Source organism: Ambystoma mexicanum, chromosome 2p (assembly GCF_040938575.1).
Source record: "Ambystoma mexicanum isolate Mex_15411 chromosome 2p, UKY_AmexF1_1, whole genome shotgun sequence".
Classification (NCBI taxonomy): domain Eukaryota; kingdom Metazoa; phylum Chordata; class Amphibia; order Caudata; family Ambystomatidae; genus Ambystoma; species Ambystoma mexicanum.
Window position 1 is genome coordinate 714,144,256 of NC_090923.1, and position 288,358 is coordinate 714,432,613.

The 288,358-nt window shown below is 45.2% G+C and overlaps 1 protein-coding gene and 2 long non-coding RNA genes across 4 annotated transcripts; 2 read left to right on the forward strand and 1 right to left on the reverse strand.

Annotated features, from left to right (window-relative positions):
* Positions 1–2,341: 2,341 nt before the first annotated feature.
* Positions 2,342–28,526, reverse strand: LOC138565923 (uncharacterized). Its single transcript, XR_011301708.1, has 3 exons — positions 28,392–28,526; positions 2,542–2,621; positions 2,342–2,429 (listed from the first exon to the last, which is right to left on the reverse strand). It is a non-coding gene; the product is annotated as an uncharacterized lncRNA (long non-coding RNA).
* Positions 28,527–53,021: 24,495 nt separating this feature from the next.
* Positions 53,022–180,510, forward strand: LOC138566705 (cytochrome c oxidase subunit 7A1, mitochondrial-like). Of its 2 annotated transcripts, XM_069644297.1 has the most exons (5): positions 53,022–53,176; positions 82,583–82,672; positions 178,709–178,793; positions 180,167–180,264; positions 180,339–180,510. In XM_069644297.1, the coding sequence occupies exons 1-4, from the start codon at positions 53,162–53,164 to the stop codon at positions 180,223–180,225; spliced, it is 249 nt and encodes an 82-aa protein (XP_069500398.1). In that variant the 5' UTR covers positions 53,022–53,161; the 3' UTR covers positions 180,226–180,264; positions 180,339–180,510. The 2 variants fall into 2 exon arrangements, with proteins under 2 accessions (XP_069500398.1, XP_069500397.1); XM_069644296.1 differs by having other exon boundaries at positions 180,167–180,510.
* Positions 55,889–65,724, forward strand: LOC138566706 (uncharacterized). Its single transcript, XR_011301999.1, has 3 exons — positions 55,889–56,016; positions 56,135–56,292; positions 65,605–65,724. It is a non-coding gene; the product is annotated as an uncharacterized lncRNA (long non-coding RNA).
* Positions 180,511–288,358: the final 107,848 nt, after the last annotated feature.

Genomic DNA, 288,358 nt, shown 5'->3' on the forward strand with positions numbered 1-288,358 from the left:
ACTTGATTCACCCTCTCGACGTGTTTATTAACTCAATTCAGCTAAATGTAGCAGGCTGAAACGGTAGAAGGACACATCTTTCTCCAGTGGCTGTACAATTATTCCCAAATCCTCCTTTTTTTCCTCTTCCATTCTTTGAACTTCTTCTTTTACTGCTTTACTGCTACTGCTTTAACTTTCGTATCCATTTGCATGCCAGTGTCAGTCCAGAAATACTAAACACCCCTTGGGTGGAAGGAAATGCATGATTAATTGGTTGGCCGAAGACCAATTGCCTCATTTACAGTGTTAGTAATATATACTCATTAGTTATTACGTAGCTATTAGTTCAACTAGAGTGAGGCCATTTTAAAATGACCAGAATCGCCATTTTGTTTTCTCTCTGCTCTCTCTAACGTTGCCACTTTGCCTCATGTAAAACTGCTTTTCTGTAGATATTATTTCGCTTCAATGACCCAAGGCTAAAAAACATGTTGAAACATTAAACTGGAAAGCCAGACAGAAATGCCCGATTCCCTCCCTCACATATCCTTGAAGGCAGGGAGCAAGGCATTTTAATCAGTACACGAATGCCAGCGAGTCTCCTGAAACAATAGCAATGTATGATACTAGCATTTAAAGAGTTGAATTATGTTCTTCTTTACGGCCCCCCTTTCTGAGCACAGTGAGGCCCCGGAGAGCGGGCTGACTTCTAGAGCGAGAATCGAAACTAGGAGATAGTGAGGCCTGGTATGTGCCAGTCTCCTACGCGCAGCTTGCCCATGAAAACAGAAACGCTGTGTTCTCGCAAATAAAGAATGGTGTCTGTAAAATTGGAGATTGCAACCCGTTACTAGATATGGTGGTCTAAGGTGTCATATTTGTCACAATGGTCAATCATCGCCTCTAATTCAAAGGGAAATGAATTGGGGGCGGCATCGAATGTGTCATACTGTGTCATTGCTGATTGGAAGGTGCTCTTTTTGTATATTTGTAACTGATGTACGTCTCTCACTCTCTTGCGTCCCCCGAGGTCTGTTAGACACACGTCGCGGGGCGTGGGACCATTTGGCCAACTGGGACTATTTTGTATTGCAATAAACCCTAGATTTTGGGAACAGAACCTCGTGTCTGGCGTATCCATTTGTGTGTGGTGATTGTGCCTTGTTTCTACATCCGAGGGCCCCTTAGAGGCCCCTTCACCATTAACACTAACTTTCCTCTTTTTATTTTCCAAAGTTAACTCCATAGATTGTTCCACCCTACCCCCACTCTTCCTATTTTCCCTCTCATGAGGCAATCTGCTCCTACTCTTTTCCATTTGACTGCTACTTCTTTAGGAAATATGTTCTCAAACCAACGTCCAACTCCAAAAATTGGACATCATCCAAAACCCTCCACTTTTTTGCAACGTTTTCTTCAAGTCTTCTGCGCTGTCCATAGAGCAGCAGGCATTGCAAACTATTGGAAAATCCGACTAAATCTACAGGGTGAGTTCCTTGGTTTACATGATTGACCTAAGGGAAATACACTTGCCCCATGATGGCGAGTCACAACATATTTACCAATCCTTTCTGTAAAAAGGTGCATGTCACCATAAGCACACTTGATACATGGTGCAATGCTGCCACCCAAAGTTTAGCCATGCACAGGGACATTTTCATTTGCCAGTTACTACAAACAAAGTTTGTCTGCAGAACATGTAAAATAAACATATCTATATATGAGTCCATTTTTCCAAAGCTATGTTCATTCACTATATCACACATTCAACTGTGTTTCACTATTTTAAACAAAAGGATGTTTTCTATGTACAATCACTGTTTCTATCTTCAAGATATGTTGTTGATACATATCATTGAAGCAAATCACTCAACATGTTTCAGTTTGTGAACCGTGTTACGGAACCTTTATCAGAAGTGTAAATAATTTCAAACCACATATAACACACAACATAATTCAAAGGAGTAGTTTAATGGGTAGGCACAGTTTCAATTTTTATATTTTTTAAAAGCTTTCTCATCTTCTGTCCTCACACTCTAGATTCACAAATAAATCCTTTTTGTAGAAATCTGCAGGGGACAATATGTATAGAAAAGAGAGTATTACTGTCTCAAAATTCAATCATTACTTTCAATTTAATATGTACCTCTAAGAGGCTTATAATGAACTTTCCTGGTTAAATTACCACAAAAGCATCTTCCTTTTTATTTTTCAAATGATCATTATGTAAGGTCACCTGCATACAAATGACAGGGGCTGTCATTAATTGCAGAAAGAATAATAAATATATGATGAGGTCATGTGATGAAAATACCACAAGAATGGCTATTATAAACTTAGAATGTAAGTTTAAAATTACCTTAGTGCTACATGGTTTCAATCCTTGCACGCAGATTACTTTATCATTCTTGGAAACCTGAACATCACCATGTCCGCAGTCCTTCAATCTAGAAAACCAAAAACATAAAAATCTCTTATTGCATCTAAGCTATTATTTTAAACAATCCAATGTATTTCTATCTAAATTAATTATGAAATGGGGATATCTTAACGACTCACCACCAAAGCATGTAATTTGATATTGTAGTGTCTTCATGACTTGTCTGCTGTGGTTATTCTGTTGTAACCTCAGTTTTTGCCTGTTGAAAAAAGGAATATACCTATTACTACCTCCGTTATTCGCATAACCTGCATAAAATTCAATTCATTGAGACAAAACAATTTTGCTCCATTCATTTTCATAGCGTGGTTCATCAAGAATCAGCCATTTCTGCATGTCACAGAGTTTTCCCGTTATTAAATCGCAGGTATTTATATCCTAAAAATACCATTATGGTCAGGAGTAATTACAACATCTAGACCACAAATATCAGTCAACGAATGTATCTACAATGTGGCCATTTTTGAAGGATGTTGCATACTTTTGTGCAGAACCTTTTGGACACAAGCAAGTTTACTATGATGTAACGACAACATATTATTAACCATGATATCCTACAAAATGTTAGTTTTAATAAAAAAAAAAAACTTGTTTGTTTCTCTATGGGACCTGTTCCGGTCAGGGAAAGTGCAGCTACTAGACTGTTACTATCTGTGCAGCCATTTTTAAAGGATATCACATACTTATGGACAGAACATTCTGGACACAAGCTAGTTTATTGTGCTACAGAGAAAGGATGTTATAGCCATGATATGCTGGGTGAAATCGGAAAGCAGTTTTAGTTTTAAATTTAAAAAACAGTTGTGTGTATCCCTATAGAACTTGTTCCAGTCAGGGCTAGTGAAACCACTAGACCATTACTATCGGTCGACTATTGTGTCAACTTCTCTGCCATTTCTGAAAGGATAATCAAACAACTGGACTGTTGGTATCCGTCTGCTTTAATGTAAACCTGGCTACCATTCCGACAAGAAACCATATATTGTTAGGCTTAGACTCTTAGATAAAATCAGTATCATTCAGGGAGAGCCAATCGATGCATACATTGTTCTACAAGATCTTGTGCCAGTTGATGTTCTCATTTAGACCAACCAGACAATGTTTGGTCATTTAAATTAATTCTTGTTCCCTTCTGTCCAACTTAGTTTTCAAATCATTACTATTTTTAATTTTCACTTGCTATATTACTGTCCACATGAATTCATAGAATTTATGATTCATTGTTATAAAGTGCTTAACCAATGGAGCATCTTCAACTTTGTTTTTTAAACAACTCCTTTTTTCTATGATTCTCGTTTTCAATTTTCTTTGCAAGTGTGTCAAAGAAGGAAGCTGACACAAGGGTGGTATGATGGTTGCTATAAGCCTTTATTTATATTAAAAGGAAACCCTTGCTATCCCTGTCTTCAAAGGGGGGTTTCCCTGCCTCACATTAATACTAAAGGATCTGTCAGAATGTCCATCAAAATCAAACTCCACCGTCCAGTGTCACAACCTACTTCTATCCCTTAAACTACAACTAGAGAATAATCCAAAAGAGAGCTCCTTCTCCAGGAGAATGACTCCCTTCTCTTGGTATTCGAGTGGTGTCCCAAAAGAAATCCTTTTGCAAAAGGATGCCAGAGGGAATGTCTCCCATGCCCTGTCTTGTGGTTTCAACAAAGCCTTTGTACAACCCAACTTTCGGGACCAGGAGAATGACTCCCTTCTCTTGGTATTGGTCTGCACACTCCAATATAGTTCACAACAAAGCCAGGGGGAATGGCTCCCTACCCGGGGCGTCTCTTGAGTTGTGGTTCCAACAAAACCTTTGTATAACTCAACTTCCGGGACCAGGAGAATGACTCCCTTCTTCTAGTATTGGTCTGCACACTGATTGATTGATTGAGGAATTTATATCACGCACGCAATGAGCCTAATCGTATCCCAGCGCAGATATTGGGGTAGATTTTGATACCCCAAAAACGAGTCTGACTGCTGCATTCTGTGACTTTTGTAGCCAGTAGATTTGTTTGGCAGGGTCCCCAGCAAATAAACTGTAACAATAATCCAGCTTTGTGTTCACTAGGGCTCCTACCACTATGGCACGATCCTTTTCAGGCACATAAGGAAGAGCCATCATCGAGACTAATATACAGCTGAGTATCATCAGCATAAGACTGAAAACTGATATTGTGTTTTCTCAGCATGTCCATCAGTGGGCGAAGGTACAGGTTTAAACAGGAGTGGTGATAGCGTGTAGCACTAAGGGACCCCAGACTTTGTGGGAGAGTTTCCAACATGAAGCCCCCCAGCTGCACTCGTCGCCCATTCAGAAAGGAGGCAAACCATTCAAGAGCACTCCCTGAAGCATTTCCTGTAGTTTTTAGGCATTCCAGTAGGATATTATGATCCATGGTGTCAAAGGCTGCGGATAGGTCAGGCATTACGAGTAGGGATAGTTTACCTTAATCTCCCGCTCACAACTCATCCCATACCGTGAGCAGCGCCGTTTCAGTGCCAAATTTAGGCTGAAACTCAAATTGTAGGGAGTCTAAAAGGCCCTAACTTTTGATATATTATTGAAACTGTATTGTGGCCACTTTTTCTAGAATCGTTCCTCGCCAGGGAAGACCTGCAATAGGATGCTAGTTCTTAAGGTTATCTGCGTCCAGGTTTGGCTTCTTCAGCAAAGGAGAGATTACCGGAGGTTTCAGCTCTGCTGGAACTGTCCCCTGGTTAAATGACACATTTATAAAATTGGTTGCAAAGGGGGTTCGTTCTGAAGCCAAACGCTTTGCCGCACATGCAGAAAGAGGAAAGAGTGTATCATTTGTAGGTTTGTGAGCTGTTAATAAAATAAAAATATTCTCTTCTAACACTGGCTTGAAAAAGAATGGTGGGATATTAGAGTTCCCTCCTCCTTTCTGCAAAGTCCTTGAGTCCAGAAAATTGGGGGTAGCCATTCGCTCTGATTCTCTTTGTAGTTTAACGCTTTCCTGGATCATTTTGATCTTATCCATGAAGAAATTATTAAACGCATTAGCCTGATCAACCAAAGGTTGCTTCGCAAGAAATGTCTTATTTGGACATACAAAGTTACATTTCACTCTGAAAAGTTCTCGATTGTGATTAACAGCTACTGCAATCTTTCCTGCTAAGAAGTCCGACTTTGCCCTGAAGATAGCTGTTTTGTACCTTGTTACGGCTGCCTTTGCCTTATTGGCATGTTCAGGCAATCTTGAAGAATGCCATCTTCTCCCAAGTCCTTTATATATTTCATTTAGATCTAATAGCTGACCGGTATACCAAGCTTTAGAAACTTTCTTTGGAGCTTTTGCTCTTAACGGGGCATACATGGTACAGATATTATTAATTATTGAGGCCCCGTGCTTAAAACATGCTTCACATTTGCAGGGCAGATCAAGAGAAGCCAGTTCATCTCTTAACTCATTACCAGGGATTTTCTCTAAGTCTTTCATTTTGCATGTTAAATCCACACAGTTGGTCACAAATGACTGATCTTTGTGCCTAGTTAGATTAAATGAGAACAGCCTGAGGTAATGGTCTGTGCAAGAAATTGGTACTGTATCTCTGATTGACGTTCCTTTTCCTCTAGCTAGAGCAACATCTAGACAGTGGCCAAGTTTATGTGAAGCTGACGTTGTTAGAGGTATCAAGTGATGATGATTCATTATTTCCCAAAGATGTTCAGAATCAGGCTTTGTTTGGTTCTCCAGCCAAATATTTAGATCACCCAGGTATATAAACTCCTAATATTTCTTATATTTTCTTCCTGTATTTGCCACAAATTGGTCCAGTCCTTTCAATAAAGCTGTAGCAGGACCTGGCGGCATATATGCAAGCTATATTTTTAAGGAACAGTTTGGTAAAGTTAAGAAGACCATATGACCAAATGCAGCAGCGTCATTCCACTGTATAGGTTCAAAATGTGAAACTTTCAAATGAGATCTATAAATTACTAAAGCTCCTTTTCTTTAAATGGTGATTGATATTCTGAACTGAGTAGACCGCAGTAGGTGGCAGTAGGTTATGTAACATAACATATGAAATGTCCCTGACCCATGTTACTGTTAGGAAGAGATTGTCCAGTTGGCTTCAATGAGAATATTTAGTTCTGTTGCGTGGGCTACTGCTGACCTAGTGTTCATCAGTGCAGCCTTAAGGGTAGTACCTCCAGAAAAGGTCTCCATCGATCAATGTATGTTATTTTTCTTTTCCTTCAATCCCCAATCTACAAATTCTGTCCAACACATAAAGGGTAAGGTTCCCCATATGGTTCCTCAGGCTATGCAGATGGTTCCCTTCATAGTAAATCAAGGGTGTCTTGCCCGCTATCAAGCACATCGTGTTAGGAAGGGAAAAGGCTTACCTTAGGATGCTGGCACCATGGCAGCGTGCCACGCCGACCACCGAACCAGGCCAGAAGCAGGTCTAAACAGGATAGTTATGGCCTGTTTCGCATCTGGGCGTGTCACCAACAATGAATGGGCGCTAGACTCTCTGGGAATTGATGTTTCCTGGACTTCTCTTTACCGCTTGTTCGAGCGAAATGCAAAGGGAGAGACCAGTTACAACCCCAGTCTAAGCAGTTAACATCAAGCAAAACAAACTTCCCCAAACAATTATATAGTCACAATTATACTACAATTCAATTTTAAAAGTGTAATTCACAACATAGCAAGGGGGAATGACTCCCTTCCCTGGCTTCTTTTGAGTATATTCCAAGGTGCTTTAGTGTCTTCACCAGGAGAATAACTCCCTTCTCCTGGTGTTTGAGAGTTTGTTTCTGTATCTTTCAACTTTATATGTGCTTGGCCACTCTCTTATGATATTCGTCCCAAATCCTCCTCTGGGTTTCAGTGGACCGATCTCTGCCACTGTGATGAGGAAGATTTACTCAGATATCTACTTTACTTGCGTTGGGGTCCCAGGTCCTTCCCTGGTTGTGAGTAGATTTATCCCTGCCACTGCGATGAGGATGCTTTTTTCGGAAGCTCAGACTTGTGCTGTGGTCCCAGACCCTTCTCTGTTTGCCAGTGGACTTTTCTCTGCCACTGTGATGAGGATGCTTTCCCCAGAAGCTCAGTTCATTTGTGCCGGGGCCCCAGACCCTTCTCTGGTGGTCAGTGGACTTTTTCCTGCCTCTGCGATGAGGATGATTTCCTCAGATAGGCCCTTAACTTGCCTTGGCATGAAGGAGAGACCCATCTACTCTCCCAATATCCCAGCCTGTGTGCCTGTGTCTCCTGTTACCTTCTGGGACTTGCTTCCACACGGCTGGTTCCTCCAGGGAGTGGGGTTGGTCTCCTTCCTTCTTCCTGCAGCCGTCAACTTCTTCGCTCTGGTTTCTGTAACAGACTTGGATGCTGTGGCTCCTTGCAGCCTCAGCACACTTAGTGGAGCACACGGTCCACTTCCACCTGGAGGATGTGCCACTGTCTTGCCTGATTCCAGCTGGGCACTGTCTGGGACCAAAATACCTTCAACTCTCTCTTCCTAAATATCTTCCTTCTCGAGCTCTTCGCTCATCCGCCTCCAACTCTCTCAGGGTCAGCCGCTTCTCCAAGCAACGAGTTGGGGGTAGATCTCTCTCCGCGGCAGGGGCTCCCTCTGGAACAGCCTTCCTGCCTCCCTGAAACTTGAGGAGAACTATTTCTGGTTCTGGAAGCACCTAAAAACCTTCCTCTTTGCTTCGGCTTTCTCTCCCCCTCTCCCCTGCTAAATTCCTGACTGAAACTGCACTGAATCTGAAACTGGGCCACTCTCACCGATCTCGGTCCCTGGCCCAGCCACTCTCCCCTTGCACTGCCTCCCTTGGCATCCCCTGCACTGCGGGACTGTCTCTGTATCCCTACAGTCCCCCTTCCCAGCACTTGTCTGCACTTACCCTGCACTTGCCACCAGCTGGCCCTTATTATTTATCCTGTTATTCTACTACCCCTGTACTGCACTTTCCCCTCTCCCTTTCCCCTTGCACTTTCCCTTCCCCTCTGCCCATGCACTTGCGCGATCTGAATGACACCTGGCCTAGTAAGATCATTGACTGTCTTCCGTTTGTCCCCCTCCCTGCCTCGTCGCGCCTTGAAACACTTGTGTATAGGCGCGTTACAAATGCCATATCATATCATATCATATCCAGCGTCCTCTGCATACCATCTTCTTCTGTCCATGTACAGGCTTTGAATCTTCCGGGTTTCCTGAGAAGGAACAAAACCTTTTAGTGCTTCATTCGTTTGCACCTTATAGGGCATACTCTGCCCCAGCATAACGTAAACAGCTGTTGTCAATGGTTCCCTGATACTCCTCATGTCTCCATTGAGCCACCTTGGCCCAGTCCTTTAACAGTGGGTATTCATTATGTTTCCTATGCTCTTCCTCAGCTCAGTCGGATTTGAACAAGCACAGGTAAACGAATGGCAGTAGTACTTGATCTTTCTATTCAGAGTGGAAGAGATGAAGTAAGAGATGGTGATGGTGCAAGGGACTTTTGGGTGGTGGTAGGGTTGGGTAGGCTGTAACCCAAGTGGGCGTCCTTATTCCCAAGGGGAGAGTCCCTCCCTTCTGGGTCCTCCCGCATTTTACTACCCCTAGGGGGACTATCAGGTAGTGGTCTCATCTCCCTAGCCTTCCAGGGAAGGGCTCCCCTCTGGGCAGAAGTGGCGTGATCCCATGATTTGTTGCATCTTATTGTTTTTCCAATGTATTTCTTACCACAAGGGCACGTGGTCATATATACCACGTGCAGAGACTCACAAGTCAAAGGCGCGCTTAAGGCAAGCTCGTCTGTGCCCATCCGTGCAACACCTGGGCCGGCAGGCAGGACTGCTTATGCTAGGAGTGAACTTCTGTCCCTGGCATCTGCATCTATAACATTTCCTTATGGGCGGCAGTTTACTCTGCCTACAGTTACCACTCAGAATCAACCTGCTGTGTCTTTACTATTACTCAACACCTGCTCGCTTATGGCTCATGCTGCCAAGGTATCGCACATGCTCACCCACCGTTGTCCCTCCTTGTTGGTCCTTTACGGAGACCTGGCTCCAGGAGTGTTTGGCTCCTGTCCTGGCCCAAACGATTCCGGATGAATTATAAGATCCTCCATATTGATAGGCTACCTCCCCAACATGGGGGAGGAGTTGCTGTCATTTTTAAGTCTGATTTTCTGTGTTCTCAGCTTTCCTGTTCTCATGTTTTAAATATGGTGTCCCTGCTGTTCAGAGGTGCTTTCTCTCCGACTTTTATGTGCCACTTTCTGGTCATATATCGGCTCCCTGGTCCGTCTGCTTACCTATTAGAACTTCTTGTTGACCTTATCACTGAATTGCAAGCTAAGTATTCCAACTTAATAGTACTGGGTGACCTGAATCTAAAATGGAATGTCCGTAGGACATCTGCTCTTGATCTATATTTTGATAATATAAGGGATTTAGACCTTCCCCAGCAAGCTGGACCCACTCATAAGCATGGCAACACTTTAGATGTTGTTTTTGCCAACACTGCATCCCTCTCTGTACAATCAACCGATCCCATGACCTGGACTGGTCACTACCTAGTCACTTGTACAGTTCATGTCACCTCTGCCTCCCCTAAAACTCGCCCTGAACTGGTCTGGCGCTGCTGTTGGCAGTCGGCTAATTTACAGTTATTGACCTGCACTGTCAAAGACAATTGTATGACAGCCACAGGACCCTCTATGTCCCTGCTTACCACTTCTCTTCTGATGGCTGCTAATGAAGTCACTCCTTTATGCCTCTTCCAACCACAGAGATTACCCCCGGAACCATGGTTGTCAGATCAGCTGCGATCTGTTCACCTGGAGGTTAGGAAACTTGAGCGCAAGTGGCGCTCTAAGTATGAACCCTGCGACCGTCTCATTTTTAGGGCAGCGCTTTCAGCTTACTCTGGAGCCATCTTTATGGCTATAAAAGCCTACTTTGCGAATTTAATTGAGAATGCCTTAAACCAGCCTAAGGCTCTTTTTACGGCCATCAAATCTCTATCTTCTGCTTCCAAATGTGCCCCCACCGTTATACCAATGCAGGAGCTTTGTGACTCCCTATCGGAATTCTTTATTAATAAGGTAGCCACCATTCGTGCTAACATCGCAGTAAACCTCTCTACTGCAGTCCCTTTTCTCACCATACAGGGTTCGCATAGCCCCGGTCCCACTCTGGCATTCTTTCCGATCTTTAACACGGACCTGGTACATAACGCCATGCTGCGGATTAAGTCCTGCGCCCCCTCTGATCCACTACCACTGACATTGATGAAGGAGGTGTCGGCTGACCTCCTCCGTGAAATCACCATGGCCGTGAACAGTTCTTTTCAGTTGGAGTATATCCTCCCTGAGCTGAAAGCTGCCTTGGTCATACCTCTGTTGAAGAAGCGTACTTTGGACCCCACTCTCCCGTCCAACTTTCGCCCTATTTCCCATCTTCCTTTTCTGATGAAGCTTCTTGAATCACTGGTTTCCCCTATTCTGTCCTCTTTTTTTGAGTCTTCTAATTTCCTTGACCCAGCCCTGTCTGGTTTCCGTCCGGGTAGAGGCACAGAGATGACATGGCCAGGCTGGTTGACAGCAGCGGTGTCGGAGCCCTGATTCTTCTTGACATGTCAGCGGCTTTCGACACCGTCGATCATGCCGTCGTGCTCTCCCGTCTGACCCAGATTGGAGTTTCGGGTGCTTGGTTTCTATCTTTTCTGTCGGATAGGTCTCAAACTCTCTCTCTTCCCCCGTTCACCTCTAAGGCCTACCACATCAGCTGTGGTGTCCCTCAGGGGTCTGCTCTGTCGCCCATTCTGTTTAATATCTATATCTTCGTGTTAGTGCGCCTCATCCACTCCCTCTGCGTCAGGTGCATATGCCGACGATACTCAGATGCTGATCTGTCTTGATCTTGATCAAGTGGAGGCAGCGGCGTGCTTGAATAAGTGCCTGACGGCCAGAGGTGAGTGGATGGGCCACAACTGGTTGAAACTGAATGGTGACAAGAGAGAGGTGATGGTGGTAGGCTCCCCTCCTGTCCCTTCACTCTGGATCTCCTCCTTTTGGCCCTCTTCTCTGGGCCCATTCCTGGTGCCGTCCACCAAGGTTAGATCCCGTACACACTTTGTCCCCCTGTGGTAGTGGCCATGATCATGAGTAAGTTGGATTATTGCAACTCTCTATATCTGGCTCAGCCTAAGGGGCTGGTAGGTCGGCTACATGGCAGCTCGGGTGGCAAGTGGGTCCCCCTATGGGGCCCATATTACCCCGTGCTGCGTTCCTTGCACTTGCTCTCGGTGGTCCAGCGCATTCAGTTCTCTTTCAGTTCTGTGCATCATGCACCCTGCTCTCTATGACCAGGGAGCGGAAAACTTGTGCACTAAGTTTGTAAGCTATGGTCCCAATCGCCCCTTGCGGCCTGCTGCCACTGGGCCTTTCTCTGTGCTATCTTTTCGGCTCACTCGGGTGGGGGTTCGGGGGTTCTCTGTGGCTGCCGCTCAGCTCTGGAATACACTCACTCTCTCACTGAAGCTATTGCCCAACCATCTGTCTTTTCGAAAGGCTCTAAAAATGCTTCTGTTTTGATTTTGTGATGTTGTTTCACCCCTCTGTTTGGGTCTCTGGGCTCCTCCCTCTCTAGCGCCATGACGCCTCTGGGCGACCGTGCGTTTTACAAAATCACATAACATAACATAACAATTGGTAAAACCTTTCTGTGTCCTCTTTGGGGGCAAACCAATGTCTATTTTTGTAGATTTGGTAGTCAAGTGGCAAACCCCACATTTGCAACAGGGGTAGTGACCAGTTATGAGGGTGGTAAACCCCAACTTTCCATAATGCTTTACTTCTTTTAAACACAAATATAGGGTGCTCAAATTTCTTATTTGGTTTTTTAAGAATCCTCCAGTTTTTGTTGATAGTATTTTTTTATCTTGTAAGATAAGGTGGTGAACGTGTTAACAATCACCATATGAGTATTTTCTTCCTTTCTAGGTTCTAATAGGGCTTCCCTGTTATTATTGAACACGCGCTTTGCCTCTCTTTTGTACATTTTATGTGGATATCCTCTTGCTTCTAATTTGCGGCTTAGATCCTCAGCTTCCTGTTCATAGGTCTCATTAGTGCTACTGTTAAGCTTCAATCTGAGAAACTGCCCAAATGGCAAATTTTACTGAAGGTGCTTAGCATGGTGGCATTGTAAATACAGCAGTGCATTCATATCCATATGCTTATGATATGGTTTGATCTGTAATTGTCCTCCTTCATGGTATAAACTTATATCCAGAAAATTAATCTCATTGTCACTGATATTTTGAGTGAATTTCACATATCGATTTTGTTTATTGCTCCTAACCAGAAAGGATTCAGCTTGAACTTTCAAACCTTTACACATGCACAATACATTGTCGATAAACCTTTTCCAAACAACAGTATTGTTCAGAAAAGGTTTTTTTAGCTTTGAAGTATACATTCACCAAATTAGGTTCCACTGTTTACCCAATGACAGCGCCTTCAATTTGTTGGTAAATATTCCCCATAAACTGGAAATAGTTTGGGGTTAAAGCTATTTCAGTACACCATATAATTTATGAATTTGGTACTGGGCCATCATACATTCTTGCCCACAAACCCTCCTCGACTACCTCCAAGGTTGCTCTTTATGGTATCCTTGTGTAAAGTGAGACGATGTCTAGCCCAAGTAGTACATTCGCCTGGGGGTCAAATTACTTGTCCTCTAATTGTCTGATAATATCCATTGTGTCTTTAACATAGGACATCATTTCCAACACAAGTGGTCTGAAGTAGTGGTCAGCGAATTTGGAAATAGGTTCCAATACTGAATGAATGCCTGCCACAATAGGACGACCAGGTGGGTCCGCCAAAGACTTATGGATTTTGGGTAGGATATAAAATGTCTTTGATTTGTTAATCATCAAGAATGCTGCCTCTTGTGTGCTTATCCACTCCATTTCTCATGCCTCAGTAACCTGGTTTCTAAGTGATTTAGTAACTGTTTAGTAGGATCTTCTGCTACTCTCATCTAGCTAGTATCATCCTCCAGTAACTAAGGCATTCATTGATGTATTTGGTTTTATCCACAGCGACTATTGTTCCACCCTTATCTGCTTTTCTTATCACAACATTTACATTTTGTTTTAAACCTTGGAGTAGTTTATTTTAATTAAAAGATAAATTGTGAAATATGTTTAATGTATTTGATCTAATTTCTCAATGTCTTCCAATGTATTTTTCTCAAAATGATCGATTCAGGGGAGAAAGTATGTGTTAGTGGCATATAAGTAGAAGGTTCCTGACCAGTACAATTCAACTGTTTTTCAAAATATTCCTTTATTCTTAATTTTGTGAAGAATTTTTTTAATTGAATGCAGAACTCAAATGGGCCATGGTCTTTAGTTACCCCATAACCTAAACCTTTACTCAGGATTTTCTCTTCATCTTTAGATAGATCATCCTCTGATACATTCACTGCAAGTGCCTGCCACTCCGAGTGGTTCTTGGATCTTCTTCCCAATAATTCCTGTTGGGACCTCTCACCAAAAAAGACTTTCTGTTCCTTTGACTATTTCTTGTGTGCCTACCTCTACGTGTATTGTTTTCTCCCCTTCTATTTGAGCGACTCGTTGAATACCCTACAGGAGGTTCTTCTCCACTGGTTTCAAATTCATTATTGCTACTATCACCACTAGAGCTATATGAGGTGTTTCTGAAGCATACCGTCCTGCTTTTCATGGGGGGCTATTCCCTATCACTTTATCCTCATTCATCTTGTGATCCTCTCTCGAGTACGGGAAGACTAATATTAAGGGGCAAACTAATAGCTACTGCCCCTCCTCATGTTAATGGACAGATGAACATGTCAAAGGTACCCCACTCTCATGCCACATTTGCACTACGGCGTATGAGGAAACCGAAATGAAAAGCTGTATTGTATGCCGCACAGAACAAAACAAAAACAATGCATAGCATAGAGTCCCCTACATAAAGGCTACAGACACAGTGACTATTGCGCTTGGGAGATAAAAGATATCAAACTATCCTTGTCTACAGTGCAGTAATAACGCACATCCAACAAGGAAAAAGCAACACAGACTATTTCTCGGTATCATTGGATGACGTGCATTTTAAACCTCAGCCTCATACACAATAAAGAAATAAAAGTGCTCTGTGTGCCGAACAGCACGTGATGGGAGAAGAACCCTTCAATAACCCATATTTACCACTATTTCTGTGTCCTGAAGATGGCTTAAAGGACTTACACCTGAAAGGAATCGATATGTTAATACTCTTCCCCCTTTAATTCCAGAAACACATTATGTGTTGACACCAACAGGAGATCGCTGTTCAAATCTATATTGTAAATGGCTTTCTCCCATATGTTACTAACAGCACTAGATATTGTATACCACAAAAGGATGCATCAGATATTGGAACATCTAATTTTGTTATTGGCCTGATTTATTTGTTAGAAATTATGAGCCTTTGTGTATCACACAGTATATTCTGCTTTGTGTGATTGTAAATATGTTTTCCCCTGAATAAAACGTGTTTAAGTGATACTGACCCTATGTCCCTGCTAATTAATACACATCAGGTACACATCGAACACACTAAATCTGGCCCCCTTTTTGTGTATAAAGGTGGGGTAGCTTGTGGGGCTTTGCATATATACTGTACCATACCCGTCACTCAATAGCCCCCATCAACAAAAAAGAGGTCTTTTTGCTCTAAAAGTGTTTACACATGTCAAAGGTACTCAAAACTTTTTTCAACCTTTTAATCCGGTCAATTGTTGCTATTTTATTTTAATTCCTCCATTCAATTTTGAAATTCCCCAAGTCTTTTTTATGTATATTTCTGATAGAACAGTTCTTTAAATGTCATCTCCCATACTGGTAAGGTCTATTTCGATTTTTTGCACCACTTCTTTAGACGTATCAATTATTAGGATCACCCAGTCCCTGCCACACTTGTTCGCTATATAGCTCCATTTTATCCTGAAAGAGTTATTATCTAGAAAAGGCCTGTCGCAAAGCTTTATCCTTCAAATACTCAAGCATAATTGCTCCATGTAGCTCAGTACGGATCATCCTTTTGCGTAGTTACACTACCTCATCCCAGTCATTGCTAAACAATATCAGGTTCTTAAGTGTTTCATTCATAAGTATGTATGAGGCCACCATTAATTCATTAGCATAGTCATCACTAAACGCAAGGCATTTATCTTCTGAAATTCTCGAGAAACTAATGCACCACTAGTCCACACCTTAATTTAGTTATTAGTACAAATATAGCACTACTAATGTCCTTGTGACTGATAAACCACGTTATACATAATTACTAGCGGAGGAAACCAGGATAATCAACAAGATCATAGTAAGTATACTCAGAGCTTAGACCATCACTCATGTTTATATGACCTACCATTGATATGTCACTGCAGGTTACTATTTCTCATAAACACTTGAATATCATATTTAACACAATAGTCTTTATTTAAAAAAGTATGTAAAAAAAGTATATATATATATATATATATATGTATATATATATGAGCCAGTTTTACAAAACATATGTCCATTTCATTCACTGTATCACACAATCTAAAGATATATGACAGATTTCATTCCTACACAAAAATCATTATGTATCCTCTGTAAATGACAGTACTATTTCAACAACACGTCAGTAGCATTCCATTTTTAAAGCACTGATTTACTGTCATCAACTCTTGTGTCGCTATTTTAAACAGAAATACGTTTTTTATGTACAATCAATGTTTCTATTTTCAGTATATGCTGTTGATACATATGATTGAAGAAAAGCACTCAACGTGTTTCAGTTTGTTACCCTTGTTACGGAACTTTCATCAGGAGTGTAAATCATTTCAAACCATATAGGAACATACAGGAGTAGTCTAATGGGTAGGCGACTTTTCAATTTTTATATTTTCTTTTTAAGCTTTCTTATCTTCTGTCCTCACTCTCTGGATTCACACATAAATCCTTTTTATAGAAATCTGCAGGTGACAATATGTATAAAAAGGACAGTATATGTATCTCAAGTTTCAATAATTACTTTCAATGTAATAGGTATCTCTAAGAGGGTTATAATTATCTTTCCTGGTTAAATTACCAAAGAAGCATCTTCTTTTTTTATTTTTCATATTGGTAGGTATCCTGTATACATATGACAGGCGCTACCATTAATTGCACAAAGTATAATAAATGTATGATGAGGTCACGTGATGATAATACCTCAAGAATGGATATTGTAATCTTAGATTTTAAGTCTAAAATTATCTTAGCGCTACACCTTGCCTTGGTTTCAATCCTTGCACACAGATTATTTGATCATGCTTGGAAACACGAGCATTCACATTACAGAGCATCCAAATGTCCTTTTGTGTGGTGGCAATTACCTCCCTACAGAATCATTATCGCATGTGGTAATGACCTCATGCAGTAATATACATTTCCAAGGAGTGCTACAGGACTCACAAATGGGGAATAACTGTTGGGTTGGCATTACTTGGAATCATGCATACCTGAGAAATTACAGCATGCAACAGTATTAATATTTGGTGGTCCTTCCAACAGGAGATACCACAACATTCGTAATCACTCCCATAGTCGCAATGGTACTTGGAGAAAATCAGGTGAATGCTGCTGACCTGTACAGACGAGGTATGCATAGTATCCACTATGGGGAGTGCATAGATACCTTATGTGAATGTGGTAGTACATCTGCCTGGAGTGAATGGGCAGATCCAGGATACCCTTAACATATGAGAAAAGTTATAATAGCAGTAAAGCCCAAACATTGATAAAAAGGCAACCTCTTTTAGTGATCATTATCTTTATATATAAAGCTCAATGTATGTATGTGTGTGTGTGTGTGTTTGTTTGTCTGACTATACAAATCCACACGGTTGAACCCACTGCTACCACATTTTGCATGGATTCCTAATTTGTCTGGGGCAAGATTGTAGTCTATGTTTGGATACAAAAAATTTACTCCGTAGACACCCTCATTTACTGATGCTCACCCTGATTCACTAGAGCAGGTACTAGAAGGACGCAAAATTTGGAAAAGTCTCTGAAGTAAAATGCTCGATATGTTGGTTATTCCTTTAAAATGTATTACTACTGTGTACAGTTTGAAACTGTGTATTAAAGCATTTCTAAAGGGAATAATACAAAAAAGTTCAACTTTTTTTTTTATCACGCCACTCGAAATATGGGAAATGGTAAGGTTACAGTTTACTTAAGTTCAATCACGTGAAGAGAGCACAATCAATCCATCTTTCTTGGACATTTTCTCAAATGCGCTGAAGCCATTAAGTGACTGAAACATGCCACACAAATAACAAACATCACTTGGAAAAGCTCCATCTGATGCAAAGCAAAAATCAATATCAAGAGCTTCTGAAACACAACAAACAGCAGCACGACTTGCCAACCAGAGGACAAGAGCAACATCCTCCAGGGCACATGAGACACCAGAGCAAACTGAAGTAAGACTTGCTGACAAGGGGACAAGAGCAACATCCTCCAGGGCAGATTAGACACCACTAGATCAGGGCACGGGCAATGCTGGGTAACCCAGCTATATTTATTAAAAGTGAACTTTCATGTATTTAAGAACATGTAAATATGTATCCCCACTCTTAACCACTGCAGCAGGTTCAGGGTAGTGTGCACAGTGGCTTGGGAAACAAAATGGCCATTTGGCAGGAACACTATTGAAACTGGCAATTAATGGGCTGGGTAGCTGAAGACTCGCCTGGGCTAAAAATGAATGTAAGTCGCACACAGCTGTAAACACATTGGCCAGCTTGCAGATATCATGTGTTGCTTTGCCACACATGTAGAGTGCCCTTCGCTTCTGCCAAGTGCCTCTGTGTATTATTTCTATGGCCAACGTAGTGGGCACCTGGGAAATGTATTCCTCTGTTATCTAGCTTCCTGATGATATGTTCTCTAAAAGTGGGCCCTAGGGCTGATGGTAGCTTGGGGGCCTAGTGTCTTTTTCATGTCATAGCTCTTGATTGTCTTGGAGACCCACCATAAAAAGTACAGGGTGGGCTCAGCGTCTGTTTCTTGTCTTTAACGCATAGGCGGTATGGACCAACACGCTGTGGCCACTTCATGCTTTGGGTGTTAGCTGTCTGCTGGTGAATTGGCTCTACCCGCACACATGCTCGCCTTTACGCCAGGAAGTCATTGGTCCAGTTGAATTGCACAGGCTACAAGTCCCTGCGTGGGGCTGCACAACCTCCCTAAGATGTCGGTTACTCTGACAGTTTGGCTCTTCTTGGTTGTCGGGAGGAAGACACTGAGGAAATGCACCTGCTGATTCAAACACATACAGGGCTTCTGACCGGGCTCTGGTCACGCAGGCTTGCAGTTTCGTTGCAGCATTGGTTGGCCAGGTGGCCAATATTTAACCCTTTGGAAGCATACCAAATCTAGAGGATGTGACTGGAAATAAGCAGAGGAAGGAGACACCCACTCCGTTCTGAACTCTGGATGTTCGGGTAGCTTCCTGGGCAAAGGGCATCTTATATATTTTGTCCCTCCGGCTAGGATGGGCAATTTATTGTGACATTGCACGTGCTGGTCTGGCATGCATACAATTTCGTGGCGGCATTGCTCAACCATCCTGGTGGCAATTAGTTCACCCTGTGGTAATCGCTAGGATTAAATGACCTACAATAAACAGATGATCCTTAGAATTAATGTTCCAACAAAGTTTTGGGGAGAGTTGGCTCCTCACATGGTAGCAGTGTAGATGAGGACCGTAACAGTTTAGATTACATCATGGTGCAACAATGTGTTAGATTTTGTAATGAAGATGTTTTTCCCCAGTTGTGGGTTAGGGGTGGTCACCTGTTCTGGATGCCAACCGGCCGGTACCCTGGGTTGCCCAGGTGGATGGGGGCATGCTCTGTGACTCTGGAACCGCCTTCATATGTCCCATAAGTTTGGGATTGCATATTTGTACAATGTAATAGCTGTCCTGGTTAGACATGCTGCTTTTCCGGGACCTGGGAAGTATGTCCGGGTCAGGGCAAATACTTCTGTGTCAATTACAATGTTTGATGATGACCTCTGAGGTAGTCCCCGTCAATATAACCATTGTTGATTGTGATAAAAGAGAAAATATATAATTAAAAGAGGGGGTGGCAGCATCATGAGCACACCCTTCATAAGGACGACAAGGGCCAGAGAGCAGACTCTCTTCCTGATGCTTTGCTGTGACATGCAGCACACAATTTGACATTTTCCTCACCAGGATGTTTTAGTACTTCACTTGGGAGCAAGGCCATAGCACGTTGGGGTAGGGGCGGTGTTAAGGAGTTTCTGTTGATGACGTCATCTTTTTGGTGCATTACTTGAAGGATACTACTGTAGTGTGGTCTGAGATCATCCCAGGACATTATTGGGGGAAGGGGATACACCCCTTGGTGATGAACACTGCAGTGAAGAAAATTAACATTAAATATTTCAAGCTCACTCGCTCTCAGAGGCAGCAACATTTTAGTCATGGGCTGTAAATCGTTCGTCCCCAGGTTTCTACAGACATGTGGTACATCTGTTCAATGAAGGGCTGGACGTGTTCATTCATGTTTGCTAGGAGGTATACACAGGGGCATGTATTGTAGCATTGGGGATGACTGTCAGACAGTAGCCCACCAGCCCTATGGCGCAGTTAACGGGGACCTACAAAATGGATTATGAAAATGTTCGGACCATGACCAAAATGTTGAACTAAGATGAACTATGATTTTGCTACCCGGGGTCCACTCATATCCAATAGGCCAAACCGCCGTGGACTGTCGAGGTGGCCCCTTGGGTAGCCCATTTGGTGGCAATATAGTGTAACGCTCACCTGAAAACTCTGCGGGAACCTTCTGGAACTCCAACTGACTTCTACCTTCCTGGGAACTAGACACTGAATTTCTGTGGAGAAAATAACAATTTTCCCTTCCTTAGTCTTCTCTCGTAAAACAGAAAATCAAAACTGGTAATATGGGGGCCAGCAAATATCTCACCTTGGTATTTAATTTGTTGAGCTCTCCATCCTGTTCTATACAGGGGCGCAAGTCCTGAAGAATGGGATACTGGATAATAGTTTCTGTTGAAATGGACTAAAATGGCACTAAACAAATGACAGAAACCCTATGCTACTTGGACCTAAAGGGGCCATAAGCTGAGGTGTGATGCAAGTGTAGAATTACAGAAAAAACTACCTCACTACACTACGGGACGGTAATGGAAAACACCTTATTACTGAGCGTAATATGAACCTTAGTGTGACCAAAATTATCTGACTAGAAAATCAGCTTCCAAAACAAAACTCCACAGGAAAGGGCGCGAACCCGCTACAAACAACGTAATATTCTGAAAATGCGTGAGGAATCCAACTAACATTTATACACAATTTCAATGTATCAGATAAGGCAACACAAACGGAGCAATTGCATTTGCACTTAGTTGGTGTACTTGCGTGAGAGAAAACTGCTACGAACTGAGAGATGAGGAGACCGCTATGACAGGACTGAGCCGGGAACGGCAGCAGCTGGAAAAACACAGGAAGGGAGCTGATAACTAATTAAAGTTACTCAAGGAATGAATGGAATAAACTGTGGACAAGGTCTATTGAGCGGTGACAGGGAACGGAGGTACGCGGCGAGCGTTCAGTCTGAACTCAGACAAACGACGCGAAGCGCGAGCCTCCTGAGGGGCGGGGCTTAAATAGCTGGCACATGAAAACAACTAGACCCGCTAACTAACTGACCCAGAGGCGCTACCTAGCGGCCATTAAAGAAACTCAACTAACCATTAATATGGGGAGTTAGAATCAATAACTAGCTAGGGCAAATAAATTCCCTATAAACCTGCAACTCTTAGGACAAGTATGGGAAAATAAACTAACCTGTGGTCATGACATATAGTTCAGGCTTGGGCGTTGGACTGTCCGGCTGCACATTGGATTCTGCAAGTAACCCTGGGACAGCTCAGGCAGCTAGTAGACCAAAACGACTGCTGGTGGGTCAGCAGGTGTGCTAGGGTCAATGTCAAGGTAACCGATTATGGTTGATTTAAAAGACACTTGGGTTCGCCGTCAAGATTTTTGAGAATTTTCCTGTAATAATATGTGGCCTGTTTACTTCCAACCTGATATAGTACCTTTTGTATAATACAATATGTGTTTCATAAAGACATGGTAATATATGAGTACACCCCTATGGATCAGAGTTCTGGATTTCCTGGTGTGGGGGCTTTGTCTCTGGTACTAGTATGAAGGGGTGCTTCTCTGACAGGGCTTCTCAGTTCGAGGACGGCGTCAAGAGAGAGATTCCCTCCATTTATATTTATGCCCTATTTAGTTACAATATCACTGGAGTCTGTAAACAATGTAATCTCCCCCTGAAAAGCACTAGTCAATTTCCTTTAGTGACCAATGTGCAAGTTACGAATATTATATATTTTACACATTGCATTTAAGCACATTCATATTCAATGTCAGTGATGCTCCCTTCTGGCCATATCCTAGGAGGAGAGCACTCTTCCTTCATTGCTCTGTGGACAGAAGGGGACCCATTACCACCTATGTTCATGCATTAAACATTATTAGCACTTGGAGATTATTATTGACCTCCTCTCAGCCAATCACATTGTTCATAGAGCAGCCAATATATACTGGTATTGACTGAATTCTGAACCTTCTGACTTCAAAAGCAGATTGGGAAATAACAATGCGATTTCCAGTCAAGATTTTTTTGCATCAAGACACTTCTGCTCTGGCAAGCCTTTCTTTTTGCTGTAACATTCCGTTTAACTCACTGAAGAGACAGCTGAAGTTAAGAAAACGCTTTCACTTTCTTATAGAGAAACTGTTTAGTTTTACATGATACCTAATGCATACTCATGTTAAACCGGCTCCAGTTTATTTATTTATTATTTTCCTTTATTTGTTTTGGTTTATATAAACCTATACAAACAGAATAGAGAATAAAACAACAATGTAACAATTCATTAAAAAGTACAAAGTTATCAAAAGAAATAAATATGAATTCAAACTAAAATTCCAATTACACAGAGTATTAACAACCTATATACACACTCAATTTTAACCTGCAATGTTCCTAAGACATAAATGACCACAAGAATGTTTCTGCTCTCAACAAACTCTATTCAAGAGCACAGACATGTTTGAGAAAGGCAATAGTTCTTATTTTCAGCACCATAGATCTTCCGTGAAGTATCTCATACCATAACATTTCACAATTCACTTGAGATGTGTCAATTACAAATTGTTCAAAATATTCTATTCTTTTTATCATTAATTTAGTACTACATGGTAAAGGATTTCCTTTACCCCATCAATACGACAGTGCCTACAAAATGTATATTTATCCAATACAGGATATCAAATATTTCTGATTTCCTGAGTATTTAGAACAATCTCATTGGAGAATTCCTCGTTGATCGTGCAGGATATTTCAGGATATAGAATTCAGGTTCCGGTTACCACTTCCAAAATGACACCGACTGTGAATATAAGCTTGAATTCAATATTATATCATTATATCATTATTTCCTACCAAATCCATTGCCTTTATCAAGGATTTCACTTTCAAGGGTTTATCCAACAAATATTTTACAGTTAAGCCCATTAAGGATAGAGATCGTTCAACACCTTCTTTCAAGTTTTTCATAAAATGCCCAGTTAAATCTTCTTCTAGATAACTATAAAGCTGTTTCCTAATACCCAACAGACACTTCCTTAATAAAGCAGCCTTTTTCCATAACATATGGCTTTCAAAAGAGGAAAGACCAAGCTCGTAACATATTATTTCAAAACGAATACATTTAGGCAAAAAAAACAAGAGATTTCTCCATATCGAACCTTCAATAGTCTTTAAATAAGGAATTAATTCTTCTGGTAGAATTTCCATACCATAGCTAATCCGTGGAATGATTTTCTTCTTATAAAATTCAATGCAGGTATAAAGTGAATAGCTACCATATTTTCTTTCAATGCTTTTTAGCTGTTTAGCAGCATCTAGGGCTTTCAATTTCAGACAATTTTTAAAAAGGTTATGAGACGGTACACTTGCATAACTATAGCCTAAAAATGTCAACGATTTCTGCATTTTAATTTTAATACCATTACAATGCCATGTAAAGCCTGAAGGTTTTCTATTACTTTTACCCAAGTTTATTATTACTGTTATTGTTGCATTTATTTTCAATTTCAAGCCCTCGATAAACAAGACAAATGCATTTATCAACCTCTGCAAAACTATTTTAGTCGTATCAAATAACAGGAAGTCATCCGCATATGCACAGCATTGCATGGCCAGTTTCCCCAGTTTCGGTGCAACAAAGCCTTTCCCATCCAGGGATTGACCAGCAGAGGAAACATAAAGATTGAATAAAATTGCAGCAAGTGGACATCCCTTCTTTAGGCCGTTGCTGGCCTTGATTGGATTTGTCATACAACCTTCCTTGTTTAACCTGACCCTTATAAAGGTATTTGAATACAGGTTAACTATGATCGCAAGTCGATACCAAAATTCAACAATCTTCTCCATAAAATGGGCCTATCGACCATATCAAAAGCTGCAGACAGATCCATTAATGCAACATACAATGCTCCTTTCTATTTATATGCACGTTATTCTATAACTGTGTGACTAGCATCCCTCCAGCGTCTGTACCTATGCCTTTTCTGAAGCCAATTTGTTTTACATCTAATAGATCATTATTCTCAATCCAGGTGATTAGTCTATCCAGCACAATAGAATAAAACATCTTAGCCTCTATGTTCATAAAGGAGATTGGGCGATAATTAATGAAGCACATTCTATTACCCTTCTTAAATATTGGTAATATAAATGACAACAGCCAAGACTTAGTAATCATTTCCTTTTCTAAAACATCGCTGAAGAGAATATGCAGGATTCGAGCACACAGATCTGGATTATTTTTTAAAGTCATGAACGAGATGTTATTCGGGCCAGGAGTTTTAGACGCTGTGGACTTCAGTATATAGTTCCTAATGTTTTTTTTAGATATGTCCAGCTTCCATTTCTGTTGAATATTCTTAACCCGTTCAAAAGGTATTGAAGTGGATTCACTATACATATTCATAAAGTGTTTAGACCAGTCATCAGCACTAATTAGATCAAGAGCCAGTTGGGGTTGGGTTTTTTCTGTGTCATTTATTAATGACCAGAAAGATCTTGAATTTGCAGTCTTCATAGCTTGAAACAAGTGTTCAGCATCTTTCTGCTGAACACTTGCACAGTGATTTATTGACCAATTTCTGTAACGCTGCCTGCATTTTCCTATTTTATTCTTGCTTGTCTCTATATCAAAGTTTAATTTCTTTATCAAACGAATTTCTCTATTTAGAAGAGTTTTTCTCTGTTTGGTTTCTAGATCAAATCTATGAGTATGAATAGATGACATTTTTCCTACAACACGCTTTATCGGACATTGCTTGCTTATTACATCTTCCAGATGTTCCGCAAATTTCTCAACGGAATAAGTCCCACTTTTACCCTCAAGTGTCTGGTACTCATACTCAAATAACATTCTCTCATTACATTTTTCGATTTTTCCAGGGTTCCATTTAATTCTAGAGCCCCTAACATTAATCACTACATTCTCACGTTTGCTAATGTATTCGTCTTCATTTTTATTTAACCATGGCAAGTTACATGTTAGCATAGCATGATCACTAAAGTTTGTAGGAATAACCCCTGTTTATCCATGCATATATAGATTTCAGTGCTTACAAACATATAATCTATCATGGAAGATTCACCTCTTGCAAACCAGGTTGGTTTCTCATTATGCATAAGATTTAAGCCCCAACATTTAGCAAATATCATCCACATACTTCCTCTATATCTTTTGCATATATCATTAGACTTACGGTCATCTATCTTCGGAGGTCATTGCCCAAACCATGCCACTGTTATAAATATTGCAGTCTGCGTTTAAATCCCCAGCCATAACTATGAAACCACCCGGTCTTTGCCACAAACAATCTTCTCTAAATTTATCCAATTTCCTGATATTTGTTTCCAATTCGCTATCAGTATATTCAAGGGCATTCCAATAAATATTTTTAATCATCAAATATAGTGGGCCCTTATCATTAATAATTCTGAGAGTGACCACCATGATCGAGTCTTGAATGTGAAATTCGGATTCAACTCGTGTGGATTCATCATTTCTCATGGCCAGGGAGAGACCTCCTTTTGGACAACCCTTACACCCGGCTTTAGCTTGAATGCATCGAATCTCAAACCCGTCCCACAACATCATCCCTGTAACCCAGGTTTCCTGCAGTAAAATAAAATCATAATAGGTCAACAAGTGACAAACCTTATTCACTGGAAGGTGAGCACTACCTCTTGTATTCCATGATATCAATCTGAAGTTTGCCTTTACACTAAAGGGTTTGCCCTAAAGCTTGAAGATGCGTAATTGAATATTTCAGTGAAAGTGCCAAATCTCGCCATTCATTCATGTCTTTAAGCAGGCCCTTATCGTCGTCTTTATTTTTTATAAATTCAACACTGGATGATTCAGGCAGATCATTTCTTTCAATACCATGCATACCAGCATCTACATTCTGTATAGAACTTTGGAAAATAAAAACATAAAATCCTCTTCTCTGTAGAGCTCCATTTTCTTTTAGTATTAGGAACCTTACAAGAGGTGATGGAATATTCAATCTCACATAGTCAAATCTGTGTCCGTGGATAAAATCAACTAATTTTATGTCAGTTGATGAAATCAAGTTCAATTCCGGTATATTGGAAAACAGACTTAATATGTATGGTCTATTCAGAGACCATGTACCATCACCTTCAAGAATATATTGCATGATCAAGCTATGCTCATTTGGAAAGACAGGTTTTCTTAAATGATTTGCTCGATCACTGGGAGCAAAATGTGCAACCATCCTATCCACTGTTGATCTATTTCTTTGCTCTTCCCCTATAGCGTCCCCACATAAAGAGGGTCCTTGTCCTTGTGGTTTTATAGCTATGCTACCCCTAGCTGATCTTTGCATAATCTTATTTTCAACTGCAAGTTGCTTCTCAATATTCTTTTTAAGCAGTATTTCTTCAATAATCTTCCTAACTGCTGTCTCAGATAACTGAGTTTGTTCCTCAATCTCAGTATTTCCAGCTGGTATGTTATTTATTGCATTTTGTTTTCTTTTTAATTCAGCTTGTGCATATTTAGGATACTGACTCACACCTATAAGGTGTCCTGATGAGTTTAGAGGCATACCTATTTCTTGATTTCTAACAAAGCTGCTTCCAGCTCTACTCTACCCAGTCCTTTAGAAGTTCCAATCTTACCATTGCTATCTGGTGCAGGTATACTCGATTGTTCCAATGTAGCCTGCTTCTTAATGTCTTCTGATGACACAGGGCACAAGCCCAATGCACTACTCAGAGCAGATTGCATAGTAGAGCTCCAAGATGTGACTGGGGCAGAATAATCTGGACCCAATGAGATGGGCGTGTTGGGGCGTGAGACAGCTGCAGAATTCTTAAAAATATCAAAGATGACATGTACCCCCCTCTCTATTGATCTTACATTCTTATCAATTCTACCTGACATCTCTTTGTTCTTAAGAGTGTCAGATATAGTGGAAGTACTCTCTACATAACCAGACAAAGGTGCTTTTGATACTGTTTCACCTCCTATAGGTTGCACCGATGCTTTTTGTATTTCATTTAATGATTCATTTACAATTATCACATCCTTGCTACATAGCTGAACATTTACCTCATCCCTCAATTTTGGATCTCTTAGGAACTTCCGAGAGGAGGTATTCAGCACTTTTTGAGCCATGGCATTTTTACGCCTCAATTTGTTTTCTTTTTTCTCTCGATATTTTCACAGTGAAATCACCTACCATTTTGCCACCTTCCAAGTCACCCATCGAAGGCCTATTAATTAAGGCAATATCCCTAGCCGCAACTTCAAATACCGGGGCATTTTGAATCTCAGGCACCGGTATACTTGGGGGACACGGCTTATCCAACCCGTCTATGGCTATATCTCTATTAGTTACCTTAATGTACTCTTTGTCTTTATCCTTATCAGGAGTATCTGCATTTATTATTTTTGTAGTAGACATACTTAACCATGCCTTACAACATACTTCTGGCATAGCGGTCAACACTAGGAAGATCTCAATGAGTACCCAAAATTGCTTCTTTAACTCATCTACAATCTGGTTATTTTAATTTATGTCAGATCCAGTTATAACATCATCCTCCTTTATTGGGCTTAACTTCGTAGTCGTTATTCCATTCTCCCGTTGTTCCAAATGCTGGGTTAAACATAAGAGTGAGATCTCTCCAGTCGAAAATATTGGCAGAGTATCAAGAAAAGATTGGTTAGAATCACATGAATGGTCAATTGTGATTATAGAATTTACTTGATCGCAATTCATATTACCCTCAATGTCAACCACTTTTTCTTCAACATACAGGGATTGAGAAGATTCATCGATAACATCCATGTTATTATCAACCACTTCAGAAATCTTTTCACCACTATCTAGGGAACATTGTTGTGCACAATCAATCAGATCCTCATCTGTATCAGAGGATCCTGGCAATGGTAAGGCAGATGCACATGTCATACTCAAGCGTCTTGTCTTAGGCTCTGAGAAATTCTCCTTTCTCTTGTTTCTTGAATGCTGAATTTATCGTTTCATATCAAATTATTCTTCCTACCATAATTTTGCTAGAATCAGGCAAAACGTAGCTGCGCTATACCAGAAAAAAGCTACGCAGCTCATGAGACCATACTCAAAACAATGTGAGTGTTTATCCAAACAAAACCAATGCAGAGCATCAAAATCTTCTTTTATCAAAATTATTATTATTAAACATAGACTACTTACATAGAAAAGATATGTTTTCTGTGCCCCACGCCCCCCACCGAAAGCCAAACAGCCCACTTGCGGACCACTTCTGGGTGGGCGCGCGTGGTGCGCAGGTGCGACCCAGAAATAGGAAGCTGTAGTGAAGTGGAGCCGGGGGGGGTGGTAGAGCTGCAATCAGGAAAGAAAAATTTGGTTAAGCAGTGAAACACCAATGAAGCAGAGAGTAGTCCAAAGTAAGTCCAGTGTAAATAAGTCCAGCAAGGCACCCAACAGAAAAGTAAACCAAAATAATTACTTTGAGCAGAATATTTCCTTTGCGAGTTGCACGTCCCACGCTGCTTCTGCACGTTGACGGGCACTGCAGCCAAAAGGATTCTAAAGAGCAGCAAGGCAGCATAGAGCAGAGAACACAGCCAAACAGCCCCCTTGCGGGCCACTTCCAGGTGCGGAATGAATGAATTGGTTGAAACAATGCAACCTTACATATACAAGAACAGATAAAACAAGCAAATAAAATAAACAATTCACTTAGACATTTCACAATGGATAAATTACCTCAAAAATAAAACATAACTAAGCATTCAATGAACACATCATCATTTTTTCTTAACCTAATCATAAGTGTTGAAAACAATGCTAATATTTGATATTGACCAAATTAATTTCCATTAGAAATAGCAACACCCCTATTGAAAGGTCTGATTCATGTCCGCTTGAAGGTCTATACCAAAATTCTTTAGAAATCAGCCATCCATCATTGTGCACAAAACGAGAAAACATCTTGCGTCTCAATTGATCTAGGGCTGTTGTGAAAAACCACAGGGTGTTTCACAGCCTAGTCCCCAGGGATCCTGTACTCAGGTGACCAGGGAAGGGCCATGGCTTTTGCATCCCAACCCTGAGTGTGGACAGGTGAGGGAGGATCCCCTGGATAGGGAGTCCCTGGGGAGTGGGGGAGAAGCACCCAATGGTGAGACATGGTTTACTCCTTTTACCATAACCAATTTAACCCCTATCCCTGCTTATTTTATGGGAAACTACAACTCCCAGAATTCCTCCCCACCTTACCTTGACAAAAGTACTGCACCAAAGATGAGGAATGAGGTTAGAAGGTTTACCTCACCTGACTTGTATTGGCCCTGTCCCTGTAATGAGGCCAGGCTGCGTAAGGCACGTGGCTCTAACAGTTTACACCTGCCACTTATCAACACGCCCTGTGAAGATAAAAGGTGGTGCGCACAGGCACACTTTGAGCGAAGCTTGGTACAAGAAGGAACAGCTCTTACGAGGTTGATGCGAACCAGGCTGTCGAAGGTGGAAGTTCAACACGCTGATCGACAGCTGAGTGGATCAAGTGAAAGCCAGGCAGGATTTCCATGCTTTCGAGAGACAGTGAGCGTTCGAAGAGCAAAGTCGAGCGAGCGGAGGAAAGAAACCTTCAAGTTGCCAGAAAGTGGCCCGCGACCCTCCGGGTGAACTGCAGAATTGGGGAGGAGCGGAATAGGCGTTGGTAATGGCCTTGAGCTGCAGAAAGAGATGAAAGAAATCCAATAAACACAGCCGGTGAGTTATCGAGGGAAACAAAAGTCTGGTGGATGTTAAAAGGAAAGTGATTGTGATTTGAAAGTTGAAGGTTACACATGTGCAGATAAAACGTGGATGAAGAGAACAGTTGTTGAAAGACAAGGATAAAAAGTAGCAGAGTGGTCCTGCGAGATGAAGTCACATATTCGAAAGTCTCTGTGAAATGTTATGAATTTTGAAGGATATTACAAGCGTAGATCAAAGGAAACTGCGATAAGGAAAGAAAGTTGAATAAGAGGAAAGTGACATTTGTGAACTGTGAAATATGCCGAGAGGGCAAAAGCAAAATATAAGAACTTTGGAAAAAGGCCACGAGGGCAAGTGAAAGAGATAAGAACTACAAGTACCAAGATGCATTGGAGCTGCAAGAGATAAGAACTACATCTACCAATAGGCATTGGTGCTGCAAGAGATAAGAATTACAAGTATCAAGAGGCATTGGTGCTGAAAGAGAAGTTTGTGAATTTAAGGATTGTTGAAAGGGATGTCGAAGTGGTCATGCAGAGGTCTAAGTAAATTCCTTGCAGTCTTCAAAGTCTTCGACAGTGAAAAGATATATGAGATAAAGCATGGGGAAAGGAACCCCCACAAATGATAGACCGGCACGAACCCGACAGAGTAAAGCCTGTGCCGAACTGTAAGATATTGTGTGATAAAGTGAAACAAGACAGGCTCGAGCCCGGCAGAGGGAAGCCTGTGCAGAACTGTAAGAAATTGTTTAATAAAGTGAAACAAGACAGGCTCGAGCATGGCAGAGGGAAGCCTGTGCAGAACTGTGAGAAATTGTGTGATAAAGTGACACAAGACAGGATCTAGCCCACAAGAGGGAAGCCTGTGCAGTGCCAGTGAGCAATAGAGAATCTATGAACGGAGCATTGATGGAAAGGCGGGCAAAGCCTAAGGAAGTGATTGTACTACCAGAAGTTGAAAGCCTAAGATTGAACTGTTGAATTGTACCAATTATCCGTGTGGGGAAGGGTGATGCAAGTCAGTTGTGTGTAATTATCAGTAATTGCCTGACTCTGTCTGACCCTTGTTTTGGGACATGTTAGGTACATGCCTCTGATGTTAGTCTGTTGTCGCTCACAAGAAAGTGTTTGTGTCGGAAAAGGAAAAGGTGGGGGGGGTGGAGTTTCTAGGTATCCTACCGGGTAGGAAAGGGAAAAGGTATTGTAAGAAAGGTGATACCGCGTCTCACCCTTCGGTGTCCCACTTATACGCCCTGAAGACCCCCCATCCAGGTGATCCTCCCACACTGGTCCATCCCCAGGAACTGGATCCAATAGTGATGGCCGTGTCCTGGCCACCTGGATGACAGATCCCTGGGGACTAGCGGGTGAGAAACCTTCAGGAGAACTTTGTGTTAAAGCTGGATTTCCTTGGTTTTCCATTGAACTGTGAAGAACCTTCTTGTTTGTATCTGGGGAAGGGGGGTTTGCCCAATCCATGACAAGATGCATTACTTACTCTGTGAACCAATTTATATGTTGTCTACATTTGTGGAACTGAGTTGCCATATTATACCTTTTTGTGTTAATTGTTGTATTAGTGCGAGGGGTAGAGATCTCTTGGTTAGAGTGTTTCCTTTTAGTTCACTCTAGGCAGTGAAATTCACGTAAGGTTAGGGATAGTGATGCGTTTATTTAAATTTGGTTTGTTTAATAAGATGGAAACTGTTAAAAATCCTTCGCAAAGTTGTCAGCTTCACATTGCTGACCCCTCATACTTTACTCAGAGCTGCATCTAAAGCAAACCCCCAAATATTTAACTGTATTTACTGGGGACAATTTAGAACAGTTTATGAGCCAAGAGTAGCTGAATGGTGCGGATACTCGGTTGTTAATTCTTATAATTTCTCTGTTTTCTCTGTGTTGATGCATAATTCATTCCTATCGGCATGCGCTGTAAGTGCTCCCAGTAATCTTTGGAGAAACACAGGGGTATGAACCATGATTATCAGATCATCCGCATAGGCCATCCACGATATTGCCAAGTCTCTGAGCCCTGGTTTCACAAGGGAGCTCCCCTCCAGTACCTCACTCAGGTCTGAAAGATATACATTTAAGAGACAGGGATGCCTGAGGCGTGGGGATCTCTTTCAACATTGCCCCCGCCATTCAGTTTGATTTGTAGAGGGGAGCGGTCAGGTAGGTTCCAAATAATATCTAACAGTGGGAGAGGGATAACCCAGGTCTTTATCTTTGACCACAATATATTCGGGTTTACTGTATCGAAGGCTTGACTAAAATCGATCATGGCAATATAGAAAGGTACTTCCTATTTCTGGCATGCTTTTTCTCTTAGAGATGTGAGAATAAAACCATTAAGGGCAGTGTCATGCTTAGTCGAAATCCGACTTGAAATGTATGTAATCTGTTTGTTTTGATAATCCATCGTTCCAACTCCTTCAAAATCAGCCCTGCAAATATCAGAGTCAGCATCAAGAAGGGCGATAGGCCTGTAGTTGACCAGATTGGACCTATCGCCCTTCTTGAAAATGGGTCCTATGGTTGCCAATCTCAAGGATAGGGTAATATTTTTGGAATGGGTGATATTATCAAAGAGGATTTTTAGTATTGCTGCCAAAGTTGGGAATTTGATTGTGAAATGTGATTACCGAGAGCATTCGGTCCAGGTGCTCTAGAGGTAGAGGCTTTAGCTATAGCACTTTCGACATCTGAACAGAACAGCTGAAATCGCACTCTATTGCATCCTTTCCCACCTTATCCATTTTCCCTTTGTCATCATATAATTCTTTATAGTGTTTTTCCCAATTTGCAATTGAAATGCTTAATTTATGAAGACAACCTTGTTATTTAAATACTACAACATAAAACCACATTTACGTGTTCTACTTCACCACCAAAAATCCAATACACATTGATACTGCCACTATGTGCTAATAGCCTTATAGACCTTCAAAGAGATTATCATCACTCTGGCCATAACTTGGTGGTGGGTCATTATCCCATGACAATGACCGATCTCTCGGTCTATAAGTCTACAATGTACTACTTCTTGTGACCATTTGTGCAACAAGCAGGTTACACTAAATACGTTATGGCAATCTCTCGCAATCATGATGTCTGTGCTTGGGTATTTGATGGGAATTCATAATAATTGTTGGGCAATTATTACCAACACGGTGTGCCCCGGAATGTGTTTGAAATCGCAGGTAACGGTGTGTGTATCGAGTCATGTTTTTGCTGTTCCCTGGCAAAGATGAACCTAGGAATTTGCTTTCAATCTCTGGCTAGGGTGTGTGTGTCTAGATAATGTCAATACCTGTCCTGTAAAGCGAGCACCGGAGCATATGGTGGTAGAAAATAGGAAGTTAATTGCAATAATAGGCACATGTTTAATGCTTGGAAAATTCCCAACCTTTGGATCTGTCAATGCCCATTTCCACACGTGGGGAGGGATGCTTGGTGCCACTCTGCTCCTTGAAGGTTTCATATGGCTTTGTGCTGGTTGCTGCCTCAAAGTCACCTATGGCATGGGGCCACCTGGCAGCTAAGGGTGAGGAGGTTAAGTACTGCCTGTAAAACACAGTGGGCTTCATTCCGACCCTGCAGGTCTGGAAAAAGTGCCAGTATTTCCTTATATAAAGGCACTTTTCCAGACCAGCAGAGTATATGTTTGCCAGGGGTGGTTTACTGATTACCTCAGCGAGGAGCTGGAGGTAACTCAGGCCCCCACCAGCAACAAAACAGACAGTATTATCGGTGCTGGTAATACTGGCAAACCCCTCATGGAGTCCTATGATTGCCAGCACCTGTAATATCCCGGGAACACCAGGATATCAGACTCTGGTAGTGGTAGGATTTACCGCCAGAATACCGGCAAACTCGGGATGACCGACAATGTCCCATGCTTTTGGTCCTCCTTACAAGGTTGGCAGTATTCCATATCGGAATAGCAGACCCAGTGATGCCCTTTACTGCCTTCAGAGGCATCCGCCTGGATTATTAGTCTACAGCCTTTAGGGTGGCAAAGTCATGACATACATAACATATTTCAGAACCACTTCATGTTGGGTTTCTTAAAGCCAACACTATTGCTTTGGCGTACAGATATGGACCAGGGGTGGAGTGGGAACCAAAAGAGGCCCTGCACAGATGGACATATGAGGAGGGGCACCCAGTCTATTGATGTTGTTTGGTTATGAGCTCCTCCATTGCCTGCCCATGGCCATGCTAATCCATATCGCCGTTCCCACCCATTCCTGCCTCTGCCTGCCCAAAACACCTCCTCATGGGAAGTCTTTGAGCTCCCTTTAATGGGGACTTAATGACAATGTTTGTTCAAAGCAGTCTTCGGAGAGTGAATGACTTAATTGGAGTTGTAAACACACTACAGGCTCAACAGAAATGTAAAAAACCAGGCCTGCCTTCAGCCACTCGATTTATAAGCACTCTGTGTGTCCTTCACTGAAGTCCTGTTAAAAACAAGCACTGGCAAAGCCACTGAAGTCCTACTTAAAATAAGCATTGGCCAGGCCAACATTTATGCCTGTGCATAAGTGTTACGCTTTTGCCAGGCACTGCTATTACATACCCAGGTACCCGAACGAGTTTCTACCGGCTACAAACAATGGGTAGTTAATACCACTACTGCTGTGCCTGGCAAGAGCCTTTCCTATGCCTTCACAAAAGCCCCAAGTCTTAGCATTGCCAATCCTGGTTTCAGAAACCAGCTGCAAAAGGTGTTGGCTCGACCTGGAAATGGGTATATCAGTGCGGGAATCTCTGACCCTGTAGCGAAAATCAAAAGCTGCCACCCTTTAATATATGAGAAAACTGAAAAGGGCAGGATAACTCTAGCCTTTGGACCAGAGTATTATATTACATAGAAAACCGGAAAAAGATTGTCCAGAGCAAAATATATTTGAAAAAAATGTGTATCAAAATTTAGTGAAAGTGATACCAACAATTTAAACAATGGTGAGTCAATCACTAATAATTAAACACTACTCATTTTAATACAACACAACAGCAACAAACATATGCCTAAAATTGGCTAAAACAATATCACACATGCTTGCCATTCATAGTGCGCTCATTCAAACCAAACTCATCATACCATGACAAACATACAAAAGCTAAAAAACAAAGGAATCATGTTAAAAACCTATGGCGAAGAAGAATACATGACTAATCCCCATAAAACAGACATTATTTTTATGTTCACAATCAATAGAATTAATGAACAAATGATCTATTGACAGGGTGGATCGGAAGGAAAAGTGAAAAAGATCGCATCCTTGTAGGGTTTATCTCTCGACCGCTTTCGACGTGTAGTGGTAGTAAACATGACGTCTTCCTCAGGAGGTAGATGTTACCATTCTGTAAGAAACACAAAGACATGGCTATAGACTACTGCATAGGAAAAATATGAGTCATGGCTGACTGTCCGCAGATTACAATTAAAAAGGGAAGCAACTGCTAAGGGGCAGCCCAAATTTACTTTGTGGTACAACTATGGGATCATATATGCCGTGTAACAATTAGCAAAATAATAATCCCAATCTAACAGCTATATATGACAGAGCGGAAGGGTTAGTGACTCCCAAAAGCAGCCCGTGCAGAGTGGTAGAAAACATTCAGGGCCATGGTTAATCAGCGGCAAATGTGTGAGCGTGCAATGCAGATTATATATGAACATAAAATGTTAGTCAGGTCCAAAGAAGCACCATGCCCCAGAAAGACTAGGACTGGACTAACCTGGTGAATGCCAAATTGCTGTAGTGGCCGTGACAGAGTAGAGCGAGCAGTCACGCTAGAAGAAGCCAAGGACGAGTCCTGACCTAAAACAAAACAAAAACCGAAAAGCACATAATGTAGCAAAGCAACTCTAAGGTATTAGATCAAGTGCCTGTGACTAGAGCAAGGATGGAAGCTCACCTAAAAGGCACCCTATGGAATTAGGGAAAGCCACGGCTGCATGTATAGAAAAGTGGGTAAGCAGCACAGCTTAGCCTGAAGTGCCAATCTCGTCTGTGGATCACTGCAACGAAACAGCAAGAGAACCCATTACTGTGATGGAAAAAGTGGCCAGAATTGCCTGAGCCAATTAAAGACACTGCTATGGTAAAGTTACAAATCAAACTGAACTGTGAAAGTCCACAGCGGTCATGCCTGGTCCTCAAGGGGGTCAAGAGAATTATGTCAGTACAAAATTTACATTACCTCCACGTCCACTCTTTCTCGTCACAGTACTTACCTCATGAGGCACCCGCCTCCAACACAGGACCTTCTTCTATTTCTTCTTATTTCTATAACTCCTCCCCCACACCCACGTCACTAAGTTTAATTTTTCCTGCCTTCGGCAGGTTGGGCTTGTTTTTTCTTCCCGGCGCGGGGCGCTGGGGAGCTCCGAATGCTGGCCCCCTGGTGGGGCTGTGTGGAGGGGCCTTCGGCTCCTTCAGGTGTGGCAAGACTCCTGGGTTCCCTGCGGGGCTTGGGACCCGGTTGAGTCAGGCTGCCTTGCCTGGTTTCTGCTGGGCTTTGGCCAGCGCAGGGCATCGTGGCCCGGGTTCTGGGAGAACGGACCCGGGTTAAGGTAAGGAGAGGGGGGGGCATGTTTTTCCTGTTGCATGGCCATGCTGCATGGGCGGCTGTGCACGGATTGGCGGCTCCTTTTTCTTGTTTGAGCCACGTGCTACGGAGGAGGGTGGGCTCCTCCTCTGGTGCTGCAGGCATGTTGCCATAGGAATTAATTGATGTTGTTCCTATTGGTTGTTGTTCTTTCTGGCCTCTATTTGAATGTGGGAGAGGCACGTTAGCAATTGTTTGTATGTGGAGCCTTGATTCGGTGTACAGGGGTCTTTGGTGAAGCAGGCTTCCTTGGTCACTGTTTTTGGGCTTACTCAACATGGGAAAACATTCTGCAAAGAGCAGGCATCTGGTCCTGTCTTCTTCTTCTTCGTCTTCCTCTTCTCCTGATTTACACCGAAAGAGAAAGAAGAAGGCTAAGCGTATTTCCCTGACCAGAAAGGAGTTGAAGAAGCTGCTTAAGCATCGTAGAGGGAGTCGCACACGTGCTCATGGACACAAGCGCAGGCGTCTGTCTTCCTCATCCTCCTCTTCTTCTGGCGCTGAGTCATCGGCCTCTTCTTGTTCCTCTTTGGCTGATGCTGAAGGGAAGTATCTGGACAGAGAGGGAGTGGAGGAGGTGCTGGCTCAAGTTGGAGATTGCATGGGATTTTCAGAGCCCCTGGTGCCGGTGGAGGGGGCCGACCCTTCTATTCGCCAGTATAGGCATACACCTAGGAAGGGGTTGCCATTGGTTTCCGATATCCGGGAAAGAATCCTCCGGGAATGGCATGACCCGGAGAAGATTGCAATGCCCCGCTTCATGTCCAAACTTTACCCTTTGAAGGGCGAGACTTTGCTGTCTGATCCAGTTGAGGTCGACGTTATCCTCGCCAGCCTGGTGGGTCGCTCATCTATGTCGGCCGAGGAGGCGGCCGTCCGGGATCCAGTGGACCGCCGAGTTAATTCCGGCCTTAAGAAGGTTCATGCAGGGGCGCATCTGGCCCTTCGAGCAAATATCTATGGTTCCTACACAGCTGAAACAGTGTTGAATGGTTTCAGGGAGTTGAAAAAGGCTGTCAATGAAGGCTCCGATTGTGCCCCTTTGCTTACAGACATGCAGAGACAGGTTGAGTTTTTGGCCGATCTGGCTTTTGATGGGGTGCGTGGTTCAGCCATGGCCATGGGGGCTTGTATATCTGCCCGGAGGCATTTGCACCTAAGGGACTGGAAGACTGATGGGTCTCAGAAGGCGGCTGCCCTGAAACTTCCTTTCACTGGGTCCAGGCTTTTTGGTGATTGCCTTGAGGATAAGGTGCACATGGTTTTTAGGGCGGACAAACATGCTGACAAACTTCGACGCAAGCCTCCTTCAACGGCCAAGAAATCTTCCTCTGGGCCTGGTCCAGTGACCAGCAGGTCTTTTCCTGGCTCCTCATCACATTCTTTTCGGAGGGCTAGGGGGGGTCGGAGTCCTCCACGCTCTTCACGTCCTGGCCCGGCACCTAAGTCCTGACGGTTTGGAATTGCCGGTGGGCAGGCGGCTCCGGCAGTTTTTTCCAGTATGGGAAAGGTGGTGTTCCGACTCATGGGTTCTGGACACAGTACAATGGGGGTATCGAGTGCATTTCCTGTCTCCTCCTATCCAGCATTGCATGGTTCGGACTGTGGTTCCCAGGTCTCGGCTCAAGAGGTTGGCCATGGACGCCGCGCTCTCCGAATTAGTGTTGAAGGCGGCCATCATGCCCGTTCCTCTCCCTGTGCAGGGTCAGGGGTTCTACTCACGGGTGTTCCTGGTCCCCAAACCTTCGGGGAAGTACGTCTAATTCTGGACCTCAAAGCCCTGAACTGCTTCGTCCAAAAGCAAGACTTCAAGATGGAGACTTTACAGAACATTCTTCCGATGTTAATAAAGGGGGATTGGATGACATCTCTGGATCTCCAGGACGCTTATTACCATGTGGCTCTCCGTGCCTGGCACATGCAGTTCTTCCGCTTTGCAGTGGGATCCCGACATTTTCAGTTCAGGGTGCTCCCGTTCGGACTGCGATCTTCCCCCAGAGTTTTCACCAAGCTGGTGGCTCCCCTGGTGGCGCACTTACATCTGCGGGGCATTCAGATATTTCCCTACCTGGACGATTGGTTGGTCAAAGCGTCCTGCCGGCAGACTGTCATTTCTCATCTCCGATTGGTCTGCCAGGCATTACAGGACTGGGGTTTCCTAGTGAACTGGCAGAAGTCCCAACTGGAGGCTTCTCAGGATCTAGTTTTCATTGGTGCACAGGTTTGCACCAGGATGGGGAAGGTGTTCCTGTCCCTGGAGAGGGTCCGTCGCTTGCTGACTGTTCTGGGCAGGGTTCTCGGGAGGCAGTATGTCCCGGCCCGCCTATTGCTGAAATTGCAGGGGCACATGGCTTCTTGCGTGTTCTAGTTCCCTGGGCCCGTCTTCATCTACGCCCCCTGGTGTCCTACCTTCTCTCCCACTGGCTCCCATCATCTCAAGCTTTCGAGGCTTTGATTCCGGTGTCTCTGGCGCTGCGGGTCTCCCTGCAGTGGTGGTTGAGGGTTCCGAAACTACGGGCTGGGGTGTCCCTGATCATTCCTCCTGTGACCACACTTACTACCGACGCCAGTGGAAGGGGCTGGGGAGCTACGTTGGGAGTCCTCTCTGCTCAGGGGTTGTGGGATCCGGAAGAGAGCCATCGGACATCCAATTGGCGAGAGTTGTGTGCCATTCTCCGGGCTCTGGTGTACTTCAGGAGGTTGCTGATGGGCCGGGCAGTTTTGGTCCGGACGGACAATACGACAGCTTTGGCTTACGTCAACCGCCAAGGGGGTTCCGGCCGCTCCTTGAATGCCCTGGCAGCTCAGATAGGTGCTTGGGGGGAATCACATCTGGTGTCCCTGGTGGCTTCACATATCAGGGGGGTGGACAATATTCGGGCGGATCTACTCAGCCGCCGGTTTCCCTCCTCGGTGGAACTGGTCCTCTCGACCCAGGTTTTTGCAGAGATCTGTGTCAGGTTCGGGACCCCTATTCTGGACCTGTTTGCGTCTCCAGCCTCAGCAAAAGTTCCCCTCTTCTGCTCTCGTTTTCAGACAGAGGGTGCGTGGGGGGTGGACGCCCTCTCTGTGCAGTGGCCTCAGGGTCTCCTTTATGCTTTTCCACCTATTCCTCTTCTGCCTCAGGTGGTTCAGCGCATCAGAATATCCAGGGTGACTGTATTGTTGTTTGCTCCGTACTGGCCCCGCCGGAGTTGGTTCCCCTCTCTGTTGGAGCTTCGGTGCCAGGAGCCTTGGCTGGTTCCGAAGTGGCCTTGTCCCCTTCTGGGTGAGCTACGGTTGGGGGTCCGCCAGATACAATGGGCAGTGTGGATATTGCACGGGCTAGGCTGATATCTCATGGGTTTTCTGGTCCTGTGGTGGATTCCATAATGAATGCTCTTAGACCCTCCACTCTGAAGGCTTACGGCAGACATTGGAGCCATTTCCGGGACTGGTGTGGGCGGTCTGGGATTCCACCCCTGCGTTCTGGCCTCCCCGCTATCCTTCAATTCCTCCGGGATGGGTTTGACAAGGGCCTGGCGGTTTCCACGCTTCGCTCTCAGTGGGCCTCCATAAAATTCCTTTTGGGGGACTCTGATGGGCACTTGGATGGGGAGGTGTTGGTGGGGAAGTTGCTCAGGGGTTTTTCTTCTTCCCGTCCTTGTACTTATAAGGGGCTTCCTCCTTGGGATCTCCCTCTGGTCTTAAAGTTTCTTCAAGGGCCTCTCTTTGAGCCCATTTCCGAAATTGATATGAAACATCTGACGCTGAAGACTGCTTTTCTGATTGCCATAATTTCTGCCCGTAGGCTTGGGGAGATTGGGGCTCTGTTATGTCACCCCCCTTTCCTGAGGGTTCTGCCAGACTCGGTGGTGCTGAGGTGTGATCCGAAGTTTCTCCCTAAAGTTGTTTCTCGTTTTCACACCTCTCAGGATCTGGTTCTCCCTGCCTTTTTTCAAAATCCGCAAACGCCAGAGGAAGTGGCTTGGCATAGCATTGATGTGCGGCGGGTGGTGTTGGAGTACTTGGCTAGAACTGCCCCTTTCCGCCGCTCTGACAGTCTTCTGATTACTTTTGGCCCGGCTGGGGCTGGGCGTAAGGCATCTGTAGTATCCATTAGCCAATGGATCCATCTTGTGGTCTCCATGGCCTATGTGGCTTCGGGCCTGCCTGTGCCTGCGCACGTTCAGGGGCGGTCCACCAGAGGTTTGGCGGCCTCATGGGCCGATGCTAGGGGGGTTTCTCTACAGGAGATATGTAGAGCTGCCACTTGGGCTGATCAGAGCACCTTCATCAACCACTATAGGTTGAATGTCTCCCACTCGGGGGTTGGTTCCTTCGGGGTTGGAGTTTTGTCTGTGGGGATGTAATATTGGAGTAATTAAAGGTGTGTGTTTCTGCACTGTTTTGACTCTGTGTCTCATTGGGACCTTTTTCCCCGTTTGTTGCTTTGGTATACCTCATGAGGTAAGTACTGGGACGAGGAAGAGTGGACGTGGAGGTAATGTTCTGATTACTTACCGGTAATCTTCATTACTCCTAGTCCTACTCTTCCTCGTCACAGTACTGACGACCCTCCTCACCCTCCCTGCGGGGAAGGTCCCATGCTACGGCTTGGTAATATGAAACTAAGTGACGTGGGTGTGGGGGAGGAGTTATAGAAATAAGAAGAAATAGAAGAAGGTCCTGTGTCGGAGGCGGGTGCCTCATGAGGTAAGTACTGTGATGAGGAAGAGTAGGACTAGGAGTAATGAAGATTACCGGTAAGTAATCAGAACATTTACGGCATTAACAAAAATACTCTGAAGATTGCCCTGTAGGAAAATATGCATGGCGGTAGCGCACTGCGGTCCAGAATGCATTCCCTTTTAAAAAGTGCTAAGACTTTCCAACACTAAAAGGTATATAACAAAGAGACTAGCCGCAAGCTTACCTCCATCAAACATATGCCGTCTCTGAGAAGTGGCCCGTGTAATTAGGCGTCCAGAGAAAACACAGACTCTTCGTGCCGAAGTCAGTTTTCTCAGAAGAAACGCCACGCATGCGTGTAGGCAATCTGCAAAAGAGAGGCTGGCAACCGGTGACCACGAGTCAAGATCTATGAAAGCTGACCGCGCATGACTGTTTTGACAGAAAACAATCAAACTCAAGGGCCCAGGGCCCAGGGACGGGACCTAACACGTATATTGCCGTCCGTAATGAGATGAACTCAACCAGTAATTGCTCTCTCAGATGGGAGATTTTACACTTACACTGTCTGTAAGTGTAAAATGGATAACACAAAGACAGACACTAGAAATGCCAACAACTGAAAGGCAAGATAGGATAGGGTGCGTGCATGTAGCGCTCCTCGAATCACATTGGAGTCGTGGGACTTTAATATCCGTTAATACGTGCCTTATTGCGAGTCCCCACGTGCCCCTGCCTCCATGAGTGTGCAATGAATCGATCCATTCTTTGTTCCTTTGTTTATTTATTTAATCATTTATTGCTGCCAACTGGCCTCCTGTTTTGGCGGGCTCCCCCTGATTCTAGGAGTGCTAGATGCACGCACCCTATTCTATCTTGCCTTACAGTTGTTGGCATTTCTAGTGCCTGTTTTTGTGTTATCGATCTTACACTTACAGACAGTGTTTATAACATAGCACCCGGTTCTGGACCATCTTGTAATTTGGGTACATTATTTAGAGACTTGGGGACGCTTTCACCTCCAGCCCCGTTCTGGCCCATTCTACTCCTACAATACTTCTGGTGTAGCGCCGTCAATTGTCCTGTCTACTCTTTCCAGGCAGTAGTAGTAGCATCGACTAATTCAACGAGGTTCCACCCACTTAGTGTCACTACCACTCTTAGTATCTAATTGGCGCGTTGTTGGCATCTCTGCTTTTCAAATTTCGAATTCTATGACAAGACAGGAGGCTCATATTATGCATTACAATCTTTACTCTGAAACCACAGCAGCAAAGAAAAAAAAAAACTTTTACAAACAAAAAAAGTTGAAAAGAACAGAACTAAATAGAGTTCAGTGTCAATGTAAGGGGAGCTCCCCAATCCATCATGGCGGACAGGTCATGCCCTGCAGGGGACCAATGAGCAGGGACCCTTCCTTATATAAGTCCATTACTCAGATCCCAACCCCTCTTTCTTTGCTGCTGAAATCCACAGCTAAGTTACTCCTCCTAGTTCTTACCTTTGTGTGGAATTTATGGAGTTTAGAATGTTATTTTCTGTTGCTTTATGTATTGAATTTGATTTATAGCGCTGGTAATTACAGTCGCTTCGCCTGCTCATAAACCTCAGGCAGCGACACGTGGAATTTTTCCCCTCAGGGGAAGTTTGTTTATCTTGAGGCGGCTGCCTCCTGTCCCCGGAACCAGCGCGCATGGTCCACGTGTCCCTATAAAATGCTTAACATTCTTTCCCCTAAAGGAAAGTTTGTTTATTTTGGTGCGGCCTGGAGCCGCCGCGCATTGCCCACGTGTTCATTGACATTCTTCCCCTTTGGGGAAGGCTGGGTTTCCGTGTACGGCTGCCTCCAGTCCCCGGAGGCAGCGCATTGCACACGTGCTTGGTGTCACGTCAAGTCTCTAATGCGACTCCTAATACATTCGTTTTCCCTTCACAGGGATTCACAGGGATGGTAATGTGGCGCAGCGAGTAGAGCGCTCGCTTTGACTTGGGTGCAGAGCCTGCTGACGCAGGTTCGAATCCCGGCGGGGCCACACTCATCCTTTCCTCCTTCCAAGCTCGATAAATGAGCACGCACACCGTGGGTAATATTAAGCAGCGCGGGTTCGTAGCGCTATATATAAATGTCAAATTAAAACGCATCGCGTGTGTTTTTCTTTTAGATGCGGCTCGCGTTTGGATTGAGATGCTTGCATGCTAGGACCAGGCTGGGAGGCAGTTCCCTAGGCCCTCATTTCGTTGGTGGAGCTCTTTCATGAGCATTTCCACTACGTGCTGCTGTTCCCTCTCTTGCATTGAAACGCCATGTTTTCTTGGTCTTGAGCTATTATTCTTTAGTATGTTTATATATTATGTGTTTATGGTTCAGAAAGGCTTCCGTTGCAGCGCACGGTTGTCATAGCTCAAAGGGGAAGGTTAAAGGTTTTCCATGCAGAGGGACCTGGGTTCGCTGCCTCCATTGGCAGTGTACACATATGGATGTGCATTTATACCTTTATTTATCTGTATTGACATTTGTATTTATATATTTAAAAATAGTTATTTTATGTGGTGTTTTAATTGATACTTTAAGCCTATATTTGCACCAGTTCGCCTATTGAAGAGCCTCATACGCTGCCATTCTGCTGCTTTTTATTTATTTATTTCAGTGCTACTCAGGGCTTGGGTGATTTGCCTTCACTGTAGGGGCGATACCTATTCCGGTTTCAGATTCTGCCTTAGTTCTATTGCGAGGTTAACCCTCGTCTAATGCTGGTTTTTCCACACCCTGCTAGGGTGAGCGGTTTCAGGTATATTGGCTCAGTGTATTCCTCCCTTAAACTTGGCAGTTTTTGTTTACGTGCGGCTGGGGGCAGATGTCAATATTCTCCCTGGAGGGGTACCGTCACCTGCTCGGTGGCAGGTTTTACCTGTGTTTTTGCTGCGAGGTGGCCCCTCGTATACTGCTGGTTCCACACCCTGCTGTGGTGGTCAGTTTGAGGTACACGTGCTCAGTGTATTCCTCGCTCAAAGTAGGCACCTTTGTTGCGTGCTGCATATGGCTGTTGCTGTGTCATAACCGGCTCGGGTTCCGGTTCTGCCTGAGTGCTAATGCGAGGTTACCCCCTCGTGTACTGCTGGTTATCACGACCTGCTCGGGCGAGCAGTTGGAGGTGCACTTGCTCAGTATTTTCCTCCCTTAAGGTTGGCAACTTTGTTTAAGTGCTGCATATGGCAGAGGTCATTGTCTTTCTGTAAGCACGCCATAACCTGCTTGGTTTTCAGGCTTTGCCTGGTTTCTACTGCGAGGAACTCCCTCGTGTACTGCTGGTTGCCACACCCTGCTAGGGTGAGCAGTTGAGACGCACTTACTCAGTGTACTTTGGATAACCACTAGATTTAAGTGATGATTGGATCACATTTGCATTTTTAGAATGCTCAGTAGCCCCCATAGCTCGGTAAGTATCAGCTTCTATAAGGGCTGGGGGTCCAGACCCTGTGAGGGCGTACCCCTCTTCTTGGACATGTTATATATTTATTTATATATTTATTTATGTATTAAGTCCTTTAAAGAAAAGAGTGTGTGGAGGTTGTTGTATACAGACCCATGTGGGAGGTTGTAACTTCCTCTCTAGCCGCTGGTGTTCACCTCGCCTTTTTAGTTAAAATTCTGTTGCCCTTTACCTTGGTTAGTTTCAGGACAACTCAGTCCTTTCCTTAGGTTTGTTTTTCCCGATATCAATTGCTCCACCCTATACCTGTGCTTATTAAGCTGCAGTATTTTCTCCTAACATGAGGAAGAAAACAGGTTGCGTTATGCCTCTATTGAGGTCTGCAGGGCTTGAAGCTCTCTTTATGGGGATGTGTTTCCCTTACTATTGGTCCCTTTGGACATTCATTATTCTATTGGTACTATTGGTGGAGACAGGGTCAGCTCGAGAGGAACTGTTCCGTTGTGTGGCATGGCAAGTTCAGCAACCAGGTTCTACTTGGAGGAGGTGTTTGGAAACACTTGATGCTATCTAACAGACGAGTTGCCTAATAATGATTTTAGGGCGCCTGCCCAGGGATTTCCTCCCAAGGCTTGGCCTGTGGTTCAGCTAACCGTCTAACAGGTGTTGCAATTTCTCCTCTGCTCGTGGAGTTCAAGCAGGCTTCGGTACCCTCTAGAGCGTTGATTAACCTCTTTCATTGGGTATATATATATTTATATATATATAGACATATTTTATTTTCTACAGTGCAGAGGATATGGGGTTTTCACATCCGTGCTGACCGTATGGATACAGGTCCCTAATTGGGAAGGGTCTAAATCAGTCTTTTATCCTGCTGAGATCGATAAGTGAACACCTCACACCACACTCTGTTCGTTGTAGTGCTTGTTTTTCCTTCCCCTGATTCCCTTAGTGGCCAGTCAGCCTCTCACGGATTCAGAGACTCGGACCTCAGGGTTTGAGGGGTCTGTGGTCCCAGGTTTATTGCACAACCTGTCATTTACGGGGCATTGATAATTATCCCAGAGTTCTTTCCCCCCTCATTCCTTTTTTTCGCCATCCCTGGGGGAGATTGCATCATGATACTCGCGCTGAGCTTTTCCCTCCTGTCAGTTACTTTCCTTTGCGCTAATTCCTGATATTTCAATAAACTAAGGGGGACCCGTCCACGGTCAAGGGTTGGTTAAAGTACAAGCGTGTATTTAGTTTTCTCTTAGCGGTGTACAGCAGAGCTTTAATATGGTCCTCAGGGTAGCCTTCTTCTGGGGTTGCAAGGTTTTTTCCCTTGGATATGGGGGGAGGGTCCCCCTCCTTTGGGGAAATCTCAATATCCCTCGGTGGGATAGTGGGGTCTGGGAGTGATACTAATCTCCCATCAGATTATTATGACCCTCTATCACGATGCGTTCCAGCGTCTCTACATTAACTATCAGAAGGTGTCTGTCAGTGCGATTCCCAGTGGGCTGGGATATATATTTAGTTAATGGCTTGTTTCTCCTGGTCACCTGCAGGGCAGGTGGACCTTTGGGTTTTCACAAGACTTTGTTTTGCAATGCGATGCCAGCTCAGGGTGCTGTGAGCTTCAGGGATCTTCAAATTGGATGAAATAGAGGTTAGACCTCTTCTGGTATGCAACTTCAGTTTAACTGCTTAGCGATCGTTTCTTTGCAGTTCAGTCTTGCTAAGACTTTGGAATTTAGGAGTTCTCCTTCGGTTAGTTTTTGATCCTCTAGGGTTTTATCACCCGGAGAGGAGAGAACAAGGTTCAAGCACCGGGCATATATACAAAGGAGTTTACATATCAATATAATGGGAACGATTGGTTGTAAAATACATTTTTCTCCTTGCATTGTTTGGCCTCTTAGGGGTCAGGTGGGTAAATATCTGCCTTTTGTCATGGTAGCAGTGTCCTTTTAGCGAACGCGGGAGGTCTGTGGGTCTCCGTGTTGACGGTTGACAGGTTCAGCTTCTCAGGTGTGGCCCCTCTCTCTTCAATTCTGCTTCTGTCTCCAGAAGTCATCCTTCCTTAGTATACACATATGTCTTAAGACATTGGGGGTTAGTATGTTGTTTTCTGCTCCGCTCAGGATGGGTCGTCCTCTTACAAATTATTAAATTACCTTTTACTCCCACTTAGTTTTCCCAGTGTAGTTATGGGACATGCTCTGTTGCTACTACAATATCTTCCTTTAACGCATGGGAGGGAGCCCTACAAAACTTTCACCCCTATGGGGTACTTTCTTTATCTCCAGGAGAGCTGGGTGCTTCTTTTCTTTGGTTTGCTATCCAGGTTCCCAAAGAGGGTGTGAGCTTGACTGTTTTAAGGTTTGATTGGACAACGGATGCGTCTTATTTCAGAAGGGGTTTTTTCTAACCTGTTAAGTATAGGATAGCTTTGTTCAATGTTTTCCCCTTCTTTTTAACCAGTTGGTGTGGTGGCTGGTAGGGTCGCTGGAATTAGCACATCTTCCTGTTTTTCTTACAGTGGATTTGGCTATGCCTTTTAAGTTGGTTATTGGGGCAGCCTAGTCTTGGGCAATTCGCTTGCAGTCAGCTGATTGCTTTAATGAAAGCATTTAAAACATTTCTTTCCTATTATTTTATCACATTGTCTATTGTATTGATTATGTTGTGCTAATGGGATGCAAGGGCTTTGAACTTGCATAATATGAGCCTCCTGTCTTGTCATAGAATAGCTAATCCCCCACACTAACGTGAGATGGGGGTTTAGATTCTATTAAAGACAAGGAGGCGATTATTATCCCACCCACCCACCCTGGATATAATATATGACAGTTTTGACACGTATGTGCACAGATGGTTCAAGAGAGAACATTCTTTGGTTTGTTGTTTTTCCCATCCACCCACCCTTCTTGCTTGTTTTTTACAGCTACGGGTTGAGGTTCTGATCAGGAGGGTGGCTCGCAGTTTCAAGTTATGGAGTGCGTAGTACGAGAGCTTCGCTGGATTTGCCTTCATCGTTTATCATCTGATCGGTGCAGTGGACGTCTGGTTCAAGTCAGCTACAGAAAGAGGGGTTGGGATCTGAGTAATGGACTTATATAAGGAAGGGTCCCTGCTCATTGGTCCCCTGCAGGGCATGACCTGTCCGCCATGATGGATTGGGGAGCTCCCCTTACATTGACACTGAACTCTATTTAGTTCTGTTCTTTTCAACTTTTTTTGTTTGTAAAAGTTTTTTTTTTTCTTTGCTGCTGTGGTTTCAGAGTAAAGATTGTAATGCATAATAATCGCCTCCTTGTCTTTAATAGAATCTAAACCCCCATCTCACGTTAGTGTGGGGGATTAGCTATTGTTACCCTTTTTTCATTTATCATATTTTTCTATTATCTACTCAGCTGCACTACACTCCCAGAACCCCGCTTGGCTCTCACTGACAGCTTTTAATTTGCCTTCAGGCATTAGCGTTTCATTTCCGGCTACATTCCTTTTCCCATCTGAGAGAGCAATTACTGGTTGAGTTCATCTCATTACGGACGGCAATATACGTGTTAGGTCCCGTCCCCAGGCCCTTGAGTTTGATTGATTTCTGTCAAAACAGTCATGCGCGGTCAGCTTACATAGATCTTGACTTGTGGTCACCGGTTGCCAGCCTCTCTTTTGCAGATTGCCTACACGCAAGCGTGGGGTTTCTTCTGAGGAAACTGATTTCGGCACAAAGAGTCTGTGTTTTCTTTGGACTCCTAATTACACGGGCCACTTCACAGAGACGACATATGTTTAATGGAGGTAAGCGTGTGGCTAGTGTCTTTGTTATATACCTTTTAGTGTTGGAAAGTCTTAGCACTTTTTAAAAGGGAATGCATTTTGGACGGCAGTGCGCTACCGCCATGCATATTTTACTACAGGGCAATCTTCCGAGTATTTTTGTTAATGGCGTAAATGTAAATTTTGTACTGACATAATTCTCTTGACCCCCTTGAGGACCAGGCATGACCGCTGTGAACTTTCACAGTTCAGTTTGATTTGTCACTTTACTATAGCAGTGTCTTTAATTGGCTTAGGCAATTCTGGCCACTTTTTCCATCACAGTAATGGGTTTTCTTGCTGTTTCAGTTCAGTTTCATTTGTAACTTTAACGTAGCAGTGTCTCCAATTGGCTCTGGCAAGTTTGGCCATTTTTTCCATCACTGTAATGGGTTCTCTTGCTGTTTCGTTGCAGTGATCCACAGACGAGATTGGCACTTCGGGCTAAGCTGTGCTGCTTACCCACTTTTCTACACATGCAGCCCTGGCTTTCCCTAATTCCATAGGGTGCCTTTTAGGTGAGCTTCCATCCTTGCTCTAGTCACAGGCACTTGATCTAATACCTTAGAGTTGCTTTGCTACATTATGTGTATTTCGGTTTTAGTTTTGTTTTAGGTCAGGACTCGGCCTTGGCTTCTTCTAGCGTGACTGGTCGCTCTACTCTGTCACGGCCACTACAGCAATTTGGCATTCACCAGGTTAGTCCAGTTCTAGTCTTTCTGGGGCACGGTGCTTCTTTGGACCTGACTAACATTTTATGTTCATATAATCTGCGTTGCACGCTCACACATTTGCCGCTGATTAACCATGGCCCTGAATGTTTTCTACCACTCTGCACGGGCTGTTTTTGGGAGTCACTAACCCTTCCACTCTGTCATATGTAGCTGTTAGATTGGGATTTTTATTTTGCTAATTGTTACACGGCACATATGATCCCATAGTTGTACCACAAAGTACATTTGGGCTGCTCCTTAGCAGTTGCTTCCCTTTTTAATTGTAATCTGCAGATAATCAGCCATGACTCATATTTTTCCTATGCACTAGTCTATAGCCATGTCTTTGTGTTTCTTACAGAATGGTAACATCTACCTCCTGAGGAAGACATTGTGTTTACTACCACTACACGTCGAAACCGGTCGAGAAATAAATCCTACAGGGATGCGTTCTTTTGCACTTTTCCTTCCGATCCACCCTGTCAATAGATCATTTGTTCATTAATTCTATTGATTGTGAACATAAAAATAATGTCTGTTTAATGGGGATTAGTCATGTATTCCTCATCCCCATAGGTTTTTAACATAATTCCTTTTTTTTTAGCTTTTGTATGTATGTCACGGTATGATGAGTTGGGTTTGAATGAGCGCACTATGAAGGGCAAGTATGTGTGATAATGTTTTAGCCAATTTTAGGCATATGGTTGCTGCTGTTGTGTTGTATTAAAATGACTAGTGTTTAATTATTAGTGATTGACTCACCATTGTTTAAATTATTGGTATCACTTTCAATACATTTTAATACACATTATTTTCAAATATATTTTGCTCTGGACCACCCTTTAATATATGCACATTAAGTGAACATATCTTTAGGTGAAATTTACAAATGTAGTTGAATTGACCTTTACCCTGAGAAGAAAGTGCACAAGAAAAATGAGAACTGGCCTTTCAAAAAAAAAAAAAGAATCAATCTGGAAAAATAATCTGAGGGGGGAGAATTTCCAATCAATATGCTGGCAAGGTATAAAAAGTGCCCATCTTTTAAACCCAACAATTTATAATGAAAAATTCCAAGGAAAACAAAATCCAAACAGGTGACGTGTACTTTAGTGACCCTTTTATGTGATCTTGTGGGTAAGCGTCTGCACTGGAAACATGACAACCTGGGGTGAAATCCTAGTAGCCGAACACTTGAGCAAGCAAACCTTTTCTTTTAATGCCTCAATAACACCCAAAGGGTTGTGTCGGCCATCTGAAAAAAGTGGGCAGATGCTGTCCACGCATCCTCGTGCCTTTGCCCTGAAATTTTGCACAGGGACAGGACCAAAGAAAATAACCCCTCCAGTCCTGTAACCTCTTCCGCAACATCTTGTGCAACTATTCATGACTCATTTGTCCCCTCATCCTTTCCGCTCACATCCCCACGTTTGGCTTTCAAGAACACTGTTTTATGATCAAGTACACAAACCATAGTAAAGTTCTCATACACATATAGAAATCCTTATAGAAATATCCTGGGCAAAATGTTTAAAATTGTGGCATTATTCACCCCACCTTCAAATGGAAGACTAGAAATACCAGAACACAATTCATCAGAAAATAAAAAATTGCCGATGAATTTTGAAATGTTCTTTGAAGAATCAAAGACTCATAACAATGCTAATGTGTAAAAAGGTTACCTGTTTGTGTTTCAATGTCTGACAAAGTCATGCTTCATATATAATGTGAGGAAAATGTTACATTCTACCTAAAATAAAGTCTTTTTGGTGTGTTAAATATGAACGTGTGAAAAAAGGAAGATAATTTAAAATGGTTCTGGATGATTATTATGGTATTTATTGAGCACTGACCGAGCTTCGAGAAGCAACAGAGCGCTTTACCCCACGCCCATCCACCCTACCCTACTCTCTCGTCCGCCCACCCAACCCCTACTCCCTCTACCAACACCCACCAACCCTAACCCCACTCCCACTCTCTCTAGCCTCACCCACCCTAACCCTACTCTTTCTACCCCCACCCACCCAACCCAGACTCTTCATACCCTCACCCACCCTACCCCCACTCTCTCTACTCACACCCGTCCTACCCCCTCTCTCTTTATTCCTGCCCACTCTGCCCCCTCTCTCTAGCACCACCCACCAACCCCCTTTCTCTATTCAAATCTACCACCTCTCTCTTTATCCCCACCTCCACTCTACACCCTTTATTCCCCACCCACACTACCCCATGCTACCTCCTCTAACCCTCCACCCACCACTCTTACCCTTCTGATCATTCCTCTCACACTCTCGCTTTATTGCTTACCCTCTCACTCTTTCTCACTCATATTTCCTCTTGCTCATCATCGATGGCACGATCTATCAATGGCTTCCTCCTTTGCTCTATTCCCCATCTCATTCTACTACACACCTGCACCCCTTAGCGTATCCTCCTTTGGAACTTTGCACTCTCCTCCTTGAACCTTGATGCTTATATATGCAAAATGCAAAAAACAGCAATAAACGCAAGAATTATTGGCGTTGCCAATGCTTGTTAGTTTGGGTTATTAGGTTTCCCTTGCGTCGCCTATAAGCCGAAACTATTGCACTAGAGTACAGATATGGCTGAATGGCATATGAGGAGGGAGACACGTCCTATAGGTGTTGTTTGGGTGTGTGCCCACGCATTAACCACATATGGCCAGGCTAATCCCTATGGCCATACCCATCCAGTTCTTGTCCCTCCCCGTCCAAAACACCTCTGAGTGGAAACTCTTTAATGTTGTTTTAATCAAGCCTTAGCATCAAACTTTGCACTCAAAGTGCCTGCCAGTGTTTTTTCAAAGAAGTCTTCTGAGAATTAATGACTTAATTGGAGCTGTAAACCAACTGAAGGTGTAATAAAAATGTCTTACCGGGTCTACGATTAGACACTCTATTCATAAGCAATCTGCTGTCCTTCTCTGAAGTCCTGTTAAGAACAAGCATTGGCAAAGCCATCAGTTTGGCTTGTGTATATAAGTATTAGGCATTTTCCAGGCACTGCTATTAGATACCCATGTACTTGCACCGTGTTGCATCCCCTAGCACCAATGGCCAGTTAATATCACTACGGCTGTGCCTGGCAAGTGCCTTTTACATGCCCACACAAAAGCCCAAAATGTTGGCATTGCCAATGCTTGTTTAAAAATGCTGTCACGCCCCCCAGTTCAAGCTATTTGTGGTTCCATGAAAGAAAACGCACGGCATGGTCCACCTGTCAGTGCACAGTGCATCCAGGCTTTAAGAATGTGGGCATCTGAGAAGAGGGCTTGGGGGGAGGGGGTAAATCAGAGGGTGCGCTTTATCTTTTTGTCCAGTAAGTGGAGGGAGTTCTCGCCTATGCTTTCAATTGTTGGGACAAATCTAGTCACGATGCAGGTTAGAGGAACTTTTTCCGCAAGCACATTTTGCAGGAGTGGTATAAATAGGGGGTATTTTGAGGTGGTGTTAATATAGTAACCATGAGGTATTTACTGCTGGCAATATCCCTAGAATACACAGGTGGTCGGTTAAATAAATACTGACAGTTTTGTATTATTTCTGTATAATCTTAACTTGAAATTAACCTAGACTACACCATCCAGAATGCATTCGTGTGTTAAATGAAACCTCAGAACCGGAGGAGTCATGCCGTCCTCAAGTACCCTGCCCTGAGATCTGTAACACGGCTCATTCGCCTAACACTAAGCTAAAATGTCCGAGCGCGCTCAGCGCTGTGCGACTCGGGATAGGGCTCTAGAGTCAGCTGGTGAGATCCTGCGTAGCTGGTCCCCCCCCCCGGTCCGTCCCTACGTGCTGTGTCCAAAGGTTGAGATTTGGACTGTGGTGGCTGCCTTACTTTGGCACCGGTTCAAAACAGCTCCGCGTGCAGCTGGTGCCCTTGTAAGGTGAGTGACAGAGGGCAGCAGGGACACGTACCGAGAAGGAAGCGAGACCGAAAGCAGGAACAGGGCTGACGCTATGGCTTCCCTTCCGGCAAGTACACGACTAACAACTAACACGCAGCTTTGCTTTCTCTGAATACAAGGCGTGCAACAATCTTTCCTCCACTTCCAGCGGCTCGCTGATTTCAGAGGGCGGTCGGGCATGCACAGACTACTGTATAGGGAAATCAGGGGATGTCCCTGCATAGAAAGCATTTACAACACTCAAAATATTCTTTCGCAGATAAGTGTTTTGTACATTTGAAATAGCTTCAAAAAAATCCCCGAACAGGAGGACATCTTAATCTTTACAAACTACACAATTCGAATATTAACCAAAAAAACTAGACGCAGCCTGCGGCAAACTCAACGGTAAATAAAAAGCAAAGGGGTCTGGGGGGAAAAGAGGGCAGAGCAAGTGTATACAAAAACATTTCCCATCGAAGCAGGTCAAGTACTATCCACTGGCATGGTATATCTGCAGTGCTTTAAGTGGAATACCCTGTGTATGTCTTTTTGGGGGGGGTTGGATGGGGCTTAGCCTAAAGGAGCAGCATATGATTTCAGCAAGGCAAGGGTCACCTTACCCAAAAAGCAATACGTCTTGAGGCCATATAAACATGCATTTTGGGCCACCCAGCATAGTCTCAGGTGGTATTGTCAGCATACTTTTAAATACACCTCAATCTGGTTCAGTTTCTAAATTAATTGCTGTATGTAAATAAATCAATTTCTGACTCTGGATATAAGCAATTTATTCAGCGAGTATAACTTTCATTCTGCGAATAAATGACCCAGGTTCAGGTAGTTTAATAGCTCTTAAGTGCTCTTTATTTTATTTATATTTATTTGGCTACATATAGCTCCCAACAGCTATTCACTACTTGGCCTCAGACAATCAGGCTTTAGGCCAAGACACAGCACCAAAACAGCCCTCTTGGACCTAAAAGTCCAAATGGATGAAGGCAAGGACACTGGTAATCTGGCTATTGTCCTGCTGATAGAACTATCGGCAGCATTTGATCTTGTTGATCACCAGATCCTCACTGATCACCTGACCACAGCAGCTGCCTTCTCTAGCAATGCATCTACTTGGATACAGTAATTCCTCTCCAATCGAACTACTAGGGTCTTCGCACCCGCAGCTGACCCAATCCCCATATACTGAGGCTTGCCGCAAAGATCTTGCCCCTTATTCATGGATTATTTGCGACAGAAAAACAGGATTTGTGCACCATTCTGCCTGCAAATCCCTGTTTAACTAATGGGGATTTGCAGGCAGAATGGTGCACAAATCCCTTTTTTTGGCGCAGATAATCCATGAATCAGGCCCCTCGCCGACGCTTTACAACATCTTTACGAAGCTCCTCTTTGACCTTGACAACCTGGTTCTCACATATACGAATTACACTGATGATACCCAGGTTTTCATTACTCTGACGGGGTGCTATGAGGACGATTATAAATTGATTAATGACATATATCTGGAGATTCAGGCATGGATGGCTGACCATAGCCTATGTCCCAAAGACGAGAAGACAGCTCCTGATAGTCGGTTCCCAAATATGTTTAAACAAACTAGATCCACGTTGAACCTCATTCAACATCGATGGGAACTTGATAAAAGTGGCCAAAGCAATCAAAACTCTGGGAGTCTACCTAGACTCCACCCTCTCACTGAAGAAGCAAGTGAATGCCATCGCCTCCACGACTGCTTATACCAACAAGCTGATTAACGCTTGCAAATAATTTCAGTCACCTAACAGTTGCATTACGCTAGCCAGGGCACTAGTACTCTCCAAGATTGATTACTGCAACACCCTCTTCTTAGGCTCCTCGGAACGGAACCTAAACAGACCCCAGGTCAAAATAACACCGTGAGATCTGCATTGAACATCCCCAGATCCAAACACATCACCAGCTTCAGACAGGAAGCCCACTGGCATAATTTGATATAATTTCCCTCCGTACGCTAGTCATTACCCACAAATGCCTGACTAACTCTGCCCCTAAGTACCTATCAGACAAATTCACCAAACATCAGCCAGTCAGACCTACCAGAGCTCTGTACTTGCACTGCCTCACTATCCCGAGGTTCAAACTAAAAAGAGCTGGAGGAGCTAGTTTCCCCGTATTAGCAGCCAAATACTGGAACCCCCTCATCATCAGCACAGAACCTTCGTTCTGGACTTTCAGAGCCAAAGTAAAGAGCTGACTCTTCGATAAGAACCACCAAACGGTTATGGATGCCTAAACTGTAACATCTAGCGATCCGTATATTGGCCCACTTGTACTCTTCTTTTCTCTTGTATTGTATCTCCCGTCGACCTGCCTGTAACTACTGATTGACCTGCACTTACTGTTTGTTGTAATCCTTTGTATGCCTATAACCCTTCTTAAAGTCTGGTGCCCAGTTACCTCAGGGTTCGGTGAGCATTACAAATAAATAAAATAAAATAAAATAAACAGATCATATAATACATCACACACAAGTGAAATTAAAAAAAAAGATAATCGGTAAACAAAAAACAATACATGTCCATTCATGTGATCTAACAATGGTATTATGAAAATAATTAAGAGTCTTGTCGTTCTAACATTTATATTAATGAAGCTTGGATATCAAGATTAATATGTCGGCCAAAAATGTAATTAAAGCAATCACGAGAGCTGGCTTTGTTCTGACTATGAATCTACCCCACAACATCTTGGACACCAGCAAGTCACTGTTTTATATAAAGCGACCCAGGCATTCCCTTCTCCTGTTTTGAGTCCTAGGCATTGAATGAGTAGACATCTTATAGTCTCTGCTGTTCTTTTTTTCTAGGAATAAACATCTGTACTGGGCTTCAGAGACTAACTTTAAGCAAGTACCCAGAACAGCTTCATAAGGTAGTTGGTTAAAACGTGCCTCATGAACTAAGGTTTAGAGAACTTAAGTAGGTATGGTTGTGGTTTGCTTATCTTCTAATTCTCTTCCTAACATTCTTGTTCCGGCATCACGTATCAGACCTGCTAGGGCATCCAGGCCCTCACAACATCGGCATCAGAGGAGCAGCACTGGTAGACGATCTAAATCAACCTGCACTGCTTTGCAGTATTTCCGCATCCTACTCCTGTTTGGAACGCCACTCTGTGCGGATCACAGTAACCACAGAAGCCGCAGAGGTGAGCCCCACTCCACTAATATCGGAGCACTGAGACCAACGAGCATTCCTTTTGGGAAGCCCACACTGAGCCTGGAGGGAGAAGCGAGGCTGCACAAGATGGCCGCCCGCACACAACTGGAGCTTCTCCTCCAGTATCCAAAGCAACCATGTCGCGTTCCCTTTGATTGGTTGGCGCATCCTCTTATAGACCGATAGGGAGCCCCCTGGTCTAAGGCTCACATCTAAGGCCCTGACCGGGCTGATTAGGGCCTGGAGGGCACCCACCTTTTGCTCCCCTGAACCTTGAAGAGCAGAGCCTCTATTTGCAGCCAGTGGCCCATATGAACCTGTTCCTTGGCACCATCACGCTCTTCCCACATCAACAAATGAGTGATGGCTGAACTCTCCCATTGCCTCCTCCACTACAAAACCTGAACCTTAACTGTCTTTATCACTCTCATTTTCTGCCTAACCTATCCTGCTCTTCCTCATTGCATTTTTGTGTCTTGTTTGATTCAAATCGAGGAGTTTGTGTTCTTAACATCCTGCACCCCACATTCTGCTTTGCATTTCTGTGCCCTGTTTTCGATTTTCAAACCTGGCTGTGCTTTTTAATATCCTCCACCCCACAATTTGCATTGCATTTGGTGCCCCTCTTGTAGCCACTAGGCAGCGTTATGAATTGGGCTTGAACTGTGCAGTGCAACTATGGTCTGCCACCCTGATGCTCGCAATATCTCCTATCTTCTCCAACTGCTACACTATCACCTACCCTCCCTCTCTTACAAAGTCTGGAAGGAAAAAGCACACAAAAGACCTACTGAGCGCTAACCCTGGCCTACCCATAGTAGACACCTATGTCAGTGCAATTTACAGACAGATCTTCACCGACATCCTTTTCTCTGTCCCCTCCCCAGATCTATGGACTGCTCATCTCCCCTGTCCACCTTTCACATCCTCTCCCATTAATTGTGCCACCAAGTGGGAAGTCCTCTTGGCCAGCTTCTCATCACGCTTTATCATTAATGTCTACCACACAGGCACTATCTTGGTTCAGGGTCCTCAACCCAACATCCTGCTCTTTGCCAGACACTTGCCATCCCTCATTAACTTCCTTCCTTCACCTGCCTGCCCCCTTCCACTCTCTCTGACCCTCCCCTTCTGACTGGTGTACCATGCCCCTGTAGTCCACCTCAGGAAACCTTCAAAGGTGGACACCTCCTTCAACTGGCTACTGTTAACGCCTGCTCAGACAACAAACACTTCACCGACATCTGCCTCCTTCTTGAAGACACTGACCTCGAAATTCTTGCCCTTAATGAGACAGGATTCAATGCCAGTTCGGTCACTTCTTTTGACTCCCTTCTCCCTGATGGCTTCAAGATAATTTCCAAACCACAACCTCACTCTTCCTTAGTGGTTTCCTTCCTCCATCATACCCACCCATCTCTACTCCTTCTTTGAGAGCCTGGTCTGCAAGTTGGTCATTTCTCCCTCCTCCTCCCTGACCATCGCCACTATCTACAGGCACCTCAGCACCGACCCCTCTGGTCACAACACTCTCTTGGCCTGACCACACTTTCCTCTCTACCTAGCTGGGTCCCCTCGGCCCTCTGACTGCACCTCCTCCAGCCCTGCCAACCTTGTTCACGAACATCCGTCCGATGAAACGAGTGTCAGCTGCTGCCTTCGCATCCACCTTCATCCCCCCTTCTCACCCCACACCTGACTCTACTTCTGACTCTGCTCTCAGCAACCTCCATCTGGCCATTAACAACACTCTGGACACTCTTCCCACAATCATGAGGATCCACCTGAAACCTGCCTCTTAGCTTATTACCTGGTATGACTCTGAACTTGTAGCCCTGAAACACAAGTACAGAGCTGCGGAATGGAAATGGCAAACCTCAGACACGCCCTCTGATGAACTGGCCTGCCGATTGCTCCAAAGGCAATACAGACTCTTATCCGCAACAAGAAGAGGGTCCATATCCAGGTTCGGGTGATTCCAAAAAAGTGGCTGAACTCTTTCAAATCTGCAGGGAACTAGCCAACCCTTCCGCAATCTCCTCCCCTTCCCAGGCCCTCTGCAACACACTGGCCACACACCTCACCACTAAAACTCTGGATATCCTGAGCACCCTTGCTACTTGCTCCCCCATCTCCTCTCGAACCCCCCTGCCTCCTATGGCCTCTCAATCTCCTCCTCCTTCTTCCTCTGTCTGCGCCTTCTCCCCGTCGCACCCAATGAGGTTACTAGAGTTATCCCCTCTATGAAAGTTTTCCCCAAACAGGGTTCCCCTTGCTCCTCCAGAACCATCAAGGATAACATTGTCTCTCTTGCAAACCCCGCTGCCGCTAATGCAGATTTCTTTAAAAAAATCTTTTAAAAAGATTGCCATTTCAGAAATACAATAACGTAAGCAGTACCCACCCCTGCCTTCTGAGCCAGCAAGTTATCTTAGTTTTAGTAATTGTAGCACAGTCTTATGTTTATATGAATAGACATATCATTCAATACCCAAAATGCATAGTTTTTTAGGGCAATAATGAACATTAAAGTCTTCATGTAAACATTTCAATACCTCTTTCCAGTCTTCTGTGGACGAGGAAAGTTCCCCCTGGAGGGAGTATTTCATCCACTCTAGAGACAAGACGTTTCATATGTTAGAGAACCATTCTGAGCTGTGGAGAGGATTTCTTTTCTTCCAGTTCTGGGCTATCACTAAAAGTGCAGCTAGCTGGAGTATTATATAAGCTTTCTGAGTAGATTTTGATCGTCGTCTGAAATCCTCTTCAATTGTAATCATCAAGCAAGATCGTACAGAGCGGGGCAGATATAGCTGGCTTCATCTGTTTTAATCGGGCTCGGGTATAGTGCCATTGCACCATGAGTTTATACCAAAACTCTCAAATTCGAATCGATCTAGAGAGCTTGGGTAGTATTTTCCATAACGCTTCCCATTCCTGATCTGTTACCTCCTCCCCCAGTGTAACCTGCCAATGGTTTTTGAAGCTAAACATCACATTTGGTGTCCCTTTCCCCCATTATTCTGTATAGACTGGAGATGATAGCTTTGTTCCCTGGATTAGTTGACACAAAAGTCTCAAACGGTGTTAACTCCCTCACCGCAGCTGCCCTGATTAGAGGAGCTAAAATCCAGTGTCTCACCTGGAAATATTGGAACCTACATTTTTCGTTAAACCCTAGCTATTGTTTGCATTGTGCAAATGATTTAAGCGTTTCCCTCCTGAACATATCTCTCAGCTTTTCACATCTAGCCACCTTCCATTCTTTAAATGTATTTAATTCCATGCCTGGAGTGAACTGGGGGTTAAGAAACATAGGAGCAAAAGGTGATGGCAACGTTGTGAGACCATATTTTTTGACCGCTACATCCCATGTGTCTTCTACTACATTTATGATTTAGCTTGCATGTATATTGGCTGGGTGATCCTGCTTTGGTAACCAAAGTAGCTTTGTGCTCCCCCCGCAGCGCTTGTTCCATTTGTGCCCATCCTTTCTCGGAAGCACCCATGGACAAATCCCAGATCACCCTAAGTTGAGCTGCTTAAAAATATATCAAGAAGTTGGGAAGGCCCATCCCCCCTTTAACCGTGGGGAGCATTAACATAGTTAAAGCAATCCAGGGGGGTTTGTTATGCCACACGAAAGACGAGACAGCTCGATGTATTTTATGGAAAAACAATAGGGGATCCTTGATGGATAGCTTTTGAAAAAGGTAGAGTGCTTGAGGGAGGGTCACCATTTTTATAGAATGGATTCTGCCCAGCCAAGAAATCATTTGAGGATCCCATTTATTTAGTTGAAATTCAATTTCTTTCAATAAGGTGGGGGGGGTGGAGTAGTTGGCAGCATATAAACCTTGTAATGTTGGGGTCATTTTTACTCCCAATTGATTGATTCCCTCTTTTGCCCATCTTTGTTGGGTTTGTGCATGTAAATCTATAATTTCCATGGGCGTAAGTAATACATTTAAAATTTCAAATTTATTTGCAGTCGCGCCCCCCCTCCCAAATTCCTTTAATACACAGGCTGCTTCTTGTAATGCACTTGATGGTTCTGCTTTGTAAGCAGCATGTCATCTGCATATGCCATAATTCTATGGTTGGCGTCTCCAAACGGAATGCCTTTTACCTCTTCTGTTTGTTTAATTTTAGCTAATAGGGCTTCCAGGTGTAATGCATACAACATAGGTGAGAGGGGTCACACTTGCTTTGTACCACACTGAAGAGAAATAAGAGAAGATCATTGACGTTTATTAAGAGTCTCACAGCGGGATTGCTGTAGTTTGCCTTGATCCACCCAATGTAGTTTGGACCGAATCCCAACTTGTCTAGTGTCAGAAAAAGAGGGACCACTCCACTCAGTCGAATGCCTTTTCCACATCTATAGAGACAAGGACCGCTGGAATCTCTTTCTTCTCGACCTTCTCCAAAATGTGGCACACTCTGCATATGTTATCATGCATTTGCCTAGACTTAATGAAACCGGTTTGAACCGTATGTACCAGCAAGAGTAAAAAAATCAACTATATGGTTGGCTAGTATTTTGGTAAAAACTTTGGCATCTATATTGATTAGTGCAATTAGGCGATAGGATCCGCAAATAGTTGGGTCTGTGCCCGGCTTAGGGAATAAGATTATTTTGGACTCTTCCATGGTAGGGGAAATCTGTTCTCTATGTAAAAGAGTCATATAATTTGGTTAAGATAGGAGTCACTATGGAGCAGTATGTTTTATAAAACCTGGCTGGATATCCATCCGCCCCAGGTGATTTCTTTAATGGGAGTTCTCGGATAATCCTGGACACCTCATCCGACATTATGGGTACTTGTAGGGTCTGACTATCTACTAGGGTGAGCCTAGGGAGATTGACCGAATTTAAGAATGCTTTTTGGAGATAAGGATTCGGGGGGTCAGATTTATATAAATCAGTGTAAAATGATTGAACTTTTTTAAGGATGCGGTCAGTTTCGGTAGTCGCCTCTCCTGAAGACAATTTAATTTGGCCTATCACCCTGGATGCCGCTCTTTGACGAAGCTTAAACGCCAGGAGGCGATACATTTTGTTGGCTTTAATATAGTATTTCAGTTTAAGGAATAAAAGGGATTTTTTTAGCTTTCTTGGTTTGATGAAGATTTAATCTGCCTCTGCTGCTCAAAAAGCTTTCTACATCTGTGGTCCAAGCGAGAGCCAATAATCACACGAGCTAGTATGGCACTATCAGCTATATCAAGAAATGGTCTTGCGTGCACCAGTAACTTGACAAAATAGAAGGCGCGAGACACTGATATGCGCTTCCATTGTGAGCTCTGAGTCCAGTATCATACCCATTGTCTTAAACCTTCGGGAGTGTTGTTAGATGGCAGTCAGAAATTTGAAAGGTGGCATGGGCAGGATCCGTTTTACGCAGTTTGGAGGCTGTTCCTGCCAGCATAATATCTGTTTTTCCATTGTTTAGTACCAGGCCATTAAGAGTCATCCATTGATGAATTAGATTGTAGGTGTTGTTAATGGTCTGTGAATCAAGCTCATAGTTACCGGAGAGAGGAAATAGACACTGAGTGTCATCCGCATAGTTTGCGTACCCAACGCCTTCTGCATCCAAGCAGTTTAAGAGGGGAAGCGTGAAGACGTTAAAAAGCTTTGGGCACATAGAGGGGCCCTGGGGCACCCCCCATTCCAAAACATAGCCTCTGCAATAGAGTCTTCATGAAAGACTCTCGCCCTTTCGATTGGAGAGGAAGGACAGTACGCAGCTAGTCACCTCACTAGAGAAATAGGCAGTGTCTTGTAGCCTGGTAACTAGGATGGCATGATCAACAAGGTCAAATGCCGCAGTAAGATCTAATAGAATCAAAAGTGATGCTTTACCTTTGTCTGCTTGCTGAAGAAAAGGTGTTTTAAGGTCTAAAAGAGTAGCTTATGTGCTGTAACTACTTCTGAAACCAAATTGGTTAGAGCCAAGGATGTTGGGCCTCATTACAAATCAGGCGGTCCGGAAATAACGGTGGCGGTAAACCCGCCGCCACCGTTGTTTCCGGACCGCCTGATCCCGACTCCTGCAGGCAGGAGGTGATGTTCCCGCCAGGTTTGACCTGGCGGATTTAACACCGCCCGCCTGCAGGCGGACGAGGAAACACCGGCAGCATTACGAGATACTGCCGGTGTTTCCATGATCCCCATTCCCATTGAGTCCTGTAGGACTCAATGGGAATGGGGATTAACACCATTCCGCCTCCGTGATTCCCGGGAAACCAGGGTTGTAATGCCCGGGTAATTCCGGGAATCACGGAGGCGGAATGGTAATACGAGACCGGCGGTAACCAGGCGGTTTTACCGCCTCTGTTACCGCCGGACTCGTAATGAGGCCCGTTGTGTGTTTCTAAGAACCTCTGAATTTGTTGATACGCCACCTTGTCCAGAAATTTCAAAAGGAAAGGTGAATTTGTAATCGGGTGATAGTTGCTAGGTACGTTAGGATCCAGTGAGTTTTTTTCTTTAGAAGAGGTGAAATCCAGGCCTGTTTAATAGTACTCGGGACAGCGTTTTCCCTAAAGCAAAGATTAACACATTTGGTGATGTGGTGTCAAGAACGCTGCACATGATTTGACAATGGGAGCAGGACAGCTCTCGCCCCTTACAGTTGATAGGTTTGATTTTCAACAGGAATTTAAGCATATCAGGTTCAGATATTTCACAAAACCTAAACGGAGCTTGTGATGTGAGTGATTGCGCAGGACTGGCTGGGGTAGATAGATCCTTAGTGACACAATGCTTGACACAATGTCCTTGCTTGATATTGGCAATCTTGCCTCAGGGAATTCTGGATATCAGTGCACCAGATAGTGTCTTTTATCACTGAGGAGTGGACTGGGCATGGTTCTTCCAGCTCACGGAGTATTTTGAACAGCTCTTTTGAGCTCGAGGCTGCATCCTTGATTCTTTGTTTAAATAAGGATTTCTTCACCTCCTGAATTGCGGATGTATAGATTTTAGCTGCTATAGAGTAGCTTGTTTTATCCACCAATAATGATGACTTTCTCCAGCTCTTGAATGCAAGTTTTTTCTTGCAGTTAGGTATCTGAATTTCTGGGGTATAGCATGGTTTCGAGGGTTGAGATTTAACCAATCTTTGCTTTAATGTGTTAACTGCCACCACCATTGTATCATCATAGGCTGATACCAACTCAGTGGATGATTTAAAACTGTCACTTTGAATAGGTTCAAAAAAGGGAAGCAAGGAAGCTGGGGTAAACTTGCGCAGGTTACTGCACTTGACTTTCTTAGGGGGATCTCTAACTTTCCGTCTATGCATTAATGGAACTTTTTGAAAATGTATGGATAGATTGTCTCCCATGGACATGGTGTGACCTCCACCTTCTCCACTTGAACGTCATGAATGACTACCCAGTCCAGAATCCTTCCTGCAGTATGTGTGGGCTTAAGAATGTTCTGTGTAAAGCCCAGACTTTGCAACAAGGCCTGTAGCGTTCTAGCATGTGGGTGCGATAAATCATCAAAAAAGTGTCCTAACACAACACTCTTGGTTTCAAATCCATAGACAGCCGCACACACAAACGAGAGCAAAACTCTGGCATTTTATTTGGAGGGCGATATAATAAGAATATAGTGCAGGTATTATTGGGATCAATGGCCCAAGAGTTGTCAGAAATTATCTCCACATTCAGCTGTCGAATATTAAGTGAAGAATGAAAAATGCTGTCCAGTCAAAGTTTCGAAACAATAGTTTTGAATGCCAAAAGTTCTGACACAAAAGTGTCGAAAAAAAAAAGTTTTGAATGTTTTTTTTTTATATTAAAGGGTTTATTTTAATTTTGTATTGTAAAATAATTGTAAAAGAAACTTTTTTTTTCAACACTTTTGTGTCAGAACTTTTGGCATTCGAAACTTTGACTGTCGAAACAGTCACTATGAACCTGAAAAATGAGAGCAACCCTTAACGATCAGCTCTGAGGACTTCATACTTTGGGGGTATTGCCAGCATAAGAGCTGGACCTGCCACTGAATGCAGCCATGTTTCAGTTATAGCACATACGTCTATGCCACTATCCAGGATAAAATCACAGATATCCATTGAATGTTTGATCAAACATCTGGTGTTAAGTAGCGCAAAGCACACAGGTTTAGGACCATCAGCCACATCTATACAATGGCTGTACTCGCCGTATAGTACAGCGTCGGTGGACAAAACCACTTGCGCAGTCATGCTGCTCACATTTTTAACTAATGCAGGCGAGGTGTTTTCAAAAACCAGGTCGGCTGTGCATTTAAGATCTTGAGCAGGGCTTTCGGGGACCATGCCAGCAGCTCCAGACATGCCAGTCGCTAAATTGCACACAAAGAAGTAATAGAGACACAGTAGGAGCTATTACCAGAGTGATCCCTCGCCAGTTGAGCCAGGACGAGAACCGGCGACAACTGGCCTCTTCAAACACGCTGCCGACGTGTTAAGGAAAGCTGGTGTTGCTGGGAAACATAGTTGAACGGAACTACAGCGCTCACAGGCAGCTAGGCGGTGTTAAGCACGCTGCAGCTCGCACAGGAGGAGGCACACAGTGAACCCGTAAAGCGGGCGAGATCAGAGAAGCCCACAGAGTCAGATCTAGAGGGATTGGAGAAATGAGTACACAGCTACTAATAAATAGATCGCTCAACAGGTAAATACAAGTAAATGTCAGTGCAGTCCTTAGCGCCGACACCCTCAGTGGGGTGGCACAGTGGCCGCCCATGCTGCTCCCAATAACCCCCCCCACCCCCCAGCTCTCATTCCACATTCCGACTCTCACTCCTTCCCAACTACCCTCCTCCCAAAGCAACCCAACCCCCATCCACCCAAAGGATAGGCAGAGACCAGTAGGATGAGTGGGAGAAAAATTGCCACAGCAAACTTTATTACACATAAAGTCAGGAGTTAGCTTACAGGTGTTCCGTTCACGCTCAGGATTTTCTACTCTGAGAGCAAGCAACTTTCCCCCCCCGCCCCCTCGGGTCCTTGGGGGACCCGACGCGGGCGCCCAGTCCCTTCCTCAGCAGTCCCTCTCTACCCTTTGGCCATTTCTTTATTTTGCAATTTTTCTTTCCATTTCTTTCCCCAACGCTATTTAAGTGCAATTTTTATTTCGTGCTTTAATTTCTTTCCATTCTTCATTTCCGCTTAGGCTCCTTCTAAAGGATGCGTTCCGGTCTTCTTTTCCCCTTCTTGCTCCCTTTCCCCTGGATTCTCATCTTCCCGTTTTCCCGGGTTGGCTTATTGATCATAGTTAACTTTCTCTCCCCAAACAGGTCTTCCTCCAGCCCATCCTGCCGTGCAGTCCTTACTGCTTTTATGAAAAGAAAAACAGTTCCCAAAGTCAAGCATACACTAAATACTTCAGCAGCAAGGTTATGCTTCACATAAAATGTAAGTCTGATTTAGAAAATGGCTCTGTAAGGCTGAAACACGTGTCAACAACGACTATAATTTTAATGAAAATATGGGCACCTAATACTGGTAATCTAAATAAAAATGTTTTATTAAACCAAAGCTATATTATATCATTATTATAGGGGTCTGGCGCACCATGGGAGTACATGATAAAGACTCATTGTTATGAGAGAGGGGTTCTCGGTAGAACTCCTTAGTGATAATGGTTGGCATTTCGTTCCTAGAGAAATGCAGGAACCTGGCAAGTATCGCTAATAAAGAACAGCTCCACCATGCTATTCCATCCTCAAGTGAGAAGTCTTGTATAGTGCACAAACGGATTGGTTTAATACTGCGCATAGTGAGGGATCAAATGGCAGTGTTATGTGAGTGACGCTGTACAGGAAATATTGTGGTCACACCGACCATAGAACCTAATGTGGCAGAGGTTGACCAACTCTCCAGCAGTTTTCATTGTACTTGATCTCTCCTCTGCATTTTGATACAGTCAACCACTCCATCGTCATGAAACGACTCCATGATACCCTAGGTATTTCGGAGCGGGTACCGGACTGGCTGACCTCCTTCTTCATTGACCGGCCGTCCCACGTTATTCTTGGCTCTTTTTCCTCCTCCACCTCTATCTCCACCGGTGGCATCCCCCAGGACTCTAACCTTTACCCCTGGCTGTTTAACAACTACCTTGCTCTGCTGGTACACCTCATTTCCACCTTCTCTCCAAACTTCCAGTGCTATGCAGATGAAGTACAACACTTCTTCAAACTTGCCTCTCATCCTCTTCTTACTTCCTCCATCATTCCTGATTGCCTATCTGCCATCCAGTCCTGGTGTATCTCTGCCTCAATGCCAGCAAGACAGAGATCCTTCCTTTCCGGACTCCTGCTCCCTCTTTATGTCCCTCACTCTGGCTATCTTCTATGGGCGATCCACCTTCTCCTTCATCTGAAGGCAGAAACCTTGGAGCCTTCTTCGACTTCTCTCTTCCTTCATCCCTCACATTCAGGACCTTGCCAAGAATTCCCACATTCAACTTCACTTCCTCAAAGGAATTCTTCCTTTGCTCACCTTTACCCAGAAGCTCAATGTCTCTAGAGCTCTGGTTCTCTCTAGGCTAAGCTACTGCGATAGTGTTTTCCTTAATCTACCCTCTCCTTCTGCATGACCCCTCCAGCTAATCCATAATAGAGCTGCAAGACTTAACCTTGCCGCCAAGCCCAGGTACCGCATCTCTCCAGCCCTAAAATCTCTCCACTGGCTCCCGGTTGCTACAAGGATCAAATTCAGATCCCTCTGCATTATCCATAAGGCTGTCTGGGGCCAGGGACCACGCTAACTACAACGTGTTCCCACTGAAAACTCTCCCTCCAGATCTTTAAGTTCCTCTGGCACCAAGTCTCTGTGTATTAAGCGCATCGCTAAACATCAAACTGGTGGGTGATTTCTTTCCTCGGCAGGCTCCCTCCTATGGAATAGCCTCCCCCTTCCTCTTCGTCTTGAGCCGCATCCACTCAAATTCCAGAAGCGCCTCAAGACTTTTCTTTTCACCTTCTCCTTCCCTTCCTCCCTCCTCTGTTAAATCCCTCATTTGCTGAGATCGGTGACCAGGGTCCTGACCATCCACACCCAATCGTCTACAGCCTTCACCCCTCCCAGCACTGCTTGGGCACCAACTGGCCTATGCAGGCCAGCACTTATTTGGTCGGCTGACCACTCCACCTTTATTTACTTTATGTACTTTATTTTATTTATATATCGCACAATCGACCCATAGGCATGATGGCGCGTAACATAACAAACAATAATACAAACAACAGGTAACATAAAAAAAGAAACATAATAAAAGTACGACCTAAAAACCAGTATAGGCCCCCTAGGTGAACAGGAAGGCAAGCCCATAAGCAAAATAAAGCTACCATGAAGTAGTTACACAGACTGAGATAGCAGGGGAGCAAGCTAAACCCGCACCTTACTATGACACAATCACAGTTTGGCATGGAACACCAGTCACTCTGCTAAATACGACGAATGACCTTAAGATCCGACAGTCTAACAGAGCCTGGTCCTGTGCGTTGGCGCAGCCATGCTAGAACTTTATTTCTTAAAGTTTCTCTTGTCTCTTTTGCAGTAACTTTCGGGATATTTGAGATAACAAAATTGTGTTGGTCTATGATAAACACATGCGTACTAAGGTCTTTGATATAGTGCATTCGTAGTTTATTTTATCGCACATTCCGCTTGACAGCTTGCTTGGGAGCAGGATTGTTTTCAGGAGCTTGTAATTCATGATTTTTATCTTGGATGTGATCCGGTACTAATGTTACTGTGGATATGTCCTCCGGTAGCTCTTTATCAACAGAACTGGAGTGATTGGTCTGTTCCTTAATGCTCGTCGGTGTCCTGACTGATACTTGCAGGGAGCCAATTATGAGGTTAGTTTGGGAAGCTTGTTCATGACTTGCTACTAGTATATTGGTTTGGCAGCCATGCTCCGATTTCTCTTTTTTTTTTTTTTTTTTTTGCTCTTTCAGCTCAGCTATGGGGAATTTTGTGACAGTTTGTGCTGCCATGCTGACTTTATGTGGACATATGACTGCTACAAACTCATTTAGAGTGGCCATAAGAGCACAGAGATTCTCTAAGCTATGACACTTTTGGAGTTTTGTCAGGATACTTTCTTTTAAATGTGAAAACTGCATAGTGGTAGTGTAATCTGCTTGGATAGATGAACTCTCAGGGCCCTTTGCTAAGGTTAAGGGTAAGGAAGATAGAGGGTCAGAGTCACTCATGGCATATTTCTTTATCCCTCCTAATGGGGTAGTCACAGCTGGTGAGAAAGCTGCCCCAGCAGGGTCTATCAGGCCCTTGCCGACTGAACGCTCTGGGGTGGATGGTACTGTATTTTCAATAGTGGGGAGTGGACCGACCAGGTCCAGATTGAAATTCCTGCTGGTAGAGTTATGTACTTTAAGATTCTTGCCCGTGAAGGAGGTAACTTTATGCCCCCTCTGTCTCCTTTGTGTGTTTAGGGCTAGAACCTCGGAAACACGGTCCCTGATGCACAGAGGTGAGACGGCTGGAGAGCCATGGCCAGACCAAGAGAGCGTCTCCCTCGCCTCCAATGCAGATTTGTTTATAGCCTGGTGCCCAGGCAAACAGCTTGGAGAACCAGGCTTGTTTATGTCCTCCATATAGAAATGCGGAGGGAGTCAATGGACTGACAAAATTATACCTGCACCTCACGGCTATCACCACTTTAATTGGTACGTGCAGCTTAACTGCGTGCAGGCCTTAAGATGAAGAAAGAGATCCTAGCAAAATCTTACCCTGTTGGCTCTAAGCCGCGCACTATAAAAAGTGGACCGGCTCCTCAAAGATATTGCCCAGTAGCCGCCCCTAAGTCTCTAGGCACTGTGTATACACCCTGGGTACCGATGTACCTGGGTAACGATGGGCGAAAGGGGGTAACAATGTCCAACGTTTGGAGCAGCTATCAGTCTCCAATCTCGGCGGCTCCGGCACCCGTCGTGCTGGAGTGAGGAGTTAGAGTAAAGGACCTGCTATGGCCCTGGAAGAGTCCTTGGAACGTCAAGCCGCACAGCAGCCTAAGGCTGCAGCCGCCTCCGATGCCGGGACTGTGCACTTACAGCTGCTCACTACGTAGCATTTGCCTCTTGATACACACCTAACCCCATTCCCTCAATCCTTCTCTCCCTCTGCACTTGTATGTTCTGAATGCTCACAAGGCAAAGTAGGTCTGCCTCTATCTTTCATCGTTGTTTTTGTTCTTCATTCCCATCTGCCCTCCCTGTTGCTCTGTGGGCGCTTTGAAACACAATTACTTGTTGTATAAGAACCTTACAAATGCACAATAAAACAATTATATATTTGGATAACAGAGTATTAAACGAAATCTCGATTGTGCATACATCACTTTTCATTGGCATATGTAAAATCAGCCACCACGTGATGTACCCTTTGCTGCGATACAATACCCTGCATCTCAGCAAGCAAGCTGCCACCCACATATTTAGTTCTTTTTTTTTCTCCATCTTCAAAGCCTAAAACAAAGCTAACTACTTCTCCCTGCTTTTTCAAAGGTGCAGCGCTAGATGCAAACCTCACCATACCAAAATGTCTCATGATTTATTTTCTTGCAGTTTAAGTACTCAGTGCCATCCCCAAGGTGGAGTCCATTAAATAGTGACATAGTGTGATATACTTACTGCTTGTAAGTGTGTCTCAGCCCAGTGGCTTTCCCCAGATGTTATTTTTTTGCCAATTCGTTTGGGGAGGGTTTTTGCGTCCCTCCTTTCCCACTGCAGTCTATACTCACTCCCAGTTTGTTTTCTGCTGGCCCAACGTTCACCTGGGGTCTGTGTGGGTTTTTCAGGTCGGGTGTTTGGTGTCTGAGTTCTGTTTGTCAGGGAAATTCCTAGTCCAGTTCCTGGCTGTTCTTGATTCTGTTCTCCTGGCTCCAGTTTAGGTTTTCTCAGTTGATCCCAGTTATCTTGTGGGAGTTGTTCTGAAATGAAAAGGGAGAACACTGGCCAGAAATAGTGCTGGTCGGCATTTTGCGACAAGGCGGTACCATTATGCACATACATGGCACATGAGGGGCTTGGTATGGGGTGTCCCCACTTTTCACCTAACAGGGTCATGACCCTATCACATTACCCTCTTGCCCTCCTTTCTTTATTTTCTTTCGTTCTTTAATTATTTATTGGGTATTTATAATGCGCCTATACACAAGGTGTTTCAAAGTGCAACAAGAGAAGAGAGCGGGGGGGAACAGGGATGAACAACAAAAGAAAAAAGGTCCTACTAGGCCTTGTGACATTCAGATCGTGCAAGTGCAGAAATGAGAAATGCAGAGGAGAGGGTAGGGTGGGGGGTAAGTACCGGTCAGGGCAAAAGGGCCCATGGGTTAAGTGAGTGCCAGGGGAGACCTGGTGGACAGAGCAAGGGGAGTGCAGAGAGTTCAGGGGAAAGAAGGTCCACATGCTAAGTGCGAGGGACGGGGCTGAAAGGGTTCAAAGGGTGCAGGCCCAGCCAGGCTAGTGCAGGGGGAGGGAGCCCGGAAGGGCAAGTGCAGGTTGGGGGCAGGGGGCCGGGGGTACATCAGGGGAGACCACATGCAGGGGTAGACTGGTCGAGGAGGGCCTGGTGCCCTGTAAGAATCTGAAGACATTATCAGGGGAGAGGGAAGGAGGAAGAGAAAAGAAGGGTCTTGAGAAGCTTCCGGACCCTAAGGAGATCCGGCTCCAGTCTGAGAGAGGCAGGGAGGCCATTTCAGAGGGAGGCACCTGCAGAGGAGAAAAATCTACCCCCCCCACTCTCTGCTTGGAAAAGCGTTTGATCTGCAGAGAATTGGAGCTAGAAGATCGGAGGGCTCTAGCAGGGAGGTATTTAGGGAGAGGGAGTTGGATGTAGCAGTGTCCTAGGCCCCAGAAAGCCTTGTGGATAATGCAGAGGGTCTTGAACTTGATCCTCGCAGCAACGGTGAGCCAGTGGAGAGATTTTAGGGCTGAAGAGATGCGGTCCCTAGGCTTGGGGCCAAGGATAAGTCCTATTCTGAATTAGTTGATGACGGCAAAGGGAGGAGTTTGACAGATTGAGGAAGAGGTTATTGAAGTAGTCCAGCCTGGAGAGGACCAGAGCTCTAGAGACATTGAGTTTCTGGGGGAAGGCGAGGAAAGGGAGAATGCCTATTAGGAGGTGCAGCTGAAAGTGGGCCTTCTTGGCAAGGTCCTTGATGTCAGGAGAGACGGAGAGTGAGGAGTTGAAGATGACACCAAGGTTTTTTGCCTCACAGGAGGGTAAGGGGAAGGTGCCTGTGGAAGGCAGCCAGAGTGAAGGACGGAGCTGACTGAGGTCCCAATGAGGAGGATCTCAGTCTTACTGGCATTAAGGCATAGATCATGAGCAGTGCACCATGCCTGAATAGCAGACAGACAGACAAGTCAGGAATGGGAGTGGAAGAGAAAGAGGAAGAGGAGGGAAGCTTGAAGGAGAGATGTGTCGTTCACACAACAATGGAAGTTAGGAGAGAAGGCGGAGATCAAATGGGCTAGAGGGTCAAGGTAGATGTTGAAAAGCTAATGCGACAGGATAGAGCCATGAAGGACACCACAAGAGAGTGAGATGGAGGGGAAAAAAGGGCAAAGTTGATCCTGGGAAGGTCGGTCAGAGATGAAGGAGGTGAATCAGTCCAGAGCCTGTTCCGTGATGCCAAGGGTATCACAGAGCAGATTCATAAGGGTGCATGATTGGCCATATCAAAAGTATAGAAAAGGTCAAAAAGGATGAGAACGGAGCGAGAGCTGAGTCAAGATTAGAGAACAAGTCTTCACGGATGTTCAGGAGTGCAGTTTCCATGCCTCTGCCAGCTCTGAAGCCGGACTGGTGGTGGAGGAGACAACCAACAGATTGTGTGGTGGATAAGCTGGGAGATGGCCAGCTTCTCCAAGTGTTTGCCCAGGAGGGAGGTAATAGAGAAAGGGCGGTAGTTAACCGGACGAGAGGGGTTGGCAGAAGGCTTTTCGAGGAGAGGGTGCTCGAGGGAGTGCTTGAGGAGTAGCAGGAAGGATCCAGTGGCAAAGGAGTGACTACAAAAATCAGCCAAGGCTGGAGCAAGGGAGTCCATGTTGTCCTTGATAGTTCTGGAGGAGCTGGGGAGCACCTGTTTGGATGAGACTTTCATAGAGCGGATTTGTCTAGAGAGTGAGGACAGAATGTCCTGAGTTTTAGTAATGAAGTGAGAGGCTAGTGCAGTGCAGAGGGACAGGGAAGGCAGAGGAGAAATGAATGGAGACTGCAGTAGGATTGGCGAGCTCCTTGCAGATTTAGAAACGTTCAGCTGTGTTGTTAGTGCCTCCAGAGATGCAGGCTTGGATATAGGCCCTCTTCTTCGAGCAGATGGAAAGTCTGTATTGCCTTTGGAGCAGGCACAGGCCTGTTTGTCAGAGGATGTACTCAAAGCCTGCCACTTCAGCTCAGTAGCTCTGCACTTGCGTTCCAAAGAGCCCAGGTCGGATCCATACTAGGTGTTGTGTACGTGGTACACGAAGCGCGCATGCGCGGCCCAGCGGGCTGGCGCATGCGCGCCAGTTAATAAAGGCGGCGCCCGGGGCAGTTCGCGCCGGAGCGCCGGAACAGGCAGACGTCTCCGGTGTGTGTTCCTGCGCGCCGCATACGCGCGCTGGTGCCCAGACCCAGGGGGGCCCACACTCCACCACAGTGCCCCCCAGGTTACAACACTGGCGACGAGGAGGTACGGTCCGCTTCCGTGCCCGACTACCTCGGAGAGACGGAAGTCTGCCGTATTACGGACCCGCGGAGCGCCGGCGGCCATCTTCTTTTCACTCGCTCAACTTCACACGTGGCGACAGTGGTTGCGGCCCGACTGGGTGCTCGTGCGCCACTCGCCAGCGGTGTTGGAGAACACAGAAGTATAATTTTTGGAAAGCCCACAGTTCTGCAGGCGCAGGGCTGTGGCAATTAAGAAGAAAGAAGTGGGTTTTACACCCCAACCCTACCACGAGACCAGGACAAGCCACCCTTCTCTCAAGACAGCCAACTGTGAGTACGTGGCGCTGAGATGGGTGAAGAAGCTGACGATGAGGGTGCCGCCGCCCCAATCCCTCGCAGAGCTCGTAGCTCCCTAGCCCCCATGCCGGAATTCGATACTACTGGCCCCCCTTCCAAGCTGGGCCCGAAGTGGCTATTGTGGGTCAAAAGACTAGATATGTTCTTCAGGGCATCTGGGGTGGACGATGATGACACCAAAATCGCAACCATGATCTACTCGGCAGGCGCAGAAGTCCACAAGATCTACGACTCCCTTGTCATCCCCGTGGTCACGTATGACGCAGTCAAGCAGGCACTCAAAGACCATTTTCTCCCCATGGCTAACGTGGATTTTGATAGGTTTGTCATGGCGCTGAGAGACAATTGGACGACGAGCCCCTAGACAAATTTTGCGCCCGCCTGAGACACCTGGCGACCTCCTGCAGATGGGCCAACGAGGAAGAAATGGTCCGCAACCAACTACTGCAGGGGTGCAGCTCCGGAAAACTTCGGAGGCAGGTATTGAGAGAGCCTGGCCTGACCCTCCAGCAAATTTTGGACCTGGGTAGAGTACATGAGCTGGCGGAAGCCAGAGGTGCGAAAATGGACGCTGCCACGCGACCAGGGAATAACGAGGACGCATTTGCAGTAGGACGGTCAGCTGCGGGTAGGTCGAGATGGGCGCCGAGAAGGCCCGATGCCACACCCACACCAGGCAACGCCCCATCGTGCTCGTACTGTGGGTATGACCTCCCCCACAGCGGTGACTGCCCGGCAAAGTCGAGGCCATGCGCCCGGTGTGGCACACCGGGGCACTATGCCAGGATGTGCCGAGCTGCTTCCCCCATTGCAGCAGGAAGGGGACCAGAGAGAGTTGGACGAGGAGGCGCTCGCAGAGTGAGAGGCATCTCCTCGATCGATCAGGGCCTGCAGGACCTGGATATCGCAGAAGAAGAAGAGGAGGAGGAGGAAGAAGTTTTCTTCATCTCCAGCATCGTGAAAGGTCCCGGCACGAGGCGCCAACCCACATGCACTGTCAACATCGATGACGTTCCCACCCCCATTCTCATCGACACTGGGGCTTCGGTCTGCGTGCTAGCCACCAAACATTATGTGGCCCTGCCAGGCCCAACGGAACTGTCAGCGTCCACGGCAAGGATATATGCATTCGGCGGGGAAACACCCTTACCCATCCAAGGCGTGTTTGTTGCCCCAGTCTCTCACGGACAAAACACCATCAAAGCAAGATTCTTCGTCACCAACGTCAGCCCACATTCCTTGTTGAGCTGTGCGGCGTCAGAAGCGCTCGACATTGTCCATTTCACGTTTGGGGTATACCACGCCGATCTGAAAAGCATGCTACACAAGTTTGAGACTCTCTTCAAGGGCATTGGCAAACTGAACGCAGAGCCCATTCGCCTGCACATCGACAAGTCCGTGAGGCCGACAGCCCTCAAACACCGCCGGATCCCTTTTCACTTAAGGGCCCAAGTGGAGGAGGAGCTGCAACAGTTGGTCGACCGAGACATCATCGAAAGAGTGGAAGGCCCCACCCCTTGGGTTTCGCCTATCGTAGTAGCCCCAAAGCCGAAACAGCCGGGGGCAGTACGCATCTGCGTGGACATGAGGCTCCCAAATGCCGCCATCAAAAGGGAGCGTCACCTCACACCCACTCTAGATGACATCGTCGGAGAACTTCAAGGCGCCAAAGTCTTCTCCAAACTGGACCTCAGGTCTGGGTACCACCAGTTGGAACTGCACCCCGAGTCGAGGTACATTACGACGTTCACTACGCACGAGGGGTTGTACCAGTACAAGAGACTTAACTTTGGGATCTCGTCCGCGGCTGAGGTCTTCCAGAATGCCATCAGAGGAGCCCTGTCCGGTCTGAAGGGTGTCATTAACATGTCCGACGACATCTTGGTCTTCAGACATGTTAATGAGAATAAGGAAAGTGAACACCTTAAACGGCTAGAGTGCACGTTTGAGAGACTACAGGCGGTAGGCCAAACCCTGCACCAAGAAAAGTGCGAATTCCTCAAAGACCGGCTGGAATTCTTCGGGTTCACCTTCCATGCGGGAGGCATATCCCCGGACCCTGGAAAAGTGAAAGACATAAGAGATGCGCCTCCACCCACATCACCGGCGGAGGTTCGGAGCTTCTTGGGGATGGTCAACTACTGCGGCAGGTTCATCAAAGACCTGGCCTCCCTGTCAGAACCACTGAGGGCACTTACGAGAAATGACGTGGCTTGGCAGTGGACGGTGACTGAACAAAGATCCTTCAATGCCATCAAAGAAGCCCTGTCAGAGCAGGAGACAATGGCCTACTTCAACCCCAGCCGAGAATCAGAGATTGTGGTCGATGCCAGCCCAGTGGGACTAGGGGCAGTCCTCATGCAGGCAGACGAACTAGGGGCCATGAGACCCATAGCATACGCCAGCAAAGTCCTCACCGACACGGAAAGGCGGTATTCCCAGATTGAAAGAGAGGCCCTTGCCATCCTGTGGGGGTGCAAACATTTCAGAATCTACATCCTCGGCAAACCTGTCGTCGTGGTTACGGATCATAAACCCCTGATTCCTATCCTGTCTGGAACATCTTCCAAGCCGCCTCCCCGCATCGAGAGATGGATGCTGTTCCTCATCGAATACGGCGTCAAGCTGGTATACCGCCCGGGCACTCATAACCCCGCTGACTACCTGTCTCGCCACCCAGGCACGAGGAACGCCCAGAGTCCTGTAGAGGTGTCAGACGCTGGGGACGCTGTGCATCTCGTCGTTGAATCAGCCCTGCCAGTGGCCCTGTCAAGAGAGGACATTGCGGACGACTCGAACTCTGACGAGGCATTCCTAAGAGTGAAAAAGGCGGTGGCCACAGGGGAGTGGCGGGACGTCCTCCTAAACAATGCCAGAAGAAACCCAGAGGTACAAAGGGACCTACAACTGCTGTGGAAAGCTCGACACGAGCTCTCGGTGTCCACGGACGGCCTTCTGCTGCGTGGAGACCAGATCGTGATCCCCAGGTCACTGGTCAGGAGAGTCCTCCAGTTGGCCCACACAGGGCACCAAGGCATGGCGAGGATGAAGGCGCGCCTGAGGCTGAAGGTCTGGTTCCCCGATCTGGAACACAGGGTGGCCGAATTCGTGAGGACCTGCATCCCCTGCCAGGCCACAAGTCCTGCGGAAAAGGGTCCGCCCATTCAGGCCATGGAACGGAGCGACGTGCCATGGGGAACAGTGCACGCAGATTTCGGCTCGACCGGAAGAGGTCTATATTTCTTGGTAGTCACAGACCAGTGGTCGAGGTACCCGGAAGTGGAACTCGTGGAATCCACCGCCAGCGATCACACCATCCTGGCCATGGACAAAATCTTCGCCACCCATGGGTTCCCACTTGAGATCTGCTCAGACAATGGAGCGCCGTTCCAAGGGCAGCGGTTTGCCAGATACTGCGCGGAACGAGGCATCATGCACCGAAAGGTGACCCCGCTGTGGCCAAGGGCCAATGGAGAGGTTGAGCGTTTCATGCGGACGCTTAACAAAATTTTTCGTATCTCTGTCAATGGAGGGGAAGACCTGCGCCACAACTTAATCGACTTTCTCCGTGAGTACCGGTCCACCCCACATCGGTCCACCGGAATCGCACCCGCCGAGGCGCTTTTCAGGCGAATACCCAGAGGGCTGATACCGGAAGCGGGAGACCGACGCCCAGGAATGATCGATGGCGCACAGGTGGCAGCAGACAGAGCCGCGAGGAACGAGAGCGAGACAACAAGGCGGAGGCTGCCGGAGAAAGAGATAGCAGTAGGAGACACCGTCCTTGTCCGGAACAGGAAACCGGAAGGAAAACTCTCAATGACTTACGAAACCCAACCAATGGGAGTAACTCACGTCAAAGGCTCCATGGTCACGGCTGCGAACGCGCGAGGGACGGTGACCAGGAATGTGTCCTTCTTCAAGCGCATAGGACCCGTAGCAGCGGAGGAAGAACCCGATCCTGACCAAGGACTAGCGGCAGAGGCGCCGCCGGAAGGCTTTGAACCGCCCGAAGATCCTGGGAGGCCAGAGAACCTCGAGAGGAGCTCGCCCAGGTACCCGCGCAGGGAAGGGCGCCGCCCCCCACAAAGATTCCAAGATTTCATCATGGACTCGGCAGCCTGAGTAAGTAAGTCTGTTAAGTATAAGTTGTTTTGAGCCATGTTGGCTCCCCATGTTTAATGTGTTTGTTGTTTGAGGGGGAAAAGGAGGGATGTTGTGTACGTGGTACACGAAGCGCGCATGCGCGGCCCAGCGGGCCGGCGCATGCGCGCCAGTTAATAAAGGCGGCGCCCGAGGCAGTTCGCGCCGGAGCGCCGGAACAGGCAGACGTCTCCGGTGTGTGTTCCTGCGCGCCGCATACGCGCGCTGGTGCCCAGACCCAGGGGGGCCCACACTCCACCACAGTGCCCCCCAGGTTACAACACTAGGTGTTACACTTGGAGGCAGGCTTCATGTGGAACCTCATGATCAGGGAAAGGATGTCCAGAGGCTTGGAGATGGAGAGTTGAAGGTTAGTGAGGGCTGTGTCGGAGTGAGAGTCAACGGCGGGTATTGGAGGGAGAATGAAGGTTGTGACAAAGCAGCAACTGACACTCACTTCATAGGTCGAATGACGGAGAAGGAGACTGGCAGTGCAGGTGGGGGCTTAGCCCGGGGACATAGGAGGTCCAAGTGAAAGGACAGGAGAGTATGATCAGACCAGAAGAGAGGAGTAGTGAGAGGGTTGGATATGGGGATGTCTGCTGAGATGAGAGCATCCAGGGTGTGTCTGGCTGAGTGCGTCATATCGGAGGGAAGAATGGAGAGCGAAAGAGCCACAGAGGTTGTGGAAGAGTCCAGAGGCTGCATCAAGGGAGTCAAAGTGAATATTGAAGTCCCAGAGCAGGAGAAGCTTGCAAGTGGAGGCCAGGATAGAAGAGGTTATGTCAGACCACTCTAGGAGGAAGAGGGAGACCGGTCAAGCGGGCCTGTAGATGGTGGCCAGAGTCAGTGAGAGGATAGGAGAGACACTAAGCCTGTAGATGAGGCATTCGAAGGAGGAGTAGGACTGAGTGGGTATGATAGTAGCAGGAACCCATTTAGGGAAGATCAGGGCACTCCACCCCCGGGCCGGTTAGACCTGGTCTTCTCTCCACTTTTAAAGGTCTTCTGAGGAGGGGTACAGGAATGTAGTACACCTGTCTGTGGTGGCAGAGGGCTGGCAGAAGGAGGAGTTGAAGAAGGGAGGAAGCTGATTAGAGACGGAATATGCCTAGAAGGAGGGCGAGGGAGAGAGGGAGAAACTGCAGTGCACGACACCCAACTTCAACACACAGCAATGCAACAATCTAGAATTGAGTGATGAGGATAAAGAGAAAAAGCCTAGGTTTCACCATACAGCAGAAGAGCACGACACGTAGAAGCAAGTTTTCTGGATAGAGGGCGCACATTTTAGAGGGATAGAGGGAAAAGCCTAATTTTCAAACACAAGTGCAAATGCAAAACGCACGGATTCAACTTTCCTAAATAGAGGGGGGAAAAGCCACAAATGGCTAACTACGACAGTTCACCCGCTGCCAACTATGGGTAACATATAAATGCGACATGCAGCAGAGTGCAAACTTAGCTAATAGGAGTAATAAGAGGGGAGGGACTGTTTAATAGGGAGCAGTAATGGCTGTTCCCTATGCCCGCACCTTTCTTTCCTTGTCAGTCACTGCTGGTTGACTGCTGTGCTTCATGCTCCAACGGCGAACACAGGCAAACAGTCTGGAACTGCTACTGTAGGAGCTGCCCTTTTCCTGAGGGCCCTTAACCAAAGGGGCTGCACGGGCACTGGGACTGCCCTGCTGAGTTCACTAAAATGGGGCAATTCACCCAATCGGGTGTCTGGGGTGGGATGAGGAAAAGTAGGAACAAGGAAACACTCACACACACCAGGATGTGATGTGGCAAGATGAAATCCCCAACAAGATTTTAAATTAAAGTAAGAGCCGGAGCTCTTATGTTAAGAACTCACCAGCAGCACATCCAGAATAAAATAATATTCTGCGCCGAGCATCGGCAAAGGGAACCCTCACTGGTTGCACACAAGGGGGCCGCTTGCCCAATCAGGTGTCCGGGGCGGGATGAGGAGCAGAGGGAAGGAGGAACCTGCACAATCTCCTTCCTTGTTTGCACAGTGGTAGAAGTATTGGAATTGTTGTATTGCAGTCTGCAAAATGTATCAAGTGGGTTTCAATAGGGTGCTTCCAATGCAGTAAGGCCCATCTTGACATTGTGCATGGGTCCGGTTATTAAAAATATTTAAAGGAAAAAACTTCCTCTCTTTGAATCACTGTCATTTCTTTCTTGTTTATGAGAATCCAGTTAACGTAGCCTTTCATTATGTAATGACTCGAAGCAAGACAGACCACTTTTGCAACTCCAAGACCTTGTTAATCATTATCCAACATGTCATGCAATGAATATATACATATAGCATGAACACAAAAATAATCTGATGGAGCAAATGAGTAGGCCTATTAAAAAAGAAGCTCCATTCACAGTCATAGCAAATGTAAAAAGACCAAAACATGATCGTCTCCATCCAATGTTCCTCCGGTCCCAATCCTGCATGTAATAGAAGTTAAGAGCACTGCAGGCATTTCTGACAAATACAAATGGGATATAATAAGCTATAGAACATTTTTTTAAATGAGGTGATGAGTTAGATCATAGAATTAATGTTTAAAGACTATATCCTTCGAATTAAGGGGAATCCAGTTAAAATAAATTTAAAATGTTTTAAATATAGCAAAAGCTAATGAAGATCTTGAAAATTGTAATAGGCTGCTGTGACAAATCTGCACTATTCTTCTCTTCTCCTCAGAGGGGAGCCAACTCCTTTGAGACTAGGGAGGTGAGCCTGCTAAGCAAGACCCTCACTAGGGTTCTGGCAAGTGGGACCTCACTGAGAGTGACTTCCCTCTTTGGGACAAAGACTCCCATTCCGATAACGAACTCCCAGACTGGAATACATTCCGATAAGGAACTCCTCACGAGAAGTGCAATAGCTGCAGAGCAGCAGAAGGAAAGTGAACGCTCTCGAAAAGGTAACACTGTGGAGAGGGGTGAACAGAGACTTTATTTAGAGAGGCTGGGAAGGCCACAGGGGTTACGGGAGCCAGATACACCTGAACAGAGATAAAACAAGCCTATTGGAGGACCAAAGGGCTTTGGAGAGCCCAGTGAGAACGAGACGCAAGAATATTCAAGTCTGGAAAAGACGCAAGCGATACAGGAACGAAGAAAACCCAAAGGAGCTGACTCCCCGCCCAGGCCTCGCTGAAGAAAGCCTGTTTGAGGGCCAGAGGACTTTGGTGAGACAAGGGAACACAAAAGAGGACAAGCTGCATTTGAGAGAGAACCTGAAAGGTTTCAATCATTAAGCACTAAACCAGAACATGGTACAACACCAAATAGGAAATGGTTGTATGGTATTAAGTAAACCTTTTCTTTGAATAACGGGAACCATGCAGAGTTAAAACTCGACATGCAAAACCTACAGAGAGGTTGAGAGTTGTATTGAACTTTATTGAGAACAATTGATGAACTTTTAAAGAGTGAACTGGAGAAGGAAATCCAAGGGACTGGGCCAGGCAGAAGCCCCAAGAGAGAGGCTATTGCTTTGGCCTCCTTAATTTTGTTTCTATTTTTGTTGCAAGTGGTAGGGCCAGTTGGACAATAGGCTCTGGACTAAGCACCTTTTTTTGACATGGCAAGCACCCTTATATCTTAGTTTGTTGGGCAGGGACTTCCCCTCGTAGCAGTAGGGTTAGCTAAGCAAACATCCTTAACCTGACACTTTTGTTTGTCTGAGTTTATCTTCTGCTTAGCCACACTGCACATTCTTAGACTATATGAGTTGCCTTAGAAGATTAAACGTGAGGTTCTGATAATGATCACAAATCTAAAATGTCACAAGATTGCTGAGTACTTTTTAACTCTTCCCTTCCCACGCATGCCCACTAGTCATTCGGGAGACACTGTGATTAGTTTAGAAAATTAATACTTTAGTAGCAAAATCCTCATTGGTAGTTACTGCGCATCTCCTAAAATGTACGCTGGTAATTCGTAACAGTGGCAAGAATGTAAAACAACATGCTTGTGAAAGCTATTTTATTTTATCATGATGTGGCTAAAAACAACCTAAAAAAGTGATGGGTGGAAGGTCTTCAATTAATAAGAACTACTGCCACTGCTCTGCGCAACCTTCCACACCTTTGTTTTCAACCCATCTGCACCATTGCAAAAGGGGAATAGCCATATGCGAACCAAGTCGGGTACTGCAGACTGGCCCAAAAACGGTGGTATGGAAGATTGCCCACCATCAGCGTTTTTGGTTCCAGGTTGTCTCCCTATGTGAGAGAGGGTATGCCCACACGTGGGTCCCTTGCTCACTGCGCCATAGGAAACCAAGCTGCACTTCACTGAAGAGGCTCAACAAGGCTGAAACATGTCTGGGGTTGCTTGTGTTTCCATGCAGAGGGGACCTGGCCTAGCAGTTCGGGCAGGGCTGCTCCCATTTATGGCAGTACCTGACCGATTTGCAAATTGGTGGATCCCTTTTTGGTACCGGCGGGCTGAAAATGGTGGTTTGGAAGGTTGCCCAGAGCAATGCCAGTGGTTTAGATTAAATCCAAACCTTACACCCATCGCTTTTTTGTTTTCATTGGCTAAAACATACAACTAGATTAAAATAAATACTATGGAAATTAGCAATATGTTCAATACTATTTTCAAGGCTACAAAATTTGGGTGGTGATTGGTTTATTCAAAATCTGCCACGTGGTCATGCCACTGGGAGTCAAACCACTACAATGATCAGAAGTAGAAACACAAAAGGCGTTGTGAAGTTTAACCACTTGTTTGCATTGTAATGGGGCTATTCTTGTTAGTAGGATGGACAAACCTGGTGCTTCGCATCCCCACCCACCCTGCAGGTGTCCTCACAGACTGTTCCCTAGACCAGGCCCTGTTTGTGGTCACAAGGGCTTCCATATGCTATAATTTCAATAGAGGTACTACTAACTCCTGCAAACCAATCATCCTTTCAGGTATGTACTAGCCTCGTAAATCGATGATATGGAAAGATTGGGAGCGTGGGGGGGGGGGGCAATGTAATATTCCTAAAGTGTTGTAGCATACTGTAAATTCTCTGTATGACCCAAGAGAACTTACATCTGCTTTGTTTTTTTTATCCCGTAGGTGCTGCGAACAGGAATATTGCGTACATTTACGACATCCAGTCGAAACCCAATCCAAAACCGTGTCCTTGAGAAGCAGAAAATCTTTCAGGTGGGATATGTTATGTTTGTGTTACTGTGTTTTTTATACCGCACTCCGCTGCTTTTTCTATGGTTTCAAGGGGCTCTGGCAGTGAGTGCACTACTAATTAAGAACCATTTTTGGAGGATCATTTTTGGAATAAAAAAGCCTCATGATACAACAAATATGATTTTTGGAACATCATTTAACCTATAGTTGGCGTTAACTTCAGATGCGCTAGAAGGTGACTTGAAAACTGTTGTGTTGATCTATACTGACTGAAAGTACGCTGTGTTCTGTTGGACTCAGACACTACTCAAACCCTTGTTTGTTGTTTGGAATTTAAATAAAATATAGTGAACCTATCCTCTGTGTTAAGTTGCCTGTAGATCTCTCATTGGTGAACACCCCTGGCATCTCTCCAAATGAAAACAATGCTCATGAAGGCTCCTCCTACTCCCATTACTCGTGTATCCTGCCTTGGTCTTACATGGCTCTGTTCCATACAGCTCTGGAATACACACATGCCTCAAACCTCAAGCAACAGCACCACCCCTAGTGAATACCACTCTGATCAATGTGTACTGATGCATGTATTGTTCTAGCTATTTATGATGTAAATAATACATTAAAAACGTGGAAAGCCACAAGTTGAAAAAAACGGTCAAGAGGTAATAAAACATCTGTAGCTACACATATAGGGAAAAAAACTGTTGTTCTTTGTCGGCAAATAATTACACATGGAAAGATACTGTACAGTGCATCGCAGGAATAGCTCCCTCCAATAACACGACAGCCTACATATATCTTCTGCCTACACTATGACCATAGTGGCAGAATAAGGGTGTTTGTCAGAATGAGACCAGCTCCTGGGCAGGCGCCTATTTCCGCATCCAAAGGGACCTGAATATGGAAGAGCTTCTATAAGTGAACATGGACCTGTTTCAAGAACACACCACAGAATGAATTCTTTGGATAGACTTGCCACTGCCATGTGCCCTTCCATAGCTTCTCACAGTATCTATCTCCTACCTCCGCCCAGCCTTGTCTATATCCACGTGAACACTCTCCCTACAATACTGGAGTCTTCGTTACATGCCATTTTCGGTTACCATATTCACCACTGCTATTTGCGGTACATTCACTAAATTATGAATAGTGGTAAGGCAGTGTTAGTCCCCATTCAAGGAGCCCATGGAACTCCATAGGTGTTTTGGAAAAATAGAGCTGGTGGTGAATCAGACTGCAGTGATTCCTCAATTTAAAAATGGCTGAAAAAATTCCCGCTATTTTTCTGGAGGTTTTTCCTACACTTTACTCAATACTCTGTATAATGCGGTGTAGTAAAAGTGTCGGTTATTCAGTTAACACCACATTTTACTACGCCACCATACTTGGAATGAAGCCCTGTGTTTAGTAGGGTTTTGGGATGTTTTACTAGATTAAGTTGGTATCATGTGTCTCTTGTTCTTGACTGACTGAAGACTCAAAACATTTATTATCTGGTATTTATTTAGAGAAACATGGACACTGGAGAATGACAAGAATGACATTTTGCAGTTCAAAATACATTCATGGTAACCCAGGCTCACCTATTTGACACTGTCTTATTCTGTCCTACGACTACTGGTAGGATAGTTTCAACGTTATAAATATGCAACTAACATGGCCAAAAGTCTAAAGCAAATGTTTTTTTTTTAAAGTACCTCAAACACAAACCCTTCTTGTATCATCCTAGGTGAGCCTCGTTCGTGGGTTTATGAATATGCTTCATTCACCCCTTAAGCCTCGACCATACCATACCTGTCCGATTTTATATTCGGAGACACAAGAAGTGTTCTGACCCATAAAAGGCCCTGGCTCTCTAGCAATGCCAGGAGGGACAAGCAGTAACGCGGCATGGCCAGAGCTCCAGGATGGTTGGGGCGATTGTCTCCGGCCTTGGGCGTTTGTCTCCCATGTGGGTCGTCCATCTCCAAGTCCAGCAGTGGTCAAAGGGAGCCCTGGCAGCATCCCAACCCCTCCCCGTAAGGAAAAGCTGGAATGCAGCCCAGGCAGAGCTCCAGGACGGCTGGGGGTGATGTCCCAGTCCTAGGGTGTGTGTCTCCCATGTGGGTCGACCGTCCCAAAGTCCAGCAGCAGTCCCAATGTGCCCCGGCAGGGTCCTCATCCATCCCCGGAGGGAGAAGCTGTAACGCAGCCTAACCAGAGTTCCAGAACAGTCGGGGCTGCTGCCCCCTGCCTTGGGTACCTGTCTCCCTTTTGGTCGACCGTCTCCAAGTCCAGGTGCAGTCCCAGAGAGCCCTGGCAGGGTGTCCAGGAGCCCCAGCAGGGTGTCCGTCCTTTCCCCAGAGGGAAAAGCTGTAACGCAGCCCAGCCAGAGTTCTAGGACGGTCGGGGCTACTGCCCCTGCCTTGGGCACCTGCCTCCCAAGTGGGTCGACCTTCTCCAAGTCCAGCTGCAGCCCCAGGGAGCCCCGGCAGGGTCCCCATCCTTTCCCAGAGGGAAAAGCTGTAACACAGCCCAGCCAGAGTTCTAGGATGGTCGGGGATGATGGGCCCGGACTTGTGTGCCTGTCTCCCTCCTGGGTCAACCGTCCCCAAGTTCAGCAGTTGTTACAGGGAGCCCTGGCAGTGTGCCAATGCCTCCCTGGAGGGAAATGCTGTAACGCAGGCCAACAAGAGTTCCGGGACGGCCGGCGGTGCTGCTTCCGGGCTTGGGCTCTGTTTCCCTTTTGGTCGACCGTCCCTAAATTCAGCGGCGGTCCCAGGGAGCCCGGTAGGGTCCCCATCCCTCCCTGGAGGGGAAACCTGTACCAGAGGCCAACCAGAAATCCTGGATGGCCTCCTTTTCAGAAATGCATGGGGTTCCCTGTTTTCCTTAGTGACTGCAGCACCCCTGGCCCAAATCTGTTGGTTGTCCACAAGACCAACATCCTAAAAATTTCCTCTTCCCAAACCCTTTGGGATACCAGTGGTTTAGCCTTTTCCCTTTGGACCCACTCTCTTAGGTTTTGATAACGTTTTCATACATTTGCTACTGCACTTTGTTACACAACCCTTTTATTTCCTAAATGTTACCTACATTTAGTTGCTGCTTTAGGCAGTGTACGCTTTTGTAGCCTGCACAAGTCCCCTATCATTCAAAAGGTCTGCCTATGCTCTTTAAAAAAAATGTATGCTTGCCATTCCAGAACCACATTTGTTTTCCTTATTTTCAAATGATAAGTACATCTGTTTAGGCCGTCCGCATAAAAACCTGTGTACCATGGATCCGTTTTTGGCTTCTGGTATTGCTTGTTTTGTGAAACCTTACGAAAAATGTGTGATTTCCTAACTAGAAGAGTCGGGGTGGGAGGAATGTAGCGGTGCATTGCTTTTCTCAATATTCACAGAAGCCATTATCTTACAGGTCCAAACATGTCCAGCACATACCTTTTATTTGTTATTTACTTTTTTGTTGTTGTCATTTTTCCAATTTTTAACCAAACTGTGGGAATTTTACCTACATAGTTGTTGCCTGATCTGCGCAAATCACCCCTTCCTAAACTTGGAATTTTGTCTACTTTTCAGAAATATATGCCTTTCTGTCTTCCCATTCAGCTTTCCTACCCTTCTCTTCCATTCCGCCCACGCATGCCTTATTGGAAAAAAGGGAAAAATCGCCTACCTCTCACAAAACGGATGATAACCTTAGAAACATGTTTTTTTTGTTTCCACTCAACCTGTTCTTGAAATCTTGTAAAATGGCAAATTCAGAACAGCAAACCATTTGGTCCTAGCTCTTACAAGGAAATAAACATAGGCTTCTTTGTACATCATTGTATTGGCATTTTCTGAAAAAACACAAGATTTTCTCTCTTTTTTTATAATTCCCCCCCCCCCCCTACAACAAACTCAGATTCTGTGGTGGCGTTATGACCACCTACATGTGGGAAGAGAAGGGGCCAAATTTGGCCGAGATATCTCTTGTTAAAAAAAGGGTCCAAGTGATTGAATGCGGCATACTGAAATCTCTCAAAAAGGGCTCTGCAGTGGGAGGGACAACCCTCCGCAGTTAAGGGGTTAATAAGCGAGTAAAAATATGTTTACCTGTAAAACAGAAATGTATAGTAAGACTTTTTTTTGCAACAAGTTATTCATGCACATGAAAAGGTAAATTTGTACCTCTTCAGATTAGGAAGTAATAATGGTAGAGCTTCTTCCTGTGACACTACATTTACTAATGGTCCAAACATATCCATGGGGCTGTGTGGATGAAAGGATTCTGTGTTATTTGCGCGCAATGGAAATGTTCGAGGGAGAAATGACCGAAGATTATTTGCTCGAAATAATCTTCAATCATTTCTCCCCTGAACATTCCCAATGGGCGCAAACCCCTACCCAAACCCCACCCACACCCCTAAACCCACCCCAGCACACCCCCAACACCCCTACTTACCGTTCCTTCTGACGCGCTATGTCCCTGCGGTGCCGGTTCCCTTTGACTTCCGTGATCTGGAACCGGTGCTGCAGGGTCCTTTTCTTTTCTTTTTTTACTTTTGATCGGCTCACTATACTGTTTAGTATAGTGGGCGGGGTGTTGCGGGGGACACCTCCGCAGCCCCCAGCTTTTTTTTTGGGTCAGGTGAGCTGCGGGGGGTGTCCCCCGCAACCTCTGTTCACTATACTGTATAGTATAATACTGTATAGTATAGTGAGCGGTATGTTACTTGGGACACCCCCGTAGCCCTGGCTTTTTTTTTTTTACTGTCCCTACCAAAAGACTCAATACCACAAAAAGTTCTAACTTTTGGTGGGGTCGGTAATTTGGATACGGTCATTTTGGCCTATTCCGGATGAAAGCAGGGGACATGCTCTAATGTGTCAGTTTCCCATTTTTGTTGGGAGTGTCTGTAGGGCTAGCCGCAAGCCTTGGGTACTACACCCTTCGCACTTTCCCCACTCTGGCGCTGTCTGATTTCCCTTTTATTCTCTTCAGCACCTGCAACATTTAGGCTCTTTACTTGGCTCTTCTCCCCAACATCTGGTTGTAGTTTCCGAAAAACCATCCTGTTGAGCTGTTCTAGTGGAAGGGATGTGTCACTGGTGCGCATGCCTGCAAAGTCTTTGCCTGTATAAATCTAGTGTTTTGCATGCATCACCCACTTCTACTTATTCACGTCACAGATCATGGGTGACAGCCTGACACATTGCAAAAACTTATCATTATGAAACATTGTTCATAAACACTGTACAAAAATGAAGGTTGAATTCTTATCCCGTCGTGTGACCGCCTCATAAATTCCCAGATACAGAATGCCATAATATACACCGTCACTGTACTGTACATAAAAACATCACATACATACAGCACAGAACCAGAGTAAAGATCCTCCATCGGCGTGCAGTAGGTCTGTGACGTCTTACTCGCGTTGCAGTCTACCAGGTCCAGCCCAGAGCTTGCAGAGCACAGTAAAGTATTCCATTTGTAGCTTCAATCAACTGAATTGAGGATAGCAGAGATATGAGTTGGTACACCATGTTTTTCAGCATTCTCCTGCAATTGCAACCTAAAATTGCAGCAAAGAGAAGGAATGTTATGTAGTCTTCAGAAAAACACACAAATCACACAAGGCATTGGACTTCCCATATATATGCAGAGTACAGCACCCAACCTCCTACATACCACACCACTTAGTCATTCTGATGCATAATTATCATCTTCATTGGGTGTGTTGTACCCCAGCGTGGTGGCAAATGGCAGGCCGCATGATAGAAATCGTGTGAGCTAGGTGCCTTTGCTGGATTATTTAATGGTCTACCTAGCATTGAACTCCTTCAACTTGGATTTAATTTCTGAGAAAAGAATGGCAGGCCTTATGCAGTACTAGGAAAGTAGAGAGTGCAACAGGTGAAGTAGCTCACAAGTTGCAATCCATAAGCAATGAATGTAGCCTACAAGGAGGGTCTTTTAAAGGACTATAAGGAGACAGGCATCACAATGTGTTCAAATGGCTGCTGTTTAATTATTTTGTCGAGTACACGTTTGGGTACCACTATCAAAGCGTGGTGCCTTAGTAAATATGACCTTCTGGCCATTGCTTCCCTAGTAGACAGAAATCACCCATTTGAATAGGTGTGAATCAACACCTTGCCACAAGCCAGATGCCATACAGCCTTCTTGCAGTACCGGGCGTCTTATGAAATCATGTGTAAGCCATCTATATCTTCGGGGAACCTCAGACAATATTACAACAGCATGGGAGAAAGAGTTCACAGCTAAGGATGCCGAGCCCTTAGCAACACAGACACCAAACCATTAACCTCTCACAAGATTGGTTCTGATCTGGCCTTTTGAAAACAACAAGGGGAAAAGAGGGAAAATAGAAACTCAATTGCTCATCTAGAAGGTATGAATGAACTTTATCAATTGGAAAATTACCTGAAGCTATCCAAGCAGATTCCTCCCAGACAGATTTGAATACCTCTCTGAAAGCTGCTTCTTGTCAAACATCTGAACTACTATTTCTGTGCAAGGACATATAATAAACATCGTCTTTAAAATGGATCCTTAAAATTCTGAAGTTTAATTCTTTACTAGAATGCCGGGTTGAGTACAGCAATGAAGGTGTGGCACATATGATCAGTTGTACACATTTTCCATCTTAAATGGACATTTGACTTTTTTGTTTATAATTGCTGTACTGGTGCTCTAAAATGGCCTACAATTAGAACACTGTCAGATTGGAATACATGCTAGTGTTTGTAGAGGGGAAAAAATGATTGGCCATTCGGGTGTCTGAATTTCAGTAAACAAGTAGCAAAAGATCCCTTCTGTTAACAAAGCAGTGAGGAACACATTTGTATTGCCTCCAAGTAGGAGTGTGTCCAGATGCTGCTCTTCTTTCGTGTAACTGCCTATGCTTCTAGTCTCTAGTATTTTATTTGTATTTATATACAGGCAACAATGCTATTTTGATCGCAAGAGAATATACCATAGATATAAGATTTAATGGGATGCAGTGAGCTACTTACAATAGGGTGAATTTGAGTGACATTCTGACCAGGTTGTAGTGGGGAGTGAATGGAACCATCCCCTGGCACAATACATGGATGGACTTACATAGATTTAGGAAAATCAACATTAGGCATTTTATAAGTGCAGGTAGATGGTACAGCTAGCTTTTTAGGAATGTGACTCTGATGCAATGTTGGAGTGGAAGCAGAGAAAGTGAGGTACTGTGGCAGGTTAAAGGTGGGGGAAAATGTTAGCGTGAAGGCAGATGAGGGGTAGGCAAAGAGCATAACTCTGAGGTGAGGAGGTAGGTTTTCAATTTTGCTTTGAACGAATTGGTGTGGACTGTTTCTCAGAAGAGAATTCCATGTAAGTGGAGCAAGAAGAGAGAGAGAGCAGAAGTGAGTGGAAGCATAGAGTGGGCGAGTTTCCACGAGGGTCATTGCAGAGGCAGAGCAAAGATTACAAGATGGCTTGTAGAGTTGGATAGAGGAGGTGGAGGATATGATATGATAGTTTATTTATATAGCGCCTATACACAATGTGTTTCAAAGCGCTTCAAGGCAAGGGAGGGAACAAGGGAAAATACAATTACATTCTTACAGGCCATTAACAGTAAGGATGTGAAATTAACTATCATACTCGGCCTGACAACATTTCAGATAGTGCAAGAGCTAAGACATAGATAAGGAAGGGAAGGAGGGAGAGAATGGGAAGGAAATGGAAACAGACAGGCGACTACCGTACTAGGCCTGACAACATTTCTGGTAGAGCCGGAGAAAAACAAAAGGTGAGAGAGAGCGGTGCAGAAAGGGAGGGGAGGAACAAAACAACGACTATGATACTAGGCCTGACGACATTTCAGATAGTGCTGGAGGGGGTGTGGGGAGGAAAATAACAGTAATGGGAGGGTGGAGGAAACAGACAAGGTTGCTATCATATTAGGTCCAGGGACAATTCTGATAGAGTAAGTGCATAGAAGAAAGTAAGGGGAGGAGATAGGAAAAGGGAGAAGGGAAAGGAAGAGAGAACAGAGAGTAAGCAGTCAAAAAGAGTGGAGAAGCAAGAAGGGAGAGCGAATACAATTGCAGAAGTCAGTAGTAACACAATGTTGCAAGCCAGGATACAAGGTGAAGATGGGAACAGCATGATTCAGGGCCACCATGAGTACAAGATGCAAAGGAAGTCCAGCATGAGAGTTGAGAAAGAGTGATGCACTGTGAATGAATGAAGTCCATAAAAGTCAAATCCAGCATTGGCCACAAGACGGTGATGGTGAAACCAGAATCTATCAGGACAGTCTCCTGCAGAAGTATGCTGGAGGAGGTTGAGGGGGAGCAGGGTAGAAGAAACAAGCAAAACAGGCAACATCTGTGTGCGAGAAGGGGGGGGCACAAGGGAACATGACAGGGGGAGCAGAGGGGGTGGGGATGGCCTGTGGGGACAGAGGGGTAACACATGTTGGTGCATGCTTACCTGCTGTCTGAGCAGGGGGTCGGGCCCTGGGTCCTCCTGTTCTGAACAGGTCCAAACAGGAATTGCCCTTTTCTTCGTCTGCCCTTCGATGCAGACGCCCAGGCGAGAGACGCCCTTGATCTAATAGTTAAGAGCAGGAAGGAAGAAGCAGGGCTAAGAAGGTAGGTGGTGCTTAGACCAGGTGACCTAGATCCACTTGCACCTGCTCCTCATCTGCAAAGGAAAAGAGGCTGGAGGGCTCCTTAAGTAGGGAAACAGAGCGGCAAGCAGGAAGGCACCAGGTGGGCGGGGCTTGCTAAGTGGTGAAAAGAGTGGCAAACAGGAAGGCACCAGGTGGGCGGGGCTTGCTAAGTGGTGAAAAAGAGCGGCAAACAGGAAGGCACCAGGTGGGAGGATAGATCCGGTGGTGCCTTACCATGGATAGATTTGTGAACCAGGAGAAGAAATGTAAATCTGACCCTATTTTGCATCATCAGTCATCCAGCCTGGTGATGGTAAGAGGAAGTAGGTGTGAAGTAAGGGAGTTCAAAGAGATTCCTGATACCAAAGTTAATGATCTTGACGAAAGGACAGAAAGCATAGTTGGGGAGACCAAAGAGGATACTTGCACAGTAGTCCAGTTTAGAGAAGACTTGAGTAGTTAAGAGATACTTGGTGGTGTTGAAAGGAAGGAGCTGCCTGATTGCCTGAGTGGCAGGCAAGCCACCATTGCAGTTTTCGAGACGAAATAAATGGTGTGAGAAGAGTCGTAGATGACGCAGATGTATCTAGCTGAAGAGGAGTAGAGTGTCAGGTGGGAAGTGGATAGGTCTAGGAGGAGATGAGCACCTCTGTTTTGGTAGAGATTAACATCAAAGAGTGTGACAACATCCAATATATAATGGCAATGATGGAGAGATCAGAGGAGAGTTCACGAAAATAAAAGAAGATTTTGGGGTCATCCACGAAGAGCTTGTGCGAGAATCCAAAGGCGTAGATTAGTATCCATGAGCAGAGGTGTATAATGTAAAGAGGAGAGGACCCAAGACAGAGCCTTGTGCAACACCAACAGTTAGAGGAGGGAGTTGAGAGGTGTGGTTGTTACAGGAGATGGACACTAGGTGAGGTACTGAGTAGGATTCAATGCAGACGAGGGCTTGATCATGAATTGCAAGAAAAGTATTAAGGATATCCGAGTGATCCACAGTGTCAAAGGCAGTGGACAGGTCAAGGAGAGTTAGGATAGTGGTAGGTTGGAGTGCTTAGCAGAGGCAATGAATCCAGAGACATTCATGGGAACAGTTTCCATGGAGTGACAAGAGCAGACATCTGCTTGGAGGGGGTCTCGAAGGTTGTGGATTTGTAAGAAAATGGTAAGACGTTTGAACACAACCCTTCCCAGCACTTTAGAGTAGTGCAGAAGGAGAGACCATGTGAAAGTGCGCCAGCAGGTTCGGGTCATCCCCTTGCTTTTTTTAGGAGAGGCTGGACTGTGGCCATTTTGAAAATGGAGTGAAAGCAAGCAGAGTCAAAGGTCAGGTTAAAGCGTTCAGTGAGGTGAGGAGCCACTAAAGGGGGTGGGGAGGCTTGACTGGCTGAGGAGCAAGATGATCTGATGGGACACAAGAGGGGTTCGCCTTCGTCTGAGATGGGACTTCTTCAGTATTAGTGTGACTAAAGTGGGATATGGAGGCAGAGGATGATGGTAGAGTAGGCCGAGTGTAAAATGTAGGAGGTGCAAGTGTGAGGAAGGTCAACAGAACATCTTTTAATTTTGACATTGCTTTAAATTTGCACATTTTTGCAGCAAAGTACTCGGCTAGGTCATTAGCCTCTCCCTAACACCTAGGTCCACACATCCTCTACTCCGCACCCTACGCGAGACTTGGTGTTCTGTGCCGCACTGTTTCCTCCCCTGGTTTATTGTAGGTCGATTGCGAAATTGCCCACCCTTCCCCACCCAGTGTTTAGTTCCCTGTTCCCTTTTCTCCGCTTCCTTCACTATCTTCTCCTCCCGCCCACCCACCCCCCACAATTGCAAAGTGCCCTGTTGCTTCCCTTAGCTAGGTTTGGACTCCATAAATATCCCATAATAATGATAATAATAATCATAAATACCTGTGAAACGGAGTAAATAGTCATAGGTTTAGGAGGAGTGAGTTTAGGGTGCCCTGTAGCCGGCGAGGGTTGTTGGAGTGAGAGTTGATGAAAGTGAGGTAGAATTCACTTTTTGCTGCATCAAGAGAGGACTTGAGAGAGTTCAAGGCAGAAAGGTAGAGTTGCAGGTCCTTGTGTGAGTGGGTATGCCTCCATTTGCACAGCATCAGACGCATGTCTCTGCAGAGACAGCATATGAATGGGGTGCCTCATGGTTGAGGACGCAGAGAGTTGGGTGTGAAAGTTAGCAGTGGGAAGTGAAAGTAGAATGAGTCATATAGTAGGGATTGGAAGCTGGAGAAGGCAGTTATAGTGGAAGAGGCATCAGGTGTGATGGAGGAGAGTGAGAACTGTACGTCAGAGAGAAAGGGAGGGATGGCAGAAAGTTTACATTTCCTTTAAGTAATAGGTGAGACAAGTGGTGATGAAAGGTGAGGAAATGTCAGAGTGTGGAAAGGAGATGGTGGTGAAAAAAAATAGTGATCAGATGGGGATGATGTGGCCGTAGTATTAGTGGCTGAGAGAGAGGAGGAGATAAGAGAGCCAAGGGTTACCCCCGATGTGAGTTGGTAGGTTATGGCTGGAGTGGAGAGCGTGGTCACTGAGAAGTGGTTGGAGAGAGAAGGTTAAAGTCACCTAAGAGAATTAGGTGATGTTTAGTGGAAAGAGAATCGATGAGTTGCCTAAGTTCATCAAAGAATGGTCCAGTGGGACCAGGAGGGCGATAGATGGAGATGCTGTGACCGAGTGAGGGGGATCACTAGTAAAGATGGTGAATTCAATGGAGATAGGAGTGGACATGGCAATGGCTATTTGTGAGGTGAGAAGAACGTGATGTTCAATGACTCCCCTTCTGCCAGTTAGACAAGGAGAGTGAATTAAGGATAATTTGGAGTCTTGTAGAGACGCCAGGGTGAGTGTTAGATGAGGACAACTAGGCTTCAGCAATAGCAAGGAGATCTAGCGGAGGAGAGCTGGCGTGAAAGTAGTCTGTGATAAGGACGTTCTGTTGAATAAAGACTGAGCATTCTACAGTGCAATGTTCGGATGATGCAGTAAGGAAGAATAGAGAAGGTGAGTTTAGGAGGAGGACAGGTGAAGTGGATAGGTGTTAGGGAAGGTGTGGTTTGTTTGTCAGCTTTGTTTGTTAGCAGTAGGAGCTGCTAGAGGGATGGAATAATGGGAGTTTCAAGATGTCAGTTGTTTGATCGGGATAGGAAAGGAGGAAGTTTAGTGTGATTGTAGAAAGCGTAGGAAGAGGCGAGAAGGAGGAGCAGCAGGAGCAAATGTATTATAGGTGAATACAGTAGTGTGGCGAGATAGCATAGTAATTAGCAAGCTATGGATACTCCCAGGTGCAGCAGATAGGAAGGAGAAAGCATAGGCGAAGAGGCTGGTCCATGACCGGTCTTTGCCCTGTACTGTTCAGCCTCTGGACGCCCCTAGGGAGTTCAGATAAGATATCACATACACTTGTCACCTGATCACCTAGTCAAACAGCGGTTGGTCTCTGGTGTTGCTGGGATGAGGCAATTTCTTCTTGTTTGATGTTCCCAAAGGGGCCTATTTTGGCCTTTAGCTGGAGATTGTGACAAATTAAGCATTGTCAACGAACCTCACAATAATGAAACCATTTTATTAGAAAGAAATCGGTATGTGCAAATCCCTTGGGGTTCCCAGATTAGGAGTCGTCCCTGCATTTTACCCCGACCTCCACGTGGGGGCCCACCTCCTTAGCCCAGGCTTTCCTATTCACGCACAATGAATCTCAAAATACGAGTAGGCTATTGCCAAGTTACCCATTTTGCCTGTATCTATCCCTTACCTGTGAGCAGAGGGGGTGGAGGGGAGGATAACGGGTTATCTGGTTGTTCTGTTTATTCTTTTTTAGTGGTTGACTCAACAGATTTCATTACTTGCGTGTCATCTCTTTTCATAATTCCTGCATGCCACTTACCTCACTACCTCTGTTGGTATGACGCTTGCTGAGTGCGGTTGGCGACTGACCCGACATCCACGGTCGCCGCCATCTTTCTTGGTCTACACATGTGCTGAGGCCCGGTTTTCCCTGTTGCCTTGACAACCAGTGCAGAGACACAGAGCCTTTGTTTCGTGCCAGCGGTCCATTTTAAACCTCCAGCAGAGAAAGCTCCAAGCGTCTTAACGCTCCTCCTAGATAAGTACTTTTGCAATTCTCCTTTTATGCTCCATTCCGTCTTTACCCTTGTCCTTGCGTGCCAGTGCCCTGCCTCTTTGGCCCATTTCTTGTTTTCCTACCTTCCTGCCTGCCCTGGCCATCTTCCCAGTAGTCTGCCTTCAGCCGTGGTCATGTTTTCTTGCCGCCAAGCCTGTTCTCTTGACTTCTATTACTCTGCTTGATCATCTTCAGATTTCATTCCTTTGTCATCCAAAACTAAGCTCCACACTGTTTTTTGTAAAATGTACAAAAAAGTAAATAATTGTTCATCAGATGGTGAAGTCGTTATGTACAATCCAAAGTTATTTATTATTTATTTTTTTTATTTTATTTTATAAAGTTATTAGGAGTGAACAAAACACCCGTAGACCTATTTTACACCTAATCCCAAGGATCCTTTACAAAGCACTATGCGTTTTTGGACATGGTCCCATCTTCAGGGGGTGCATCTTTGCTAAGTTACTACAACAAAAATAAAAGATATTAGTATTACCAGAAAGTTGTTTCGAGAGACACTCAAAGATGTACATACTTAAACCCATATATCAAGTACTATCACATACCAAGATACTGACCTCTTTTCAAAAGCCCTTCATGAGGAATTGAAGTGTATAAACTGAACACGTTGCATGTAAACAAAATCGTTTTTGCTACCTCAAATGTCAAACCATTGAGTTTCCACAAAAAAAGCCATCGGTATCTTTCAGATATTTTGAAGTGTTCATTATCAAAGGCTGAACAATGCGGCCTGTATACTGTGCAAGGGGCTCTAATATGGAGTCAGTGGCAGCCACAATGGGAGGATTTTCCATTGATTTGTGCACCTTACGGAGTGTGTTAAAAAATAAAATAAATAGGTGTCAATGGGTGCAGTTTGGTTAAACAACTCTTGGTGTTATAAGAAATTAGTCAATCAAGTTCTGCTTTATCAACAACCTCTTCAATCAATGCCTGAAGCTGTTGGCTAGGATCAGCTTCAAATCTCTCTATCATCACGTTGGCACACACACTGTCTAATATAATCTTGTGCATTCATCACAATTTAAGAGCCCTCTTTGTCAGCAGGTTTAAATGTTAATCAGTCGTCATTCGCCAGTTCCCTTAGGGCATTCCTTTCACTGTGCGGGGTTGTCCTGGTAAGTGCAGTCCTGTGTAGACATTGTATCACACGATGACTCAGGACGCTGCCCTGGCTATTTTGGGGCTGGTGTCCGACATCTAAATGCGTTCATGTTGGTCTCCCAAAAGTAAATGGACGACGGTCTGCTATACATTCATGGGGTGAGTTTTGATGTTTTGACAGATTTTGCTTTACTATTGTGGAATGTAGATAGTAAGTTAGACGCGTTCTGTGGTTTATTCCACAGTGTGAATTGAACAAATAAAACCAGAGAACTGCCGTCCCCCAGTATCCACTAGTGAGAGAAAGCAAACGTGGCAATTGGAGGTTCATTGCAGCCTTTGATTGCATTGACCTTTTACATAGGGGTGTATGGTAAATGAATGACCATTGTTCTTCTGGTTTCTGACAAGTTATTGGCCAAAAGCATCCTAATGTCTTTTTACAGATGGTTGGGGATATAGAGTTTCAACGTGCATTTCTGTCCATGTTGGTAGAGATTGTCTTGACATATGATTTTTGAAAAGAGGTCAGTATCTTGGATTGTGATAGTTCTTAAGTGTGTACATCCATTAGTGTCTCTTGAAACAACCTTTTCTCGTAATACGAATATCTTGTATTTTTGTTCTAGGAAGTTAGCAAGGATGCACCCCTGAAGAAGACACCATATACCGAAACGCAGAGGGCTTTGTAAAGGATCCTTGAGATTAGGTGTCAGGGTGTTTAGTTCACTGCTATTAACTTTGTATTGCACATAACGACTTCACCATCGGATGAAAGATTAAATAATTTGAAGGTTTGTTTCACAAGAAAAAATATCTTCTCAATTGATAATAGTTTCGGAAGTATTTACTACACTTATTGACTTTTGTTGTAAACTTTGCATAAAACAGTGTGCAGTTGAGTTCTGGATATCATTAGTCCATAAATATGTTCAACACTTTGGTCAAAAAACTGCATGACAAATGTTTAACTTTCTAATAATGAAAAGATCTGGGTATATGCAACTCACTTGGGGTTCCCAAATGAGGATGGTGTCAGCAGCTTATTTCGACAGCCATGTGGGCTCCCACTTCCTTGGCTTGGCTTCACTATTCCCCCACTATGATTCTCAAAATACTGCTGGACTATCACCAGGTGACCCCTTCTGCCTATATCTATCCATTACCCTAGGAGGGGCAGGCCTTACCGTCATGGCCTTATTTAACTCTCTCCTTCAGAGACTTCCTAAGGGATCCAACGGTTAGCCTGGTTGTTCTGTCTCTTTTCTTTCAATGGTTGACTCCAACAATTCTCCTCACTGCCCGGTCATTTATGAAAAACAAATGTCTTTTTCTTTTTCCCCCCCAACCTTATGTGGCCCCTCCTGCCTCTTCTATTTTCACCCACCAATTCCCTTCTGGTCTTCCCGACCCTCCTCACTTCCACCACTATGCCTGTCTCTAGTCTCGGATACCCTGATTACGCTCACTTCTCTTCTCGTACACACACACACACACACACACACACAAACACAGTCTGTCTTACACCTACTGTTTACTTCCTCCAGTCAATCTCTCACGTGCTCACAAATAACTCAATTGGTACCGCCCTCTCAGACCAAACACTTTACCTTCACTCTCTCTCAATTCTCCAACAGTCTGTGCAACCTCCATCTAGTACACCTTTCTTGCTGGTCTCTTGGTCAACATCCTCTGCTCCTCACCTCAAGTGAACACTTATCACCCTCCTCTGCACCTGCAGGCCTTTAAAGCCGTGTTCAACAAATTCCTCCTCTGCCTCTGTCTCCAATTGGATATTTATGGCCAATTGCTAATTGAGCTATTCAACTGGTCGTCCCTTTGGAATTCTTTAAGAAAGTATCTGGACCCACCCTTTTTTCAGTCTCCATTCTTCTCCAGACAGCAATGTGCTCAGATTGCTTGTTTTCTCCTTTCTGTCCAAACATTGGGGATCTTTGCATCCAGCAGGGGTTCAGGAGAATTCTTTGGGTCTCCCTGGTTCCCTGCAGTCTCATTCCACACTAACCTATGGCTGACATCCCCCCCATTCCCCTCGGGTTCGTCTGTGGCTAGTGGTTGGGTGTTGGGTGTCTGATTCCTTTTAGGAATGGAAACTTCCAGTGTTGGTCATGACTTTACCCCCCTTTATCTGGGATGTGGTTTCCAGGTGGAGCCCAAGTGCATTCTGGGAGTTGCAGTTCCTGTATCTTGCTACTTGCTCTTGTTTCCTTTGCATAGGAATTTCTGTTGGGCTTTGCAGGGGTTAAGTGTTCATAGGTCCTGGGGTGTTCTGAAAAAGAGACATGGCCAGGACAGCGGCTGACGAGTATTGCGGCAGGGACAGTGGTAGCAATTGGCCTGCACATCTTGAAGCACTCTAGGTAGCCTGGGACTGGGGTCCTTCAACCTGCCCTATGCCACTCCTATGGTAGGACCCGCTCTGGCTGTACCCTCGTAGGCCGCCTACCCGCTCTGGCTGTACCCTCGTAGGCCACCTATCCCGGATCGTCTTTGTTGAAGATGTAAAATTAAACTTTGTACAATTGATCAGATTATTTTTAGTATATTGGTTTAACTGTATAAACCAATAAGAGGTTGAGAGATAATGTATTAATGATCACATTAAAAAGTGGTATAGAAGGAGATGTTTGAATCCAGCTCTGAGGTTGCTCCAAGCTCCTATTCAAGTTTTCAAACTGCTACTCTATCAATACCAGGCCCATGAATCCTGTACATTCGATTAAGCACTGCATGGTGCATCTTGCCACCATTTTGTGGATGGCACTGCATACCTAATTTGCAGGGCAGTGGATAATGTGACAAGTTGGGTTTCGGCAACACCTTTCACATGGGCAGTGCATTTTGAGCCTAGCACCACAGTGTGGAGAAGTGCGGTTAACTTGTATTGCGGTCCTTTGGTAATAGGGGGGGAAATGTGTTGGCGGTATCTCTACGAGGCAAAGGGTCTGGTATCGCAGCAAACAGTGCATTGGATGTTGGCCGCTATTACCAATGCCAATCATTATTACTGGACGCCTACGTCCTGCATTAAGTTAATAAAACAATCAATTTTTAAAAAAGGACAGTAATAATTGATTCAAAAAGAAATACAGAATTCCTCCCGAAAAACGGACAATTTCCAGGTGACCCCTAAGTCACATTTTCCCCTCTGTATGATTAGGAAAAGCATCCCCTATTTGTAGATGCCTTAGAAGACTGAGGTTGTCCAAGCTCTACTTCTCACAAGACTGGACTACTGCAATGCCCTTGAAATGGGTAGAAATAAGACCTAATCCTCCATCTACAACTGCACCAAAACCAGGCGGCAAGGCTAATCTTAACACTCAAACCCTGGCAGTCTCTCACCCCTGCTCTAAACGCCTTGCAGAGGCTTCTCATTGAAGAGAGAATCCGTAAAAAGATTTTGTGTATAAGCCTCAAAAACCTCCTGATCACTGGTCCCTCCTGCAGCACAAAACAAATAATTGGCAGTAATCGGAGACCTGCAGAAATTGGACATCAAGGGTGAACTTTGACAACATTTAGTTTGAAGCATTGGAACACGCTTCATCCAAGGCGTCCTTCAAGCGATTCCACCAGGAGCTCGCAGCATGGCTTTGTCAGGTTTCAGCTTTCCACATCCATTGGGCGCAAGAAACGCTGCATATTTGACAAGCACTCCTCTCCCTGTTCTCATGCTCACAGCAGGCTGCATGTGTATGGCCCTTTAAGATGTTTGATCCCAGGTGCCTGGAAGTTGTCATGGCAACGCTGGCATCCTGCCCATACTTCCTGGTCCTGCTTCTTGTGGTGATTGACGTGATATTTGATCATGTGACCGGCCTTCTTAAGCACCTCCTCCACAGAACGCTGGTGCTTCTGAATCTTGTATTCTAGTGGCGCTTTTTGGAATCCTTGTATCCAGCGTTCCGTCCCTGATACTTGCCCGTGCCCTTGCCCTTTGTCCCTAGCATTTGAATTACGGATTTACGGCCTGGACTGCTATTTGGATTTGTCTTCGTTCTTCATCTTACCTACCTCTGCCCCGCATGTTATTTGACCACAGACCTCCATTCGACCTGTCTTGTATACCCCTTTGCAACACGCTGCCCGTTCCTGATATCTTGACCACGGACTCCACACATATTTGCTTCTGCCTGCTCCCACGGTGTTGGTGACATTGTGAATCAGCCTCGGATTGTTTGTTGTTTGGATTTTTGTTTATCTTTGGAATGTATTGCAGAAAGTACAGGGACTAGAGACTGCCGTAGTGTACTCAATAGGCGTCCTCGTGCCTTCGGGCTAGGTTTTGGTTTCTTTTCTTCCTGTATGGATTGTGCCTTGTGGACTCCAACTGTCTATTGGATCGAACTGCTGCTCAGCTCGGACACGCTTTGGAAACATTCTGCTTGTCCTTTGATAGGACTGCCAGTACGGTAAGCTGTCAGACGCACCTACCCTCTTGTGCTTCATTCTCATTAGCCAGTTCTTTGACCCTGTTTGGGTTGGTGTTTCAGATTCACCCTCAAGCTGTCTGCATCCTGCTTTTTTGCACGAAGTGGCCTGTTGTTTAGTCTCAGGTTATTGGGTATTGTGTGTGACTTTTAGCAGTATGTGCTACGGATTGCATTGTATTAACCCTTGCTTTCCTTGTAGTTTGTACGGGCTCTCTCCTGTGCCTCCTGTGACACTACCTGCTGCATCAGTCTCGCTTCCTCCTGTTCCTGGGTTTCGTTTGGCATCCCATCTTTCCGCTCACTAATCAACCATTGTGGTGGTACACCGTTATTAACCAGTTTGGTATATTGGCAGGAATAATCCATCAGCGACACTACATGTGCAACGCGCCTCTGACATATTCAGAAGCCTCACACTATGGATGCCAACAAGTCTTTAGCGGCTATTATGCAAGTGGTGGCAGAGCTATGTAGCGAGATGGCAGCCACTCATGCCGCTACCGAAAGACGCTTTGATGAGCTACAGGCGGGGTTTCAGTCCTCTGGTGCGGGGGCACCTTGCCCCGCAGTAGCTTCAGGATCAGGATTGCTCCCTTCACGTCAGGATACCGGGCCAGTGTACATGACTGCACAGTTCCCGTTAGCCCCGCCGGAAAGATTCAATGGGGATCCAAAAACATATAGAACCTTTTTGAATCAATGCAGACTGCATTTCCTTTGCAGGCCTGCTTCATTTCCGGATTCTACCACCAAGGTGGCCTTTTTGCTGTCTCACTTGGGTGAAACAGCCGCCGCGTGGGCTGATACATTGGTTGAAGATGGGAGTGATCTACTTTACAGGTATTTTGGTGTTGCCATGCAGTTTGAATATCAGCATGGGCCGGTAGGCGAAAGCGCGGTGTGCGCGATGCTGTCCGGTGAGTAATGCGCGAAGCGCTGCGCTGTTTCGCCTTTTATATTGCTAACCCGTGTCTTTTCTCCCCTTGCAGGTTGTGATGTTCTCGTCGAGCACCGTGATGTTCCAGCAATGATACTGACCAGGAGATGACTACCCAGGTAAGAATTGTGTGGCTTTCTTCGTTCGGGAGGAAACGTGAGTAAACGCTTATTAATTCTGTCTTTCTTCCTCCTCTTTCCAGGTTATGGTATTCCAGGATGCATGCAGTGCCGGATGATGGAGTTCGTACCTTCAGGTGAGTGGAACTGAAGTCGGCGATGGATTGAAGACGGGATACTATTCCAGGTACGTTTCGTAGTGTTCTTTCTCTCTCTGCAGGTCCTTGGTCAAGTAAACTGGCATCAAAGAACTGGGCACGGTGAGCGTTACGCTGCCCACAGCAGAATAACACAAAGCGTGTTCTGCTGTTTGGGTGTGGTTTAAATAGTCTCAGGTAAAGTAATCCAGGTAAAATAGTCCCATTCTAATGTTGGTCTTCATGATGGTTATGAATCTGGCGCCAAAGGTGCCAGGACTGACTCTAAGAGAGTCTTGGGTAAGGTTTTAAGGCATTTGACCTGGTCCTAACTGGAAGGCTGACTTGCCAGTGAGGGCCAGGGTTATGGGTCATGACACTTCTCTGCCATTGGCTGTCCCCTCACTGCTTTAACCAGTCCCAAATGGCCTTTCAAGTGGAATCAGGAGGCCCAACACGCCTTCGAGACCCTTAAGTCTGCTTTCACCTCTGCACAGGTGCTTCAACATCCGGACCCGACCATGCCATACATCGTCAAAGCCGACGCTTCTGATGTTGTGTTAGGGGCGATATTGTCTCAGCATTGTCCGGATGCCAGTGGGCTGCATCCCGTGGCCGATCATTCTAGGAAACTTACGCCCTACGAGAAGAACTACACTATCACAAAGCACAAATTATTGGCAGTCAGGGACGCATTCCTGGTATGGAGGCACCACTTTCTATGTACTCTGGTGCCGCTCCAGGTGTTCACGGATCACAGGAATCGATTGGCTCTCCCGTCGGTGAACTGCACTATTGCATGTCATGTGCACTGGCATGAGTTTTTCTCCATGTTTAACTTTTCTGTTACTTATTGCCCCGGTTCTCTGAATTCCAAGGCGGATGCTCTTTCCCGCATTCATGGAGTCTCTGATTCTGCCAAAATCACTGGTGCTCCAGTGTTGCCTACTCAGGTTGTGTGTGGCTGTACTTTGCGCCCGTCGCTCAAAGCCATGATCCAGAGATGGGTGAAGACCGCTCCTTCTGAACTAGCCGAACACGATTTGGAAATCGTGCAATCACTTCCCTACAAGCAGGGGAAGATCCATTTGCCCGACTCAGCCACTCGACGCACTGCCATGCAATTGTGCCATGATTCCTCTTTAGCTGCTCATCCCGGTATCAGGAAGACAATGGATCTGTTGAGGAGATGGTGTTGGTGGCCATCCATGGGTAAGGATGTCACGGAATACACACCGTCTCCGGTCTACCTCCCTAGTATGAGGGTTTGGTTGTCAACACGGAACTTGCACCTGCCAGGTCGGAAGCCGTTGCATCCTCTTTTCGTGGGTCCTTACAAGATATTGCACGTTATCAATCCTGCAGCTGTTCGCTTGGCACTCCCCCCGGCGTGGAAGGTGCATCCGGTGTTTCATGTGTCTCTATTAAAGCCATGCCAACCCTATGCTTGGCTCCCTTCTCGTCTGCCGCCCGTGGAGTTGCAGGGTTCAGAGGAGTACGAGGTGTGTGTGATATTGGATACCAAAGTGCGGAGGCGCAGGAGGTTCTATTATGTTGACTGGAAGGGTTATGGCCCTGAGGATTGCACCTGGGAGCGTAGTGGTAACATTCATGCCCTGGTGCTTTGCCTCGTTTTTGGTCCTCCCGAAGGGTGAGTGCTTGTTTGAGGGAGGATACTGTCAGTTTTCAGCATTCCACATCCATTGGGCGCAAGAAACGCTGCATATTTAACAAGCACTCCTCTCCCTGTTCTCATGCTCACAGCAGGCTGCATGTGTATGGCCCTTTAAGACGTTTGATGCCGGGTGACTGGAAGTTGTCATGGCAACGCTGGCGTCCTGCCCATACTTCTTGGTCCTGCTTCTTGCGGTGATTGGCGCGATATTTCATCATGTGACTGTCATTCTTAAGCACCTCCTCCATAGAACGCCGGTGCTTCTGAATCTCCTATTCTAGTGGCGCTTTTTGGAATCCTTGTATCCAGTGTTCCCATCCCTGATCCTTGCCCGTGCCCTTGCCCTTTGTTCCTAGCATTTGAATTACGGATTTACGACCCGGACTGCTTTTTGGATTTGTCTTCGTTCTTCATCTTGTCTACCTCTGCCATGCATGTTATTTGACCACGGACCTCCATTCGACCTGTCTTGTATACCCCTTTGCAATGCGCTGCCTGCTCCTGATATCTTGACCACGGACTCCACACAGATTTGCTTCTGCCTGCTCCTACGGTGTTGATGACATTGTGAATCAGCCTCAGATTGTTTGTTGTTTGGATTTTTGTTTACCTTTTGAACTTATTGCAGAAAGTACACAGACTAGAGGCTGCCGTAGTGTACTAAATAGGCGTCCTTGTGCCGTCGGGCTAGGTTTTGGTTTCTTTTCTTCCTGTATGGATTGTGTCTTGTGGACTCCAAAAGTCTCTTGGATCGAACTGCTGCTCTGCTCGGACATGCTTTGGAAACATTTTGCTTGTCCTTTGATAGGACTGCCAGTACGGTAAGCCGTCTGACGCACCTGCCCTCCTGTGCTTTATTCTCATTGGCTAGTTCTTTGACCCTGTTTGGGTACTTGTTTCAGATTCACCCTCAAGCTGTCTGCATCCTGTTTTTTTCGCACCAAGTGGCTTGTTATTTAGTCTTAGGTTAGTGGGTATTGTGTGTGTGACTTTTAGCAGTATCTGCTACGGATTGCATTGTGTTAACCCTTGCTTTTTTGCAATTTGTATGGGCTCTCTCCTGTGCCTCCTCTGCCGCTACCTGCTGCATCAGCCTCGCTTCCTGCTGTTCCTGGGTTTCGTTTGGCATCCTATTTTTCCGCTAATCAACCATTCAGGTTGTACACCATATCAACCAGTTTGGTATATTGGCAGGAGAAATTCATCAGCGACACTACGTGTGTAACGCGCCTCTGACAGGCTTTGCTTCTCACTTCTGCCAATGGGCCAAACTAAAGACTCTCCTGCTCCCCACCTCCCGCCCCCTCCAGCTTATGACGACTGTTCAACACCTCTAGGATAGCAGGCCTTGTTTTCTCACTGCCATCACTTGCTCCCTGTAGTCCTCCCAACTCTGTGTTTTTCATCTTTGCGCATTTATGTGGAAACCACACCATGTTCAACTCCTTGTGGTTCTCTACTTCCCTGGTGTTTTGTAATGCTGTCCTCTACTGTACTGCTCATTTTTCATACCATGCGTTTATCTCCAAGCATTGTGATTAGTGATACATGTCCCCTGTAACAGACCAAAGAATTAGCAGAACCCTCTGCGCATTTGGATGACGGACATAGTAGGTTTTTTTGTACAAAACACTAGAGTGAGAGCAAACATTACAATGCAAGATGGAATCTCGAACAACAGTGCAGAAAGTGAGTGAAAAGGATTGTTCTAACCCTAATCTAAGCGATATGGTGGTTTTCATTACAAGGGCCTAATCTTTACTAGCATCTGTTCATGGGAGCTTTCCCTAAAATTATTACCTGATCCCAGTTGTCTGGGGACCCGGCTGTGAATGTCACTTGAGAATATTGGCACTCCTAGTTCTGGATCATATAGCCCCCATTTAACAGTGGATTGCCTTCCTCCTCCATCCTGATGAATTTTCCAGCTGGCATTCTTGTCATGCCCTCCCCCCAGACTAAGGGGAGATATGGATGAGATCTATGGGTTTCTTGAACCTCCCAGGATGGATGTATACTAATTGACCTTTTCACAATTGATCATGAAATGAAGGTCAATTAGGACATGTATACGGGGGGAACCCCCCGCAACCCCTCCACTCAATCCAAAAACCCCTGAAACCCCCTACCCAATCCCATTATATTAATTACCCCAAGCCCACCCCATATATATATATATATATATATATATATATATATATTAAAGTAAAATAAAGGTAAAGGTCAATTGTGCAGAAGGTCAATTAGGACCACTTTTATTACCACTTTTATTAGGTCAATTAGGACAAAAGGACAATTGTAAAAGGTCAATTTGGGTAATACCCCAAGGATTACATTTCACACCATATTTTCCATGGTAGGTTCTCTAGGTCCACCAAAATCTGCACTGGGGCTCTCATCCAGTGTTCCACTCTTGGAAATCCTTGGCAGTTGGCCGGTACAGCCTCATGCTCAGGCCCCACGTGTCTCACTGTCTGCTTCTCAACACCCCCTTCTCTCATTTGCATCTTTGGCTTGGCGAAAGCTGATCTCCTGTTCTAGACTTCTTCATCCATTTCCTTCAACACTCTGCCCCTCTTCCATTCCCAACTCCTTCCGGCCTCAGATGACCTCCTCATTCGTTTCTCTGTTTCTAGTTCCACCTCCTCTTGATTTGAATTCTCCTCTTCCCCCTTCCGTTCACCCTTAGCTCTCCTCCGTTCTCCTTCATTCTGATCTTACCCTACTCTGACTCCTTTATCGTATCTGTATTAGCGTGATTGCGGTTGCCCCACAGGTTCAGCCTTTATCAGTGGGGTCTGATATCTTGCCGCTCGCATTCAGTGATCCCCGTGGAGTGCAATCGCTTTGCACTTTTCTCCTCCACTAGCTTGTGGTTTTGCTTGTGACTGGCAACCTTCTCAATGTTAAGAGGTCTGAATCTAGGAAGATTGACATATGTGGGATGATGAGGTTCAGCTGAAATACTAGGATGAAGCTGGATGAGAGGCCAGGGTAGATTCTCTGTATAGTACTTCTCTGTTCATCATCAAAGAGTGTCAGCTTTCGTAAACCCCCAGTGCCCTCTCACCCTCCTCCCTTGCCTTGCATATGTGACTTGTCACACACCTTCATCCTTTTCCCTTTAACCCAATACTCTTACCTCTTAATGGTGTTTCTTACAGAAATGTGGTTTCTAGTAATTCTTGATGCTCTGTCTACCTCCATCACCACAATTTCCTCACTGTCCTTCCCTTCCTCTCCCGTTTGCTTTGAATCAGTTGTACTGCAATTTGGTGCAATATAAAACTCCTCTATAAATAAATAAAATTGTAGGCGTTCTCCCTTATTAGAATTAAGGGGGTACTCCATCAAGTGCTCATGACCAAACTCTGCGTTCCACTACAGTTTTGACACTGCAGAACTGCCGATGCAGCTAGATGTGCTATGTCCTAATGGCAATACTAACCTCTGCTTCTGTGAACACCCCATTAACTGAATACCAACAGTACTGAAAAACCTAGCTGATGATATGTTGGCACACCATGATGGGCATAGGGATTCATGAAAATGCTGTCTGCCATGCACAAACATGTTGCTTGGCATTTAGAGTTGTTTTAGACCCAGGCTTACGTACCTTAAGTAAACTCCTTCCCTGAATCAAACTTTTACAGAGCTTGCAGCTGACACGCAAGTGTTATAGGAACCAGGTTTCTCCATGCAATTTGCACATCTGACTGCAACTGTGAACACTTACTCTGCCTCCTCTGAACTCACTGATAGCAACAAAGTGTCCTTCAACTAAGTGTGAAAGCAAGACTTACAGGATAATGCATGTGGCCGTCGAGAACAACTGTCATCTTGAGCAGTTCCTCTACGGTGAGGACCAGGATTCTGGTCTGGGAGGTGATATTATTTGAAGCTTCTCTACAGATCCACCTTCATGTTTATTTATTTGGCATTTGTATAGCGCACAAAACCCGGAGCCACCTAGGCGCTATTTCTTAGGAAAGTTTGTTACAGTTGTTGCTAGCAGCGGCAAGCGGTTACAAACTTTACATTAATTGCATGCAAAGGTATTGGGTTACATTATTTGCTTGCAGGGTTGTTAGGTTACAGACTTTACATGAATTGCATGCAAAGGTATTGAGTTACAGACATTGTTAACATAGGTTATGGTAGCATAGGTTACAGACAATGGTTGCATTGCATTTTCATGTTTAGCAGGATACAAGTAGATACAGCTTGTAGGAGTCTTGGTCAAATAAGCAGGTTTGAAGGCCTTTGCGGAAGGACCACAGGGAGATGTCCGATCTCGGGGCCAACGGCATGGAATTCCATAGTTTGGCTGCTATCACTGGGAAGCTGCAGCCTCACGCTTTTTGCCGTCTGAATCTCAGGATAGTAATGAGGCAGGAGAAGGCTGATCGAGTGGGTCTGTTGGATTGTGATTTGGAAATTTGTCTGGATAGGTAAATGGGGTGCTATTGGATAAGCATTTATGAGTTAATGATAGGGTTTTGAATTTGTTAGCCACAAAAGACCATTATGGCAGAAAAATATGTAAGGAAACAAAGGAAATATCAAAGATTGATTATAGGGAGGAGAAACGGATCCCCAAGCCCGGCAGTTGAGTGGGACAACATGAACTGTCATACTTAACAATATAGTTGCAACATTCAGGTAGTGTACATCGCTCAAGGGCGAGAGGCACATCTAAGTGATCATGCACTACTGTACTGTCTTACTTACAAATATAGTGTACTAGTTGAGCCAGAGCAGTATAAACCTTGGAAGTCCCCTTCTGTGATGAATCCTGCAGGTCCCTCATTGAAACTGTACATAAAGTCCCCTCACAGGTGGCATGGGGAAGGCAGACTCTTCCTGATCCTAACCCTGGGGTGGTGTACTGTGGGGGGGTGGGAATGACCTTGAAGGAGACCCGGCCTAGGGTGGTGAGGAGATTCTGTGGGATGAGACAGTATTGTTCCTCTGGAAGGAAAAATCTTCCCAAGGTACCTAAAGAGGTAATGGCTTATTGTCATGTTAGATATCAAGTTGAGGACCTTAATGCTGTGAGATCAGAGCAAACTTTACCAAAAGAAAGATCCTTTTTGGTATCCCAAGCTAAACACCATCCTTAAACCCAAGGTTACACTATATAGGAAAGTGGAAATGTCTTCAATAAGCTAGCTTCCTCTGTAAAGGCTAATCTTAAAATTACCCTTAAAAATAATTTAAATATGCTAAAACCTAACTTTGTGGAAAGAAACTACAAGTCCCAGAATCCTAGAGGGACTGGGATGAGGAAGGGGCTGAAGAAGCATGCAGATGCAAATGTCAGGCAATTAAGCCTAGTAGCCATTGCAGTAGTCAGACAATTGAGACTAATGGCCCAAACCTGAAAATCATCACTAAACCTGGGAGGCATAAAAGGCCCCCTAAGTAAGAGAAAGGAGGGAGGAGCTGGAACGTTGGTTGGAGTGCAGTCTGTGGCAATGGAAGCAGAAGGAAGACACAAGGCGGGCAAACCAAGCATAAGTTGGAGAACAAGAGGACACCGGAACTAGAACACAGCCGATTGCACCTGCATGTTCCGAGAGATTCCATTCCTCCCAATCTCTGAAGTGCAGAGGGTGCACAGCAGAAGACATGCTGGAGAAACTGTTTTCCCCATGTGAGCCTGATTGCCTTTATTGCCGAGCAGTTGAAGTGTCGAAAACTGAGAGAATAACTAACTGCCAAGGTGAGGGTCTCAGTCCCGTTCATTGGCATCAACCAACAATTATACAACTGTTACTTGAGGCGAAGAGAGCGGCACCAAGGCTTCTGGGTAATTGTTGGGTTGAAGTCTGTAAAATTGGGCAAGCGGAATTGGATGCTTGTGAAGAACATTTTTTTTAATCAGACTCAGCCTGTAATGTTTAAGACTGTGGAGGCCAGAGAGAAGAGAGAATGGAGTCTTGGAGGCAAACGCAGGTTACAGTTGTTGATAGTGAGAGAAGGGAGGCTAAGAGGCTGCCCCTTTGAATAAAACTATTTGAAGGAAAAACTATGTGAAGGAAGAGTGCCTAGTCTACCTGAGGAGGTTGACGTATTGTCAAGCCTATCTTGCCAAAGTCCGTCTAAAAGTAATTGAAGCTGTGGAGCTGTGGCAGTAGTCCAAAGTATTTCCTGAGGTACATTTGGTTGTCAGTAGATTATATATTGCAGTTGTCAAAAACAAGTTGAATTATGATGGGACAAAGAGGACTGTTCTCATAGTAAAAATGAGAAGAAATATAGCTGTTGAAGTAGAAGCAACAGTATTAAGAAGTCATCCTGACAAATATACTATTTTGACTGTTGAAACCATATTTAAAGGAATCCCAACTGGTCATCACAAACTGTGTTTTTGTATTTTGCACTTTATTGAATTTATATAGCATTTTAATCCAAAACGCTTTACAAGAGGAACCAACAATATACAGCAAGCATTACATAACAATTGAATTAAACCAGAAAGCAGTACAAAAAACTATTTACCTTATGGAAGGGGAAGAAGAGAAGGGAGGAACTGTACCATTACCAGTGTGGATACTGCATTTTCTTTTGAACTGTGGCAAATTTTCCTGTGTGATTGACCAAGCATCGTGGCCAGGACTACCATTGGGGCTATTTTGCTTGAAGTGAACAGTGGAAAACTTCACCCAAAATGAGATTTGTTGCTATTGTAACGTTTGGTAAAAGAGGACCATTACCATTGGAACTTTTAGTTGATTAACTTTTGCTTTACCTTTACATCTTTAAGAACAAAGTTAAGACATTTCCTTTCCAAGGTTGAACATTGTGGTGAAGTGACTTTAAATCCATCGCCCAGGAATTCAAAAGGTAATATAGGAAATGTTTGTTGTTTATGTTCTGTTGAATTGCCATACTTTCTAATCATGTGTTTGCTGTTTAGTGTGAGGGCCAGTTATCCTGTGTAAGTATGTGTTCCCTTAGCTTTGAGAATAGGCAGGGAATTCCTCAACAGAGGAGGCAAAGTGAGGTATTTTGATACATTTTCTTTTCAAATAAAATGTTCTTGCTTGGCTGTTTGCAATGTGGGTTATAGATTTCCCGCAATATGTGTAGCATAAAAGGGGAATTGCGCCCTTATTGTCTTCCTTTTGCACCACTACATTCTTTTGGTTGTTGGAAATGCGGGTTACATGTTTCCCCCAATCGGTGTCCATACAAGGGGGGTTGCGCCCTTATATTGCTTTATTCGTTCAGTATTCAAAAGTAGTATTTTCTACTAAATATTCTTTTCAGAGTGGTCAACTCACTGGTCTTCTGTGGTGTGGCCTTTTCCTTTGCAAGTGATGCAATGGACCTTCCGTCTTCTTTCTGCTTTTGGGTTGGTTCCTGCGTAACTCCTGCGGTCTGCACAGCATCTTCTCAGAGGTCTGGCGGTCCTCCTGCACACTGAAGTGCTGCTCCTAGAGTCGGGACCATGTTTCCCTCTAGGCTGGGCTCTTCTTCCCAATACCGCTTCCCACTGCGTTTGCTCTGCCACAACACTGGCCTTCATGTCTCTCGTCGGCATCAGCTGCTGTTCCTCTGCTTCTGGGAGCGACCCGGCATTCAAGTCTGCCTCTGCCTCAGCTACTCCTTCGTTATCCTCTCCTCCTTCATTCAGCCTCAATTCAAATGTCCCGCTCAAGTGTTGTGGTCTAGGACAACTAGACCGCGTATTCTGGTGAAGGGCATTGTTGATCCCTACTAACTCTGGGCTCCTCTTCTTCGTCCCAGTAACAAGGGCATTATGGATCCTGAAGTCCATAATGGTTTTGTGATTTTGATGTTGAATTATTTTGGTTTGATTTGTGACATTAGCATTGTCAGAGTTAATGACATTTGTATGCAAGGTTTGTATTTTAACCTTGGGTTTTGAACCTCTATTTAAGACCTGATCATGACAATTGGAGGATGTTGCATTCAACTCTTGAACCTTCAAAGTATATAGCTTATTCTGATTAGATGACTGGTCACAACATGTTCTTTGGGTATTTTCATAGGAGGGATGTGTACACTGACAGCATGCCATTACATATTTGGGGATCTCATCTGCCCAATAAAATGAATACTGGATCTCTCCTAAAGGAGTCCCCACTTCCCGCCTGACGGCCATATCCATCCCATGAGATCCTCCCTCATGATACCACCCCCAGGGTTAGGATCGGGTAGCGGCTGCCTTCCCCTGGCCACATGGGAGGAGACATTAGGCCGGGTTTTACTGATGACTCCACAGGATTCATCACAGAGAGTTGACAGCTTGAAGAGTGAAAAAACACAGATGTGAGGTCAATACGAAAAGAAAGTTAGAGGAAGGAAATAAGTAGTTGGTGGAAGGGTTATTGGAAGAGGTGGAGTAGTAGTGAGACATTGTGGAGGAAAGGAGAGAGTGAAGTATGAAGAGGAATACAAATATTGTTTTATGAGAAGAGAGTGACATTACACTAATAGACACTAATAGACAGAGAAATGGGCTGTAAGGATAGCTCAGTGGCAATGTGTGTGTCTTTAAAGCAAGACCACGCAGAGCAACACAGTGTCGAATCCCAGTCCTGCGCTTAGAGCCTGGTCTCTGGTCTTAAGTGCATGATAACATCTTAATTAATACAAATAGTATAAAGGGGATGCAGTGGTGGAACTTCAGGTACAACGGGGTACACATTAGGTGGGGAAGAGGAACAAGACTTGAAACAAGACACCAAGGCAGGGGGTAAGACTGTAGCAGGTGGTGGGGGAAATTAACTCTGAGAGAGAGTGGCTAATGAGGAGACTGGTGAGAATCGTTGACGACCCTAGGGAAGCCTCCTGTCATGGATTCAGAGCAACCGGAAGACTCACGACCCCACTTAAAGAGACCATTACTGTGGTTCTGCCTATATGTGAACATCGGGAAGGCCCTCCCCCTCAAATATGTATAAGAAAAGTGTGGCAGCCTCTTTAAGCCTTAGACTGTATGCTCGCTTGTTAAGCTAATCTACAGGCGGAGACCTGACCCGGACTTACTGAGAACTCGGAGAACCTTTGCTCAAATAGTTGTTTCTTCCTTGAGACGCACTTTCTTTTGTTTAGCTGTCCCGAAGCACAATCCACATCCTGAGACTAATCATGCTGACAGCTTTACTAGTTCAGACCCTACAAGTTATTTTGTTCCAATTTTCACACAGTCGCTAGCAAACATTTTTGTTAGGCGCGCGTTTTTGTCAGGCCTTTGTGTCCATCCATGTTCCACTTATGCTTCCTAGGCAGCGCACCCAAATCAATGTTATGTGCAGCTTTAAGAATCTTCTTTATTTTCATTCCATTTAAAGCACTGCTCCCCCTTACTGCACATCAAAAGACCCTATTATTGTCGTGTATCCTGTAACATTGCTCACAGATTTTGTTCCAAATTGTTGCATAAGCCAGATACTATTCTAAATGTAATGTGGTTTTGTAAGTATCTCTGCCATACATTTTTGCTAATGTACTAGGCTGCTTCGTCAGCCCCCTAAAATCCTGATTACAATGCTTGGACACTACTGCCATAGGTTGTGCACCATTCAGAATTTTCTGAAGGGTTATGTCTCAACACCCTCCAAACTTGAATTTAATGTTGCTAACTTACCTGTCTGCATGTTCTGTATGTATCGTTTTTTTTATATCCATTGAATTGGCCGCACTGCCAACAGATCTCAGAGCTGGTTTGGCCTCATCCATCGTCGCTGTTGATCGTGCACAGCTTTTGATGGTGCTGCTTATAACTGCACCACTCAGTGTTTCTTTGCCATTCAGCGGATTGGAAGCGCCCACTTTTTTGTGTACAGGTGCTGGCCACAAACCACACTATATTTGTATTTATTGAATTTGTAACACACTTTCACCAAAGCTCCTTTACAACAAGAAGAGAGGGGTACATTTTAACAAAGCAGGGTTTGGGACAGAAATCATCATATGATTGAGAAAAGAGCTTGGCCTTCAAGCGAGTACGAAAGATGTGATAGGTAGGGGAGGAACAAATAAAAAGAGGAAGGTAATTCCAATGAAATAGAGCAACTTTACAGTATTTCTAGATTGCTTTGTAACTCTGAAAGGGTCAGCTGCACAAGTAATACTGGGCACCTCTTGGCTTAGGCAATGCTTGTTCTCTTCAATCGGTTTATGTACGATATGTCACTTTTATACTAAGTATATGGTTCATTCGATCGGTAAAAACTACAATTAGGCATACAAGACCACTCTTTGATGTCATCCTCAAGCTTTAAAGGTTGATGTGTAATTGTATTCCCCTAGAATAAAAGATAGTTCAGGCATCCTTGGAGAATCACAATAAGGAAAACATGAGCACTCTTTGATGTAGTTTTCCCTCGGTAAAGATTGTAACTCTTGAATCTTCAAAGTTAAATGTTCTGAAATTGTCTGTGTTTCATCTCCTTAATTGGGGACACGCAACCACTCTTTGAACTGAAATAGTCTTTGAATAATGGAACAATGAGTGTCTGTAGCATTACCTTTTTACGCGAGCAAGAAGCTTTTTACTTTATACACAGGTGTTACAATTCCATAGTTCGAATGACTTTTGATACTATGATCAGTTTCTACTCGCTCAGAACCTTACGCGAGTGGCAAAGGAGCTGGTCACTGTTACCGGCAAGGCTCACGCAATGTTTTAGAATGCTGTGCTTCATTCACCGGCTTCTGAAACACTTGCTTTGCGGGTCGTATTGCTTTACCGATTTTCACTGCAAAATGTACTGCTTCTGGCTCGCTTGGGACCCACACCCTTCTCCCGAACAGGTGTCTCCGGTCTGCCCATACATTGTGGGAGTTTCTTCTACTCTTGAGACCCTTGGGTTGACATTTACTTCTTGCCTCAGTCTTTGACACTCCAGCAACTAGGAACCATGACAATCAGGCTCACATGGGGAAAACGGCTTCTCCTACATGTCTTCCGCTGTGCAGCCTCTGCCCTTCATGGTTTATGAGAACAGGACTCTCTCAAAACACTCAGGTGAAATCTGCTGTTTCCTCGTTCTGTTGCCCCTCTTGTTTCCCCATTTCTGCTTGGCCTGCCAGCCTCTTGTCTTTCTTCTGCTTCCACTTCTAGAGCCTGCACTCCAGCTAACATTCTAGCTCCTTCCACTCCTCTCTTCTGCCTGCACCTGAAGGGACGTTTTATGCCTCCCAGGTTTCCTCAGGTGGGGGCTGTTGGGTCCCATTGCCTGACTACTGCAATGACCTTTAGGCTTAATTGCCTGATGTTTTCAACTGCATGTCTTTTCAGCCCTCTTCTTCCTCTCAGTCCCTCTTGAATACTGGGACTTGAAGTTCCTTTTAACAAAGTTAACACTTAAGTTGGTTTCAAGGGTGGATCTTGTTCCCTTAAATGTATTACGAGAGGGACTATGAAATTAGCTATTACAGAGGAAGCTAGTTTATTGAAGACAAGATGTCCATGTTACTATACATTGTGTACTTGGGATTGAGGAAAGTGTTTAGTTTGGGTTATCCAAAATTATCTTCAGTTTGGTAAAGTTTTCTCAGATTTTACAACATTAAGGTCCACAACTCTAGATATAATAGGAGGTTTATGGACATTAAAATGACAATAGGCCATTACCTCTTTAGGTACCTTGAGAAGATTCATCCTTCCAGAGGAGAAATACAGTGTTTCATTCCACAGAATCTCTTCACCACCCTGGCCCTATCTCCTCCTAGGGGATCCTCCCGCAGTGCACCATCCCCAGAGTTGGGATCAGGAAGCATCTGCCGTCCCCTGGCCACCTGCGAGCAGACTTTAGGCAGGGTGTCAGTGAGGGATCTGTAGGATTCTTCGCAACTTCCAGCCCAAAGCCGGCGAGCATGGTAGGGGACGCCTATGTTGACAAGGACCCTGTGATTAAGCAACATGGTTTCCTTTAGGTGCCAAAAAGTCCTCTCATCATCTTGTTGCAGCAGGTTGCCACGGCGTTACAAAGATGCCTAAAGGGAAGAATCGAAAAGTGAATGTTAGTGTGTAGTACTGTAGACTAAGATCAGATGCAATCAATGCAGTACAATTTAAAGTTTTGCAATCAAGAATCCAGTGTTTAGCACTTTCAAGAACATTTGGGCATTAGCAAAAGTGACATTCCTCTGTAGGACTATCTTCCCCGTTGGACACAGTCCAATGTCTTGTTCTTTCTGTAGTGTGGAATTGATTTAACTTAAAACGTGGAAAAACTTATATGGTCTTGTGACCTGAAAATCCCTGAAGATGTATAGGCAAGTCCCCCCACTTTCTAGGAAACTTGGCATATTCCTGCAGTCATCCTGAAATAATTTAGATTTTACTTTGTCAGGATTACCCATGAGTTCCATATCTGATGATCCGATTTAAACCAATAGATCACTCATGCATGTCCTAAAAAGATTGACGGAGGGAACCATGCCAAGTTCTAACATGTGGTGAAAGTCGGCAAAAAGAGAATTAGTAGGAGGTCTAAAGAACTTGGAGTAGACCAGTAGTTGTCTCCTCTTTTGTCTAGCATGAAGAGGGACAAGATTGAATTTGCGGCGAATCACTGAGTTAGGAATAGATGATGCCAAAACCAATACATTCTTTGACAAGATCCCATGCATAGATTCTAGACAGGGCCCCAGGTCAACAGATGCCATTTCTAGCCCATACGACGGGACAGGCTCTAACTTCCCCAGATTGTATTTGATTGCCGATTAAAAACGAAAAACATCACACTTTCCTTACAATATGCTTCATATGGGACCTCGCAGGCATAAGTTAATCTTAATGGATGAGGCGTAGGGCAGGTTATATCCCAGATAGTGCATAGAGGTCATTGTCTCAACAAATCCTGAACCTAGTGACCATCTCGTGACTTAAGGCTTTTTCCCACTAGATAACACAACCACCTTGGACTTATCGCCTTTGGCCACTAAGTTGTTTCTCGTGGCGTACCCATAAAAGATATTTAACTTCTGTTGGAGGCCCCGCACAGCCCTGTTAAATATGACAAAGGCCAACCAATGGATGTTAAGATGACCCAACCTCACAGGGATCCAATCATAGACACACCAGAGCTCCTCGATATCACCCAGTTACGTATTGAAAAGGGTTGGTGCCAGGCTACAACCCTGCTTAAGCCCCACCTTGACCAATATTTGCCTTGATACAGCTCCATCCCTACTGAGTCGAACTTGTAGCTTGGAATCTTGATGGGGCAATGCAGTGAGCTGGACAAGCTTCCGGGGAACCTTGAATCTAAGAGGTTTATCCCACAAACATTCACGCACTACACAATCAAAAGCCGAAAATGGATCAAGAGAGGCCATACCATATTTCCATCCCCTGAGAGGCTTTCACTTTCTGCAGTAAATGTGTCAGCACCGTCGCATTGAGGGATGTGCCGATTTCACGTAGAAACCCCACCTGAAAGCGTGAAAGAATATTATTTTTGTTCAGGGAGATGTTATAGATCCCTTAAGAGCAAAATTGACAACACTTTACTCCAGATTCAGTCGGTGCAATGGGTCTATAGTTCCCAGGCTCCTGGACATTGCCTCTTTTATAAATAGAAATAATGATGGACTCATTTTAAGATAAACGAACTCAGTTTGTAGCATAGATTTCATCAAAATGGGGTTTAAGAAAAAGGGCCCAGGAAGCCGGATCCTTTTTCATCACAAACAGCGGGAGACATTCTGGTCCCGGAGCCCTAGAAGGTTTGAGTCTATCTATGGCCCAGACAATGTCTCATCGGCAGGGCTCATCCAACACAGGTTTTTCGAAAATGTTAGGATATCGGGCAGCCATAGGGGGGAAATTATCACATGTTTTAGAGTAGAAGGAATCCCATATACTTTCTTGGATAGCCCCCACCTTGATTCATGAGCAGGATCAAATTTACGGCCTTTAACAAAATTCCTATGTCTTTGGGCCGCCGATTTGAAATTCATCATCGGAGAGTGCGAAGCCCCTCTGTTGATTAATAGCCCATCTTTTGAGTCTTTTAGAATTCCCAATTCTATAGTCAAATTTATGGAGGCCCAGAATAGGAGATCTCCTGCCTCTCAAAACCATTCTAATGCCCTTAACAACACATCAGTTCAGGGGTGTAGCACCCATGGTCATCACAGGATCATTACCAGTAGATTCCTCACCTCCTCTTTCGTGGGCCCCCATCAAATATCTCAGAAGGCGGCCAAAGGTCTTACTATCCCATCTGCACAATAGTCAGTTCTTAGAGGGTTTCTTAGAAATCGGCATGGGCAGACCAGCCTGTCTGTATGATGATGTCATCATCATAAAGTGTATAATCAGATGGTCACTGCTCCCAGGATCAAACAAACACAGATCAGTACATCAATATTTAATAAAAGATGATACAAAAACATAGTCAGTCCAGGAAGTGCATGAGCCTCTCTGCCAAGTATGAAGAGATGTACCAGATGCCCAAGTGGCCTCTATTTGGAAGAGATCCCAAGAGGACATAAATGAGTCTCAGATGTCCAAGTGGCCTCTATTTGCAAGAGATCCCAAGAGGACATAAATGAGTTCCAAACTAGTGCCTGCATAAGAATGTTGGAGCAATCACGAGGTATACTGGATTTTCCATTAAGAACCTGACCTTCTGCACATTGAGCATTAAAGCCCCCACTGACAATCATGGCATGCTGAAATCCCTCCAGGTCATCCAGGTCTGACCCAGGCAGCCGGGATGGCACCCGCCAGCAGAGTTGTTGTGTGCCGGTCTGGAAACAATTGTGCCGGTAGGCTACCGGCACTGTTTCCGGACCGGCACACTCCTAGTGAGGCCCTACATCTCAGAAATATTGGGCGACCATTCGGTTATTACCATTAACCGAGAGAGAAATGAATTCACTGTTCCCAGAGTGATTAGATCTTAGAGGGGGAATTTGTGTAAATAACTCTAGCACACTAGATCTATTGAACTGCTTGGAGCCTTGTTTTTGTTTGTCAACCTCACACCCGATAAGCCTGTGTGATGTAGACACCACACAATCCGTCCTTGGCTTATATTGCTTTCACGGATGCACACCCTGTCCCCTGCTCAGAGAGTATCCTATGGGATACGTCATTGGGGCCAGTTGTAGAACACACCCGCAATGGCTGCACATTCATCCCATCCCTAACACCACTGTAGAATGAGGTGCTCCACCAGTATTGAGCGTACCTGTCAACACCGCAGGAGTCGATATCCCTGCATGGACTATGGGCAGAGATGAAATGTTGCCACTGATATTGGTGGGGTTCAGGTTCCATAACGATATTAGCTTGGATTAGACACCTTTACCCAAAGCTTCAATCCACCTGGGAGCTGCAATTGTCATCTGTTTCTTCGATCCCGAACCAATGGCATTATTTCTTGTTTTCTTGCGCCAATGTAATCCAATAATGGCTTGTGCATCTTATTTTCTCCCAATCAGGATTACTACAGCATGTCACATGTGTGTCAATTTCAAAGCTGGGGCTGCTAGTGATCTTTCTTTTCTGAGGACCCAGAGGGATTTGGGCTATATTTAGGCTACTTTCCTGGCCCCTTTGGCCTACACGTAAGTTTCCCCTTTCTGGGTACTGTTGCAGTACAAGCGTAGCGGTGCAGTACTAATTACTACATGCAGAGGTCCTCATAAGAAATCTGAAAATAATGCTCGTAAAGAAATGTAATGCAAGGATTATTTTTGGAAAAAGTGCAGTACCACTGACAAGCAGTAACACCCTCTTACAGCGTGGACGTTTTGGCACAGCATCTTGGGTGCAGGTCGCTACTAGGCTCGACCTATTGGCCGCAGGGAGCAGGGACCTATCTGCGCTTGAATATATGTGGTCCTTAAATAGACTGTCGCCGGAAGCACTAATACATGCAGTGCTTCGGGTAACAGTTTATTTAAGGTCCTCATCTGAGATTTCTTATGAGGACTTCTGTATGTTGTTAGCGGTACTGCACCTCTCCAAAGAATAATGCTTGCAATGTAATGTAATGCTCAGTTCCCCGGGTTTTCACATCTGCCTTACGTTTTCCTTGTAGGAAACACGTTTGTGCTCTGAGTGGTTTGTGTACATCGTTCAAGCATTTGCATCTCTGTTGAAGAAATAGAAATGAAAAATAGCATTAAAGGGTCAGGAATGACCCGGATACATTGTACATTCCTCTGCTCCCGGTCAAAACATGTTTTATGCGCACTTCAAAGCACATCACGTTTCTGAATTTGGGATGCACTTTGAAATGCATTGACATGCCCTTTGTCCTACTGATTTGTGCAAATGCATAAAACGTGACGAAAAATGTGTTCACCTATGACTATGCAGAAATGTCAGATTTCGTTTGAGGACATCTGCACCAGGCCGAAAATGATCCCCATTGAAAGCAAAACTACAATCTAGGACCTTTACGACCAGGCTGCAATTAGACATACCACCAACAGATATACTCAGATATACTCCCTGCATGTGCCATTGCTCCTCCCACCCGTTTGCGCTGTCCCTCGTCCCTCCTTTGCACTGCTCCTCGTCCCTCCTTTGCGCTGCCCCTCGCCCTTCCTTTGCGCTGCCCCTCGCCCTTCCTTTGCGCTGCCCCTCGCCCTTCCTTTGCGCTGCCCCTCGCCCTTCCTTTGCGCTGCCCCTCGTCCCTCCTTTGCGCTGCCCCTCGTCCCTCCTTTGCGCTGCCCCTCATCCCTCCTTTGCGCTGCCCCTCGTGCCTCTTTGCTCTGTCCCTCCTCCCCCCTTTGCTCTGTCCCTTCTCCCCCCTCTGCTCTGTCCCTCCTCCCCCCTCTGCTCTGTCCCTCCTCCCCCCTTTGCTCTGTCCCCCCCTTTGCTCTGTCCCTCCTCCCCCCTTTGCTCTGTCCCTCCTCCCCCCTTTGCTCTGTCCCTCCTACCGCCTTTGCTCTGCCCTTCCTCCCCCTTTTGTTCTGTCCTTTCTCCCCCTTGCTCTGTCCCTCCTTCCACCTTGCTCTGTCCCTCCTTCCCCCCTGCTTTGTCCCTCCTCCCCCTTTGCTTTGTCCCCCTCCCCCTTTGCTCTGTCCCCCCTTTGCTCTCTCCCTCCATCCCCCTTGCGCTGTCCCTCCATCCCCCCTTGTGCTGTCCCTCCATCCCCCCTTGTGCTGTCCCTCCTTCCCCCTTCGTCTGTTGCTCCTCCCCTTAACTCTGTCCCTCCTCCCCCTTAACTCTGTCCCTCCTCCCCCTTTGCTTTGTCCCCCCCCTTTGCTTTGTCCCTCCTCCCCCTTTGCTTTCTCCCTCCTCCCCCTTTGCTTTCTCCCTCCTCCCCCTTTGCTTTCTCCCTCCTCCCCCTTTGCTTTCTCCCTCCTCCCCCTTTGCTTTCTCCCTCCTCCCCCTTTGCTTTGTCCCTCCTCCCCCTTTGCTTTCTCCCTCCTCCCCCTTTGCTCTGTCCCCCCCTTTGCTCTCTCCCTCCATCCCCCCCTTGTGCTGTCCGTCCATCCCCCCCTTGTGCTGTCCCTCCATCCCCCCTTGCGCTGTCCCTCCATCCTCCCTTGTGCTGTCCCTCCTTCCCCCTTTGCACTGTCGCTCCTTCCCCCTTCGTCTGTTGCTCCTCCCCCTTAACTCTGTCGCTCCTCCACCCCTTGCTGTCTCTCCTTCCCCCTTGTGTGCTGCATCTCCCCCCAACCCCCATTTGCACTGCAACTCCTTCCTTCAAATGTTGTAGAACGCTCCTGGGTACTGTTGATGGTCTTGCTTTCATCAATTAGATTTTTTTATTCTCCCTCGTGTTGCCATTTTTTTTTTTTTTTTTTATTTTTTTTTTTTTATTGCTTTTATCATTTTTATGATTTTGCAATATTGTTACTACGTTTAATTTCATTTTCACTTATTAAACAGTCCGTTTGTGAGAGTTTCCAGTAAGCAGTTAGTTTCAGTTCAATTAATGCTGATGTCCGTTTGTGAGAGTTTCCAGTAAGCAGTTAGTTTCAGTTCAATAAATGCTGTTCACTAGCGTTGGCCACATCTTTCTTTCCGCATTCTTCCAACGCTGCGTTGAGAATTTTGGCTGTTGCAATAGACCACGTGGTCCGTGAACCACTCATTAAACGGGACCACCACACGTCTTTGTCGTACTGTGCAAAGGGTTTCAATAGAGGACCTACAAACGCTCTTCTCCATTTGAAAGTCTTGGGGCAACTCATAAGAAGATGTTTCACAGTCTCCTTTTCTGATTGTGAATTGCACAGTCGACAGAGGTTTGAGTCCGAAAGGCCTCTTATGGACCGAATTTCGTTTGTCGGCAAGAGGTTTAATCTTGCCCTTAAAAAGGTTGAGCGGAGAGCTCTGTCTGGAAATCTTTTGATTATTTCAGGGATCGCATCCAGTTTTTTAGGTAGAGACGGGAGATGTTTTAGAAGTTTGATCTTTTCGGCCATAGTGTGGGTTTCAATCCAGTCCTCTTGGTCCATTTTTCTTTTTACTTTGACTGGGTTACCAATCATGTTTCTTCTGTGCATGCAATCTTCTCAAGAATAGCTCTTTGTTTGGACGTCCATGTCGTCAACATCTTACAGGTGTTATTGCTCATTTCTGTATTTAGCAGATTATATAGCGGAGGTGATTCGGGCATAAGTATTTTCCTGAATAGTGACATTTCACCCGCCTCTTTAGCTGCTTTCAGCGATCGAAGACCTAACTCCCTTCTGATACCTGCAATCGGTGTTGAGTTTGGAAGATTAAGGACCTTCCGCCAAAAATACCCCTCCATTTTTCCCCATAAATCCATCGGGAGGTTGGGAAGGGCGTCGGCTCCATAGACCAGGCAAGGGATTACCTTACCTTTGTAGAATTTGAGCACCGGCATCAACGAGAAGCGTCCAAACTTCCTATCAATGATCCTTGCCTGAGTTGTTAGTTTTCGGGTTTTATCCCACAGATGATGCTGCATGGCGAGTTCAGATTTGGAGCTATCAATTGTTACGCCAAGGTACTTACAGGTTTTGATGGTCTCCAAAGGTACTTTGTCAATGAACCAGCTTGGTTTTTTTCTTCGTTTCTTCCCCTGGCATTTTTCTATTATCAAAATTTTTGTCTTCTCCTTATTGATTTCCAAGTTGTTGGTGAAAATATACGAAGACAAGTTATTGAGTTGCCTTTGTAGGCCAATTTCTGTTTGATCGAGAAGAATGATGTCATCGGCGTAGAGAAGTCTGGCTAAAGGTGTTTGCCCAATTTTAGGTGGAAAAGATCTTGTTTGGCTTGCGCTTTCTTTGAAGTCGCCCAGAAAGGAGATAAATAGGGCCGGGGCAAGGGGACAGCCTTGCTTCACCCCTCTGGAGGTCGCTATAGCTTCAGACAGTAAGCCTTGACGGTTCAATTTTACTCTCATAGAAGTTGCTGTATGGAGTGCTTTGATCGGTGCCAATAATGATTGCGGACAATTCCAGGCAGAAAGTTTGGTCCATAACAGCTCGCGATCAACTTGGTCGAAAGCTTGGGTAAGGTCTATGAAGGCTAAAAAGATCTTTCCGGACCCTTCGATGACTTTGCTCTTCAAAATACTGAGAGTCAATATGTTGACTTGGGTTCCGCAGTTTTTGGTAAAACCCGCTTGGAAGGGGTCATGACATTCTGCCGATTTGGACCATGATTGAAAGCTTTTTTGTAAAAGCGACCCGTAGATCTTTCCAATAGTATCCAACAGTGCAATTGGGCGATAGTTGACCGGGGCCGACCTATCCCCTTTCTTGTATATCGGGGCCACCACTGAAGTAGACCAGGACTCCGGAATTGTTCTAGACAGAGTGCAGTTCCTAAACACTTTGCTGATAAACGAGGCCCATTCATCGGGATGGTTTTTTAGGTCGATGTTAGTAATTCCGTCGGGGCCCGGGGCTCTAGATGGTTTTAACCTTTTTATGGCTAGCCTGATATCGTTAATGTCAGAAAAATCCTCCCAGACGCTGTTTGTAGCTGGTGATAATCTGTTCATCACGTTCATCTCAGGGGGTTGAAAAATGGACGAGAAGTGGGATATCCATGCCGCCTCTCCAACACAGTTAGAGGTTGTGGATGACATTTTGGAACCGTCGTTTTTGTTTATCAGTTGCCAAAACGCTCCCGAATTTTTATCTGCTAATTTCTTGAGCATTTCTTCGGCGTCTTTTTGGTAGAAGGCGAATCGATGGAATCGTAGCCAGGCTTTGTAGGTTTTTTGTTCTTGGCTATAAAGTTTCACAGCGTCGGGCGTTCTTAAGGTTGTCGCCTGTCTTTTCAGTTTTCGGAGCTCTCGTCTTTTAAGAACCAGTTCTCGGTTGTACTCATGCAAGGGGTTGATTGCAGTTCTTTTTGGTTGAGTTTTAGAGTAATAAGGAATTAGCAGGGGTTGGTAGTCCGCTAGGTGGTTTAGAGGATTCGCTTCTCTGTGTCGCTGCCTTTCATACGCCCCCGTCAATTCTATGATCCTTTCGCTCGTGAGTTTGAGTCGGTTTCCTTGCAGTGTCGGTTCCGAGGCTTCTGATAGAAAGAGGCTAGCGTCTCGCTTGGATGGCCAGCTGGTTTTTAAGATGTTATGGTCGCTTGCCCCAGAGCGCAAAGTTTCAAACGAGGTCAACCGGGCTAACAGGCCCTCTGAAGAGAAAATGTAGTCTATTGTCCCCTTTTGTGTGCCTCTTTCCCATGATGGAATCGGGTTCATTGGGAGGAGTGCTTCCTCGATGTTATGCAGGTTTCTGGTGTTCATCAATTGCTGCCATTTATCGCCTCGAGAGTCTGTCCTGATTTTTTATTTTGTGGAGGTGATGCCTTGGCCCTTTCTTGGGCATCTTGCGTTCAGGTCTCCCGTTATTATGATCAGCGGGTCTTCTTGAGTTGTTAAGATTCCATCTATCTCAGCTTCAATGATATTCAGAAATTTCTCGTCTGTAATGGCCTGTGGATTCCAGTACGTCGTGATAATAGCGAGCCAGTGTGTCTCTTTTTTTTTCCTGTTTTTATTTACATCAGTTGGTATTTCCGAGGATTTTGACCATTCAACAAGCACGGCTAGATGATTTTGAGTGGCACCCAGACGCTTCTTAATTGTGAGACCTACTCCGTTCCGTACTGCTATCAGCAGACCGGAAGAAGGGCGTCCCACACGACCCTTTCTCGCTGGTGCTACCATGACTGAGAATCCGTCGATTCCCGGTTTTTCTGTAAGCCATGTTTCTTGCAGGGTGATAATGTCATAGTCCGCCAGGTTTACCTCCCCAGGTTTTGTAAGGTGGCTAAATCCTCTTGTGTTCCAGGACATCAGCGTAATATCAGAGCGTTCATCGGGCGTTGAGGCTTGTGAGTCTCTCGAGAGTCGGTGAGAGATGGAGTCGTTCTTTCTCGGACCCACTGGTGATAATTGCTATTTTTTCATTGATGGGTTTGATGCCTGAGGTAGCCACGCAAGCAGTTGTTTTATAGGGGCAAATGATAATTTGGAGTTTTCTGCTTGGAGGGGCCTTGACCTTGGTTTTTCAGTTGTCATGTGTTTCTCAGATCTTGATATCGCCGATTAATCTTTTGGCATTGTGCTTGTGTAGTCTTCTACTCTTTTTTCACGTGCTACTGTCGCAGATGTTTGGTTTGTTTTCTCATTTGTGCCTCCCCCCTTTTTATTACTATTTAATCTGAAGAATGTCTCTTGACCTGAAGGTTTGCTGTAGTCGTCGGTACTTCTATTTCGTTCTCTTTCTGATTCGCCTTGGATGTGACGTCGATGCTGTCCAAGCTTGGTTTCTTTGTCTGCTGTGCTTAACCATTCCGTTAAGATGTACCCGCATTTGCGGAGATCGCTTGAATCGTCACTGTTGCATCTCCTTGCCGCTTGGTGTTTAACATGGAAAAAAAGCCTTAGCTTTGTTTCCGTTATGGTACGGTTCCACTAGGGTTAAATCTGCCGTTGTTAGATGTTTTAAGAATTTTGAATGCTTCAGAATTTTTAAGATTGTGCCTCTGTTCAGTATCATTTTTTCTGAGTTTTGCGGGATTTGTTCAATTTTGAAGATTGTCGATGGAGGAAGTATTTTTTCAGGTCTATGGACTCTTGAAAAGACTTTTTGTCTAGTTGGGCTGTTTTGTTTTTTTGAAGTGCGGTGTCTTCTAGGACTAGTTGAAGATCTTCTCCTGTATGAGTTGCGATAGTTGTCGTCCTTGAAATCTAGTTCTTTCCGACGCTGTTTTATTGGAGATGAAACTTGACCGCCTGCCTTTGGCCCTCTTGGGTGTCTTCTCGAATTCTCATCAGAATCTTCAAAACAAGTATCACTCCGTCTTCTTCGTTTTGGCGGTAGGGGAGAGGGCGGGTTGTTCTTTTCAGGTGACAGAACCTGTGTTTCCTGTGACCAGTTTTGTGGTCCCTCATCCCTTATCAGTAATGAATGGGTGGAGAGGTTCATGATAAGGTCTTCTCTCATAAAATCTTCCGTTGTAATTGGGGACTTTCTTTGATTGGGTAGAGTTTCTGGGTTTTCAGAAACTGTATTTCGAAATGGATGTTCTTTGGCCTTAAGGTGGTTATTTTTAGGCCGCGTCACAGGTTCCGTTAAAAGTGGTTTCGGGGTAGTGGACTCTAGTTCTCGGGAGTCTATATTTTTATCTCTGTATACCAGGACCTTTGCTGAATCCCTCCTTTTTGTCAGGCAAGTCGGGCTATTCGAGCTATTCATAGGTTTTTTAGGGATGTGCGTTTTAGCAGGACCTTCTTTGGGCAGTGGTTGAATAGAGGAAAGACCCCTCCCCTCTTTTGTCGACAAAGTTGGCTTAGTTGTATCCGCCATCGGAAAGAAAGACGTGTTCTTTTTGTGTTTGGGCTGGGACGCAGGCGGTTCGGCCTCAGAAAGGTGCGTCATCTGAAGTACAGGTCCGGTTTGAGATCCTTGGTCTGTAGAGTCTTTAATTTCAATCGGTCTCTGTCTTGGTTGTTGTGGCGTCGTGATCGTTTTAGAGGATGTCAGCAGGATTTTGTTAAAGAGTTCTGAGTCCAATTTTTCCTTTGCTGCGATATACCCTTCCAGGTAAATCAATTTTGTATGGATCATTGCTAAAAGAGTAGTGTGGTCTTTTAATGAGTCACTTACTGCCTCGTAAAGTTTGCCAAACGGGGCAAGGGCAATAGTGATTGCTGACATCAGCGTTGCTAAGTCCAGCCGCTTAGAAGGCAAGTCTTTCTGATTTTCTTGTTGAGGCTGGTCTCCTGATTTACTTTTCCTCCTTGATGTTGCTAGAGGAGGAGATAGTGGAAGCAGAGGGATATTCTTCTGCCTCTTTTTCCCCTCTCTCCAACTCGAAGCCTTAGCTGTTAGGGCTTCATGTCCTTGATTTGGGGAACAGGTTCTTGGGGAACTGGCCTGGTTTCTCAATATAATTCCTTGAAGTGGGGATCCATTTTGAAGATCTATTGGGTTTTCTGGATCCATCTCGCTTTCCGATTGAGCCGTGTTTGGCAAAAGGGATCGCGGATTCAGCAATATTGTTGAAGTGGACGATGGTAACGGACTCTGTGGTAGAACAGTTGGGCATACCGGACCACCGGTTTTGTCGTTGGTGTCAGCCTTGCGGTTTTCTTTAGGTACTGGACTTGCCGGGGCCGGTAAGGTAATCGAGCACACGGCCATCAAGGGGACCTCAACCTCACTTGAAAAATTAAACGGTCCAAGGACTTTATTGTAATTGTTGAATCCAGTCGAATCCTCCTCATTCTGAGATTCTGTTAGATGCTCACAAGACACTTCTAATATCTCTGCATCTGTAAGTTCTTTTAGGACATCGTATTTCCTTTTTCCTTGGCTGGTAAAGTATTCTTTCAAGGAGTTGCATAGCACTGCTTTCGACATAGTCTTTAGAGCAGGCAATTTCTTTTTTGTATTGCAGAATTTTTGTTTTTGTGCATTTTGCTGCAAGCTTTTTGATTTTCTTTGCGCTGCAGAAATAGGCACTTTTGGCCCTTGCTTTCCTTTGTTGATTTTTTTCTTTGGCGGAGGGGTCGCAATGGAGGAGGTAGAGTCCTCTGTGGTGTTCATTTCGACAATGGAGTCATCTATTTGGATGTTTGGCTCCAAGTTCAAAGAGCAAGGCTTTCGCCCTTCCGGCGCTGACCCATTAATTTCCTTTTGTTTTTTTTTTCTCTCTCTTTCTCTTTCTTTTTCCACTTCATTTGAGTGGGACTTGACTCCTCCTTCCCCTAGGAACGGGGCGTCGTTTTCCGCGGCGTGGAAAAGCACAGCGATCCGCCGCCGCTCCGATGAAGAGTCTGGCTCCTCCTCCGTGTCCCGCACCCGCAGCTCCACCAACGAGCTCATCGGCGGTGCGCCGGCCACGGGGGAAACCAGCTCCACTGTCGAAGCTCTCGTCTCCTCGGGACCCGGCCGGGGCTCAACGAGTGGGACCCCCGCGCCACTCCGAAGGCAATCGTCCATTTCCTCTGCTGCGCGACCCAACCCGGCCTGCGAGTCCCTCGCAATCCGCCCTTCGGCCGACTGCACTGGGGGCGAGCCGGGCATGAGTGTCTCCGCAGGCATAGGTGGCTGCAGACACTCCGCTCTGCCGCCTGAAGAAGCCGGAGACCCTGCAAGGGCACGGGCAAGAACTTCCACCAATGTCATTTCTGCGCCGGTGCTGCCGGCATCAGGTCCAGGTGAGGTTGTTAGCACAAAAGTGAGCTTTTTAGATGGGGTAGGGGACCTGAGTTGTATGAATGAATTGTCTGCCGCCAAGGTTTCACCAGACGGGTTAGAATGACGATTGAGTCTAGAGTCTTTGGTGAGAAATAGAGTGTGTGGCGGACAGCCACGGGATAAGGCACTTCTAGCTGGCTCTAATTTGCTTAGTGAAACACTTGCACTCCTCGTCTGTCTTCATTCTTCTTCCCGGCCCACCGGTGGTTTGGGGACCATTCTGCTGGGCTGCTCGTCCTGCCCACGGACTGCCACTGACTGCAGCTTCAACTCTGCTGCCGAACTCCGCGGCCGCTCCGCGGTTGTGGCGGGGTTTTATGCACCTCCCACTCACACACTGAAAATGCTGGTGACTGCTACTGTAGAGAGACTCAGGGTAGACTGCCACTGACTGCAGCTTCAAATCTGCTGCCGAACTCCGCCATTTATTTCCTTTTCCTCCCCCCCACAGTGACCCCCCGCCCAGCACTGTCCTTCATTCCATCCCATGCTGTAATTTCTCCTTTCCTGTGCAGTCATTCCTGAGTTTGGTGCTCCTCTCTGGGCTGATTTTACACATCACTGGGATCACACTTTCAGGCGTTGCGGAGAAAGCAAATGTAAAGGTAGCAGGTACAACTGGTGCACAAGTTGCAATGTTCAACTAGTAACTTTAAGGTTCTCTCCAGAATGAGGCCCTTTAAATAGGACAGAATGGTAGGAGGTGATATAGTACACTATGTTAAGTACACTAAATCTCAAAAGGGTCACCCCAAATATTTATACATAGAACAGACACCTACTTCAAAACGGGGTAACCCTCTTCTCAAAAACCCAACCTTGTCAATGGATAGTTTTCTTTACTATAAATCTCTCAGGACACATTCATAAACATCTCTTTAAACAATATATTGTCATTAATACATATTAACATCCATAAAACGAACATTACAATTTTAGACAGAACGTCTCTTGTGCAAAGTTGCAATAAGGTGCTACATAAATACCCAAAAGTGCATAGTGCAAAAAAGTGCTTGCTTAAAAAGCCACAGAATTTACAAATAGACTATATGCAGGTATTGTATATGGGTGTCTTATTCGTCAAAAACCAACACTTATGTCCAATAAATCTTATTTCTCACACAAGCCTTTACTGATCACATGGTTGTTTTACATAATTTTCATCTGTATTTGTCATGTTTCATCACAAAAGAACACTCTGCCCTGACATACACAATTTATCAATGTTAGGTTACTACATACACCTCAGGGGGTCTTACTCCCCTTAGGAGGACAAAAAATAGAAGTCACACATTTGATGACAATACATAGGTGTCGACACTGCGTGTTTTGGCCCAATTATAACCGAATACATTCATCCGAGAAGCTTCCTCAAGTATTACAAAGGGCCTTCATCAGGACGTAGACCAATTTTAAATAATAAAATCAATTCCTGCACTTGATGGAAAAGAGACCTGCTGTTCCAAACAAATCTCTTATTTCGTGTTCCGTTTAGGAATGGGGCTTTTTGCTTTTAAAATCCAAGCCGGAGTAAGCGAACTTGATGCCCGCCATACCCAATTGCTTGTGACTTCTAAGAGTTTCTTTCTTTAGACAACTTCCAGACGTGGGTAGACCTCCCACTTTCTGTTCTAGTTATGCACCATCTGTGGAATCCCCACGACGGCCACATATGTGTGGATCAGTTTATTCCTAGTGCCTCATGCAGATTACATGAATGTCAAAACTCTGGTCATACCGTGATGGACCAAACGGTCCTTGTAGATTACCAGTGTTTTGACTTGACTATGTTAAGTACCGCTTTCGAGCCATGGCACATTAATTCCAGCCTATTCAATGTTTTCAGCCTCATCATTCAGAAATTGCCCATGTCAAAAGGTGCAAACACCTTACAAGTGAGCAAAACCAGCCGAAGGCTTTCGGCAAGAGGTTAAAATCTCCACCTAACCGAGTATCGCCTCTCTGATGCTCGAAATTGAGGCGTTCTCTACTATTTCCGGATATCAATTCGAGAAAATTAGAGATTCCGCCGATTTCTGCATCAGGTATGAAACATATGTTTGATCACTTGAACTTTACGTGGTGCCTTATAAAGATGAGATACCTGGGAATATGCATTGGCTCAGATGCAGAGCAATTGATGTAACTTAATTTTTTCGGTCCTGTTGGCTAAGCTTAGAACAGATCTGGATTGTTGGTCCCTCTTGAAACTTTCCTTGTGGGGCAAAGTCAATTGTGTCAGAATGAATGTGACACCAAGAATTAATTATCGCCTCTCCACGCTAGCACTTATAACACAGAGGAGAATATTTAATGAGATTAATGTGCATTTGCGATAGTTCTTGTGTAATGGAAAACAATCGAGGCTTGCACTTTGGAAGTTACAACTACCTTTAAAGGTGGGTGGCATGAACCTTCTGAATTTCTTTGAATACCATCTGGCTTTTACTGCACGACATCTGTCATGCGATGGGTACTAACATGGATCTATGGGTGCAAATGGAATCTAGCGACATGGTGCAACTGAAACCCAAGGCGTTATTGTCCACGACCTCCAAACGCTCAAGGCCAAGGAATCTCCTCACAGAATTTCTGCGCGATTGGTGGTGCAACATATCTTGGCGGCTGAACTGAAACTCGTTTGCGTTCCCTGATGCATCCATCTGGCTGAATTCTCTTTTGGCCGTCTTGCTATCTGGGAGGGATTCGATATATCAATGATTTGTTCGCAGAGGATAAATGGGTGTCCTTCGCCCAATTACAGGGGAGTTTTGACTTACAAGATTGCATTTAGGCTTAATGCAGGTGTCTGAGGAGGGCTATCGCTGCTTGATTGTTTGACACAGGAGTCTCACCGGAACGCGGCCTAGTCACAACTAGCATTATGCGGCTGTCCTGGCCATGCGGCTGCAACACTATTCTGCGTGCTAGCCCAGGCCCACAAAGGTGATGCAGAACTTGCTCCAACCTGGGCTTGGTAATTGGGCGAGGTTCTAGACCCCGGTTGTTGGAAGAGATGCTGCAGCAAAGTTTGTCTGTCAAGCATGGATTGGGGTCTGAAGGCATCGCATACTAAACTACTTTTCAAGATATACTGGTTCCCAGAACAGATGTTCAGACGGCACCAATCAGATGATGATCGATGCTGGAAATGCTGGAAATGCAATCTGGCGAAAGGGACGCTGAGCCGTCTACTGTGGCTTGGTAACAAGACGAGAGATTTCTGGAAGGGGGTGTCGGAGAGACTGGGCATTGTACTTGTGGAAGCCACACCATTGAAAGCCTCACTGTTGATTCTCGCTGATGTTCACCTGGCGGAGGTTCTATCGCATGCCTACAAAACCTGGCTGCTCCAGGGCTGTATGCAGGCTAAGAAAATGGTTCTAGCATGGACATCTGCTCATTTATTTTGCATTGGACACTGGGTGGATGAGCTTCTAACTCTCTCCGCCTTTGAAAGGGCCATCTATAAGCTTGGAGGTGATACAGTTTCAATGAAATTTGGCGACTGTTCCTGGACTTGTACAGTTAGTGTGCAATATACATTCAGCAACACCTTTGCTCTGCATGACACCCCTGCAATGCCTTTACTGATGCGTGCCTACTTACTGTCCATCTGTACTTGGTGTGTGATTTTATTTGTTCTCTTTTGTGTCGCTTCTGTATAGCCGTCGCTGGTTGATGGTGATCTTGCTTTTGTCTAGCTGTATTCGGGCTTCTGACCTAATGTCTCGCTTATGTAGTGTCACTCGTTGTTACTGTTTTCCTGGCATGTTATTCATATAAAATAAAAACTTTGATTATACAAAAATCTCTATCAGAGGAGCGAAGTTGCCCCAGTGCAATGGGATCTGAAACGCTGTAGCACTTTAGGAAGTGGGTTGTGCATTGGCATAGGTTTCAGCGGGTGTTCTGTGATCAGCATCAGTGTTTCCAGTGATACAGGCCTTGCAACTGCGGAACTGCATTGGGAATCTTGATCGATTCCGGGTGAAACTGCGTGAAAGTTACTTATTTGGCAAGGGCCCCTTTCATTTAGAAATATCCCCCAACATTTCCAGCAAAGTTACTCCACTGCCTCCTGGGCTGCGTGCTGCTGGGGGTACAGGAAGTGTACGAGGGCCACAGTGCATGTAACCACGGTAGCTCCCTCTGCAGACAGAGGAGCAGCCCACAGTGATCAGCCAAAGTGAGCGCAACTGGGCTTGCGGCTGGGGGAGTGGCTCCTCGGTACACATTTCCCTCAAGTTTCTGCCCGAATGGCAGGATTCTGAATGCCAAAGGCAGTGCTGACTGTCCTCAGACCTCGTGTGACCAGGGCAGCACCCGTGCAGCTCGGACTGGCACCCCGTTGACCTGCCCGCATTGGGGAGAGCTCTGGAGATGGGGTCTCTAATTAGCCCAGTTCTATAGGGACCCTCTAGGAGTTCCTGACCTGCCTGTAGGGATCCCGGGGGCGTCTCACCTGCTGTGTCCTAACAGCCCTCTTGCTCTAACGTGCCTGGATATAGGACACAATACTTGCTTGGATCATACAGCACTGTATTCCCGTGGCTTGTTGCAGTCCCTCCCACTCACCTGGTGAAATCTGATTTAAACCCCCAGCTGTGCACGGCACAGTGCGCTGAAAAGCGCAGTCAGCGGGTCGAAGGCTGAAGCAAGTCCTCATCGGGTAGGGAGGGGTTCTGCCTTCTTAGCCTTCTGTGGCCTGTTGTTTTGTGCTTGTTTTGTGTAGGGCAGGTTTAACCTTTGACATGGCCTGTAACTTATGAAGCAAGCCACAACAGTGGACGGAGCCTGTGCCTGCTGATAATATTATTAACCACTCTGCAGTCATAATGTTAATGTTAATGTTAAAGGACATTTGTACCACGCACTATCACCACCGGAGTGGTCCCCTGGCGCTCTGGAGGCTCTGAAAGAGGGAGGGGGAGGTGGGTTAGTGGGTGGAGGCTGGAAAAGTGCAAGATTGCAGTGATGTGCTGGTGGCAGCCTCAGCCCGGTGGTTCCGTCGGCTGGGCCTGGGGTGTATGCGGCCGGTAGTCGTTGTGTGCTGATGTGCAAATCTATGTGTGTTTTTTGTTTTGTTGTTGTAGTGAAGTTAGTGCGGTTTGTTGTGCTGGAGGTTTGTGGTTGTGTTTGGTTTGGAGTTTGAGAGGTGTATGCTGAGAAAGAAATTGTTAGTGGTATTGGTTAGTTGGTATCTCTATCCTGGATTGACCGGTTGGGCTCGTGTAATCTTACACGACAGGGTGCTTGCGCACCCTGTGCCTCAGAAGGTACGTGCCCGTTTTGTATTCAAGGCCGCTTGAGCATTTAGCTGTCCCCTCCGTCCGCTCCCTCAATAACTTTGCATACTCCTCACCCCCACCCGCATGACCAGCGCACCTGCTAGTGTCCATACTTCCGATTGTGTGGTGATTGGTGGTATCTCGTCCGTTCCACAACCCCGTGGTACCTATTTGTAGCTGTACGGGCGGTGGGGGATGGTAAGGATTGGCTGGGGTTGTTGCCTCCGTCTCCCTGGGTCTCGCAGGTGGACCCCTGTGTCCAGCGTCAGCCCTGCTGGTGCTCAGAGTACTTCTGTCGGTTCTAGGGGCTTGTCAATGTCCTTTCCTGTTGAGTCATTTGTCTTATTGTTTCGGTTTTAGTCTCTGGTGTTGAAGAGCCAGGTTTTTAGTAATTTTCTGAATTTAAGGTGATCTTTGGTGTTCCTTATTACTTTTGGGATGTTGTTCCAGGTTTTCGCGGCTAAGTGGTAGAAGGCGGTGCCTCCGAGTTTTTTTTTTGATGTAAGGTTTTTGTTCGTCGGATTTCGTTGGTTGACCTGAGCGGTCTCGTTGGTTTGTAGATTGTTATTTTCTTTTGTAGGAATTCTGCTCCTTGTCCGCAGATTGCCCTGTGCGTAATGCACATTGTTTTGAAGGTGATACAGTGTTTTACTGGGAGCCAGTGTAGTGTTTTTAGGGCCGGGGTGATGTGGTCTCTTCTGGATAGTTCGAGGAGTAGTCTGGCTGCTGTGTTTTGGATCCGTTGTAGCTTGGTCAGTAGGTATTCCGGTATACCGAGGTAGAGGCTGTTTGCATAGTCGATACTTGACATGATGAGGCCGACGATAGTGAGTGTTTTGTGTGTGAAGGAGAGGAAAGGTAGTATTTTTCTTGCTGTGTGGAGGAGGAAGAAGCATTTCTTGACTGTTATGTTTATTTGCGGTTCTAAGGTTAGGGTGTTGTCCATCAGGACTCCCAGATTTTTTACTACCTTAGTTGGTGATGGTGCAGATCCCATTTCCGTTAGCCACGGGATGGCGGTTTCCTTCTCTTGGTCTTTGGATATGATCATGATTTCTGTTTTTCCTGGGTTGATTTTCAGGTTGTTGGCATTCATCCAGTTGAAGACTTCTTTTAGACAGTCGGTTAAGTTTGAATGATCGGCTTGGGTGTCTTCGATCTTGTAGATGATTTGAGTGTCGTCTGCGTAGTTGTAGCATTTGATGTTGTGTTTCTTGAAGATTCTGATAACTGGGGTTTGGTAGATGTTGAAGTACAGTGGTGATAGTGAGGATCCTTGTGGTACTCCACAGTCGTTGACTCGTGGGGTGGATTTGAAGAGTTTGATCCAAACTGTTTCAGTTCTGTCTGCTAGGAATGATTTAGTCCAGTGTAGCGCTGTGTCTGTTATGCCTATGTCTTCTAGTCTTTTGGTTAGGGTGTCATGGCTAACTGTGTCGAAGGCTACGGAGAGGTCGAGCAGAATAAGGGCTGATGTTGTGTTGGAGTCTGCGTTTGTTTTTAGGTCATCCCAGATGGATAGTAGTGCTGTTTCTGTACCTCTTGTGGGTCTGAAGCCGACTTGAGCTTGGTCTAGCAGGTGGTGTTCTTCAACGTATTCTTGGGTTAGTTTGTATACGTAGGTTTCGAGGAGTTTGGCCGGGTAGGGGATGTTGGAGATTGGTCTGTAGTTGGAGAGATCATCTATGTCCCCGCTTGTGTTTTTCAGAAGTGGTTTGATGTAAGCCGATTTGAAGATCCTTGGTACGGTTCCTGTTGCCAGTGATAGATTTAGAAGGTTTCTGAAGTATTCTGCTGGCGTTCCTTGTGTGAGGATTGATTTGTAGATGTCCGGGGGACAGGGATCCATCGGTAAGCCCGCTTTCTTGCTGTGTTTTACCAGCATTGCGAATGCCTCTGCTGATATTTCAGGGAAGTTATTGAGTTTGTGCTGCGGTTCTAAGTTAGGTTCGTTTGGTTGTATGTCGCTGCTGGTTGGCCTCTGTTGGATGGTTTGTCGGATGTCATTGATTTTTTTTAAAGTGGTCTGCAAGGTTGTTGCATAGTTTCTCCGAGGGGGTTGGGGCGTCGTCACAGCCTGGTGGGTTTCTCATTTCTTTAATGATGCGGAACATTTCTTTTTGTGTGTTGATGGCATTTGTGATTCTGTCATCATAATGCCTTCTCTTTGCTTTTTGAATTTCCTTCTTGTATGCGCAAATTTGCTTCCGGAACAGTGTTTTTGTGTCAGGGTTGTAATCTTTCCTCCATTCCATTTCCATCTTTTTGTTTTCTTTTTTCATGGTGCTTAGTAGTGGGGTAAACCATTTTGCCATTGCTCTCTTTTTTGATGGTGTGAATGGTTTTTCTGGGGCCATCTTGTCAATTGTGTCTGCAATCCATTTGTGTCTAGTTCTGTTGTTGAGGGCTTGGTTAACTCCAGTTGTTCGAATAGGTTGCCTTTTTTGACGTCTTTCCAGTTTCTTTTTGTGGTGGTTGTGAGTTTAGGAGGTTGGATGCAGACTTGAGTAGGCAGAGTGATTACGAATGGGATGATGAGATGGTCGCTCCACAGTATTTGTATTGGCGGTGCCGTGGTGATGAGTTTTTCCTCGGCGAAAATTGCGTCCAGGGTGTGTCCTGCCGAGTGAGTTGCCTCTTTTACTAGTTGTCGTAGTTTCATGGTGGCGAGTTGTTCAATCAGTGAGTTTGGGAGTTGGCATGACTGTCTTCGAACCAGATGTTGAAGTCCCCCAGTCTGATTAGGTGTTCATGGTTGATGGCTATGTTTGTTATGGCTTCTATGAAGTTGTCAACGAAGGATGCATCATAAGTTCGGGGTCTGTACACCAGGATGAATGTGACATTGGTTTTTGGGCTGGCTGTTAGGTGTATGACCATGGACTCGCAGTTGAGGATGTTGAGTGGTTCGTCTGTTCTTATTTTTAGCTGTTCTTTAAATGCTATTACGATGCCTCCTCCTTTTTTTTTTCCTGTTTATTTGAAGGCATTTAAAGTTTGCTGGAAGGCAGCTTTGGAGTGTGATTTTGTAGTTGTCGTCCAGCCAGGTTTCTGTGATGAAGAGGATGTCAATGCCGTTGTCGTCGAGTAGGTCGAAGATCTCTGTAGAGTGTTTTGACATGGATCTTGCATTTATTAGATTGCAGTGGAGTTTAGAGGTGTAGTTTGGTTTGGCTTTTTTTGTTAGGGTCGTTTTCTGATCTTGTTCAGGAGCAGGTTTCAGGTTGTAGGCATCCTCTAGTAGTTCTTCTAGGTTTAGTCTAGGGTTTTTGTTTTCAACTGGTTCGTCTTCCAGGGGTTGTGGTTGTGGGTTCTTCTTGCTTTGGTGATGTAATGCAGGATAAAGCTTCTCGTGATTTAGCCAAGCACAAAACTACAATATCTGATTATTTTGTTTATTGTAATAAAAAAGGCCAGACTGGCCAGAATGAGAGGGCTGCTGGTACCCCCAACCACAATCTTAAGGGTGAGGTAGACCATACATCGCTACTTGATCTATGTTCTAGCCCCCAACTGAATTCCCATGTTATTGGTACCGTTGGCCCAACCCCAGCTGCTTTGAGTCTTGCACCTACTGATGCCATTGACCAGGTACTTAATATGAGAGACTAGGCACCACACCTACATTTTAAAATGGGAGAAGTACAGCAGGAAGCTTATACAAGTCAACTACTATAAACACCACAGACAGCCTTTTTGAGCTGCTTTCAAGAAGACATTGGCTGACAATGCTTAATAGAAGCAAGTTGGATACGATAGTTATGATATGATAGTTTATTTATATAGTGCCTATACACAATGTGTTTCAAAGCGCTTCAAGGCAAGGGAGGGAAAATACAATGACATTCTTACAGGCCATGAACAGTAAGGAAAGGTGCAATATTCAAAAAGCCCAAAACGAAACTCTGATTCGGATTGAGAACATGCTGCTGCTTCTGCTAATTGATGGAACTAACAAAAGTTGCTTTCATGGAAATGTTTTCACTGTTGCTAGTAAACATTCAGATGCACAACCTCTCTTCTTATCAGGCAGTGACATAGCAACTGGTGGGTCTACTGTAAACAAAGCAGGCATTGATGGGAACATACTCTGGCTCAGAAAACGATGTGAATGCAGCGTGTACAATGAACAACACGCTGCTACCATATAAGGAGTCTATTACTCACATCCGATGTTACTGTGGGGTCAGTGATTGTCAACAATAAGGATCGGAAGTCTAGGAGTATACAAACCACTGCACGTAACAAAGCAAACAAGAAATTACGTGGCAGGAGGCAGAGGTGTGGCTAGGGGGGGCTGCAGGGGCTACAGCCTGGTAGCCCCTGATAGAAGCTCAGGGGCTACAACCAAAAGGCTAGCTAGCCCCGAGTCCTGACAGTGCCTAGCGTAGCCCCGGTTCTTTTCCATACACTCCTGGCAGGAGGAACAGAGTGAAAAATAAGGCTTGTTTGGAAACTACAAATGCTTGCATTTTGGAGGAGCAGAAATCGAATGAGGCAGCCGAAAGGGAAGCGTAAGAAGACAACCCATAAATAATAAAAAAAAACAATATAAGGAACAATGCGCTCAACGGCCTAAATCTACAGTAGATCAGTGGTTTCATAAGCTGGTAATATTGCAGGAATCCATATCCCGTCCTTTAGAACATGATTGAGACCTAATATTGATGGGGAATGGTGAAGACAATGAAGCAAGCCACGTTATTTCCAATACATCTATGGAAAGTACCTCGACTTCATTCCATAATGATAAGTGTCCCCATTGAATGTCATGGTCGACCCGTGTATACCCATAATTGTAACTTTATTAAGATTCAAGAAATGTTCCAGTTCAAGCATGGTCCCATTTCAAACATGTCTACGATACTGAATACATTACACATGATACCTACATGACAGTATCTTGAAATGTTCTATTGCTCATTAAAGAATACCATGTACAGCAAATTTTATTTTGGCAAAACAGTTGACTTTTTGAGACTTCGTTATGATTTGTTTTTTGATAACCAAGTTCTGCGGCAGAGCAATATTGTACCACAGAATTTAGTGATAACCTGTAACCAAGGTGGTAGAAAAGTGTTTTGTTACAGTAAGATTGCTAATGTGCTGTTGCACCGATCTGAGGTGGGAGCTCGGGCTGGCTCACAGGAGCGTCCCAACCGAATAACATGGTTCAATAGGTATTCGGCCTAAATATAATGTTTTCTTAATACAGGAAACATGGCTTATGGGTGATATTAATTTTGATGGCTATACAATCTATAAGAGATCTTCTAAAAAGCGGGTTTTCGGCCGGCCCTATGGTGGATTACTAATTGGGGTTGCGTGTTTGTTTGTGAGCTTTGAAATTGGAGCACACAACCCAATTCATACATCATGGCTGTCTGTATCACCATTGACCCAAACAAACGCATATTACTCTTCTATTTATATGATCTGCCGGGTGGAGACGGCACCTCCTGAAATTATAAATTACATTGATGATGTGATCATTAGTTATTGTGATGATTTGGGGGACGTGGTGATTTTGGTGGCCAGTGATTTAAATGCCCACTGGTTTTATTTGTTACCTCAAGTATTGCCTGCTATATCATGGAACAATCCAAACCGCAATCGGCAGGGCACACAATGGGTGAGATTTATGGAAAATAAAAACCTGTGTATGCTTGATGGGAGTTCCTGTGGGGACGTATTGGGTAACAATATTTGCCAGTTAGAACAAAGTAGTCCAGTACTGACTTATGCTTTCCTATCAGTAAACGATTATGGGAGAGTGTTCGATTTGGGCATCACATGCAACAACTTTAGTGGTCCTGCTGCCATTGCCCTAAAGTTAATCGTTAAGAGGCCAAGGCACCAAAAGCGCAATATAGATACGGTGGAAGTCAACAGTAGTGGTAACAGGATCTCATGGGCTAAAAGTAACATCACACGAATACATCAACGAATACATCAACTCACACAGGAAATATTCTTAATGATTTGATATGTGAAGATGTGAACATACTGGCTAATTGGATACGTGACTTAACGAATAACTTTGGCTTCATGGGGGATACATTTGTGGCCCAGAAAGAGGGTGTTATGTATGACCCTATTAAAGCCAGTTGGAACAGGCAGGTGAAACGAGATATCGGAAGTATCATGAAGGGGATCAATGTGATCACTCTGCATCCCCACAATGTTGAATGTTTTTACCCCATTTCACTGCATATACATGCGGGGTGGAGTCCACCCGCAGCCTCCCACCCCCAGATCGCCCCCATGTTTATTGTTAACTTAACCCACCCCCCCCTCACACATAAATATGATGAAATGGGGCTTCAAAATTGCTAAATTTGGGGAGGCGCATTGATGGGGCGATACCCCATTAAAGATAACGGCATCATGAACGATATACAGAGAATTAAAATACACAAAATCAAGAGGCGCTCTAATAATTGGCTAATGCATCACAAAATGTCGATAAAGAGAACGAGATGGCAAACCTTGATATGTACATTGGCTGCTAATAACTCCAAGAAATTCTGGATTTTGATTAACACTGGTCTGAAGAAGAATGTAAATGTCCTTGCCAATGTTATTGTTGGGATGCATGTTCAAATCACCGCCCCTCCAAATCGATTTAGATTGCGGAAAATATATCAGCATATAGTGAATGTGCAGAGGACGGTGCAGGGGGGATGTGCAGAGGACGGTGCGGGGGATAAGGGCAAATCTTATGAATGAATGTAAATGACAGGAGATATGTGTATTTTGAAAATCTATAAAGAGAAAGAGGGAACTAAACATTTGCTTTATGATAGTGAATACATTGCATGTGTGCAACATGTACAACGAAAACTAACACTACATTTAAAAGCAGGCCTGAATCCGTGCAGGCTGTGTCAGAGACACAGAACAGCGAGGCCCCATTCCTTGCTTATCACATTCTATTCCCCAGGCACAGTAGGGACCCTGCATGAACACCCACGGCCAAATGTATTTAGTCAGACCTTTGAACCATTAAGCAGGAATGTGTGTAGCCAATATTGGAGAAGGGCTGTGGCTCAGTACAACGGCCATACTCTTGGGAGCCGGAGCAGAGGCCTTGCGCTGCCAAAACATGAACTGAGATTTAAGACACTAGCGACCCCCAGAATAATGGTAATTCTATTTGAACTACCAGATGTCCAGGAATAATACTCTTAAATCCTTTGTGAACTTGATTGATTAGTGAGGCATCAGGTCCACCTCTTGGGAGGGGTAATTGATAAAAGGTCAGTGATTTGTACCAGGGAGAGTGAAGGGTGATGCCAAAGTTATGAGACTGGAGTGGGGAGGCATGATGGGGATGCCTATGTGTCTGGGATGAGAAAAGAGCAACTTTGTTTGCAAGGACCAGGCTGACCTTGAAGTTATCTGCTGAATTCATGTTGAAAACCAAGTGCATATCATGTGGTTAGGAGTAAAGACAGGGTGGTGTTTTCTCAAGTTTAACCAATTATGTTGCAGCGCTTCGAGGTGAAGAGATCATTACCCGTGTGTTGAGAAGATGAATGAGAAGGTGACACGACCAATTGGAGAAGGGCCCATATGTGACTATTAGCATGTAAATAGGTGGTAGGCAATGAGGGGGGGTCAATACTGTATATCGAATGCATCATGAATGAATTTGGGTGTTTATAAGACAAATTCCATTTTGATGAAGAGAGAGCACGGTGGCAGTAGACTTCTAATACCTTGCTGCCATTTCCTTTTTTCATACAAAATAAAGCTCCTTTTCTTCTCGAAAAAGGGTGCACCGTGCCTTTTTCCCTGGTGGGTTGTTTTTCATATGTCTGGTTGTTGTGGAGTTACCCTACATTATTGATGGGTATACATGGAGCACCCGTATAAAGTCCTTTATATTTTACTAATGGAAACAAGAGTTGAAGCTGTTAGCCCTATTGTTGGCAACTAGGCCGTATTTGACACATATGACAAAGATTACATATACAATCTTGTATGCAGGTTGAAGAGTTCAAGAGCACCTGGTCCTCATGGCCTTGCTAATGTGGCGTTAAAATCCAACCCAAGATCTGGGAATCTATTCTGTTTATGTACTTTGCTAAAGTTCCAGCTAGACGTAAGATACTGGATTCCTGGAAACGTTCAATTCTAGTATCAGTTTTCAAAAGGGGTGACCGAGAGGACCCCAGTAACTATAGACTCCTGGCACTCTTGGACGTTTGCAGTAATCTCTTCAGTAATATTCTGATCAAAGAAATTAACAAATGGGCACAGCAGTACAAAATATATGACCCTTTTCAGACTGGTTTCAGGTGTGAGTATAATGCGACCCAAAATATATGAATGTTGGCAACACTAATGGGGCATAACGAACAACCCAGTGATCCTCCGTTAAATGTCACATATGTTGATTTATAGTGCGGCTTTTGACAATGTCAACCCGGATATACTTTCGGGAAAGCTGCATAATTGGGGGTTGCCTGCTGATCTACTTGAACATTGTGCAATTATATAGTAAGGCTATGGTATCTGTAAAACTCAAGAATGATGGTAACACCAGCCATTAAATGGGGACCAACAAGGGATTGAAGCAGTGTTGTGTGCTTGCACCAACCCTGTTTAGTCTCTATATCGCCGACCTGGGCAAGGTCCTTGGCAGTATGAATAATTTCCCCCCCCAAAAAAATTGTTGGGAGACATATCTGTAGTATTAGTAATGCAGATCATCTGGTTATTATAACCACACTTTGGCCTGAGAACATTGTTTGAAGCGGTTATCCGCTACTCGGACCCATTAGGTTTGACTACGTCATGTATTTTAGAAGTGGGAAGCGTTACGACTTGGAATATCTTAGACACTTGCATCAAAAGGTAGAACATGTGTGTACCTTTTAATTACTTTGGTGTCCTGCCCCTGTGCCATCAAACACAAGCTCATTTAGAGATTTTCGCGCCACCAAAATACTGACTATAATTGCTGCGATAAAGAACGATGTAATCACAACAAGGTTGATATATCATTAAGGGGTTGCTACCAGTGTACAAGCAGATTATTGTGCCAGGTATTTTATATGGGTACGATGTCTGCATGTACAGTAAAGATTTTTGGCTTGAGAGATTGGAGGGGACATCTGGCGTTATTTCCTGAGCATAAATAAATTGGTGCCAGTTGAATTTATTCATCTCGAGTTGGTCAGCCTCATTATGAGTTAGACGGTAAGTGATAATCTTGGCGGTAACTGAGTTACTGACAATTTAATCACTGCCAAATTATGAGTTTTGGTTTTGAGTGAAGGATTTAGCTCCAGCAAAATCCTGGAGGTAAATCTTCCCACTCAACACCAAAAAATCAGCAGAATTCGTGGAATTACCGCAGTGGTAATTCTGACACCGTAATTCTGTAAATAAAAGCCTTATTGGGTCCAATGGTGTTAGGCAGAATCCTATGCAGTTCCCTTAGGGAAAACTACAGAAGATTAGGACTACAGGTATATGCAATAAATCCCCTTTGGCATCAGTCTGTACCACACAGATTTAGTTGGTAGCTGTGGCTGAGCAGCCAGACCTATCTCAAGAGGGAGATGAGCAGTATTCAGGGTTTACACAATAGGACTACAATACAATGGAACAAGGAAACACTGACCAAAGCTTTGACCAAAGCTTTGTATCAAAAAGAATATATATATTTATTTTACACACTCTAAATTCCACACACAAATCACTATCATTAAAGCAAGTTAAAACAGTCAAAAAAAAGTATAGACAACTGCCTAATTAAATTGTAGACAAGTTTGAGCAAGAGTGAAAACTGAGCAAAACGGCACAGTGTAAACCAAGCTGAAATGGCACTCTAACAATTTCTTCAGAGGGAGGGAAAGGACAATTTATACAGGGTTAGGCTCCTAAACACACCAGCAAGGGTAGCTGAGGGTAGCTGACCAGGGCAAGCTTTCACTTTTAGGGATGCTTGATCTGTCAGCTGCCTTTGACACGGTCAATCATGAGATCCTCCTGGAGCGACTGAGGACGATTGGAAAAGTTTCAGTACAAGCCATCCAGTGGTTCAGGTCTTTCTTGGAGGGACGTCAACAATGTGTTAAACTGGGTGCCTTCACCTCGGCTCCTAGTAGTGTGGACTGTGGGGTCCCACAGGGCTCCTCACTGTCGCCTCTTTTGTTTAACCCATACCTTCGACTAGTCATGGAAATCTTGAGACGCCATGGAATCAGTTTCCAGTCTTACGCTGATGACACTCAGATTTTCATCACAATAGATAAGGTTAAAGAAACCATTATCAAAATTGGAGAATGCCTTCAGGAAATCAGTGAGTGGATGGTCTCTAATCAACTGCAACTGAATGCTTCCAAGACAGAATTCATTATGTTTGGTCCGGAACACCTCATGACCGCAATAAAAACACAACCTCTTCCTAAGCTATTAGGAGTGGAACTTACATTCTCCACAAAGGTGAAAAACCTTGGCTGTATTTGGCAAGACAATCTGGGTAGCGAAAGCCAGGTTGGGGCCAAAGTAAAAGCAATCTTTTATTCCTTGCGGCTCCTACGACAAACACTTCCCTATATTCCACAGGAAGATTATCCTCAAGTAGTGGGTGTACTTACGAATGCTCACCTGGACTACTCTAATAGTCAATTGGTGGGCATTCCGAAAAAACAAATCAGCAGACTACAAAAAGCGCTGAATGCCGCAGTCAGGCTGATCTATGGGCTAAAAAAAACAGCCCATGTTTGATTTTTCCGCCGTCAACTCCACTGGCTATCAGTTGAAGTCTGCATAAAATTTAAAATAGCCTGTCTGATTTTCAAATGTCTGAATAATATGGCACCTGACTATCTTAAGGAAATGCTTAGATATTATCAACCATCAAGACCCCTTTGCTCAAGTAACCAAGCACTATTAATCATCCCCCCATCTACATTTGTTTCTAGAGGAGAGAGAAGATTCTGGGTGTATGGTCCCAGACTTTGGAACAGTCTACCAAGGGAAATACGGTTTCAGACACCCTGCTTAATTTCCGGAAGGCCTTAAAGACCTTCCTGTTTAAATAAAATTTGCCCACTGGATAATAATTGGATCTTTCTCTTGCTCTCAAATATACTTAAGAATATACGTTGTCCTAGCCTTCCTGAGTTACTAATACGATCTGCACCATTATACGGTTAGGTCCGTTTAGAGCGCGTTACAAATCCCTCAAATCAAATCAAATCAGCAACACTTCCCAATTGAATTGTGAACAAGTTAGGCAAGGTAACACTTTAGCATACGCAATACTTAGGTGAAAACCGAGCAAAATGGCACTTCAGCAATATTTAAAAAGGGAAGGAAAGGTGGTTATACGAGTTTAGGTGCACCAACACATTTCTTGATGAAAAGCAATCTAGAGAAGGCAGTTGTAACAGATTTAGCCAGAGTCAATAGGCCTGTGCCAGTGTCAGTGGTACAAGGTAAAGTGCCCAGGATCAAACGGTTCTAGTAGCTGCAGTCAAGTCTTTGTGTAACAATATGAAAAGGCGGTTGCAGAAGGTAAAATATAATGTTAGACGAAAGAGGTGGCCAACCCAGCAGGTAAGTAAAGGATTTAAAACACCTGTAGCAGTACCCAGCGAAACGGGAGGCCTGGCGGAACAATGTACCTTGAAAGTGGAAGATGCTCCTGCGGTGGCGGTAGTTCCTGGCAATTCCTGCAGTTCCGGAGATCCAGCAGAGAAAGAGAGGCTCTCGTCATGGAGGAAGGTTCAAGTTACTGCACTGCCCAGGGATGAAGCCAGCCGCGGTGCTGCCAAAACGAAATAAAAGGTACGCTCCTTTAAATCGCGGTCGTGGTGGACGGGTGCCTGGCTATCCGGTCTCCGAGTGCAGCGCGCTGGCAATTCGACCAAGACCGGTCCTGGAGGGCGATTGGCGAACTGGGTGGCCCCACCAGCTCAAGGGAAGAAGACTCTTGCAGGTGAAGATCTTCTCGAGTCGTTAGAGAAAAGTGGTGAGGCTCTGCAGCAGAACTTCACCAGTGGTTCAGTTGTTGCAGATGTCTTCAGCTTCTCTCCTCTTCGGGTTTCTTAGTTCTAGCGGTTACGTCTTGTCCACCAGTCTTCAGAGCCCTGCTTTATGCAGAAAGACCCCCATTCATACAGCCTAGCTGTCACTCACGCAGTGGGGTGCTTATCCTGGCGGGATAACCCCCCAGCCTATAAGGGCAGTGTGCAACCTGGATTGCCTAGGTAGCACTGTCCAGGGTGCCTATTCCCCCTCCGACACATCCTATCTACCCCAGACTCAGTGGCGCCGAAAGGAGGGCTTCTGTGCAGAAGCCCGCCAAAAGGACGAACAAAGGATCCCCGACCTGGGTTAGGGTTTCAGAGAAAGACACGAGAAAGAAATAATATCAAAGATCTGGCAATAAAAACCTACCCGAGTAAAGTTAATATTAAAATTAATCAGCGGTATGTTAGAGGCTGTCATTAAAAGTAGTAGCCTCGAACAATGGGAAAATCCCATAGGAAAATATTTGCAGTCGAATATTTATGGTAGTAACCACTGCCACCAGCCAGAAACTTTGGAGAGAGGGACTGGACGGTATCCTCTCGAAAATGAACACCAGGGAAAAACTATTAACCCTTTCCAGTACCTCCATAGTAAGATGCTTTGTACTGGTTTTGTTCATAACTATTGACTATTAAAGTCAATGGTAACTTTACATGCCCTGGGAAACAGTAGTCAGTCCCAGGATATGTTTGGGGGTCACTATGACACCTCTGTGTTACCGCACTGAGGGTGCGGTGTAACACACATGTAAAAAGATGTTACCCATGAGGGTGAGAAGAATCCCATAGACCATAAGCACAAACATAGCCTAAAACACACATCAGCAATCTGGCTAAGAGTGGGGAAAAAGAGTCTCACTCTTAGCAGGAGTAAAAAACAAACCCTTCAAATCGAGCAAAGCTGCTGGGGGACTGTATAGGTAAGGGAAATTAGCCCTAGGAGAGAATTCTTCCTAACAAATGTACCCAGAATAAATGGGGAATTACACCGCCACCACCACTTGTAATCAGGTGGAAATTCCGCCTGACCAAGTGACGGTAACGTTAATTCCTCAGGGCTATTTTTGGGAGGGTTTACCTCCGATTTTCTGCCCAGCTCGTAATGAGGCGCTTTGGCTGACATAAATAAGTGCATGTTGTTTATTAAACATTTTAAAATAGTGAATAACTCAATTTATAGGCTTATATGTGAAGCCATAGTTTTCGACCCAGTGTAGAACTTAGATTGGGATGCTGATTTGTAAGCATTTGAAATCAATTAAAAAAGAAAGCATGCACATGGTATTTTATTCATAATCTTGAATGCGCTTATGGGAAAAAGGTCATACAGGAATAGGTCTCATGCACTTTAGGGCAAGCCTCAAGCATATATATATATATTACATGGCCACGGTTATGGTTAAATTGGTGTTTTCATAGGAAGAGCACTTTTTGGGCGGCTTATAACTTCCACCAAACTTGGCAAAAAAAGTAGTTGGGTCACTCTGAATTTTTTTGCAAAGTTTGGTGAGGATTCGTCCAGGGGAGGCAAAGTTATAGGGCGGGGTCCCAAAACTTTTTTTTTCCCATAGACATAATGGGAAAAACTTTGCTCACGCCTACAGCCCAAACCGCTGGATGGATTTACACCAAATTTGCGGCAGGGGCGGCAGCTTGGTCCCGAAAGCCTGCTTTGGTTTATTTGGTGTAAATCCGTCCAGTAGTTTTTAAAAAAATGACAAAAATGTAAGTGAAAAAAATGTGTGATATCTGTGTCCGCTTCGCGGACACACTTCCCTGTTTGCTCCGCGGACAGGACGGTGATTGGGCAAGCAGCTTGCGTGATGTCCGTGGACATCTGACGTGCTCTATCATTGGATGCGGTGAAAGCGCGCAGTGCGTCTGGCTTCAGAGACGCCCGCCATCTTTGTTCCTCGCCGCCTGCACAGTAAGTCTTGTGTCTGTCTCCTGTTCCTCCCACCCCCCGTGTGTCCTTCTTGTCCCCCCCACCCCCACTCATGCTCCGTGTCTCCCCTGTTCCTCCAGCCTCCCGCTCACGCCATCGGCACACGGTGGACAGCGGAGCGGGATCTGCCGCCTGCACACGAACGCCGTGTGTCTCTCTCCCTCCGCCCCACCCCCCGCTCATTCCCCGTGTGTCTCTCTCCCTTCCCCCCACCCCCGCTCATGCCCCGTGTGTCTCTCGAACCTCCCCCCCCACCCCCGCTCGTGCCCTGTGTGTCTCCTCTTCCCCCACCCCGCGCTCATGCCCCGTGTGTCTCTCTCCCTCCCCCCCACCCCCGCTCATGCCCCGTGTGTCTCACTCCCTCCCACCCACCCCCGCTCATGCCCCATGTCTCTCCCCCTCCCGCCCACCCCCTGCTCATGCCCCGTGTCTCTCTCCCCTTCCCCCCACCCCCGCTCATGCCCGTGTCTCTCTCCCCCTCCCCCCACCCCCGCTCATGACCCGTGTGTCTCTTCCCCTCCCCCCACCCCCGCTCATGCCACGTGTGTCTCTTCCCCTCCCCCCCACCCCCGCTCATGACCCGTGTGTCTCTTCCCCTCCCCCCCCACCCCCGCCCATGCCCTGTGTCTCTCTCCCTCCCCCCCACTCCTGCTCATGCCCCATGTGTCTCTCTCCCTCCCCCCCACCCCCGCTCATGCCCCGTGTGTCTCTCTCCCCCCCCACCCCTGCTCATGCCCCGTGTGTCTCTCTCCCTCCCCCACCCCCCGCTCATGCCCCGTGTGTCTCTCTCCCCCCACCCCCGCTCATGCCCCGTGTGTCTCTCCCCCTCCCGCCTACCCCCCGCTCATGCCCCGTGTGTCTCTCCCCCTCCCGCCCACCCCCCGCTCATGCCCCGTGTGTCTCTCTCCCTCCCCCCACCCCTGCTCATGCCCCGTGTGTCTCTCTCCCTCCCCCCACCCCCCGCTCATGCCCCGTGTGTCTCTCTCCCTCCCACCCCCGCTCATTCCCCGTGTCTCTCTCCCTCCCCTCCACCCCCGCTCATGCCCCGTGTCTCTCTCCCCTTCCCCCCACCCCCCGCTCATGCCTTGTCTCTCTCCCTCCCCCCCACACCTGCTCATGCCCCGTGTCTCTCTCCCTCCCCCCCACCCACGCTCATGCCCTGTCTCCCCTTACCCCCCACCCCCCACTCATGCCTCGTGTGTCTCTCACCCTCCCCCCACCCCCGCTCATGCCCCATGTGTCTCTCCCCCTCCCTCCCACCCCCGCTCCTGACCGTGTGTCTCTCCCCCTCCAGCCCACCCCCTGCTCATGCCCCGTGTGTCTCTCCCCCTCCCGCCCACCCCCCGCTCATGCCCCCTGTGTCTCTCCCCCTCCCCCCACCCCCGCTCATGCCCCATGTGTCTCTCCCCCTCCCCCCCACCCCCGCTTCTGACCGTGTGTCTCTCCCCCTCCAGCCCACCCCCTGCTCATGCCCGGTGTGTCTCTCCCCCTCCCGCCCACCCCCGCTCATGCCCCGTGTGTCTCTCCCCCTCCCGCCCACCCCCCGCTCATGCCCCGTGTCTGTCTTCTGTTCCCCCGCTCATGCCCCGTGTCTGTCTCCTGTTCTCCCCACCCCGCTCATGCCCCGTGTCTGTCTCCTGTTCTCCTCACCCCCCGCTCATGCCCCGTGTCTGTGTCCTCTTCCCCCACCCCGCGCTCATGCCCCGTGTGTCTCTCTCCCTCCCCCCCACCCCCGCTCATGCCCCGTGTGTCTCACTCCCTCCCACCCACCCCCGCTCATGCCCCATGTGTCTCTCCCCCTCCCGCCCACCCCCTGCTCATGCCCCGTGTCTCTCTCCCCTTCCCCCCACCCCCGCTCATGCCCGTGTCTCTCTCCCCCTCCCCCCACCCCCGCTCATGACCCGTGTGTCTCTTCCCCTCCCCCCACCCCCGCTCATGCCACGTGTGTCTCTTCCCCTCCCCCCCACCCCCGCTCATGACCCGTGTGTCTCTTCCCCTCCCCCCCACCCCCGCCCATGCCCTGTCTCTCTCCCTCCCCCCCACTCCTGCTCATGCCCCGTGTGTCTCTCTCCCTCCCCCCCACCCCCGCTCATGCCCCGTGTGTCTCTCTCCCCCCCCACCCCTGCTCATGCCCCGTGTGTCTCTCTCCCTCCCCCACCCCCCGCTCATGCCCCGTGTGTCTCTCTCCCCCCACCCCCGCTCATGCCCCGTGTGTCTCTCCCCCTCCCGCCTACCCCCCGCTCATGCCCCGTGTGTCTCTCCCCCTCCCGCCCACCCCCCGCTCATGCCCCGTGTGTCTCTCTCCCTCCCCCCACCCCTGCTCATGCCCCGTGTGTCTCTCTCCCTCCCCCCACCCCCCGCTCATGCCCCGTGTGTCTCTCTCCCTCCCACCCCCGCTCATTCCCCGTGTCTCTCTCCCTCCCCTCCACCCCCGCTCATGCCCCGTGTCTCTCTCCCCTTCCCCCCACCCCCCGCTCATGCCTTGTCTCTCTCCCTCCCCCCCACACCTGCTCATGCCCCGTGTCTCTCCCTCCCCCCACCCACGCTCATGCCCTGTCTCCCCTTACCCCCCACCCCCCACTCATGCCTCGTGTGTCTCTCACCCTCCCCCCACCCCCGCTCATGCCCCATGTGTCTCTCCCCCTCCCTCCCACCCCCGCTCCTGACCGTGTGTCTCTCCCCCTCCAGCCCACCCCCTGCTCATGCCCCGTGTGTCTCTCCCCCTCCCGCCCACCCCCCGCTCATGCCCCCTGTGTCTCTCCCCCTCCCCCCACCCCCGCTCATGCCCCATGTGTCTCTCCCCCTCCCCCCCACCCCCGCTTCTGACCGTGTGTCTCTCCCCCTCCAGCCCACCCCCTGCTCATGCCCCGTGTGTCTCTCCCCCTCCCGCCCACCCCCGCTCATGCCCCGTGTGTCTCTCCCCCTCCCGCCCACCCCCCGCTCATGCCCCGTGTCTGTCTTCTGTTCCCCCGCTCATGCCCCGTGTCTGTCTCCTGTTCTCCCCACCCCGCTCATGCCCCGTGTCTGTCTCCTGTTCTCCTCACCCCCCGCTCATGCCCCGTGTCTGTGTCCTGTTCCCCCCACCCCCCGCTCATGCCCCGTGTCTGTCTCCTGTTGCTCCCCACCCCCCCGCTCATGCCCCGTGTCTGTCTCCTGTTCCCCCACCCGCTCATGCCCCGTGTCTCTCTTGTTGCCCCCCACCCCCCTGCTCATGCCCTGTGTCTGTCTCCTGTTCTCCCCACCCCCGCTCATGCCCCGTGTCTGTCTCCTGTTCCTCCCACCCCCGCTCATGCCACGTGTCTGTCTCCTGTTGCCCCCACCCCCCCGCTCATGCCCCGTGTCTGTCTCCTGTTCTCCCCACCCCCCGCTCATGCTCTGTGTCTGCCTCCTGTTCCCCCCACCCCCCCGCTCATGCCCTGTGTCTGTCTCCTGTTCTCCCCACCCCCCGCTCATGCCCCGTGTCTGTTGTTCCCCCCACCCCCTGCTCATGCCCTGTCTGTTGTTCCCCCCCACCCCCGCTCATGCCCCGTGTCTCTCCTGTTCCCCCACCCCTTGCTCATGCCCCGTGTCTGTCTCCTGTTCGCCCCCACCCCCCGCTCATGCCCCGTGTCTCTCTCCTGTTCCCCCCACCCCCCGCTCATGCCCCGTGTCTGTCTCCTGTTGCCCCCCACCTCCCGTTCATGCCCCGTGTCTGTCTCCTGTTTATTTGTATTTGTATTTATTTTATTTATAAAGCGCAGCCAGGCCCGGGGGCATATGGGCGCATAAGTTAGGTCTGGTTACAAATAAGAGCAGTTACGTTGCAGTTACAGGAGGGTACAAACAGAGCAGTCAACAAAAGTTCTGTTGCAGTTACAGGTAGGAACAAACATAATATAGCAGGTACATGCAAAGATACATTAAATTACAAAGTGAGCTGGCAGCAGTCCATCATGCTGGGATCGATAGGTTAGGCTGTTATGGAGTCCAAGTTATGGAGCCAGAACTTTGTGTTGTGTTTGAACCGGTTAAATGAGGGTTCTGCTCGTAAAGGCGCGGGGATGGTGTTCCATAGTTTGGAGGCTTGTACAGGGAAGCTAACTCCACCCGAGTTATGAAGTTTGAATCTTGGTATGGTCATGGTGTTAGTTTGTGCTGCTCTTAGTGGTCTCGAAGAAGTGTGAGATGTAAGTTGGTTAGTGAGGTATGCTGGAGCAAGGTTAGCTCTGACTTTGTGTGTAAGGGCTAGCGTTTTAAGGGATATTCTATGCTTGACAGGGAGCCAGCGAAGATTGTGTCTGGTCTCAGATATGTGTGCCTTTTTGGGAATGTTGAGGGCAGCCCTGATGGCATTGTTTTGGACTACTTGTAGTTTATTGATATTTTTGTGACTAGTGCCCAAGTAAAGGGCATTACAGTAGTCTATTTTGGAAAGGACTAATGCTCTGGCGAGAGTAATGCAATTAGGTGCGGAAATGAATGGTCTGCATGCAGTGATCAGCTTACAGGTGTATGCAGCTGATGATGCTACTGCATTGGTTTGTTTGGAAAAGGATAAGGTAGCATCAATGTAAATACCAAGAGTTTTAGTGTTATTTGATACGGAGATGAGATTGCCATCTATGGTAAAGGCTTTGAATGAGGGATTAAGATTTTTGAGTTTGGCATGAGTGCCCAGGATGATCAACTCGGTTTTTTCGTCATTGAGACACAAGCCATGGTGTGCCATCCATGCTTGTATAACAGAGTAGATTTCATTGAGGGTGGTGCTGTCAGTTTCGTAATCTCCCGTGATAGGAATGAGTATCTGGGTGTCGTCCGCATAGTTGGTATACGTGACACTCAGATAGTCAAGGATATCGAAGAGGGGTTTCGTGAATACATTATAAAGTGGCGGAGACACGCAAGAGCCTCAGCAGAATCCGTGGGAGAGAAGACCCTCATGTTTCTGTTCTCCAGGAAGGAGCTAATCCAAGCCGAGGCTGCGTCTGAAAAGTGTGCTGCCGATTTCAGGTGGTGACAGAGTGTTTGATGGTTGACCAAGTCAAACGCTGCTGACAGGTCAAGCAGTAAGAGGAGTGCAAGTTTGCCATTGTCTTTCAGGTTTTGGATCTGGGTAGTAAGGTCAATTAGTGCAGTTTCCGTACTGTGTCTCGGTCGGAAGCCTGATTGCCTAAGCCCTAGGAGATTATTTGATTCTAAGTAGGCCTGTATTTGTAGATAAGCCGCTCTGTCCAGTATTTTTAATAAGAACAGTACAGTCGTTATCCGCCTGTAGTTAGACGGGTTGGTTGGGTCGAGAGTGGGTTTTTTGAGGAGTGGAATGACCCAAGCGTCTTTAAGGTTGACAGGAACTATTCCAGATTCGAAGGAGGCATTGATGAGGTTGGTAATTAATGCAGCCAGGTCGTGCGCGGCTGCTTTAATGATCGGGGCAGGGCAGGCATCACCTTGGCAGTTTGAGGGTTTAAGTTTCCTGATGATGTTTTCTACTTCCCAAGTTGAGAGGGGTGAGAAGCTGAAAGGTTTACAGGTTGACTTAAAGGTCGATGGTTTGTTAGGTAGTTGTTTGTAGTCTGGGTCAGCTAGTAGTAAGGATATTTTTGCGTTGATTTTGGATTGTAGGCAAGCTATTTTATCTAATAAGGCTTTCTGAATATTACTACACCATAGTGCGTCAGTAATACATTTGTCAGTGGGGGCAATGGTGGATTCTAGTTCTTTGAGTATCTTGAAGAGTTCTTTTGTGTTGGATTCTGCTTGTGTGATCCTTTTGTTATAAGTGTCTTTTTTGGCAAGAAGCATGGCTTCTTTGTAGCTAGACGAGGCTAGGGTTAGTTCAGACTTATTAGAAGGTGTGGGGTGTTTTTTCCAGAGGGCCTCAGCGGTTCTTTTAGTTTAACGTAATTCTCTTAGCTAGGGTGTGAACCAGGTGTTAAGGTGACGCTGTGGTTTCGGTTTCCGCAGTTTTAGAGGGGCAATAGAGTCCAGAGCTTTGAGTATAGCCTGGTTGTAAATGTCCACTAAAACTGTGGGGTCAGCATCTGAGTCAATATTATTCAAAATAGGGAGTAGTATAGGTAAGAGTTTGTCGGGGGTAATATCTTTCTTGTTTCTCGTGCGGATGGCTGGGGCGATGATAGGTACCGGGTGTGGTGTGTTAGCTTTGATAGCAAAGGTTAATTTATGATGGTCCGACCAGATGCATGGGTCATTGGATAGGAGGTCAATAGAGCAGTTGATGTGGGAGAGCCAATCTAGAGTTCTACCTTTGATATGAGTAGGGTCATGGATAATGTGCGTATGACCCAGTTCAGATAAGGTGTTGGCAAGGTCAAGGGCGTTAGTGTCCTTAGGATCGTTGAAACCAAGGTTAAAGTCCCCAAGTAAGATGGTTTGAGAGTTAGGTTTGGTATTTATGGTTATAAGTGATGCAATGTCCTCTATGAAAGAGGAAATGGGTCCTGGTGGTCGGTAAATAAGGTGCAAGGTTGCCGTGTGGTTGGGTGAGAGAGGTAGCTTAATTGACAGGGATTCAGCAGACGAGATTTTCGCATCTTGGATGACTTTAGTGTCGAAGGTATTTCTAAATATGAAGGCGAGTCCGCCTCCCTTCGTTTGAGTGGTGTTTCTGTCAGATCTAATAATGGCATAATCATTAGGTATGGTGAGGGCCAGAGATGGGCTGGAAGCGGCATTAAGCCAAGTTTCTGTGATTGCGAGGACATCAAGATTTTCATAAGTTATAAAGTCAGCGATGTCGAAAGCATGGGCAGGAAGAGACCTGGCATTCACCAAGGCTGCTTTGATGAGTTTGTCTTTTTTTGGGGGGTTTTCAAGTGGTATCGGTAGACTGTGCTGGAGGCTATGGGCTAGGTTGTCTAAGTCAGTAGGGGAATTAGCATGGTTATGGCCAGTAAGCAAGTGTTTCGTACTACGGGCTCTTAGTCTGGAGTTTCTGGATAAGATGCTAGGGTGGTGAGAGTAAGGAGGGGAGGTGGACTGGTTCGAGAATTCAATCTAGCGTTTCTATTCAATATGCTAGGGTGGAGAGAGCATAGATGGGTGGGTGGTCTAGTTCTAGAGTTCAATCTGGAATTTCTAATAGCGATAGTACAAGGTTGGTTAGGTATTGGTTTAGTGGCAAAGTGGCGTATCCAGCGTGCTGGATCATCCAAGTATGGATTTGCAGTTGTCAAGGTGCTGGGCCACAAGGAGAGGGTGGTGGTTGCCATACCTAAGCTGGTGGATGTGTATTGATTAGAATGTGGGTTGGGCTGACTAGTCCAGTATATACTGTAAGTATACAGAAGGTGGATGAGCGTCGATAGGCACCAATACATGATGTGTGTGGTGTTGCTAGTACACAGGGTAGCAGGTGTGGTCTATTAGCGACCAAAGGCACAACACAGGTCGATTCAATGAGGTCAAAGGGTAGCTATGCAGAGCAACACAGCAATCAAAGTAGTCAGTAAACGACCATACGGCATAACACAACAATCGGTGTGGTCTGTGGGTGACCATGAGGCATAACACAACAATCAATGTGGTTTGTAGGTGACCATGAGGCATAGCAACAATCAGTGTGGTCTGTAGGCGCATATGAGGTGCAACATGGATGAATCGTAAGCCTACTAAACGACCGTAGGGGAGCCACTCTAAGGTGTAGTCTATCAGTGACCTTAAATGCTCAGATCAATCATATGTGGTCTGTCCAGGATCATAGGACACACGACCATCATGATGCACGGGAGACAGCAGTAGGTGTCAGCTATGATATGTGACATAGACAACGGCAGAAGTGAACGATCTACACGTGCTAGGTGAATATAGTGTGTGCTGTGGATGTGCCATGCAGATGTACGATGCAGTAGGCAAAGACACGTAGCAAACTTCATAAGAAAGCAGCAATTAGGCACAAGTCTTACCGGAATGTTACAGTGGATAGTTCCAGTCGGTCAGAGCCTGCTAGGAAGATAGACGGCACATGTACCACGACTGTGGGCAGCGTAGAGATGCCTGCGAGTGTCACGATGTAAGTAAGCGGAGCGGAGTCCCGCGCCGTGCCGCTAGGTGCGGACAGAGGCAGAAGGAAGGGCCTTTGTTCGGCGGGCCTTCGGTCGTGTAGGGCCGGCTTCCGCCGGATGCTGCTCCAGCAGCTCCGATCCGGCGCTGGTGTGCAGAGCAGCAAAGAAGAGACCCCCCCACCCCCGCTCATGCCCCGTGTCTGTCTCTGTTGTTCCCCCCCACCCCCCGCTCATGCCCCGTGCCTGTCTCCTGTTCCCCCCACCCCCCGCTCATGCCCCGTGTCTCTCTCCTGTTGCCCCTACCCCCCGCTCATGCCCCGTGTCTGTCTCCTGTACCCCCCCACCCCCCGCTCATGCCCCGTGTCTCTCTCCTGTTCCCCCCACCCACTCATGCCCCGTGTCTCTCTCCTGTTCCCCCACCCGCTCATGCCCCGTGTCTCTCTCCTGTTTTTCCCCCACCCCCCTGCTCATGCCCCGTGTCTGTCTCCTGTACCCCCGCTCATGCCCCGTGTCTCTCTCCTGTTGTCCCCACCCCCGCTCATGCCCCGTGTCTCTTTCCTGTTGTCCCCACCCCCGCTCATGCCCCGTGTCTCTTTCCTGTTGGCCCCACCCCCCGCTCATGCTCTGTGTCTGTCTCCTGTTCCCCCCACCCCCCGCTCATGCCCCGTGTCTGTCTCCTGTTCCCCCCCACCCCCCGCTCATGCCCCGTGTCTCTCTCCTGTTGCCCCCCATCCCCGCTCATGCCCCATGTCTGTCTCCTGTTCTCCCCACCCCCCGCTCATGCTCTGTGTCTGTCTCCTGCTCCCCCCACCCCCCGCTCATGCCCCATGTCTGTCTCCTCGCAGGCGTCCCGGTGTAGGAAGGAAAATGTTTTTGTTTTTTTTTACCACCCGGCGTTCCCACTTTGAGGACATAAGATATTAGTGGTCTTCATCTATTGAAAAGGATGTTATGGTGCCGTTGCACTAATAAAAACCTTTAAAATTTAGTTAAAAAAAATGTTACAGGGACGTTATGGTTAAGTTGCACTACTAAAAACCTATGAAATTCAGTGAAAAAACTTTGTTAAAGGGACGTTATGGTTACGTTGCGCTACTAAAAACCTATGAAATTCAGTGAAAAAACTTTGTCAAAGGGACGTTATGGTTCCAAGTAAAACCGAAAAACCCTTGAAATTCGCCAGTTATGGTAAGCTAAGCAACCATAACTCGCGCCACCACCGTGCACTGCTAAGACTAACACCCAGGACATCAAAAATGACATCACAAATGTCATTGATGACATCACATGTCTGGCTCACTCTTTTTTCTTTTGCTGACATATCTAGGCCACATGGTTTTCTTCAGTAACAGTCAGAAACTAAACATTTTATTTTATTTGTAGACGTATTCTTCAAGTAGGTTCTTAGAGTAATTCCCTTAGAGTCCAGTCACATCATATGAAACATATACATACGGGAAGAGACAAGCTTGAAAGACAGCAATCCTTTTTGTGCATAAAGATAATCAATAGACTTATGAGCACTTTCTGATAGTTCTGTTGTTTTTTTTTTATGGCTGTACTTTCCCTGTATATGGTCATATTTGTATACATTGTACTCACACTACTTTCCTTAGGGTCCAATCACATCAAGTGATACATATACCTAGGGTAAATAGCAGCTTTGAAACAGAGCAATCATTTATTTGCATGAAAATAATCAGTTAAATTATGAATTGTTTCTGCTACTACTTGTGCTTATTTGCTAACTTCACTTTCCTTGTATATACCGATATTGGTATGTATTCTTGTGTTTTGTCTATAGTAATGCAATTATGTAATAAATGTGTTTTATTAGCTACTTATTACATATTTCACAGTACACAAAAATCTATTAAGAAAACAATTATCATTTCATTATTCAACATATTAACATTACGAATATTATACCTTCATCTTGTACACTGCACACAATGTTATGTTTTTGAATGAGTAGCTTAGTATACTAGATAGAACCCCATAATAGAATGCTATTTATATCAATGCATCGTTCAATGCACTAATTAGGGTATGATATTTATTGCAATAATCTTTGACACTTGTTTCGCAACATTATAATAAGAATCCCTTGTTTGTTTGTTTGTTTGTTTTATTCACTTATAATGCGCACCAGACCCGGAGGTAACCGGGCGCAGCAGTACAGAAAATGCGAAGGTTAGGTTGCAGGGTGGGTTCATGTGATACATACACTGTACAAATACAAAATACAAATATAGAATACAAAATATCACGGTAAAGCAGCAATTGCGGTTTACATGCAGAATAAATACAAAATATGATCAAGACAGTCTATGTACAGGTACTGTGTGGGCGAAAGCTCAACGGTCAGGTGGGCGAAGTGGGTGGGACCATAAGATCATGATGAAATGTATGTTCTAGGGTGGGGTGAAGGATAAGTGGGTGCCAGTAGGCTATTAATTGGCAGTCCTTAGCAGATTGATGTAGTTATTTCTGAATTTAGGGAAGGGCTGTGCCTCGCGTAGAGGATTAGGCAATGAGTTCCATAGTTGAGCTGCTTGCACCGGGAAGCTACTACCCCCCGCCTTAGATTACCTGAATCTCAGAATGATGAGGCTGTTGGCATTTGCAGTTCTGGCAGGGCGCGAGTGATGTCTTATTGTGAGTTTATTGCGGAGATAGCTTGGTGCTGCATTGTTCAGGGCTTTATGAACTAGGGATGCAACTTTAAGGTGGATTTTGTTTTGGGAGGACAACCAGTTGTTTTGACGCCTGATGTTTGAAATATGTGATCTTTTAGGTACACCGAGGGCGGCTCGTAGGGCATTGTTTTGAAGAATTTGCAGTCGGTGGATAATGGATTTATTTGCTCCAATGTAGAGGGCATTACAATAATCAAGCCTCGAAAGGATTAATGCTCTCGCTAGGATAAGGCAGTTGTTATCGGAGAGAAAGTGCTTGCCTGCTCTAATGAGCTTGCATGTGTAGGCGGTGGCAGATGCCAATGACTTCACCTGCTTGTCAAAAGAGAGGGTGGCATCCAGATAGAAGCCAAGTGTCTTCACATCTTTGGAAACCTTGATAATGTTCCCGTCAATTTCAAATGAGGTATAGTCCTGACTGAGTTTCTGTATGTTAGAATGTGTCCCTAGGATGAGCAACTCTGTTTTGTCATCATTCAGGCATAGACCGTGGGTTGCAATCCATGCCTGGACGATGATATACACCCTATTCACCAAGGCCAAATCCTTGTTGTAGTCCCCGGAAAGTGGGAGGAGAATCTGGGTGTCATCTGCATAGTTGGTGTAGGTGACACCAAGATGGTCCAGAACATCAAAAAGGGGCTTAGTGAATATGTTGTAGAGAGTCGGGGAGACGCATGAGCCCTGAGGGACTCCACAACGGATGGGGATTGGGTCCGCCGCTGCCGAAGGGGAGAACACCCTCATGGTCCTATCACTGAGGAAGGATTCAATCCAAGATATGGCCTCCTTGGAAAAATGTGCGGCTGAGTCTAAATGGCTACAAAGTACTCCATGGTCTACAAGGTCGAATGCCGCCGAGAGGTCCAGCAGCAAGAGGAGAGCCATTTTACCTTTATCTCTTATTTCATCTATTTGTGCCTTTAGGTCAATAAGGGCAGTCTCTGTACCATGTTGTGGACGGAATCCTGATTGGCGCTCTCCTAAAAGTTTATGTTGTTCCAGGAAACTTTGGATTTGATTGTAGGCGATTTTATCCAGGATTTTGAGCAGGAAGGGGACTGTTGTAATGGGGCGGTAGTTTGTGGGTATGAGAGGGTCTAGCGTTTGCTTTTTAAGCAATGGTAGTACCCAGGCTTGTTTTAAGTTGGTGGGTACCGTGCCGGATGTGAATGAGGAGTTGACGATTTTGGCAATAAACGGGGAGAGGTCTCTAGCTGCGTCTTTTATAAGCTGGGCAGGGCAAGAATCGCCCTGGCAGTTAGACGGCTTAAGAGAGAGGATGACTTTCTCCACCTCGAGAATCGATGTTTTGGAAAACATAAACCGTCTGGCTGTGTCCTGGGTCTTTGGGGTATGGTCTGTAATGAGGATGTTAGTCTTGGGATGATGAGTAAGGGAGGCTTTCTTTTTGGTTATTTTTGTTTGGAGTAGGGAGATTTTATTGGATAAGGCTAGCTGAATGTTGGAGCACCAAGTTTTGTCTTTGATGCAAGTGTCCGGAATGGGGATGGGTGACTCTAGTTCTTTGAGGATGGTGAAAAGTTCCCTCATGCTTGAGTTGGCGTTGGAGATCCGCTTATTAAAGGAGTTCTGTTTGGCCAGATGGATTTCTTTTTTATATTGGGAGGAGATTTCTGTTAGTTTCATTTTATGGTCTACAGAAGGGGTGAGCCTCCAAGCTGTTTCGCAGCTCCTCTTAAGTAGTCGCAAATCCTTTAGTTCGGGGGTAAACCATTTATTTAGGTGAGATTTGGGTTTACTTTTTCTAAGTTTCAAGGGTGCGATGTTGTCGAGGGTAGTTAGCATAATTTTGTTGTACTCGTTGACTAGTGTTTCTGGGTCTAGATGATTTGCTAATCCGTTAAGTGTAGGTAGAATGGCCGGGATCACTTTGTCTCTGGTGATGCTCTTTTTGTTTCTTGTTGGGCAAGGCGGGGCCATGATGGAGGCTAGTGAAGGTGGTCTGGAGGTAGATAGTTCAAATGACAGGAAGAAGTGGTCTGTCCAAGGTTGAGGGATAATAGCTTTGATATTGGCCGTGCAATTGTAGTCTACTAGCCAATCAAGGATTCTTCCCTTATTATGTGTAAGTTCAAGAGTTTTTTGCGTCATGCCCAGATTTGAAAGGGAATTGGCAATAATGGTGGCATTTTTATCTGAAGGGTCATTGAAGCCCAGATTGAAGTCTCCTAGGACAAGTAGTTGTGAAGAGGTTTTAAGGTTGTTGGAGAGTGAATTATGTAGATCCTCCTCGAAGGTCCCTAAGGGACCAGGTGGTCTGTAGATGAGGTGGATCGTCAAGGTTTGGGAGCTAGCTAGTGGAAGTTTGATAGTGAGTGATTCACATGAGTCAACTGCTATTGTAGGTGAGATTCTCATATCTAAGCTGGTCTTTGCGATGATGGCAATGCCACCGCCGCGCGTGTTGGTTCTATCTTGCCTGAATATAGTAAAGTCTTCTGGGATGGCTAAGGAGAGTAGGGGTCCTGCTGCGTTGTGCAGCCAGGACTCGGTGATGGCGATGAAGTCCAGATTGTCAAGCACTATCAGATCGCAGATATCTGTGGCATGTGCTATCAGGGATCTTGCATTTATTAGTCCTCCTTTAAGTAGGTGGTATGACGGATGAGGTGGTACAGTTTTGGTCTGGGTAGTGGGAGGAAGTCTCCTGTTTTTTGGGGGGACGTTGGTGTTGGGCTTCTGGGTGTTGGATCTTTTGTTGTTGGGAGGTAGGGTTCTGGTCAGAGGCTCATAAAGTTTCGAGAGTCTAGCTCTGAGCCTAGAGTTTCGACAGAGTAGACTACATGGGTTGCTGGGAAGCTCGGATAGGGGATTCAGATCCGGGTGTTCCATACTGGTGTCAGTAGAGAGGGTGGTGATGGTGGAATTTAGGGGTCTTGTGAGCATAGTAGGGAGGCTACTGTCCTCTCTATGGTGGAAGATAATTGCAGATAGGTACAATAGCAGGCTGCAAGGTGTGATACTCATGATGTGGAGCTGGATACACCGGGCACGGTAGGCATAGATAAGCATAGGCAGTGACTAAGTTGCACAGGGCACAGTGGGCATAGATAAACATAGGCAGTGACTAAGTTGCACAGGGCACAGTGGGCATAGATAAACATAGGCAGTGACTAAGTTGCACAGGGCACAGTGGGCATAGATAAACATAGGCAGTGACTAAGTTGCACAGGGCACAGTGGGCATAGATAAACATAGGCAGTGACTATGTGTACACATATTTCATGAAAAGTACATACACATGTGATGTCATCAGTAATGTCATCAGTGATGTCATCAATGACATTTGTGATGTCATCTTTGATGTCCTGGGTGTTAGTCTTAGCAGTGCACGGTGGTGGCGCGAGTTATGGTTGCTTACCTTACCATAACTGGCGAATTTCAAGGGTTTTTCGGTTTTACTTGGAACCATAACGTCCCTTTGACAAAGTGTTTTCACTGAATTTCATAGGTTTTTAGTAGCGCAACTTAACCATAACGTCCCTTTAACAACGTTTTTTTCACTGAAAATATATATATATATATATATATATATATATATATATATATATATATATTTACACAGCCATAGACTGAATGGGGAAACAACTTTGCTCACGCCTACAGCCCAAACCGCTGAACGGATTTTCACCAAATTAGGACCAGGAGCAGCGGCTTTTGCAAATTTGGTGAAAATCCGTCCATGCTCCCAAGACTCTATTCCCTGGCCACAACCACCACAGCATATCACACCCATAGTGGCTTATAACTTTGGGATCCAAGAACAAATTTATAAGCAACGAAGTTATAAGCCACTATGGGTGTGATATGCTGTGGTGGTTGTGGGCAGGGCCTATAGTCTTGGGTGCATGGACAAGATCAAATTTATAGGCAGCAAAGTCACTATGGGTGTGATTTTTTGTGATGTTGTACTTAATATAATATACTTACTGTTTGGTTTAGTAACTGGAGTGCATGTATTTCTTGTTTATTTCTGTGATAAAAGAAAAGATCATGTTAGTATTGGTATTTTGTAACAACTTATAACATTGAATAAGTAACCTTTTTTTTTGTTTACCCTCATATTTAGTAGATTACAAACCAGTGTACTGTGCAATTTGCTCAGTTTCTGTGTTTGTTGCTAAAATCATTAGGTCTGTGGGAGAAAAAAAAAATCCACGTTGGATTAAAAAAAAAAAAACTTTTTTGTTATGCTACAGTCTATTTGTTTGTTTGTTTTCAGTGTTCACTTGTTGTTTCTGGCGAATGCTCTATATATTTGCTTGTTGCAGATTTTTGGAGCAGTTAGATACCTGTTGACATATTCTAACAGTCTATTTTTTGTTATAATGTAGTGGTATTGATTTATCTGTTTAGTTATTGAAAATGTTGGGGTAGTTAGATACCAGTTGGCGCATTCTAACTGTTTATTGTTTGATATAATTTAGTGGTATTCATTTATCTGTTTAGTTGTTGTAGAATCTTGGGGCAGTTATATAGCTGTTGGCATCTTGTAACAGTTTATAGGTTTTTAATAGAAGTTTAGTTAATGTTTAAGTACAGTTTAGTTAATAAATTTTGGTTTTAAGAACATTAAATAAGCGTTTGTTAGATTTGCAGGTAATCTCTGCTTTAGAGTAATGGTACTATCATTACATTCAAACCATCCACATATATATATAGTGACCTGCATTGGTTGTGGCTCCTGTGTGGTAGATTATACCTATTGTTGTGAAGGGTTTTTTACCAAGTGATACTTGACCATGTGTGAATCCAGTCAGCTTGCAGTTGTTTTTGGTACCATCTGCATTGTAACGTAGAAGCATTAGTATTACGTATTTACTATGTGTTTGTATTAGTAAGGTGGAGCGATTATCCGAATTGCAGGTAATACATAATCTACCATGGTTTGCATTTTGTACAAGTTGCTGAAATGGAACGGATTCACAATTAGGTATTGATACATACACAAAGCGCTCATTGGGGAATTGTTCTTGTGTAACATTGTTGCACAGAGTGCATGTATGTTTCCACATGTATGAAATCTGGAAGATTTAATTTATAGATATGTATTTGTTTTCCAGTACTTGTAGTAAGTACATTAGAAATTCTTGTGGATCTTCCTGTGAGTTTATAGTGAATTTCACCATTCCAGCACAGTAGTCCAATTGTTGTCTTATTCCATAAACATTATACGTGTTGTCAGGATTGTTTGTTGCGTTTCTATGAAGTACCAACATTTGCAAACACAATTGGTCTGTACTGTGTAAGTAAATGTTGTCAACTATTGGTGGTAATTGAAATAGAATATTCATTGCTACATTTGCGTAGCAACTTACACCAATTACATTTGAAAGTTTAAATGGACCAGGTGGTTCTGTATCTGAGTGCTTTTTTTGGAGTTTGTCTTCCTTCTTTGAAGAAGTACCTGGTTTACTTTCCCTAATAGGTTCTTTTTTATTGTGGTACTTGATGAAGTATTAGTTTCTTTTAATCTCTTTGGAGGATTTGCAGTGACATCCTGTTGCATTTCTGTTTGATTTAGTTTTCTTTTAGAACATTTTACTTTTTGTGGAATAGGATATGTTTTTAGATGGGGGGTGTATAGTGAACAAAGTCTATTGTATTCTGAAATGCAAGGAATATCAGCGTTTATTTTACTTGCATCCAAGTTGATTAGAAATAGACCGTCAAGTGTACGTAAGCGTGATAGTGCTACGTAGCTCATGCCTTCTTTAAAGACTGTGTTACCAATGTCTATCAATGCTTTGTCTAGGGTAAGACCTTGTGATCTATGAATGGTGACTGCGTGTGCAAGAGTTAGAGAAAATTGTTTTCTTCGTGCATACATGTCTTTGAAGAGAAGGAATCGAGCCGTTGAGCGTCCTATCCTTTTCACTTCTGAAAGTTTGTCAAAGAGAATATTGACAAACTGAATGTTGTTGTCAGGTGGGTATGTTTGAAAGCCAACAACTGTACCCAATGCTCCATTAACTAGTCCTTGATCCACGTCAAGGTTACGTTTAAGCATTACTCTGCAATTTAAGGATAATTTTAATATTTTTTCTAATCCAGCTGTGTTGGAGATTGAATTTTCTAAACTATTTAGTCTCGTTGTGGCTTGTTCACACATGGGTAGTGTCATACCATGTCTGTGGCGCTAATTTCAATTATTGGTTGCATTTCTTTTTTTAACATTGTTTCATTGAATTTGAAACAGCTTGCAAGAGTTGGCATTAAGGCCATACAATTGACATTTTTGTGGGCTAATTGTTCCATAACATCCGTAGCACATGCATTATCGTCATAAAGTGCATGAATGTGCCGGGGTTTCAATATTGCTTGTGCTTCTTGAGATAATATACCAACTCTAATACTTTTTAAGATGTTGGCATAAGTGAGATCTGCAGATTGCCGCATGTTTTCTGTTCATTCTCTGTATTGGAAATGTTGCCAAAGGTTGACATTTCCAATGCTGCCAACAATTTTACGGCAGAGTTTGTGTCCTAAGGTTTTAAAAATAGGCTCACCTTTCACTGGTGTCAATTGAAGAAGATCTCCGAAAACAATAATGTGTTTTCCTCCAAAGAGCTCTTCATAGTTTGTTTTGAGTACTTCTTGTAATCTGAGGTGAATCAAGGCCAACATTAGGTTCGAGACCATGCTCACTTCATCTATTAGTACTATTAGTCGCATTTTCATTTGTTTTAATACTCTGCGTAGTTCCATTGCAGCTTCTGTAGAAAGTATGTAATAGTCTAATTTGTTTTGGTGTTCTACTGGCAGGAGTAGTAATCGGTGTAAAGTGACACTGCCTATGTTGTAGGCAGCTAAACCTGTTCGGGCAATGACAACAGCTGACAGTTTGTTGTTTGTCAATTGTTGAAGGAATTTAGTGATGATTTTGATTAAGAATGTTTTGCCAGAACCAGCTTCACCACTGAAGTACAGTAGTATAGGTTTGTAATTTTGGCAGGTGCATTCTTTGTTTTCATGTTGTATACCATGTGCAATTTCTTTTGTTACTTCTTCAAAAATGCTATGTTGCTCATTGTTTAGTTTTGATTGTAGTATAGTTAAGTCTTCTTTATCTTCATACTGACACATGGTGTTTTCTACTTCTGTCATAGCTAATTCTGCCTCATTTGTTATTAGTGGCTCTCTCAGTGGTTCTTGGCTTCCTGTTACAGAAGGTTGACTACTGTCAGGAGTGTCCATATCTAGTTGGGCCTGGAGTTCTTCTTCGTGTTGCTGTTCATTGTGCAACATTGTCTTGTACTGTGTAAAGTTTACATCAGTTATAGTGCTTTCATTTGCTTTGAAAGCATCTTCATACGAGTCATAGTTATCTAGTATTTCTTCTTCTTTTCTCCATGGTTTAAAGAGTTGTAGCAGGGACACGTAATATAGTTCTTTATGTTGAGGAGTCTTTAATGACAATTTGATATGATTAATTAAATTTGGTTTGGTGAGTTTTACTAAGCTGCCTTCACAATTTGTCACTTTGTATTTACCTTTTTTTTCATCGGGTTTTATATTATTTTTGTATGTGAAGTTTTGGGCTATATGGTATAGACACATGGTTTCCAAAGTGGTACTTCTGTTTGGGTAGTATGTGTCCAGTAAATAGTTTTTTAAAATGTCTTAGCTGTTGGGATCACATTTGGCTATTGTTTCTATATCTTCGTATGATCTTAGAACTCTTTTTCTAGATTTAGCAGGACCAAGACTTAGCCATACTATATTTTCAGATTTTCCATACAAAGCAGTACCAGTTAAACGATCTGCTGCTTCATAGGAGCCACAGTCTCTATGGGAGAGCATTTTTATGCCCAAGCTGTATAATTTCTGAGACAGTGTTTTGTCTGATGACAGGTCATTCCAGAGGTCTTGGAGCTCTGTTTTTTCTGCTTTGGTTAAGTATGCTGTAACATATCGGGCAACTTCAGTGGAATTGTCTGCAATGTACTGCACATCTATGTTTGCATTCCATAAGTGGGCAATGATTGCATTGTAATCATTGATATATTTTTCTTCTTCTGTTCTTTTTATGTAATATGTATTTTTAGGTGATTTACCTTTAACACTATGTCTAGCTGAAGACATGAAGTTGTTCACTTGACCTGTTTTTGTAACCGGTCTAGGGAAACTAAAGCGGCATTTGGTGTAGTATTTCCCTTTGTTTTTGTATTTGCGACGACAATATTTGCCACATTTGTGCCTTTGAAACTGTAAAATTTGTGCATGAAGATCACTATTTGTTGCTTCTGATGGAATTTCACAAGTAACATATTTTTCAATAAACTGTAAAACAGTGGCGTCACTGTCTTGACCAAATTTAGGAGCACCTTTAATCCATAAAAGCATGTGGATATGTGCTGCTCCTCTGGCTTGGTATTCTTTTCTCCAAAAGAAGTGTTGAACTTCTCCGAGGGGAGGAGCAGTTTTATTACAAATAAAGTGTAGCATAGCAATGAAGCGATGGTGAAAATATCTTGAAACATTAACAGGATCTAGAGAACAGTTCTCCAGGTGTTAGTATATCTATGTTTGTTTTGTTTTTGTTTGATATACGTAGGAAATCATGTAAATCTTCCCATGCATATTCTTCACAATTTAAAGTAACAAACCAAGTGGGTGGGCCAAGGTTTCTTATCATACAACGTACATCTCCATGACGAAGAAACTAGTACTCTTTAGTACCACGCATATTTGCTAATAGATTTGTAATATTTGATTGTAAAACCTCATCTTTTTGTTGCACTTTTTGTAATAATTGTGTAGCTGACATATTTTGAAAGTGGGATCCTGATTTTAATGTGTGTGCAACTCCGTAACATAAAGTTGCTAATTCACTTTCAAGGAGTAGGTGGAATATGTGGATCTTCAGAATACATCCGTAATGAGCGGTATTCTGATGCTGTTATTTGAATAGGTTTATCATCGTACCTTCCTCCTTTGCCAGTAGGAAAAAGTAGAGGAAAAGCATGTGCTTCTATACTTTTTTCCCATATGCTGATTGGTGATCCTTTTGTTTGAAGCATTTGGTACGTTTCCAGTGCATCTTCTATGGTGTCATTAGAGTGCAATCAGTGAATTGTATAATGGTCTAAAGTATTGGATATTGTAGCAGGATCTAGGAGCTCAAATTGACCAGCATCTTGTGTCTCTTGAATTATTTCAGTGGTATCCTTCAAGTTTTCTTCAATATTAATTTCTTTGTAGTATTCATTATTGTCTTTTAGATATTGCAAGGCTTGTCTAACTTTATGTAAATCTACCAGTTGTTGCCAATTTTTTTTGTCTTTTGTAGGTACACCATTTACTAAGATAATTAAAGATTGCTCCATTGGACGTTGCACTTCTAGAGTGTGCACATTTCCTTTTAGATCTAATGGTAAATACACTACTTTTCCCCGAATACCTTTCACTGATTCAGAGGGAGGTAATTTTGCTGTTTTTGGTTGAAGGCGTATTATTGCTTGAAATGGGTGCACTGTTTGAATTATGATGCTCTCATATAAATTCAGTTGTTGTAGGGGTTTTGGTAGTGGAAATAATTCAAAATTATTTGTGATAGCACGTGAAGGAGTTTGGTTGTTGTCAAGTTTTGTAGTGCAGTAACTGCAAAGTATTAAGGGGTCAGTTATTTCGTATTTGTTTTCTGCTATAAGGTAGAGAGCTAATTCAAACCATTTATAATCTTCATTGTCTTCTATTTTGTATGTTAGGTCTACAGTTTTAGTGTTACTTTTATAAAAAGTTCTACGGCAACATACACACACATGGTTTGGTATTTCAGCAGATGTAATTTTAAATTTCAGTATTTCTTTTTTGTATGTGTGTAGTAGAAGGTTGCCATGCATAGAATTGTTGCTCATTTGCTTTAAAGCCATTTCATTCTGTAAGTGGCTTTCACTTCTAAAACATTTCTTTCTGGATATAGTCGATTTCTTCAAGTAGGTCTTTTGCTGCACCATGTAGAAGAATGTTATTTAAATTGGCTAGTGCTAAAGCATGACTTTTAGCATAGTACAGTTTATAGACTAGATTTCTTATAGTTGAATGATGTGTTGATATCATTTTGATATAATGGAAGGTGGTTTTGCAAGTAGGTCCTGAAATGCAGGCCAAGGAATGTCCTTGTAGTCCTGTGTACTTGCGCACAGGACAGGTATCCATATTTTGCAGTAGTTTAATTTTGATTTTGTCTTTGTCTTTCACATATTGATTGAGGAATTGGCGTAAAGACTTGAAAGATTCTTTGGGAACGTTACACATTGACGTGCCTGGCCATTTGTATACTACACGTTCTGATTCAGTTGAATGGAGAGGTAATTCTAAGTTTTCAGGGGATATTTTTGTAAGCAGTATTTCTTGTTCCATTATGGTATTTTTAACTTTTTCATAACCTTGTCCACTGCTATGTATGGCAATTGTATTTCTTTGCTTTTGTTTGTATGCTTCTTCATTAAAGTATGGTTCTGTGCTCGTAGTGTGACTCCATTCACCTCCACAGATACTTAAGAAGTTCTTTCTGTTAACATTTCGTTTATTGAGAAGTCTTTTTTGTAATTTAGTCATTAGTTTTGTTAGTGGTTTCATTTTGTTTAACACTAAAATAAATAACTTTCTTTTGAGAAGGATTGCACTGTCTATCAACGCTTCTAAGATTCATTTCCTACGATAGGTTTTAAGGGTTGATCTTGATTTCTCTCCTGTTTTCATAAGATTTTGAAGGACTCTGTAACGGAACATTTTTGCTAAAATACTTTTTTTGGTATGCTTAGTTTGCACTATATCAAGATTTATAGGAGCAGTTTTATCTGTAGTGGTAGCTGATTTTTTGTTAAATGTTTTGTGGTTCGTTTTACATTTTGATAGAGGAGGCAAAGTTTCTGTACTTGAAGCTTGTTTTGTTTCGCTAAATGACTGTATTAGCTGTTTTTTTTGTTTTAACTTTTTTTACAAATTCTGCTAGAGATGGATGCTTGTTTTGGACACTTCTATTTTCATTTGCTCGGCTTCTCCGCTGCTTTCTATGGACTTGATTTTTGGTAGGCATTCTTTAGGGTCTGTTGAAAAAAATAAAGAAGGTATGGGTTGGGGTGTTAATGTATGTGTGCTGTGTGCATGAGTGTGTGAGTAAGATGATAAAGATGTATGTAATGGTGTGTGATTGTGCATTGGGCAACTACAACTAGTTGGGATGGGTATTCTTGAATGTATGTGCTACTAAACTGGGGTTCAGATGATAGTAGAAAGTAAGCTGGTGGTGTGGAGAAGTAGAAATAGTAAATCTAATGGTATACAATTAAAACAGTTGTTTGTTCTATAATATCAAAATCCTAAGGGTTGAGTTGGGTTATTTGTGTGTCGAAAACTAAGGAATTGTGAGTCATTCTGCCTGTAAATCTCTGTTTAACAAATGGGGATTTGTAGACAGAATGGTGCACAATCTCTATTTTTAGGCACAGAAATAGCATGAATTAACCTTACAGTGTGTTTGAATAATAGTACAAATAATATGGTGGTATTCAACTTACTTTTTTTCTGAAATTATTAGGTTTCTTCTTAGTTGTTCTTTGTACTTCAAATTCGGCTGCTTCTTTTCAGCAGAATGGTCTTCACTGCAATTGTAAAGGAAACAAATAAGTAATTGTGTTTGTATATAGCACTGTTTTTAATTTAGACATTGATTTTTTTAATTGACATTGACCCTCAGCGCCTTCCTCAAAATCATGAAAACTATCTTATTCACATAAAATGCGTCGCACCAGTTGAATACATATCATATGTTCTTAATGCATAAACTGTATTGTAATGACTAACTGTACCAACCAAAATATAATTTGTATGCCTTGTGGAATTCATAATGTACCACTGAATACCACTATTTCTGTAACTAAGCTCTTGTAAGTAAGAGCGCCTCAATGCCATGAGCTGCTTGCGCAGTATATAAATATAAGTAAATAAATGTTTATTTTTGTACAAGTATTGTTGTTTGATTTTTGAACATACTGTGTGCATGCAATTTTGTTTGAGTATGTTCACTCTTCATATTGTACTTTAAATATGTTAGTTCAATATGCTTTGAAAATGTGTGTGTAAAACGAAATTAAATAGCAGATAGGTTTGGAAAGGACAGTTGATTTTAGGAGATGGAAAAAATGACAGTAAATTCATTTTATAGATTATACAAGCTACAAATCAGTTAATCTGTTTATATGAATCTATAAAAATTGTACATGTACTATATAGAAAATATGCATACCTGTAGTTTGTGTTCATGCATATGGATATGCATGCAGCTGCAAGTAGAAATCTTGGAGACTTGTACAGTATTTCTGGAAAAAGGTGCTTTCCAATGATATGACATGTGTACTCTAGAGAGATTAACAGTACATTTAAAGTGCTGATCTATGATGATGCAGTTAGATGTAGAGGTCTTGGATGTGATTGGTGGAAGTTCATGTGACTTCTTAGCTATATCCAATGAGGGAATGGCACAGAAAGTGAAAAGGGAATGGTAGAAGGACTGTCCATGTTACGATATGTCCACGAACATGGCGATAGTCCGTGGACATCGGGTGTTACATCCGGGGACTTTTGGGTTGGGGAGCCATGCAAATGAGAATGAGCAGAGAAAGGGATTGGTCAGGAATGTTTAGTTGGTGTGTTGTGCCAGGAGAGAGTTTCTCAGATACTCTTTTTGCTGAGAGAAGAACAGATAGCTAGGGCTGTGTGTTTCAGAAAACAGATTATTTGGATTTTGGGAGACTCGTGGATACATTGGTTGAAGGTGCATGCAGAAAACTGTGGAGTAGCTGTAGATCTTGGATTTCCACACGTGGAAGTGCACTGGCATGGAGTACGTGGAATCAAGTGGTTGGACTTGCTACCTCTCTGTGCTACTTTGGAGACAGAGCAACATCCAGACATAATTGTAATTCATTGTGGAGGGAACAGTTTAGGACATGTGTCTGGAATTTCTTTGCAATTTGCAATGAAAGAGGGACTTGGGAAGGTCATGGACATGTTTCCAAATTCTCAAGTAATTTTTTCACGGATTGCGCAGAGACAAATGTGGCTTCGTTCTTCTTCATTTGGTACACAAATGGAGAAAGCAAGGCGCAATGTCAATAAGGCTGTTTGTGCCTTTCTAAGAGATTTCGGCATGTCCTCTTTTCACAATGAAAATATTATGTTTCGTAGTACATATATTTTTCGCAGAGATGGAGTCCATCTTACTTATGCTGGCAATCAGATTGTATTGAGAAATGTACAAAATGCATTGCGACCTTTTTTGTAATTACAGCATCCATTTTGTAGTAGGTGTTGAGCATTGCACATTTTTCAAACACAAACAAACACCACCAAAAGGCTCTTTTCAGAGCCACCACTTCCTCTCAGATAAACTTGCAATGGTTATGATAGGGTAACACCCCAAAATTTTAGATGTCCGTGGACTTCTAAAAAATACACAGGGACCTGCTTCATTTATTTTCACTTCTATTTTTTAACTGTGAAAGGCGGCTCTGAAAAGAGCCTTTTTTTATTTTTGTTGTTTTATATTTTTTTTGTTTTTTTATACAAGACACACTAGGAGAGGAGGGGAAAGGAGGGTAAGGGGGGACACCAACCACGGGGATAAGAAAGGGCGGGCTGAGAGAGGAAGATGTAGAGTGGGTTTTACTTGGGTAGTGAGCAGACATTCACATGCTCTGAGACGATAGCCTCAAAAGCACTACGAAGTCAGCCTCAAAAGCACTACGAAGTCTCTCCCCCCTGCACAGTACTGCGTCGCAGTACATGCACACAACGGTGACCCTCAAAAGACAAGGGTCATCAGTATTGCAAATGGCCTGTGAGGCAGCTTGAGGAATACGCTGTCCCACAGGAGTGTTCCTTGTGGTGACAGGATCGGAAACAGAGGATGAAGTAGAGGAAGTCAACCTGCTATGCTCCTCGCAAGGTACAACCTTGTGAATGGCCCCAGAGTGGAATGACTTTAGGTGTCGCTTCATGGTAGTTGTCCCAAAGCTGTGTGAACCATGCCTCCCACGACTGAGTACCATTTTGCACTCGATGCAGGTGACTTGGTTCATACGCGCCTTAGGACCATTACCATGAATGGTAAATAACCGCCACACCCAAGACTCACACCGAGTGCTGGTAGTAGGGACTTCCACTACCTCATTCTCGTTATCCTCTTCATCTTCCTGTGCATCCTCACTCCTGTTCCCCTCTTCAGGCCCTTGGGGAGGTGGTGGTGGTGGAGGGGGTGGGGGCGGTGCTGAGGCAGATGCAGCACCAGGTGGCATGAGTGGAGCCATGGAAGCCATCAGCTTGGCATTGAAAATCTGCAAATTGACAGCAAAATTTGCTGTGCTCTGTAAGATAGCCAGAAACACAATGAGAATGAGCTCTAGGTCGTGGTCTTTTATAGGGGTGCTTGTGCGCGGTTCGCAGACATGCGCGCTGTCCGCGGACAGATCGAACAGAAAAAAGGGTTCAAAAAGTCACAAAAAGTATGTAGAAACTCAGGATTACTATGTGGGACTTGTTCTATGGTGAGTCTTTATTGGAAAATATTGTAGATTACTTGAAAATGTAATTAAATTGTTGGGGGACATGAACAGTGTTCGCAATCAGAACATACGCTGATCGTGGGTGCGGTCACATGATAGGTACGCGAACATGTTCGCGAAGGGAGCAGGTGTCCGCAGGACACCAAATGCACTGAAACTGTTTTGCGCATGCACGTTGGTGTTCTACAGACACTGTTCGGGTCCTGAAGTGATTAAAAGTGCGTCACAAGTGAAACGAACAGTTACGGACAGGCGTTTGTTCTTAGAACAGTTTCAACTTGCCTGCGAACAATACAGACGGGCATAGCGTCCTCAGGACACCCCCATTTTGTTTCTTTACGAACATTTTAGGACGCAGCCTGTGTTCTTAGAACAGTTTCAACTTGCCTGCGAACAATACGGACAGGAATAGCGTCCTCAGGACACCCCCATTTTGTTTATTTACGAACATCCCAGGACACTTGATGTGTTCTTAGAACAGTTTCAACCTGTCTACGAACAGTAAGGGCAGGTATAGTGTCCTGAGGACACAACTATTTTGTTTATTTACGAACATTTCAGGACACAGCTTGTGTTCTAAGAACAGTTTCAACTTGCCTGCGAACAATACGGACAGGCATTGCGTCCTCAGGACCCTCCCATTTTGTTTCTTTACGAACATTTTAGGACACCGCGTGTGTTCTTAGAACAGTTTCAACTTGCCGGCGAACAATACGGACAGGAATAGCGTCCTCAGACCACCCCCATTTTGTTTATTTACGAACATCCCAGGACACTTGATGTGTTCTTAGAACAGTTTCAACTTGCTAGCGAACAGTACGGGCAGATATAGTGTTCTTAGGACACCTCCATTTTTGTTTCTTCACGGACATTCCGGACACCCGCGCTGTCCGCGGACACCTCAACTGCTTTTTAAAAAAAAAACAAGGAATTAATTAGGACACAATATAATAATTGTACTTTATTTTACATGTATTTTAAATTTATGACAGATAAGGTGAGGCAGAAACTGAAACAAAAACAGGAGAATTGGGGGTTTCAATAGGATTTATATGAGGTGAAGAAGGGATGGAAGTCTCATCAAAACATTTTGGTTCATGGAGAGGGTTTGGGGATAATTGAGTGGGATATGGTGAGGGGGGACAGGTACATGTGGGACAATGATATGTAGTTGTTTGTTGGAAGTGATCCTCCACAAAGTTTTTTAAATTATTAAAATTTGCCAAGAGTAGGTCCATTTTTTCTTCTATGTGCTGATGAGTCGTACCCAATACTGCTTTTTCTTTAGTATTTTCAATTTTTATATGGTCTGTACAAAAGAAAATATATATGTTAAATGTATATAAAATAATATTAATTAATTGGTTTATATAGTAAAGTGTCTACCATTAGACTATCTTCTGACATTTCCTCACGTGGGAAATGCTCCTCTAGCCACTCCAGAGTACTAGACATTTCTGTGAGAAAAAAAACATAATATCATTTTTTTGTATCTAATACAGGAAGTTTACAAATATATGAGTAAAATGCAGTACACTTACTATTTCAGGTAGTCTGAGTGGTCTGTAGATCTGCTGTTGCTCTTAGTTGTGGATTTTCTGTGAAGTAATCATGTTGGAACCCTATCTTTCTTCGTTTGGTATATTCATTTTAGAACATATTGTATTTAAATGAATGGTTAGTGTGTTATATATATGGGTTACAATTCTTATTTATTACTACATATAATGTGTATGTGTGCTGGTTTGTGAATTTGTAAAATGTTCATATGTTATGATATAACAATTAAACATACCCCCCAGACTTTTTGGGTAGTGGTGCTGTTGTCCGAACATGTCCACGAACATAAGAGTTTGCAGACATCAAATTCAGTAGAGGGGGTTCAGTATGTTCTATGTTACTTGTATATAAAGTCAGAGTTATTATTGTTAAATTGCGCTACTAAAAACCTATGAAATTCAGTGAAAACATGTTGTTAAAGGGACGTTATGGTTCCAAGTAAAACCGAAAAACCCCTGAAATTCACCAGTTATGGTAAGCTAAGCAACCATAACTCGCGCCACCACCGTGCACTGCTAAGACTAACACCCACGACATCAAAGATGACATCACAAATGTCATTGATGACATCACTGATGACATCACATGTCTGTCTCCCTCTTTTTTCCTTTACTGACATATCTAGGCCACATGGTTTTCTTCAGTAACAGTCAGGAACTAAAAATGATAAGCGTACTATATGTGTAGACTTATCCTTCAAGTATGTTCTTATAGTAATTCCATTAGGGTCCAGTCATATCAAACATATACATATGGGAAGACACAAGCTTGAAAAACAGCAATCCTTTCTGTGCATGAAGATAATCAGTAGGGTTATCAGCACTTTCTGATAGTTCTGTTTTTTTATTACTGTATTTTCCCTGTATGTGCTCATATTTGTATACATTGTACTCGCACTACTTTCCTTAGGGTCCAGTCACATCATGTGATACATGTACATAGGGTAAATAGCAGCTTTGAAACAGAGCAATCATTTATTTGCATAAAGATAATCAGTTAAGTTATGAATTGTTTCTGCTACTACTTCTGCTTTTTTGCTTACTTTACTTTCCCTGTAAATACCCATATTTGTATGTGTTATTGTGTCTTTGTGTTTTGTCTGTAATAATGCAATTATGTTATACATGGGTTTTATTAGCTACTTATTATGTATTTCACAGTACACAAAACTCTAATAAGAAAACAGTTATCATTTCATTATTCAACATATCAACATTATGAATATTATACCTTCATCATGTATGCTGCACACAATGCCTATGTTTCTGCATGAATACCTTAGTATACTGGATAGAATTTCATAATATAATGCTATTTATATCAATGCATTGCTTAATGCACTAATTAGCTCTTGAAATGTAATCCAATGATTTTTGACACTTTTTTCTCAACTTTATAATAAGAATCCCTTGTACAGAAATTTTATGAAAAGTAAATGCACATGTGATGTCATCAGGTACAGAAATTTTTGTGATGTCATCTTTGATGTCGTGGGTGTTAGTCTTAGCAATGCACGGTGGTGGCGCGAGTTATGGTTGCTTAGCTTACCATAACTGGTGAATTTCAGGGGGTTTTTGGTTTTACTTAGAACCATAACGTCCCTTTGACAAAGTTTTTTCATTGAATATATATATATATATATATATATATATATATAATATATATGTCCATCTCCTAAACTCAAAGATCTTTCTTTTATTGAGATTAATTCCAATACCTTGTCTCATGACAATTGGTCCACGCCTCTGACTGCTAAGGGAAAAGCGTATTTGCAGATTCTACGGTACCCTAGTTCAATTGAAAACCAGTAGAAATCTTTTGCTGTATTGTGGCAAATGTTCACAAGCAAGAGAATTACATCTATTGAGATTCGTATGTAGAATGGATGCCATAACTATAGATGATTTCTGGAAACTATGTTTAGAGTGTAATCGACTCTCACTTATTGTGATAACCAAGTTGTGGATGTTGATAAATGAAATGTATTGAAACCATAAAATGACACTGGATATATTTATTTTAGTTGCATTATAGGGTATATCATCATTATTTGTTTATTGGGGGTACAAATTTCCTTAAAACAAGTCCTATCAGAAAAGTAAATTTAAAAAAAATATATTAACAAGGTACATGCAGCGCCCATATGGTCCTTTATCTTGAATGCCTGTCTAACCTATAACAAGAGGGCCCAGGTGGCATGGGGGGAGTTAGCTGTGAGAAGATAAAATGGTGCAGGATGACACTGAAAAAATATCAAATTATCTCTAAATCAATAAAATTGGTCGCTTTCTGATATGTTAATAGGCGGGAACAACATGACAAAATGTAACAAATCTTCAACTGCTTCATTGCATACTGGACAACTGGTATCATTCAGCTCCCCTTGCCGTTTTGCTGAAATATCTTCTAAAGATCGGCAGTTAAAGCGAGCTTTTGTATTTAGACATATTGTGTCTTGTGGCTCCAAGTACAATAGTCCTGTAAAGTGTCCAGAGTGCAAATAATACTAGGTTTACGATTAAAAGTAGTTAAAAGCTCTCTGGATTCATGTACTTTTTCCATGATAGAGAGAAAGGATATTTACACATTTTCTGTGGAGACTGATCCATTACACAAGTTGAGGACGAAAGTGCTTGTGCATTCATTTGAGCTAAGCTTTTTTCATAACGATAAACCAGGGAATTTTGGAGGTGCCATCCCTTACTAGCAATTCTTTAATGTGAGAGTAGCTCTAGGGCTCGACCATATGCAAAGCCAATGTACAACTGGTTCTGGACGCCATTCAGCCTCCAAAAAGCCAAGACCTATTTTGGTATGCACCTCCATAGTTTGAAGCTGATCTTGGAAGGTACAAATATTTCTTACAAAAGTCATTTTGAATAACTTGTTCATTAGAAATATTAGAAAAGCCCCATAACAATGCACCACATTTGGTAGCTGCCTTTCTTTGTGTATCATACAGCGTAAGAATCATATTGAGGGGGTGACCTTTGCACATAGCCATTAAGCTGTAACTCACACTATCAAGTGCCTCATTCTTGTAGCCCGATTCCTAATATGGGCATCTTCCGTTTGGTCTGGGAAGAATCGAATCCCCAAATAGTCAAATTCCGGATCCCTTGGAATTATGGATTGATTGCTTCACATCTTTTGCATGTTTCTTACCTCTGTTGCAAACCATAATGGCCGACTTTGCCGTGTTCACCATCAAGTCCAAGCTGCTCATAAATTGTCTATATGTATCCATTCGCTTTTGAAAAGCACTTGATTTACATGCTATAGGCACTGTGTCGTCTGCATATGCCAGAATGGGCAGGGCCCTTGACCCAAACCTCTGATTCAACATTTGATTCCACGAAGGAGTCATCTAGTCCATTACTATACAGTGAAAACAATAAAGGGGCTAGCACGCAGCCCTGTTTTCATGGCAAAGTATCGAGTGCAATGGCCCTGATCACCACTTCTGACACATGCCTGATTCTTATGACGTATAGCCATGAACACATTTATGAGATCAATTGGGCAATCTAGGGACTGGAGCACATTCCATAGTGTGGCCATATTCACTTTTTTGAAGGTCGTGTAGGGTATATAATATATGAATTCAATTTTAACAACGTCAATATGATTTTAAAATTGTGCTTTGGTATTGCATGTATTTTTTTGTATAACGTGTCTACAGTTAACTTCTAACTGAATCATAGTATAAATAAATAACAAAAAAATAACAAAGAAGTGTAATCTTTTTAACCATTGGTGATACACAGGGGACCCAGCCTTGGCCCTACCCTCTAAGAACAAAAATATTTAAAAAACATGTGCCGGAAAATCCAAACTGGATCAAGACAGCTGCAAATCTGTGTTGGAAACAAAATAAAAGAAGCAACACGATTATAATATGAAGAAGTGCAGGACATGTTTTAATAATGGAGTCTGTTTATTTTAATGCTATAGTTCGAAAAAGCTGTGGGATAGGACATATTTCATTTTCTGTTGTTTATTTTCCCTCCAGGCGGACAACAACCTTCCGGTTCACCTGAAAGGCGGGGTCGGTGATGTCCTTCTTTACCGATTCACCATGACTCTGTCTCTGTTTGGTAAGACTTGTACTGGCACAGTCATTGACTTAAAATTGAATGTCCTCCCCATGTGTCATTCTTTTTCCCCTTTCATTGCATGTTGTGCTTGTCCTCTTGCTTACGCTTCCAAAGCTAGCCTTACATGGTAACATCAATAGTTGATCCAGCATGGCCCAAACTGACTCCACGTTCTTTGTCAGACTCCTATAAATAAGGCTTCACCCATACACGCGATATGCAACTCTGTTGTTCAGAACGACATGTTTTCAATTTGCACAGCCATTCTCTGAGAGAAGGGCACAGATAGTGGTAGCCCTCTCCATTAATCCTTGTGTAAGATCTACTCAAGTCGGTTCTTGCGGTCAAATTCTAATTAAAATGTAATTGGAGGAAGATAGCAATGATGGCGACGAGTAAGAAAAGGACTCTGTAGTGAAGATTAGCAGCAAATAACCTAAGCCGTACCTTTTTATCAGTCTTCCATGCCACATTGCTAGAAGTAATGAGGATATACCAAGCTAAACGAGCTTTGACCAAGAATCCGAAAAACTGCAGACCTCTAGATTTTGTATTAACTATGTATCAGATGCACAGAGACAAAGCTGAGAACATCTGACCCATACCCCAAGGAGGAACCTCACCAGTGGATCATGTATTGCAGCTTCAGTGTAGAAGGCGCAACCCATCTGGATGCTCTGCAGATCATGGATATCAATAGACCTCCAGGTTATCCCCAAGGATTTCCTGTTCTTTGGTTGGGAGTCCCTGGATAAGCTGCAACAGTAGAGCTTACTGCTGTTCATGTGTCACAACAATCACCTGTCCAACCCATCCATTAAGAATTGATTGCTGCTAAAAATAGAGGCTTGAAAAAAGGGCAGATGAAAGGAATACTAGCAAGAGGCTCTAATGGGGAAATGGTCAAATCCTGAGCATAAGGGAGTAATCCAGAGGAGTAGGAGGAAAGGAAAGCAGGAGACATGATAATAAACGGGAATCATAATCTTCCCTGCATCCTCCCATGACTGCCAGTGTAGCACTGAAGGTGGAAACTGCCATGCCTAGGCGGGATCCTTCCCTTGTGAAACCCAGCACCTTCGGTGGATTTCATGACTTGGTCTATAACTCATTGGCAGAGAGCACATAGGGTGATAGAACCAATGGCTGTTAGAGCTCGAGGCTGACTAATGCCAGGACTGCTGCAATAGCCTTCCAAAGACTGCAGTTCAACGCTGTGGCTACATCGGTAATCAAGAGGATCGTAGGAGACAACGGATTAGACATTAAGGGTCCGCCCCCTTCCTCTGCTGCCCCCCCACCCCCATACCTTTCTCTGCTGCCCACCATTTGACCGTATGCGCACAATGACTCTCTCCTTTGTTTTCCCTTAGGAACCGCATACTCCATTTTCCAGCTGGTGAAGGCCGCTTTCCCGAGGGCGCCGAAATAAAGGCGACTGCAGTGCGGTGCACCCTTCGTTCATCACAAGGCGACTGCAGTGCCGTGCACCCTTCGTTCATCACAAGGCGACTGCAGTGCGGTGCACCCTTCGTTGATCACAAGGCGACTGCAGTGCGGTGCACCCTTCGTTCATCACTGCGGCACCTACTAAGGATACTAGAAATGATCACTTGAGGCACGCAGCTTGAATTTCCATGGAATTGTAATCTTATGCAAATCCAGGGCAAGGCACTCTACAACATATTCTTTCATAAAATTAATTTTGGAAGCATGATATTGGTGTGTGTTCTTTTACAATAATATACACATAGGCACTTTTTGCTTGAAATAACTTAGTTAATATATGCTCAAATAAAAAGAATTGTCAGTTGTTAATGTATCCACACACCTCACTGTTGACCCCTGCTACCCTTCTTTCACTGGTTTACGTTTTCAGTCTGTGTGCGTATATTGTACATACGTTTCATAAAGTTCCCGAGTAGGTTACCAGTCTTCCGTCTGTGATAACCCATGTTTACGCTAATACTAGACTTCTAACTCTCCAAATCCGTGTGTATCTGCTGTTCACATCATATGAGCAGTATTCTTCACCCACCAACTTGTGCGTTATGGCTTACAAGCAACTGTGAAGCACACCTTCGCCATCTAACTGCTTTCTTACACGGAGGACCAACCCAGCAATGTTATCTATTTCTTTGCGTGGACGTTGACTAGTGCTATGGGTCTATACGAGGAGCAGAGGTCCTTACCCAGCTTTACAAACACAGAGATAGTGGCTTCCCCATGGATGGAACAACTTCTTTTCTTTTCGCTATCTCATTGAAGAGCTTCGATAATGTATTTGAATTTGTATTTATTATGTTTATATAGCGCTTTACGCCAAAGTACTTTACATTATAACAACAGGAATACATAGAAGATGATAACAGTAGAAGCAAATTATAAAACATGAATCAAACCAGTAAAACAGGATGTAGAACAATTTGCCTATGAAGATAAACGAGAAAAGGAGGGGGTGAAGAAGGGGAAGGAAGAGGGAGACAGGATGGGGAGTAGAGTGAAGATGCAAGAGAAGGGGAGGAAACATAAGAGGGAATGGAGCAGGAGGAGAGAGGTAAGTAGGGGAAGACATGAGGGGAGATAGAGAGAAGGGTGAAAGGGGAATAAGAGTGTCAGGATGGGGAATGGAGAAGAAGAGATTTCAAGGAAGCACGGAAGGAGGAGTAGATGGGGATGGAGCGGATAGAAAGAGATAGGGAGTGCCAGTGTAGGCAGGCAAGGAGCTGAAAGGAGCGGAAACGAGAAGAGGTGCATGGGGCGGTGGAACAGAAAGTAGGAAGAGATCGGCAGATCAGAAGGAGCGGGAGGGAGTGTAGAATGAAAGGAGAGGAGAGAGATATGGGGGCGCAAGGTCATGAAGAGATTTAAAGACAAGACAGAGGAAGTGAAATTTAAGTTGGGAGTGGAAGGGAAGCCAGCTAAGGTAAGAAAACGAAGAGGAGATGGAGTTGTGAGGAGAGAGAAGACAGAGGGTACGAATAGCAGAGTGGTAGAGGGATTTAGGGGGGGCAAGATGGGAAGCAGGGAGACAGAGGGTACAGATAATGCAAGTGTGTTTTGAAATTGTTTATAAAATAGTGAGATAAACCAGTCTGGTCCCTGGGGATTTTCCTAGCTTTAATTATTAAATTGCCATGAATATTTCTTGTCAAAGGGTATTCCAATGCCTCATGCTGCCCCTCTGTTAGAGGCGGGAGACCGACCTTCTTAAGGACGATGTGTGTTTCCCTTGGGGGCGGGGGTCCTGCTTCACTTTTCCTCATAAAATCTCACAGAAGGGCTAATTTGTCACCCCCTCAGCTTTTCCATCTCCATCTTTCAGTCTCACGAGTATGTTTTCTTTAATTCTCGCCTTTAATTTCTAAGCAAGTAGCCTGTTTGGATTTGGAGTGTTCCCAGACTCATAGTAGCTTTGCTTATTCATTCATGTAATGAAGTGACCTCTTGGGCTTCTTGTAGGTTGCTTCAAGTTTATTCACATCTTCTTAAGTTACAGTTAGATAGATAAGGTACTTAGAACATTATACTGGCACTCATCACCCAGGCAGGGACTCTCTAACTGCTCGAGCTTGGAACCCTCACCACACACATTTTCTCATCCACACCATAACATTCCACATGACATCATGGACTTCGACAAACACTCACAAGCACTATACAACAATTCAAAGCAGATATTTTGCCTTGTTAATTTTTAGCGCTTCTAACGGGTTCTGAGCTGTGTGTAGGGACCTGAATACTTTGCGGGAGCCCGATTGCTTGGGCTCCTGTTCTAAATTTGTGATTGTTTGTTCTCCTCTTTTCTTACTTTGAGCTTCTTAAGAAAGGCAGTCTTGGGGGGCGTGGCCTGGAGCCGACTCGTCTGGAATGTCTTCCTGAGAGCTCCCGTCTGGCCCAATGCGCCTTTCCATAAAATCCCCGTTTCCAGCCTCCGTTTTCTGCCGTGATTGAAGCCACCGGTGGGTGAACCTCCCCTGCACCCACCGACCGAGTGGGTCCCGGTTTCATCCCGAGACTGCCGTGGTAGACCTCTCAACAGCCCCGGGGCCCACTCGGCAGTAAAATGGTCGCCGCAGCTTTGAGAGCCGGAGGCCACCCAGGAGGGGGCGGAGCGGACACAGAAGCCCTGCCGATCGGCAACCGTGAGAGATGATCCAGCGTGTGCCCGCTCGTCGCCTACTGCTGAGTCCCACTGCCTCTGGACCCAACCCCCAGCCTCCCCCGTCAAGCACTGCCTGAAACAACATTGCGCCCTAGGAAACGAAGGCGCCAACCCTGATCCTCGCCGGCCGAGACGCGGTCGCTGACCGCTATCTTCGTTCCTGAGCTCCTGGTTCAGACGGATCGGCTTTGCTCACGCCGAGGCCATCTACCCTCACTCATACCACCACAGGCACCCTCCAAGCTCCCTACAGCGCCAACGAACGCGGGTGTCCCCACGAGGACCTACGGCATCCGAGCCTGACGTGAGCGGGCCCCATCCACGCCCGAAACAGAACTGCTCCCCGGGCAGAGATACAGCCAACTCTCCTCCCCCGCCCGTCGGCCGGGACGCAGCCGCTGGACAGTCCTCATCCCTCCCGAGCCCGATATCAAACGGCGCTGCTTGCCGCACAGCCAGCCTGCCTCCACGCATACTGCCCACCGCAGGAGGCCATCAGCTTTCCCCATCGCCACCGGAGCCCGAGTGCCCTGATATCGGCCGGCTATCAGGCCCGCCAGGAGTGCGCGCGCTCTGAGCCCACCCACAGGACTGCATTAGATCCACGGAGGCTCCGACTCACGGGCCTCCCTCTCTCTTCTCAGAGCACATCGCAAGCGGTGGTACAGCCACCTAATCACAGCGCTACCCGCCTGGACTAACTCAACGTTCCAGTGTCCTAGGTCCCGCACTACTGCTCCCGCAGCTCCAGCACCTCCAGGCCTGGCGGCCATCTTGCGGACCAGAGCCCGGAGCACCCACCACAGCAACGGGCCCTCCTGCCCCCCACACATCACCACCGGAGTGCGCCCTGGTTCGCCTCCCCCCTAGCCGCCCCAACCACCAATTCAACCACATCCAGGCCAACTGCCACCCTGCTCCTCATAATTCCTGGCCCCCTTCCTGGACTATCGCTCCATAGACCTGCAGGGGTTGCTACCCCCAACATCCTCCCAGGCTGCTCTTGGTCGCAGGGAATCTTCGTAATCACTACAGCTGCATAACACCCCAGCACCGGGGTCGGGAGGTAAGGAGTCGGGGGGAGAGCGGGAGGGCAATCTACTCACCCTGGGGGTGTGGCGGAGTGGAGCTTCACGGACTTGCTGGCCTGACTTTCTGAGCCCTATATCACCAGATCCCTCCTGACCCACCTGGGATTCCGGCGCAGCCACTACCCCATTTACTGTGCCTTCACACCTCCGGTACAGACAACTTCCGCTATTGGACTCAGAGACCCAGCCCTAGAATCTCCCGAGCATCTCATAGCTCTCATCACCTCGCTAATACTGAGCTACTGCCACTCTCCGCAATCCCCCACAACAATGTCTAAAAGCGGGAAGGCACCTAAACAATCGGACATTATCACCCTCATATCTTCCGCTGCTGCCGAAAGAGCTAAGAATGCCGACCCTCCGGGGGATACTATCAAAAATAGCACTCCACCAGCCACAGAAACAGATCCCACTCCGCCTCAAGCTGCAACCAAAGCGGACCTGCAAGAGCTATTAGTAGCCCTAACCATGGAAATCCAAAAAAGCTCTGAGGAAATTACTAAGAAAATGAACACACTGGACAAAAGAATGGGGGAAGTGGAGCATCGGACCGCCGAAATTGAATCCGAAATCTGTGACCAAAGATTCGAAGATGAACATAACAAGGACCGGATAGCTGCCCTCGAAGCAAGATGTACCATCCTTGATGCAAAACAGGAGGATTTGGAAAACCGATCAAGGAGGAACAACATTAGAGTCCGAGGTATCCCAACCACTATCCCAGAGCCAGACCTGAAAGCTTACATATCGGATCTCTTTCGATTCATCATCACCCTCCCAGACACTTCCCCCCCCCCCTAGAATTGGACTGGGTGCACAGAACAACTCCAAGGAAAACCTCAGCGCTCCCCCCGGATGTATTGGCCAGAATATACTTCTTTCAGATAAAAGAGGACATTATGCGAGAAGCAAGGCAAATGAGACAGCTCACCTTCAGAGGGTCTACGATCTCTCTCTTTACCAAGACCTAGCGAGCACAACACTCTTGAAACGGAAAGCAATGCGACCCCTGACAACAAGAAAAGAAAATCCCATATCACTGGGGATTCCCCACTTCAGTGAAATTCAAATGGGACGGAACACAGAGACAAATACAGTCATTGAAAGAGGCGGAGAAACTCATGGGCATAGGCAGTACCGGCCCCAGCGCCGAACCTGAAGAGTCAGCTCACCCTCCCCGAGACGATTTCCCAGGAGGGTCATGGTCCAAGTCCAACAGATGGCGCAGACTCAGAGGCCCCCCGAAAAAAGACGGCGACAGGGGCTGAGCACACAGCAGCAGCTACCCGGTGCAGGAAACAATGGTTCCCTCAAGCAATGTTCTCCCAAGGCCAAATGAGACCCCTCTGATACCATCGTAAACAACTCACATGCACCGATACAGAGATGTGCCCTCTGACGAGCTTGCCCCCGGTTCATCTCGACGGCCCAGTTGGCCACACCGAGCGCATTGGTGCCACAAGTTCCCCAGTGGCAGTAGGTAGAAGTTCCATCTACCAGTTCAACGTTGGGAAAGGAGAAAAGACATAGAAAGAAGTACGAAAACTTACAAGAATGCTTTATTCAGTACGGTTATTCACCGTTCCCAGAGTCATCCAAGGACTCTGCAGCACAACATGCAACAACATACGAAAACAAGCCCACAATTCATTACACTCAACAGGCCTTATTCAACCCCCACAGATCAGTCCAGGGATAAATTCCACGATACAGCCTCATCTCAACGCCGCCAGAGATGACTAATACAAGCGAGTTAAGATTTCTCTCCTGGAATATTCAGGGGATGAACTCACCAAGAAAACGCAGATCGGTAGAGCACCGCCTGAGTCAACTGGCCAGAGACATCGTCCTACTGCAAGAAACGCATCTACTCGCAGAGGATGAACACCGCATAAAATTCAAGAGATACAAACAGTCCTTCTTCGCCACTTCTGGCTCAAAGAAAAGGGGGGTGGCAATTCTTCTCAGCGACAAAATTCCACTACTCAACATCACTATAAGAAGAGACCCAGAAGGCCGTTACCTGCTTCTCAAAGGCACCTTCGAAGAACTTCCCCATCACGCTAGCCTCAATTTACAGCCCCAATTCCTCCCAAAGCAAGTTCTTAAACGACATCCTACCAACAATCCTATCATTCCGGGAAGGTCACCTATTCATCGGCGGAGATTTCAATACCATCCCTAACCCACTGCTAGATAAAACTCTCCCCGCCACAAATAATGATTACGTGCAGGCCCTTGCCTTACTTAAGTTGTTCAGAGAAACAGAGACAGTAGACGCATGGAGAATACAAAATGGCAACACAAGAGATTACACATATTTCTCCAACGTTCATAAGGGATACTCAAGAATTGACCTAATTTTAATCCCCGGCATCCTATTCCCATGTGTCATCAACACGGAAATCCACACACGCATGATCTCTGACCACTCCCCGATATCTGTAAACCTAGCTATCTCAGGCCAGAAATCCCCCCCCCCCCAAAGACCAAAGATACTGGAAACTGAATGATTCACTCCTTCTAGACATTAGTATAAGGGCCGAAGTGGAGGACTCATTGATAAAATACTTTGAAGAGAACACCACACAAACATCTCCCATCAGTATAATCTGGGACGCAATGAAAGCGGTGGTTAGGGGTGTACTAATAGGGGCCGGAGCAGAGCAGCAAAGGATATCAAACATAGCCTCCTCCAAACTGTAAAAAGAAGTAGCTCTCCATGAATCACAGCTAAAAACGCAATACTCGAGGAAAACCGAGCGAGCCCTGAGGAAGGCAAAAACGGCCTTGGAAATGCACTGTGCTGACCGGACAGCCAAGTCCTTAGCGTACACAAAGCAATTTTACTACGCCAAAGGAAACAAAGCAAATAGGATATTAGTACAGAAGCTAAAAGCGCTCCGTAGTCGGAACAACATACTCAAATTAAGAGGGGGAAATGGGAAACTGCTCTTCTCCCAGTCGGAGATAATAAACGAACTATTGAGATACCATACCTCTATAATGTCCAGCGATCCGTTAAAACTAAAAGGTCTACCAGAATACTTAAACGCACTACCGCCCCGCAATACGGTCCACCTGGAACATCTGGAGGTTCCCATCGGAGATGAAGAAATTATCGAAGCCATCAAAGCTCTCAAACCCTCCGCGCCAGGCCCAGATGGCCTAACCACAACCTTTTACAAAAGATTTGCCAGAGTCCTTGCCCCACAACTATCCGCCTTGTGCAACTCCTTCCTATCCACGAAAACCGTCACTAAATCCATGGCTGACTCAATCACGATCCTGCTCCACAAACACGGAAAAGACCCCGAACTGCCAGATTCCTACCGACTCATATCGCTCCTGAACAACGACGGGAAGATCTTTGCCAAAGTGCTAGCCAGAAGACTGGGCCCGACCCTTCCAAGCTTAATCAACCGTGACCAAACAGGATTTATCCCTGGCAGAGGGACCCATGACAACATACGGCGAGCACTAAACCTAATTGAATGCGCTCATAAATCCAAAACAAAAATGGCTGTAATTTCACTAGATGCCCACAAAGCCTTTGATCGAGTGGACTGGGGATACATTCACGAGGTCCTCCAACGCTTCGGCTTTGGCCCTAACTTCACATCATGGGTCATGGCCAACTATCAAATCCCCACTACACAACTCCGAGTTAATGGCACGAGATCCAAACACATCTGTATCACGAGAGGCACTAAACAGGGCTGCCCGCTCTCGCCCCTGGTCTTTGCCCTATCCATGGAACCCTTCGCCGCCAGAATCAGACAAAGTGAAACCATAAAAGGTATCCAGGTGGGAAACCGCGAGTATAAAATCGGACTCTATGCCGACAACGAACTATGACAGACCTCCCAGTCTCCCTGGGGACCCTATGGAAAGAGATAGAGACGTTCGCCACCATGTCAGGATTTAAAGTCAACCTAACAAAATCCTCAGCATTACCCATCAATCTATCTCACCTAGAAGAGGCCGCGCTCGCGCCACTCTCACCAATTCCCTGGGCCAAAGATGCCATAGAATACCTCGGAGTACAGATCACCGGAAATCCAACGCGCCTATACTCAAAAAACATCCCACAATTACTCAGCGCTCTGCAAAATGATCTCAAAAGATGGAAACAACAAGAAATCTCATGGTTCGGGCGAATCTCAGCCGTGAAAATGAACCTGATACCCAGATGGCTATATCAATGCGCATCTCTACCACTACAAATACCACCCCCTGCCATACGAGCACTACAGAAGAAATTAATGGAATTTGTCTGGGGAGGGAAGAGGCCCAGGATCAACAAGCGAATCATGATGAAAGGCAAGCCACTGGTGGAATGGGTGTCCCTGACCTTGCCGGATATTCGCTAGCGGCTCAACTATCCCACGCCTTCGCCTGGGTGCAAGAAGTAGACCCCCCGTTATGGCGTCAAATTGAAGAATCCTGGTGCCCGGTCCCACTACATGATCTCCCACACCTGCCAACACTAAAACCACAACCCAATTCAGGGCCACAGTCTGCCACGACCATCACAACCCAATGCTGGAAAACCGCAGCGCGGAAATGGGGACTTCGCAGCTACCTGGGACCCATGTCCCCCATCTGGAACAACCCAGACTTCACCCCTGGAAACACCCCTAGAGACTTCCACGCATCGATAACAGGGGGCCTGGCAAAAACCAGCGACTTCATGGAAGATGGCTCCCCCATCACCTTCCAGAGATGCAAAACAAAATTCGGAGTGGGTGAACGGGAAAGATTCCGATACTCGCAAATTAGGCACTGGTTGTCCCACAGAAGGACTCGGGACAAATGCTCGAGAGAACCAACAGCCCTGGAGCTCACGTTAACATCCCCGACCAACAAAAGCAGAATATCCACCATATACCGGCTCCTAGACAGATCGATCCAGCAAAGAAAGAAAGATATATGACGGAATAGGAAAGGGATATTGGCCGGGAGATAGCAGTAGAAAGCTGGAAGCAAATTTGGGCCAGACTACATAAGAGCTCGCAATGCGTCACGAATAAGGAAGGAGGCTACAAACTGTGCTACAGATACATCACCCCCACCCAAATCAATAAAGCCAACCTGGACTTTCCCGCCTCATGCTGGCGAGGTTGCCAAGCCCCCAGATCCCTCTACCACTTAGTATGGACATGCCCAAAAGCAGAAATATATTGGAAAGAAGTGCTGAAGCACATTAAGGAAATATCTGGCCTCTCAATCCCATGGGACCAGGGAATTGTCCTTTTGGGCGAAACCGGCGACGGCGCATTCCCAATTTCAGGCCATATCTCCCGCCTCTGCAACCACCTACTACTGGCTGCGAAGATTGCAATGGCGCGATTATGGAAAGACAAAAATGGTCCCTCGATTGCCCTATGGTGGGCCAAATGCTGGGAGATTGCAGTATCAGAAAAAATCTCTGCAATTCGCTCGGACTCCTTAAATAGAACCCTGAATATATGGGACCCATTCCTTGACTACGCGGCCAAATACCCAGCCCTCACCAGGAGGCCTCCGCTCACCAGATGGCTCCAATGCAGCCCCCTCTACTAACCCCTGACGGGACCCCGAACACTCCAGAACATAGGGGAACATTCACCCAGAACTTGTCCGCCCAACCGCCAAACCCAGGAACCGCCCACCTTCTCCTCCACTCTACAACTCACAATAGACTATAAAGGCTCTAATTAATGCTTATATTGACATGTATTGCATTGTTGCATGTAATATTTTATCTTGTAAAATCAATAAAATGTTGTTGGGAAAAAAAAAAGAAAGGCAGTCTTGGCATCAAGGAACCTCTAAATGTGGCTTCCACTGCATCACATTTTATTAGGTGGGGGAGACCTCTTCCGTGCCATTTAGAAGGAAGAAGTCTTTAAATTCAGTTTCTAGGTCTGTTCTGATAATCTGGTCACGCAGAATTTTAGGATGACTACTTCATGTCCGTTTTCTAAGGGCACCCATTGGCCCTTTCGCCTCACGCTAGACTGTGGCATGATCCTATATTTTATGTGAACCTATTTCTAATCTCCCTTCCAGTATCCTGAATTAATCATCTATAAATATGTAGCGAATTAAGCAAATATGTGAATAGTGAAAATATTCTTAATCGATTTTGTGTTGCTCTCTTCACACATCTTTTAGAAACCACTCCAAAAGTGTCCTTGGACATCTTTGGCCAATTCTGCCCCTCCCTAACTGTCCCATTGAACTCAGGAGGAATGGGGTCACTGAAGCACCAGCACTGGTTCTAACGGTGCCGGTGCTTCATTGAAAACACTGCCGGTAGCGGCCTGAACTTCCCGCAGGGAGTTCCGTGTCCCTACTGGCAGACTTAGTTTGCCACCCTCTTTTCCAGACCGCCAAACTCATAATAAAGACCAATGAGTATCTCTTCCAGGTGGTTACTGGCATTTGCTCAGTTCGGCTGTATCCTATGCCACGGCTAAGAAGCCTGCTCCCACCCACCTCTTGCCTTCAAGTCTGAGGGTTTTCTGTACTTGATATATCCAGTAGGGCACACAGCTCGGTTCATTAGAGTTCTCACAGATACTGAGTCCTCAGGGTTTTTTCTTACATTCACATTTTCCTACACTCTTAAGTAACCTTTCTTGCAAGTGTCCAGTTGGTATTGTTTGACCCTTGGAGTTTCCTTCTGGTTTTCTCCGACCTTGGTGTACCTCCGGCCTTTGGGTCTCTTCTATCAAGCTGAACTCCGATAAACTTGGCTTCTTCTTCTACCTTTGTCGTCCTGTATTGAGTGGTGTTCCATGTGAAAACTATGCCAAATGAGAAAGTCCATCGCTATCAAACATTCGTGGAGTGGAGCTTCTCCAAGATCTTTCTAAAGGCAAGCTTTTTCTGGAGGGTTAAAGGTGACAAGCCTTGGTAGAGTTCATGCAAGTTATTTCTTTTCTTGATCTAACTGTAAAGCATGTTATTTTCCCATGGAGGAGTGGAAATGTATCGCAATGACCCTGGAGTAAGGGCTGCCCCAGTCCTGTGTACTATGTCAATCAGTATGTCTCTGATTTGCGTCTTACCTTCCAGTGGCTTAAGGAATCTCTGGGTCCATTAGGTTATGCCTTTCCCTTCCGTTCCTTCCTCAAGCCCCTTCAGCCGTAGATTCCCTCTACTGTGACGGTTCTCTAAATTCTCAGTCCTGCCAAGTGCTGCTTCTGTCAGCTCTGCATAGTCCTTTAATCTTTCTTTGGTGTTTTCTAGGTCTCTTGGCGGCTACTATATCTATCAATGTTTCGTTTGCTTCCACCCTACCATTTGTTGTGCTCTGTTCTTTTTTTAATTTCTACATTTGCTGAGTTAATGGCACTGGTGGTATTCCTTGATTCTTCTGTAATTTTCTTCAATGTCATCCTTGAAGGACTGCAAGCAGAGTTTCATATCCGTTTTGGTGAGCAACTATGTCTCCACACCTGATTCGACTCTTGTTTGCCCCTCCACCTGTCTCCTCCATAGTGGTATCTGCTCCAGACCCCATGGTCCAAGGTTTCTCCATTGCCCCTCTTCCAGCACTCTTCTTGTTCCTGCTTTGGGGTTTTCCTCCCTTCTGCACCTCTGTGTGTAGGCTTCTGCAGTGAAGCCTCAAAACTGGGTGGATGCTCCTTTCACCGGGCACAGAGCCACCTGTCATCCGGTCCTGCTCGACTCCCCGCTCTTAGTGGCACAGCGGTCGTTTTCAACTGCTGGCAGGCCGGTTCATTCCCTTTAGTACACCTGTGCAGTGCCTGCAATGTAGTTTGGAGCGCCGAGGCTACCCACCACTGGCTTTGGTGGGGGCCCCGTGGCCCTGCAGAAGGTAAGGTGGCTGCTGAGGGTCTCAGGTGCAATCCCAGCAGTGGAGGGCAAGGCACCACCTGCCTCAAATCCCTGGCGCGGCCCATGGAGGGACTCGCCCACATACAGTGCTCCACTGAGAGGTTCGGCCGTAGGACAGAGCGAGTCATCTTCCAGAGGCAGAGCACCCTCCTGCTGCCTCTCACCACCTGGGCCCTGGACCTCAAAGCTTCCTATCCGCTTTTGCTCTCCATGCCTCTTGACTTTTCAGAAGGCGAGTGACTAAGTCATTTCGCTGCCTACAAAACACGTGCAGGGTAGGGACCGGTGCCAGTGAGGTGGCCTGCAGAGTCGTGGTCGTGATACTGTGATGTGAAACTGAGACTTGCAGCAGCAGTTTAAGAACAATCAGCTCCAGAGACTTGGCCCCTGTAACACTACTTGCGCAGATGTGCAAAACCCTACCTTCACACAATTGGTGACTAGCGCTCCTCCAGCAGTGCTTTATACCAGAAACTGTAGTCTCCATGCGTACACGTTAGTCTGATATGCTGCACCGCGTGGGCCTGCGCCCAACGAATCCTGGAAAATCTCTGCACTCGTATACCACCCACCCTCCTCTGGGGCCAGTGTACAATTGATAGCCGTACTCTGGGTTGGTGGGCCTGTAGCTCCTCTTTCAGCCCCACGGTAAGATGCACTGTACACTGCCGTGGACATATGTGGCCAGAAGCATGACAAAGAGAGGAAGAGGCCCCAAAAGCAAAGTAATAGGGAGGTAAGCAAACCCTGGACAGAAACAGACTTGGCATCCTGCAAACCACCAATACTGGGTACACCAGAATCTCCAGACCTATTGCAAATACTGGAAAGCATGCAGTCAGAATTTGCCTCCATAAATGATAAACTGGATGGCATAACATCAAACATAAGCACCCTTAACGCCAAGATGGAACGAGAGAGCGCAAGGGTGACTGAGGCAGAAACCCGAATAAGTACGGCTGAAGACGACATACATGGGCTGAAAAACCAGGTGACAACAATGTCCAAAGACTTACAACCTAGAATTACGCTTGCTCTAGGCATAATAACATTTGTAATGTGGGGCTGCCCAAGAGGTATGGCCAGGGCTCCATGGAAGAAGCAGTGGAAGCACTACTCAAAGAACTCCTGGGCAACCTGGCCTTCTCACTTTAATTTGTGGACGATGGGACACACAGGCCACCAGCAACAAGGCCCAGGCCCAGAGCACCTCCCAGGCCAGTGATCGCGTGACTACTTGACTACAGAGATCACAACAATCTCCTACAGCTGGCAAGGGAGAAAGGCCCTCTTCACTTCGAATTCAGCAATGTCCACATCTTCCCTGATTTTTCCACTGTGGCTAAGATTGAACGTAGATCATTTCTAGGGGTCAAAAAACCTCTGAGGGAAAGAGTGGTACAATACGCTATGCTCTTTCCAGCTAGACTGAGGATCCAGCAGAAGGGCAAAGTCCACTTCTTCACACAACCGGGAGAAGCAACGTCTTTCACTAAAGCAAACATTTCTCGCTCTCGCAAAGCTACCAGTGAACTGAAGAGAAGCAACTCGACTATATGTAAACATATGATTTCATTTGCCATTTGTAAAGCGCAACATATGCCCGAGGGAATTTTGGTACTGAAAAAACAAACCCCAGAAAAAGTCTGCAGAACTCAGAATTCTTTAAAAAGAAAGGTTTTTAGAGAATGTCGAAACAAGATGATTATCTGTAGCATGGAATGGAAGGGCAAGTAAGTTCCAGAGTTGAGCAACTGCAACTGAAAAATCTTGGCCCCCAGCATGGGACCATTTAAAACCAGGCACTTAAAAAAAAAAAGAAAAAAAGGCTTCCTGAAAATTAAGAAGACCTCATGGGACGCAAGGGGGAAATTTAGCCTGCAGTAACTGAGCTTCCACTCCATAGAATGCCTGATGCACAATGCACAGGGATTCAAATTGAATCTCTTTGGATATAGGGAGCCAGTGAATTTGACGAAGAACAGGAGTCATGTGGGTGGAAAAGGGGGCCTGAGTTACTGCTCTAGCTGCTGAATTCTGAAGAATTTGCCGTCGACATATCAAGTTCAGTGGTTGAGCTAAAAATAAGAAGTTACAATAGTCAGTAGAGCTCAGAACTAATGAAGCTACTACAGGCGCATGTAACTGGGCTGGTGATAAAAGCAGGATTTGTTTGCAGCACTTTAAGTTTAAAGGGCCCTGCTTGCCACACAGAAGAAACCTGGGCTTCCATCGACGGAGAAGCTGATAACTTGACACCTAAGTCTTTGAACACTGAAACCGGAGTGGGAAAGGGACCAAGGGCAGATGCCCAAAAATCAGGGATCCAGAGGTAGGGCCAACCACCAATACCTCTGTCTTGTCCCCATTCAATTTAAGCTGGTTGTTAAGCATCCAACAACCCACAGCCTCCAAGCAACTCCTCACCTGGAACACAGTGTCAGGCTGAGACAGATTAAGCCACACAATAATCTGCGTATCATCAGCATATGAGTAGCAACAGAAGCCATTGGAGTGGATGAGTCCAACCAACGGTTGAATATAAACATTAAATAGAATGGCAGACAGCGTAGTTCCCTGAGGGACTCGGCATGACAGAGGTGTAGGATCAGATCAAAAAAGTGGCAAAAGAAAGAGATTGAGTATGCTCAGTAACAAACAAATTAAACTAGTTAACACCTGATCAGAGAGACCAGCCCCGGGAAGTCAGTCGCGCAAGATGGACATATGTGGCATGGTTTGCCCAACCTGTGAATAATGCTGACGGTGTAGCGAAGCTGTGACATGTCCAGAGCTCTGATGCTTCAATGACACCATCTTTGACAGTTTGTCGGGGTGCTTTCAGGGGCAAGCGACATTCAATTGAGACACTATACCCTGGATGGTGGAGGTCGGTGCTGGTAACGTGGGCTAGCAGCAGCAAAAGTGGCACTCTTCCTATGCAAGGTTGGCGGAGCAGTTGGTCGGTTTGTGCATGAGATTATAGGAGGGTAGACATCACCCTGATTGGGAGGGGTATCAGGAAGGTGTGGGTGGGCACTACCTGTGAGGAAAGTTCTTTTTAAATGTCTTTTCAGATGCAGAATGTGTTATTTTGGGAATATATTTATTGCTCTACGGTTTGCAACGGGGTTGATCTGCATCAGTGATATCCTAATGCCATGCTACCAATGAATGACTGCTATTAATTTGTTGAGCTGGAATGTTTGAGGGCTGGGCCACCACTCCAAATCCTGAAACATAATGGCTTACATTAATAGACACAAGATAAATGGCCTCTTTATCCAAGAAACGCACTCTACGGGGGAGTTAACAATAGCTTTGCTAAGGCATGGGGGCACGATAGGTATTTTGCAAATTACTCGTCCCAAGCCAGAGGGGTGCTCACCTTGATACATAAATCCATTAAATATACACGGAGACATGCATGTGGACCTGAATAGCAGATAAGTGATAGTGCACGGCACCTTAGTGAAAGCTAAGGTGCTCCTGGTGAACACATATGGCCCAAATAAAGATGACCCAGGATTTTATGATATTATTGTAAACCTATTGGGGGCCTAGCCACTGATTCCCATAATATTGTGAAGCGATATAAATACTATACTCGATCAACAACTTGACAGAAGTGGTAATGCACCTAGGCCACTGTCTAAAGCTGCACGCAGTATCCTGCATCAGATGGACAGACTTGAATTCTGCGATAGTTGGAGGACACTGCATCTACAGACATGTGAATTCACGTATTATTACATTGTACATGACATGTCTTCCGGAATTGATCTGTTTCTGATCTCACGACATCTATTGGGGAAGGTAGCCAGTTCTGAAATTCTCCCACACACATAGTCCTACCATTCGTCCATATTGTTAGAGCTAAAATTGGAATCCAAAGCCTGAAATCGGGCAGACTGGAGATTCAAATCCGAGGCGTTGCAAGATTTGGCATTTAGGACCAACATCGAAGATGATATCTGTACCTTTTCTTTCCACAATCTTAATGATAGTCTCTTATGTAATACTGTGACAAGCCTTTAAAGTGTACATTAGGGGGATGGCAATGCCCAAGGAATTTGGAGTGCTCAAGATTATCAGCAGAGATTCGGAGCAATGCAAACACAGACTCATGGATTTAGAAAATAAATACACAGATGCCCCAAGCTTTACCCACCTTGCAGAAATACAGACCAATCTAGAACAGCTCAAAGAGAGTGCAAATAGAAAAATGAAATACTTCGCAAGATCGACAATAGCCAGGAAATATGATGCAGGTGAACGGCTGTGTAGGGTATTCTCAGGATTAATACCGGCAGAGAAGGAACTGGTGCAGGTTGACTGCATACAAGATGATCAGGGTAGGAATAGTGCACGGATCATGACATTAATGCTGGTTTTAAGAAATTCTATGAAACTATACCACGCTAGTGTACCCAAGAGTGAGCCAAATATTCACACCCTACTTGACGACAATTCAATATCCAGATTCTCTGAAAACTATTGAAGAAACCATGCAAGTTATTTAAGAGCTTATTGCAGATTTGGGGGGAGTCCCTGAGGTGCACACAACTCCCAGAGTTGCTCCGCAAGGCGACCATTACAGTACTCCTTAATCCAAGGAAGCCCAGCCATGATTGTGGATCGTACAGACCGTTATCGCTTATTAATGTAGACACCAAAATGTATGCACAAATCTTTTTGCCACCTTAAACAAATGTGGGCTTGGTGATCAGATGGTAAAATATATCAAACTTCTGTACACATGCCCGGTTGTCGGGGTTTTAGTAAACGCAGTAATGTCCAAAATCTTTAGCTGAGGAGGGGCATGCGCCAGAGTTGCCCCTGTCTCCCAGCTTATTTGCATTGGTGATAGAGCCCATGGCGGACCTGAATAGGAAACACCACAGGTGTCGTGTATCCTTCTTGCAGGACCCCCTATATGCCCTCCTCCCTCCGAGATCATCCTGCTATATGCTGACAATGTATTGTATATTACAGAGCCGCATGTGAACCTGGATCCTATAATGAAAGATATGACACTATTTGGGGAGTTATCAGGGTTCGCAGTGAACTATACGAAATCCGAAATGTTCCCCCTAACAGACACCCTGGTGCTGCCACGAGGGGTATACCCCTTGAAATGATCACCTGATAGGATTAAATATTTGCAGGTGGTAATATCCAGGGGTAGGGATGTACTACTCTCCGACAACTACAATTCGCATGAAACATATGCCACTATAAAAAGGAGTAAATGGGCATATATACTGCTATCACTCGCTGACAAACTAGTTCTGATCAAAATGATATTCCTGCCCAAGCTACTCTACCTATTTGTGAACATGCCCATATGTCCTGGAAAGTGATACATCACCAAAATGCGCTGCACTTTGTCTCCGCTCCTATGGCACGCTGGGTAGTCTGCAAGAAATGCGAGGAAAAAGCCCTGCTGTATGGTGGGGTCGCTGGGGCTCGGGGTGTCAGAACCGCACTTTGAAATCTACTGGATGGCCGCCAAGGCGCAGTTTGCATCCTAGTGGTACAGACATGAGAACGCCCCACCACATGTTAAACTAGAAACCCTTCACAACCAATAAAGCGGACTGGAAAACTCTACTATTGAATGCCTCATAGAAAGAAGACTGTCCGTATGACCCGGTACAATCCACACTGGTGGCGTGGAGGTCCATATTATTAAGGGTGGGCATGCAACGCATATACCACAAATCTACCACTATGGAGATTTACAGACCTTCTACCCACCTGGGGTGATACACTTCACACATACTGGGAACAGTTGGGGTATCCTACGTTGGGAGACTTGTTTCCAGAGGGGCAATTCTTAACAATGCAAACCAGGAGGGAGGGCCATAGGGGTACACCCACAGATATGTTACAGTTGTTCAGGTTGAGAGCAGCAGCCTCAAAGTGGTGGGAAGGTTAGCCGATTAAACCTCCGGCAAACAAACTATTGGTCTTCATATCCAACTCATACAGCAGCCGTGGAATACTAGCCTCCTCCTACAAGTTGACTTTGGGTAACACTTCAGTAACAGTGACAAAAGTAGGAGAGAAATGAGCTGTGGAAATGGAGGTAGAGATTGCACATGAAACTCGGGTGGAAAATGTATTCTCTGACTGGGTCTGTATCAATGAATACAAGCTTTAATCTGATTTCGAATAAGATATTGAATCTGTTGCATTATATGCCAGATAACTCAAGAAAATATTCCCAGACAAGGATGGAAGATGCCCGCAAGGACTATAGGAGAGGTATTTTGGGGCATACCATCATTTAAAGGGAACCAGGGACAAGATTGATACAGATGACAGAACTGCTGCACAACATCATGTTCTGCAATAGTTCATATTGTACTGTGTTAATGTTGATTGACTGTGTCTGTGAAGTATAAATAAATAGTTTTTATAAAAATGAATGGCCAGGCTGGAAAGGGGAAGTTGGAGAGGCTTGTGAAGGACCGTCCTTCTCTCTCTCATCTTGAAAAGCACATCCTCCCTAACACCAGGATATTATATAGCGTATGTTACCCTGACTGTCTAGTCTTTGTCTTCTGCTATATGTGATGAACTAAATGCAGGGTTCATTTTCTATCCAAGCACTGCGACGAATTGTGGGTACTCATCCCTTCTCCCCCAGGTGGAACCCCCTCTGTGAGGCTAGGGAGGTGAGCCTGCTCCGCAACAACCTCCGTAGTGGTCGACACAAGTGGGACCTCCCTGGGAGAGAGTCCCCTCTTTGGGGACAAGGACTCTCCTTCCTGTGAGATACTCCCTACACCAGAAAACATGATGGCATATATGGGACTGTCAAGCTATAACCTCTTTGAAAACTCTGACGAGGAAAAAGCTAACAGATGCTATTATTTGCAAGAAACAGAAACTGTCTCTGTAAGCCAAAGTATCCAATTCACTGAGAAGAGTGGATTGAAATATGAATACTCGCCAGACATGAAGCGTGAAGAGGGATCAGACTTGAGAGAAAAAGTTGTTGCCAAGCAGGGGAGGTACCCTAATTATATGATGCCGCAAGGTGGTGGACGCGCAACGGGACGTGGATCCCACAAGCTACAAACTTGCTGGGAGGTTGCAAGGAGAACGCTGAGAAACCAGCATAGCCACGAGACTGAGAAAGAAAAAGCTGAGTGGGCCTTACGAAGCCCGAGTGCCTGAGAAGGGGCAAGCCGAGGAAGGTTTGAGATGTGGTGGTGGCGTGACCACAGGAGAATCCTGGTGGGAAGCAAGTCCAAACAGCACCAATACTGCCACTAATGCCACTGAGCAGCCGCAGCAAGCTACCGAGTTGCAGAGTAAATGTGAGACGCAGAGGAAAACGGAATGGCCGTGTGGTGAAGAAGCAAGCCGACGTGAAGCCTGTAAGAAGCACAGAGAGGTTTACCGATAAAGAGGAAGGTACTGGAAAACCGAGGAAGCACAGGAAGATCCTGAACAAACATTATTGAAACTGGCAAACTCATCTCAGTGATACAGAGAAAGCCTTGGGAGGAAGTCTGTTGAAATTGAACTTTAACAGTCTAAGAAAGAAAACAATATCATTAACTGATGGGGGGGGGGGCTAACGAAAAAAGGAATTTCTTGACGCACCTGAACTGTACGAATGTAAGAGAATGTGAGATAACGTATCCTGGTAAAGAGGAAACTGAAAGTGAGACAACCAAAATGTCAATATTCATGAATCTGAATTATCTGAATAAAAGAGAGAGAGAGATTTAGGGTTCCATGTTCTTTTTCTGGCAGTAATTACTTAGAATGATTTCTTCAAATCTTTTTTCAATTTGGGGGGTTCCCCCTCATGCCCCCTCTTCCTCTTCATTAATGCTGCTATCAAAAACGCCTCCCCTTCCCATTTTTGAAAGGCACTTCCTAGGTTGGCCCTACACTATAAATTATGTTAGTTCTAATGAGAGTTTAAGGGTTTGTCTTGCATACAGTCAAGCCCCAATCAGTCATGTGCCTCTCTTTATCTCTGATGAATTATTCTCTTCTAACTACTCTCCTATGTCCAACACCACCCTTCCTCTGCTCCCCGTGTCTTCTTACTCTGTCCTTCCAATGTGTCTCACTCCTTCTACCTGCCTCCACCCTTTGATTTTTTGAATCCCTACAGTAACTACTACTCCTTCTGCACTACTGTGACTCTCTCTGCATCCCTACTACTTTCTCTGCACCACCAATAGTACTCTCTCTGCATTACTATTACTCTCTTCACTACTAATCTTTCTGCACTACTAATTTCTCTGTGCTCGTCTCCTGAAAACATCCTACTTTACTATCCTCACATTCTCTTAACACTGCAAAATCTGCAAAACCCACACTGGGTTCAGTGAAGGGCTGGTACTTGGCACTTTCAGATTTTCCACAGAAGATGCCTCCTTTTCACAGGATCATGAATTTACAGAGTCCTGGAGTGCAGGGTGGCAGTGGCCATCCTAGCTGATTACTGCACTGAAGGGGCACCCCTCTCATTTTCCAAAAACATGAGAAGTCTTCTGTGCCTGTCCAAGGGTGTCTTCTGAGAAAACTCTTTACAGGACTCACAGTCCTTCGTTCTATGGGGCTGGAGGCAGTAGATACCCACTTAATGAGGATCCCTTAGGAAAGCGTTTTTCCACCCACAGTTACTGCTATCTTTAAATAAGAACTTCTCAGGCTTTCGGACTTCTTACCGCCTAGCTTCTGCTGACCTAATCTCAGGTACAAAACAAAAAAAGGGGGGTCAAAAAGGCCACTAGGAACACCAGCGCTAATGCCTAATTGTAGGGTTAAACGACGGCAGCGTTCAACTGTTAGTTTAAGGATGCCTAGACCAAGAACCCTCAGTAGAAAACAGTGTGAGTTTAACCAGTGAAATGCGCCAAGTTGCAGACAATACATCAAAACAGTTGTAATGTATTTTTAATTCCGTTCTACAGCCTGACACGTGTTTCGAGCAAAGCTCTTCCTCTGAGGCCACGAGTGCTTGTCCAATTGGATATTCAATAACTTGCTTAAATTGCGAAGAAAATTACAGTACTGAGTTCCAATTGCAATTGCAAGTGAATAATTATGTGTAACAGCCTTCCGGCATCAAACTGAAAGAAGGGAGAGCCTCAGGTATGGTCGTGAAAATCAGCCGTTTTTGTGCTGTGAGAAGTTTGAAAATGCAGAAATAATCTGGAGCAGGAGCCAGTCTAGAACAAGATAATACTAAAATACTGCCTGAATAAGCACACTCCGCTGTAAGAAGTACTAGAAAGCTACAGAGAGCCTACGAGGATTCCTTGACATAAGGATTGCAGTGAAGAATCTGGAGTTGAGGCCTGAAGTGGAGCTACAGTCTCTCCACCCGATTGGCTGAAGCAAAAAGGACCATAAGGAGTGGGCTAACTATAACTTAAAATCGGGCCTTATGCTATGTATGTTTGGAATGTATTGCTATAGTATTTAATATGTACCTCGGATTCCCTTTATGATGAGCAATAATTCAGTAGGCAGGTCTCAAAAATCAAGTTGTTGTTCAGCCGAGAGCCCTCGGGTTAAAGAACCAGAGGAGGAGGGAAGACTAGTCTCACCAGATGAGAAATAAAATCCTCCTGGTCCAAGTAGGGGTGATCAGGATCATCCTGAAACTGCCTAACCTGACTGTTTTTTATAGTCTGTGGAATCAGGAGAAACTGAGGGAAAGGCATAAGCGATCTGTCAGCCAAGGAATGGCAAGAGTGTCTGCTCCCAGGAACCTCTCTTTGAGCTGAGAACAAAAGCGGTGAAGAAGTGATTCCCAAGACGCCCCTCAACTATCCCCCATCCAAGGCCAAAACGTAAATCTTGGGCCTGCCCCAGGACTGAGTGATGAGGTGAAAGGCCTTTGGGGAAAGCCTCGCTGCGGAAGTTGCAAAGGAACGGGTTAGCCTGTCTGTTAAGGAATTCTCCACCCCTCTCCCAAAAGATGGACTGCCCTGAGGAAGAGAAGGTTTGATTTATTATTTTTTTAAATTACATATATTTTTTTGGGGTTCGCAAGTAAAAAAAAGGGTTTAATTAAAAAAGGGGGGTTTGGAGGGGGAACCTCCCCATTTCAAACAAAAAATAGACCTTTGACATTTTTTTTTTGGTATTAATTTTTTCGACATTTTTGCATTCAAAATTATGAATTTCGAAATATTAACTATTAACGGGAATTCATATAGAGACCCATATCCCGGGCAATGCTCTCCATTCTGGACATTGTGCCACACTGCCAATTCGCATAGGCCATCGCCACGGTATTGTCCAACCTAAAAAAGACTGCCCAGCCTTGGAAATCCTGCTTTAAGATTCAAATAGCTCAGAAAACAGCCTGATGTTCCCTGCAGTTCATTGATATAGTGTTCTAATAGCATGACCAGCGTCCCAGAGTGGTGCTGGGAGCCAAAAAGGCACCCCGCCCTGAGTGGTGCTCTGCACCCAACACACCCAATGGATTTGCCATCTGTGGTCAGTACAAGGGGCGAAGAGGAATTCAGAGGACAGCCCAGCAGCAGATTCACTGGCTTCAACCACTACTTGGGAAGAGTCCTGAGGTTGGGCGATATCGAGATCACATTCTCAGTTCTATTGTCGATGATGCAAATGTGCAAACGGGGCTTAGACGAAGGTGGGCCTGTGGTGTACTGAAACATGTAGCAGCCATCAGTCCCTGAACCCGCAGCTATGTTCTGGCCAAAGTAGAGGAAGAAAGACACAGTCCCCAGATGGTTCACTGTGATATTAATGAATCAAATACATTTTAACTAAAAATTTAGAACCGAAACAATACAAATGTTTTATTTTTTAAAGACATTTGGGCGTGTTCCACCAAGCCCCACATTTCCCTTGGTCTATAACCCCACTCCAACCCTTTCCCCACCTGTTTTAAAGTCTGTGTTTTGTGGTACAAATGATTCGTTATAAATGTTATTAGTTATATTGTTTTCATTATAATTATCACTGGATACCTCTCTGGATCTCCCTGCTCAACTATGGCTCTGTCTTCTGGCAGCTGAACCAGCCCCTCCTTTGTGTGGAAGACCACACTTATAAACTGTAAACTCTGTCTTAGAGTCAATTGAGATTTGTGTGGTTGATCAACAACACATGGGAGCCAAGCTTTTCTACACAAGGAGCTCATCTCAGATCGAATAGGAGTAGAACAACCTAGAAGTGATAAAAGCCCACTGCAAAGTAGAGCAAGCGGTGGCCTGAGGGGTACATGGGAACACCCATCATGTCCATTGATGCCAGTCAACTCCCAGAGGGATGAGGGAATCCCCTTCTGCATAGTTTCCATCTTAAAGGAGATTTTCTCAGCAAAGCTGTTGACTCCCTTCAGCCTGTTCACCAACCGGATGCCCACCAAATCACTTGGGAATGAGAAACACTATTAAGTAACACCCACAATGGCACCCTTCCACAGAACGGTCCTAAGCTCGCTATGAGGGCTAATTTCTTCAAGCTGTTTTTAGTACAGGGGTGACGAGAGGGCCTGTCTGGTGGAAATTGACAGAAATCTATCTGGTACCCTACCCGAATGATCTCCAACACCCAAGTATCCTGAAACCCCCTTCTTCCACTGGGTACAAAACTGTAAATGTCTGCCTCCCACTCCGGGAGTGCCGGCTGAGTTAGGACCGCTGTGACTTTAGTAACACACTTTTCCATCTTCCTGAGTTGGTTTGATTATTTGGTGTAAAGAGTTACTCTGCATCCCATCTACTGCATCACACTCTACCTTTAAAGGGCCTTAAGCTCAGCCTTAATTCCAGTAAGACTGAGATCCTTCTTGTTGGAACCCCTGCTCCCACTTTTCCTCGCTCACTCTGGCCACCCTCCTTGGGCCCTCTGCCCTCCCCCTCTTGCGAGGCAAAAAAGCTTGGGGTCATAATCGACTCCACTCTCTCCTCTCCACACATCACAGTTCTTGCCAAGAAGGCCCATTTCCAGCTGTACCTCCTCTGAGATATTCTCCCTTTTCTCACCTTCCCCCAGAAGCTTGCTGTCTCCAGAGGGTTCCATGCAATAATGTCGCCACAAAAATCTCGCCATGCAAAAATATCGCTGAAAAATGGCCGTTTTTTTGTGGCGACATTATTGCATGGAACATGCGGGGGACACCCCCGCAACCCCTAAGCTTTTTTTTTTCTTGCCCCTGTCCCCATATATATGGTCACCCATATAATATCGCCACAACCTTTTCCTGGCGATATTATTTATGGCGACCATATATATGGGGATAATATTACCTGATACCCTCCAGAGTCCTGGTTCTCTCTAGGCTGGACTACTGCAACAGCCTCTTTCTCAATCTGCCTAACTCTACTCTTCGCCCTCTTCATCTGATCTAGAACAGGACTGCAGGACTTATACTTGGCCTCCGGCCCAGGGGCCGCATCTCACTGGCCCTAACATCCCTCCAACTGGCTCCCGTTGGCTGCAAGGATCAAGTTTAAGAACCTCTACACTGTCCACAAGGCATTCTAGGGCCGTGGACCTCACTACCTTCAACTCTCTCTTCCTAAGTACCTTCCTCCTAGAGCCCTCTGCTGGTCTACTTCTAATTCTCTGTGGGTGAGTCACTTCTCCAAGCAGAGAATGGGGGGTACATCTCTCTCTTCTGCAGGTTGCCTCCCTCAGGAATGGCTGCCCTACCTCTCTCCATCTTGAGCCGGATCTCCTTAAGTTCTGGAAGCTCCTCAAGACCTTCATGTTCTCCTCTTCTATCTCGCTCCATCTCCCCTGCTAACCTTCCCTTGCTCCTGCTCTGTCTGCTGACTGGCTGTTCAGTGTCCTCTGTGTCTTACAGGACAAAAAGCCCCCCCCCCCCCGACTAGTCCCCCTGCACTTGCCACCTGGCCCACCTTGCACTGCTGCCTGGCTAACCTTGCACTACCAGGCTGGCTGGCATTGCCTCCTGTAGTCCCAGCCTTCCTTGCACTTAACTCAGGGCCCTGCTGCTCTGGGTGCATTTCACCCTGTACCCTCTCCCCTGCACTTCTTGTTCCGCACTTGCACAATCTAAATGATACTTGAAACACTTGTGTATAGGCGCATAATAAATAACCAATCAATCAATCGTGATGCTAATCATTTCCCCCCTGGGGTCGCGGGTGGTGTTGCAGAGAAGAAACAAACAGGCCCTTTAAGGGCAGGACACATGAGGAAGGCAGGACACATGAAGAAGGCAGGGCACGCAGGACTGGGGAGGAAAGGGAGGAGCAAGCGAAGGGAAGGCAGAAAGTGTTCGGGAAGATTAAAGGAAAGTTAAACTGACCAATGGCTCTGTGTTGTTTATGGTAGCCCATTTGATTGCCACAGCAACAATTGGCAACAAAGGTAACAGAAGCCTGCGCACCCTGCCAGCACCCACACGGCCGACAAAGAAGATCGATGCATGTCCATAGCCCGAGGAGGGGAGCTGCAGTGCACCGCTGCAGTGAGAACCCTGGAGCGCTGGTGAGACTCGCTGCGGGTAAGAGGAGAAGAATTAGCCCGCTGCAACACTGCAAAGGAGGACGCAGCATTGAGGGACGGGGAAGAGAGTGGCTGCCCACGCAAGCAGTGTGCTATTAATGTGGCCTGGAAAGCTGTGGAAGACGGTGGTGGAGGAGGCTGCCTACCGAGTAGGATGCACGTAGCAGCCAGCAAAACATACCGGCCAGCAAAAGAGGGAAAAGAAGACCGTGAGGAGGATGGCAACGAAGGAAAGGCAGCAACATACAGAAATAGAACCATGATACCAAGGGAAGGCAAAGCTGAAGAAAAAAACCAGTAATATATAAATAAACACGCCAAACCACACGAGGCATACTGCAACAAAGGGAACAGTTGGGGTCAGCCAGAATGAAGGGACAGACACCACAACAACAACCCACAAGCCTGCAACAAGGGGCACCATGGTGGACAACTCACAAGGGGCCATAGAAGCAGGAGCAGAGGCAGGAATACCAGCTAATCTTATAGTAGGAGCTACATCAGGCCCACTCCCTTCTCACTGCAACCACACCAAGACCAAGGACAAAGATGTGAAGAATGGATGGAAGAATTCAAGGACTTCATAGCGGCCATCAGCGATCAATATTCACTGAATAAAGCAGACATATTTACTAACCTAGCTGGGAAATAAATAAAAAGCAGCTTAAAGGCAATCCCTACACAAGAAAAGTCCACATACACACTGATGATTGTGGCCATCAACAGAAAACTGGTCATACTGCCAAATGGGGACTACGAAAGATACTCCTCTAACCAGTGTACCCAGATTCTGCATGAGACCATTGGAGAGTTTGTGATGAAACTCCAAAAAAAGATAACCCAATGCGATTTCGCAAACTTCTCCGATGAGGAGGCGATCCGACTCAGAATAATTGAAGGGTGCACATCCTCAGTATTCAGGAAACACCTGCTGAAGAAGCCACTTTCACTGCAAGAAATTATACCTAGCCAGAGTTTACGAGAGAGTAGATGTGCAAGCAGCAGCCACTGAAAACCCAAGGCAAGGCAACAGTATCGCGGCAATGCAGAACATGCCAAACGTGAATGCCATAAACCAAGGGGCATCATTCAGACCAAGATACCCACACCAAAGACCCCAAGGAGAAAAACAATGTTACAAATGCAGGTTTGAATACCCCCACAAAGGACAATGCCCAGCCATAGGACAAATGTGCATGAGGTGTGGTCAGGAAAATCATTTCCAAGCAATGTGTAGAGAAAAAAAAAACACTCTCCTAAAACTATAAGCCGACAATGCCCCCAGGAATGCTGAGATGACAGGATCCAATCCGGGGATTCAACTACAAGATACACCGCAGTCAGAATACCTGAGGGACAAGCCCGGGAAGGAACCCACCTGCATTTCAAACTCAAACCGGAATGGTAATGGCAATGGAAGACCTGGACCTGCAACCACTGCTGCAATACCCGGATGAAAATAGTCACCCACCAATCCCATCAGAGACCTACGCCTACCAGCGGCAGCCGGAGTACACCAACTACGAACTAAACCCATACACCAGATACACCAATGACCCATATGAAAACCCATCCACAGATCGAGAAGACGAAGCACGAGACTACAGAAGGTATGACCACCAGGACTGATACAGCAAACAGTTTGAGAGACTAATCAGTGAGGAGACGCACAGTCCCAAAGGTCAATGCTCAAATAGGAGGGCTGAATCATCAATTCATCGTAGATACAGTGCAACCGTAAATGTCATGAACGAATCACTATACCAAGCAATCAAAGACATTTACCTATTAAGCCCGTCTCAAGCTTGCATATTCCAATGGGGTGCTGCACACCCATTCCAGTCGACAGGCCAGTTTCAATGCGACCTATACCACAAAGGCCAAAGAGTATGCACAACCATCCACATCATAAAAAGCCCTGCAGCAGGTCGGTACATACTAAGCTACTGCACAGCACGGGCACTCACCCTAATAGACATACACTACGACCAATCAGAGGTCGCTCAGGACCTCACAACAAGAACTCACAAACTGAATGCAATGTCTCCCCAGGAGATGAACCTCTACACGATCAACACTCAATTTCCAGCACTGTTCGTAGGGGTGTGCATGCTTAAAGATTCCGTAATCTCCCTCCACATTGACCCGATAATATTCCCAGTACCCCAACACACACGCCGGGTCGGCTTCCATTTGCAAGCAAGTGACAGAAGAGCTGCAGCTCCTTTTAAACAATGACATTATCGAAAGGGTGAGTGGCCAAAACATGGAAGACCTGATGGTCAGACATAACAAAGCCACTCGGTTCTCCAAACTAGATGTCAACTAGGGCTACCACCAGTTGGTCATTCACCCGACTCTCGACCCATATCCACATTTGCAACACATGAAGGATTGTTCCGCTATCAGCAACTTAACTTTGGAATATCTTCCATGGCAGACATATTCCGGGAAACCATTTGCAGATGAATAGTGCCAGTGCCTAACGCACTGAACTACAGTGATGACATACTGGTGTTCGGAACATCTCAAGATCAGCATGACAAAGCCAAGCTAAGAGTGTGTGGAATCCTACATATAGCAGACTTCCCCCTAAACCGGATTAAATGCGACATCAAGAGGCCCAGTTTAACATTCTTCGGGCACATCTTCTCGGACCAAGGAATAACAGCAGACCCAGAGAAGATGAGAGCAACCGTCAACCTGGCTTCCCCAACAGGGGTAGCTGAACTCCGGTCATTACTGAGCATGGCGGGCTACTGGGCTCGCTACCTTCCCAATTATGTCACACTCACAGACTCAAAAATGACACCCCATTTGAATGGGACATGGCATGCCATGATGCCTTTCAAGACATAAAGACAGAGCTGACCAACAACCACAGACTGGCCTACTTCAACCCTGACTGAGACACAGAGATAACTGTTGATGACAGCTCTGTGGGACGGGGGGCTATCCTTGCCCAAACTGTAACAAATGGACAACGAACCCAACACATTGTCACGTACGCCAGCAGAACCTTTGTGCACGCTGAGCGAGCCAAGAGAGAAAGCCTGGCAGCTGTGTGGGCCTGTGAGAAGTTCCATCATTTTGTCATTGGAAGGAGATTCGCACTCCTAACGGACCATCAAGCGCTCCTCTCCCTATTTGGGAAACCGAAAACCAAAATGCCTTCACGTATTGAAAGATGGGGCATCAGGCTCCAACAATGCGACTACTCTATCATCCACAAACCAGGAGGGTACGCAAACCCAGCAGACTACTTACCTAGATGCCTGGAAGGACAAGGAAAAAACACACTAGAAAAGGAGACAGAGCACTACATCATGCACCTATCAGAGAATGCACTTCCCCTGACGCTTACCATCTCGTTGTTCGCCGACGAGAGCAAAGCTGGCCACGCCATCCAAGCTGCAGTGCACTTTACCAACACAAACAGGTGGAATAACTACTGCAAGGAACTATTTGGGAACAGGGAGGTGGACAAAAAGAGATAGAAAAGATGGCCAAAATACAAAGAGAACTAGCCACCGAGGAATAAGGCATCCTACTGAGAGGAAACCGACTGGTAGTAACCAAATGCCTTAGGAGAACGATGGTAAATATAGCACATGAAGCAAAAACTAAATATATACTATGCTATGGAAACAAAATAGAAGATCCCAAAGACACAGAAATTGGATATTTCAAACAGAATGCATCTTTATTTATGCATGGGAATAGTTACTAATCACTAACAAACAGCACTCTCTAGCTATGAGTACTTTAGCAAACCCCAACCCTCTCAGCATCCCAGCAACCCAGCTCTACTCTACACCGACAGCCAGCTCTCTAGTTCTCTACCTCTCAGCCAGCCCCCAGTTCTGAGACTGTGAGACTGCACTCCACAGAACAGATGCACCTATCAGAGAATGCACTTCCCCCGACGCTTACCATCTCGTTGTTCGCCGACAAGAGCAAAGCTGACCACGCCATCCAAGCTGCAGTGCACCTTACCAACACAAACAGGTGGAATAACTACTGCAAAGAATTATTTGAGAACAGGGAGGTGGACAAAAATAGATAGAAAAGATGACTAAAATACAAAGAGAACTAGCCACCACGGAACAAGGCATCCTACTGAGAGGAAACCGACTGGTAGTCACCAAATTCCTTAGGAGAACGATGGTAAATATAGCACATGAAGCAAAAACTAAATATATACTATGGTATGGAAACAAAATAGAAGATCACAAAGACACAGAAATTGGATATTTCAAACAGAATGCATCTTTATTTATGCATGGGAATAGTCACTAATCACTAACAAACAGCACTCTCTAGCTATGAGTACTTTAGCAAACCCCTACCCTCTCAGCATCCCAGCAACCCAGCTCTACTCTACACCCACAGCCAGCTCTCTAGTTCTCTAGCTCTCAGTCAGCCCCCAGCTCTGAGACTGTGAGACTGCACTCCACAGAACAGAACAGCAATCTATTGTTGTACAGAACGATGACGCATTCTACAATTGCATGCGTAGAAAGCATTCTATGGCAACCTACGTGCATTCTATGGCTACATAAATGCATTTTTCAACATAGCATAATCGTGTACTGTACTAGAACACAGTTACATGGTCTTTATTCTATTCTATTCTAAGAACAGCAAGAACAACAAGCATATCGTGTAACGTTCCTGTCTCTTCGCACAAGACAGTCTAACTGCAGGAACAAAAACATTCATACTATCTCTTTCTCCACAGCCAGCCAGCCACAGTTATTTCTCTGTGGTGGCTATATCTGACAGTCTGCCAATAGACAGATTGTTATGAAAAACATCTCTTCCACTGTGTTCGGCTGTGAACACATTTACATCCCCGCGCTCAGCATGAGCCGGATTCATGATGGACAAAACACAATAGCGCTTAGAAACACTACAATGTGCTCTGTACAAAATAACAAGCTAAATATATCTTTCTAGATGGTTATTGGCAAATATCGATCTATAATAGTTCAAAACAAACTATAATGCTAAACATAGCTTATACCAAATGAATGCATGAATGAATGGATTAGCCCACGCTAAATTATCATAGAACAATGCAGACTAACAGAAGGTCATCGAGGAATAGCAAATACAAAAAAGATACTAAGCAACCCAGTATGGTTCCCATGTATGGACGCAGTAGTTGAAGACATACTGATCCACTGTCAAGCGTGCCAAAGAGCAGCGGCAAACACAGCCCCATGCCCCCTGAAGATACTACCACTACCTGAAGGAGCATGGTAGCGAGTAGCCTTGGATTTCTATGGACCCCTTGAAGAAGGGGGCCACCTACTTGTGGCATTGGATGAATATTCAAGATTCAAAGTAATAAAACAAGTGCAGTCATCAGTTGGGAAGAATTGAGAAAAACAATGCACTATTGTTTGGTAGGTAATTGCAGCAAGAGCTATTAGGGACTCCCCAAAGGTGCAGTAACAACCCAGATGACAGATCATGTAGACCATTTAAGTGTAAATCATTTACGAAATTAGGAGAACACGCATACTATACATATATGTTTCAATCCGATAACAACTCAGGCAACCATTTCAGAACTATAAACAAAATATCTGCAAATACTATGATCACTCAATTATATGCATTGTAACTTAGAAGAACACACAGGGCAGTGTCGGCCGTAGTCGTGAAGTTAATGTAAATTAACAGGAAGACAGATACGTGGTTCACACTCCCAATATGGCGAGCCACAAGGCATTGAAGTAGACCAACCAGTTAACATAAATAACGGACTAGTTTTACTAGTCGCCTAGCAACATCCCAATGCAACTGCAGGGAGAGATCGAAACTGCCGAGAGAGGACGTGCAGACAGAGCACCCCATCAGCCCTGAAGGTAAAAATACAAAAAATACATCTAGGATAGTGGTCGAAGGAGAGGTTACTGACAGGATTGACCATATGTTATGTGTGTATTTACAGAGAGAAAACCATAGAGAAGGGGCTCCAGCACAGCACAACACGGGAAGCCATGTATGAACAAAACATTGGTGCCTTATATTCACAGCTGATGTAGATAATAAGCTGAGGACGATGAATAGTGAAAGATATCTATAATTATTTCACAGTGAGGTGACGACCCTTCCGGGTGACAACTCATATAAAGAAATTCACCGGCAATTGAACATTAAGCAACAGAAATCTGGTGAGTGTAGTATAAACGGCTATAACAACAATAATCATATTTTTTACTGACTGTGATCCTCATGTGGGACACAGTGCCTTATAAAGCGACTTGTCCCACAGAGGGTCACCCATGAATACATCCAGAGATATTCAATTGACAAAAAAAACCTTTTAATAAAGTGCCCTTTCTTTTCAGAACGAACACGTGAACACACTGAGTGTGCCCACCCAGAGAACAGACATCTGACAAAATCTCTTTTAAACAAAATCTGAGCTTCAATGAAGAGCTCACCATAAATTCGAAGGTTGGTGCAATAGAGTGTTGAGAATATTAACATAATATGGAAGTTATAAATGCATAAGGAGGATGTAGGAGAACATCAACTAATACAGTTCAACTTATTATTTATTTTTTAGGAAAATTACCAAAAGGTCAGATATCTTCATCTGAAAAAAGGCTCAAGGAAGCCCTAAACGCATAATGAATGATAGGAGGTGTCCACATAAGAACAACCAACACAACCATAGCACCGTAACAAGATCCTATCAAGATATCTGATAAATCTTAGTATCCGCACAAATTAACCGCCACTGTAGTATTTAGAAAATCTATGATGGACTAAGATCATGAATGTTTTGTACTAATTGTTGAATTTGTAGCCAGAAACACTGTAATGAAGATTAATGACTTTGTTACCTGGACAGTTAGGTGTGTAAACTAATATGATAATCACGAGAATGTAAATGATGAATTGGTAGTCTTGTATATATTCATAAAACACTTTTTCTAAAGCATTTGAATATGAATGGATGACTTCTTGCCAATTGTATTGGATTAAGTATGCCCTTGTTTGCCTCCCATTGATTACGGGGGACCACTTTCCTTTATAGATTTGAGCCTGGTAACGCAGACTTAACAAGGAGCACCTGAGAGTTGTTTACTTCATATATGAAATGAGAGTTATATGATTTACTTGAATAGAATTTGAGTGCACCTTCACAACCAATCCTTTTCTAGCACCTCAATACAACCCTGAGCCATTCCTTGTGACCGATGTCAAAGGATCAATGGTCACAGCGATAGGAGATGGCCGGGAAAAATAACTCAGAATGCCTCCTTCTTCCGCCGACTACATTAGACTAAACCCGAAACCCTGGAGCCGTCACAAGGAGAGAAAAAACAGAAGGACGGGGATGGCCAACCCGAGGATAGTTGACAGGAGACCGAGGAGAGACCGGGCGAGACTCGTGAATCACCCGGAAGACCACAACGGATAGTGAAGAGGCCTTCACAACTATTTGAACAAATGTAAGCCCAAGGACTCACATGATAAGTGAGGGGGAGGTGTTTTGGAGAAGAAATGAACTGACCCTTTAAGGGCAGGACACGTGATGAAGGGAGGAGCAAAGGAAGGGAAGGCAGAAAGTGTTCGGGAAAATTAAAGGAAAGTTAAACTGACCCATCCATGGCTCCGTGTTGTTTATGGTAGCCCGGCTGATTGCCCCACAACAGGTGGTGAGGTGAGGCATGAGTAACAGTTCATCGATTTTTTACAGATCGCATATTTTTTTGTCATTGTTTTTCAAAGCAGCCATTTATTTACGAAATACTGTTATTTATTTTCCCATTTACCGGAACTGTTACGCACTCAGACCTCTACCTTCACACAGCTCTGTCGATCCACCTACACTTTCACTTGCATACCTGGAGCTTTTCCAGCACTGTCTGGGACCTCTACCTACACACATCCAGGGATGGCGTTAGGGCTTTCAATGTTTTCAGTTGATATTGGCTCTGGGGCAAGGGGGGGGGAAGGGGCGAGCAACCGCCCCATGCTGGCAGTCTTATTTCACAGGAACCAAGTTCTTCGATTCGGGACATCAAACGTGTGCACCACGCTACAGGTTGACTTGCTGGCGCGCTGAGGCGCCTCCTTCCTGCAGTCTCAGGCAACATTCTTAGCACCTCCTTGGCTTTTTTATTCAGGTTTCCCCGATTTTAGCACCCTGCTGTCAAAGAAAGATGAATAGCTTTTCAGTGGGCATTTAGTGTTTGAGCACCCTGCTGGCTGGCTGCATGTCAAAAGATAACATGCAGCTATTTGCAATCTCATGGCATTCGTTTGTCTTTAGTATGTGAACACCCACTGGGGTACCTCAGTTTCTCACAGCAGAAAGGTTTAGGGGCCCCACCAAACATCATGTTCAAATGGCTCCCACACCCAGGGTCGGACTGGGACAAGAAATAGGCCCAGACACCCAAAAATAAGTGGCCCAGCCCTCGCCTCAAAAAAGCGGCCCACCCCTCGCCTCACGACCCTTGACCTCTGATAACATCACTGCAAGTGATGTCATTTGACCCCACTCGAAAGTGACATTCTGGGAAGCGATGAAACACGACCTTTCACCCCTTGACAAAACAGGAAGTGGCATCATATAGCATTGTTCCTAAGTACACTACGAAAAATATGGTTATGATTTCACTAATGTGAAATTTCATACAAGAATGGATCACCATATGTATCATTAATATCTGTGTGTATAGATCCATATTGTCAACTTACTGTGAATGCAAGCAGACATCCAAGGCCAAATGATAATATGTTATTGTATAGCACTTAGCTTAAGCTCTTTTTTTATAGAAACAATATCACCCAACCTGTGTTGGTACTCATTTATCAACCTCAGAAATATGAAAGGCTGAGATGGCCTTGCTGGGATTCGAACCTGCAACCTGCAGATCACACATACATCACACCAGTGAGCGCTCAACCCACTGAGCTATCAAATCGGCTACAGTAGAATGAGCAAGTATTCTGTAGTGGATACCATTAAACTGGTAACAGAGATTTAACAGCAGACCAGTTAAGTTAATCGGCAGGTTTCGTGCAAAGTTGGCCGCATGTCAAGCCTGCGTGCATCTACTTTTAGGCTTCAGAGGTTGGCAAAATAGGGAAAGCAGTGCACTCACAGGACATCCCGTACTCTCAGCACTCGTTAACTCATACATTCAATCAAACATCTTAAACAGCATGCCAGGGAGATGGGAAAGATAGATACATTACAACAAAGCATTCATTGTGGCACAATGAAGTCAATGACCACTTGATGTGCTATGGTCAAATATTTCTACACTGTACATAAGCTTTTAGTCACAAGGATTTTGTCAAGTGATCAAGGACACCGAGATGGAATGTCTTCTGATAATCGTAACAGATACAAAGCAGAAAAAAACATGCTATTACTGCAACTTGCGAAAAGCAAAATACATAGTACGAAATGGATGCTTACTGTACTCTAAAATTGGTCGTTTATCACTAATACAACAGCACAGCTGGGGGTGGCTGGACAATACGTACCCAAAGTCTTCTTACCTCAGCTCTCAGGGCCAGGCTCCTACAATCTCTCTGTCTCCGCTGCCAGGCTGTTGTGCCTGTGGGTGGCTGCGGGGGGCCAGGCCGGCCGGCTGCTGGGTTGGCTGCCTGTGTCCCTGGGCCCCTGGGTTGGCCTCAGCCTGGCTGCTGCTGCTGCACTGCTGACTGGCTGCTGGCAGCGTGCTTGCCCTCCTTGACCCGGCTATCATTGATAGCGAGCCTGGGAGGCAACTGTGATTATTGGTGGCATCTATAAAGCTTCAGATTCACCATGTGGATGGTGTCTTGGCGCTGTGCGTGTAGGTGAAATAATAAGGCGGTGCCCAAGAAAGGTTTTCCGTGAGGGAGCATTTAGCCAGGGCAGGAGCCAGATTTCACCAGTGAGGCCTTTCCTGGCATCCTAGAGTGGTTCAAGGAGCAGGGTGTTGACACTGCGCTATTGTTTAGCAGAGTGTCATAAAATACACCCTTATAGACTCAGCAGTGCAGGGGTGCTCCACTATGACCAATGGACTCTGTACGTCTATGGTGGACGGGTATTTCGGGGGCTCCATTACAGAATTTTGCGTTGAGCCACTTGTCAGTACAGTACAATCAAAAGTATTACTGTTCCATGAGTAAAGGCTGAAGCTGGTTGGTAGCTGATGGATGATAAGAGATTGGCACTGATTGTGTGCTGTGCCATATATCAGAGCTGGTCTGTGTGCCGGTGCTGGTAATTAAATGCTGGATTCAGATTGGTGGGGAATTGATGCTTGAGAGTGTTTTTTGGAGAGCTGCTCAGTGAGTTCTGTTTGAGAGCAGAGGAGGGTTCGCCGATTGGGTGGCCCTCAGACAGCAGCTGAGTGGGCGAGGTACACGAGAATCTCAGGCAGCAGTGGAGTGAGTTTTGCATGAGAGGTAGGAGCCACTAAAACCATTGTTTGTTCTTCTTCGAGTGATGCAGTCAGGGTAGTGCAGCAAGGACATTACATGTAGTGCTGGATTCAAGTAAAAGTGAAAAGCATGTGCACTTTGTGTAGTTCTGGAGTTTGGGCTGGTGCATCTAAACCACAATTGGAGTTCGGGAAGCAAGCAGACATGGGGTCCATTAATATTGGTAATATGGACCAATAGAATAGAGGAGCCGTTAGCAATTCTGGATTTAAGGAGTGACACCATGTCTGTGTTTTGGCTGGCGTTGATGCCTGGTGACCAGTGCAGCGTCCGTGCACAGAGCAGTGCTGGGTTACATGAGCAGGCTTGTGTAGGTGCTGCCCATAGCACCTGCCAGGAATCGCACGTTGCCCTGCAGCCAGAGAGACCTGAGCTTACACGCTGCACGTGCAGCTCATTTCAATGAGTGCATTGTGCCTCTACATGGTACTATCCAGTGTTCGTTTGGTATGGACTATCTCATTATGTGCATTTCTTCTCAGAGTATCACTGCTTCTGAGACTTGGTCAGGTGTTGTTAGTCAAAGGAACTACTCATTGTATCAACCCCAGAGGACAAAGGGCTGAGTCAGTCCTGCTGGACTAAAACTTGCGAATGCAGCTTGCAGGAGGAACTCCAATGCAAGCCACTATGGAATGTATGCCCCTGGCATAGTGCTATTTTGTAAATCTAATCAAAGATATGCCCACTTCAAATTCAGAAGAGTATTTCCCTTGCAATAAGAAGTGTCTTTGTGAAAAGTCTTACTGGTACTTTCAGGGGTTGATGGCTGCAGCACTGTTGTCAATGTGCACTGGCTGTATGTGCAGAGTTGTCAATGTAAATTGCTGCTGTTTCAGTGTACAGTGGTGCCTGAAGTGTAGGTGTTGTCAGCGTGCACTCCAGTGTCTGTGTTCTGTTCCATGACGTGATGCCAGCAGGGTCGGTCTCGGACATGGGCACTAATGTAAAAGTGCTCTACAGTCACTAATGCCAATTGATACTTCATGAAAGACTGTTTGAGAGTACACAAGTGGGTGTGTTCTGGTAAAAATGAGTTGTAAATTGTACATTCTAAAGAATATTTGTTCAGTAACGTTGTTCAAAACTACTAGCAGCACCGTGAAGCAAGTCATTCAAACTCGCAGACATGTCCAAAAACAGGCCAACTTGGAACAAATATGGAACAAACACACCTGCTGCTGTGGTCCTCCTGTGCGGCCTCCTCTGACTTGTGGTCCTCCCTCCTCTTCTCTGTGCGGGGGCCGCAGCTCTCTCTCTGTGCAGCCGGTGGCCAAAATCATGCCCCAGCAGCAGGATTAGAGGCCCAAATATCCTCAGTCACATGGTGTGACGGAGTTGTGGCGGTACGGAGTCTGTGTCAGCGGCTGCTGCAGCTGCATTTATTTTTCATTGGCCCAATGGCCCACCTGTTGTTTCGGTGGCCCCCAGGCACAACAACAAGTTGCTTTCAACTTTGCAAAGTGCAACAAATGTGTTGCTTCCTGCAAAGTTGAAAGCAACTTAATGTGCGCGCTGGCGCCCCTGTACCGTGGACCCAGCCAGGCCCAGCCCAGCCCTGCAGGCAGCCTCCAAATCAAATCCAAATCAATCATCAAAGCAAGGTAACATTTGTTACCTTGCTTTGATCAATTATGCCATTGAGGATGCATTTTTTTTTTCAAACCAGCCCAGGCGTGAGCAGAAGCCGGCCCCCCCGGACTTGCCCATATACACATGATTTCAGCCGGCGATGGGCCGAGTGGCTGATGGGCCAATCCGACCCTGCCCACACCACCCTGACACATCTTCAGTCGGCCCTACACACAGCTCTCTCAGTGTGCCTAGATCCTGCACTGCCACATGGAAGCACATGCAGGTCTCTTCCTGGTGTTCCACTGTATCGTTTCCCACACTTGCTACTCATTGCTACGATGATCCCTATCATTCCAGGCCCTCTAGTACAGTCTCTGGCCAAATATTGTGTATTCCTGTTGCCTGTTCCACTTTGTAAAGAGTCCGACTGTTAATACTGTGGACTTTAGTCATCTGAGTACCTCCCCTCAGACTCTGTAGCCTTCTATGTACTTATTGTTTGTGGGCCTGTCAATCAACTTGTAACATGATAAATAAGTCCCTGTCATCTTTTACCTGTAACAAATCACGTATGCTCAAGTGCCCAGATAGCTCCGGGTACGGTGCGCTCTACAAATAATAAACTAAACTAAACTAAACTAAATGCATTGAATGCAGATTTCAGCTGTTTGCGGAGGGTAATTGAGACTCACACTTTTGGGGTGTTGAAGGAGGGTACTGGAGACTTAAGTTGCTGGTTTGCTTGAGATTGATGGTGTTGTAGAATGCTGGAGACTTTAGTTTGCTGGAGGGTGGCACTGTGTAAACATGAAGGTGTTGGAGCAAGGCATTGGAGGTGTAAGGGGTTGATGGGCGGGAGTGGGTGCCAGACATTTAAAGCGTTTGACGGAGGGCCCTTAGTGACTTGCAGTAGATGGTGGGTGTCCATGTTGAAAATAATTTGGGGATATTCAGGCTCTGGGTGACTGGCTGCGGCGGTGGGGGTTGCCGTGGAATGGTTCAAAGTGCACTATTGACAAGAGAATCCCTGCAGTTATTGTCCAAGTGTAAAAGCATGAAGTGGAACAGCCTCTGATTGTCTTCTGGTTGGACTTGCGTTGGTCAGTTACTGTTTCCAGTCTGTGGCCAGACACTTGGCATGTATTGGATGTCTGCGGTTGGGGATTGAGGCATCTTCGAGATGCTCTGTCTGTTTACAGTATAGCCCGAGTGATGTATAATAGTCCAGTTTGTTGTGTTGGACGTCTGCTTACATTCACAGTAATTTGGTAATATGGACCTATACACACTTATATTAACACTACATGTGGTGATCCACTCCTGTATGAAATGTATATCACATCACAGTGATATCATAACCATATTTTTCTTAGTGTACTGAGGAACAATGATATGTGATGCTGTTTCCTGTTTTGTCAAAGGGTTCAAGGTCATGTGCCATCACTTCCCGTGATGTTACTTGGGGGTGGGGTCAAATTACATCACATACTGTGATGTCATCAGAGATAAAGGGTCGTGCAATGTCACATCTGCTACCTCTGTCATTTTGGTGAAATGACGTCCCTGGCTGCAGAGTGGGCTTGCGCAACATAAGCAAGTAATACCTTGGCACTGGAGCAGGTGGGTTTAGGTTGGCTCAATAAAGAGGAAACCAATTCCAATGAGGTTTCTGTAAAAATAAATGACTGGTTAAGTGTTGGTAGAGATTGAGGTTCCAAGCGAAGCTGATTGTTTTTCATGTCTTCAAGATTTGAGTGGATTTTATCAATCTTACATGATTGCATCAGGTATTGCTGTATTTAAACATTACCCCGGGCAGATTGGCACTTTTATCAGCAACTCCCTGTAATTGGGCAACACAAGTCACCCAAATTTGATAAGAACCTGCTCCATTTTGGCAACACTAAGGTTTACTTTGAAGCAACCTAGAATTTTGGTGGTAACACACTGCAACAAATTCTGTTATAAACTGGCACTTCTGGACCCAACACTGTGTATTGTTTTATATCCTGGCACAATATTAAAACTGGTGTCATTTATACTGACCTATGATGCATAGTTGGCATTGTACGTACTTACAGTTGACGCCCTGGCATCAGACGTATTAGAATATTTAATATTTTCCAAAAGAATTGCTTGTAAATATTTTTTTTTTATCCAACTTTCCTCGAACATTGTTCTGTGGAAATGCATGGTTTTTACCTCCCCAGGGTCATTTTGGACTACTTCGCCCACATCCATTTTGGAAAAGAATTCACATCGGCCATTTATAGGTGGCCCGCTTAATTTTGCCTGCAGCCACTTCTGTGCCCCCACTAAATTTGATTCCTGGAGATGCCACAGCATGTGATGGTTTCCATGTGGCATTGTTACAGTAAATTAACTTGGTCGATATCCCTTCCATCTTTTCTTTATTATTATTTTTGTTTAATGTCTAATTCACCCCACACTATTTTGTCGCTGATTTGTGGCAGAACGAGGCGCATGAGCCCTGCCTTTAGGAGCCTGTACTTTCACATATAGCTTGCCCACGTGAGCCATTGCAGACACACCGGACTGCTAATAGACATGGGCCCCTCCGGAACTGGGGGGCCCAGGGGCATAAGCCTGGAGGTGGGCTTGGCCGTGGGAAAAGATGTTGGCAGCACCTCTCAGGTGCTGGCCCTATTACCATGCGGTTTTTGGGGGTGGGGCTGCGGGACTCTGCACAAAAGGGACCCTGACTTCTGGGTGTCCTCAATGGTGAAGGCGTGACAGGGGCAGGTGACAACAGGTAGTCCCTGCCCCTGAAACCCTACATCAAAGGCCCCCTGTCCCTCCCCTCCCATCCGGACGGATGCGGAGACAAGGGGCCTTTGATGCATCAAAGGGGGGCTACCTTGCCCCCCGGCCAGTTTTGCCCTATAACTCAGGCGGGCAAGGTAGCTCCCAGTCATCTGTCCCCTGTCCTGGCAGCTACTGGAGCTGCAGGACAACAACTTAAAAACCCTCCCTCCCGCTAAATAGTGGCTCTAATGGCAACACTGAAAAACCCTCAAGATAGAACAGGCACCAAATTAAAAGACATAGGGCCACAGGAACAGGCAAACTAAAGAAGTTATCATAGAACTCAATAGATCTCATTACATTTGTAAATCACAAAGGCCGGTTGCCAAAACTTGGGGAATCTGGACGAATGCCGAAGCCTACAAGTGACCCACCAAGGAAGGAAAGGCATCAGATAACCTAAAAGGCAAACGCCCCATATAGCATATCAAGTATCAAGTGAATAACCAAAAAACAAAGTACAGGTCGCCAAACTTGAAGGTAAGTTTCACGAAAGAACACACGGAATGCCGATAGATGCCTCAAACAAAGAAAAAAAGGCACATAACACTGGGAGAAAAATGCCTCTCCATGGCGCATGAGTAGGGCAATCCCAAAAACCGGAATTCAGTTGACATCCAAAGCTCAAGAATCCACCTCTGAGGATAAAAAATTAAGAACACCTCACAAGGGGCCAAATCAGAAGTGGATCATAGAGCAAAGAGTATGCCGACATATGCCTCAAAAACAAAGGAAGGGCACTTGTCAGTGGGACAAAGGCGAAATGCCTCCTACAAAAGGACATGGGAAGGGCAATGCCCAAAAACTGGATTATGTTGGATGCAAATAATGGAAGCTTAAGAACCCACTGCTGAGGATGAAAATTAATAACGCCCCTCAGGGAGCAACATCACAAGTGGGTCAGAGCGTTAAGAGGGTCTACCCATGCCTCAAAGCGTCGAAAAGCGCACAACAATGGATGAAAGGCATAGACCTCTCCAGTTTGCATGGATAAAAACAAGAAGAACGCAAGTGGAAGCTTGAGAACCCACCTCTGAGGATGCAAATTAATAGTGCCTCACCAGGGGCCATATCACAAGTGGATCAGTGATGAAAAAGGATGCCTAAACACAGTGGAACAGGCTCACACGCCTCATCACCAATGTTACAACGGAGGGGCAATCCCCCCGCAAAAACTGAAAATAAGTGGAAGGTAAGCCAAGGTCCAGAAATCCACCTCTGAGGATACATACTAAAAAATGCCCCCCAGAGGGCAACATCACAAGTGGGTCGGGTCACCAGAGCGATAAGAAGGTATGCAAATGCCGCAAAGTGTGGTAAAGTGCACAACAATGGATGAAAAGCACATACCTCTCCACCTTACATGGAAAAAACAAGAAGAATGCAGAGGAAGGTCAACTGTAAAGTCAAAGAAGGTACAGCAGACATAGCTCACACGCTGGGTCCACCAGATACATCAGACACAGCTCACACACTGGGTCCACCAAAAGTCACAAGCTTTTGTATGAAGGGCGGCAGGGATCAGCCTCGAGTTGGCCCTACGTGGGAGTAGGATCCTCACTCACCTGATCCTCTGTTCCCCAAAATATTTGTGTAATGTTTTCTCATTATAGTTGGTTGGTTTTCTTTCGCACCATAGCGAATGGCTTGTGGACAAAGTTTTTCCACCTTACCTTTTGTTTGGCCTCTTCTTATGATACTGTCATTACTGTCACCTGTCACACCCTGCATGGCTCCCCCCCATACTAAAACCAGTGCTTTAAGTGGGCCGGCAGTCTCCAAAAAGTGGGGCTGAGCCGGGGCCCTGCCGGGGCCCCCCCAGTCCCACTGCAACATTGGCGGGATGCATTATCCCGTCGCGGCTACAGCCGCGATGGGAGATGCGCCTGCCATGAAGTCAGGCGAGATGACAGAAGTGCCAGCCAGCTACCGCGACGCTGAGGCTGGCTGCCACTTCAGTCAGTCATAGTAACTGCCTCTGGTGACCCCTCGCGCGAGAGTTCACCAGAGGCAGTTACTGTCCCTTTGTTTCCCCAGGTCGCCGAGGCGTCTTTAACCCTCGGCGAACCTGGGGATTCCCCGACATTTTTCAAGGTTTATAAAAGGCGCTTGAAAAGAACACAATTCAAGCCATCTTTCATAAAGCTTTGCCGACGGACAATTTTGTCCGTAGTCAAAGCTTTATAAAAGATGGCTTGAATTGTGTACTTTCAAAGCCATCTTTTATAAACCCGAAATGTTTAAAAAGATGAAAACTAGGCAAATCGTAAGGTATGCACACAAATATATATACATGTTATATATCTGTGTGCGTACCTTACTATGGTTTGTGTACTTTGAAAGCCATCATATGTTACATATTTCTATGTTTAGAAAAGATGGCTTGCATAGTACACAAACCATAGTATGGTACGCATACAAATATATAACATGTATATATATTTGTGTGCATACCTTACGATTTGCGTACTTTTAGGCCACGCCCTCCCACAAGCCACGCCCCCAAATGAGCGCCCCCCCTCGATTTCTTACCCCACTTAAAGCCCTGACTAAAACACTTATTGGTGTCTTGCTCCCTGCTGCTCACACAATGCGCATGGAATGTTTCTGTCTCCAGTGAATGGATTGATACCCCGCCCGTATGTTGCTGCCAGGGCAATAACCTGTCTTGTGCGTGTCTGCGCTTTGGCAGCACAAATCCCTTTCTTGGTCGCCAATGCTGTGTCGCCAGACACGTATCTACGACAGCTCATAAACTGTCTCACCCAGGGGGGCAAATGGGCTGGGACAAGACCTACCTCCTCCGCACGCCGTTCTGTGTAGATACAAGGTCCAAACCCCACCAAGTTGAGGAAGCTCTCTGCCCCTGACGACCATGAGTCTCTCAATGCTTGCAGTTGGGCAGTGCACGTCTGCAGACTGCATCTGAAAATTGCCCTTTACTCAACAGTCCAAACTTAAACAATGAAACTGTCCAAAGCTGTATATATTTCTCATGCTTTGCACACATTTTACGGCCAGTGTGACTATTCTGACAGAGTGCATTGCATGCTCAGAAGGAATGTACCTTTGCATTACAAGAACAGACATGTGTGATAAATATGGTGGTCATTCTTATGTTCCCAAAATGCACTTTGCTTTTATGCAAAGCAGCCAGCATCCTATATCCAGGGCGCCCAAACCACTGACAATCCGTTCCCAGTCCCACCCACAGCACTGATAATCCACCCCCCAGCCCACCTGTGCGTACGGGCGTGGGATGAGGGGGTCCGCAAGTAAATTGTTAATTTCCAGCACTGGTCTGACCCGATTTGCTTTCAGGGTAATAACCAAACACAGACACATGTTTATAGTTAACGGAGGTTTCGCAACCCCTGTTCCTTACCTGAAGACTCTAACATCAGTGTCTTCCTTTAACGTGACTGCAGGTCATCATTACATGTGCCATCTTCCATGTTGATTTTACAAAAGTGTCATCACCATTTGTAATTCGCCGGGTACTAATGGGTGACTCTGTGGTAATGAACTGATCACGGCTGACGGATGACATGAATAGGCAGCAAGCAACGTATTACGCTCAGTTGGTCTTTAATACGGGAGAAACTTGTTGCTATGCAATGGTGATCTGCGTGTCTAAAAAGTGTATGGCGGTGTTTGAAACTTCTTATCATGGTTAGTGGTATTCAGTTGCTGGGAAATCAGTGTGTACACAGTATCATTCCACGAAAAGGAAGTGTCATCAGTGCAACACGCCCTGAGTGGTACATAATTATGCCAGCTGGCTATATACTACAGCTATGTTGCAGTTCAAAATTGGACATGAAAATGTTCAAAATGCTGGGCGCAAACGTAACTCTCACTGAAACTGCTCTTCGTTGGAAATAGAAAGTGTGGGCAAATCTGAAGAAATTATTATAGCAATAATCACCCGTTCCACGGGCTGGAATGCATGATAACGGGTCGAGTTAATCAGCCCGAGGGTAGCAAGGGCTTTTATCGAGTGGCCCCAGTGCCGTTTTCACCTGTTTCCACCCGTGGAATGGATGATTACTGCTATTAGGAACCTAGGTTTCAAATCAGGAAACCCAGCATGCTAAGAGCAAAGTATTTTCTTTCAATGAACGGGACACCTTGCGGCATTCCATTCATTGAAAGAAAATACTGACACAAGATGGCCGCTACAGAGTTGGAAGGCGGGGCTCCATACAGAGCACCTCATCCATTTTCATGGCAGCCGGCAACAGGGAGACTGAGAGAAACAGCGGCTGTGGCGGCGGGCATCGCTGCCGCAGTAAGTAGAAAAGAGAGAATGGCGGGGTGTGGGAAGAATCCTTTGGGTTACTTGGGACGCGTGCTTGGTTCCTGGGATTCAGCTTGTGATCCAAGCAACCTGATTGGTTGTTCCCCCCGGCCTAGGTGCTAATATGAAATACAAACTTGGTTGTTCCCTCCGCCCTAGGTGCTAATATGAAATACAAACTTCAAAGCGGAAAATCAAAAAGCTCGGAGTCGCCGCAGTTAGAGGTTGGCTAGTGCATTTAAGAGCGCTCCATCTACAGGAATGTGGAGTTAAGCACCCGTTCCAGGGGCTGCAAGAGCAAAAATGGCTTGGCAGCCCAAGTTAAAATCCCAAGCGGAGCCAGGGCATTTAACAAGGGACCCGGGATGCTAACACCCATTCCAGCCCCTGGAACGGGTGCATAACGCCATTAGCACCCCGGGTTACCAAATCAGTAACCCGGGTGCTAAAAAAATAAAAATAAAAGTATTTCATTAATTGAACGGGACAAGTGAGACGTCCCATTCAATGAATGAAATCCTTTTCTAAGATGGCCACCATGGAAAGAGACGGCAGGGCTCTTATGGCGGCTGCAGAAGCGGGGAAACAGCTGCGTCGCCACAACAAACAGGTAAGTGAGTGTGGGAAAAGGGGAAAATGTAAAAAAAAGAAGGGAACAGAGGGTGGGGGAAGCTGGTGGTGGGGAGAGCCGGCTGTCAGGTGGTATGGAACGCAGGCTTGCACTGGCGGTGCAAGCCTGCGTTCCTAGCCACCTGATTGGCTGGCACCCCCTGCCAGGGTGCTAATGCTCTTGTATATGCTCGCCATGTCTAATATCACCAAAATTATATTTCAGTATGACACATTTATTGAATCAAGTTGCTTCATCAAATCTTTCTAGTGAAGGATTGCCCCCATGCTGCCCTCCGTTGCTGCTTCCATTGTGCCTTCATATTCAAATGTTGTTTCCACCAATGTGATTGCCCCCATGTTGCCTTCAGTTGCTGCTTCCACTATGCCCGTCAACACCAATACAGCCCCATTGTGTGCCCCATGCTCACCCCCAGCAGCCACCGGAACCACCCCCCCTCTGTCTGATTTACCATCTACCTACTCCAAATGTACCCAAGTCCCACCCCCGCCCACTCAGCTGCGCCCTCATCAACGCCCAGTTGCTCCCTGCCCATGCTCTCGACATTAATGATTTTATCACCAGTTTCAACCTTGATCTACTAATCATTAGTGAAACTTGTCTCCATGAAGCATCGGGACCTGCCCTTGCCCTGGCCCTCCCCCAGGGCTACACCATTTCTAGGCAAAATCCCACCCTTCAGAAAGGTGGAGGGGAAGCCCTCATAGCCAAAGAGACCATACAAATCAGAAAGGTACAAGGAGAACTAGGCTTTAACAGCGAATACCTGCTCCTTAAAGTCAACCCATCCCCCAACTGCGCCATTGCCCCCCACATTTTAAGACCCTAGATCCTCGCGCAGGACGATCTAGCTTCCCTTTGATTACCGTGACCAACTGGAACAACCTTCCACCACACCTGAGAAGCATTGACTCGCACAGAGCCTTTAGGAAAGCTGTGAAAACACTATTGTTTGTATAAAAGGGACCCAACCGGCTCTGTTGCCTTTGAACACTGTAAGCTACCTTTACCCATGCTTTGTAACCCGCTCAGCTAGTGTATTATTTATGAAAACACAATCACCTATGCACTTATGTCACTGCAGCCAGTTAGGTTTTCGCTCTCTGTAACCATGAGCAAACCCTCCTACTTGTAACTAAGACATTTTCCTGCAACTGCGCCTCAATGCCCTTGGGCTGTAATGCGCTTTACAAATTCAAATAAATAAAATAAAATACCTTTTATAACCAACTGCTGTAAAAATTGTTCTTTGTTTTGGGGTATAGGTTCCAACTTTTGTTTAGTTTGTTGTTTATATTCATAAGCTAATTATCTCAATGCCTCTTTTTGGTGCTGTGTTTTATCCATAATCTTACCTTTTGTTCAGAGTGCGGACACCGTCCCAATGGAAGTCTTTAGGGCCAGGGTTAAAAAAAGAAAAGTACCTTGTTTCCTTCAATTGTGTTCATGCTTTGTGTGATCAGCTGTCATCGGGTGTGACATGGTATCCCCCATTTTCCCTTGAAAATAACCCTGCCATGTCTAATGCCCTCATGGTCTATTGTCATACATCTACTCATTCCCCTGTGAAGAATAGGGAAAACCTTTTCTCCAGACCTGTAGGCCAACATTCCAACATTGGTCTACCTTGTGAAACCTATTACGCTACCTTGACCAGTTCCACCTAGAAATCATCCAGGACTGATTTACCATTTACAACCATTGAAAATACTTCTCTAAGTTTTTCAATGCAATCCTCAAAAACAGACTTCCTGTCCCAGAATTATCAAAATACTCGATCGAGCAATGAGAGCGAAGGAGGCCACACGGCCAGCGAGCGCTCTAGTTGTTGCTCGCATAATCCTGTGCTCAGGAAATGTAAAGAGATGAATCAAAGAGTCTGCAGCTGCTGCTACTGCTGGTGGGAAAGAGCTGAACCTCGGAGCGAGAACCATGAACGCAAAAGACTAAGACCGGCATGGTGGACCCAGGCAGCTCACCAACAAAGAAAGAAGCTGCGGCGGGAACGCCAGGAGCCAGTGAGAGACTCCTGGGCGTTCACAGGTGACAGAAAGCAGACCGTCAGTTACCGGAGTCGTAACAAAGCAAACGTGGGAAGTGGAAGCCCTGACAGATGGAAGAACGAAGAGAAAGCAGTCTTGAGAAGGAAGCAGACAGAGAACCTTCAAAGGCTCAACACGCGAATATTTAGGAATGCCAACAATAGCAGCAGATTCTGCCCAGAGACAGCAGGGACCCTAGGGCGTAACAGCGGCAACGCCGAATGAAAACAAATATAAATAAAGTAAAGAGAGAGGAAGTGAAAAGATTGACTGTGAAAGGGGAATTGAAATGCGAGAAAAACAAATGAAATTATATGAATGTATGCAGTGCAAGTACAGAGGACACCCAAACAGGATAATATGTCAAGCGGACACATTAGCCCATACAGTGTATGTGCAACTCCGGAAGAGAGTTGAGACCCATTATAATGCAAGAAGCCCTGGCAGGAGAATATAACAGCCAATTACAAGTGTGTGAGAACAAGAAGCCCTGGAAAGAGAGTATGCCAAGCAATTACAAGTGTGTGAGTATGAGAGCCCAGGCAGGAGAGTATGCCAGGCAATTGCAAATGTGTGAATACAAGAGGCCCTTGCAGGAGAGTATACCAGGCAGTCACAAGAAATGTCCAAGATTTAAAGAAGCCCTGAGAAGAATATCGGGTCTAGAAAGGAACTTTGTTAACAATATTTGAGGTGTACAGAGAGAGGCAAAACTACAACTTTAAGCAGTTTTTTCGGAAAGTGTTGGTGTTGGTCAAGAAAGACACAAGGAATTATTGTGTGTGTAAAATATCAAGGAGTAAAGAGGAATCCAGGGGAAGGGAACCACCCTCTGGAACAAGAACCTGTGTTTCCCTGGAGAACTTTTGTGTCGGAGCCTTGTATTCTTTCTTTATGAACACTTTTCTAAACCACCTAAGAGTAAAGACATTTGCTTCTTCACCACAGAGTTTAGTTTATAGTGTGAGGGTCAGAATAGAACTTTGGACACAGGACAGTTTTGATTTTGACATCCTGACACAGGCAGAACCATAATTTTTGGTTTAGGTGGGAAATTCTTCTTGGAGCAGGGTCAGAGAGGCATTTTCCCAACCCTTTTATTTTCAATAAAAGTCTTTAACCAAAAGCATGGCTAACTTGTGTCCAAGTTTCATTCATCACTCCTCACATATTTAAATATACATTTTGCATTGCTGAAACATGTTTCTGATAATGGAGAAGCTAAGGCATTTGAATATGGTGCTGTACGTCTTACCCATTCTTACACAGTTTGCTGAGTGCACTTTGATTCTTGGCCCCTCCACCCCAAACAATTCCTCACTTTGTAGTGGTAATCCTCCAAACCGGACTCCCAACAAGGCTTGGAAAAAATGAAATACAAATCTGCGAGGAGCTAAGAAGGTGCAGAAGACGAACACTCTGTAATGTTTGGTTCAGGTCCAGTCGTCTGCCTCGTTATGTGGAGGCGGGGCTGAGAGCAAGGTGAAAAGGAAAGGAAGTGATGACGAGAAGGAGGAGATCTGGGAGTAGAGAATATGCAATGGTTGGAAACAGTCCTCCGTTTGTGTGTTGCATTTATTTGATAGGCCTGTTCGAATGCTCTGTCTGCCCAGGCATACAGAACACTGTTGACGAGGGATTTAGACCCACAGCGTGCATCTGCACTGCCGCTGGAGTGGTCGGGCGGTTCTCGGCCCCGTGAGACCACTCGGAGGTGGCCATTCTGAGACAGAGACAAACCACACCCAAGCGAAATGATGGCCTTGCTACATGCCTCGTGATAGCCTCAGAAGGATGGGAGGCTCAGGCATCCGTGGAGAGATGCACGACCAGTGTTGTGAGTGCAGCGCCACCATGGAGCCATGCAGGCACCCACAATACACTGCCAGCTACCAGAAGGAGTGGCAGGGCACAGAGTAAGGCCTCAGGGACACAATGTGCAAGGGTGCCCAAAGCACCATGACAGTGGGAAAGAGCATATCTGGCAATACAGTGGCAGTGGAAGGAGAAAGAGCCTGTGATAGTTTCAAAGGCCAAAGCCAGCACGTGAACACCAAGTTTGCACCAAAAGAACTGGAAACAAGACTCAGACACAGAAAATGTCCAATCAGGACATTCCTGCGACAGTCTCAGTGTGGTTGTCGGTGTATTCCCACTGGCACAGGGTGAATCTTTATCACTACAACTACTGTGACCAATTCCATGGTATTCACATTGCTTCCATGGGGGTAGCCCCTTTCCAAGAGGCCAGGGTGGTGAGACCACTACCCGATATTTCCCCTGGGAGTGGTACTCAGTGGGTGGTGTTTGAAACCAAAGGGTATCTCAACCGCTAGTCCTCTGGGACTTGTCATCCAGGTGGCCAGGACACAGCCATCACTTTTGGATCCAGTTCCTGGGGATGGACCAGTGTGGGAGGATCACCTGGGTGAGGGGTCTTCAGGGAGTGGGTGTGAGGCGACCGATGGTGAGACGCAGTATTTCCCCCATTTCCCGTACCCATTACCCCTCCTACTTCATAGGATTCTCTGATGTCCCAACCCCCCCATAAACACTGGGACGAGGAAGTGGGCGACTGATAGTAATAGGCTAACCCTTACATATCTTATTAGACATGTCCCGCTAATCGGGTCAGGCAAAGTCAGGCACTTAACTTTAATCACATACATCTGATACCCATTAGCTCTCCCCACACAGATAAAATGTGGAACATAGACATACACTCTGAGCAAGGTGGAAAACGAGAAGCAGGAGATCTTCCGGGGCAAAGGCAAACCTACTGGAGCAGAGCGACAGACATAGGGACGGACGTAGGGAAGAGAACCCAAGGGTAAAGGAATCCAGGAGTTCACTGCAGGAGGTTGTTGCCTCCAAAGGACCGTAAGAGATACGCGGAGAAGGCCAAATCCTAGAAAATAAGACTTTATTGTGTTTCAAAGGCACCCGTGACCCTCCCAGGTGAACGAGTTGGGGAGGCGAGGCCAAGCCTGTGGTATTAACCTTGGCTCGTGAATGAAAATGGCAAAAGACAAGAAAGGAATGCACACAGCTGGTGAGTTGATGATCAAGATGAAAGACGTATGTGTGTTAATGAAAGATTGAAGTGGCAACAATCTATCTTACAATTGAAGGCTGCACACGTGTGGATGAGACATGAAAAAAAGGCAGACCTGTGGTGAACTTTGAATGACTGATAACTGTGAAGCCAGTGACACAGAGTATAGCGTAGTGGTCTGGCGAAAGGAAGTAGCCCACTCGAAAAGTCTTGATGAAAGATTAAATGTTTTGTTATAAAGCAGCGAAGTGAATACACCTTAAAAAGCTTGATGATCAAGATTGACCCCGCAAAAAGGGGAAGTGGAAAGTGAATACTGAACTCTTGTGCTTATTATAGTGTACTACATAGACCAAGAAACACTGGGGCAAATAACACAAGAGTGCGAGCTGAAGGGAAAGTCTAAGTGGCCCTACGGAGGTCTATAGTAAAAGCATTGCACATTTGAAAGTCTTTGACATCAGGAAAAGGTCTGAGCCCGAATGAGGGAGATCGGAAGTGTGATAAGTTAGGGGAAGGGAACCCCTAACGAATGTGAATAAAGCTTGGGGAAGGGAACTCCTATAAGTGCTGTGATTGAGAGGTCTGAGCCCGATAAAGGGAGGCCTGCATGAACATTTGGTTGAACTGTGAACCCTTTTTGTTGAACTGTAAAAGACGAGTTGTAATGCTGAAAAAGTGACTTTAACGTGGAAGGCCAGGCGGGCTTCGGTCCACACTTTGAACTACTTTGTTTTGAGAACCTGAGCCAGAGTTTGTCATCCTGTCTACGGGGACTGCCTTTCTCTGAGCTGTCCAACGTGGGAAGGAGAGCTTACTCAGCCCCTTTTTTTCTTTGTATTCTAACACTGATTTTCCTTTGCATACATATTCTCCTTTGCACAATTGTGTTCTCTATTGACAAAATAGCACCACACTTTGCAAAACCTTTTCAGAATCAGGTCTAGAATTAAATTCTACAATTTCATGCAGTTTCATTGAGGGGCACCAAAGTTATAAGCCATCCAAAAACTGCTTTTCGCCAACCCTATTATTCAGAAAGAAGCATAAATTCCCCGGATATCTCAGATGTCCGCGAACACCACAGGACTGCCCAGACTGTTCGCAGACATCGGAGAAGAAAAACACCAGTTATTTCAGCTTTTCATGGCCAATCCCATCCCATCCTCATCACCCCTCACATCTCCAGAGATTGTTTCATCAGTTTGACAAGTGCAATGTTGTGTTTTTTAATATGTTTCTACCGCGTTGTTCCCGGACAACGGGCGCTGTCCGTTTCTTGTCAACTTCAAATAGAGGTCCCTCAAGGTGATCTGGTGATCAGGTAAGCGGGCGTTGGGGACAGCTAAGAGGCGGGTCAAGTGTTAAAGTAACTGATATAAAAGTAGATTGTTGTGTCTGCCTACAGCTTTCTCCCAATAAGTGCATGGTATGAACCCCCGCTACATACTTCCTGTGGCTTCATTTCCCATTGCATATGTTAATTAGCCCTGCTCCCCGCCATACACTTTTTTTCAGGACTTGGACCTGGGATTGCTACATCTTATATGGCCTAATTATACAGATGAAGACCATCTTTCATTACCCTTTCATACCTACACTTCAAAGGTTCTTCTTGAACGAGTTTCAGAGGACCTGATTGTGAGCTATGTTAGGTAGAAACCTGTGCCGTTCCCTTAGGGACCACTGCAAAAAGCTTAAGACTACAGGTGTTGGCAGTAAACCCAATTGGTAGCAGTCTGTACCACCCAGATTTACCTGGTAGCTGTGGCTGAGCAGCCAGACTTCTCTCAAGAAGAGTTAGACAGTATATAGAGTGTACAAGATAGGTACCAAAATACAGTAGCACAAGCAAACACTGACCAGAGCTTTGGTATCAAGTATATAATTATTTATTTAAAGACACACTTAGAAACACTCTAGCACTATTATTATAAGTAAGTTCAAAAACACACAGTCACTATTATTATATATACATCCCTTATTCCTTATCAGACAAGTCTTAGTTAACACCACTTATTTTCAGACAGAGGTGAGCGCTTAACTAAAGATGGCACTCCAATAAGTTTAAGAAAAAGGGAGGGAAAAGGCAGAAATTAGGAACAGCACACAACGCAATCCTTTAGACGCACTCGCAAGGCAGGAAAGTCAAAGGGCCTCATTCCGACCCTGGCGTTAACCAAGGCGCTATTAGCGCCTTGGTTGACGCCGTTATCTTTCCGACTCCGCCGTGGTGAATGGCGGAATTACCGCCCCATTCCAAGGTTGGCGGGGGCGGTAATTCCCCATTCACCATGGGCCCTTCCCCATTCCCATTTTTGGCCCATAGGGCTCAATGGGAATGGGGAAGGTGCTAATTACGGCACCGTAAATTACGGTGCCGTAATTAGCTCCTAGGTCCCTTTGCGGGCTGGTTTTTTAACACCTGCAAAAAGCAGGCGTTAAGTACCAACCCGCAAAGGGAACTCGGAATAGGGCGGTAAGGGTTTAACGGCACCGGTCTCGTTACTGGTGACCGTTAACCCTTACCGCCCCACTCGGAATGACCCCCAAAGTCTACTTGTGAGCAAAAAGTTCAGAGGCCAGGCTCCCTCTTGGAGAGAGTAGAACACCAATGCGTCCACAGTTTAAAAGGCTTAGAAAGTCTTGCAGAGAGTTCAGAAAGGACTTTAGTTCAGTTTAGAAAAGTTCAGTTAGCCAGCCTAAGGCCAACCCAAGTGGTAAATTTAGGCTTTAAGAGTCACCCCACACAGACCGTTGCGAGAGAGGCCAGGCGGACACAGTACCTTAAAAGTGGAGAGAATTCTCCAGCGGGGGCAGTTGTTCCTGGCAGCGGGTGCAAGTCGCGGCGTCGTCCAGAGGAAGAGATGGTCTCGACGTGGAGGAAAGCTGAAGGTCGTTGCACGGCCAGGGAAGAAACCAGCCGCGGAGTTCTCCGGTAAAAAGGTACTACCCTTTTATTCGCGGTAGTGGAAAAATATGGTATCCCGGTTGCCGGGGTGCTTGGCACAGGCAAGGCGGCCACGAGATGATCCGGGAAGGCGAAAAGGCGGTCAAACTGGTTATCCCCACCAGTCAAACGAAGAAGACTCTTCGGGATGAAGATCTCCTCTGTCGTTGGAAGAAGTGGTGAGTCGGTTCAGCAGGGCTCCACCGGTGGTTTCGTTGTTGCAGGTCAGCTCAGCTTCTCCCTCTTCGGATTCTTTGATCCTGTGGCGACGTCTGAAGTCCCAGTCCCCAAAGCCCTGCTTTTATGCAGAAAACCCCCATTCATCAGTCCTAGCTGTCATTCAAACATGCTTAGTGGTGAGCCGGGCGGCTCACCACTGGGCCAATCACACAAGAGTGCGACTTGAGTTGACGAGGCAACTCAGTCCAGGGTGCCTAAACCCTCTCCCACACCCCCTGTGGTACCCAGACAGAGTGGCACCACTTTTGGAGGCTTCTGTGGAGAAGCCCGCCAAAAAGTGGAACAAAGGGCTCGACTTGGGTTGGAGTCACAGAACCGAACACAAATGCCATTTTGGAACTGAGTTCTGGCAAAAAATACCAACCGGTGAAATAATATTAAATAAATAAACCAGCAGTATGTTTGAGGCTATGTTAAAAAGTATTAGCCTCGAACAATGGGAAAATCCCATAGGAATATATTCGCGGTTGAATATAAAAAGTAGTATCCACTGCCACCAGCCAAAACTCGCTCAGGGGGGACTGGACAGTGCCCCCTTGAACAACAGACCCAGGGGCAATCGAATTGCCCCTACAAGTACGCCCACAATATGATGGTTTGTACTGGTTCTGTTCACAATTTAGGAATAGTAAAGCCAATGGTGACTTTACATGCCCTGGGAGACAGTAGTCAGTCCCAGGGTATGGAGTCTATGTTTGGGGGTTACTATGACACCCCTGTGTTACGGCACGGGGGGTGGTGTGTAACAAACATACCAAAAATACATGAAGCCCTATGGAGTAAAAGACCCCATACCCCATAAAACACATTCAAAGTCAAAGGATATCTGAAATCATATCTAAGAGTGGGAGAAAAAAGAGTCTCACTCTTAGCAGGAGAAAAAATTAAACCCCAAAAATCCAGCAAAGCTGCTGGGGGACTCGCTAGGTTTGGGAAATTAGCCTTAAAGGAGAGTTCCGGGACTTTTTTTTTATTGTCCCTACGGTTCGGCCATGTGTTTTTAAGCATAAATCGGTAGATCGTAGAAAACTTTCCTATGGACCTTACCCGACTTTTCGTCCATTAACGCACTCGAAATCAGCCGCCATTTTCTGATAATCCTATCATTTCCCCCCATCGACCTGGCTCACCTGCTTTTGCGGCACTAAATCAAATCCCCCGCCCCTGAAACAGACTTTATCAAAACATTCATATTCCCCGCCTCTATCCGTGACGTGACTGTGCTGCGTAGGCAAACGCGCCCAGGCGTCTTCTACGCGACTCCACACAGAACCCGGAAATCAACACAGATCAGCTCACAACACAGCGCGCCACAATTCGGAATATGAAACTGTACTTTTAAATCAAACCGCAAGATTGTAAATTTGGTAAAGTACATTTATTTGACATCAAATGTTTAGAGAATATTCAGCGATTTTCATTTTTATTTGCTCACGTTCAAAAAAGTTCGTTTTGAGGCACGCGATGTTCCTTTGCTGTACACAGGGTGTTAGATCATCTCACAATACAGCGCCACAATTCGGAATATGAAGCTGTGGTTTAAAAGCAAACTGCAAGATTGTACATTTGGCAAAGTACATTTATTGGACATCAAATGTTTAGAGAATATTCAGCGATTTGCATTTTTCTTTGCTCTCGATCCAAAATAGTTCGTCTTGAGGCAAGCGATGTTCGTGTGCAGTACACAGGGTGTTGGTTTACGATAAAATAAGCTCTTCGGTCGCACTGATAATCGCATGGCTGTTCCAACAACGAGGCACTAGGCCACCACAACGGTATGTATGTTGCATCTAGCCATTAGTACCGCGTAAGGGCATACTTGTACTTGGCGATCGTCCCATAAAATGGTCAGGGTGGTAACGTTGTTCACGCGGAGAAGCAACTGGCGGTTAAAAAACCCATCCGCCGGTGTCTGGTACTCGTGACACACACAGTAATGAGTGATGTACCTATTTTAAAAACATAAAAAATGAAATTAGTCTCAGCATCAGATCTTTATTAAAATTATTCATTTTATATATTAGGTCGGGAAATTATTTCATAGCTAGGACAGTGCAACTGGGTATTATACGTCATTTCCAGTAACCCACCCCCTCTCCTCCGCCTTTTTCACAGCCGCCTGAGCGCCAGTAGACCACTTCGTCACTGATATGATATAATATGGCATTTGCAACGCGCCTATACACAAGTGTTTCAAGGCGTGGCGAGGCAGGGAGGGGGGGGAACAAGGAGAAGACAGACAACGATCCTACTAGGCCAGGTGTCATTCAGATCGCGCAAGTGCAGGGGTAGGGGAAGGTAAAAGTGCAAGGGGAAGGGGAGGGGGGAAGTGGAGTACAAGGTAAGTAGCATAAAATAATAAATACATAGGGCCAGCTGGTGGCGAGTGCAAGGTAAGTGCAGAACAAGTGCTGGGAAGAGGGGGCTGTAGGATACTGAGACAGTCCCCCAGTGCAGGGGTTGACAGGGAGGCAGTGCAGGTGGAGAGTGGAAGGGCCCAGGACTGAGGTCGCAGACAGTGGACCAGTTGTAGCAGGGGAGAGGGAGAGAGAAAGCAGAAGCAAAGAGTAAGGTTTTGAGGTGCTTCCGTAAAAGGAGATGGTTCTCCTCAAGATAGTGCGCGGTACAAAACAATATGCCACATTGAACGAACAAGTACAACTTAACCCGTCTTCACAGTTACTGTATAGTAATTAAATTGCGGTATAAACTCATCTAAAGAGTTACTTACATTATATTTGCATTTTCCATTGTGTCTGTGCGTAGGGCAGCCCCGAAATACCACTCCTTCTATGCCGACGTTATTTCTTCTAATGAACGAACATTAAATGGCTATCGTTTCTGAAAATTTATTCATTATCGTTTCTTACGTTATTGCACCACACCCCCAAAAAGAAGTCTTTCGGGATGGTCCCGGCCTGTCAAGGTCAAATAACAATAGAACCTTATACTGAGTCGTGGGCCATTCCGGCACCCGAGCAAAAAATCAAAGCAGCTGACCTTCACTTTGAACGAGCACACATTCCTAGTTAGCTACATTCAGTGTAAGGCCATCTCACAGGACTTGAAATTTACACTCCATCTTTGCATTTTGTATGCGTGCTTTGCAGCCCCAGAGAACCATAAATACGGAGACATTCTATATTTTTTGAAAAATGATTTATATTACTGTTTGTTTTAATTTAATGCGCAAATGAACAAGGTTGGATAGACACATTGCATGTACACTAAGCAATCACTTTTATTTACACATTACATAGATACAAATATACAATGGGCCTGCAACATGAGGAGACTCGAGAGAACAGACAATCAAATTACAATCATTTAAACCGTGATGTGTATTTCTCAATGAGCTCTTCTTTAGGTGGACATGGAACAGAGGCAATGTTGGGTGGCAATGCAGTTGTCCCCTGCACAGGTTTGTTCACAACTCCATGTATGTGCCTATCTATGACATCCACAATAAGTCTCTCAATAAACTCATATTGCATATCCTCAAACACTGGTTTGATCACCCATTGTTTACTTCTTTTAGTGAAGGCCTTATTGTAGCGAAGCGTCCCTAAAGTTCCGGTCGTCCTACTTTGTTGACGGCCAACATTATGGTTATGTGCCAAGACCGCTAGAAGAGTCCGATTTATCATGCCCTCCATGCCAAAATGCAATCGTTTTGGCCTGTACTTTAGGCACATATTGTGGAACACCTCCAAATCTCCTGTGTGGCAGAATTCCGTGAGTCCCCTCAAATCTCTTGTTATAGTTTTATCAAATGCAATCTTTTCAATGGCTTTGTGAGTGGGTGATGAAGGAATCAACCACTTCTTCTTCCGTGCCTCCTCTGTGGACAAATGGCCATGTTCACAATTGTGGAAATGTTGGTTTGTGTTCCAACGGTGAACGTTTGTGCAGTGTAGCATTACTGACCGCCATTTTTCCAGTAGAATTTCCAACGACCCTCCACATGTTTTTGAGCTCCACCAAAGATGGTTGCTGATTGACTTGGACCACTGTGAAATACCTTGCATATCTTTTTTTTTACCTGCAGCCGACATTTTTTTATTGATTGTTTTTGCAAGATGCCAAACGTCAAATTGGTGATTTATATTTTTGTACTCTTCTCTCATTGTCTTGGCAATTGAAACGTGTCTGTCCGTGGCTATCAGGTCGATCAACATTCCCCGCGATTGTAGTTCTTGCAATGATGCTACAAAGCCAACTTTCTCCATGGCCACTGAGGATGTACTTTGTGACACCTGCACGACCACCGAACTCACAATTTTCTTACTTTCCATGTCCTGAAAGTGGTAGGTGCAGTACTTGGCTGAAAATCCTGGGCTGTCGCACTGTCCATCACCGGCTAGCCTGAACCGTTTGCCCGCGAATGTACGATCAATAGACATTTTTTCCATTCTCCAAGCTTTGCTAATGGCTGGAAATAGATAATCGGTTTGGTATTTGTAGAACTGAGTTTTCGCAATGAAATGGATTCCCACAAACTGAAAGAAAGACTCTAACTTTTTAAAACTTGAACCACTAAAAAGTGCAGCCGCTGCACAAAGTAGATTGCCTGCTTGCAGTTGCCCCAGCATGGGTTGTGCAGACCATGAGAAAGGATGATATTTTGTACTGGTGGCATGTATTTTAAGGTTAGTGCCTCGAATTGCACGAGTCACATTAATCAATGGCTCCCCACATACTTCCCCACCAACCGAATGCCCACATTTCATCCGAATAATAATATCAATCAAACAACTATCGAATACAATGAATTTGGCCTCTTTCCTTATACTGTCACTCTGCATCCCAGCTGGTTCGGCCTGTAACGTTGAGGACATGTCACTCACATGAAAGGTAGAATCTCTGATATCGTCTTCCGCTATGTTCAGTGATATTGATGGTGTTTCATTGTCGTCCACTTCATTCTCTTCCATTGCAACATCTGTTCCTTCTCCGGCGATGGGTGAATAAAACAATTTCTTCAACTTTCTCGCGGTCTTAGTTTTTGCGGGTGTGGATTCTGTGAATTGATCTCCGACTGCATCCGAACTACCAGGAGGACATTCACTATCAATGGCTGGTGGTGGTATAGCTCCGTTGTCAATCACTTCATATTCTTCCCATTGGCACGATGCATCTCCAGTCTCAAGTCCCTGCCAAAAGGTTTGACAAGCAACATCTCTCGTTCGCTTCACTGTCTGTGTAGATCTAGTTCGTACACCCACTCGCAACTAGAGGACAGATTGGAAAAGGGATGTTCAGTTTAAACACAACTTACAGTATTGAACTAATAACAGTGAAAAACAACATATTATAGTGACCAGGACACTAACCTTCTTTTGCTTTCTTTTCTTTGAAACTTTCTTGCCTCGAACTTCAACATCCGGACGCTGTTGCTCCGACTCGTGTGTGCATGTCTCCACTTCCTCTTGCGCTGCAACGACTATATTTTCATGATAAGCACATCCATCACGCACTGACGCTCCATCGACTCCCTGAAACATAGAACTTTCATTAGTATGTATAATAATATTGAAAACACAAAATGTACTTGGGGAACAATACCCACGTACATCTCAATAGCAAAACACGAATGAACGCTTTGTGTAGAACATTCAAACGACAATTATTCACGCATAGTTGATCTAGTTAGATGGAACTGTCAAGATCCATACCTCGGGCTCCTCATAGACTTCCATTGATGATATTATTGAAGATGATGCTTCAGTAACTCCCTGAAACAGATTAATTGCATTAGTATGGCTTTCTATTTTGTTAAAAAGAACATAAACTTTGTGCAGGCGTCAACGGCTCATCTAAATAGACCTGCACAAATGATCAGTTGTCTAAAATAAATAATGGATATGTAAATATGATTCGATTTGCTCGATCGTTGGAAGTGTCACCACCCAGAGATCTGCATCAACTACTAGGGGTGATGTTCTTGTAGAAGAAGCTCTGTCATCTCCCTGAAACATAGTACTTGCGTTAATAAAGAAGGAAGTATAGCGGATGTAATCACGTCATATGATTTCGCTTGATCGAACTGTCAGTATCCATACCTCGAAATGCATAAGAACATCAAGGGACGATGTAACTGCGGTGCACACTTCTGCAAGCTGTTGCGCCGACCCGTAACTGCATGCTCCCCCTTCTTCTTGGACTAATGCTCCATCGACTCCCTGAAACATAGGACTTTCATTAGTAATGAACACAATATTGAAAAAAGAAGACACATAAGAGGGCGACGACAGAAGGACATATCAATGGCTAAAAACGAAAGAAACATTGTGTGTAACAATCACGCTACAAGAATGCAAGATCTGATGATCTCCATCGATGGAACTGTCCGAAAACGTACCTCGAGCATCTGAGTGACATCAACGGTTGTCGTCAATACGTTGGACTCCTCAGCATCTCCCTGAAAGACAGTACTTGCATTATTTTGGATAACAATAATTATAACTGAAAACAAAGACTAGAGGACGAGTACAAGGGTGTACCATTAGGTAAAATAATTACACGATAAATTAAAACTATTGATTTACATGCCTAAAACAAGTCAGTGGCAGAATAGCCAAGTAAGATTACCCGATAGGCGCTTGAAGTGGCTGATGACTGCAATAACGACACGGATGGAGAATCTTCCGCCTTCATATTGAGTGGATACATAAATGGGGAAATTATTGTTAGCTAATGCTACACACTACCGCAAGGCCGAGAGATAAATACATAAACTTGACTCACCAGTGGAGGGATGTGGACGAATAGAGTGGGAATAGCGGTTGAGAGCAATTTTCGCCTCGCTCGCGGTGTGTTCTTCTTTATTAGCAATGATGTGGAGTACATGTCTGAGCTAAAGTGCCTGCTGCAGATGCGGTATCGATCACCCCTCTTGTCCGCAAAGACTTCTAGGACTCTACTTTCAAGCTCAGACGGTGGATATCCGCAATATCGGACCCATTCTCTTATCTGATCTATTGTCTTAGGGAAAACATGCATTATAGTACCTTCAGATTTATTATGGGTCTTCGAAGGGCAACCGCCAATGGAACAGGCAGGCATTGTGGAAAGTTCTGAAAAGTAAAGATCAACAATTCTCTATGAATACCAATGTAAACTCAGAACATGTGACTAGTTCATTGCATGTACTGTCTTGAACGAAAAGAAATTGGACGCAAAATGATTATGGTACATGGCCTTACCTTGACGAACAAACAGTTAGATGCAGGGATCAGAGTAGTTTCTTGTCGTAGAACAGGGAGCAGTTCACAGGTTGCAAACTGACGAGTTTCCTCGAAGTGGTCACGGAAGTTCACAGAGACGAAGAGCAGATAACCAGCACCTTCACGGGTTGACTAGCAAAGCGCAAAGAAGTTCTCATTAGAAATATGAAGTGGGTTATAAAGAATTCGAAACAGGGGTGTGTTTGTGAATGAATGACGTGTATATGTCGTGGCATTATGCGGTTTGCAGGGGGCCGTCCAGCGTGAGGGGGGATGCTTGGCAGGAGACACGGGGTCTGGAGGTAGACATGGGAACAACAACCCATGCTCTATAGACCACTTTGAAGTGTACATGGTCTTTGGCACCTCTTGGCCTTTATCGCTCCCTGACAGCTCCACTTGCCAGCACAAGTACCCCGGTGCGAACTGCCTTTGATAGGGCGGGGGGTGGATTGGGGCGGTGGTCGTGCAGACAAGACACAGGAAGACTCGTGAATGGAGACACACTTATGTGGATTGCAGGGGGGCGTCCAGCGTGAGGGGGGATGCTTGGCAGGAGACACGGGGTCTGGAGGTAGACATGGGAACAACAACCCATGCTCTATAGACCACTTTGAAGTGTACATGGTCTTTGGCACCTCTTGGCCTTTATCGCTCCCTGACAGCTCCACTTGCCAGCACAAGTACCCCGGTGCGAACTGCCTTTGATAGGGCGGGGGGTGGATTGGGGCAGTGGTCGTGCAGACAAGACACAGGAAGACTCGTGAATGGAGACACACTTATGTGGATTGCAGGGGGGCGTCCAGCGTGAGGGGGGATGCTTGGCAGGAGACACGGGGTCTGGAGGTAGACATGGGAACAACAACCCATGCTCTATAGACCACTTTGAAGTGTACATGGTCTTTGGCACCTCTTGGCCTTTATCGCTCCCTGACAGCTCCACTTGCCAGCACAAGTACCCCGGTGCGAACTGCCTTTGATAGGGCGGGGGGTGGATTGGGGCGGTGGTCGTACAGACAAGACACAGGAAGACTCGTGAATGGAGACACACTTATGTGGATTGCAGGGGGGCGTCCAGCGTGAGGGGGGATGCTTGGCAGGAGACACGGGGTCTGGAGGTAGACATGGGAACAACAACCCATGCTCTATAGACCACTTTGAAGTGTACATGGTCTTTGGCACCTCTTGGCCTTTATCGCTCCCTGACAGCTCCACTTGCCAGCACAAGTACCCCGGTGCGAACTGCCTTTGATAGGGCGGGGGGGTGGATTGGGGCGGTGGTCGTGCAGACAAGACTCGTTTGCCACAGGGCCTCACCAAGGAGAGGCCATCTAACTGCATGTAAGAGGCAGGCTGCAGGATCTAGTACATGGAAGGCAGGGGGGTGAGTTTATAAATACCTCACCCTCCCAGGAGAATATATGGGTGCAGTTCACCCTGGAGACCCTGGATGCCTAGGCAGTTAGTCAGCAGCAGGCTGGCCTGTGGTGGCAAGGCAGCACGGGCCAGAGGGGGTCATCTCTGTACCCGGTGCCCAAAAGGATGATTTATTATGATCAACCATATTGATTATTTACCTATAACCATGTTTTGTATCAATAAAATCCAACGGCCTTTTATTGCCAACGCTTGAACAAAGTGGTGTGGTAAGTATTTTTGGGGGAGGAGGCAAGGCCGGGAGGCTTGATGCCAACCCGCAAAATAACATATGTATGTCTGCTGCATATGGGTTCAACGGTTATGTGGATTGAAGGTGGGCGGCCAGCGTGAGGGAGGATGCTGGCCGGAGACATGTGGTGTGACAAGACAAGGCACAGGAAGACTATTCAATGGAGACACACTAGATTCATTTAAAAAATCAAAACAACCATTGTTAAAATATATGTTGGGTTTTATTTTAGATCTTAATTTCAATAGAACATAAATAATAAACATTACACATTGTAAAGTTCCGGTTGCAGCACATCCAGGGAAAATCCGCGGTATTGTCCACTGTCGCTGGGGAAATGTTGTCTAATGGCAAGTACCGCACAGGCAGGTATTACTCTCCGAACGCGGTGTCCGAGCCTCCCGTGAAGCCACCAAGTGAAGCAACGATAGGCCACCAGCCTGTACCACCTGTGAAAATGAAAGATGCAAACTGTATTAAAATGACAAAACTTTCTTATCACTGTCGATTCAGGTAAAAAATGTCATTCTGCTTTGAAAAAAATTCTATCTAGAAAATGCACAATATGGAACCAATTTACATGCGTTCGAATGATATGTAGATGTAATTTTATATGTGGGAGATGACCATGAAATAGTAGTGGCATCACTGACATCACAACTAGAGTATACTTACTCGTTACTCGGATTACGCGGACGAACAGTGCCGCGAAGTTCGTGCATAAGCACCATCATCATCCTCAACACGGTCCGTGAGAGGCAGGCTTCCCTGAACTCTGGCAGCTCGGTGATGCATTGCGGACTTGGCTCGCCTTCCGAAATGTAGGCCAAGCACCCGGAATTTTCACGGCAGCAGCAGTTCTCCTCCTCAGTTGGCATTAGCTCGCAACGATTGCACGTGCACCAGATGGAGACGCTGTCCATGCGACATGGTCCAGGCTCTTCATCCGTTGACTGGTCCTCCCAACTGCCGTCCGAATCCCCATCGTTTTCGCGTGCTTGCCTTTCCAGTAGTTCTTCCTCGGTGTACTCGGGCTCGTACATATACGGCATTATTGTAGCCATTGTGTGGTAAAGAAAGTAAAATAATTTACAGAGATGGTACAGGTGTTCACAAGGCCTAGAAGCGGCGAAGGTAGCTGACCAGAGCACAGAAACGAGTCACAGAATACTCAAAGTAACACAGCGAGAGTAATGGAATCGAAAATCTGCTGCTGTGTGTTGTGAAACGGTGTGTTTATACTTATTGAGGAAAGAGGCGTCCTGCCATTTCCATGGCGACACTTCATTAGCTGAGGCGCAGCGATTGTTGACACGAAACGTGCTTTGGCGTTGGGAAATGGGCGGTACGCGTCTGCTGATGTCAGGCTCAGGGGCGGGGGATTTGATTTAGTGCCGCAAAAGCAGGGGAGCCAGGTCGATGGGGGGAAATGATAGGATTATCAGAAAATGGCGGCTGATTTCGAGTGCGATAATGGACGAAAAGTCGGGTAAGGTCCATAGGAAAGTTTTCTACCATCTACCGATTTATGCTTAAAAACACATGGCCGAACCGTAGGGACAATAAAAAAAAAGTCCTGGAACTCTCCTTTAACAGAGAATTCTCCCTAACAAGCTGCACGCAAACATGACCGGCTCCCCACCAACTCCATGCACCCCCATTCTAAGGTTGGTGGAAGGAGTGGTGGTTCGATGTCATGCATTTGTGGATGCCAATCAAGTGTAGAAGTAGTGGTACTATGAAAGCCGTGGCTGTGCCACAGCGCTTCCTTGGCACATGTCAATGACAGTTTCAATATTTTAGCAAGTGTTGATGAGTTTTACAGAATCCCAGTCCTAATGGACAAAAGAGCAGGCTAGGAACAGCAGCCGAGCAGCTGGCAGTTGTGTGCACACAGTAAAACAAAGGTCACATGCTCGATCATAAAGTGGCATCACCTCAAAAATAGTCTAGGACTGTCTGACTGCTTGTGGATTGGGGTCTGGGGGCGCACTGACAGTGGAGCACGGCTGCTGGGCAGGCGGCGGTGGTGTCTGCACTAACCAAAAAGTAACAATGCAGAAAGATGTAGAAATGAGGAAAGGACCCGTGCTCCACCCCTAGGACAAGAAAAAGGGCAGCATACGATTGCGATGTAAATGTGGTGGCTGAGGAGAGACTATGCTCGCTCAATGGCCACTACAAATGTGACAGTCATTGATAAGCCGCGAGCTGGGACGCCACATCCTACATGATAGGGGCGCAGTGTAATGATCCTACCATCAGTCAGAATAATGTGCAAATAAGACAGTGTCCTCCCACAGGAGGAGACCTTTCTTTATCTATACCAACTCTAGGATTGGACGCCGACTCCTGGGGCCCGAACCTGGGGTGCATGCAAAACTAGAAAAGCATTGCTATGGAGGAGCAACACTTTTCTTAAAAGCATCATATTCTGTTAAACTAAGAATGTGGCGGCCTGGCATCAAAGCCACAGCTTTGCATGTGTGCCATTTACGACTGGCAACGGCCCCTGGAACCATCGATAATTCATGGCAGACATGGCAAGAGCTTTCTCATTTGCAGAGCCCTTCTTTTCCATGTTAAAAAAAGGGGCTAAAATACGGCACATGTGAGCTGTCGTTAACATTTTTACACACGTTCTCCTTTAAAAGCTTCCTTGGATGGCAACACCATTTTTCTGATGTACTGGAGGCTCAACAGACTTCAGTAAATAGGAAAAGGGACAGACTTTTAGAAATCCTCGTAGTGACGCTGATACACACTGTACTCCCACAACAAAACATTTGACGAGCTTTTGACTCTGGAAAGCACAAACGCTCCCCATCCATCCCTTCACCCTCCCCAGAATGTTGGTGCTAGATTCTGGAGAATGAATGAACGTTTTTGCCACAGCTCAAAATCGGGCACTGGATGTTCTCCTTGTTTTTTCAGGGACATACAGAAACATATCACCACGTAGAAACAAATTCTCCTCCCCCCCCCCCCATCTTCATTCTGAGGGTGACTGGAGGAGTAGAGGAGAGATGTCTGGAAGCAACCAAGAACACTCATGTAAAACATCTGCAGATGAAGAGCGGCAGAGTTAGCGTGTGCATAGCACCTATGGCCCGAATGCAGAAAGCAAAGGCACATTTCTGCAATACATAAAGTATCAACGAGCTTGCAAATCCCCAGTAGCACTTTCTGTAATGCAGAAATGTGGCACTGACAAGGTGATAAGGAAACACGTTTCAGACGGTCCTTGCATGTAGACTGTCTGATTACTATGCGCGCAATCTGCCATCTTGTGGTCTTTTAGTGTAATAGCTTTAAAGCATATTCTCCACAAACAAACCTTCTTTTTTTCACAGAAAAGCAAATATTTCAGAATTATTGCTGCCTGTTTTCTACACCAACAGCACCCCCAGGGTGCCATTAATTAACACCTCTTTAGTCTGGTGCAGAAAGGGTGTTTTATGCCTCAGAATACAGTCCTTGCCAGCACCTTACATGTGAGCTGGTTGGCAAGGCTGTTGCCGTGCCGTAAATCACAGCTTTGCAGGAGCAGAGGACTTCATTTGTTTCTGCCACTTCCGTATGAGCTCAGAATCCATATCTTCATGGAAAAGTGTCTTTCTGCTGAGACATAGCACTTTCCCATTTAAACGTGTACCCCTGAATCAGGGTATGAGGTGCACGCAAAATAAGAAGTGTTGTCCTGTGGAGTAATGACACTTTGTGAACATTTTTTACTCTTCATTTACATTTTTAAACGAAAGATTTACAACATCCAAAAATGAACAAAATCCAACATTTCACAATAATCTCCCCCACCCCTAACACTTTCTAGCAACAACTTGATATATTGTCAATTCACAAAAGAAATTCTAAACAATCATGTGTGAAATATAGTAACAAGTACAGCAACACCAAAAAAGTCAATTAAAAAATATAAAACCCCCAAACGTGAAAAAGAACACATAACGCCACATACAAACACATATATTCCACACTGCACAATCCACCCAGAATTGACACTTTTGATTCAACTAAAGGTCTTCCCGATCCCGTTAACGTAACATTTACACAAAGTCTGATAGAATCTGAACCTCATGTAACCAGTCTCCACTAAGGGCCTTTTCCTCGTCTTCCACAACTTCAGGATTTGTTTTGTCGCTGTAACCAAAACTTTGTCAATCCATTGACCAAACTCTTTAGCAATCGTACGTCTTCCTCTGTTTGATGGTAAAAGGACTTGAAGAGGTGTCCTCGGAAAGCTGATACCCAACAGCATGTCCATTCTATCCAATACCTTCTTCCAAAACAACCTTGATCTAGGGCATTACCATAGCATATGCAATAAAGTAGCCCTTTCCACACCACAACCCCAGCAGCTATCATTGCAAGTCATACATAAGTACTGGAGTCCAATATAAACAACCCAAAACCTTTTGCTGGATAAGTCTCAATTTTAAATCCAATGTAATCCTAAAGCCCGCCCCCAATATTTGTTTCCACACTGTATCAGACAAACTACAACCTAAATCATTCTCCCATGCTCTACGTAACCTTTCCAAAGACTCAATGAACAAAGGGTCCATTGGCATCATATTAAGGAATGTGGATACCATGTGTGGTGGTGATGCAAAAATAGCACATTCGTTCGGTTCAGAGCCTGGCGGGGCAGCCAGCATATTCAATCCCTGCAACAACAGGAATTCCAACTCTCTAAATCTGGTCAATTCTCTGTTCCCAAGACCATATAGTCTTTGGAGTTCGGCAAAAGGTATTACTTGTCCCTCTCGCAACACATCACCTATCTCCATGATCCCTTTGGAAATCCAATTACACCAACATAACATTTTATTTGCAAGTTGTAAACCAGGGTTATGCCAAAGAGAGGCTCTATATTGCAAACATAAGTTGTGATCCGTATTAGCCAACCAGTGGGCTAGGACTTCACGAGTCATGAATGTAGAAAGTATCCTATCCTTAAAGGGATGGTCTAGTAAAAAATTTTATTTAAAAAATAGATAGGCCACATAAAAAAAAATATACTAGCATCCTCCATTTTAAAACTTCCTATGTAAAATTTTGAGCTATTCAAGCTCAAAATTCGAAAAAGCAAGCACAGGGGCGCCGCCATTTTGTGAAATGGAGGCCCTCCTGTGCTGGCTTTTGCTTTTGCGGCACTAATGAAGGAAAAGCCAGCAAGCTGTAGTAAACAAAGTCTACCGCTGGGTGGCTTTCCCTTCATTAGTGCCGGGACTCGGAGGACGCGGACCGGAGACCAGAGCAGGAAAGCTGCAGCTGAATCTCGGTTAGTGCTATTTATTTTTTTTACAAAAAATAAGCACTAGCTGCGTTTTTTTTTCTAAGTTTTCCGGGCTGGAGGAGCCCGGAAAACTTAGAAATAAAACTGCAGCTTTAAAAACGTTGTATTTATGTTTGCGGTCGCTTTTGAAGCGACCGCAAACATAAATAAAACGTTATTGTGTTGGAAAACGCTGCGGTTCTAAAACCGCAGCGTTTTCCAACACAACCGCGTTGTGTCTGCCTGAATCTGCTTTACCATTTGGGGCTCTCGGGCTCCCCACGGGGAGCCCGAGAGCCCCAAATGGAAAAGCAGATTCAGGCAGACACAACGCGGCATTGCGGAAAACAACCGCGTTGTGTCTGCCTGAATCTGCTTTTCCATTTGGGGCTCTCGGGCTCGGGGAGCCCGAGAGCCCCAAATGGGAAAGCAGATTTAGGCAGACAACGCAGCATTTAGCATTTCCCATTTGGGGCTCTCGGGCTCCCCTCGGGCACCCCATTGCGGAAAACAACCGCGTTGTATCTGCCTGAATCTGCTTTTCCATTTGGGGCTCTCGGGATCCCCACGGGGAGCCCGAGAGCCCCAAATGGGAAAGCAGATTTAGGCAGACAACGCAGCATTTAGCATTTCCCATTTGGGATTCTCGGGCTCCCCACGGGGAGCCCGAGAGCCCCAAATGGGAAATCAGCTGCAGGTAGAAACACTACGCGGCATGTAAACATAACCGCGTGTGTTTCTGCCTGCTGTGGCTTTCACTTTGGGTCTCCGGTGCAAAAGTGATAGCCACAGCAGGCAGAAACACACGCGGTTGTGTTGGAAAACGCTGCGGTTTTAAAACCGTAGCGTTTTCCAACACAATAACGTTTTATTTATGTTTGCGGTCGCTTCAAAAGCGACCGCAAACATAAATACAATGTTTTTAAAGCTGCGGTTTTATTTCTAAGTTTTCTGGGCTCCTCCAGCCCGGAAAACGTAGAAAAAAAACTGCAGCTAGTGCTTATTTTTTGTAAAAAAAATAAATAGCACTTACCGAGATTCAGCTGCAGCTTTCCTGCTCTGGTCTCCGGTCCGCGTCCTCCGAGTCCCGGCACTAATGAAGGGAAAGCCACCCAGCGGTAGACTTTGTTTACTACAGCTGGCTGGCTTTTCCTTCATTAGTGCCGCAAAAGCAAAAGCCAGCACAGGAGGGCCTCCATTTCACAAAATGGCGGCGCCCCTGTGCTTGCTTTTTCGAATTTTGAGCTTGAATAGCTCAAAATTTTACATAGGAAGTTTTAAAACGGAGGATGCTAGTATATTTTTTTTTATGTGGCCTATCTATTTTTTAAATAAAAATGTTTACTAGACCACCCCTTTAACATTTGGTATTCTTTCCATAGAGTAAATGTTATCAAGTTTAGTTTAGTTTAGTTTAGTTTAGTTTATTATTTATAATGCACAATTATACCCAGGGGTATCAGGGCGCAGCATTTACAAGAATATGCGAAGCTTAGTTACAAGGTGTAAAAAGTACAAATTGGCATCGGGAGAATGTACAAAGCAGCAGAGGAAAGCAAGCAATATATATAGTATATACAAATTGCAGTTTGAAAGGAGAACACCTTTCCTTCTCAATTGTCAACCAAAGTGGTTCCTGTGCATTACTGGTTATTAAGTAGTCATTTGCCTTCTTCAATATAAACCCCCTATAGTATTTGATAAGATCCAGATAACCAAATCCACCTTCAGAAACACTACGTATTAATATGTATCTTGGAATTTTAAGGTTCTCCCCCAACCCACCCCCACACCAACCCCCACAAGTCCTTTTGAAAAACCCCATCAATCCTCTTTAGCAGCTTTTTCGGGAAATATAAGGGTAGGGATTGAATGACATAAAGTACTTTAGGTAGCAGAGATATTTTAATGGCATTGATTTTAGCACAAACACCCAAGGATAATTGTTCCCATTTCCTCACGATATTCACCAATACCCCTTTAATTCGGTCTACATTAAAGTCCGCAATTTCTTTAGATCACATACTAAATAAATTCCCACATTTTTCACTTCAGCATCTGACCATTTACAATCCCAAGTTGCAAAATCTCGTTTCCTACAAGTCACGGAAAGTGCACGAATCTCAGTTTTATCCCAATTGATCTTGTGTCCAGAAAGTCTGCCCACTTTTTCAAAGGCATTCTTCATAGCTATTCCTCCTACCTCTGGGTTAGAAAGGACAATTGCTATATCATCAGCACAGGACAATACCTTGATCTCTTGATCACCAAATCTAAGTCCTCCAATCTCTTGATTCCAACATATGTAAGCTACCAAAGGCACTAGAGTAGCATTGAATAGAAAGGGAGATGTTGGGATAAACTCCCAGGTATGCCAGAGGGCCACTAAGAGTTTGCAGACTCTTGGAAGGCCCAATACCTTCCCCCAAAAGGAACGTAAGACAGTCAAATGGCAAGTTCAAACTGCAGTATATTGCAGCCAAAACCAACAGGGATCAGTACAAGGATAGAAGAAATCCGTAGACCACGCAATGTCTCCTGGCTCGCAGGCCAGTTTTGACCTAAAATTGCATCATAGTGACATCACAACCCGGGCCCTTCTCCAGAAAACCTATTGAACTACTGGATTGGGTACTGAGTAATAGTCCACCTATAGTGGACACTATACATGTTAATCTACTGGCTCTCACGTGTCAGCTGGCCTGCCTGGTCCAGCCCCAAATCTCTATCTATAACAAAGTTGCAGTGTGAGGGCTTTACCATTGGTCCTTGTCCATTGCTACCCACCCATAGAATCTTGAACTGTGATTGGCTAGAGCTGACCTCAACAGGCCTGGAATGTGCAAAGGTTCTCAGCTCTTGGTGTAACTTTTCAAGGCAATAATAATGACTATGTGTCTGCATTGTAACTTGTGTGCACCACCTTAGACTATGAGAGTGCTTGTACATCACGTGCAACACTTTTCTCACATTGTAACATCATTGTTGCAAGCTTCTGTCTGGCGGCGTGAGATCAGCTTCCTTTCCCAGCGCTGGTTGCTGTCCATTGTCCCAGTCGGTCGGGTCACATGTTCGGAGACCATGATTTGGAGCTTTGCAGCTCTGAAGTATGAAGAATTATTCGCATTTACTGCAGCTGGTGTTACTGCCATTCAGGGAATGGAATGTAATCAGTATCTAGTGACCTTGGAAGTGGGTCCTGTCTCACTTGTTTGCTCTTGTCCAGCCTGAATTCAACTGAGCTCAGCTCTTTGCTGAGAGGCTTGTGGCCTGCGGTAATTTTCCGAAAACATAATGCAGTCCCTACAGTGCCCATGCTATTTTATATTCTCCATATGTTAGACACACTTGGCTCTGTCAGGTCCCATAGGTGCTCCTGCAGTTCCACAAGGTTATTTGCATATAAGCATCTTCAAGCTTTACTCAGGATCTCTTGCTTCTTGCAGTTTCTGTGTTGCTGCATTTGGCTAATGGCAAAATAATAAAGCAATGACAGTATGTATATGTATCTGTCCTCTAACTATAGAACTGTACGCTCTTGCTCTTCATGTATTCGAGTGTGTAGTAGTGTCCTGATATGCGTACGGCGGTGTGCTTCATGTCTAACGCTGGTAAGATGTGGTGTCACTTTTGACATCGGCAACATGGCTTCTTGGCGCTTTAGCCAATAATGTCAATTCAGGTCTCTTTAGTTGCAGCCTGAGGCTCTTTGTCGACTCTGGGGAAGATTTGTACCACACCTGGTCTGTAGGGCTGGCTGAGTGTGTACCTCTCGCCATACTTATCGATCATTGGAGAACTGGGAATTGGTCCAATATAGTATGGGCGTTTTCGGTATCTACTGCCTTCTTCCATGTCATTTATCTTATAGGAGGGGGGGCAGACTTCCCCATCCCTCTTCAGAGACAAAGGACAACCTTGTATTGTACCTCGTATGAGTGGGAAAGAATCAGATACCTCATTATTTAACCAAATCTTTGCCGACACTTCATGATGCAAGCTTTTCACTGCATTCAGAAACCTAGCACCAAACCCCATCCTTTGCCTAGTATATTTCAGAAATTCCCAGTTGACTCTATCCAATGACTTCTAAGACTGTATCTAAATAATATCTTTTCAGAGTCCCATTAAATCAATTATAGTCCTAATATTATCATATCCAAACCTACCTTTCATAAAACCAACTTGGGAGGTATTAATTAAATCTCCTATACACTTATCCAACATATTCACTAAGATTTTGGAAAACAACTTCACATCCACGTTCAGCAACGAGATTGGTCTGTAGTTCCCACATCTTCCCACATCTTCTGTGGTGGTTTCCTAGCTTTGGAATAAGAGTGATCAAAGCCTCTCTCATACCTGAACACAAAGTTCTGTCTTATATAATTCAAACAAAACAGGTGCCAGAACTAAACTGGATGTTTTAAGAATGTCCACAGGCAATCTATCTAAACCTGGGGATTTACCCGCTTTAAGTTGTTCGATTGCCTTTACAATCTCCTCGATTTCTATCTGAGCATCTAAAGCAGCATTATCCTCAGGAGTCTGTACAGGGATCACAAGCAACTCGAAAAAAAATCCTCTAATTCTTCTCTCAGGGGAATAGTATCTTCAGAATATATCGATTCATATAAAGAACAAAAACACTTACAAATATCAGCATTTCTCATAACCATACTCATCCATCACACCATATATGTATGCACTTTTGACCATTCCCTTCAACCTACTAGCCAGTAATTTACCACATTTTTCACCACAGTCCCAATATTTTTGTCTTACAAAAAAAAGACCCTTTCCTACCAACAAGTCAGTCTTGTTACGTAAATCTTCTTCCACTCGGACCATCTTTCATTTATCAGTTGCATTCTTAGTTATTGCATATTTCCATTACAAGTGAGTGAGTGTTGATTCTAATTGCTCAGTTCCTATCCGTAGAACCCATATTCTCCCTGAAGAAAATTTCAATGAACGTCTGGAGGCCCGAAACCATACCCGAATCTTGCAAAACACCTGACTTGAGTCGCCACCGTACAAATATAGATCCCACACCTCGCATACCTATTTGCAAGTCCACCAATGTGTGATTCGAGATCCCTCGTTCTTTAATATCTACACAAACAACCCTATCAATAAGCCTGTCAGATACCAGCATGTAATCAATTATTGAAAACGAATCAAGTACAGTTGAATAGAATGTGAACTCCTTCACTTGTGGATGCATACATTACCACATCTCCACTAAATTAAACCTCTGAAGAAAAAGATAAATGCTTTGCACACCCCTAGATTTGTAACTCTACACAATGCTGAATTATCCAATTTGTGATCAATAACCCAGTTAAAATCCCCTCCCAAAATTATAGCCTCTCCCGGCATATCATGTAGTAAATTTGTAAGCTCTCAAAAAAGGATTTCCCAGGAGCACATGGACCATATATGAACCGTAGAGTGAGCACGTTACCACTATAAAACACATCGGCAATAACCATTCGACCTTCACCATCCATCGCTACCCTTTCAATCTTCAAATTAATGCCTTTCGTAAATAAAATTTAAACCCCTCTAGATTCAGAGAAATCACTATTAGTTAAATCTATCAAATATCTAGAGTTGGTCAGGACACCTTTAGCCTCATCAAGTAAGTGGGTTTCCTGCAAAAAAACTCATTTGCCCTAGCCCCCCACATCCTTTTTTTATTTTTTTAATATTTTTTTTATTTTCTTTTAGAACCAAACAAAACAAAACACCACACAATACAACTGTTTCAGCATATAGAAGCATCGTTAAACCATCACATTGCACAAAATAATTCCCCAACCCCCCCCCCAAACTAGAGCCGGCTCATCCGTGTCATCTGCAGGGGCATTATCGGGTCGCGCAGTGCTTGTGCGCTCATCATCCGAGTCCTCCGATTCATTATCACCCTGGTGAGGGTTAGCCATAGAGGCCACCAATTGCCGCCAGGCCAGCAGGGGCCCTACTTCCTCCTCACCCCCTCTAGTGACCGCTTCAAACCAGACTACTGATTCCGCCTCTGCCCACCTCAAGAGGTCCGCCCACCATAGCTCCACCTTGGGCCTGTGGGCTGCCTTCCAGCCCATAGCAATCCTGCGCTTGGCCAGGACATAAGCCAAATCCTTCATCTTGCTTATGTGCCTTAAGTCCCAGGGTCTGGGAAAAATCCCAAGCATGCATGACCAAGCTGACCCCACGTCCAACACCACTCCCCCACCAGCCAGTTTCATTTTAACCTCATCCCAAAATCTGCGCACCTCCGGGCAAGCCCCGAACATGTGTAGTAGCCCCGCTTCCACCTCCCCGCACCTGGGGCATTTCTGCGTAACCGAGCCTCCAAACCTTGCAATTTTCTGGGAAGTCAGATAAGCCCTATGAGTAACATACAGTTGGAGTTGTTGGAGTCTCGCGTTATGGTACCTCTGGGCTCCCTCCCACTGCCCGTTTGTCATAGATCCACCCACCTCCTCTTCCCAATCCTGTCTCAATTGGAGCAACTCCTTCCCAGCCTTAGCTCTCACGAGCTCGTATATCCTCGATATTTCGTGCCCGCCCTCTGAAACATCATACATGGTTTCCAGGGAGGCATCAGGATCATCAGCTAGCGCCGTCTCAGGCCATCTCTCTCTAACCCGTTTCACAAGCCTGGTGTAGGTTATATATTGGCCTCTATGCACCCCTGTCTCTTCTTGCAACCTCTGAAAGTCCAATGCCTCCCCTTCTTGCTATATGTCCCCAAGGGTGGCCAGGCCTACCGATTCCCAGTATCTACGGACCGACTCAAATAGTTGAGAGTCGTTACCACACAACGCCACCAATGGGGCCTGCTGGGAGAGCGGCTCCGAATCACCCATCATTCTCCATGTTCTGTGCCAGACCTCCCATCCCAGCCTCAATAGCCGCCCCCTTCCCATCAGTTTATCCTTTTGTAACCACACCACTTCCCTCAAAAAGTATGGGGCCGAGTCTTCCCGCAAAAGCCTAGCTTCCGCCGAATCCTCAGCCGACAGCCACCTGGCCACATACAGCAGCTGCCCCGCCAAATAATAGAGTTCAAAGTTTGGCAAGCCTATGCCACCCTCATCGCACGGGTTCTGGAGTTTCCACAGGGCCACCCTGTTTCTGGAGTTACCCCACACGAAACCCCTGCACACACTATGGAGTCTCACAAATAGGCTCCTGGGAATCAAAAACGGGACATTCACAAACAAATGCAAGAGTCTAGGCAGGACCACCATCTTGAGCAAGGCCGCCCTCCCCATCATGGTCAGGGGCAATCTAGACCAAAATACCATGCTGTTCTTGACCCCCTCTATGGCTCTCTCCGTATTATGTTTGTGCTCCGCCTCGATCTTGTGGTAAATATTTACTCCCAAATACCTAAATGTCTCAATCTGCCATGGTATTGGCAGGATAGGCAGCCTCTTTAATGGGACATTCTTATATCTACCCAGAGGAAACAGACTAGACTTTCTAGGGTTCACTGATATGCCCGAGAGGGTGGCGTAGCGGTCCATCACCTCCAGTACATACTGCAGGTTCTCTTCTGGATAACGCAGATAAAGGAGCATATCATCCGCATACAGTGATATCAGGTGTCTACCACTTACTGTGCTAATTCCCACCTCCCCATATTGTTGCCGCAGGCATATTGCCAATGGCTCTAGTGCAAGTATGTATAACATGGGTGACCAGGGGCATCCCTGTTTTGTCCCCCTGCTGAGGTGCCAAATGTCTGAGACTATGGACCCTGTTTTGACTCTCCCCATCGGGGTGCTGTACAACAACTGGACCCACCTGATGTATCCAGGTCCCATTCCGTATCCCCTCAGCGCCGCTTTCAGCCAAGGCCACTGTACCGAATCAAAGGCTTTGACCGCGTCTAGCGACACGATAGCCAGCTCGTCCGTATATTCCTCAGTTTGGTCAATAATGTGGTGTAGCCTCCTGTGGTTATCAGTGATGTTCCTGCCTGGGACATAACCCGTCTGTTCTGGGTGTATCAGTTTACCCATCACCCTCTTCAGCCTATTAGCCAGCACTGCCGTAAGTATTTTGCTGTCCTGGTTGAGCATGGACAAAGGTCTATAGAACCCGCACTCCACGGCCGGTTTACCTGGTTTCAGGAGTGGGATGATCACAGCCTCGCGAAGGGACAATGGAAGTTCCCCCTGCTCATAGGCCTTGTTGAACATGGCAAGCAGTGGCTGAAGCAGCTCCTGCTTGTATGTCTTGTAAAACTCACTGGGCAACCCATCCGACCCAGGCCCCTTGCACGTGGGCAGATTCTGAATCACCAACTCCAGCTCATCCGAGATGACAGGAGCGTCCAACTTCTCACGTTCTAGGTCATCCAGGGTGGGCAGCTCCATGTCCTCTAATGCGTCCAGTATGTCTTGGCTCATATACTCCCCAGTGTCCTCATACAAGTGTCTATAGTACTTGAGGAGCCCCCCACATCCTTGCTATCACTTTCTAAAAGTCAGTTCATTCATTTCACATTAAATCATACATATGTTCTGTTTTATCCATATACATATAAGAATAATAGTAATGATTCAACAAACCATGTTTTGATTCATTAGAACAATAGATAGTAAATTAAAAGAATTGTAACGAGGTTTCAAGTCCTAATCGCTAATCCTGGATCATCATCACAATCACACCACACATATCATTCCACATACAAATAACTCAACAATACAAAATAATCAAAAGAAAAGAAAAAACAAAACAACAAAACCTTAAAAACAGAATAGTCCAGCTGATCCCAGACTGAATGTAAGCAACATATTGAACAAAATATGCCTCATTCCAAACCAATATTCCCCAACCACCTGTGCCCATATTAGAAATAATACACCAAAATCTGCCTCCCCAAATGTATCATTAAAATAATCCCCTTATTAAACCACATATTATCTAACCACTTTCATTAGGTAGCAATATCTTTATATATCACTACAACGAGTATGACATGCATTACTTACCGTAAAAGCATTTCTGATAATTGTATCTGCTTAGATTCACATGCTATGCATAGTCCGACATGCAGTGGTAACCGCAGAGCATTGCATCTTGTCTTTCGAGAATCAAAAGGGGACATCAACATGGGCGCACCTGTAGCACTATCCCTACGGGAAGTGTAGTGTACCCAAGATCCCTCACGCAATTGAGGTCCCTCCGATTGTATTTTTTCTGCCAAGAGGGAGCCTTATGACCATCGTGAGCGAGTACAGAAAGGAGAGAGAAAGTAGTAGGACGTCTATGTTCCTTCCATCCAAGCGAGGAGGAAGGGTGGGTGCATGTGAATCTAAGCAGATACAACGATCAGAAATGCTTTTACAGTAAGTAATGCATGTCTTCTGATGTTTGTCAATCTGCTTAGAATCATATGCTGTACATAGACTAGCGAGCAGTACCCGGAGTTGGAGGTGGGTTGTGAGAAGGAACAGTAGTGAAAAGATGTCTTAGTACTGCCTGTCCCACCTGAGAATCAGACCTAGAATGAGTGTCTAGGCAATAGTGTTTTGTAAAGTTGTGTACAGAACTCCAGGTTGCCGCTTTGCAAATGGACTCAAGGGGAACATTTGCAATGAATGCTATGGACGCCCCAGTGCCTCGAGCAGAATGTGCTCTAGGCTTGAAGGGCAGTTCTCTCTTAGCAAGACTGTAGCAGAGTGTGATGCAATTGACAATCCGTCTAGAAATAGTGGATTTGGAGACTGCATAGGCTTCTTTTCCTGTGGCCACTGACACGAAAAACTGATTTGTTTTCCTTAGTGGAAGAGTTCTTTCTATATAGGACATGACAGCTCTGCGTACATCCAGTGTGTGCAGGGTTCTTTCCCCCAGGCTTGAGGGATTTTGAAAGAACGTTGGTAGCTCTATTGACTGGTTCACATGGAACTTGGAAATTAATTTAGGCGCAAACCTAGGGTGAGTGCGCAAAACCACCTTGTCTTTGTGAACTGTTACAAAGGGATCTAGAATAGAGAGTGCCTGTAGTTCACTTACCCTACTAATGGAGGTGATTGCTATTAAAAAAGCAGTCTTGATGGTGAGGTTCTTAAGACTTGCTTTGTGCATGGGCTCGAAAGGAGCTACCACAAGCCTAGATAACACCACATTTAAGTCCCATCCGGGAGCCGGGTTAGAAATGGGAGGGTGAATTCTTTTTACCCCTTCCATGAAAGCCTTGATCACTGGTATCTTCCACCACAACACTTTCTGTTGTGATGTGGTATATGCTAAAAAGTGCCGCTAGGTGCACCTTTATTGAGTTGAAGACTAGGCCTGAATCAAGTAAGTGAGTTAGGTATAGAACAATGTGAGTGGGAGAGCAGTCGATTGGGTTGATGCTCTTTGAGTTACACCAGATGACAAACTGTTTCCATTTACTAGCACATCAATATCTAGTGTTGGGCTTCCTTGCCTCCCTGAGGATGTCCATACATCTTTGAGGGAGTTGTAAGTGTCCAAATTCTATGACCTCAGGAGCCAGGCCGCTAAGTTCAATGTCTGCGTGCATGGGTGAAGCGTCTCCCCTTTGTTTTGCGACAACATGTTGTACGAGCAAGGCAGTTTGACTGGAGGAGATAGGGACATCTCCATCAGATGAGCGAACCAGGGTTGGCCGGCCCACATGGGGGCCACCAAAATCATCGGGACTGGTTCCTGGTGCATCTTGTGCACGATCTTGTTGAGAAGGGGAGTCGGGGAAAAAGCGTAGACAAATTTCCCTCACCATGTTATCCAGAATCCGTTCCCCTTGGATCGGTTCTAAGGGTACCTGGAGGCGTAATCTTGGCATTGAGCATTTTCCAGGGTCACGAACAGATCGATCTCTGGAAAACACCATAGTGCAAAAACGTTGGCGACGATGTCTCTGTGTAATCGTCATTCGTACTCCCTGGGTAACGGTAAGTCTCTGCTGAGTAACATGTTGTGACAACAGGAACATGTTGAGTTTGAGAGCCCACTTCCAAATGTTGTGAGACAGTTTGGACAGCCCTGGAAAATGAGTGCCTCCCTGTTTGTTGAGATAGTGCATGGCCGTGGTGCTGTCTGTGAGAATTAGGATAGTCTTTCCCTGTAGTTGTGTTTCAAACGCTTTCAGTGCTTTGAACACTGCCAGCAGTTCCAGCAGGTTTATGTGATTGGACGCTATGTCTGGCGACCAAAATCCACTTGCTGTCTGCTGGAGCAGGTGGGCTCCCCACCCTGTAAGGGAGGCATCTGTTGTTAGAGTGCCTTCCACTGCGGGGGTGGTGAAGGATTTCCCTTTCAGGAGGTTTTCCCTCGACCACCATCGCAGCGAGAGAACTAGGGCCAGCCGACCACTACTACTAAATCGTCCCACTGTCCGTTGGCCTGACACCACTGGTTGCTTAGCCACTCTTGCATTGGGCGCATACACAGGTACGCGTGAGGAACTAAGTAGATACATGACACCATCATTCCTAGCGGACGCATAGCCTTGCGTACTGTTACTTCTTGACTGGCTACATAGTGAGGAATCTGAAATAACATGTTTTGAACCCTCTCGTTGGAGGGGAAGACGAGGCTGTCCTTTGTTCGAATTAGAGCCCCTAGAAATTGTTTGCATTGACTGGGGTCTATGCTGGATTTTTTCTCATTGATAGAGAATCCCAGACTGAATAAAAGGTCTATTGTCTTTTGGGTATTTGACAGACACGTTACGTAAGAGTCCCCTGTTATGAGCCAGTCGTCGAGGTAAGGATATACTGGAATGGATTGCCTGCGCAGGTGTGCTGCCGCTACTGCTAGTACCTTTGTAAATTCCCTTGGTGCAGATGCTATGCCAAAGGGTAGTACCTTGAACTGATAATGTTTGTTCTCTATCATAAACCTGAGGTACTTTCTGCGCGCTGGCAACATTGAAATATGAAAGTATGCATCTTTCATATCCAGAGTTGCCATATGATCCCCCTGTGTGAGCAGAGGAATTACTTCCTGCAAGGTGACCATGCAAAATTTCTGTGGTTTTACAAATTTGTTCGCTAGGCGCAGATCCAGAACAGGACGCATGGTTAGATCCTTTTTGGGTAAAAGAGATCCTTTTTGGGTACAAGGAAGTACACTGAATAAATACCCTCCTTTACCTGTGATAGAGGTACGATCTCCGTGGCTCCTTTTTGTTCCAGTATCTCGACTTCTTGAAGAAGTATGTGAAGATGTTCTGGTGATAGTGTTCATTGACGTGGAGGTCTGTATTTTGGGGATTGGTTGAACTCTACACAGTATCCGTGGGCTATGGTTTTTAGCACCCACTGGTCCGTGGTTATTCCCTCCCATGCATGCTTTCAGGAATGATGTCAGCCGGCCCCCGACCCAAGAGACATGGGAGGGGACCCGAATGTTCGAGTCATTTGGAACCTGAGGCAGGAGAACCTCTGGGGTCGGGTTCCTGCCTCTTTCCTTACCACGCCGCTGACCCCTTTGGGGGTACGGGGATTGTAAGCATTGGTTCCTTGTGGAGAGTTCCAGTTGTTTCCTGAAGGGTATTGTTGATGAGTGGCGCGTTGGCCATGAAAAAACCTTCTGTTTCCAAATCCTCGCCTTGTGGAAGGTCTCTGAGTAATTTGGTCCAAACTTTTTAGGGTTTCATGTTCTTTTTTCGCGGTCTCTAAGGCCTCATCGACCGCCTTTCCAAACAAGTTGGATTGCTCCACAGGTTTGTTTATAAGAGCCGCTTGTGTTTCAGGTTTGAACCCTGAATTTCAAAGCCACGTGTGTCTTTTGAGAAGAATGCCCTGAGCGAGGGCTCGGCTAGCTGTCTCGGCAGAATCCAAAGTTTTCTTTAAAATACTCTGGTTAACCTGCCTACCTTCAGAGACTGTAGTAAGAAGATGGGTCCATAGAGGTTCTGGAGCCTCTTGTGGGCCTTCTTGTATTAAAGCCCATTGCGTATCTGCGTAACTGGCCAATAGAGTAGTGTTATTGGCAATACACGTGGAGTACGCTGCTGCTGTGGAAACCCTCTTACCCAGGGAATAAAGTCTCCTTCCTTCTTTGTCAGGGGGAGCTTCGTCTGTTGATAAAGGATCCCCTGCTCTTTTCCTTGTGGTAGTGACTGCCAAAGAATCTAGGGTGGAATGACCTCTAATATATAGAGGGTCTGATGGGGAAGGGCGAAACAGTTTTTCCATTCTTGGGTTTACACCCCTCGTAAGAGCCAGTGTAGTTCAAGATGGAGACAGGTGTTTTTTTAATCGAATTGAGGAGAGGGATGGCTTGGCTGGTTGGTGGCTTCTCTTTGAGTATATCCTCAACAAAGTTGGCTTCAGGTGCTGCCTCTTCAGTGGCAATTTTAAAGTGATCAGCTGCCTTTTGTAACATAACATTAAATGTTAATTGATCATCAATAGGAGAGGGATTTCTTGTAGGGGTGTTCTGAGGAGAGTCCAAAGCCAGAATATCTGGGTCTGGGTCTTGTGGCTCTGGGGACTGCCACGGTTTGGGGTCACCCACATCTGGGTCCCCACCCCAGCCTTCAATAGGTTCATCTTCAATGGGCTCATCTGCAATGGGCTCAAGTTCCTCCTCGTTATACAAAGGATTCTCCTGTAACTTAACTGGTAGAATGTATTCTTCAGCAAGGTCATAATTATATATGTCCTCTTCTAAAGAGGGGTAAAAAAAACCTTGGGAATTTAGCTCTAGGGTTAGAGGGGCTTTCCTCCCTTGGTCTTCTTGGTGTAGGTTGCTCTGTGAAACAAACTTTTCCAGCCTTTCCAAGCTGTCCTCAAACTTTTCGCTAGTCCAGACTGACAACCTAGAATGGTCTAGGGGTGGAAAGGTGTCTCTCTCATTGTCTTCCATCGAAAAAAAAGTGTTCCTAGAACTTTCTTCCGTCGAAAAACATATAGATCTGCATCTTAGCATCTCCTTCAGAGAAGTTCTCTGGCAAGACCGATGAAGGTGGGGTATCCCCGTGTCCTTCTCTCGACTTCTGAACACTATCCTTAGATCTCGGCAGATCTTTGGGTCTTTCAGAGACTTTCAGAGAGTCCCCAGACTGCCGTTTTTGAGAATCGGCGGCCACAATTCTTGCCAGGCTGACCTCGACGTCCTCACCAGTCGGGAGGTGCGTAGGTACATCTGACGATTGTAAGGGAGTCTGTTTTGGCGGAATCTGGCCCTTTCCCCTATCGGCCACCTTTTCTGGCAGTGCCGTAACTCTCGGTGGTGCCTTGTCTTGAGTCCTCTGTTTATGGTTGCCGTACACTTTCCTATGATGCGTGTCAATGGAACTATGTGTTTTTGGGGTAGCGCCCTTTGTCTTGAATTGCCCAGTCGCTAGGCGCGCATTTGGCTGCGGAGAGGGCTTCTAATCTTGGCGATCAGCGGGTATCACCTGAGTTACCGGTTCACCCGTTGGCGCAGAAGTCTTCTTTGACGTAGTCGGAGTAAGGCTAGGGGTTGTGTGCTTAGTGTCATGCATGTGTCCGTCCTTGTCACTGGGGTGTGACTTCCCCATAGTAGAGCCTACGCCGTGCTTATCGGGCCAGGGACAGACGATGCGGAATGCGAGTGTTCCGTCAACAGTTCAACAACCTCCGGTTCGGAAGTCTGATAGTCACTCTCGCCGTCGTCACATTCGGTGGTAGCGGCAGTGGGAGAAGTTCCAGCCTTGGACATACCATAGGCCGCCCACCGTTTTACTCTACGCTCCTTCAAAGTCTTGGGGTGCAGGAGCTTACAGGCCGCACACCCTTTCTCTTTGTGATCAAGCGGTAAGCACCCGTTACACCGTCTGTGCTTATCCTTCCATGGGAATTTGCTCTTACAAATAGGGCAAAATCTAAATGGAGTCCTCTCCATAGCTGAGGTTACACAGAGTGACTAAGACCAACTGGGAAAGAGGGAAGAAAGGGAAAGGAATTTTCAGTTTGAAAAGAAATTTCCACCCGACACCACTCTCCCTACTGTATAGGCTGGCGGAAGGCCCGGCCATGTGATCGGCAACACCGAAAGGATCACCGTCCATCGATATTATCTTCAGAATATATCGATTCATATAAAGAACAAAAACATTTACAAATATCAGCATTTCACATAACCATACTTCCATGCTCATCCATCACACCATATATGTATGCACTTTTGACCATTCCCTTCAACCTACTAGCCAGTAATTTACCACTTTTTTTTACCACAGGCCCAATATTTTTGTCTTACAAAAAAAAGACCCTTTCCTACCAACAAGTCAGTCTTGTTACGTAAATCTTCTTCCACTCGGACCATCTTTCATTTATCAGTTGCATTCTTAGTTATTGCATATTTCCATTACAAGTGAGTGAGTGTTGATTCTAATTGCTCAGTTCCTTTGAACCCGTTTTCCTAGAATAGGAAGTCTTATTACTTAATTCTCCACATATTGTGGCCTTGAAACTGTCCCATACCGTTAAAATATCCGTAGAACCCATATTCTCCCTGAAGAAAATTTCAATGAACGTCTGGAGGCCCGAAACCATACCCGAATCTTGCAAAACACCTGACTTGAGTTGCCACCGTACAAATATAGATCCCACACCTCGCATACCTATTTGCAAGTCCACCAATGTGTGATTCGAGATCCCTCGTTCTTTAATATCTACACAAACAATCCTATCAATAAGCCTGTCAGATACCAGCATGTAATCAATTATTGAAAACAAATCAAGTACAGTTGAATAGAATGTGAACTCCTTCACTTGTGGATGCATACATTACCACATCTCCACTAAATTAAACCTCTGAAGAAAAAGATAAATGCTTTGCACACCCCTAGATTTGTAACTCTACACAATGCTGAATTATCCAATTTGTGATCAATAACCCAGTTAAAATCCCCTCCCAAAATTATAGCCTCTCCCGGCATATCATGTAGTAAATTTGTAAGCTCTCAAAAAAGGATTTCCCAGGAGCACATGGACCATATATGAACCGTAGAGTGAGCACGTTACCACTATAAAACACATCGGCAATAACCATTCGACCTTCACCATCCATCGCTATCCTTTCAATCTTCACATTAATGCCTTTCGTAATTAAAATTTAAACCCCTCTAGATTCAGAGCAATCACTATTAGTTAAATCTATCAAATATCTAGAGTTGGTCAGGACACCTTTAGCCTCATCAAGTAAGTGGGTTTCCTGCAAAAAAACTCATTTGCCCTAGCACCCCACATCCTTGCTATCACTTTCTAAAAGTCAGTTCATCCATTTCACATTAAATCATACATATGTTCTGTTTTATCCATATACATATAAGAATAATAGTAATGATTCAACAAACCATGTTTTGATTCATTAGAACAATTGTTAGTAAATTAAAAGAATTGTAATGAGGTTTCAAGTCCTAATCGCTAATTCTGGATCATCATCACAATCACACCACACATATCATTCCACATACAAATAACTCAACAATACAAAATAATCAAAAGAAAAGAAAAAACAAAACAACAAAACCTTAAAAACAGAATAGTCCAGCTAATCCCAGACTGAATGTAAGCAACATATTGAACAAAATATGCCTCATTCCAAACCAATATTCCGCAACCACCCGTGCCCATATTAGAAATAATACACCAAAATCTGCCTCCCCAAATGTATCATTAAAATAATCCCCTTATTAAACCGCATATTATCTAATCACTCTCATTAGGTAGCAATATCTTTAATTATCACTACAACGAGTATGACATGCATTACTTACCGTAAAAGCATTTCTGATGGTTGTATCTGCTTAGATTCACATGCTGTGCATAGTCCGACATGCAGTGGTAACCGCAGAGTATTGCATCTTGTCTTTCGAGAATCAAAAGGGGACATCAACATAGGCGCACCTGTAACACTATCCCTATGTGAAGTGTAGTGTACCCAAGATCCCTCACGCAATTGAGGTCCCTCCGATTGTATTTTTCCTCCAAGAGGGAGCCTTACGACCACCGTGAGTGAGTACAGAAAGGAGAGAGAAAGTAGTAGGACGTCTACGTTCCTTCCATCCAAGCGGGGAGGAAGGGTGGGTGCATGTGAATCTAAGCAGATACAACCATCAGAAATGCTTTTACAGTAAGTAATGCATGTCTTCTGATGTTTGTCAATGTGCTTAGAATCATATGCTGTGCATAGACTAGCAAGCAGTACCCGGAGTTGGAGGTGGGTTGTGAGAAGGAACAGTAGTGAAAGATGTCTTAGTACTGCCTGTCCTACCTGAGAATCAGACCTAGAATGAGTGTCTAGGCAATAGTGTTTTGTAAAGTTGTGTACAGAACTCCAGGTTGCCGCTTTGCAAATGGACTCAAGGGGAACATTTGCAATGAATGCTATGGACGCCCAAGTGCCTCGAGCGGAATGTGCTCTAGGCTTGAAGGGCAGTTCTCTCTTAGCAAGACTGTAGCAGAGTGTGATGCAATTGACAATCCATCTAGAAATAGTGGATTTGGAGACTGCATCGGCTTCTTTTCCTGTGGCCACTGACACGAAAAACTGATTCGTTTTCCTTAGTGGAAGAGTTCTTTCCATATAGGACATGACAGCTCTGCGTAGATCCAGTGTGTGCAGGGTTCTTTCCCCCAGGCTTGAGGGATTTTGAAAGAACGTTGGTAGCTCTATTGACTGGTTCACATGGAACTTGGAAATGAATTTAGGCGCAAATCTAGGGTGAGTGCGCAAAACCACCTTGTCTTTGTGAACCGTTACAAAGGGTTCTAGAATAGAGAATGCCTGTAGTTCACTTACCCTCCTAATGGAGGTGATTGCTATTAAAAAAGCAGTCTTGATGGTGAGGTTCTTAAGACTTGCTTTGTGCATGGGCTCGAAAGGAGCTACCACAAACCTAGATAACACCACATTTAAGTCCCATCCGGGAGACGGGTTAGAAATGGGAGGGTGAATTCTTTTTACCCCTTCCATGAAAGCCTTGATCACTGGTATCTTCCACCACAACACTTTCTGTTGTGATGTGGTATATGCTGAAAGTGCCGCTAGGTGCACCTTTATTGAGTTGAAGACTAGGCCTGAATCAAGTAAGTGAGTTAGGTATAGAACAATGTGAGTGGGAGAGCAGTCGATTGGGTTGATGCTCTTTGAGTTACACCAGATGACAAACTGTTTCCATTTACTAGCACAGCAATATCTAGTGTTGGGCTTCCTTGCCTCCCTGAGGATGTCCATACATCTTTGAGGGAGTTGTAAGTGTCCAAAATCTATGACCTCAGGAGCCATGCCGCTAAATTCAATGTCTGCGTGCATGGGTGAAGCGTCTCTCCTTTGTTTTGCGACAACATGTTGTACGGGCAAGGCAGATTGACTGGAGGAGATAGGGACATCTCCATCGGATGAGCGAACCAGGGTTGGCGGGCCCACATGGGGGCCACCAAAATCATTGTGACTGGTTCTTGGTGCATCTTGTGCACGATCTTGTTGAGAAGGGGAGTCGGGGGAAAAGCGTAGACAAATTTCCCTCACCATGTTATCCAGAGTCCGTTCCCCTTGGATCGGTTCTGAGGGTACCTGGAGGCGTAATCTTGGCATTGAGCATTTTCCAGGGTCACAAACAGATCGATCTCTGGAAAACACCAGAGTGCGAAAACGTTGGCGACAATGTCTCTGTGTAATCGTCATTCGTACTCCCTGGGTAACGGTAAGTCTCTGCTGAGTAACATGTTGTGACAACAGGAACATGTTGAGTTTGAGAGCCCACTTCCAAAATTTCTGAGACAGTTTGGACAGCCCTGGAAAATGAGTGCCTCCCTGTTTGTTGAGATAGTGCATGGCCGTGGTGCTGTCTGTGAGAATTAGGATAGTCTTTCCCTGTAGTTGTGTTTCAAACGCTTTCAGTGCTTTGAACACTGCCAGCAGTTCCAGCAGGTTTATGTGATTGGACGCTATGTCTGGCGACCAAAATCCACTTGCTGTCTGCTGGAGCAGGTGGGCTCCCCACCCTGTAAGGGAGGCATCTGTTGTTAGAGTGCCTTCCACTGCGGGGGTGGTGAAGGATTTCCCTTTCAGGAGGTTTTCCCTCGACCACCATCGCAGCGAGAGAACTAGGGCCAGCCGACCACTACTACTAAATCGTCCCACTGTCCGTTGGCCTGACACCACTGGTTGCTTAGCCACTCTTGCATTGGGCGCATACACAGGTACGCGTGAGGAACTAAGTAGATACATGACACCATCATTCCTAGCGGACGCATAGCCTTGCGTACTGTTACTTCTTGACTGGCTACATAGTGAGGAATCTGAAATAACATGTTTTGAACCCTCTCGTTGGAGGGGAAGACGAGGCTGTCCTTTGTTCGAATTAGAGCCCCTAGAAATTGTTTGCATTGACTGGGGTCTATGCTGGATTTTTTCTCATTGATAGAGAATCCCAGACTGAATAAAAGGTCTATTGTCTTTTGGGTATTTGACAGACACGTTACGTAAGAGTCCCCTGTTATGAGCCAGTCGTCGAGGTAAGGATATACTGGAATGGATTGCCTGCGCAGGTGTGCTGCCGCTACTGCTAGTACCTTTGTAAATTCCCTTGGTGCAGATGCTATGCCGAAGGGTAGTCCCTTGAACTGATAATGTTTGTTCTCTATCATAAACCTGAGGTACTTTCTGCGCGCTGGCAACATTGAAATATGAAAGTATGCATCTTTCATATCCAGAGTTGCCATATAATCCCCCTGTGTGAGCAGAGGAATTACTTCCTGCAAGATGACCATGCAAAATTTCTGTGGTTTTACAAATTTGTTCGCTAGGCGCAGATCCAGAACAGGGCGCATGGTTAGATCCTTTTTGGGTAAAAGAGATCCTTTTTGGGTACAAGGAAGTCCACTGAATAAATACCCTCCTTTACCTGTGATAGAGGTACGATCTCCGTGGCTCCTTTTTGTTCCAGTATCTCGACTTCTTGAAGAAGTATGTGAAGATGTTCTGGTGATAGTGTTCATTGACGTGGAGGTCTGTGCTTTGGGGATTGGTTGAACTCTACACAGTATCCGTGGGCTATGGTTTTTAGCACCCACTGGTCCATGGTTATTCCCTCCCATGCTTTCAGGAATGATGTCAGCCGGCCCCCGACCGGAGAGACATGGGAGGGGCCCCGAATTTTCGAGTCATTTGGAACCTGAGGCAGGAGAACCTTTGGGGGTCGGGTTCCTGCCTCTTTCCTTACCACGCCGCTGACCCCTTTGGGGGTACGGGGATTGTAAGCATTGGTTCCTTGTGGAGAGTTCCAGTTGTTTCCTGAAGGGTATTGTTGATGAGTGGAGCGTTGGCCAAATCCTCGCCTTGTGAGGCCTCATCGACCGCCTTTCCAAACAAGTTGGATTGCTCCACAGGTTTGTTTATAAGAGCCGCTTCTGTTTCAGGTTTGTACCCTGAATTTCAAAGCCACGCGTGTCTTTTGAGAAGAATGCCCTGAGCGAGGGCAAGGCTAGCTGTCTCGGCAGAATCCAAAGTTTTCTTTAAAATATTCTGGTTAACCTGCCTACCTTCAGAGACTGTAGTAAGAAGATGGGTCCATAGAGGTTCTGGAGCCTCTTGTGGGCCTTCTTGTATTAAAGCCCATTGCGTATCTGCGTAACTGGCCAATAAAGTAGTGTTATTGGCAATACACGTGGAGTACGCTGATGCTGTGGAAACCCTCTTACCAAGGGAATAAAGTCTCCTCCCTTCTTTGTCAGGGGGAGCTTCATCTGTTGATAAAGGATCCCCTGCTCTTTTCCTTGTGGTAGTGACTGCCAAAGAATCTAGGGTGGAATGACCTCTAATATATAGAGGGTCTGATGGGGAAGGGCGAAACAGTTTTTCCATTCTTGGGTTTACACCCCTCGTAAGAGCCAGTGTAGTTAAAGATGGAGACAGGTGTTTTTTAATCGAATTGAGGAGAGGGATGGCTTGGCTGGTTGGTGGCTTCTCTTTGAGTATATCCTCAACAAAGTTGGCTTCAGGTGCTGTCTATTCAGTGGCAATTTTAAAGTGTTCAGTTGCCTTTCGTAACATTACGTTAAATGTTAATTGATCATCAATAGGAGAGGGATTTCTTGTAGGGGTGTTCTGAGGAGAGTCCAAAGCCAGAATATCTGGGTCTGGGTCTTGTGGCTCTGGGGACTGCCACGGTTTGGGCTCACCCACATCTGGGTCCCCACCCCAGCCTTCAATAGGTTCATCTTCAATGGGCTCATCTGCAATGGGCTCAAGTTCCTCCTCGTTATACAAAGGATTCTCCTCTAACTTAACTGGTAGAATGTCTTCTTCAGCAAGGTCATATGTCCTCTTCTAAAGAGGGGTAAAAAAACCTTGGGAATTTAGCTCTAGGGTTAGAGGGGCTTTCCTCCCTTGGTCTTCTTGGTGTAGGTTGCTCTGTGAAACAAACTTTTCCAGCCTTTCCAAGCAGTCCTCAAACTTTTCGCTAGTCCAGACTGACGACCTAGAATGGTCTAGGGGTGGAAAGGTGTCTCTCTCATAGTCTTCCATCGAAAAAAAGTGTTCCTATAACTTTCTTCCGTCGAAAAACATATAGATCTGTGTCTTAGCATCTCCTTCAGAGAAGTTCTCTGGCGAGACCAATGAAGGTGGGGTATCCCTGTGTCCTTCTCTCGACTTCTGAACGCTATCCTTAGATCTCGGCAGATCTTTGGGTCTTTCAGAGACTTTCAGAGAGTCCCCAGACTACCGTTTTTGAGAATCGCGGCCACAATTCTTGCCAGGCTGACCTCGACGTCCTCACCAGTCGGGAGGTGCGTAGGTACATCTGACGATTGTAAGGGAGTCTGTTTGGCGGAATCTGGCCCTTTTCCCTATCGGCCACCTTTTCTGGCAGTGCCGTAACTCTCGGCAGTGCCTTGTCTTGAGTCCTCTGTTTATGGTTGCCGTACACTTTCCTATGATGCGTGTCAATGGAACTATGTGTTTTTGGAGTAGCGCCCTTTGTCTTGAATTGCCCAGTCCCTAGGCGCGCATGTGGCTGCGGAGAGGGCTTCTGATCTCGGCGATCAGCGGGTATCACCTGAGTTACCGGTGCACCCGTTGGCGCAGAAGTCTTCTTTGACGTAGTTGAAGTAAGGCAAGGGGTTGTGTGCTTAGTGTCATGCATGTGTCCGTCCTTGTCGCTGGGGTGTGACTTCCCCATAGTAGAGCCTACGCCGTGCTTATCGGGGCCGGGGACAGACAATGCGGAATGCGAGCGTTCCGTCAAAAGTTCAACAACCTCCGGTTCGGAAGTCTGATAGTCACTCTCGCCATTGTCACATTCGGTGGTAGCGGCAGTGGGAGAAGTCCCAGCCTTGGACATACCATAGGCCGCCCACCGTTTTACTCTACGCTCCTTCAAAGTCTTGGGGTGCAGGAGCTTACAGGCCGCACACCCGTTCTCTTTGTGATCAAGCGGTAAGCACCCGTTACACCGTCTGTGCTTATCCTTCCATGGGAATTTGCTCTTACAAATAGGGCAAAATCTAAATGGAGTCCTCTCCATAGCTGAGGTTACACAGAGTGACTAAGACCAACTGGGAAAGAGGGAAGAAAGGGAAAGGAATTTTCAGTTTGAAAAGAAATGTCCACCCGACCCCACTCTCCCTACTGTATAGGCCGGCGGTAGGCCCGGCCATGTGATCGGCAACACCGAAAGGATCACCGTCCATCGAATCTCGCAGGTCTTTGGCGGGAACTGGAACAGCTGTCGAGACAAGGGATGGGAGGGGTGATCTTAAATATCTTTATATAATTATTCAACCAAAGGTTGTTGGACAATAGAATGTTCTTTACGAACTCCACATAAGGGGGACCAGTTATCTGGGTGGAAAAAAACAATCTGAGGGACATCGACGCGTGATAGATCTTGGGTACACCACACGTCAGGTAGGGATAGTGTTACAGGCGCGCCCATGTCGACGTCCCATTTCGATTCTCGAAAGACAAGATGCAATACTCTGCGGTTACCACTGGATGTCAGACTATGCACAGCTTGTGATTCTAAGCAGATTGACAAACATCAGAAGTATATTTATTCAACGCAATGTAAGCAAACCAAATTGAGAGTTGTCCGGTAAAATACTTATCCCTAAACATTGTCTAAAAAAACAGTTCAATATCTGTTACATTAAGGTATAATTTCAACATCACAGAACTCGATCAAACGGAAATTTGTGTGTGACTGGAGAAGCATCAACAGTATTTTTTGTTAATTACTTGTCTCTTATCAACCCCACCTCACTATATAGTCTCAAATATGTATTTTGAGTCTGTAAATAACAGCCAACAATTTGTGTAACATGGATGTTCCCCATTATCAATACATGAACCATCCAATAGCCGTCCAACCCTTCCTCATCACACTATACAAGTAAGTGTAATATATCTATTATGTTTCAATTGTGTGCTGAAATGTAACATAGGTCACTGGTTATGAACTGCAACCAGTTTCAATACGAAAAGTGCTTTATGAAATCCCAGGCCCTGCAAGAACCACAAAGCCTGGTTCCACGAAAGCACCCTCAAACCTTCGACAAGTGTAGATCACTGATATGCTGGCATTATACCATTAGCTGTAATGTCATCTGTACCGCAGGGCTTCGGTACCCTTTATTACAAAAAGCCTTCCTCTTTCAAACCTGGATGTTGCTAAAGTGTGCTGATTTGTATCATGTCTCATGATAACCATTTCTATTTGACTCCCATACGCATACGTCAAATTTGGGCAATAAATCAAGAACGCAATCAATCATCACCAATAGTACAGCAGCAGTTCAAAGGCTACGCCCGCAGTCACTGCCACTGCACAAAGATGCAACCTTCTCAAATCAAATGCGGTAATCACCAGCTAATGAAAGCAGTGATCTGTACTCAAAAATGTTTGTACTCGCTTAGTGAGCAGAAATATTTGAGACAGGTAATAGACAACCAAACTATACGCTACGGAGACTGGAACGCCTAACAATTGTGTCTCCACATAGGTATTTGTGCTATCCTGGGATCGCTGCAGTAACAGTGTCACTAATGGCACTCTCTGCAGCAGTTGCAGTCTCTCCTTATTCTGCTTCTTCATTAGTCACACACACACTTCCTCATTACGCTCCATAGCGTAACAAGATCACACCAAGACGCTGCAAGGTCCTTTGTTCCAAGGTTTTCTCTCCTTCTAAACGAAAGCACAAACTTTGAAACTATTTTAACGGTAAAAAATGCCGGACTATTCATACAAATGTTTTTAAATATGTGTTGAAAGTTCCTGTTTTCCATATAAGTCACAGTTTATTTGCAAACTAACAGTTCTCTTAAATTCGCCAGAAGTTAAAAACAGTCCATAGTATACCCACAGGGTCATCTCTTTTTCTTCCCTTTTTGAGTGGTTGCTAAATCCTCCATAGGCTCGTGGTTTGGATCTGTTAAAAAAGCCTCTGCACCACGGGGATCAGTAAATGAGTGAACTTGACCATCCAGGACCACTTTATAGACTGCAGGGTACACAATATGATACTTTAAGTTTTTGCTTCTTGCTTTTTCTTTGGCTACGATGAAAGCTCTCCTTTTCTCCAAGATATCTCTCCTCAGGTCACCAAAAATCATTATTTTATGTCCTCCCAAAGCGAGCTCTCCCAACTCTCTGGCCCTCTTTATAATCATTTCTTTTAAAGGAAATCTCAGAAATTTCACAATAAAATGTCTTGGTCTCTGTCCAAGTGTAGGTTTTGGACCTTGAAACCTATGTGTTCTCTCCATTTCTATGGGACTTTTGCGATCCAGATTGAGTAGTTTAATCAAGATTTTCTCCAAAAAGTCCATTGAGCAACCCTTTTCAATATTTTCTGGAAATCCAGCAATGCGAATGTTGTTATTTCTGGAGAAAATGTCCTGCTGTGAGATTTTAGGAGATAGCTTCTTTTTTTTGGATTTGTAGCTCTCTAATTTGCTCAGTCATCCTCCGTGTGTCTTCATCCACTGAGTTTAGGTGACCCTCTACAGAATCAAATCTTGTAGATAGCTCAACATATTTTTCTTCTGAAGCAAACAGTTTTGCTTTGATCTCAGCAATTTCAGATGTCACCTTGGTCAATAATTCCAGTAGTTTGTCTTCTCTAATTTCCTTCTCTGTATTGTCATCTCCTTCACCCTTCAGCCTCTTTGCTGGTTGCGATGTTTCAGAAAGATTGGGGCCAGACACCATGAATATAAAGGGTGAATACAGGGCACAGGAGCACACCCTCATGCTGCCATCTCTGGGGCTGCAGGCTCTAGAATCGTAATGACACTTTTCTAAACTGCATCAAATTCGAAATTGGAGATTGGATTATAATTACACCACTTTCAGGGAACGTGTGAATGCTATTCTTTGCTGCTTGCCAGCCCACATGCCAACTGCTATATGTGCAGGATAGTGACAGCCAGTGCTTTAAGTGGGCCGTGGCTAGCCGGGGGCTGAGCCCCGGCAGTCTCCAGAAAAGGCTCCCAAGCCAGGGCTCAATGGGGATCATGGAAACACCGGCAGCATCTCGTAATGCTGCCGGTGTTTCCTCGTCCGCCTGCAGGCCAAACCTGACGGGAACATCACCTCCCGCCTGCAGGAGTCGGGATCAGGCAGTCCGGAAACAACGGTGGCGGCGGGTTTACCGCCACCGTTATTTCCGGACAGCCTGATTTGTAATGAGGCCCAGTGTCTTAATGTTCCCGGGGACACTTGTCACTTCCGGTTAGTAGAGTAGCGGACATATGCCTCTGATTATAACTGTCAAGCAGTAATTCTCGGGGACCACTGAATCTCGTTGATGAGGAGTCTCAACTGTGCCTAAGGGACTAAGTGCCCGTCATCCGAATTTGGCTCGAGGGCGGCCATCAGGAAACCGCCCACGGCCGAAATCGCAGCATCAAACTCCTCCTCGGCTAGGACTGCCCCGAAACTCCAACCGGTGATAGAAAAAGGAAAATTAACAGTTGGTACAAAAAAGATGAACAAAACAACATAGAGACTTACACCCTCGAAATCCGCTGAAAAGCAAAGTAAAGCCATAACCGTACACACTGATGTTGAACTGAACTAGATTAAGATCAAAAAGAACCCTTGAAGCGAACAACCGAAAACGTACACCCTCGAAATCCACTGAAAGCAAATAACCACAACCTAACCAAAGGGGGGGACTAACTAAATGTAATTCAACAGAAACCTTAATATCAATCGCTTACCCCTTAACCCTGACACCAAAGAAATACCTCCATGTTTATCTGCTATCCTACTGTAAGGCGAGGGTGGGTGGGACTTCAAAGGGGGGGGGGCTGAGGAAAGAGACGTCTTATTCTTGCTCCCTGGAGCCCAGCCGGATGATAGGAGGCCCAGGGATGCCCCTTCCTCCTGGAAGGAGGCAAGGTGGGAGTGCCCTACCTGGTGGGGGGTGGCCAGAAGGGCGGCCCGCTATGCAGGCTGTCCCTCTACCACCCCCTTTGGGGCTGGACATCCCCTTGAACCGCCCCCCACTCCTTTTGCCAAGCTCCCAATGGCAGAGACATTTTAATACGGCACACTCGCTGGACCCCCGCATCAGGCCCAGAGTTAACCGATTTTCTATGTTTAGTTGCACATCGAAAAAGGCAGGGATTTTAAGTGGAAATGTGTATTTTCCCTGTAAAAATGTCTGCAGATTGCTTGTGTGGTTTCATGTCACATTACAAGGGAAACTTGAAAATATGCTGGGCTGGTGTGCGTTATACAAGTGAAATAAATAAATATATTTGAAGCGGAGGATTTTGAATGGCTGGGGCTTTGCAAGTGTTCCTATCTTCCCACTTGCTACCAGTTCCATTTACCAGAGGATAGGATAGGAGGCAGGAACAGCCACAAGCATATCTGAAGTAGCATCTGGAGCAGAAAGCTTTACCCTGAGCAACAGCTCCTGTGACCAAAACCCCATCTGTTAACTTTTCATCCAGTGTGCTGTTATAGTCATGTAATCACTACTCTGTCCGCTTTGTCCACATTCCAGGTGAGATGGACTTTCTCGCCATCTCGTTCTTGGCGCGACCTTTTGTAGGTGAAACAGCAAGGCACTATAGTTCAGGAACTGCATTCCTAGAGAAATACTGGGAGCTTGGAATCTTGGTTGCCACATTGGCGTCAGTTCTTAGACATTGCAGGTCACCCCAATTCCTGGACTGCCTCTAAAAGAGGCAATCCAGGAACCGTGCGCAGAGAATACGGCAATGGAAGAGGAGGGCCGGTGCGCTACAGAGTCTACAGGAGGCCAGAAGGGTGTCAACACGTAAGTGGTTCTTGGAGCCAGTGCTAATCAGGGGGGTGGGAGAAGTGGGGGAGCATGGAGGGCAGGATGCAGCCCAAAGGGCGGGGTAGGGATGGGGCGCTTGGCATAAGGGTTAAGGGGGTAATATTCCCGATGGATCCCTAATCATACCCATTGGAGGTCTCGCCGGTGGTCATAAAAAAGCGTTTTTTATGGTCTTGAGTGGGCGGGATATTGACCTAGAACCACTCTCAGAAACCAACATTTTGGACAAGAGAAATTGACTTACAGCTCCACAGCGAGCAGCTTTGCAATTATGCTTTCAAAGTGACAAGCAACCAGCTGTTTGCGGTTGTAAGCATTTTGTTTTTGCAAGACCTTGTTCATACAAAAAGCCCAGCCCCTGCTTACATGGTACTACACAAATCGTTCCCAATTGGAACCACCTAACTTATATTTTCACAATGATTATAACAGTGGTAGAAGTGTATCGAAAAAAGTAATTGAACTGTGCTCTCGGCAGGGGAGAGGGTAGGCGAAAGCAAAGTGCAACATGTGACAAGGTTTTGCCGCCGGGGCATTGCAAAAGTCTATGTGACTAATAACTAAGGCTCCTATTACAACTTCACACTTGCACAGGGACATGAATGGACAAAGCCTCTATATAGAATGGTGAATATGGTCATAAAAAGTAGAGGCATGGTAAACAGAAAAAAATAAAAGTAGTGGAACACTGCTCCTGACCGTCCCAGCTCACTTCGATCACTGGATTAAAAACAGACGAATATATTATTTACGGCAATCCGTATTGATTCTGTATCTACCGATACTAAATCTTACCTAGAAACATTTTAATTACATAATGCATTTCTTTATAGTTTTGAATTAAAATCAATTGCAAACGCAAAAATAGAGGACAGCAAAACAACGAAACAAACAGTTGATTAGTCTTCTGACATACATGGAAAGACATATTTTTTTAGAAGTGTTAAACAGCTGGACAGCGGCAAAACGATGACACACACATAGAATATTCAAGTACAAGAGACAAATACAGGAAACCAATGAAGGGGTGGCCAAAAGTCATAGGGATATATAAAACAATGGGCCTGATTATTACCCTGCCGGTCCAGAAACAACGGTGGCGATAAACCCGCCACCACTGTTGTTTCCGGACCGGCAGATTACGAGTTCTGCAGGTGGGTGGTGTCACTCCCGCCAGGTCTGACCTGGTGGGAGTAACGCCACCAGCCTGAAGATGAAAATGGAAACACCGGCTCCGTCATAGAGGGAACCAATGTTTCCATTGTCCCCATCCCTATGGGACTCCATGGGGATTTACGGAATTCCACCTCCGGAATTACCGGGTCACTGGGATTGTAATGCCCCGGTGATTCTGGCAATCACGGAGGCGGTAATTCATTCCAACTCCAGCAGCAACCTGCCGTCTTTTCTGGCTAGGTTACCGCCGGACTTGGAATGAGGCCCCATGTCAGATAAAATATGCCAGCGCGTACCCATGGGGAAAAAACATAAAACAATTAAAATTATACAGGCTTGATTATTACCACTCATGAGGAAGGACCACAGAGCCTCTCCCGGGAAGACACACTCAGTACCAGCTGCTTTAAGGTCTGTTTGCCTAAGTTCTGATAAACATGAACAAACGGTCAAAAGGTGTTTAACAGTTTCTAGTTGGTTATCCCTTCACAAGCAACATAGACGATTGACCCATGGGATGTTAACCCAAGCACCTACAACTTCCAAGGTCTTAACAGAATTTGTTTTTAATTTGAGGTAATACCAGACCAAAAGATTACCCACAAAATGGTGGATATAATATGGAGTATTTACCCGGGTCAAAAACACTCCACTGTTACATTTTGCAGCAAGGTTAATAATTAGTTGTTCATTGCTATATTCGAATATGACTGTCTTCATTATTGTCATGTAGCGTTGGAGTCGGTAGATAGTTGGGTTTCCCGGAACCAAGCCATGCCATTTATCCGCTATAGATTTAATATTGAGCAAAGCACTGTTTTCGATAAAAAAATGCCTTAGACAGCAGTGCTTTGAAAATTAGATTGGCTAATGCCCCCCTTGACTCTATGAACAATTTCCAAAAGATAGATAAGCAAGACAATACAAATTTAACCAAACAGGGAACAGTACCAAGTTCAAGGTACACCATTTCGATCGCAGTGCGGGAGGGAAGTCTGAAGAGTACCTTTAACAATGTAGCCTCTAATTTCACGACTTTGGATAGCTTATCAGAAGCCCAAATTCCCATCCCGAACAAAATGATGGGTAGAACTTTAGGATTATATAACTGGGGCAAGATACCAATGGAGTAACCTCCACGCGTGCGCGCAAAAGATCCCACACTCCCAATAATGTGGGAGGTTTTCACATTAAATTGTTCCAAATGGTATAAACCCCTCAATTTACTGTCCAGATTTACACCCAAATATTTATATTCGGAAACCATCTCTAGGACTTTCTCCTCTTTATGCCACTGCACAACCTTCACCGTGCTATATAGAGCCCAAAAATATAATAACCTTGGTTTTATTGACATTCAAAACTAGGGACGTTAGGTCGGAGAAAGCCTTCAGATGGTCCAAAGATGACTGGAGGCCAAGAGGAGTTAGATAAAGCAACACAATACCGTCCACACAGCCCATCCACTGGGGAGAAGTGTCGCCGAATTTCAGGAGAATCGAAGATGACTTTGAAAGGGCCACAACCATATCAGACATATAAAGATCAAATGGCAAGGGTGCAAGAATGCACCCTTGCTTCAATCCTTAACGAGAAGGAATCCAATTGGACGTCCTACCATGCTGATCCATGTGGATCTTTACCCTCGTATTCTCATGAAGTGAAATAATCATATTTAGCAACCTAGGTGCAATATTCCAATCCGAGAGCTCACCCCAACGCTTATTCCTATCTACAGTGTCAAAAGCAGCACTGAATTCAATTAAGGCCGCATAGACTGGCCTCTTGCGAACAAGCCAAGCCTGTTGGATAACAGTAATCAGGGCGAGGGAATGGGTTGAAATGCTTATGTCTTTCTGAAACCCTGTTCGATTTATCGGGATACGTTTTAGGGCTTCAGTCCATTCCCCAAGCTCGTTTAACAATAAACGGGCAAAGTTTTGCCGGTGCATCTAGCATCGCCAGTAGGTGATAGTTCTTAGGGTCTGCGTGGCTGCCCTTTTTTAATACGGGCTCTAAGATGCTGTTTCACCACAAGGAAGGAAGAGATTGGGTCACACTTATCCAGCTAAATAGCCAATTCAGCGTAGTTGCCCAAAGGTCGGGATCAGCTTTAATCAGTGAACTACAGATCCCGTCTGGTCCAGGGGCTTGCAAGGACTTACTTGCTACAATCAGTCTACGTAACTTGTTGGAACTTTTAGTATAGGACTATTTAACATCGGGACTAGGTACCAGTGACTGCATCGCTTCACCCCTCCCAAGAGAATTAGAAAATGTGCTCCATCCAGGAATGTTCCTGGGCACCATTTATGTCACAAGTTGAGGACTGGGTACCATTTATGGTGCTCCAAAATTTGATGAAATCATTTGTGAGTGAAGAGTGCACAAGCATCCTCCAAGATTAACATTGTTTGAGGTACCTGTGCAACTACTTACAATAGCCATTTTTAATATCTTAGACCCGAGTGGTGTGAACAGCCGTATCAAGCATTAAGGTGGATATATCACGTAATGCCTTGCGCATTTGCCTTTTCTTAAGGAGGACTTGCTTGTCAAAAGGATGACGATGAGGGTGCTTCAGACCGATCCCTCTGCGACCGGTTGTATCACCAGTTGTATCACTCTTAGCAAATGATGTTAGCAATATATTCCTCATAGTCATCAATAATAAAAGACCTTCATGTGAAAATACTCCAAAAATGACAAATATTAGAAAAGCATATTTGTTTGAAAAATGCAGGTGGTTCATAGTTCTGCAAATGGCATTTGAGATGCCTCACTAACCAACGTGAAATCTTGAGCTCTTTGAGCAAGTCCTATTAATGATGAAGGCCTATGTGGACATCTAGATGATTATAGATGTGGTGTCCGTACATGTTAGCTGTGTAGGGAACAATCTGTGTAAGCTTTGCAAGACCTTGACCAGCCTTGGCTACTTCATACTCCCTTCCGGTTTGTGGATTTGTTTGTGCAGATGCGTGCCTGCTTGACTGTGGCATTGCTTTTCATGCAGGCTTTGTTCCATACCAACTGGTGGTCGTTTTTTCCATGAGGTCCAACTGAAACAATGGGATCAGATGCCCACATACCCTGTCCCCGCTGACTTTCTTTTTGCTGTTACCACAAGCGGCAATGTTGCTCCTTCCTTTAAGAACAGTGAAGTAGTTCTGCACTGCATACCTTGTGTTGGTTAAATAAACATGCAGAAACCTATTACAAGTGGATTAATTAATACATATTATTTTAACTCATTAATATTGTAACATTCAATGGGCCTCATTACAAGCACAGTGAAGTGGAGGATTAAGCTCCAGCAAAAAGCCACACGTGAATCAGCCACTTTACTGCCCAAAATCATCAAACATCAGGGGAATTACCACTGATGGTAATTCTGTCAAAATCCCCATGAAGTCTTATAGACTCCAAAAATGGGACTTACACCTGTCTACCACCACTTGCAATCCCGCTGTAAATCCGTGGGACCAAGGTGTGGTAACTTTTTTTAAAAATGTTTTTAATTTTTTTGTGTGTATTTAGTTATTAAACTTTAACACAAATTCAGATATAGATATATAAAAAGGAAAGATAAAAAAAAGAACAGCAATGAAAGTAGCGTTTAAAAATATCATAGAAACATGCTTATTACATTAGAAATAGGAATATACACCAAATCTTACAATTAAAAAACAAAAAGACAGGTAACAAAGCAGAAAAGAGGGCAAAAAACATATATATCATGCCCCTGAATAAGGTACTAAGCTATAGCCAACCGAACATATATATATATATACTATGCATTCCAAGACTAGGAGATCTAATGGCATTGCATTTAGGGTAACAGCTATAGTATCTGATATCCTAGCATCACACTGACATTTCAAGATCAACTAACAGTTTCACATCCTCTTCAAATTTACGCAGATATTCGTTAGCATTCTTCCAGATCTGGGTAATGGCTATGATTAGGCCTTTATTAAATCCAGACAGGCATCTTATCCAGAATGTTTCGCTAGTCATGTAGTCCTCTTCAAACTCAAATATTGCAAAATATTTGTTATATATCGGTCTCATTTTAGGACAACATGTTAGTACATGTCTAGGCGATTGTATTGTATTACTATCCAGACATGTCAGCCTCTTTATAAGTTTGGCGGTAGCCTTGCTGGTAAAACCGGCAGGCTGCCGCTCAACTTGCGATATTTTCCGGCACCCGCGATTCGGCAATTACCGGGTCATTACGGCCCTGTCAGACCCGATATTTGCCCATTCACGGGCACCAGAATTTTTTTTTCCCCATTCCCATTTCAGCCTGATAGCGCTCAATGGGATTGGGGAGGTCAGATGCACCAGCTCCATTCAGAATGGTGCCGGTGCATCCGACATGCTCTGCTCGCAGGGTGCCGGTATGCCCGCCAGGACAGTCCTAGCGAGCGGGAAGGCACCCGTGAGCAGAACCCATAGTTTGCCAGTCCGTAACAATGGTACCGGCAAGCTTACTGGTACCGTTGTTACCGGACCAGCAAACTTATAATGAGGCCCATCTGCATGTCCTCTTCTCGACAGGTACACCAGTCCATGCTCCCCTTATTTCCAGAGTATTCAAATGATTGAGCCTAATATCTAAGAATATTCTGCGTGACGCAGGAGACAGCAGCAATTTTATATATCTTTGATGTTTTTATGCTCAAAAGGCATTTTAGCAAAAGAGATTAATGATTTCATATTAGCCACCTTATCGTTGCTAACAGCTCAATCACACTTCTCTATGGAATACTTAAGAGATTTTACCAGTGCTCCTTCCCCATAGTCCCATTTTGGGGTCCACCCTATCTTGTCAAAGAGTAGTAAGATTTTTTCCTGGAATTTGTTTAGAGCATCCATTTTACCACCCTTCAAACATTCCCCGAGGATGGACAAAAGGGTATTAGGTCGAGCAAATGTAATCTTAACATAGAGTTTAGCTCGATTGAATTCAATGCGAGCAGATAAGGAAAAGTCCCAATTCCAGGGGAACTGTCTGGACCGGGGTATACTTTGTGAGCCCCAATAGTCTTCTCCATATGATGCCCTCAGTAACATTTGCCCATTCTGACCAGTCTGAATATGATGTCTCCAAGGCATATAGGAATATGGCTGCAGGTTTCTGTTTATAGATGTTAATAATGCCTACGAGGCTATACCCAGCCGTTTTCTTGGAAAAGGACATTACTGCAGTTAAGGTGGACATTACTGTTACTCTTTTACTTTGTTGGACCATATGATTATTTTTTTTTCTTTCCACACATACCTCGTGGCCTAGGTTTTTATAGCTTGTAACTTTTTTTATCTTACCCAGCGGGCAGGTGATATAGGAGTTTTTTCTGCACTTACGGCCAACAGCCATATATTGAGTTTTGAACAGATTAATTTTCAGGCCATTATTTGTTGCATAGTCACAAATGGCCCTAGCACTATTACATATGCTAATATAAGTGTTGTCAAAGACAATACTATCGTCTGCATAACTAATACATCCAATCTTTCATGTTCCTAACCTAGGGAAAGCATTCATTTTTTTCTTTAGATATTCTACCAAAATCGGCCATGAACAGATTGTATAGAGTTGGTGCTAGGGTACAACGCTGTCTGACACTCTTATGAATAGATATGGGGTTAGACATCACTCCCATATTGTCTAAACGAATTCTGTCCTTACTTTCTTCATATATCAACCTACACAAGTAGATCAGATGTTGCGGCATGCAATATTATTCAAGTTTCTCCCATAACTTCATACGATCGACTGTGTCGAACGCAGAAGAAAAATCCTATGAACAACATGTATAGAGGTAACATATCAACACCATTAGCTTGCTCAATTAACTTATTTACTATGAAGATATTGTCATTAGTCGAGCAGTGTTTTCGAAATCCCGTTTGGGCCTTATCTAGAATGTGCTCGGTATCTAACCATTTGTTAATCTCACTGAGTATTAATGTACAAAATATCTTACTTGGAACATCTGTTAATGCCAAAATGCAGTAGTTCTCCGGGAGATTGCGGGGACCATTCTTAAACACTCGGATGATATTGGACATTTTCAAAGAGTTAGGAATAGTTCCAGTATCAATCACCTTTTTATAAATTGTGACCAATATATCTGCCCAGATTTCTGTATTATCCCTAATTACGATGTTACAAAGCTCATCGGGCCTAGGGACTCTGGAGGATTTCAGATTTGTAATTATCATGATGATATCTTCTCTACAGATGCTCAGATTAGATATAGGTTTTTTATCCATGTGCTAACAACACCTTTACATTTATCCATGAAAAACTTGGACCAGGTAGAGCTATCATTAGGGATAGGCTTGTGCTTTACACCATTGTTAATCGATTTAAAGCTAGCCCAACATTTCTTGGTATCTCCATCTATCAACAGCCACATCATATTCTGCCAATTGATGTTATTATCAGAGACCAAATAATGTTTGACCCCATTTCTATGATTGTTCTTAATCCAGAGTTTAGCCGCATGTAGAAACTCAGGACTGAGACCACTACATTCACATATTCTGAGATCTCTACGCATCTTAGTTTTCATTCCATGTATTACCTTGTCATATGGCCTCTAATTATCATGTCCAAGCTTATGCGGTCGTAACCTTCCACCTATAGGCATCATATTGTGCATGCATGAGTATATCCAACACACAATTTCTTCATCAGATCGTGTAGCCAGATGTCCAACCTATAGCCGTTGACTCCATACTCTTGCCTTTGCGAGATTAGCGTCCAACCATCTTAATCTGTTACCTCTATTGGTGATGTCAACATCCCCAACTCTATCAAAGTGCAACAATTTTGTATCCAACATGATGGTACAGACCAGCAGGGCATGATCCCTAAATGAGGTCGCCAATGTTTGAAAATTGGACAGATGGTCAAACAGCTTATCATTTAGACAGATATAGTCAAGTGTTGATGAGTGAAAGCCATTAGTGTATGTGGAAGAAGTTTCGGATTTATCTGACCCAAACCCATTAGCCACCTGAAGTTCCATGTCTATTATAAAATATTTCCATCTTTCTGCCTTAATCATGACCACCTCTTGTGTAGTGTTTATATTGTCAGACAGTATGATATTGGAATTCAAATCAGCACCCATGATGATATTCATCTCCACCTTACATGTGAATTCATCAATTAAACATTCATGTATGTTCAATTGAATAGCAACAGTATGTTCATCGCCCGGGGGATCTTATATATTGACCAACACGATTTTACTATCATCATTCACTCGAACTTCAACTATTAGTATGTCAGGATTACTCATTACTTGTATACATTCAGTAGAGTAAAGGCGTTTGATACCAATATAATTAACCCACCATATGGCCTGCTCCTTTCTCCTCTTTTGGCAAAGTTATGGTAAGCAGAATAACCATCAAATTCAACTGCTTGCATAAGCCAGGTCTCCTGTAGAAAAATGATCTGAGCCTTATTAAAAGTACTGTAGGAGTCCGATTCAGCCAAAAAATGGCAATGCCCTCGGGTATTCCATGACACTGTGGTAAGCTCAGCTCACTTGCCATTGTTGATAGGTGGCAGAAAGAAACACAGCCATTCTCACTGGGATTTCACTGCAGCATCACTATCCATAGTTATCTTTGCTAAATCCCTCAATTCAGCTTTGTTTTACTTTTTCTTTATTTTATTCATCCCAGCTACACCATCATTTTCACATCCAGCATCCAGCACATATCCACTCCTTTTCAATCCATCATTACAATCCCTAATAAGGCATACCACTGCTTCAGAAAAACAATGTACCCTAGTTATATTTCTGGGACATTGTTCTACACACTTGGAATCCCCGCTTTGTATAATACTCAGCGCCAATTGAGAATTGCAGATCTGTTGATAGGCTTTCTGGTTTTCCTGGCAAATGCTGAAATAGTAAACTGTCTGCTAGGGAGATATCCATTTTTTTCCCACCATGGTTATTGCTCTCCAACACTCTCTTAGGCTTACTCGTGGACATCTTATGTACTTCCTGATTCAGAGTTCTAAACTTCACTTTAGACTTCTTTTTGGGTGAAGGAACTTCAACAGATACAATACTGCTATCAAGTGTACTGTTTGTTGTATACAGAGAGCTGGTACTGGATACTTCAGTTAGACTTACCACATCAAGCAGTGTGGGAATAGTCTTAGCCTTTTGACTATTCTTAGATGCAAGCAGTTAAATTGGCAAATTACTCGTTTTGAGGGAAAGTCTTTTGGATTTTCTGGTGGCCCTCTTTCTTCCTCTTTTAGAAAGAGGTTGTTTCGTTATGGGTTTGCTTTTTTCCTCATTTATACCATCCACCTCCAATATAGGCTTAGTAAATTTGGAAAGTAATTTCTGCTTTATTCTCCTCTCGCTCTTTTTGACAGACGACATCTGTGCACACTTTCACACTCACTCCCAACCATGATCTCCACCAATGTTGACTCTAGGTTAGCATTACCCATATTATCTATAGTAGGTTTCGATGGAGTAACATTTTTTAGTATATTAGCAGCCTCAGGTCCTACTGCAATGTTCTCACTTTGAATACCTTTAAGCATTTCAGCATTATTTCTAACTTGGCATGTAATATTGTGACATAGCTTTGACATAATTTTCAGGGCAAAACTAGTTGCCGTATTATGTGCATCAAATTCCTTGGGCTTAATCTCAATATTACAATTGCCACATTCATGATTAGTGCTTGATGGAGGATCTTGTGTTTCCACATTCGTATCAGTCAAACCATATACCAGTCCATTAAGTCGTGGTGAGCAGGAGAGTCTGTCAGAAGCGGGTCCTTTAGAGTTACGAGGAATCACATTCTCATACCCTAAGTCCTGCGCAAAAGTATTTGTATTTTCCGCACATTGCTCTTCCGCATTTCTCCGCTCCATGTTGGAGATTTGGCTTTCTAAGCTATAGCACACATTTTATAATGGATTATTATTATCAAATTCAGCTGAGGAGCAAGCAGCCTCATTAAAAGGTAGTCCTGATCTTTCATGCTCAGCTTGGATTTCTACCACATCTAATTGTTCTCCAAAAAAATCTGTAATCTTCTTTTCTTTTAAGGAGATACTTTGGGTACTTATTTCCACTGTGGCTGCTTCAGCGAGGCCACTTCTATTCTTTTTATTGCCCATAGCTTTGCTCCAAAGTTTCATTTTTAATAATTCAGCAGCAAACAGCTTAGAACTGTTTCTCAACTCGACACTGTGTACTGTGTACTTCAGGCTCAAAGACGAATCCACAGTCACATGAAGGGGTGCAGAGTATCAAGTTAGTCAGATGGCTATTCAGTCCCAAATACTACGCAGGAAGGCAGGAGTAGGTCAAATAAATAGCCAACTGGTTCAAAGATATAAAGATCTGCAGTCACCAGCTGGTTAATGTTACTTGAGGCAGCTCAGTTTACAGTCGTAGAAATAGCAGTAAGGTTGTAATGTGCGATGATTGAGTATGTTATATTACTGCTCCATTCATAGATAACATATTCCATGGGCAGCTTGTCTTTGGACACATTTGATGATAGAGAATGCTGAGGAGATACTGCGCAACGGTACTGCTTACCTCAGCGATCTTATTTATATGATATTTCCACAACTTTCAAAGAGCTCTCCCATTCAGTCCGCGGCACCCGGCAACCAAAACCGAACACACACTGCTCGCTCACCGCGCAGTGCTCCGCGCATGCACGGTGTGTTTATGGGAAGCAGGTCCTCAGTTAATAATGATAGAAAGAGGACTCCAAAAGTACAGCCTCCACTGCACTTCCAAGGTTGTAGAGATGCGGAGCTTCAGGACAAGACTTCTGCCACCGTAGCCACCGAACACACACTGCTCTCACACCAAGCAGAGCGCCGAGCTTGCGCAGTGTTTTTATGGGAAACAGGTCCTCAGTTAATAATGATAGAAAGAGGACTCCAAAAGTACAGCCTCCACTGCACTTCCAAGGTTGTAGAGATGAGGATCTTCAGGACAAGACTCCTGCCACCGTAGCCACCGAACACACACTGCTCGCACACCGCGCAGAGCGCCGAGCATGCGCACTGTTTTTATGGGAAGCAGGTCCTCAGTTAATAATGATAGAAAGAGGACTCCAAAAGTTCAGCCTCCACTGCACTTCCAAGGTTGTAGAGATGAGGAGCTTCAGGACAAGACTTCTGCCACCGTAGCTACCGGACTCACAATGCTCGCACACCACGCATCGCTCTGCGCATGCCCCGTGTGTTTATGGGAAGCAGGTCCTCAGTTAATAACAATAGAAAGAGGACTCCAAAAGTTCAGCCTCCACTGCTGTCATGATGCCTACCCCCAGGCATCCGGACCAAGTCCATCAGCCCCAGGAGCAGGCATCTAGACATTTAGTAAAACCTCAGCAGCCCCAGCTAGGGGCTATCTGGGTTCAGGCGCCAGGCTCATAGTAGGAATCAGTCCTGGCGCCCAAGGCGCCAGGCTCATAGTCATTACTTACCTCAGGCAGACCATGCTGCAAATGACTCCAATCCAACATGAAGCCTGAAAGGGACTATTTTTCTACTTGGACTATTTTTTACTCGGGTGTGGTTCTAGGGACTTCTTACCTGGGACTACTTTTGAGGCTATTTAAACCACACCCGACCAGCAACACACGCTTCGCGTTATTCTGCATCCAGCAGTGTAACACTCACCGTGCCTGCAGCCTGCATCCAGTCTTCTGCCACGCCCGCCTCGAATCCGGAGCTCCTAAAACAAAGAGGAAAGAAAGGGACAAGGTTAGAAAACGAACTTATTTCTATTCCACACCTGATTCTGGATCCATCCTGTCTCCGGACCTGTAACGAACATCATTTCTGCACGCGCCGCACCTCCAGCTGCAGCGCCGCGCCATACTCACCAGTCTTCACAGCATCCTTCGGGTCGGCGCTGCCTCCATCATTTCTTCGCCGAACTTCGGCACCTAGGAGACAAAAGAAAACCACAAGGTGAGCCGAGGGAACCAACAAATATAATTCTTACCACCATAGACTTACCTGATTTACCACCGGAGGCATCCTTTTGTGACTCTCCATATTTTCACGTGCCGCATCTGTAAAGAGAGACAAAACAACACGTTTTCCTCGTGCAACATTTACCGGACAGCGCCAGGTAATACAGATTCTTACCTGAGTGCCACCAGCTGCCACAAGAGCATCTTTTCACGAGCCAGCTGCAAGACAAGAAAGGAAGGGGGGAACAAGAGTGAACATCGGACATATTGAACTCTATGAACTTAATACTTACTGGTCCTCACCAGGAACCTCAGAGTCAATACTCTCCGGAACTCTCCTGAGCCTTCAAACCAGTGAAGTAACTGGAATCGACGCGCCCCTGCAAATCCACGCAGGATGGAGAGCTCATCTTTCAAGAATATAAGGTGAGATTGCTGTGAGGGCATTTCGGAAGTGATTAGTTGGGGAGGACTGTGGGGGTGCCATCACTTGAATCCACAAGTGGCTAAATCCATCTCTCCACTTGCAGGAGAATATTTCCACGGGTTAAGCAGACAAGATTAGGAGGACAGATCCAGTCAGTCATCGCTGCACTACGCATCACGTGGGTGGAGACTGCAGCTGTCCGGGTCCGACCGACGCCCCTGTGGGAGCCAGGTGAGCGTAACAGAACGCGAAGCCTATCTACAAATCCCCACCAGGGCGTTATGGAAACCTCAGAAACCGACCAACTAGCCCTATTGTTAGGGGAACTTAGGGCAGAAGTGCACTCCGCGTGCCAAGAGACTAATGCCCTCAGGAGAGAACTGATTGTGTCAAAGGAGCGCACTGATGATCTTGCTAGACAATTACTGCAAAACCAAGCTGGGCAAACACCATTACCTGGACTCGGGGGGAATCCAACTCCTGTTTCATTGAGCAATCCTGTGCAAGTGGTTCTACCAGGGAGCATTCCTTTAGCTCCACCCGAACGTTTTGCTGGAGACCCAAAAAAGTTTGCCGTGTTTATGAACCAATGCCGCTTGCACTTTTTATGCAGATCTGGAGCTTTTCCGAACGACCAAACCAAAGTAGCCTTTGTACTATCATATCTTAGTGGCAGCGCAGCGGATTGGTCAATTCCATTAGTTAACCAGAATGACCCTCTTCTTCGGGATTTTCAAGGTTTTCAATTGAGCATGGAAAGACT

Coding starts and splice junctions, on each gene's coding strand:
- LOC138566705 (XM_069644296.1), top strand. Junction 82,673..178,708: donor AGAAGCAGAAAATCTTTCAG/GTGGGATATGTT, acceptor TTTTCCCTCCAG/GCGGACAACAACCTTCCGGT. Junction 178,794..180,166: donor CATGACTCTGTCTCTGTTTG/GTAAGACTTGTA, acceptor GTTTTCCCTTAG/GAACCGCATACTCCATTTTC.